At 35.3% G+C, this 288,358-nt stretch overlaps 3 protein-coding genes across 6 annotated transcripts; 2 read left to right on the top strand and 1 right to left on the bottom strand.

Annotated features, from left to right (window-relative positions):
• Nucleotides 1-686: 686 nt before the first annotated feature.
• Nucleotides 687-186,572, top strand: ASPP (Ankyrin-repeat, SH3-domain, and Proline-rich-region containing Protein). Of its 3 annotated transcripts, XM_081772130.1 has the most exons (13): nt 687-1,264; nt 38,837-38,892; nt 137,484-137,757; nt 144,989-145,167; nt 150,518-151,380; nt 162,641-162,770; nt 165,060-165,194; nt 167,523-167,770; nt 170,552-171,291; nt 173,706-173,991; nt 175,111-175,277; nt 179,456-179,655; nt 182,883-186,572. In XM_081772130.1, exons 2-13 carry the CDS (start codon nt 38,863-38,865, stop codon nt 182,913-182,915), a joined length of 3,285 nt encoding a protein of 1,094 aa, XP_081628256.1. In that variant the 5' UTR covers nt 687-1,264; nt 38,837-38,862; the 3' UTR covers nt 182,916-186,572. The 3 variants fall into 3 exon arrangements, with proteins under 3 accessions (XP_081628256.1, XP_081628255.1, XP_081628254.1); XM_081772129.1 differs by lacking the exons at nt 687-1,264; nt 38,837-38,892 and adding an exon at nt 51,245-52,184; XM_081772128.1 differs by lacking the exons at nt 687-1,264; nt 38,837-38,892 and adding an exon at nt 79,014-79,739.
• A 14,584-nt stretch (nt 186,573-201,156) lies between these two features.
• On the bottom strand, nt 201,157-216,522 carry LOC145695172 (putative monothiol glutaredoxin ycf64-like). Its single transcript, XM_081772132.1, has 2 exons — nt 216,185-216,522; nt 201,157-201,595 (listed from the first exon to the last, which is right to left on the bottom strand). Exons 1-2 carry the CDS (start codon nt 216,426-216,428, stop codon nt 201,405-201,407), a joined length of 435 nt encoding a protein of 144 aa, XP_081628258.1. The 5' UTR covers nt 216,429-216,522; the 3' UTR covers nt 201,157-201,404.
• Nucleotides 216,523-222,700: 6,178 nt separating this feature from the next.
• Nucleotides 222,701-276,363, top strand: LOC145695173 (uncharacterized). 2 transcript variants are annotated; one of them, XM_081772133.1, is made up of 5 exons: nt 222,701-222,987; nt 259,217-260,494; nt 266,178-266,630; nt 268,210-268,264; nt 275,155-276,362. In XM_081772133.1, the coding sequence occupies exons 2-5, from the start codon at nt 259,316-259,318 to the stop codon at nt 276,111-276,113; spliced, it is 2,646 nt and encodes an 881-aa protein (XP_081628259.1). In that variant the 5' UTR covers nt 222,701-222,987; nt 259,217-259,315; the 3' UTR covers nt 276,114-276,362. The 2 variants fall into 2 exon arrangements, with proteins under 2 accessions (XP_081628259.1, XP_081628260.1); XM_081772134.1 differs by having other exon boundaries at nt 222,707-222,866; nt 275,155-276,363.
• Nucleotides 276,364-288,358: the final 11,995 nt, after the last annotated feature.

Here is a 288,358-nt window from a genome sequence, read left to right on the forward strand (position 1 = left end):
CATAATATCATTAGTACTATTTTTTAAAAAATAAGTTCCATATAATGTTGAATGAAAATTAAGATAAATAGATGAAATATATTACATTCGTGGATTTTAAGATTTATTATATCGTAAGAGGGCAGTTATTACCAAATTGCTAAACTATGGTGGAAGGAAAAAGATGGAGCAGCACACAGGATCACAATAAATAGATGGAAACGTGTTTCATGCGAATCATGCCTCAACAGTAATAAATATCACAAACTAGTTCTGATAATGATGGGGACAGGACAGAACACTACATTGCCTCTAAACAGGCTAGAATATGTAAAACATCCCTTTGCTGTAATATTCTTATAATAACAAGAATGACGGAGGAGAGAGAAAAGTTTGCAATGGATATTCACTGCCATGGCAACACATTTCTTAGAACGCTGTTAGTAAAGTAAGAAAGAACCTGTGAAATATGATCCATCTTTCGGCGGCAGATCTCAAAGTTGACAATACCAATCTGAGGGCCACGCAGCATTGCACCTTGCAACCGTCCTTTGCTAGAAGGTCAGCGAAGAGGATTGAAAGCTGTGAAAAAGAAAAGGAATGTTTGGTATTCAATAAGACATGGCAACGCCGTGAGGTTCCCTGAGGGCTAAGTAACAGGTAGTATGCATGGTCGCTCTGTTTCTCCTTTCTTGCTTCACGAGCCTCACCTGTACCGTAGCATAGTCAACCAACTGACGAGGCAACATGAGCAGGCTACAAGTTTGAATCATTCATTGAGTTCGCTTCGTGTTGAGTTACGTTGCTGTTGTTGGGACTGAAGTGCGCACACACTGACTTCGTGGCAAACAGCCGTTGTAAGCTTCAGAAAAGTCATTGTTTGTTTCCTTATGACATACTTTGACTGCTAAATGTCTCGTTGGATTTTCTCCTATGGTTGTTCACCGTTCAAGTGTTGGAGTTGTTGAGAAGAGTGCCAAAGCCGAAGGTGGATGGCTTGTTGGTGATTGTCCATTGTTTTCTAGTGTTGCAATGGTGGTGTGGTGATTTAGTGGTGGTGATCAGTGCTTTTTATTGGTTTGACGCAATTTTTAACATGAAGTGTTTATGTTTTTAAGTTGAAAGTTCGAAATTCAACACAAAGTGTGGGGCAAAAAAGTAGAAATATCCGTATTTTGTGGTGTGAAAACTAAAAAGCATCATTGAACCGTTCTTTGGAAGCGTCGTGAAAACTGGGTTGTGCTGCGTGAAAAGGTTTCATACCTTTGCGACACGAATTGCTGAGGTACGTATTGGACAACTAGTAATTAAAAATATAAACAAATTATATTTCTTATTTATTTTATTGATATTATTTACTTTCCCTTGAGTTAGCAAATGACCAATTGTTTAAGATGAACATCAAAATCAGCGAGTAACAAGGGCAAGCGGAAAGAGGTGGAACTAGAAAGGAATGTGACCTCCTTCCAATGAACTCTTGGGAATAAAACACTAAAACTGTCTGTGTATTTCGAATTAGAAAGTTGATCCAATTCTTTTTTGGATAATTATTAGTGGGAAAGGATGTTGAACGAGTTTCTAAAATATTTCATATACATTTTCTTTTAAAAAAGAAAACTCCAAAACACGCGTTGTAGGACAAGAGCAGATTTTGAACTTTGTGTTAAAAAAGAAAACGAAGAGATTATTTTCCATAGACAAAATTTTACTTGCAATAACACGTTAATGCCTCGAGTAATTGAAAAGCAGAGATAAGACCAAGATAAAAGAATGTACACGCTATTTGTTTTCCTTCTTTATAAAGAGTAATCACAAGCGGCGTCATGACGCAAAGCTCATCAGTGTATAATTTTCGGGAGGGAAACGTAAACAAAAAATGAATTTAAACTAACTAAAATTTTGTATACATTTATACAAGCAACACATTTTAGTTAATAACATATTTTGAGGAGGTAGGGTAATTCAGAAAATTTAGTAGTAAATAGGGGTATATTCGAAAAATTTATAGCAATTTCGGGGGGAATGAACACCCTTAGTCTTCAGTAGTATGGTAATATATACATAAAATTAGAAAATTATACACTTCTTTTTTTTCCCCTTTATTTTTTAAAGGCTCATAAAGCACACAACAATGCATAAAATACTCAGCAACCCTTGGTAGTGTATCAAATTATGTATTTTTGCTTCATTCTTCCATTAATATATGTTACCACTACTTTAAATTTTCTACTACAAATGTGTTTCATTTGATTTAGATGCATCCTCCCATTTCACTGAATGCAATTCAACGCATGTTTTGTTAATTTCAAATAAAATCTTTCCCTTTTTTCTCAGTTTTAAATTAAAAAAAAAAAAAAAGATTCCGTATAAATACAGTAAAGCGCATAATTTGATTATTGTGCTAATTCCCGCATATCATGTGATCCGCAGAAACAAGACACAAAATGTTAACCTATCTGTTATGATTTGTATTAAAACACTGTAGGCCAACATGATTGCTTCGTAGAATACTATGAAAACATGAGGGAACTTCTCATAGTATTATACGTTGTCGACTGAAAATGAGTAATCTGATTACATATTTCTATGCATAAACAATATTGTATACCTTTTTCATTGTTTCTGTGCATTTATTTCAAAACAATGATTGTTTCGTACTGCCTATCATTTTACTTTATGTATATACAGTTCTATTAGCAAATTTTCGTGCAGTTTCAATCTTACTGTATAGTATTTCTTCGGCAAGGTTCTAGAAAACGCCCCCCTTCCCATTTAGCTGTAATAAAGACAGAAAACAACGTGCCCGGCGGGGCTCTAACTCGCCTTCACTTGCTCACGCTCGCTCGTAAATACTATATGAATTAAATATTAAACTTTGGTACAGAAAAGAACCAACCTAGCTTGTAACCTATATGGGGGACCTGTTGAAAAACGAGGAATGCTTGTATGTGTATATCGACTATTACTATTTTAACAAGTTTATTTAAATATTTTTTGAAATAACTTTTGGGACTTGAATATGGGAATGATGGAACGTAGAATAGTGTAGGTAGAAAATGTCGTTCTAATTGAACATGAACCGGAGTTATAATAAGGTTATCATGCTTATACAAAAATTCCTGAATTCCACGTAGTATATTATTCGATTTTAAAAAATGAATCGGTTAGATACGCCTTTCAATCAAAGGGTGAAGATTTAGACCTAACGCGATTCAAGCGCTAAATAGCTATGTTCAAAAATTCATTTTAAATGGTTTAAAAGTTTCCTCATTCATTTCGTTTTAGAATATACGTTAAAATCGGATTTTAAAATATTATAGAAATTTCCCATTCTCACATTAGAAGTAGAATGTTTGGAAACGTTGTGACACATGTCAGGCCGGTAGCCAGCCCAGAAATGTAGGGGGGGGGGCGGTAGAAGTTAGGGGGACCCGATCCAACCATATTATAGTTCATTTGCAAGCCTACCGTGAACATTTTAGGGGTGGCAGTGAAAATTTAGGTGGGGCCCGGCCCGCTAGACCCCCCTGGATACGGGCCTGACACATGTCCAATTATTTTCACCGAGTTCCATCTCTCCAACTCGGGGAACTCCTGAGCTACTCAATTTCGCCATAAATTGCGAACCCCTTCCCGTAGGAGATGCATTTTTATCGAAGTGACATGGTAAAAACACAGTTCGAGGTAGATACTAAGTTCCAAAATTAATTTCAAACGGTTCAATGAGGTAGATTTGAATAGCGGACAGGCATACTGTACAAACATTCAGCTTTATATGTAAGATGTTGGTACTAAAAACATTTCATTTCGCTCAGAAACTATACACAACTTTTCCTTAAGATACTGTGACGCAATAAGTAAAACTTGTTCTCAGAGACATGGGTTGGACGATCAGTTGTCCTTGGGGTATTTCCTTGAAATTACATCAACTGCTACAAATCGATTTCTTGCATTTTATAAGTGGAAAAAGCAATTGGGGATAAACTTCTGTTATTGTATTTCCATCTTACAAAGATGATTATCACTTTTGTCTACTTTTTACTGAGTTTTGCGCTTATTTATGCCAAATGTCACTTGTTCGTGACTGTATTTGTCAGTTTATATATATATATATATATATATATATATATATATATATATATATATATATATATATATATATATATATATATATATATATATATAATTTTGTTAGCCATTTATCCTCTCATTAGTAAGCAATTTCCAATTGTTTGTTGAATGGTATTTTAGAAAAAAAAAATAAAAAATATTGAATACATATCTGAATATGAAAATGAAAGCTCAACTATTTATTTATAGTCTTATGAGATAGTTGAACTAACAATTAGGCCTAAAATTATATTTAATTTTTCATTATCAAGGGTACCTACTGAACAGATAGGGAGAAATTTTAAGAATGAAAAACAAGACTCACCTTGTGCCTCCGAGTTTATTACTTGAATTGAATATTTCCTCCCTCTCTAGGAACTTCATCAGCATCATTGCAATCGAGAGTCATTACTAGTAAACATTAAAGGGAAAGACTACACAGCCTGTCTAAGATTAGAGTGAAAGATTTCTCGGCTTTCGGCATCCGTGGCCATGTTAGCGTGTCAAAGTATGAGGGATTCCGTCTCTTGACGATCACAGTACCCGGGGAATTGGGGAGGAAGAAAGAAGTTGGGAAAGAAGCAAGTTACCTGGGATCTTTATGTTAGGTATCATCCCTGCATTTGCGTAGTGTGAATTCATAGAAAAGCCAAGAAAATCGCACTCAGGATGGCTGGCATGAAAAAAGCTTTCAGACTTTTTCAACTGTGTGTCCCCCTTCGGGAATCGAACCCGGTACGGCTTGTACCAATGCGCTAGCGACTACGTATGTTTGAAATGTATTTATTTAAAAGGCAGAGAAAGATTGAAAATAAGTGGCTAAAGCAGTGGTGTCTATTCCCCCAAGCGTTTGGGCGCCATCGTCCCAAATTTACCCCCCCCCCCCCCGCAAAAAAATGTAAGTACTTTAGGGTTTCGGAGTTGGAGGTTTACTTGCTCTGTAGAGTAAATTTTATTCAATTTTGAAATTTTTCGCAGGTACTGAAAGCATCATTATGGCATAATTAAAGTTCGAGCGTGTCGTTTCCAATGAAAAATTATTCATCCAAAAATCTTATGGGCTCAGCTTGCGCCCTAAACCTGGCTAAAGTCGTAAGGCGGTGTTAAGTAGCAACCAGTAATTTTATTTAGAACTTTTGAAAGTAAGCGATGTAAGTATACATCGTTAGGCAGTTAAGCTTTGAGAATCGATGCATATTACATCGATAGGAATAGTACGTAATTTCTCAACGTAATGTTCTATAATATGTACGAAAGACTACTCAATAAAGTAGTCACTGTTTCTGAGATTGTCTTCGTTTACATTGGCACTGTATACATATTCTTATTGTCAAGACTTGAAAAATCTTGCTTGCAGGTATTAGCCAGCCAAAAAGTCACTTTGCGACAGTAAACATTTCAGTACATTCTTATTTTATTTTGTTTATTGACATGTCTCTCACAAATAAGAAAAAGAGTGCCACCTGCTATTTATTCTTGAACCTTCTTGTGAATATGTGCAGCTATATGGTGGGTGACCACTGCTTGTGAAATACCAGGGATCGATAGACTGCCTTGGGTCAAATAATTCAAGGTAAGGTCCATTTAGATTTATGAGCATCAACAAATCCAAATTAGAACTCTCTAGTGATGAACGTAGTTTCGTTTTGATTAAATTCATGTTGTTGAAACCTCTTTCACAACAACTGGTGGAAACTGGAAGCAAGAAAACTTGTCTTTGTGTCGCACTGTCTTCTACAGTAGTAGGGGAAGACGAAAGTTTTTTTTTTTTTTTTTTTTTTAATGGCTTTGAATATGTACCACTCGCTTGAACTATCTTTAACCAGTTCATCTTTCTACATGGTTCGTTGTGTAGAATAAAACACGCTTTTGATTGATCGGACTTTACACGCCAAATGTAAAAATGTACTCGCCACTGGCGACAAGGCGAGTGGGTTTTTCAAGCCCTGCTTATTATAAAAGAGTAACATCCCAATCTATGAGTAACATTAATTCCTAATAGTTACGATCGCGTTAATGTGCATCGCTACTTGCACTGTCTGCCTGAAGCCAATAAATGCGCTACCGTGCAAGCATTTGTGACGTTTTAATTGCAACTTGACAACTGCATTGTTTCAATTCGATTACTTCAAAGTAGAACAAGGCCCGTACACCATATTTAGATTTGAGCGTTAATATTTTTTAAACCACTGATTTGAGGGTGGTAGTGGGAGGAAGGGGGAAGCAATTAGTATTTCATTATCGGAGTATTGTAAGAGTAGATTACGTATTTCGTTTTGTACTTTTGAATTATGGTAAGAAACTCAGGACTTATTTATATATATTACTGGGCAAGGAATCCTTAAAAGAGAATATTACTATAACATTCTTTTTATTTCTTTTTCCCTATGTACCCTTTTTGCAGTTATCCAATTTCCATATTGATCTTTTAATGTTGGAGCTCTTCCTCGTGAATTGTGACACTGTGTCATCAGAATTGACAGCTTTCGTCATGTGAAATGACAGTTTGGTAGATTAAAAGCATGCGAGATGCGAATATCATTGGTTCTTTCCACAAACTATTTGTAAACCTATCATCTCGGACGATGTTTAGTGACAGAGGTACGTTGGCCTACTTAATGCGAAACCACTAGCATCAGCATCATTTGTTTAGTTGTTTATTGGTAGGTTTTTTAAAAATAAATTTAAGACACATTAGGTTTAAGTTTGGAAAGCATGAGTGATTGTCTGTTGTAGTAGTTTAGAATCGAAAGGAGAACTCTCTTTGTGTAAAAACTAAGTAATACTGAGTACTGCCTACTGTTAGGCAATACATTTAACTTAACTGCACAGAGTTGTGGTTGGCCATTAGGTGATGCGTGGACAATGCATCGTCTTCCAATACCCATTATTTTTAACCATGTCGCATGGAGTTTGCTTCACAATGCTGTTAACATCACATCTGGGACGACTAATGTATCTTTAACAATGGAGAATTCTGTTCTACAAGGTTCATGAGATTGTGTATTAACCATACATGATTAGTAAAATGCATTAATTGTCAGCAATAACAATAGTAAGAAATAAACCCCAGTAAAAGTCAGTAAAAAGGATCATGATATTCAATATCCTTTATTATAGGCAACCATAATGTTTTTGCTACTTTGCAGGTTGCATAGACTCTAGAGAATATCATAGATTGTAAATAAAATATGGAGAGCCACTATAATGCAAACGAATTGATTCATTTAACGAAGTTATCCAAGATAATCACTCTAGCTGTCTAGGAAACAGAATTCGAAAATTCACTTTCTTTCAAGAGTTATTATGTGGAGTAATAGACAAACGTGCGGACCTGACGGTACGTTTCAAATCATTTTATGACTAAATTGCGTTTAAAAAAATATAATAAGAGGCATTACCGGTACTTATGGAAAATAATTTTGGAAAACTTTTCTTTGGTTCTTACACGAAATCATAAATTTACAAGACACGAGATAGTGTCTGCTCTATGCGAGCTGATGTTACGTGACATTTTACATTCGTGAACTTCATCGGCTTTTTTAAAGCTTGATTGAGAGCCTACCTATCTATGAAATCACACACCTGACATAAGTGTCTTTCATAAAAACTTAAAAGTAAATCCAGTCAATTAATTTTGGCCCTAATTAATTTTATAATTATATCAGTGACAGTTTACTGTCTTTACTTCTGTCTTTTCCTCCTTCGTTGTGTAGTTTTACAGCAATTTATAAAGTAGAAAGATAAACGTTAAGACAAGAATAAACAAAACCAATAAGTAAAGTTCAATGAAAATGAGCGCTGTCGTATTAATATGTTCCATAATCTATACAGACATTATTTGTACTGTAAACCGTAGGAGTAATTTTTCAATGAAATTTGGAGAGCAAGATTTTAAGACTAACGTTTGAATTTCACAAATCTAGCAGTTGTTTAGTTTAACTCTTTGCGATCCTTTGTCGAGTAGGACTCGACATTTAAGTTTGTCCCTATCAGTCCGATGTCGAGTTACGTTCTACATGGTTTTTGCTCTTGATTTCGATCAATATCAAATGTTATTTTATTTTTATTATTGTTTTGTTTTAAGAACTATTCGGCAATATTTAACTCAAATTTTCACTCCTGGTGTAATAAAGGACATTAATGTAGTAGTTTTAATTTCACTGACGTATTATTATATACAAAACGATATAATTTGACAGACAAATTCAAATCAGTTCAGACAAGGTCGGGAAATTAATAGCACCGCAAAGGGTTAATAGACTCCTGATACAGTGCGATATGATGTTAGTTTTGTATAAATATCGTTCTTTCTCCTAACTCCGCACTGCCATCATGTTCATAAACAAGGCTCAAAAAATCCCAGTGCGTTGTTGCCATGGCAACTTGATATGCAAGTCTGACACCTTGCTTTTGATGTTTGTATTCACAATATTTACGTGCCAGTAGTTCTGATTTCTATGTGTTTGGATGGATTAAAAACAAATTATAATAAATTCGTTATAAAGTTTAGAGTTTTCAATTTATATTAACCTCAAGTGTGTTTGATTCCGGTAATAGGCTATATCGGCGCGGACGACATAGTTTCAATTCCGGATGGGAGCTCATGTGCTTCGGATCACGTTAAACAGAAGGTCCATATTTTATATGGCTTCGGTGGGGGGACTATAAACGGTAAGCCATCCTCCAGCAATACACTTAATTAATTTATACCAATAGCTATATAATTTAAACCCTACGTATTAAATTAGATTTGTATTACTGTTCCTCTTGGTTTTCGGAGCTGGCGCCTAAGTCAGAAGCTGGCTTAGTGATCACAAATGTTCGCACCATCAAGACCCAATGCGACGTTTGTGATCACTGTGGTGTGCCATTTTCCATTCGGTGTTCATGGTGCAAGTCAATGGTATGTTTTAAACATTTCGTGAATGTCGACGATGTCCATTTTGTGAAGTGTAATACATACATCCCATAGAAGGTTGATCTCTGCACCTCCTGGACACGTATTTTCTGTTGCTCTTCTGATACACATGGTGAGTCATTAGCAGCTAATATTTTTCGTGTTATCATTGTTCACATTACACTTTCAAATGGGCCTCACTAGAGATTGCACTTGCGACCTCGCACTCAAGGGGTTCCTTGTAAGAAGGAGAATAACTAGTAAAAATGTTCCAGCTTTATGCGATACTGGACCACTTTGTTACACATATCTCCGGACTAAGAGGGGAAGAGAAAGAACTCAACGACTTCAGTTTTTTCTTTTCTTTCTTTCTTTCGTTTTTTTAAAAGGAGTTTTGAATTTGTTAAAAATTGCGTTATTCTAGAGGAGGGTGCTAAAATAATTGAGGGAAATCTCCTGTTATAGAGATCAGTAGAATTTTCAGAGCAAGCAACCGATGTAAGGGACCCCTAATTCGATCTCAGTTTACACTTGGAGGGCGCTTCGATTGCACTCCACAATGATTGAACGACAGAGTCTTGTCTTTTGGTACGGGGGATATGCAACCTCTGTCCAATAAAGAGATTGACTTATCCGCGTTTCACCATCATCTTACCGTAGTATTCTCTAGTAGGTTAACGGAGGTTGAAGGAAAACTGCCCTCGTATGATAAAGTATAGACTGTTCATACGTTCAATTTAAATATATTTTGCATGTTTCGAAACGGATTTAAGTACATGCTTTGTTTCTTGCGGAGCTAATTTAAAATCACTTGTGAATGACGTGTTTACAATGCTAACGGTTGCTTGTTTTCGAACGCCTTAAACACTTTTTTCTCATCTTGGATATTATATTTACACCACTATTGTAACAATGTTCTCTTAATGACACTTAATAATTGTAAGGTACCGAGAATTAGTTTTGACAACGCTTCAACGTTTATATTGTTTTCTAATTAAAACACGGAACAAAAAGTTAGTGAGTTCTTACAACATAAATTTTCATATGCGTTTGTTGTGTCAATTGTACGTACAAACACCTGCCCACGAAACAGCATCATTATGATTCATAATAATCTTGAGATGTTGAAAGCTTTTCGTAATTATTTTAGCAGATGTATTCTTTTTTCAGTTCTTATCATATGAATTTACGTTTATTACATCATTGATGAAAAAAGTATTCATCATATTCAAATTGGAATCTTATTCCAAGTGAGCATTCTGATAACCTATTGAAAAATTCATCAGGGTCATGATATTCCGGATTTGGGTGTCGATAAAGTATCAAATATTGATGTATGAAAAGCCTTCCTATTGGGAATCGGTTGAAGAAAGTATTTATTGAAATGCTATGCATGTAAATGCATCAATAATTCATCATATTCATAAAAGTAAAGCCTGTTAATAATACACCACTCTTGATAATTATGAAGATAGAATTTGTCTGGTCAGCTGCTGGTAACTCCATTTGTGTTGCTGTTAATATAGACCGGTAGTTGTAACAAAATAGCATATTTTGCCATTTCTAAATAAAAAAAAAGTAAATGCCATTTATTTTGATCATTAGCATATGTGCCATTGTTTACCTTTTGGTCGGAAACACAAGTCCAATTTCTCGCCGTTATTAAGGAATGTAGACCACCAGTGAGATATGAAATTTAACGCTCCTCACCAAAGGGGATGGATCAGTAAATTTTGAGCAATAATTTTTACGCCTACATGCGTGTTGACAACCTGTAGGAAACGATTGCGATTGTGATATCGTGCAATCAGAAATTAACTGTGTTATGTGGCGTGACGTCTTTCTGAAGTGCTGATATAGGATTTAGCGAGTTTTTAAATAAATGTCTATGTAAATATTATCTATGTATTTTTGGTCACGGAATTTATTAGCATGTTTTTTTTTTTTTCTTTCTTTCTGGAGTTCTGTTTATGATACTATTATTTCAATGATTTGATTTCATTCCTTTCTTCGCTTTGATGTGTTCTAGTTGTTGGTCAAATAGATTAACGCGTTTATTGTAAGCTTCTTGTAAATTAATGAAAAATTGCATTCGTCTTAGAATAAACTACCACTTTTATTTGCCATTTTTAAAATCTGTCATTTGTGTATTTTATTTTGCAACTACCAGTCTCTAATTAATTCTTAGCTGAATAATTTTACTGAATTATCATCTAGATTTCAATATATTGTGTTTAAATATTTCACACTTCTATCAAACTGTAAATAACCAGTTTTACAGATATAATTTGACCGAGCACAATAACTGGTGGAATATGCTTATTTCAAAAGTTAGAATATTGTGTACCAGGTGATTCGGTTTGATTTAATTGACGACGGATATATAAAAAATATAATTAACTGTCTTTTCCACTTATGGGAGAGGAATTCAGTGTAACGGATGCAAGGGATGAGAAGAAGAATATTTTGAACTGTTGAACATAAAGGCATTGAATTGTGTAAATGGGAAGGGGTGATACACGTAATACGAATGTAACATTAATTTTGATAGTTACGATAATTTTATTCCGAAGGGTTGCTGAAGGGGAGACTTGAACTATTACATATTACATATTCCTTCTGAACTGTTGCACACAGTGCATTGAATTTCATATATTGGAACTCATTGATCAGTGGTGGAATTTATGATTCCTTATCGCACTGTAAAATAACTTCATGCCCTCTCCCCATCCTATATATTTATATGATTACTTATCTGTAACTAAGTGAGATTAATGTGATACTAATATAAGTACACAATGTCATACTTAGCGAAGGAAAGTTGATAAAGAGCAGAATTTTACCAGTAGCATACGCAGGAGCGTTTTAACCCTTTTAGGATTTTTGATAACTTTTGTTCCATGGCGTAGTATCGTCTTTGACAGCTTATTTAGGTTCTATAACAGGTATTTCAGCCGTTTTTTTATTGGCCAAGTCAAGGATGGACCAAAGATCACCCCAAATGCGTTTTTCAACCGAATGGTCAACTTGGCGGCGCCAAGTGGGGCGCGGAGGGCTGTGACTTTATTTTTCTTAAAGAAAATAAAAAAAAACACGCCTTTAGTTTTCAAGATATCAGATTGAAACTCTGCATAGGGTAGCACCTCCAGTAATTGACATGTTAAGATTTGCTTCTCAAATAAAACTTTACTGACAGCTCTGTAATAATATTTATTACACAATATTCAGTTTGCAGAAAGACACATCATCAGAGATATGCAGTTAAAAATCTTTATTGTGTTTTCAATTATAGTATCATTACTAATGTGGCAATACCGTGTAAAGTATAAAAATCTAATAATTGACAGCGTTGAATCCAGTAATTGACAGTCTTTTCTAATTAAAAAAGCTTAAAAGGGAGTTACCATGGTCTCGTATTTATCAACATTTTGGGGTTTAAAATGTAGATTTCGGTAAGCTGTGCCCAATGGCACCACTTCTGATTTCTGGAACTGACCACTTCAAGGTCAAATTAGGGGTCAAAAAGTGCGACGATTTGGGCAATGCGGACAAGTGACCGACTGGGACAAAATGGGTCATTCTATTCGTATTCACACGTACATGAATAATTGATGTGCCATTTTTCCGGAAATTATATTTTGACCTCGAAAATTAACGAAAATCCAAGATTCGAATTTCCAGATTTTCGTAAATTTTCGAGATCAAAATAGAATTTTAGGGAAAGTGGACTATCAGTTATTCATGTACGTGTGAATAACGAATTGAATGACACCAGTTTGTCCTAGTCGGTCGCTGATCCGCACTGCCCAAAATCCCGGACTTTCGTTAAATTTTCGGGGTCAAAATATAATTTTCGAGAAAATGGCATATAAATTATTCATGTACGTGTAAATACGAATAGAATGACACTCATTTCGTGCCAGTCGGTCACTGGTCCACACTGCCCAAATGATCTCACTTTTTATTTTTGACCCCTAATTTGACAAGTTGTCGGTTCCAGAAATCGAAAGTGATGTCATTGGACACAGTTAATTGAAATCTACATTTAAATCCAAAAAGGTGGAAAAATACGTGGCCACGGTAACTCCCTTTTAACCTTAAAAAAAAAATGCCACAAAACACGAACGTAATTACTTTTAAACGATTAACAAACAATTCTTACAATAATAAACTTCTGTGCGTATTATTATTACAAAATATGATCTATAATAAGAAATAAGAACTCAAACTGCTACATTTTGTGTACAGACTGCAAATTTGTTTTACATTTTTCGGTAGCTAGACCTAATATTGTACATTACTCCTGCTGGAAGTGTAAAAGGATTGTTGCCAATGAGCTTCAGGGCTCAAAGAAAATCAACAGTTATTATCAACAGTTTCAGCAGAGCAGTGAGGTTCAATTTCCATTTTGCTAGATGGAAATTGTTTATTGGTTTCTTCTCGTGGGTCTGTAATGGTTGCGTTTTTAACTTTCCTTTACACATTACTGCCATCAATAATTTTGTCTTGAAATTGAGTCAATAATTCTGGAGAGATAAAAGATTCCAGAACTTCTAGTGAAATGCAGTACCTCTGAATGTCGCTTTCTAGAGCTTGCACCAGTGTCTGGATCTAGTAATTGACAATTGCTATGTCAGTTACTGGTATATTTGCACATTTTAACCTGAAATGTTTTTACGTGCATTACTAATGCTTGTACTTGCTTCTAAAAGTGTGTCAAGTAATGAATCTTACACTTAGTGATAAAACCAATAATTGGCATGGTGTGTCAATTATTGGAAAATTATGACTTCTTTGTTCCAGTGATTGACATCCCCCCCTTGAACAAAGACAGATAATTATTTTCCTCTAAATATTTAGTTAGTAATGTGACAAATACTCCCTAGTATTGATCTGTCAATTTACAGTGATGTAACTTCAAAAATGGTTGCAAAAAGTAATGAATTTAATTGATAGTTTCCTTAACATTATCAGGAGCAGAATTCATAGTACACAGACACTTCCTTGCAGCACCATGTGACTAACAGAAATAAACAAGTAGGACAATCTATTGGGCAGAACAATAATTACCAAGGCATAGAGATGTCTGGTGGCTACTAACAGACGGCAATAAAGGAACTTCCACTTGTTCATAATCTTATTTCAAAAGGCGTCAATTACTGGTGCAGTGTCAATTACTGGGAATGTTACCTTACGGATTGTGTGTACCTTTGGGTATTCCGCAATTTTCTTTTGAGATCCTTACGTGAAACCGGGGCCGGGCCCAAGGGGCGTAAGTGTCCCGAGGGGGTGATTTTTTCAGAAAAAAATCCGGTTTTTCCCGATTTTTCCGGTTTAGGTGTATGATACGGACAAGCGAGTGGTACCGTTGGAAAGTATGCTCTATCTTAAAAAAAAAAAAAAAAAAAAAACTACGTATGAACAATAATTCTACGGTAGTAAGAAACCAGTAGTTGTTTGAATGAAAGTCTAAAATTACCTCAAAAAGTGGAAATTCTAAAAGGGTTAATCCTCCCTCAAAGATATTAAAAATACAGTAATACAATATTGAGATAAAAATAAGAAAATCGTACATGTCCTGAAACGATATGATATGTACTTGAGTACTTGATGAAATTGTTTTTGCCATTGGTATATCAATTTCAACAACAACAAAAAAAAGTGTGTTTTAAAAAAATACTCCGCACCAAAAAGGATTAAACAAAGATAAAAACTTATCTTCAGTCAGGCTATAAGGTTATTTATATCAGCGTTTAGACAGTCACAGGGTGAAGGACCTACTACACTATTGAGGCAGGTCAACAGAAAAGCCATTGGACAGGTTTCGTTCAGTCATTGGACATGCTTACTTTCATTCCTCTTTTACCCGTTAATTTACGGGAAATTCCACTCAAACTTTTATCACAGAGTAGGCGTCTATGCTAGTCGCAGTCATTAATAGTCCATTCTTCAAACCTTTCAAGTAGATCATAAATCATCTTCCGATTAAAAGCTGTTTTCTCGCTAAACACTGCTTTTAGCACTTCTACAAATCATCGAAAGTCAAACAGTTCGTTAGAACTGAGCTATTTACTGCGTTATAATTTTAGACCTTTCCCTCCTTTTAGTATTATGTTTAATTTGATTCTTAAAAATTGCACTTATTCAGTTAAGATTCCAAATTTTCAGCTATAGTGGGCAAAATCGAGATGGGGTAGAAAAAATAGAAATGAATCAAACTCTAGTTTCTTAATTTCAGTTCAAATTAAAATAGAGAAGTAAGACAAGAAGTTTTTTCTTTCTTTCTTTTCTTTTCTTTTCTTTCTTTCTTTCTTTTCTTTTCTTTTCTTTTCTTTTTGAAGGTGGTGAGGATATCCCTTTTCTCGAGGCCTTGTGCCGCTAATTGGGAGTTACACAATTATGCAAGCTATGGAGAGCCTAAAATGTTAACATAATTCTGAGTAGGTTTCGAAAATTTTATTGTTCGAATTACAGACGGAAGGTAATTTCTATGATAAAAACACAAAGAAAGCGATTTTAACTCTCTCTTTTCTCAACATTTGAAATTCAACGAGATGACATCACAAAATTGTTCCTTTTATAGGTTAAATTTGTGAGCGAATCGAGGAACTCTCATTATCTCAGAGAAATACGACACATTTGTGACGATTCTCTTTTATTCGACAGTCAGATCAAATTTTGCATGACGATTGAGATAATTGGTGGCAAAGTGTATAAGAAATAAAACCTGAAATTGGTTAAACTAGTGTGTAATAATCACTGACAATCACTTCTTCCCCACAAGTCAAATTAGAGTGAAGTGTCACCAATAACATGTAGAGCTATTTATGAATAAAATTATCAGTGTTGTTTATTTTTTCAGGTGTTTAAAGGGAAGATTTTTTTCGTGATTCACCGGAAATCGCAGACTGCCGAAGCAAGCGATAACGAGCAGCATAGTACAATAAAGTACAGTATAATATAATATAAGCTGCCAAAGATGCAGGGGTGGTGCAAATTTACAGTCATTATTAATAAAAATACCATGAGAAAATGCATTGCTAATCGCTGACATTTTCACTTACAATGTCTCAAGAGGGATGCATATAAGGTATTTTGAGTGTGCCGTATTTTCCTTATGGGGGATTATTTATCTTATGGTAGCGAAGTTTAAGATACTGAAAAAAGAAAGTAGCGTTATCAAGCGATACTCCATACTTTCCCGAAAAGAGCCTTTTTTTCCCTCCCCTTCTTCCGTGTGGTTCCACTGATATAAACCAAATTTTACATGATCTTCCATTCATAGCGAATATAGGCAAGCTGTTTAAAGAAAGTTTAACCGCTTCATGCAAACGTTAGTTTTTGAATACTTACTTAGTCAAACTGTACTTCATGAAGCTTTTGTTAATTTCTTCTTTCTTCAGGTTATTGCTTTTCTTTTTTCCCTATTATTGTCTTTTGTTTCAATCATTCTTAGACTCACACGGGAAGGTCCCACAAGTTGTCGCTCAAATCTGATTGCCACATAGCACATCTGATGGAGCATTATGAGAAATGAACATGAGCAAAATTTAAGGTGCTATGGACCAGAAGGCTTGGAGTTACGGGGCTTCAAAATTTGAATACCCAAAAAATTATATCATTAAATTATGTACGTTTAAAGTAAAATCTTGAAAACCGTTAAAACAATCAAAACAAAACTTGCACAATATAATGAGAACAATGAGAACAAAATTCCCTATCGGAAACCACAAACAGTGTTGCCATAGGCGAAGTAGTGTTGCCAACTCAGCATAAAAGATCTTGTTTGAAATAGCACCATACACAAGTGTGCACAGATTTAAAATGCACTATTATCACTAAACATGACAGTGAAGTGTAGTAGTACAGTGTTGCACACTGTTGGAGCTACTGTGCTAAAAATGTTCAATGGAGAAGTCTGATATGTGGGGACAGATGGTAATAAAGGAATGCATTAGAAAAAAGTGAGGATTTTGCATTATACTTCTATAGCCTCAGTGAATAAGCAGACAACAGATTATCTTATCAATATTTGGAAGAGTATTTTCTCGGTTTATGTCTTTCATGTTAAGTGACATATTCTTTTATTTCCTCTCCTACATGCCATATGATTGTTTGTACACTGTAATATTACCATATTCACATTGGAAATATAATTATTTTATTACTTCATTTCGTTTCAACCAGACCGGATAGCCATGCGGTCTAGAAGGCTTGACAACCGACATATTAGGGATCGTGGGTTCCAATCCCGCTTCGGACATGTTTCTGTTTTACTTTTCACCTTACATTTCATTGTTATCTTTCTCTTTCATAGTGGTTCGGATCCCATTTTACACTATAGGCCCCGTCCCATGTAGCTTCGGAGCTGACAGAGGACATAAAAATGGCATCACTCAATTTCGTTTTTCAAATGCATCAATATTTTGTGGCACTGCTGACACTTTGCTATGTTATGCTATCGGTATTATGCATTTGAACTAAATTCATAGTATGACACCCAGATTCCTTTATTATCATCTGTCGCCACATATCAGACTTCTCCATTGTACATTTTCAGCACACGCAGCTCCAACAGTTCCGACGTAGACAATTTTGTGAATCTATCTGTCTTATTTATATACGGTAAATGAAAAGGAAAATAACACTGTTTGCGGGTAACTCCTCCTAAATCTCTCCACTGATTTTGATTATTTTCGGCACATGAGTGGAGAATGGCCTAACTTAGGACTGACTAAAATTCGTGTCCGAAAGGGGGAGCAGGGGTCAACATTTACGGGAAAAATTAAGTATATTACAGTTCTATCAGGTTACAGAGATGAAACTTAGTATATATCTTCTTATTAAAAATAAGCTGAAGCATGTCGCAGTATTTTTGAGAATTCCCGGTTTAAGAGAGGAATGGGACTATACAAGGTGAACCGAAAGTAAGTAGATATACAGTCCCGTACTGATCAGCTCAATGTATTTTATATCATTTATTGTTATCAAACAGGTAGACCTAGTTTCTTTATTGTTTGTTCTTAACGTCTTTTTACTTATAATTTAAGCCCGGAACAGTCGAAGCAAATACATCCATAAACTAGAATGTTATACTTGATCAGTGAAGGGGTGTATACCTACTTTTGGGTCATCCTGTATATCGTATAAAAACGTATGCATGTTCCAGCATAATTCTGAAACGTTTCAACCAATTTGGTACATATATGACGTAAAATGTGGGAAATAATACTGTGGAGGAAGGTGTCCCTAGGGAAATTAGAAGAGACATGTTTAAAAATAGGTACCGTAATGCTGATATGAAGAATAGTGACATAGTACCTTCTATTTCCAAGTCATTTTATTGTCCAACTTTTAATACGGTATTGCCTCTCGTTTGAGCAGTTATTTTCAAAAAGAAAAAGAAAAACGGCTCGAATTTTATCTTAAATGATTTTCAAATAAAATAAAGTTTTTTTTTTTATTTATTTTTAAAACATGCATTACGTTATGTGTAAGTTAAACATTGTACAAGATTTGCAAACAATTCAGTGTGACTGATGCGAAACAAACCAGACATGAAGAAAAACAAACCTTTATGTCTGTATTAAAAATGCTGTTTCTACTTTCATCGTATGAGTCAGAGGGTAAACCTTCTTCAAGGAGACTCAGCACATCACACAGGGCTTTTAACCTATGGTTTACTTTCAGTTAGTAAGCAGTAATTATATTCAGTCGGGTAGGGGGCAAAGTGTTGTTGTGGGAAAAGATAATAATTACAAGAAATTACAATGCCGTTTAAGTTTTTGTTTTTCTTTTTTTCTTTCACTTGATGATAGCAGAAAAAAAAACTAACTGTTAAGACCCGCCTTTGCGGACAAAGAAACTTATACGGCGTATGTCCCATTTTTCCTGCTTAAAATTCGTGTAATTAAAATAAATAAGAAATAGTTATTCAGCAATGTATTCGGGAAACGATAATTCAATATTAACACTGAATGAATTTTTGTAAAGTATTTTAAGCAAAACTATATAGAGGGCGTCCAAGAAGTCGCGAGGTTTGAGACTTTTACGCTCGTTTGTGTTAGTTCTGTAAGTACTTCTTTTTTGTGTATGTGTCGCTCGTTCACTATGTCTTCAAGGTTTGGCAGCTTCATTGGTGCACTTCTGCTATTTCACGTTTTCTCAAGTATGCGTTCGGAAGGCAGATGCACGAATTCTTCCGATGTATCGCACGGATCTCAGTTCTATGATTGATGTCGATCCCAAGCTGCACGACTCGTTGCGGTCGTTATATCACTTCTAATAAACAGTATTCGTACAGCACGATTAGCAGCATACTCGAATTATTTACTGTATTTATTTATTATATTTACGCACAACAGAAATTCAACAGTAGTATAATTCTATGGCTATTTGAGAATGCGTTTTCGAAGCGTTACCCTCCGCAGCAAACGCGACCTATGTGGCTAGTCGGTAATTTTACTTTCGCCAGAGTTATAAATCATACTGTGAGCCAGTCAGGGTTTCCAGGCCGTTTTTGCCAGGTCCATGTCTATAATAGCAGAGTTCCAATGCTCTGCACAAAACATCTTCCAAGCAGCTTTTCCTTTCTAAAATCCCCTTGTTTGGCAACACGTCTTTCCTTTTTTCCCTTCCTTTAGACGTCTTTTAAACAGCAGACGGGCTGTTGTTCCGAAACGCATCAAATACGCTCGAGCTGACGTTTTCTCCGTGTTTTTATTGGTTTCGCGTTTGTAGCGCATTGTGATTTAGCCATCCACATGGTCAGCGTATTCCAGGCGTACACATGAGCCATAAAAACGTTGTGCGAACGCTATGAATAGCCACAGTGTAAGTGTTTAACAAAAAATTAAATAAAAGATAAACAATGCAAAGATATACATAAAGTAATCAGTAGATTTCATTAAGGTAAAGAAAATAATATGGGTGAGTGTAAAGTTCATATGTAGTTTTCGAGAAATAGAGAAAAATCAAATTTCAAACCTGAAAATCATTTTAAACCTGAAAATTAATGGTGTACAAGAATCACGCCAGTTATTAAGGTGAAACTGTTACACGAGTATATTCTCATCAATTCCTTTCGTATGGTACTAAATAGAGACGACAGTGCGCGCATACTCCGAATTTATGAATCACTCTTATAATTTTAATTTATGTTTAGCTACAATAATGTCCAAATCTCATAACTATTCCAGTCGAGAGATGACATAGAGCTGAACAAGACGGCATAGCTACTTGAGGATAAATTCTTATGTGCAGTTTTCGAGAAAATAGAAAGAAACTATTTTTTATGGTGCTAAAAAAATCTGTCGTTCATTGCTAATGGCTCAGTATGGTGTCACAGCGGATATGACACAAGATAAGAGACAGGTGGAAGGACACCGATCGGAACTGCTAACTGGGAAGACAAAGGTTTAGAAGAAGAATAACATGCCATAGTGTCATTTGAAAAAAAAAATACAACTTTATGTAGGGTTGGCAACATTGTTAACTGTTGTGGTATCATAGAATATGCCAAACAATGTTTTCCTACCGATATTTACATGGTAGTACAAACTTTTAGCATTTTTTACCCGTTAGTTTAAACGTTACAAGGGCATATCAAGATAAATCTCCCACCCTGTATGTATCGAGCTGAACAAAACAGCGTGCGTAGGTTTCGAGAAAATAGAGAAAAACGAATGTTTATGGGACTAAATAAGTCCCAATCTGATTCAGTTGATATCTGGTGGAAAAAAGAATTAATTATTTGTAAATGAAAATTATCCATTGTTAAGTAGCTGATTGTACCTGTTGTTTGATTTCTCCTAGCCGTGAAGCTTATATTACTTGTAATTTGAACTTGAATTCTGATTGAAGCAGAATCTTATAACTCAGGCTTATTTTAAACTTTAGGAAACGTTTTCATTAAGAGTAGGATAATGGTAAAGAGGTAAATTGATAAGGTGATACTGGTCTTTCATATTGAATACCTTATTACTCTTTTCTGCGGCCTTACTACCTTTTTCTGCGGGATTTCTTTTTTACACGACTTCATGTACTTTCCCTTTAATCTGGGTAATATTTTGGAGCCAATTTAAGATCCACAAATTAAACATGTGATGGGTGTCGTTCCACAAAATATTCAGAAGAGTAGTTTGAAGTTTAAAAGTCAAAATTCTCTGCAGATCGAACAATAATTCGTTATTAATAGTATCAAAAAGGGGAACATAAATTTATGCCGCGCGATATGATTCAGAAACATATTTGCAAATACATCGGATGACTTCCTGGTCCCAAAACTGGACACGAGTGAGCTGTTCCCTTTCCTCACTGGGCTCTTCATTTGTTGTTTGAAATGCAAACTTCATGAAAGAAGAAGAAGAAGAAAAAAAGATCAAGACTATGTTTTTTTTTCTTTCTTTGTTTTAAAGTGCTTCTTTTCATCCTTAAGTGACTGCTGTTAGTGTTGTGTAAGTTTGCTCAGTTACAATACTTTTATCAGCTTCGGCGAGAGCTTACGCGTATGAGGTGAATGGACTATTAAGATATAGAAGACGTGTGATACTGCATTCATGACTATCTATAACTTTTTAATTTTTTTTTAATTCTGTACAAACATAATATTTTCATTTTTGTTGCTTCACTTCGATAAATGTCTTAACCGGATTAAGTCAAAATAAATATTTTTTTTCTTTCTTTCGTTCGGTATGGTTATTTATGACTTGCATGTAACAGCTGACCGTACATTTACCTCTGACGAAGAATAATCTGTTTCTGTTGCCTCTAGCCACCTACTGAGTCAATCCATTCTAAGTGATTAAGCATGTGCCGCTCGACCATCTCCAAAAAATCTATTTTTTTCATGAATGTTTATCCTATATCAATGTACTTGAAAACCACAATTAATTATTATTATTATTATTATTTTTACAACATCCCATGGCGACATAGGGGCTCGCGCCATTTTGCGCTTTTTTAATTTTAGGCGTTTACGTTGTTTTGAATATCTCAGCATGCATTTGTCCTAACAAATTGAAAATTGCTGGACGTCTCCAACTCGTGCAGAGCTAAAACTTTGATCTCTTAACATTTTTGCCTGAAATTACTTAAAGGCAGTGAAATCAAGGTCTGCAGTAGCAACATTTTTGGACATTGAAAACATGTTTGGGAAGAGGAACAACTGACGTAGAGGTGTGAATTTGTGAGTGTATATAGTCCGGGGTCATAAGTTAATACACAAAAATTTACAGACCTGTAGCTGCTCCCAAAGGCTTGAAAAAAACGTAAATTTGGGGAATTATGCCAAATTTAGCATATTTCGCTGTGCAATATCTCAAATGGGCCTGAATAGAAAAATCTGAAATTTTGGGAATAGTCAGTCCTTTAGTATACCATAACACACAACAAAGCGCGTTTTGTGCTTCTGAGCAGAAGGATGTCAAAGTACTAAGTAATGACGTCATACTCTAGGAGGTGTTTTGTTCATAAGAACTACTGGAAATTTGTTGTTGTGAAGAAAAATAAAGTGGAATAAATGGTTAGTCCAGTCAAGGCTCTCAAGCTCGTTTCGTTCCTCTAGTTGTAACACTGTCTTATCAGACCCACAGCGGCACTGGTGAAGAATGCCGCTATCAGCAGAAGGCGAGGAAAGTCAAAATGCACCCTTTATGATTTTTTTTAAAGGCCTTTGGGAGCAGCTACAGGTCTGTAAATTTTTGTGTATTAACTTATGACATGCACACACAAATTCAGACCTCTACGTCAGTTGTTTCCTCTTCCCAAACATGTTTTCAATGTCCAAAAATGTTGCTACTGTAGGCCCTAATTTCACCCCCTTCAAATGGTTTTAGGCAAAAATGTTAAGAGATCAAAGTTTTAGCTCTGCACAAGTTGGAGACGTCCAGCAATTTTTAATTTGTTGGGACAAATGCATGCTGAGATATGCAAAACAAAGTTAACGCCTAAAATCGAAAAAAGGCAAAATGGCGGCAGCCGTTGCGTCGCTATGGGATGTTGTAAAAAATAATTAATTGTGGTTTTTAAGTACCCTGATACAGGATAAACATTCATGAAAAAATTAGATTTTTTTGAAAAGGTCGAGCGGCAATTTTTCTTCTTTCTCAATCACTTTGCATGGATTGACCCTACTATCAAATGCTCTAGTCATGCCAATATCTTTCTGGTGGTTTTGAGTTAAAAAAATCTAACGTTGTTATAACCAGTCGATATTAGTTTCACTGTGCTTGCAAGAAGAGGTACTTTTCTGGGGGTGAGAAGGTCAGGAATCAGGACTATAGATCAGAGCAGCCAGAGGGAAGATTCTGCAGTTTTTGTAGGTCGAAGGTCTTCTGCTTGTAGGTATAGCTGTGTCAATACAGCTGTATACTCCAAAACGTGTGAACGACGCGTGTAGGGATTTCACTAGCCTCCTTGAGTGAACATAAGGAACTAACGTTGTATAATGTTATTACCAACAAGATACTCCTTACTGTAAGTGAAACTTTGAATGATTTAGCATTGTGCAGTTTATCTTCCAATAATATAGGGGAGGGTAGTACACAGTGGATCAATTTTTAAAACTTTCAGCATAAATCCGTTTAATGCAACTATTACTGGAATTTGTTTAGTGTAGAACATGGACACATGTCTCCACTACATTCGTAAGTAATTTATTAATATGAAGCGCTGCTCTGTATTTTACAGTTACAGTTAACGCTAATGCTTGTAAAGTGATTCACTGTGTACCACCATCGTACACAGTGGATCATATATGCGTACACAGTGGATCAAAGGAACAATGTATTGAAAGTAATGAATAGAAACCGTATGATAAAGGGGCCCATCATCTGAAAATCTCCAAATCTACATATAATTGTAAGCATTATTGTCAAAATCTCTATTACTCACAATACAAAATAAATTTTAAAATTCTAAATAAAAGTTAGAATCGAAGTATTACAAGCATCTTAATAGCATAGTATTAATTTCAGAAATTGATTACCAAAATAAACAATACAAACGACTGTTATAAAACAAACTTTTTAGACAATTAAATTGATATCTTGTACGGAGAATCTTTGGTTTTGGATTAGTAAATTTAGTAGTTATGCACAATAGCATAATCAATTTGTTATAAAATGGAGAATTTAACTTTTTGTACTGAGTTCAATTAGTCTGATTATTCAAATTATCAGTTTCACTATGACGACAAAAATATATGTCCAGCTCGACATTATCATCCTTTGAAACTTCAAAAGGTTAGCGGAGATCAATTCCATGGAACTCTACCGGCAACCTGATATTAACAGACAGTATTTTATTCTTCACAATAAGAGGTTTTGGAAGCCGTCTACTATTCAAATATTGTGTGTGGGTAAAATATCTGGATTATTTGGGTAGATGAAACTTTCATGTATCTTGAGTTGAGTTGATTTTGAGTTTAACGTCCCTTTTCAGCAGCGAGGCTATATGAGACGTGGACTTTCATGTATCTTCTCACTTCTTAGAAACGAAATCTAAAAGTCATTTTTATTGTCTTTCCTAGTCGTGATTTGACCAATGCAATGTGTCCGTGAAAGAAATCTTACAAGAACGTAATCACCAGGTTGAACTTTTCTTTGACTCTGTTCCAAATCATCAATAAGTAGGCTAGTAGTTTCTGTCTCTAAAGTAACATGGTCCGTATTCCTTAGCGTGAGGGGCATAATCTTGTGACGTTAAACTGAAAGATTTCGTTTTCTAAAGTATCATCATCATCTAAAGAATCTTATAATATAATTGACTTAAAATCATCATTCCCCGTTGAACTATCATTTTCTTTTCCTTTCTTCAGGACTGAAAGTCTTTATTTTATCCGTTTTGCTTCAGATTGCTGCTGAATTTGTACTCCTTTTATTCACGGGCTTCTTTCTCTGTTATTACTTTCTTGGATGTATGATCTGTTCTAGTTCATGTCTAAGTTGGAAATACGTGAAAGGCTACAGAATTTGGGATATTTCGTAGATAAGTTCCGTAAATTACTAAAGAATGGCTCAGCATTGTGTTTGTTGAATGACATCAATCTTGAGAGTCTAAGATTGACGCTATTCAACACATCTTCGGGATTTCGAATACTAAGATCTTTATTACGATTCACTCTAGACCAGAATTTTGCTTTTTTTCCCACTAAGCAGGCATCGATATATTATTCTTATCAATTTCATATGCCAAACGCCTCACGGCAACGTAGACTAAGATATTTTGTTGCAAATTTTTTTATATTTCGGAAATAAATGCTCCAACTCTGAAGTGAATATTTGTCGTACAGAATAATTTGACTTCATTTTAACATTGTCACCTGGTACTTTCTTATTTTTTGACACATCTGCTTAAAGTTGTGTAATCAATGTTCTTCAATTTACCAACGCTGCTAATAGAATATCCCTGCCCCACCACTAATTGCACTGCTTCTCTCATCTAAATAAATGTCTTTCATGTTGCCTTGCGTATATTTCCTTGTGGTTAAACCATTAATCTGAAACGTGTAACATGATATTAAAAGCTCCGTGAAATGCCAATACTATGACTTGTTTCTAAACGAGTATGCCAAATACATTGAACTTCCATAAACACAATGAGGTACAGAGTGGATCAATCCACTGTGTACCACACTGATGTGATCCACTGTGTACCACACCGATGTGATCCACTGTGTACTTGTTGGTGTCAACCCAAACAGTTTCCCACAACAAGGAACTATTAAAGTAGAAGAACAAAATAAACAATGCTATATTACAAATACATTCTTACCTACCTCCCATGTCCGCGATATTCTAAATTACAAGATAAATCACAGCGTCAGAGCATTCACGTCTATTACTTCATTTTGTACTTCAGCACAAGGAAAACATATTTTTCACTTCACCACAAATAAGAAGCATCCATTGTTCTTGACATTTCGTTCATAAGTGTGTAATGTGAAAACAGAATAACTGACATGCGCTAGCTGAATTTGTGCAATAAATAAATGAATAACGCCTTCTGATCCACTGTGTACAATGATCCACTGTGTACTACCTTCCCCTATATATTTTTAAAGCATGTCTTGCTTGTTGCCTACGAGACTAGATTTGGGGTTGTCTCTGAAGGATGCCGTGAAAGTGCTTTCTCGTCTTGAAAAGTATACCTGTTTTTATTGGAAGAGTCTCGTATTCTGCTACGAAAATTCTGTCTCGTCTCGTATCATGAGGAATACTACCCACATCATTGTTCCCTTTAGTATTTTGATTTATTGATGGCAAGTTAACTTTTTTTTTTTCTAATAGGTAGGTTATAAAGAGATAGAACCTGTTGGAAGTAGGGTCCGCTACCACTATTATTATTATTAAATCGAGGCAAGTACTCCCAAACTAGATCGAATCCAGGACTATGCGCTCAGAAAGCACATACACTAGCCAGTTAGGCATGAATGAAAGCTCCATTAGCGAACAAAAGAGGTATACAATGAACGTACAGTCAGCGACAAAAGTTCTTTCCGTTTGGTAAAATTTATTTTGGAAATAACGGTGGTATGGCTGGAATGTACAGAAAATTACATTCTTTTTAATTTACTGAAAATTGTACTCAAATTGTCCTTCCAATCAGAAGTTATTTACGAAACTAATTTTATCTTACAGAAAGAACTTTTGTCGCTGACTGTAGAATGAGTCATACGTTGACGGGGTTATACGTCATGCAGCTCTTATTTACGTAGGAAAATTTCCATTCCGTCGCGTTAGTTTAATTTAAACTTGGAGATAGAAAGGAAGTGAGATTTATGCCGATTTAACATAATATAAGGGGGAATAGTTGGTTAAGTATCATTGTTGCCAGGCTGTGTGATACGTTATACAACAATAACTTGCGTTATGATAAAGAAATCCTATTCTTGAAGTGGAAAATTACTTTTCTAATAAGTCTTTATTATTTATAAATACATTAAACATTATCATTGCCACGAAGCTAATAAAGGAACACTAAAAGCCATTATACATGAATTATGTGCTTATGCAGATTTTCTAAGTTCCTATATATTTATACACGTAGGTGAGTGGGTTGTAATATAGGTATGGTCTTATAATACAGAACGCAGCCTAATCAAAATTAGAGGAAATTTGAGAAATTCCATTTGAATTGAATTTGACTGAATTTAAACTAGTTCTATTCTATTTTTGTTCTATTGCTTATGCACGAATAATATTCCATTGTCTGGTTGCACTTTAGTTCTGTGTGTTTATCAATCTTTTATTGCACAAGATTCTTATTGCAACAGCGTGTTAGGTGACAAGACACTCTTCTTCTTTTACGTAACTATGGCCATGTCTAAAAGCATGCCATAAAAATAAACAAGTAGACTTTCTTACGTAAGTTGACAAACAATAGCTGATTTTTACTTACAAACATTTTATTAATGCGTATCTAAAAGGACCAAAATTCACTGAATGGTTACAGTAATTTGTGTAATATATTCGCGTTAAGTCTCCTATAAATGAAACATAGGGCTCATACAATCATAGGCTATCAGGACATTTCTATGTTTCCTTTTCCTTCAAATGAACATCTCCCATAGTTTTTATTAATTACTGATAATGAAAACGCTATAGTATTGTTACGTACGAAGATTTCTGGCTGGACTATCAGCTTACTAAATTGTGGTGCCGGTGTATGGTTAGTATATTTGCCTTGGCTTGGATTCAATCGTGACTGGCTGCTGTTCTATGAATCTCTCAATAGTTCTCTGCCTTTCAATTCAAGTAAATCTCTAGTTGCCATGCGATAGTGGGATGACACCAAAATGTCCGACGACCATTGTTAACACCATGTGCATCTTCTAACAATTTATAATAATTGGAAAAGCGTTCGTTATTGTCTGTGGCGTATTAAAATACCAGGTAGTGTAAATTGAAACAATATAACTAAATTACGAAGGATTATTTTCTTTTGGGTTCATTACTACAAAGATTTAAAAATAAAAATGATTAGTTATTTCGTGAGTGAGTGTCATATTGATAATAGAATGCATTTTTACAAAAGAATAAATGTACTCATTTATTCACTGTCTTATTCATCACTTATTTCCAAAATCATTCTGCGTAGAAAGTTGTGAGCTTTACAACTTCGGATGAAACAAACTTTTGCGAAATCCGACTCATGTTTGTCGATTTTTATACTAGATATCCAAAAGTATCGGGCCTACAAACTTGAAATTTTGTATAAATATTCTCCTTAGACTCTAGACTGTTGGTAATACGGGCTTTCACGAAATTGGCCACCTAAAAGGTTTTTGCCATTCAACAGATCTTCGAAATAAGTTGGTCTAGAAATTGAAATTGTATAGCTACTGGTATTCTTAGATTCAATACTATGGTGTAACATTTTAAGTGACAATTCCACGAAACGGAGAAAAAAAATCGTTTTCGAGTGCGGAGGTGATTTTGAGAAGATTCATTTCGTACGATTTTCATGGAATGAGGTTAATCTTCTGTTCTCAGATGCGAGAAAGCAGTTCATGTAGGGATTATTGGAAAATTTATTTCGTTTGGGATCTGATGGTCCCTACTGTTTCCAGGTGCAAGGAAGCAGTTTAATTTGATCTTGATCTGGACAAAAAGTGACATAAGTCGATTTTGGAAAATTTCATTTTGGAGGAAGAAGTTCTAATGATTTCATGAAATTAGGTAAGTCTACCGTTCTCTGATATTGGAAAGGTGGGGGGGGGGGATTTGACAAGGTTTCGATGTTAGAAAATTCATTTTAAGTGATTTTATGTGTGTGAGAGAGGAAGTGTTTTCTATAACACTTTACAAAAAAACATTTCCATCTTCAGTTATAAATATTATCACTTTATTCACATTATATCTTCAAACTTAATAAGTATCCAATTACGTAGATCGGCCTATTTCCAAATCCTACTTGAAACCACAATCTTACGTTTTGCTTAGTTTGTATATTACTCATCAATAAGTACATAGCAACCACAGAATATTATATATGCGTCAATATTGGTATTGTATTTGGTCTAGGAATTAATTCGTGCGGTTGGTACGCACACATTGAAGCTGTAGTACAAACACAAAATACATAAATACCTTAAGAAAAATATTGTCCATCGCTAGCCACCACTTTCGCCCATCTGCCAGGCAATGTACGGATTCCGTGGCGAAAGAAGTCCTCATCCTTGGAAGCGATCCAGTCAGAGACCCATGTTTCGATATCTTCTAAAGAAGTAAACCGCTGTCCAATCAAATCGTTGTTCATGCAATCGAACAAGTAGTAGTCCGAAGGAGCAACGTCTGGTGAATACGGCGGGTGGGGTAAAACTTCCCATCCGACATTTTCTAAATAGGTTTTGACCGGTTTTGCGACATGTGGGCGAGCGTTATCATGTTGAACAATAAGTTTATCATGTCTGTTCTCCCATTCTGGTCGTGTTCTGGCCAGAGCTTGCTTCAAACGCATTAATTGTCGTCGATAACGTTCTCCATTCATAGTTTCACCCGGTTGCAGCAGCTCATAGTACACCACACCTTTCATATCCCACCATATGCACAGCATAACCTTTGCACAGTGAATATCTCGTTTTGGTTGTGATGGACCTGGTTCACCTGGTTTCACCCAGGCCTTTTTTCGTTTAGGGTTCTCGTAATGGATCCACTTCTCATCACCCGTAATAATTCGATGCAGAAACCCCTTTCTGCTCTGTCGTTGAAGCAGCAATTCGCAAATGGTTTTTCGTCTTTCAACGTCTCTGTCTTTCAATTCATGTGGAACCCAATGTGACATGTTTTGAATCATTCCCATGGCTTTCAAGCGTTTGGAGACTGTTGTTTGATCAACGCCTAATGCTGCTGCAAGTTGTTCCTGCGTTTGACACGAATCCTGCTCGAGCAATGCTGTCAATTCTTCGTCTTGAAATTTTTTTGGCTGTCCAGCTCGCTCTTGGTCTGCCAAGCCGAAATCACCACTTCTAAACCGTGCAAACCACTTCTGACACGTTCGCTCAGCTAGAGCATGGTCACCATACACTTCCACCAAAATACGATGACTTTCAGTCGCACTTTTCTGCATGTTAAAGTAATGCAGCAGGACACCCCGCAAAAACACTTTATCAGGCACAAATTGCGCCATGTTCACTTAACTACAAACTGGTGTTGTTGACGCTTTAATCCACTGCCCTATACTACGAAAGATACGCGATGACAGGGGTTTGCAACACATGTGTGGATACACGGAACTGTGGGACGCTCCGTTCGTTGCGCCATCTCTTGTCCACCCGCACGAATTAATTCCTAGACCAAATAACTTCTGTATACAGTAGGGCTATAAAGGTAATTCCAACGTTACACCCTCATACAGAATCTTGACATCTTTAAGATATTTTGAATTCATGTTATCTCACAGTTATGAAAAATGGAAACTTCTGCTAGCCTTTATAATAAACGCAATAGAACATAAACTAAAGTTTCAGGGTTAATGGTTTATTTATAACGGAAATAGAATATGAATAAGTATAGGTCATAAATACAGTCATACATACCTATAAAGTTACGTACTGTTTATATAAGGAAATATAAGTGTCATGCGCTCATTTCTTTACGACTTTCGCTATTAAAAACTTCAAATCAAATTCCAACTGAACACAGTCATTGTAGTGTTTATTGTTTTCATTTGGTATGACAAATTCCTTTGAAATCATTGACAAACAATGTGGCATTGAGGATTCCTATAATATTTTTGAAAGCATAAACTGAAACAAAACAAAGATAAATGTTCAAAGACTATTATTAACTGTGGCGAATCAGCAATGTGATTCATATGATATGATACCCACAAGACTAGATTTATAGCTGTCTCGTCTCGAAAAATATATATTTCTGTTGGAAGAGCTCAGTCTCCTCTCGTTCGCAACATTATGTATGATATTAAATCACTCAACTTTATTTAATCAAATGTTAAACTATGCAGTACGCATTATTATTACTAAGTATTCTACCTTTGGCAGGTAGCAGGTCCTAGGACTTTTTTTTAAAGTTAGGTTTGGACCTGGAAATGTTTCTCCCACGTTTCTCGATCGTCAGCTTCCTCTTTTAACACACAATATTTTCTTCTATTTTTTTTTTCAAATCATCGATCACTTCTGTTCTTCCTATTCCTCGTTTTCCTTCCATCTTTCTTTCGATAGTGGTATGGAGAAGACAATTTCTTCGCAAGATGTGTTCAATTCAATTGACCTTCCTACGAAGGATATTGGCTAGAAGCGTGATCTTCTCTCCTATCCGTTTCAAAACATCCTCATTTGTTACTCTCTCTCTGTCCATTTTATCTCCTTTCTACAACATCACATTTCGATGCTGTCTAAACATTTCTTCTCTAACTTCTATAATGCCCAAATATTTGAATCATACAGCAGAGATCTGCACGGCCTCGGGCCTACTAAGTATATATAACTTCAAGCCCGGGCCGGGTTCGGGCCGTAAATTTTTAAATATACAACCATATTTCTCGGGCCTCACTTTGAAATATATATTACAACGATATATATTGCACCGTTCTTTTTGGAGAACTTTTAAAGTACAACTGCAAAATTAAACCTCTAATTACTGTCAACAAAAATAGAATTTTGCGTTAATTATTAAGCTTCTATAATTCGGGCTTATTTCAGGCTCATTTGATTATCAACGAGCTCGGACCTAAATGCTAAAACTTATTTCGGACTCGGGTCGGGCCTCACATTGTAAATTCACGAGCCGGCCCGGGCTCGGACTAAAAATTGATGCCCGTCCAGACCTCTACCATACAGTCCGATGCTCCATATATAGCATTTGACCAACTTTTTCCTTAGTCCAATATTAAGTCTGCTAGTTAAGAGTGATGCTTTCTTGTTGAATGCTTCTTTGGCTATGGCAATTCTTGACCTGATATAAGCGCTTTTCATCATCAAAATACTTCCTAGATGTTTGAAGTGATCGACCTCTTCAAGTTCTCTTTGTTCTATTATGACTTATAACGGCGCGTTTTCACGGGATATTCTCATGATTTTGATTTTTCGGTGTTGATTTCCATAAGGCTATTCTATAAAAATACAGTTTTAGCAGTTTAGGTTGCACTATTTTATTTATTATAAGTAATATGCGCGTCACTGTTAAGAAATATGTATCACCATTGAAAGGCAAACAACAATAAATAAATAAATAACTTGTTCCACCAGAGCAAAATCTATCAACTATATCGGATTGGTAACGAACGACATATACTTTTTAATGCATAAAACGTTTTTTTTTTTCTTCTTATAAACTTCTCGAGACAGCGCATGCTATTTTGTTCAGCTCCATGCTATTTATTAATTGATATATGTCTTTGTGTCGTATTGTTAGTCAATTAGTCAATATTATATTACACAGAAGTTAAAAGTTACGGAGTAAATCATAATTTTAGGCTGTATCTTATTAACCATACAGCATACTGTCGTCTTGCTGGTGTCAGTAATGAAGAGCTTGATAAGTGTATCCTTTAGGATCAGTTTCATCTTGGGAGATGGCGTAGTTATCGTACCGCATCAATGTGTCGTTTTACAAATAAATTTGTTTCGGTTTTCTCGAAAACTATGCATGAGGATTTACACTCACTCGTAATATTTTGTTAGTTAAGTGAAATCTATCGATATATGTCTCATTTCTGAACACACTTTTTTTTTTTTTTTTTTTTTTTGCCCGTTGAACACTGGCAATATGGGCAATATATAATAATAATAACAATAATTGCCACGCCTACGAGGCAGCATATATATCTTAATGTAAAGGAACCAGGGAGACATCTACTTGTAAATTACTTTACGAATACTGCTGCCACTATCACATCTGCTACTACCAATGGCGTACGGAGGAGGAGTTTTCGGGATTTTAAGCCCCTTTCTTGAGCAAGATGATATGCAAAAATAAGCATTTACCATATTAAGATAGAGACACAAATTAACTTGCGAGCTTGAACCCTCCCCCCACCTTTGTTGAATTTCTGCGTACACCACTGACCATACTAGTACTACTACGGTCAACCCGTAGCACTACAGCTCCCATAAAAAAAAAAAAAAAAGTAGTTAGCAGAAAGGCACATTTATGTATGATTCCATTATTTCATTTTCTACACAGGAGTTGGTTTCTTCATAATTCGAGTACCTTACCACTAGCCTCGTGAGCTGGCAGCTAGTCGAAAATTATTTGCGATCTCGGGGGAATCAAACGTGGACCTTATTATTATTATTATTATTATTATTATTATTATTATTATTATTATTATTATTATTATTATTATTATTATTATTATTATTATTATATGAAAATAAAGTTTCACAGTTACGTCCTTTATACTAAAGAAGACGGATGATTAATGAAAGTCAATGATTTTAGAATAATTAGTGTGAAAGTTACGGGATGAAACGGGAGAACCTCGAGAAAACCCACAGATACGATGTTATCTATCACAGACTTGGCTTTGGATCGAACCAAGGATTCCTATCATCTCCTACCATTGAGCTGGTAAATTTGAATTGATTTTTATTTTATTTTACTTTTTATATTGACACATTTCAGATATGACAGTGCTTTAATACATGTAGATGTTTCAAAATATATATCTGCGTATGTCCTCAATTCCACACACGTGTAATACTGGACAAATGGAAAACGTGTTCAGCATTTTGTTTTTAAAGATTTTACTATGCACGTTCTAAAGGTAAAGACATATAAAATATGAATGGTTGGAGCGTCACAGAAGAAGGTTATACAAAGCTTATCAAAATCCTCGTTGAAACCTTCTTTTAACAGTATAGAATACTTGTATTTTTAGCCCAGTGATTTTTATTATTTCTATTATTATTTTCTGTTTTTATTATTATTCTGTTTTCGGAAATTATTATTCTGTTTTCTTTGAAATGATATGGAATTTTAATGGTTCGATTTTAACTGATTTTTTCAAATCTAATTAAATGTTTCTTACTTTGTGAAAATTAAAGTTTGTTATATAATTTTAGCATAAAGTAATCAAATTTAAGTAATAATTAATTTAGATGTAGTGTAAATTCATTTTGTAAAAGCAAGTTATATTTACATCGTTAAGCATCACAAAACGTATTGGGGTGCAATTAAGTGTCTTCACTAGAGCGAAATTATAAACTACCGTTAATTTTAGAGTTTTTCTGTAATGTCTTCAAAATAAATAAAAATATTCGAAAAGCAGAAACTTAGTAAACTAGACAATATGATTTTGCATGTGATACTGTTATCACAACTCATCTATCTGCTTTCGATTTGCAGCTGTAGATAGATTTAGCATTTTTTACGGGTTCAGTAAATAGCGGCATACCAAAAACAGATAGGTGAATTGTGGAGAAAGTATTACATGCAAAATCGTAAAATCGTATTGTATAGTTCACTACGTTTCTGCTTTTCGAATATTTTTATTTGTTTTGAAGATATTACAGAAAAACTTTAAAATTAGCGGTAGTTTAATTTCGCTGTAGTGAAGACCCTTAAAACGATATTAGAAATGTATGGAATAGCCTTGTCCATCCTTATCTTTACTTCTTACTAGTATATAAAAGTATGTTCGTGTCTGTAATCATATTTTTGCATAGAAAGGCAATCATCTAGAGCCACCAAACTTTGTACACAGATATTCATCAAATCTAACCGCGTACGAAGCCGTTTATTTCGCTTTTCGACTTGAGAGTGAATTGGTTGATCAAACATTCTGGATACTCAGTAAGTACAGAATAATATAAGAATACACTCAAATTAGATAATCCACACTACTGTACTGTGTTCCAGGTTGCACTGTTTATTCCGTGTGATGAACGGGTACTTCTGCAAGTTATTGATAAATCGTGTAAACTAGACCAGGATATATATACGTTTCCTGTCTTTTAACCGTATGTATTATTTAATTACTTTTTAAATGTTAATGAGAGTTTTCGGGTAAGCACTGACTATATAGTGTAGTAGTATCTATCTAAATTTCCTCCATGGCTGAAGAAATGTAGATTTCAGAAATATGATTTAAATTTTTGTATTACAATGTACTATGGTAATAAGGGCTACGTTAGTCAATAAATAAATACAGTATTTGTAGGCATATGTGTGTCGATACATAATTCGATATATCTTTCAGATAATACCGATACATAAAAATTAACACAGACTTCATATTGCTTGGCGTAAAGTAGAACTTAACAATGGTTAAGACTTAATATGTTGAACTTAGAGAATTTCAGTTTCAGCAGCATACTTCAAGTATCCAACCTAACGTTCTGTCTTGTCCCGAACTACTGTTAATATCAAGGTTATTTCTTCATTCAGTTAGTATACATTACACAAGTTAAAAAAAAAAAAAAAAAAAAACTGTTAGATCACAAGAGAAAAATTATATTCGGAGACAAAATAAGCAGTATTTATTTTGGGTCCCCGGTGGTTCAGTGGTAGAGGCATGAGGTCTCATGTTCGAAAGCAGTGTAGTGAACAAACATTTGTGCGTTGGTTTTTCGTGGCTCTTCGGTTTTTTACAACTTTCTTCTTCATTAACACATCACCATCTCCCTTAACCTCAGTGCATAACCATGAGACGTCAAACTAATAAATATTTGTTTCTTTTAATATGGAGTTATTTCATTTGTCGTCCAGATTAATAATATCTAAGTTAATACGAAAAAAAGCAAACGAGCCTTATGCATGAAGAGAGGGAGAACAAACACCAATTATTTATATATTGTATATACAATCGCAGTTTGAAGGATTGAAATTATCAACATTGCATAATTTCCCATTGTTTGCTTCGTAGAAGCACAACAACTTGTTTTGATTTCACTTCCAATGCCAGTCAATATATTATGAATGCTATTTGCAATGTATAACATGAGTAGTAATTTCCATTGAACATTAACAACGTATTGAAATAACATTAACATATTAATTTAATACACACATTATAAATAATGTTCTACCGCAAAGCAATGCAACATAAGAATATTTGCAATTAAAACTATTCATAATACGTTTCTTGAAAGCCATTAGGAAATAAATACTTAACCGGACATACCGTTTAGCATATCTCAAATTGTGACAAGCATTTAATGCTCTTCTTCATACCGGTATAGTTTAAGATAGTTAGATTTACAGTACAAATAATAAGGAAAATGATTTTTTTTTCTTTTTGAAAGAGAACTTTCTGATTTCTGCAGACTGGAAACTGCAGCTGTAGTTTAGATTGTCTAAAATAAAATGATTTCTTTTGTTTAATTGGTGAAGAAATTAAATCAGTGCTTTGATTACTAATGCTAGTATATTATTCAGAAATTTCTGCTATACTTCATTAGAAACACTCACTCGTGATTGACGTTAAACAGAACTTTTGTCATGGAAGTGGATCACATCGTAAAGTAATTGCAGAAACACGTAACTTGAGCTAGCAATTTTCTTCTCGAACTTTTGGGCTATTTTCCTATTTTTTTCTCCTCTCATATATCGTAATTGTAGATTGTTGTTAAACGTATTCTTTCTTGGAAGAGTAATTGGTTTCTAAACATCTTTGACGTGCAGACGTTTCTAAACAGATTTAATGATACCTCCAATATAATTTTTAAATGTATGGTATACACTTATTTACACGAAGACAAAGAGCTTTTGTTAGCAAGTTACCCCTTGAATGCAGGCAACACTGTGTACTTCACTGTATGGTTGATTGTCCAACTTTACTATTTGTGCGGCGCAAATACACCACTTGCATTTGTATGGGTGCCCTTCTAGTAGATTTATCTACCATCCTCGTTAATATCCCAGCCCGGGATACTATGGTACTGTTAGTACTATTGTACACTGTTAGGAGTATGTGTGTCACTGTTAGTACTATTGTGTCACTGTTAGGAGTAAGTGTCTGGTTCGGAATAAGTAAAAACATATATACGATTTACTATTTAACATTATATTCAAATGTTATCTATATATTTTATACATATGCGGTAAATTAATAAATAAAACTCTCCAACAGAGTAAAAGTTATTAGATATTATTGGAACAATAAATTCCTCGAATTTTCATAATTCGAGTATTCTGATCACTGGCTAATATTGAAAATTAATATTCGCATATTAAATATTTAAATAATAGCACAAATATTACTTAAGGAACGAATATTCAAATAATTTTAACACCACTACTAGAAACACAAAGGAAACACAAATTCTACTTGATGTTGTTATAGCAAACGACAATGAACTTAGGGGCGAGGAATCGTGTCCTAATCTTCCACATGCTTCGCTACTGGCCTACCAGCGACATATTTATGTAGGCCTATAGGTAATCCTTATTGCTGAGACATAAATTAGTCAGATAAGTGTTGAAAGATAAGTGCTATGTGATGGGTTTATTTTCGACTGCTACAGTAGTCTCTGGAGGTAAGAAATACTGAACGTGGCAACAAAGGACATGGGAACATAGGGCCGTTGTCAGATGGATTATGGAGACACATTGACCTTTCTTTAATAACAAAAGATTAATAATTGCAAGAACGCGAGTTGGTAGTAAATATTTAAAAAAAATCAAGAATGAATTATTTTTAAGAACTAGGCTATACCAAATGTGGATGTTATATTTGATTATCTCATGGTTAATAAGATCTACTGGATTTGTTGGTTGGTTGATTGAATGTAACATTCTTTTCAGTACCGAAGCTATTAGTAACGTGAACCTGGAATCGGGACACACAAGCTTTCCCCAGTCGAAGCCAGCTTTCGTGCATTGAAGGTGCATACGCTGACCACATAGATAGACACGAGGGATCTCAAAATTACATATGAGTATATTATGGTTGAGCAGTTACGTTTTGATAATTCTCAAATGCCTGTAATATAACCGTTTGAAGATTTGTTGTGGCTTCAAAAGTTTTAGGACAGCAATACAACAATCCATATTGTGTAATTCTTGATTTCGTATAGCACTGATGTAGTGATATAATTTGGTGCGCAGTTGATGCTTTTTTTTTTTTTTTTTTTTTGCCTATCAAACCCATCTCCCTCAGTTGGAAATGTTGGCACATTCCTGGAAAATTATATAGATTTGTTCTTACATATTATCAGTGTGTTAGTAATAAAGTTGCAAATACGTTTTACGTTTCTTTCATAGGAACATGTTTTGTGAACATAAATATGATGTTTGAAATGCAGTAGTAATACTATGATGGATTAATTTTTAACGACCTATTGCTTATGATATTTCATCAGCATATTACATGTTATATCTCATAGGTTATTAATATCCTGGGAGATATTTTACGAGCTTCTAAAATATCCTAAGGAATGGGTTATTAAAAATTAATCCTTTATAATACTATCCAGTATATAATACCCGATTTCCCTATTGGCTAACAAGCCTACAGCTGAGTGCATCCATTATCAAGAGGACGGCAAAACTCGTAGCAATGTGAATAAAATTAAAAGGAATAAGGAAAAATACTCGCTGTTTTATTTGTTTGTAAGTAATTTTGGTATTTAATGCATACATGAAAGTTTAACGTCTCTTTTCAACACAATGAAACGTGGACCTACACTTTAACGTGAAGTTACAAAGCTTCAGCTTGGATTTCGTATTTTCACTTTTATTGATTAAATTAGGAAAGATTACAAGTATTAACTTGGTAGTGGGTGCTAACTGACTGAATTTATTAGCTGAGATATATTTAATAACTTAAATCTACGATGTGCATATTTACTTAATATTAAGGTTGTATTAGTGGATAAATATATAAAGATAGTGCTGTTTACAAATTCTGACTTACATTGTTCATATTTTATTTACTTTTCAGGTGGATGTCCCGACCTGAGAAATGGAATGAAGGAACCTAGCCTATTTGGTGAAACAGTAAGTTTCTCTTTTTGGGTCTCTGTGTGTTCCTGTTCTATAAACGGTAAAGATTCCACTTTTATTTGTAAAATGTGCATGATCTCCCTTACTAGACCTCCTGCGCAAATAGTATTGGATGTAGTGGAGCATATAAAAAAGGCAAATCGACCAATATGCATGAAATTGGATATGTGCACACGCTACGAAAGTTAATTGGGTCATTACGAAAGGGGAATCCGCCCATGTTATACAGTTAGTTGGACGAATATTCGTTTGCAAGTTCATTGGATTTTTGTAGAGTTCCTCACTTACATCTACATTGATGTTAATTTTGAGCAAGATAATAAACAGTGGCGAATAGCGTATCCAGGCAAATACCGGCCATCTGATACTCTATGATTTGTTCTGGTAGATCCTCTGAGTGAAGATATATTAGCGGTAAAACGTTCAGAGGTTAATATTTACCTAGTATTTATTCCACACAGTAGGATATTTCACGGTGTTTTAAACAGATTAAACGGACTTTCAATGTATTTAATAAAGAAACAATTACAGTAAAAAGTGAAAGTGAAATTTAAATTTTAGTTTAATGTCGCATGTTCCGCTATGTTTGATACTGTACGCTAAAAGATACTTGGTAATTGCAAATAAATTATAATGAGATAAATAATGAAGTGTTAAAATGTAGGAGACGGGAGAATCTCAGTAAAACCCAGGAGTAGATGTTATCCAGCACAAACATGATCTGAAATTGAACCAAGGACTCATCGCATAGAAACTCTACCAATGAATCATGGTCCCCGAATTCAGAATAATAATAACGAGAATTGTATACTGACCGTACATAACCCAAACTAGTAATCTCTCTGGAATATTACAGCTTTACATGGCCTTTTTCGTGTTAGAGTTGCAAGTACCAAAACTAAACTCCCTATGAATGACTAATGCCTACCTTTCATAGCTTGATTATTTTCCCGTTAATCGCGGTTTCGTAGATCGGAATTCATTGCGTTTTAATTCAAGTAGATCCTTCAACAAGCTCACGATAGTCTGTCAAAACGACAATTCTGTTCTTCCAGTGGGAATCTACACGTACTAAAAATACATACGCTAACCATTCAGCCATACGAATAGCATAGAGTTAATGGGTGCAGTTATATTAAACTTTGGTGTTAATTACAGCCAAACAAAAAGAAACGACAATATTTTTATTGAAACATTACGATCAAAAAATAGAAGAAGGATTATTCACCAAAGTTGCTTCTAAAAACGTATCAAAGTAAACAAACAAACAAAAAAGTCGGCTTGATTTCTCTACTGTCTCACACTCAGGAGAAATGGTGTTCCACAAGAGTGAATGAGCAACATGCGTTAAGAAGTTAACGTCTTGCTTGAAATATGACAACTTTTGATTATTTTTTATATTCTGTGTTGCGTGTTATTGTTTCATCCAGATATACAATTTCCTTTGTGGCTTGTGTGTGTTTATATATACAGGGTGTCCCAAGAGGAAATCGCGTCCCTTTGGGAGGTCATTCAAGCAAAAAGAAAAAAAAAGTCCTAAAATAGCACTTGACCATGTGTCCTATTCTCACCGTTTGAGAGCTACAGGTTGTTAGCCATTTTTGACCTTACTAACCATCGGGTTGTTAACCATTTGAATTTTTCTGGTTTTATTTTATAGAGGTCATAGAGATTTAGTTATTCTATAGAGGTGAGACATAGCGCATTTGAATGGTGATGGAATGTCTTTTCCAACGGTGTGCAGGGTATGGCAATGATGTTTTGGGAAGAGAAGTTATTGGGGGAAATCTTCGGCGATATTGTTGCCATCCAGTTCCCTTAAATAACCTTGAAAAAGGAAATTTTCGAGTGATGGCTGCAAATTTTTCTCAATAACTTCCCTTCCAAATACACTGTTGCCGCATCTTAAATACCGTTGGAAAGGCTATTCCACCACCATCCAAATCCATATCATCTCACCTCTATAGAACAGGTACAGGATGAGCAATAAATACTTTCATTCAACATGTCAAAATAGGTTAACAGTGTGAAGCTTTCAAACCCTTGAGACTAGGACACATGGTAATTTTTTTTTTTTTTTTTTGCTTAGGATGACTTTCCTTGTTATCTCCCAGAGGGATACGATTTCTTCCCGGGACGATACACATTTTACAATACATCGTCGGTCATTAAACGATTATGACCATCTACCTAATAACGCGTGATCTTCATTTTGCCTTCCGTACATCTATTGAATGTAATACGAATGTAATGAGATGTATGGCAACCAGACTGCATTTAATGTGACTTCAACGCTGAGGTAAAAAATGAAGTGAAATAAAGTTGGTGTTTTACGTCCAACAATTATGCCCTTTAGGCCAAAGGAGACGATGAAATTGGTGGAATGAATATGTGGAAAGAAACAAGAGAGTCCCGAGAAAATCCACAGACACGATGTTGTCTACTACAAATTCATGTAGCAGGGGATCGAAGCAGGGAGCCTTCGCACCAGAGGTGAGTGCTCTACCACGGAGTTACCGTGACTATGCTAAAATAGAGAGAGGGAATGCCATGATAGGGTGGGTGTACTGTTTCATGATTTCTATTGGTAGTCAAGAGTGAAGTCCTGTGAGTTTGAAGGTCATGGAAAATATAGAGGAAGTCTTTCCTATATTCCTCAAACTATTTGTGTACATGATGAACGCAATGGCTGAGTATGTTATTGCCTTGGAAAATAACACCATCATAAAATAGAAATGTAATATGGTGTACCAAATCTGCCAACAATCGCTAAGGGGCCGAGTTCTTGCCATATAAATATGCGGCACACCATTGGACTAAGAGCAATTGAGTAAGCTTTAAAATAGTTTTTTTTTTTTTTTTTAAAGAAAAGTCACTCAAATTTAAAGAGTGCGTCATGAACAAGGAGGGGACATCTCTGGTCATACAATCAAATAGTTCCTTAAACCCAATATCTTTCACTCATGTTAATAAAAAGAGTATTTCTCTGAATGCGGGTAGTTCAGAAGCTAAACGAACGGGGCTATTCGTAAGAAAAAATAGAAAAATGTTGCCGATTCACTAATAAACAATTTAATTCAGAGTTCGTTCTCCTCACAGAAAAAAATCTTATCCGTTACTAACGTTTCCTACCTTTCAGTCTATTAGTTTTAGAAGTTGTTCGAAGAATTCATCAGTTGCAGACTTATATCATAATAGTTTGCCGTGAACGAGTGGCAACTTAAGAACTGATTTCCGATTATCGAAAATTGACACGCAGTTCACATAAAAAACTTTGAATGCAAAGTTTCGAAAATACTGCCCTAGAGCATTTTTTAAAATTATTATTTCAACGTTCCACGCTATGCTCTTTAGATTAAAGGAGACGGCTTGGAGTATTCGTTTCACGACATAAACTATATTTTTTTAAATAAAATTACTGTGAATCACTGGCAAGTGTTCTGTCGTAAAAGCCTTGTTACCGGTATTTTACAATCCATTGTAACAAAATGAATATATGTGATACTCAGTACCAACATTTCCTGGTCATTACCAGCTCTTCTTCGTTCAGTCGTATTCTTGTATTCTCGATTACATTTTTCTGCCTAAGGACTTTGCTGTCCAGTGCTCCTCTCCAGGCAGGGTTGGCAAAAACCATGAAAAACATGTTATTGAAAAAAAAAAACAACAACAGAAAAACCGTTTTTTTTGTTTAAACCAGGTTTTTTTTTGTTTAAATAATTTGCTCTATCAATTTATATCATACATGGACAGAAATAAGTTTGTTTCGCCTTGGTGTTATTAATGCAACAACTGGGTTACGCTGAAAGGGGTCAAGTAAGCTTAAAGCGGAATCCAAACTGCTTCTCGGCTTACATTCAAGAGAAATTGTCCTCCATTTGGACTTAAAACCGGGACTAACTGGCCACAAATGTGATACGTCTACCAACTCACTCACGAAGGACTCCTGATAAAAATAAGTTGTATTGATCTTTATATATTTGTTAATATAGTTGTCACGAAGAAGGACAAAAAGATAAACAGTTACACAAGTGAATCCATTATACAGAATTACATATGGACAATTTCAAAATACTGCAGAGTACAGAACTAATTTAGTCTAAGTTAGTTCACTATGACTTTTGTTAGTCCAAATTAAAGAAATACTGCGACTTAATTTGCATATTAATAAGAAAAGTGAATAAAGATACGAATTATTTGAGTCCATTTTGGCTCTGACCCATTTAGAATTTTTTATTGCAATTGGATAAGAATAATAACGAACTATATAAAAAAAAAAAAAAACTCAAAAGAAACATTCATAAACTTATTTTTAAAAAAGTTACTTTTGTAGTATAATCTCTTTGAGTAATGAATGGGGAATTTAGGTCTGAATATAATACGAATATTGTACGGGAGTGAAACGTAATAATCCACAAATGTGTGCTCATCAAGATTTTAGGAACACTTACACTTTTACGAACATTTTTTGTTTTTAGTTTTAAACCAGTTTTTTTTTTGAAAAAAAAAAAAAAAACAAAAACAAAAACAGCTGGTTTAAACCAGGTATCTGACAAGTAAACCTTACGTTTGGGTGAATCGAGTTGCTGACTGAGACACATATGAAAAAGTAGTACTAAATGTGGTAAGTATTTCAGTGAAGTTTTAGGTGCGAAGCTCCAGGGGTTTAGGAGATACAGCTACCAGAACATCACATGGAAGTACACAATAGTCTTCATACAGTTGGAGGTAAAAGCCCTGTAAGACCTCTTGTAACGACAAAAGGTGAATAACAAATATATGGGTACATATTAGGACTAGGGGGAAGTCATATAGTAAGGGTATACCTGACGGCGGCCATCTTGAAATCCGCCATTTTGAATTAAAGTTAAGTTTTTAAAATAGGAATAGGGTCATGTGATACATGATTTAAGGCTCAAATTTAATCAGAAGAACAATGGTGACGTTAATTTTGATTTACGCGCAATTGTTAAAAAGTTACAGGCAAATTAAATATTGTTGCAGCATATGTATTAGTCCTTTATCCCACCTTGTAAATTTTGTGTTAATGATAATAATTAAATAAAAAGGAGGTGGATAAATATTAGGTCTATGGTAAGAGTTGCCTTGATGGCGGCCATGTTCAAATCCCCCATTTTGAATCAGACAAAAGTTTTAAACAAAACGCATGACAGTGACACCATATTAATAGCAAATTTTACCGTAAATCCAACAGTATAACCATTTTTGCTTTATCATTAACCAGCACAAAAGTAAATGGGAATAGAGTAATGCAATAGATGACTTCGGGCTAGAAGTTAATCAGAACTACAATGGTGGCGTTACAATGTTAGTTGTTTGATGCTGTACTTGCACGCCATTTCGTTGTTTTTCGTGTATCCTGTTCACATCTATTCCTCGCTCGCTCTTGTCCTCACTGTACTATTGCTCACCTTGTCTGTGCCACGCACACACGACAACATCTTTCTTGTTTGTTGCTATGCTGTTTGTTTGTTTTTTTTTGTTTGTTTGTTTGTTTGTTTGTTTGTTTTTGCTTTTTTTGTGAAAGGGTAAGATTAATGGGTGTGTGCGTGAGGGGATGGTTTTATATTAATGTCTTTTAGTTTTGTCTTGTTGTTGATATTCTGCACCTGTTTAACCCGCAAGTGCTCGCGTGGAGGTCTATTTGACCCAAAGGTTTTATGCAGTTAAAATTATAATATTGTATACGAGTTTCAGATCTCTTTCTTTCAGCACCTTCCTGTTAACCTTCCTCCTTGAAACAAACAAAACAAATTCAATATTGCTCGAGAGCTTGAAGTGTGAGGACGGTTTAATTTGACTCTTGGGTCAATTTACCCCCATGCGACTACTTTCGTTACTTTTCGCATTTTCAAAGTGCGAGTAGTTCAATAGGAATGTGACTGTCAACGTTTGGACATTCTTTATGAAGTGCTTCATTAGATTTAAAATTGCATATTGACTGTGAATTTTGCACGCGAGTAGTTACGAGTGAAGTGCATTGAAATCAATATTATTTAGTTTCTTCCATTCTCATTTGAGATGGATCCTGCAGTTGTTGTGGCAGCACTGGCCGCAAAGTTTGGGACGAATGAAAGAGAACTTACTCGGAGGGAAGATATCATGTTCAGACAAATTGTGGAACTACTACAACAGGATATGGACGTAATTGAAGAGATCATGACATTAGGATTTGCGTGTGACAAAAACGATCATGATGAAATGGATTTCGGTGACAATGCTGATCAGCAGGAAGATGAGGAAGTCGCTTCATTGTCACAACAGTGCCAATCACCGCATGTATCGAGTTCCAGCGCATCGGAATATATCCCTTCACCTCCAAAGAAGGTAAAGACATTAGATGACGACTATAAGATGAGAGCATACATGTTCTGGACCACTGGTGAAAATGGCGAGTTGCTGGTTGAGCGGCGGAAACCATCATGTGTGAGGAACAAATTTCGACTGATAAAGAATGTGAAGGTTCTTTATGATTTCGAACGTCGTTTGGCAAAACCGTCGATGCAGAAGATAAATGAACTTGTTCTCGAAAAATTCCGTGAGATGGTGGAAAAGTGCGCGATTATTCATGACCGGACAATACGACTTTGGGCCATGCAAATTAAAGCAGAACTGGATCCGGGAAACACGATTGCATTCAAAGCATCGCCATCGTGGCTGGACAAGTTTAAAAGGCGTAATCACATTGTCAGTCGTGCAATTACTCATCGCGTCACAACGACATGGAAGGAAAAAGAGGCGAACTTGATGGCAGAAGCAGATGACTTCGTGGCATCAGTACACGAGCTTATGATTACTGATGACATTCCAGCTACAAATGTCTTCAATGCTGATCAAAGCCGCTTTGAGAAAGAATTACATTCGTACAGGACGTTGAGAATAAAAGGATCAGTGCAGATCAGAGCAGCAGTTGGATCTGTTAGTGCAATATCTCATTCCTATATGATAATGCCTATTGTGTCAATGGCAGGAGAAATTCTACGTCCCATGTATGTGCTAGTGGCTGAACCAAAAGGCAGTTTCCCTGCATCAAAGCCGGCCGATCCGGTTAATATAATCTCATTTGCTGGTAAAACAGCGAACATGACAAAACAGGATCTTAAGAATTTCTATACAGAAGTCATGTGGAAAAGCATTCCACGTGATAGAAAGACAATCTTGCTATTACTTGATTCGTGGACTGCAAACAAAGACGACATTCTTTCGTCACAGTGTGTGCCCGAAGGAGTTACACTGATCAAGCGACTGATACCTAGTGGTTGTACTGGCATGATTCAGCCTCTAGATGTTCACTTCTTTCGCCCGTACAAAGCATTTGTTCGTTTCATTACTGATACAGCAGTAACAGAAACTGACGTGAACATATGGCATCGTGATAGGTTCATACAACTTCAGTCGTTTACAATTTACCAGTTCAGTGCTCCTCGTTTTCGCAATATGATTCGATTCGCTTTCAATCAGGCTGGATATTTGAATGAAGAACCTGGACATTGGATCGCTCCTTACGATTACTGCTTTGACGGAATTGTTAACGACAAATGTGTGAAGTGTAACTCGATTGCCTTTGTCAGGTGTGCTCACTGTGAGCAGAGCATTTGTGCAAGTCATGCACTCTTTTCTGAACTACATATCGATTGTACTAATTGAGGACTTTTCTGGAAGAAAGACCCAAGTTCAATTATGACTCACTTCCACTTTGGTCATTTTTTCTTCAATTAGCAACTTGTTTATGCGATAACAAATGCTGGTTCATGATAAAGTAAAAATGGTTATACCGTTGGAAATTTGCTATTAATAAGGTGTCAATGTCATGCGTTTTGTTTAAAACTTTTGTCTGATTCAAAATGGGGGATTTGAACATGGCCGCCATCAAGGCAACTCTTACCATAGACCTAATATTTATCCACCTCCTTTTTATTTAATTATTATCATTAACACAAAATTTACAAGGTGGGATAAAGGACTAATACATATGCTGCAACAATATTTAATTTGCCTGTAACTTTTTAACAATTGCGCGTAAATCAAAATTAACGTCACCATTGTTCTTCTGATTAAATTTGAGCCTTAAATCATGTATCACATGACCCTATTCCTATTTTAAAAACTTAACTTTAATTCAAAATGGCGGATTTCAAGATGGCCGCCGTCAGGTATACCCTTACTATATGACTTCCCCCTAGTCCTAATATGTACCCATATATTTGTTATTCACCTTTTGTCGTTACAAGAGGTCTTACAGGGCTTTTACCTCCAACTGTATGAAGACTATTGTGTACTTCCATGTGATGTTCTGGTAGCTGTATCTCCTAAACCCCTGGAGCTTCGCACCTAAAACTTCACTGAAATACTTACCACATTTAGTACTACTTTTTCATATGTGTCTCAGTCAGCAACTCGATTCACCCAAACGTAAGGTTTACTTGTGAGATCTTTTTACCAGTTTAAAGAAATAAATGTCAATATAGCAAATACATTCAACATTTGTACAGGGAAGAAATTCCCGAATTTCCTTATCCTCCAGGTTGGGAGTTGACATCCAGTTGTAGAAACTGCCAAATCAAATATGGATCAAGAAAGAATAGACTAGCTTCAAATACTTGAAGCTATTGTATTATCTAATGCCTAGCTTGAATTATTTAGATGTTGATAAGTGATATTACTTGTATTTACGGTGTGATGTCAGTAGTGGCGCTAGAGGTAAGTCACATCGCTAAAATATTAACTTTCATTGCTACAAAGTAAGGAAACAAAGCCTACCTAATGTAAATGGACTAATTCTTGTTCAGAGCCTTTTTTTTTTTTTTTTTTTTTAACGACCTCCATCACTGGACTTCACTCGCTTAGCGAACGTATTACTGAACAGTGCCAAATACTTGGATATAATTGTTAAATACTCGAAAAAGTAAAATAAAGAATGTGGGCGCGTGGAGGATTTTAAGAATATTGTCATTGTAGCACGTTTTCAATGTTACAATGTTAGTGTAAGATAGGCCTACTGACATTGTATGTTATCACGGTTGTTATCAGTGTTCAACATCATTAATTCTATGCTCATCTTCACAAAATCCCGTTTATCGTTATTGCAGTTACGCTACTAATCCTCACGACTCGATACGCTTTTGCAGTAGTGTCGGTGTTTTATGGCAATGCTGAAAAGACGCAGTTCTTTGCAACTCCATAATGACTATGTTCTTCATCAGAACGCAAGCATACTATTCCAATGAAGGAAAGAAAGGAAAAAGATAAAACTAGCACGTGATATTTCCATTGTCTTTGCATTACTGGCAATCACATTGGCTATTATGTACCTGACTTGTTATTGACTACAAGTACTGCAGCCATAAATCAAAACATTATATGCTGAAGCAGTTGACGTTATTCCTATTAGGTCGCAATCAAAATGCTATTGTATAGCTCTTATATTGTTGTTTTCAAAGCTTCTTTCAAGTATGCGAGCTCGTATACCTAGAAAGCTTTTGATCACAAAATCATTTGAATCCCTGATAGTTAGCGACATAATCCTGTTTTTATATTTTTAGTTTAGTATCAAATAAACAGAAGTATGAATAATCGGTAATTTGAAATTGTGTGCCTCACGGGTGTGTATGTCACCGTTGGTAGCTGTAAGATAATCGTCTATCGTTATACATAATCGCTAATCCGGCATCATTATTTCAGATATTTCTGGGATATGGTGGTGGGCGTAAGCTCAAGGCTCTCCGATATGCATCAAACTTGGGGCGGCGTTGATCAAGAAATACAGTAATAGCGAGCCTAGTGACAGACCACATGAAACTTTTTAACTGTTACTACTACTACTACTACTACTACTACTACTACTACTACTACTACTACTACTACTACTACTACTTATTATTTATTATTATTATTATTATTATTATTATTATTATTATTATTATTATTATTATTATTATTATTATTATTATTATTATTATTATTATTATTATTATTATAAAACTGTCCAGAATAATAAAACTGAACAGAAAATATGGTGTTCCAGAGTTATGGACCGTCAAAGTTGAAATTTGAGCTTACTCAAATTGCTATTTTGAACAAACAAAAAAGAATTGAACAAACCTGTTAAAATGAGGTATTAAGAATGTAAATGATGAGGCGGTTGTTGTAAATGCACTTTGAATTTTAATAGAAATTTGCTTTTTTAAAAATTCAATTAAGGGGAAGGTTGTTGTAAATGCACTTTAAATTTCAGTAGAAAATTATTGAAAAAAAGTTCAATTAAGGGGAAGGTTGTTGTAAATGCACTTTGAATTTCAATAGAAATTTACTTTTTTTAAAAAATTCAATTAAGGGGAAGGTTGTTGTAAATGCACTTTCAATTTCAATAGAAATTTGCTTGTTAAAAAATTCAATTAAGGGGAAGGTTGTTGTAAATGCACTTTCAATTTTAATAGAAATTTGCTTTTTAAAAAAATCAATTAAGGGGAAGTTTGTAAATGCAGTTTGAATTTCAATAGAAATTTGCTTTTTTAAAAAAAATCAATTAAGGGGAAGGTTGTTATAAATGCACTTTGAATTTCAATAGAAATTTACTTTTTAAAAAAATTCAATTAAGGGGAAGGTTGTTGTAAATGCACTTTGAATTTCAATATAAATTTGCTTTTTTAAAAAAAAATCAATTAAGGGGAAGTTTTTTTCGCAATTAGGAAAGTTACTAGTACCGTTGAATATTTTTCCCAAAAGGAAAAATATTAACATTAGTTACTTGTGAGATAAAATATATTCCTTTATTTTCTCCAAAATTTTCGGCAATCCATTTATACTGAAGTAGTCATATAATTTATTAGTACTTTGTTAGCTTCTGATAGATATTTCATCTATCTAAAAATTCAGCTGTACTCGTATAGAGATTAGACTGATTTTATGCGCTTTGTATTGTCCACCGGACAAGGATGACAAGGAACGGTACATCTGGATGACTTTAGGAAAGGACAGCCACTTTAACACGCCAGAAAATTAACGTGAAGTAATTTGATTATTTTGTTTTTCTATGTTCATATATCCTTTGGTTAAGAACAAAAGAAATTGTTCAATGTATCCTTTCACTATAACGATACAAGCTTCTTTATTTAATGTGCGCTTTCATTATATCGATACAATTCTTTAGTTTAATATCATGTTCACGATTATGCTATAGTGTTAAATGAGACGGGCAATAAATGTATAACAATGTAGATGGAAGTCTGTGAAGTGAGAAAGGAGAAAACAAAGATCTCGGACGAAATCCATAGACTCAGCGATATCTACAATCGCACATGGCATGTAATGAGGCCGCCTTTAATCAATCCTTCGTATTCAAATTGAACCTTCTATCGATAGACCCATCAGGTACATTGTTTCGATATGCTATCGATTATTACTGTTAAAATTATTCGAACATTCGTTATTCTAATATATTTTAATCGTTTTTCGTATGTATTGTTCACCAATGAGACTGCTTGAGTTTTAGGTGTTATTCGAATATAGTGTTCGAAAATTGGATTTCCTAATTTTTAATCGTAATGCTCAATTTTTAATCGTTATTGGAATATGTTCGAAAATGAAATTACGCAATTCTTAACAGTGTAATTAACACAACAGTAGTAACGTCAATAGCTTATTTCCCTATATAAATTCAAGAGATTGCACTTCAGGGAGATTGTGTTTGCTTCCGGAAGCCAGAGCATTGTATCCAAGATGTACTCCAAATAAGGTTTGAACCTGCGCATATGCTTATCGAAAGCAAGTACTGCCATACAGTGGAGCGTAACCGTAAGTGAGGTTATACTTCAAGGAATCTTACATATGCCAATTGTAACATGGTATTGATGTGAGTTGTGGCCTACGTTGCCCACCGTTACAAAAACGTTCAAAGTTCGAACAAACAATATATTCAAATATAATTTCGCTTTGTTATATTCCTGATATTTCTCTAGCTTCACCAGACTGATCTTTGACTCTGTTAAAAAAAAAAAAAAAAAAAATTAAAAAAAGCTTTGTATATTGAACTTGTGCTTTCGGAGACCTTTGTAAATTATTTTTTCTTCTTTCTTTTCTCACAATGAAAGCAGGTCCAGTATGTTTGGCGTGGGTTCATGATGGAACAATGCCTGCTTTTGTTGTCGTTCAGTTTGAAAGTTTACAAATAGGCTATCGTCTGTGATCTAGATTTACTAGGGTAGTCAGCTGGTGTGCCGAAAGCTGAGCAGTCGCTCTTTCAGTTCGAGACGAGCTAAAATTAACGCGGAATTCTTGAGAATCCCATCATCGTTCTAAGCGCTCAGTATTCCAGGTGGATGAGTCCTCGTCGAAGGGTGGTGGTGTTGCATTCCTTGTTCCCCTAGGACCCACATCAAAGTGAAACAATATCAGTAACAGCGGATGTTGTGCTCTATTCACAGTTAACACAACAAATAGCACTATGTAGTTTATGAAGGAAGAAAAAAAAGTACATGCAAACTACGTACCTACAACCACACAAAATGATCTTGGGCTTTTAACAGCTTCCTAATTGTGTACTGCAAAAATTAATTCTGTTTTGGCTCCAAGTGTGGTGTTTCATAAGTATTGCAGGATTTATGTGTTATTGAGGTATTAAAAAAAAGTTTGTGCGTAACTTGTGAAATTCAAGAGGAAAGCAGATCAGAAAAAGAGATAATCGCGGCATCTCGCACAGTTTAGTGGAAATATAAAACTGTAAGAAACGTATAAAGATCGTGAACACGCATGACCACTAACTATCTGTTTACAAGGAAGAATTTTAAAGCTTGCTACAAACCAGTATGCCCTCTTATGTGGTACAGTGACAATATGTCAACGCTTTAAAGGCGTATATTTATTTGTTCATGATCATATTAGCAGGTTTAAATTTAGAGAAAAGGATCACAACCTGTCACGTATTGTGATGTATGGCGTCTGAAATGTGTCGTCAGACTTGAAATAAAACAATTCGTGGTTGGTGCGTCATGTTTGAATAGTTGTACTTCTTTTTGTGGTCGTTTTGTCGTACTCTTGACAAGCCCTGTAGGAATCTCTTGAATTCCATTTTAAAAGTTTGCCACCCTTCAGGAGAGTTATTTTTCAGTGCGCCAAAACCTATATATAAATATCTCGGGGACAGATACGGTGCGTATTTGGCAGTTTTTACTATGGAGGAAGAACGGATTGAAGAGAATACAGCATCAGCTGTCACTGATAAGGCTATTTCGTTGCAGAGAGCCTTCAAATGTGCGGGATTAAAGCAAGTAAGTGAAAGTATGTTTTTTTTTTTTTTTTTTTTTTTAAACACAACTTTCTCTTGTATGGTGTTCTCAACCAGCCAGTCACTACGTATCATTCACAATTTCATCCACGTGTAACATTTTAGAAAGGCTGTTAAAAGATTCGTCTTCGATTTTATTTAATTTCACAAGGCAATTCCTTTCTTTGTTACTGTATCCGGAAGTGAGTTGCCAATATATTTCCGTTTGTAGTACAAAAAGCTGAACATCAGGTCTCGTTAAAAGCACTTTCATTCTTATTTATAGATATAATTATGTATCAGTCAAAGATGAAACTAATTTGTCTTTTGAATCTATATGTCAGTGGTTCCCAACCTTGAGAGGGTGAAGAGCTAGCAAGGGGGCACTGTTGGCAAACATAAATTACATTCGTACGTAGGCCTACTACGAATGTTGCCACAAAACCGTACAAATACAAAATACATATATATTGAGTAAGAAATGTTCCATTAAGAATAAAGCTAGTGAAAAATAATACTATACTAAAATTATATGCAGAAGTTTTCCGGGAGATAAATTGATATGAAATAATAATAATAATAATAATAATGTTGTTCTTACTGCTGCTGCTTCTGTTGAAGATTTGAAAATTCAGTGCTGCATCTGAAATCACACACACACACACAAAAAAATCAGACCAACAAGCGGCAGGGAATGGAGGGGGCATAAAGTATACAGGGTTCACAAAGAAGGGTGGGTAGTGTTCAGGGTTCACGAACGGCAATGCCAAGTAAACAAGGTTTGGAACCATTGCGGTAAATGAATCGAGGGCTTTTACAGGATGATTTTTCAGTTATACGTTACGTCGAATCAATTGTAGATATTCTCTCATAATATCGTCGTTACTACAAGAGGAACACTGTTGATCTTAAAATTCAGTAATGATTAGTTATTATCAGAGGTAAAAATGAGGGGGAACGCGAGGGGACGTCGCTCTTTCATTTCCATAAAATATCTGTGACGTCCCCCACTTCCTATAAAATAATAGGCAAAAGGGGACGGCGTAACGTCGTGCGTCCCCCTACCTTTTCAGAACCACTTTTACACCTGGTTATTACGATGAGTGATCAGAAAGTGAGGTTACAAAGTCTCCAGTGAAACGTGTATATATTGTTTTATACAACCAATACAGCCAACAGATAGTACGTACATTAGGTTATTTTTGGACACAGTCTCCGTATCGTTTGAGGCACTTGTCGCATCGTGGGACGAGTATCAAGATTCCCCTCTGGTAAAAATCCTGTCCTTGAGTGTTCAGCTACGTTTTGACGAAGTGTTTCATCTCGTCTGAAACGATGCGACGGCCTCCTAGGTGCTCCTTCAAGTTCAGGAACAGGTGAAAGTCGCTTGGAGCGAGATCCGGGCTGTAGGGAGGGTGGTCGTCGATGATGTTCCAGTGAAACTGTTTCAACATTGTAGTAGTCTTCTGGTCTGTATGCAGGCGAGCGTTGTCGTGAAGGAAGGTGACGCTCTCAGTAAGAAGTCCTGGCCGTTTCCTCCTGATTAGTGTCTCCGTAAACCTCTACCATCTGCCGGTGAATTTCAGCCGCGGTTTTAGTGTTTCACCCACAGAAATCGAATAACTGGGCGGACTTCTTCGCGAGACCAGTTTTCCAAACGAGTCATCATTTGTATTTACCTGCAACTACCGCTGTAGGTGGCGGGTGGCTGAAACGCTGCACAGTTGTCAACTTCTTGCATTAAAATTACCACACACTCCTCACTCCTCTATAACAGACAATATTTTATGATATCCAACTTAATATCTTGATAGACAAATATCTTGTGCAAACGTAATCGAAAACGACCGATATTAGTATCCAGTCCATAGTTTTCGAAGTCAGAGATGAATAGTGATTCTCCTGATGACATTTAACTTCATCCCATATCGCCATGGGGGAGAGAGGTGCGGGTGGAAAGGGGTAACGTAAAAATATCAAAAACAAATATCACTGAAATGAATAGTTACACTTCTCATGCCGTTGAAGTCTTTAAATTCATCTCTCATCGGCATGACGAAGAGTGGAAAGTGGGAAAGGGTGACGTGTAAAAATAATCGAAGTGTCAAATTCATAGTTTTCGGGGTCGCTAAGATGAATAATGCCACTGCCGATGCCGTTTAAGTGCAAACTAAGCAAGTCCAGGATTTTTTTTACAGTAATTTGAAAGCCAAATATTAATAAGCCAGTATTTAGAATCAGATTAGAACTACTAATATGTCTCTTTAATTACGAATCTTTCTTCAACAAATAGTCATTTGGGAATTTTGATTCGACAGCCTAAAAACAGAGAAATTGACCCCTCTCGTACACAACGATTTCAAACATAGGAAGGAAGATTAACGCTATAAGAGAGCAAATTGATGACAAGAGTAACCATCGAATCTAAAGGCCGGTTTAAAATCAGGAAGTGTTCTTGGCTGCAACATTGTTTTCACTAAATATGTTTACCCAGTATGTCTCAAATTTTCGGAGTAATACCGTGAATAAAGTGTTTTCAGTTTACAGTTGTATCTTTTTCGACATCCTTGAGGCCTGCCACAGACTATCTTCAATCTATTATGCATTTGATTTTCGACCATTGACATGAGTTGTGGGTCTGCAGGAATTCATTGTTTGTAATAATCCATGTAGAAAGATCATTCAGTGTATCATCAAAGGTTCAAAAATTGATGTTAACTGTACCCATGATGCAGTGGCGTAACTCGAAGCTTCAGCGTCCCCCCGCTACTTTCTATATATTTTGCGCCCTGCTTTATATATATATATATATATATATATATATATATATATATATATATATATATATATATATATATATATATATATATGTGTGTGTGTGTGTGTGTGTGTGTGTGTCTGTGTAGTATGACAAATGTTTATCTTTCCATAATGTCTTGCTCAAGGGAAGGATTTAAACCCCCAATTTCCCCTTGCGTACTCTACTGAATCCAACTTTACTTTCTGACTACGATTTTTCCTACTGCAACACCCGACTTCACCATGCGCCTCTGATGTGAATATGAATTACATCATACGAATTAAATTGTAAGAACTGATAGATGTTTGTTCTTTCTGGGTGTGTCTTCGTACTGTTAGTAAGATGAAAATACGTCATTCAGTTGTTTTATAGCGCACACGCATCGCACCGCACTTTATTGAATCGAGCCGAGTCATCAGACCAGTATAGGCCTTAATTGAGAACTGTGGCTTATTTTGAATACTTTACTAGAGATTAATTAAAATAATTAAAAAAAAACAGTGGAAATTTGTAATGTAAGAACATGCGTTCAATGATATTTATGTTGGCATTGATACACTCGGTTGGTTTTATGGTGAATAATTACTTTCAAAGAAGGAATGTAAATTTAATTGGAGTACATACCGCTTTCTATGTCAGTCACCTTGAAAGTTCGATAGGCTCTTCAAAACAATGCTTAAGAAAATAGCTGCTTGAAAGATGAATCAGATAAGATTACAGTACATTGAAACAACAAATAACTTTCTCAAATTTTTCAACAATGTAACTTTCTCGGTATATTCCATTTATCAGCAATTGTCATCATTAAATGTAAGAATAATTAAAAGAAAGAAAAAAGGGGAAAACAGACAATCTGGACGTAGACAGATTCGTAGTTCAACGTCCCACGAGTATGCACCGAAGCTAAGGGAGATGGTCATAGTGAGATGAATGATAATATTGGAATGGAAAACCCAGAGAAAACCTATTAACATGGTGTTTGACTATGACAAAGTTCAGTTGACCCGGGCAGGAATCGAACCAGCGACCCCACACAGCAGAGGTGAGCGTTCTATCACTGAGCCATCGTAATCCCTGAATCAGCTTTTGTGCGAGATATTTAAGCAATAAAACAATACGAAATGATTGCGAAAATTTATTGACTCATCACTTCGTTTACACAATTGAGTTTGCATTAGCTTTGTGTGTAGAGGTACTCTTTTATAATTATAAAATTCCAATAAATCGAGGACAGTAATTTAAAATGAATTACATACATATGCCGTGTCTCTTCTCATAATATTGCTGCTGTTTTTACAGGTGTTGGGATAATTAACATTTCGTTCTGTAAATTGCAAAACACATTATAAACCGCAAACATAACTACATCAATTAAAATGTATTTCATTTGATGAAAAATTATGGAAGACCCACGTAATAAATGCCAGTAATTGCATTTGAGTATCGAGTAAACAGATGCAACTGAGGCAACAACAAACGCACAAAGCAAATCTGGGAGAGTCAGAGTTCGGTGCCATCATCATTCAACTGCAAAGCGGGTTGGGTTGTTAAATGTGAATATCAAGCTTATATCTGTTTCAGGGTTATTACTTTTTACATTTCATTAATTATAGTCATTTGCATATTATTGTGTCATAAGTGTAGCCGCTGTCATAATTTGATTAAAAGCACAATTTAGTGGGATTTTCAACAGGAGTTGCTGGTTGGCTTGGGACATCATTTCCTTTGTCGGTAGGAACACATAAAATTACAAGTGTATAGCAGCAACGTTGTTACCAGAAATGAAAAGCCGGAGCTTTCCTGGTACTTTTTTTCTCTCTCGTGTGGGACGTTTATGCATAAATACCTTTATTATTATTATTATTATTATTATTATTATTATTATTATTATTATTATTATTATTATTATTATTATTATTATTATTATTAAATTGGTATGTTTGCGTGAAATCAGGAATTTATGTAAATAATAATAATATAATATTGAAATTTACAATGAAAATTTTCAAAGGGTCAAAAATAGTTTTTTTTTTTTTTTTAATTTCTTAAATACCTGTGTGTATGCAGTGCAGAAAATAGATTTGTTTGATTAATACATTTTCTTAGTTCGGTTAAATGCATTTCCATGCGTTATTTCGTATTTTTATCTTATTCAACCATGATAATTCAAACGAAACAAAAGTACCTATTTTATACAACAAAGTGGATCGATTGATATGAAAAATCTTTCAACAGCATAAACATAATAGGTATGTTAAACTTTTCATTGTTACTTCATGATAACATAATTTTGTAGGTTAACCAAAGATAAATTGAAGAATAACAATATTAACCAGTGCAGATACAAGTGCAGCAAGCGCGAATCCAATGGGGGAAGGGGCATAGCCCACCTTGACGCTCAGGTATACATTGGATAAAATGGCCTTCAACCCTGCTTTACACTGGATAAAGCTGAAAACTATGGTTTAGCCCCTCCCTTGATCATATCCTGGATCCGCCACTATATATATATATATATATATATATATATATATATATATATATATATATATATATATACCCTCCTCCTACCCTAAGTTCTACCATCAAAATGAAATTAAAAAAAAAAACTTCCCACTTCATTCGAACTTCATCTATTTTGAAAATTTGATTGAGATTGATCGGGTGGTTCAAGAATTATAAACTCACGAAAATGGTTACTTTTATTTTTATATTTATTGATTGTTGTATATCTCCCCATCCCCCACGTTATTCCGTCAAAGCGAAATCGTAAAACCCATCCCAGGCACGAACGTCATCTATGTTGAAAATTTTATCGAGGTTGGTCTTTGGTTCAAGAGTTATTAAGTTTTATTTATTTTTTATAATTCCCCCTCCCCTAAGTTCTACCGTCAAAGTGAATAACTAGAAACACTCCCAGGCCAGAACTGCATCTACGTCAAAAATTTGATCGAAATGAGTCGGGTGGTTCAAAAGGTTTAAAAGTCACAAACATAGTCGATTTAAATTTGGATCTGAAGTGTTTTGTTCACAGACACCGCAACCGTCTCCGCAGCCTTCACCACTGCCCCTATGCGAAACGCCGTCCCCGGAGGTGTTTCTTCAAAGTTGGAAAAATAAAATCATAAGGGGCTAAATCAGGGCCGTATGGAGGATGGGGTACACGGAACGTTGATCTTTACAAGATAGTCAACAGAATATCTGTACTGTTCTTCGCGTGTCACTTCCACGTTGCTTTATGCGAAACTGAAACTATGTGTTCTTGAACGGCTGCCACTGACATGGCCTTGAAACTTGCTCGATCTATTCGTCACTTCTCCCACTGCACAGACGTGTTTCGTTTTCTGTGCCTTGTAGTATTCACCTCATCAACAGTGATGATTAGTCGTTATTGATCAGCCTACGTACCTTATGATCTGTATAGCAGGTTGACTTTAAGCATATTGTATCGTCTCGTGTATTAGTTACTGTTTTTCCGAGGCTTATACTCACGAATCCGACAACACAGCAGCATTTACTTGATACATGTACATTTGGGCATAACTAATAATTTTCAGGGTTGACGTTCCCTGTCATTCAATTAAATGGGAGTGAGAGTGGTTAGTACGGTTGCTGGTCCTTTTAAGGGGGGATTTGAAGTAAAATAATAATAATAATAATAATAATAATAATAATAATCGTTTTATCATGCAGATTATACGATTTTCCTGAAGGAAACAGGCAACAGAGCGCAGCGTTTGTTGCAGATTTGAGCCAGTCCATGGCCGTGTTCGATCACCAAATAATGCCTCATACGATGGACTACTTGCCCATCAAGTTTGGTTGAGATCTGGCCAGTAATTTCCGAGAAATAAAGTACCACATAAGTCGATCCGAGCCTGTCCCTGGCTTAGGTCGGGCACCAAATATGGCAATCTTTATTTCTTAAACGATGGGCCACTTGCTCACCTGATTTCGTTCAGATCCGGCCAGTAGTTACCTAGAAATAAAGTATACCACATACAAGCCGAGCCGAGGCCGAGCTCAGTTACCATATATAGCGCAATCGCTATTCGTTAGACAATGCGCTGTGACCACCAAATTTCGTTTAGATCTGACCACACATACAAGATGAGCCGAGCCCGGTCACCAAATATAACTATATTTATTCTTTAGACCATGGGCTTCTTGCCTATCAAATTTAGTTCAGATCCGGCCAATAGTTACCGAGAAATATAGTTACATATACACACACGCATATGTACGATACATAGACCCGGAGTGAAACTACCTAGGTATAAGCTCCCGTATGCGAATACGTCGGAAGCTTTGAAAAAAAAAAGCAATGAAAATATGCAGTATAAATAACATGAAATCTACTGAGGAACTAGATTATTCCTTATTATCTAGGTTAGAACTAGATTATTCTTTTCATAACTTGTTTACAATGTTTACTGGGTGTGAAGTGAATTTCCACAGTAGATTAGTAGAAACCAAATCAGCTGAAGTGGTGGACAACATTTGTAGAATAGCATGAGAAAAGGTTCGAAACAAGCATCGGCAAAATTTATTGATCCCACACATGTATTGATTAATTGACTCGATTTTTCCTCGTTCTGGATTTGAGCTAGGCACCTTTTCCAACGTCTCTTTAACCTGTTTTCCAGCTTCGTCTGGAGAAGAATTTATAAAGACGTCGAATAGGTCGTAGAAGGATGCACTTTGAATTTCCAGATTCTTAATTGTTTGAATTATTGTAGGAAAGTGAACATGAATGAACAATAATATCTTTGATACACAGTATAATTTTGTAATGTTTGAAAATAATTTTCCGCATTGATATGACAGTAAATTATAGTAAATTCAGAGTACATTAGACTACATTTTGCTTCTGTTGTTACTTAATAATGCTGAGGGGAAAGGGGAATCAGGAGTCCCGTCAGGTGGATAGGCTTCGACATTATAACATACACAGGAGAAATAATGTATGAGCAAAGAAAATGGGACTTAAAAGTTCCAACAGTTGGAGGATGTCCAATATACCAGATACTACTGATTCAGACATTAAAAAGAATATTAAAATGATCCGAAACTTCAAATGTATACAAGAAATATGCGGATACCCTTAGAATATGCACTAACCTTCAAAATATGCATTTCCATATCCGTAAATGCATTTTAAAAACATCCGAACCCTATTCATTATCAACATGCAACTACGAAAAATCCAATAATGTCAATAATTGTTCTCTGGAGACTTTAATTAACTTGCTATACACAATGAAAAGTTACTTCTTTATCGGATAATATCACGTGATTCTCATCCGGTACATGTTCAACTCATCAAGGATTCAACAACAAAGAAAATCTGTTTATTCTGTGATGAGCAATTAGCGAAATGAGCCATTAACTTCCTCCTAGTAGCTAAAACATCATGTCAATGCAAACATAAAGTGCTAGTGGATAGGTTACGCGGAACAGATGCGGGTTATATACAGCGTCTCTTCTTGATCTGCTTTCATTAGGAAATTATGTCTCTTGATGTTAAATTCCCAGCTTCGTATTTAATGAAAATGTAGTATGTCAACGCTAATGCTTATCTGGCAGTGATCATTTGTTTTTCTTCTCGTGCATTTTAATGGACGGAAAATTAAGTTAACTTACTCAACAAATGGATTTAGCAAAAAAATTAATGCAAATTGAATAAAAGAATAACATGTAAAATTAAATGGAACGTATGTGAGAAATAAATTACACAACGTATATACTTGAAATGTATTATTTGAAGGAATTTTAACAATTGTGTGACCTGAAGCCTATCGTCCGCTCCAGTGTTTCTTTTAGAAACAATGTTCCGGAGGGTACGGCTGATACTATTCTATTTATTATTGTATTATAGACGTATTATTTTGGTCTCTTCTGGGGGGATCATTCTTATAGCTCCGGGGGTGCAGTGCATCCCCCCCCAAAAAAAAACAGGTCTGGAAGAAACACCCTGGTCCGCTCACCTTCGATGTTCATGTTTCCGTGTTCGATTTCCAACAGAGGCTTTTTAATGTTAACACATCATTACGTGGTAAGGACAAAGGACTAAATTAAGTGAATTGTCTATCAAGAACTAGGGAAAATATTGGTCTTCAGAATCAATGCACTGAAATAAAATTATTCAACTAAACAATTAGAACTTGTAATTAAGCACGGTTTTAATTTATAGAGTACGGCGCGCCGAAGGCTCGGAAGGAACTGCTAATGAGTATAAATAAGAAAATAATAAATCAACGTTGCCTGTTACATAATCATGAATAAACAGCGGAACAATTTGAAATGAACATAGCACATTCAAGCCTGCATTTATTATGTCACTTTGATTAAAATACGTATCCCAAGTGTGAGGGGGCATTGAGTTCAAATTGTGTGACACAAAGATACGCTCTCATGAGCCCTTCAAGTAAGGGACGTGAAACTTGACATACAAGCTTCTCATTAAAAATAAACGAATTCCGCTTTCAAAAAATGGAGAAAGGCAGCTCCTATAATATTTCCGACGTTGCATGCCGCCATACCACGAGAAGACGGCTGAACTATTTGAAATGAATGTTTGAACATAGTTAGCATTAGCTTGACCTTGGGTTTTGATAACTTCACTGAAAACCTGTCCTAAAAGGAATATACCTTTCAAATATGTTCCATAAAATTTATCACGTGGCTTGAGTTGGTTTACATCATTTCAGTTTGATTTAGAAACACGTCGTAACAGGGAGGGGGAACATTGTATCATAAGGGGAGAAAAAGTGGTTCATATGTATATTTCAAGTATTTTCCATAAAATGAATTCTTTCCGTTCAGAGAAAGGACTTTCAACTAATAAGGAATAAGTCAAAATTATGTGTTAGAATTCAGCAAAAATACATACTTCGACGAATCGTATCTTGTTTTCTTTTTCTTATTTTCGTACTAAGGATTGTTTTAGACATGCTGTTCTTGTGAGGTCAACTGTCATCGTTGTTGCTGACTGCATCCCAAATATATGATAATAATGAAGGGTGATTGACCAAAATACAGTATAAGTTAACCAGGCTCCAGAATCCGTATACCAGTAATTCTGTTTTCACATTTACGAATGTGATAAGATTTGAAAATTACCACAGTTTTCGTGTTAATCACGTGTAGCAAATAATTTTTGTACTCGGCATTCTTTCTATTTAATTCCACGCATTTTGTTTTCTTTGGATAGTTCATTGTAATTTTGGTTGCTCTCTTGTTTGAACAGTCATGTCACGTGCTGATTGCCAAGGATTCATGAATGAATGACGATGGTCTTCTTTTCGTTCAAGGAGAGCTTCGGTCAACCGGAAGTTACTTGCCTTGAAGTGAAAGAAAAGAATCTGCAAGGTGTGCAGTTTCATAGGAGTTGTTCATAGTGTTCAGGGCACTGCGATAGCTGGAAGAAATTAATAACAGTTTGCCTAAGAAGAGTTTAGATCGAAGAAAAGTTATTTAATAATAATAATAATTAGATAGCGATAGTTAACAGTCATTAACTAGAAAACAGGAGTGGATGACGTGGATGAAGGGCTTCAATGTGACATAGGCCACAAACACTTTATATTCTATGTGAAGTGTTTAGGTCACAAGAGAATTACATTAACAAAGTTGTGAGGAAAATCAAAGTTCGTACGGTAAACTACAGAGAAAAGTTCACACTGTTTTATCTTATAAGAGCTATTTAAGTATTTGGACGGCGCGAGTCTTTTAGGCTGTTTTTTTTTTTTTTAATAATAGAATAGTTTAATGTAAAGGACAGAGGCATGTACGTTAATGCAGCTGTACCGATAGAAGCTTTACTGTCATATTAAAGTTTTTATAATAATATAAACTTCATTAGGAAATCAACTATTAGTGCAACAAATTACAATTTTAATATGAACATGAAATTTCCATAAGAGCCTGACAAATACTGAAAATAATATAAAATTTACAATTTTTCTTTTGCTTGTTATGAAATGCATGGGAGATAATGAAATGCAACTTAACACAATCATAGATAATGTTATTCTAGAACAGAAAATATGAACCTGAAGAATTTTCAGTGTTGCCATTCATAGAAATTACAATATTTTCAGAATAACATTTCCCCAAAAATCCAAGTTAAGGCAGCGACTAGAAGAACGAAATCAACTGCATTTGATTACGTATCATGTTTTGGTATCCTGTGAACCACTTTTTAAATAACATCTATATATTAAAATGCTAGGTTTATATGTTTATCCCCAATCCATTCGACAATGAGGTCTCCAAAAACCAGAAGTGCTAGAAACGTGCCGATTTTGCTGGTCGATTCCAAATTTTGTGTAGATTGTCCAGTTCTAATTGAATATATTTTTTTAAAAAAATGACGTGTCCGTTATTTCTTTATTACATTTTTTAGGAGTACACTGGAAGTGTTGAAATTTTAAAAAGTAAAGCATCATACCTTATGATTTATAGAGCTCCTCCGTGGCCAAGCGGTTAGCGTACGCGCCTTTGGCGTGGGAGGCCCGGGTTTGATTCCCGGCGGGAGCTCATGTGGTTCGGATTCCACGTTAATCAGTAGGTCCACGTCTCATATAGCCTCGCTGCTGAAAAGGGACGTTAAATTCAAAGTCAACTCAACTTATGAGTTATACATTCCAGCATGACATAGTTGTATATAGGGGTTGCATTTCTCTCAGGCGTTTGTTTCAAGGCCAAATCATAACCATTTCTCCAGGCTATGAATCGTTATTGTGCCGGTGAATTATTGTTTTGCTCAGTGAATACTATATATGACTGACATAATTGTATATGTAATGTATTATTACATACTGCTTGCAAGAAGAAAAAAAACACTGATCATACATGAAGTAGAAACTCCAACCGGAAGTAGGCTCAATCTGGCGAACGGTGCTAGGTATTGAAAGAATAATCGAAAAAATCTCCCCTTTATGGTACCTTTTGCCGATTTTTTAAAAATCAAGACATCTTTCACTTGTGTCTGTAAAAGGACATGTACAGATGTTGTAAGAAATGACAAGGAGATTCATGCTCATATGTGAATGATGCACTGAGTAGGGAGCGTAGGTTAGCTAGTTATTATTTAATTTTAATAATTGCATGTTAAAACTATTTTGTTTATTACAAACTAAATAGAGCTATTATTTAAAAAGTAGTTCAGAGTATTCCAAGACAACATGATACCTAATCAAATGCATTTGAATTCGTTCCTCTGGCCGCTGCCTTAACTTAGATTTTGGGGGAAATGTTGTGGCAACACTGTAATTTCTATGGATGACAACACTGAAAATTCTTTAGGTTCGTATTTTCTGTTGTAAAATAACATTATCTATGATTGTGGTAGATTGCATTTCATTATCTCCTTTCACTTACCAAAAAAAAAAAAAAAGTAAATTTTGTATTACTTTTAGTATATCGGGCAGCTTGAACTGTTAGTTCCACTTAAAAGAATCATAGACCCTAGATATAATGTAGCGTTTATGACCCATGTTAAATTGAAACTCTTAATTTAATCCATATTAGCTGCATGGACTCCTTCCTCTCTCCTCCCTTGTCATTTATAGTACGAAGCTAATATTACCTAGGTTTTATATTCTTCAACACGTTGACTACTGAGCTTGGTCACACAGGTCGTCGGATATACTATATATATAGCATATCCGATAGCATATCCGTGCAATAAACATATATATTTTGTTGGACATCGTTGCTTTTGCTTTGTTTTACAAGAATATAACAGAGTTCCTTCAAATATATATGTTTATTGCACAATTGTTGTAAGGACGCCGATAGGCGTCTTTCATTATTTTCAATTTTATAACCTGAAAGAAATATTATATATATAAGAATTTTCATATATAGTTAAGAACAGCTTGTATAAGTCTTATTTAGTCATTGTAATAGTGAAAGCACGGCTCCAAACACAATCCAGGCGTCCAGGACACATCTCGCAATGGTAGATGCTACCTTTTCTAATGTTCCTATCTTTGCATTTCCTGCATTGCTTTGTCAATATTCGTCCTTCCGGTCCAACAGGACATTTTGTTAGCAGGTTATTCTCTTCCGCTCTTCTTTTCTTTGGTACTTCCAATTGTGGTGTTACTTGGGCCTTTGGTTTTACTTCCAAACGATCGCGAATAACCATATGGTTCGTTGCTACCTGGGACAGGCACAAGAAGCTGACTTATTTGATGGAAGGGAAACGATTTCAGTATTATATTGCCAAGTAGGCTGCGAAATATCATGTGTATTGCTTTCTGAATCGCTGTCAGATTCTGATTCTTGAGCTGCTAGGAAACCAAGCTATATTTTCATTTTCAGACAGTTCACTTTCATCACAAATTTGAACTGCAAGCTATTTTGTCTAAATCATCACTGTCAATGTATCAACGTTAATATACTGGAATTGGCTTTCTATTCTTTCTATTGGCCCACTTGACATAGACACAAAGAACGAAATACTGAATAAAAAATCAGTTCAATATGTGTATCATTGGCATGAACACATAAACCAGCATTAAAAAGTTTAAGAACAGATATTATTTTGTTCAACAGTGTCTGTATAAACACAAAGCGCTGTAGACCGAAACGAAGCACACTGCAAGGTTCCTTTACCTTCACTCCTTGGTAATCACTGTATAAAGTGTGAGCGCACTAGTGTGCACATGCAAGTATTGGCGGGAAAGTGAACCAGCTGCAGTGACAAGCGCCGATCGGCGTCCGGCGCATATGCCAAATTCAGTACTGGACGACGATGGGCGTCCTCAGCAGTGAACGTGTTAAAACTCGATTCAAACACATTTACATTGTACGAACATAATAATAAGGTCGTGAAATAGTTGGAATCATTTCAGTTAAATTTCTTATCATTTCTTCGTCTTTTTTATTTCTTTTTTATTTTATTTATTTTTGAAAAGGTCTGTAAAACAAAAATCAGATTAAAATTCAGTAATTATGATCTACAATTGAAGGCGTCTGTCGATTGAAGTGGAAAACATTTCTTCAATTATGTAAACATCGTTAGCACACAATATAAATATATAGAGTAAACTTTATCTTCTTTGTCTTACTCCCCCGCCTCCCTCGGAAAGACATTGTTAAGTATGCTTGTTATCTACTAATTGTTATTTGCTTCTTCCACAAACCCACAAAAAGAGGATATTCTAGGGAAATATCGATTTTGTGGTGTTGCAATAAATGGTATCTCGTTCTATTAGCATACTCCTGTTACCAGGTGTACACACTTCAACGATCCAGTAATTGTTTGATCATCATTTGCGTTTTCACTTTACAAATCGCACGTGTCACAGGTCACGGTTAGGAGAAGACGAACGGCAGTAGATACAATCTGCTACTTAACAAAGTACTTTTCACGTAAACATTAGTAAGTATATAAACAATTTGTTCTGGCAATATATATATATGTATGATAGATAGAAAGATAGATAATATAGGCAACGAACGACATGTTTTAGCAAGTTTGATGATGATATACTTCAATTCCATCTTAATACCATTATCATATAGCGCGATTACTATATAGCATCAAATTTTAGGCTTACAAAAAATCAATTTTTGTTGATTTTTCTCGAAAATTACGCATGCGGATTCACACTCATCCATACAATTTTGTTCAGCTTTTAGAGATTTAATGGTTTTAAATGAATAATATTGTAGAAGATAGGGCTCAAAAGAGCATGAGCATAATATTAGCTACAACAATTTCAGTATTTTCTTACTTTAACATAGTTAAAACAGTTGATCTGCCAAACATATCCAAGAAACTCTCGAGTGTAATTTAATCATGAAAAAGGCAGATAAGCTGAATTGTATGTGTATTCTAGATGTACGTAGCCGTATCTGAATTAATTCTTACTATACATTAGAAGCCCGTCCCATGACGATTGTTATTTGTTAATAAAAAACTAGGCAGACGCAAAAAGTACTTAATTTACTGCGTGTGAAAGGCCGTCGGTATAGTCGAATGTTTAGAGCATCGTTTCCCAACCGGTGTGCCGCGAATGGGCCGCTGGTGTGCCGCGAGGAAATCGAAACAAAATGATTAATTCTATAGCAATCAAATTGCAAAACGCAGGGGAAAATGTACATTTGTATTGCACATTACTATGAACCTCTACTATGAATCTACAATTTTAAGTTTCATGTACTTTTCTATACATTTCTAATGTTGAAAAAAGTATTTGTTATTGTTATTACCATTATTGCCTCTTTATTGTTGCAGACTATTTCATAACTTGAAAATTTAAAATATCATTCAATCCTTTCGACAAATTACCTACATTTGTGTTTTAAAAGTAAAAGAGATTTGTTTGTTCGTTATTTAGTGATCTTCCTTATTAGTAAAAGGTTGGATACAGTTTTCGAAAGAGAAAGCGTAATTTTAAAAAACTGAGTCCAATATTTCATTGCAATTGTTTTCTATTTTTAAATTAGAATGAAAAATAAGCATAGTGATTTACCACAGGAAAAAACCAGTGATCGAGCTTTCTTCTCTGTGAGAAGGAGATCAGTAATCACAGAAAAAATACCACGGTATTTTATATTTACAAATAATAATATCTATAAGTGTGCCGCGAGAATCCAAGTTACACCCGTAGTGTGCCGCAAGTCGAAAAAGGTTGGGAAACGCTGGTTTAGAGCGTGAGGTTTCGAGTTCAATTCACAAGGAATGACAAAATATTTACTGTTGACTCGCATTGTGTGGCAATTAAAAAGCTAATTGCATTAAGAGACAGTGAAGTCGGGTTTATTAACCTAGAAACAACACTGATGCAGGCAAAGATCTGATCACATATCACTCAAATAAAAAACCGTCTGGGCTTCACATAGCTCTTTGCGAACACTAGGGGGTTTAGTGGTTTATAAATAGTAAGTACTGTGGACGTATATATGATCCTACGTATTGATTTCGAGCAGTATAGTTTTAAAACAAATTTTAAACTTACAAAATAAATTCTGGAATAATTATATTTATTTTGTGACTGCTCACTGTTAGCTTTATGGTACTTTCATGTTAATATATCATATATATATTGTAGAAGTATTCGTGTTTTCGTCCGTTTCTGTACTGAATTGATGCTAAATATTGCTGCTAACGAACAGACCATGTTTTCAGAAAGTTTAACATAAACATCACATAAACTAGGTCAAGCCTTGTGTGTGTGTGTGTGTGGAGACCGCTTCAATATCTCGCCCGAAGGAAGAGAGAAAAATGGACATTTGTTAACTGGACTTGAGTCTTTTCGACCGGTCGCGGCACAAATTTCCACATTAAATAATAGGTTATAATTTTGGATTTCATCATTTTTGTTCAGGAAAAAAATCAGGTGCGACAATTAGTTGGTGTGACGTAGTCTTAACGTGTTTCGTTTCTAAATTTAAACGTTTCGTATTTGATTTCCTGCATTAATCGTGTTGACTAAAGAAGTCGTAATATCCAAACTTGATAGTCGTAAGTAATAACTTCAATTTTATTCTAAATACAATTAAGTACAGCCTATCGACCATCGTCATTAACAACAATAACAACTATTATCAACCCTCCGATAGATGAAGTTCTCTTTAACTCTCCTCCACAAACATCTATCTTGCAGTTCATTTTGGCGTTACTCCGCAGTGCTTCTAGATTTCGTCACACCACTTTTCATAAAGTTATTTCCTGGGTTCTTATTGTCTTTTGTATCTGGTAAGGATTGCTTTGTCCACCGATCATACACTGAGAATGTCGCCGTCGTCTTCGATGGAAGCAAAAGCTTTGTAATTGCACTGCACAGTGTCGCTATGGTTGGTAGTAAGCATAACTGGTCCAGTTACAGTTTCTGTTTTATTCCAGTAGGAATGTTGTTGTATATCATGACAACAGTGAATAGTTACATAGTACAGTGATTTAAGCACAAATCATTCAAAAGTGTCGTATTATAATGAAGTTAAAATTGAGTACATATTTCAACTGCGCGAGTATTAGCTTTACACATATTGAAGCATTGGATTCTTTAGAGAATCAGGTGCTTTACTAGTAGTGAGTGAATCATCACGTTAGGGGAATGCGCAATTTAGGCATTTTTCGTAGTACAGCTTAAGTGCTTTGTTCCATGAAAATGCTTGTTTTGATTGATTATAGTACATTAACCCTCCATTTCAACTGGCTAGAAGGGATAATAGCGGCACGATGTTGCCGGTTGTCCGTAGTTTCCGACACTGTGTCTGCAATAGCTGATACTCAGAATAACATTACGTAAAAATGAGGAGTAATATAGCACTACATCTTTAATCAAGTACACTATCCAACCTGACTGCGTAAAATACTTGATACACTGTAAATATGCAGTAAAATCAACATTTCAGTTTCAAATTCGGATTTAAGAGTGAATCGTCAGCTCCGAATTTTGCCCATTGCTTTTTAAATTGCCGAAATCGAGGGATGAGTATATTCTCAAATTTCTTTTCGATTCATTTCAGTGTATTGTTTCTGACTTTGCCGAGAGTTTCGTCCCAGTGGAGCCATAACTATAAGAGAGACCATTTACAGCGCAAATTGTACCACTGACGTATATTGATGTTTCAAATCCTATAATTATATGTGCTTAGTATTAATATATAAATATGTATCAGCTTTACAACATGACAAACACTGGGGGAGATGCACCTACCCGATCCTCTCTCCTCATGGCAACGGTCATATGCATTTTCCTTAAGAATCAAACTTAAAAAAGAAATACCAAGTAATAATATATTTTTCTTTATCGTGTTCTTTCGAATGTTATTTAAAATAGGGTTAAAAAGAATGACTGAGCAAGATAATTAACATACATATTTCAAATCTTACACATGAAAGCAAGAAAGCTTTAAAAAATAACCAGAAAACTATTATTATTAACACATTGTATCATGTATATACAAGGAAAGCAAGTTGTATATACAAGGAAAGCATGTTTCAAGACTAAGAAATATACTGTGTGCAGGAGATGCTCGTTCCATGTTTCTTGAATATACTTTCAATCATCACTGATAACCAGTAATTGTACGTGAAAGTAGATTAACCGTAATATCCTCTATAAGCGATTATGGTTTGAACTTTCGAATTAAAATAGTTTTCTTGTACCGTTTGATTGTCAGATACTTTTGTCTGTCTTGAACAAAGGAAATTAAACTTCCTTTAGCATTTTTTTTAAATGTTACTAAATAATAAAAGCAATTAATGAAATGTTTGATTAGAACAAGATAACGTTACGCTAGAAATGAGAAATGTTGAACAAGTTTCTTTTTTTGTTAGAAGATCAATTGAGCATCTGATTAAAATTGCTAATAATAATAATAATAATAATAATAATAATAATAATAATAATAATAATAATAATAATAATATAATTTACCATCGCTAACAGCCAAGGGCGCCGATTTCTCTGTAACGCTGGGGGAGGGGATTCAGATGTGTTTGGTTGCAGACAAAGGCATATATGTTTTTTTTTTAAAAAAGATAAATTGAATTTAAATTATACCAGATATTGTATATTTATAAAAATACATATAACAATAAAATACATATTCATAAAAATACATGGGAGCCCATATGAGCATTTGGGGCTCCCGGCCCTCCCAGGATCGGCGCCCTTGCTAACAGCATGCTTGCAGCAATTTTCAAGCTTCTATGCATTAATATCTTTTATTAATTACTTTATTTGACGTAAGATTTAATATTGTCTATTTGTACTTTTCTGCCTTCTACCATCTGCCATACTTTCTATTACATTCCTAATAAGACTTTTTTTTTTTTTTTAAATAATATCCAGCATCTTCTGATCAGTTTCTTCTCCGGGTTTTATTTGTTTTCAGTACTGCTTCTGTCTTTTACTACAGTACTCCAGTAATTACACTTAGAGTACTCCACTTGAAGCACTTTACTTGAAGTATGTTCTTCTCTGTTAAATTCGTTATATGTTCATCGACCACGAAGTGTGCTGTTCTTGGGAAAGGCTTATTTGTACTATTCAGTTTTCTGCTTTATCTTTCCCCCCCCCCCCCGGCTCATTTCTGATCTTCATCCTTATCAATATATAACATTATTGCGTGTGTATGTCATCAGATTTTCGCATGGAAAGGATTCACGTAGAACTAGATAGATCTTTACCAGCTATAATCGCGTACGAAGCTGTTTTTTTTTAATTTTCGACTCGCCGAAGGTTGGTGGTGGTGAGGGAGGTTCAAAAAAGGTAGAAGTTCATACTAGGGATGGTTAATTTCGAAATTTTTACTTTCCGGAATCCGGAAAGTAAAATCGGAAAATTCCGGAATTCGGAAAAAATCCGGAATTTTTCCGAATTTCGAAATTTTCTGAATTCCGAATTCCTTAATTTTTTCGAAATGGGAATTTTTCCGAAATCCGGAAAGTGAAATTTCAGATTCCGGAAAATTTCGGTCATCCCTAGTTCACACGTTCTCAAGGTTCAAACAATGTAAAGAATCCCAAGACTCGCAAGTTAGCAAACCCAAATTACTTTACGATGTTGAAGATGGCATACTTGTCAGTTAGGTAACAATATAAGTATAGTAAGTAGGCGTTCTTTAGTTTAGGATTATGCCATTTGGCACATTCTGTATTCAGGTCCCGATCGAGCCACTCGCGTTTTTAGCGCGTTGATTCCAACAAAAGCTACCACACTGAAGAACTCAAAATTTGTGTTTAATTTATAACGATTTTTGAAGAAGAGATTCGAATCATCGAAGCAACGCGATAGAGAACAAGAGTAACGCTCATGTGTATATTTTCTTCCCATAGATCAGATTATTAAAATTTATTTTAAATATAATTGTACTGTATTAGTTTTTCTTATTAATATTAGTTTTTGTATTAAATGAATATTCGATGTTTGAATTCAGTTTTGTATTCTATTGAATTATAAATAAGGAAAATATTTTGAACCTTACAATTGCTGTAATAACGAAACATTTTGTAGAATACTTTTGTGGTCTACACAGGTCAGAATGTGTGTAAACTTATAAAATACGAATTTTAATCGTTTGCATTTTTTTTTTTTTTTAATCTAAAGTGATTTACCTTTGGTATTCTCGTTAAAACTAAATTGACGTTCGATAATCCGACACAGCCATGGGCCCGCATGTGCCTTATTAAAAGAACATTGTACGTAAAACCAGTTAACGTGTTGTACATTCTTATTACTAAATTATACATAGAAACAATTCCCTTCGTTCCAATAACTATTTTTGTCGTACATTCTGTGCAACGTTTTGTCACATTTAAAATAACATATTTTTTTAAAGTTTCAAATTCCGGAACCAATCATTTAATTCTTTACACCTTACCACAACCAATTTCGCTGTACAGATCTTTCTTACCCATAACTTCCCAGCGTGTCCATATGGACACGCAAATAGGGATAACTTTTTATGCCTAGGAGATTTTGTGTGTGGAATTTTGTGACACGGCTTACAGTGAACAGATTACAACAACAACAAAAATGTTGTTATTTTCATATTTACTACGATCATATGGAACAGACGTAACTGCATAAAATGGGGGAAAAAATTAATTCGGGCAGTTATGGGTTAACTATTTCTTCTAAATATATTCGAATAAAACTAATAAAATGCAGTATCCGTTTTGAACTCCTCCTGTATAATGACTTTCCCCTCATTCTTCTCGTAGCCTAATTTTTATACCTGTTGGTTTATGTATAAGTTTCTGGTGAGTCTTGGCCATCCCATTATAGGCTAAAGGACATGACTAGAGTCCTGATCATACAGGGATATACGAGAAAGTACTGAAAAGTTCTTGGCTTTGCCCTTAAAGAATAGAGCTAGAAGGATGAAATTACATAGTAAAAGAAACGCTCTCTTGAGACTAATTCGCTTGGTATAGTGATGTCGCTTTTCTGACTCTTGCAAATAATATTCATTTGCTTGGATCTGAAATTAAATTTAAATACCACAGGACGTTGAACATCAGAAATGCCCTGAAAATGCTGTTCCTTGAGATGTTTCTTCAACTTCAAGAACAAATGATAATAATCAAAGGGTCCCAGGTCAGACGAATAGGGGGATAGCGGACCACTTGGAATCCCATTGTGTTCAGAGCCATAGCGTGGGGCATGTCAGTTGGGCAATTGTAGTACAAAGTGAGAATCCCTTTGAGAAATTTCTATGCTGTTTTGCGCTAACTACCCCTTGTAGCTAGCCCAATAGCTTAGCTTGATACTCGCCGCTGATACTAGAGTTCCGAGGTAGGTAATCTACCAACAGAATACCGCCTTTGTCCCAGAAAATTAAAACCATAACCCTTTTTGCTGATTTCTGGGTGCGGAACATATTTGGCCGCAAAGACCCGGAGCGGCACCATTGCATTGACTGATCCTTGATCTCAGAATCATAGATGTGAGCTAAGTTTCATCCTTACTCATTAAAATATATGGAGCATTAGCTTCAGAATGGCCAACTTCTGATCGCCGTTCAGATATTTGGGTACCCAATATTGCTACAAGCTTACGCATGTCCACTATACTGCTGATAATGGATCTATGAATCTAACATACCCCGTGAAATATATATATATATATATATATATATATATATATATATATATATATATATATATATATATATATATATATATATATATATATATATATATATATATATATGTGTGTGTGTGTGTGTGTGTTTGTTTTGTTTTTTTAATTGTCTACCATCGAGGGTCAGTTCATGATCAGCATTACATCCAAGTTTGACCGTCTCATGTGCAATGATGAAATGGCTAGTCAAATGAGTTATTTAGTTAGGAGAAGCACTGCTCTCTCAATGTTTGTGATTGTGACATCTCAGTATAAATGCCCTTTGCAGACTTCCCTTGAAGAAACAAAACTTCATGAAAGCACGACATCCAAAGCAGTAAAACTTCCTTGAAGTTCCAATACGGCTTAACGCCTTAAAAATAAAAGAAAAGAGCATATTAAGATAACTAAGCTTCCATATTAACATAGTGTTTTATGTGGACAAGAGAAAAATGAAAGTTTTACTGTACGTCCCACGGTTATGCCGGTTAGGCTAATGGAGACGGTGAAGATGAGAAATGAATGAATGAAATGGTGGAATGAAGATAGTGGGAGGAAACGGGAGAACCCCAAGAAAACCCACGAGCACGGTATTTGTCCACCACAAAGTCCACACGGCACTAGTTGGGATCGAACCAGGGACGACCCCAAGCACCGGAGGTGAACGCTCTACCACTGAGCCACCGCGCCCCCCTGTGGACAAGAGAGAACAAAACCAGAAAATTTTCGGCATCCACGTATATATGAACATATCAGCTGGTTTCTTCTTTACTTGTAACTTACCTATCTAAAACGAATACTTAGACCCTCTTTTCTCAGTGCATGCGATAACTCGATAGTTACATTACTAAAACGTTTGTCCATTGTGACATACCCTTTCTTTGGTCATTTCATGCGCTTAATGGGTGTTATCAATGATGCTTCTGTTTTTTTTTTCTTTCCTTTTAAGTCAGAGTAAGATATTTTTAGACGACTCGAAGTATTAATGAAGTTAAGTGTGAGCAATGACAAGACATGATTGTTGATGGATTTATGACGCTTGCATCACTGTTAATAGAGTTTTAAATTTTGTTCATTTGAAAAGCTAAAATAGAAGATGTGAACCACTAAAGTGACTGAATGGAAGATGTTTTTAAGCGTATTCATTATACTTGTCAATTAAGAAAGAAAAAAAGTATTACTAAATTCGAATAACATACTTTATTACTATTCGGTATATATTGTCGCCGAAATTTTATTAAATAGTTCTACCAAAGACACATCGTGTGGAAATTCTATATGTGTAACGTATCATCAAAAATAAATGAAATGAAGTGAAATCTTTCGGTTTAACGTCCAACGATTATGCCCTTTAGGGTAAGGAAAGCGATGATTAAGACAAGTGAATGATAATGGAAGAATTGGTGGAATGAGAAAGTAGGAGGAAACGGGAGTACTCCGAGAAAACCCATGGACAAGATGCTGTCCACCACAAGATGCAGTATTTTATTGACATATGTAAGTAAATTCAAACCTGGTGGTGAAGTTCAAACAAATGGACAATAATAATAAAATTTGGTTTTAAGTGTTACGAAGTCAGATTCTGGTATTCATAAGAAGTCTCCACACATCAACTTCGAGTGGTTGAGTGCAAACCATTGAATATTTACTTATCACTACTTCAGCTTTAGTGTCAATCCTAATCTACGTTATTCACAAGTTTTGTGTTAGTTATTAGTACATCTCTTTGTCGCGTGTTCGAATGTTACTCAGGGCATGGGTGTTGTCATCCTTTCATATACCACTATTATTCATTTCTGATCGTTCTCTTTAGCCTAAAGGGTTCAACTGAAAGGGTAAAACTTTTTTAAAAAAGAAAAGAAACGAGAGAAAAAAGTATCATTACTTAAATTCAATCTCGGCCCATATTAAGTTCACTTTTAGCCCATAACGTTGGAGCAAAAATAAAGTGAGTATACGTAGTTCTTCCAGTGCAACTCATCTGTTTTTTTTTTTTCTGTTTATTTCTCAGGAAAGCAAAACAGTTTAGTCCTTGGAGGGGGTTCAAATATATAATTAAACTCGATACGTACCGTACCCCTTGTATTGGTTTGAGTGTCACAGAGCAATCAGGGGTAAGAGTGGGGGGACGTCGTCCCTCCACCTCGATAAAATATGTACGGCGTTCCCAAGTTCCTAAAAAAATACAATGGGCAGAAATAGGGAGGGGGGACGGCGTGGCATCATGCCGCTACCTACCGTCCCCCACCTTTTCAGATCCACTTTTACCCTCCACTGGGAGCAATGTCAGTGTAATTTTATTTATGTAGTACATACAGGAGTGGAAATGAGGGGGAGGCAAAGGACGGCGTCCTCTTAGTAAGCTGAAATGATTGTCCAAAAGAATAATATCGGTGGTGATTACTAAAAAAATAAATAAATAAACGGCGATCATTTAATTTGGTTGTATGTTCTCTGCAACAAATGCTATCGCTTTAGTCGGTCCCCTTGAAAGTTTGCTTGCACCCCCGCCCTATGGTCTTGTGCTCTTGTGAGGTAACCCGATTAGACTATTAATGACCGTTCTCTTAGTACTGGAATTTCGTTTCCACCCCTGAGTACATGAATAGTTCAGTTTGGATAAGAGCTAGTTGAAATCATCGCAGTTGACCGAGCACGGCACCACTTCCTCAACTCATCTTTTCAAGGGATACGCACGAGACAAGATTTGAGACTCTTTCGCCTCGAAATGTGCTATAAAAGTGATGTCTCAACTCAAAAGATGTATTTCTCTATTAGAAGAGCTGTGTCTCGACTGGAATTTTGTCAGAGAAATTCTGTCCCGTCACGTCTCGTGCGCATCCCTACTTCTCACGTCCAACACGCGGCCTATCTTTGACACATCCTGAAGCAAACACGTTTCCCAATAAGGCATTTTAGCTTTACGTGATGGGTCCTTACCAAAGCGATATCTAAACGCAGCCATTATGTGTTCCATTGTTTATCATGGCTTCATAACTGACATATTCGGGGGTGAAAAGCAATACAGTATTGACAAAATACTGGTATCCACTTTTTGTCCTCGGGGACGGATGTTCTTTTCTGGAACATCCGCTGAAATCATCGTTGCACTTCCGCTGGTGTTCTTGCTATATCTAGATTGTTTACCCTATATTGTACTCACCTGCAGGGCGATTTTGTTCACAGCTTGGTGCTGCATAGGGATGAAGCTAATGCTACAATATAGGGATATGGAGTTTGTTCCTGATATGCGTTCCAGCGATATTCTTAAGGTCAGCGTTGTTCAACATTTTGGAAGTATGTGCGCGGAATAGAAAGGGAAAAAAAAAAAAAGTAAAGTTAACCGGTATACATTGGTGGCCTCGTTCGAACTCGCCATCAGAGGGTACTCTTTTGACGACGACCTCACTTTACGTAGAACAGTCACTTCACAAAATAGGTTCATAGTAATGCCATTAGTAGACAAAACTGTTACGTTGAAAGCCAGGGTGCTTATTCTGAATCTGTGCTTACTGGTACTCTTTTCATTCTCGAGGGCGTTACAGGCACCATGCAGTCTGCGAATTGACAGAACAAATATATTGAAACAGCTTTTCCCGTAGACGCTAAAAATACCTGGTCGCATCCCATACCCCTTTAGTCTTTTTTCTTTTCTTTCTTTCTTTTCTTTTTTTTTTTTTTTTTTTTTAAAGGTCCACTGGTGTGATAGATACTCATCCTTATTAGATAGGAAAGGCATTTTGAGAAAGGTGATTCCTTTTTCTCAACTTTTATCGAAAGGAGGGGCATTTGTTAGCGAATTGGGAGGGCGAACTCCCCTTATCGGCGCTCTTTCCCTATAGTATCAGTTCATTCTCTCTCGCTTGTTCCCATACCGAGATTGTTCCAGTTTTATATATATATATATATATATATATATATATATATATATATATATATATATATATATATATATATATATATATATATATATATATTAAACTTGGACGAAGTTATTAACTAGATGTAACAAAAAGTTGGTTATCGTATTAAAGCTTGCCCTTCGACACTAATTATATTTGCATTCGTAATAGTTTGAATATTTATGAATCTCTTAGCAACCTTCTTTTACCTCCAGTTTTTCCAAGTCGTTTTCTCATTTTCCTTCTGCAGATGAGCGAAAAAAAAAGCCAGTGACGATAGCCTCCCCCTTGCACCTCTATGTTAATTGTATTGATGTGTAGTTAGTTGCTCCTATCCTCATGTTGTGGCCACTTTGCGTAAAAAGACTCTGTTAACACTTAAAGACCCATGGACAACTATAGTTGCCCTCTTGTTACGAGGCGTTCAGTCCCGGAGACAACTTTAGTTGCCGTGCACCCATCAAGGCCAGCTCCCGCACTTCAGCACGCAGTTGACGAAAGAAGCCAACAGCTTCATACAGCTAGTCCCTTCTGTTTACTTTTCACTAATATTTATCACCTTCATGCCTACAGGTCACGTACTGCGTAGATTTATATGAAATGCTGTGTCAAATGTATATACCCCAAAAAGATATGAGTACTCATAAGGAAAAAAAAACATGTAGTTATTTTTTTCTCCTGTTTTATAAGCCAGTGGAAGTGTGTGTGGTTGTTTCGACATCCTTCTTGTAATTTGCTTAGGCTTCACTTCCTCTTTTTAGTTGAACTTCTGGCGATGAATACCACCGCAACAAGTCGTGGTTCTTATGATAGTGGCGTATTTTCGCCCGGAGAAATTACGGAAATAATAGATGATAGCGACTCCGATGCTTTTGAAACGGACGATGAATCTAATGTTTAGACATTGCTACAATATTAGAATAACTAGAATCTTCCGACAGTGACACGAAAACAACACTCGATGCTGTTCTTAGCACTAGTTCTCAACCATCGCGCCGCGCTTCTAAACGTCCTCGCACCTTACATGTCACCAAAAGGGACAGGAGGGGGCGGAGTGACATATTGTGATATGTAGTGTATATTTAAACTTATTTATATTTAGTTGTATGGTCGTTTGCAATTTACACGAAATTATCGGACAATATATCTTTCGATTGGATTTCCAACATACAAAAAATATTCCTTAAAGTTTGCAACACTGTGTATTCAACGGTAACAATGCTAAGTGCATTACTGTTTTTCTGTTATATTAGTACATTTTTATTCGATTGAATCTGAAAGTTTCATTCACTTTAAAACGGTAGTTTCTGAGTAACAAAATTTTAAAAATACATTTAAAATGGCCGGGATCCAAGCGTTTCTTCATTTAAATCCCCTCCGGGTCTTTAAGTGTTAACCGACGTTCGCATTCTTTGAAGAGCAAGCAACAGAGATTCAAAAAGCCTTGAAATCTTGTTGGCTTGGCAGTTCAGTTCCCTGCGCGCGCATTTCATCTCTGATGTTTGGAACCTTCCCAGTTTTCATCGACTACACGGACGAGCGCAGTTCAGGGGGAGGTGACTCGGGCGACGCCCGCTGCCCGTGTTGCCTTCGGTTGCTCCTACAAGGAAACTGTGCACTTTGTGCTGCTTTGAATGAACTGTGTGCTTTTTCCACCCAAAAGTAAAAATAATCACTCGGTGCTGTTTTGTTTTTTCCTTTCGCTACGTGAATGGATTGTCTGTGTATCGAGAATAGATGCATTGACTGCAACCATGTGGGGAAACTTGTGAAAGACCACCAGCGGCGTTCAAATAATTAAGCCCTGCTGTTTGTCTCTGGTGGAAACAAGTGTTCCTCTGTCGCCGCGGAGTTGTTTTCCGTTCTTCAATAGAACATCATATATTATTTCAGGAATGTAGACAATCTTGTAAATGTGGCATTAATGTCATATAAATTGTTTCTTTCAAGAAACTTCTAAAATAAAGGACAACATTACACATCAAACACGAAGTTCATTAGTGACTGTTCTTTTCGTGTCGTGCGATTTGCTTTTGCAAACTAAATTTTAAATATCAGTCAACGCAAATACGCTTACAACATATCGAACACTGCTTTCCATAGAAATGTTAACTTGCGTGTGTCATCCCCCGGACACAAATCTCTTCTGGGATCATATCCAGGCAGGGACTCCTGTGCCTATTCAATGGCTATCGGAAGCTTCCACTCACCTGACAGCTGGCTCGGAATCCCGAGGGAAGGGTCAGCAATCTGGAAAGAAGGTAAGTGGAGCATTGCTTTTAAAAAAAAAGAAGGAAAGAAATAAGGGTGGAGAAAGTTCAAGTTAGAGCCTTAAAAATCAGCAACAAGTGTACCCATTTCGGAAAATATTTCTATTTTTGAGAATACGACAGACACATTAGTAAAAATAAATAAAATGAAATCCATAAAAATGCCAATCGAGTCTTTTTTTTTTCTCTTTTTGAACCAAGAAGAAATGTATTGTGTAATATTTTGTTATTATTACGGTATAAATTATCTATATATTTTTAAAAATAGAACCAGTGATGCAACACTATTGCATGAAAGAAATAGTGAAGGCAGTATAACTAATAATAATAATAATAATAATAATAATAATAATAATAATAATAATAATAATAATAATAATAATAATAATAATAATAATAATAATAGAATACAATACAATCATAATTAATATTTATGGTTTTAAAAATAATTATGTAAATAATTACATACTTCAGTATTTTAAATGAGAATTATGTAATAAATTATTAATTATATATATAATCAGTTCAGTTAATAAGTATTATCTGATATTAATACGTAAATTGTAACTTTATTATGATAAACAAATTTTTATTTAATTTCTATTAAATTTAATTGAAGGCAAATTTGAACAACAAATACTAGTATTACTATTAACAAGCATTGTAGTTTCATGGTATGAACAGCTTTGGTCGGCCTGATGGTATTACTGTAATTGTATATTTAAGTTTAGCGTTCCTTTTCAGTACTGAGGTTATATGAAACTTGGACCTACAGTTAAAGGTGGAATCTACACTACGTAATGCGTTCAAATTTTAATTATCTTTTACCGGAAATCGAATCTGGAATGGCTGTTAATTGGATGATAAGTATTCATTTTATTGATGCTCATCACCATTATTTCAGCCCTTTGCTAACTACCAGTACTAATACATATAGTTCAGTGGTAGAGCGCTCACCTCTGGTGCGTGGGATCTCTGGTTCGATGTCAGTTCGCGCCAATTGAGTTTTATGGTGGACATAGACCGTGTGCGTGGATTTTCTTGGGGTTCTTCCACTTCCTTCATTCCACCATTTTGTTCATTATCATAATCACAATCTTCATAAGAAACAGCGTAATCGTAGGATATTAAACCAAAATTAAATTAATAAATGTAGTGAAATTTTTCTCATTGTAATCATAGAGTACCACATTTGATTTCAGTTGTATATAGACTTCTAGTGAAATAATATTTAAAAGCTCATGAAACCGTAACATATTCACATAAAAAGAGGCTCCATTTAAATATCTGTAGGTTTCACATTATTATTATTATTATTATTATTATTATTATTATTATTATTATTATTATTATTATTATTATTATTATTATTATTATTATTATTATTATCATACATCTTAGTATAATTCAATTACTAAATTTCACTTTTGTCAGATTTTCAGTCCGAAACAGTAATGAGTTTCAGGGTTGTAATTTGCAATTAGTTTCAGGTACCAAATTAATTTTTGTGAATAATTATTTTGGTAGTTCTAGTTGCAAGATAGGATCATTTGTAATCGTACTCTATGTTACACTAAGTTGAAGTTCCAACCTGACAATAAATGAAACGTAAAAGAAGAATTGAGTTTTGTATAACTTAACGATTTAAAATAGACTATTTGTCACGTGAATAGTATGAAGTACTAGGTTTCGATCTCCGAGAAGTAACATTTTGAAGTCCTATACAAAAATTAGTGTTGTATAAATACTATTTTCCTACCCCAATTCTTAGTAATGACGAAAGGCATTGGAGTGTAAAAGAAATAGTCTAGTTAACAAAGGTCATTAAAATACGGGTCCAATCTGGATGTATCCGAATTTATTCATGACAGTTACAACTGCTGTCAATATTCTTAAATGTAGTTACCTTGAACCTCAGTACTCCACTGTACGGAGCAGTTCTGGAAGTCCTTGACTGACACCCTCTTTAATAATGGTGCGGTTGTGGCGGCTTGAACCTCTTGAATTGACTCAAAACGCTTCCACTTGAGCACACTTTTTACCTTGAGAAACAAGAAGTCAGCTGGCGCCAAGTCCGGGCAATAAGGGGGATGAGGCAGCATTGTCACGAGTACCCTGGCCAGAAACCCACCTACCAGCAGCGCTGTGTAAGCCGGCGCGTTGTGGTGGTGAAGCACCCACTTGTCGGCTACGTCAGAACAGAAGCATTAAATCCTCTGTCGGAGACGCTCAAGCACTGTTTTGTAGTAAGCCGCATTCACGGTGGTAGCAGCAATACAAACTCTTTGTGCACGACCCCTTTCGCGTTGAAAAAGACAATGAACATTTTCTTCATCTTTGATTTCTGGGCCTTCTTTTGACAAGGTGACGCGGGGGTGTGCCACTCTGAACTTTTTCTCTTGCCGGGGTCGTACTCGAGTAGCCAGGTTTCATCTTCGGTTATCACTCGGCCGAGAAAACTTTCGTCAGCGTCCACACATTCCACAATTTTACGGGATATTTGCACACAACACTGCATTTGATCGTTCGTCAAAACCGTCGGAACCATTTTTGCACAAATTTTTCGCATGTTCAAGTTTTCGGTGTCAATTTCAAAAACTTGCGTTTTCGCCAGTCCCACCACTTCTGCAATCACCTGGAGACGTAAATGCCTGTCTTTCTCTAAAAGAGCTTTCACACAGGCCACATTTTCCTCTGTTTTTGATGTGAAGGCTTCCCTGAGCGTTGTTCGTCCTCGACCACATGACCACCTCCCATCCTTCCTTGAACGCCAGGGATGGATAGGCATCATTAGGAGGTGCGGGCGCTTTTCGCCCCATAAAGAACACTAGCATCTCAATGTCACAATGGAAATTCAACTTAGTGTTGCACAGTTTTCTTTTTAAGTCTAAAACCTTATATTCTTTCATCAGCATATTATTCTGACTTGTTCAATGTATTACTTGAAATTCAAGGAATACATATACTATATTACAAAATTAGGAGATGTTTTAGAGTACTACTGTGTCTATCACCTTGTTATTCGAAACATTCCTCAACAAATCTTTTTCAATAGACATCAACATGAATGTTTCCAAATGTTCCTGAGACATGGTACCCCATTACCTATTTTTAATGTATTTCAGTTCTGAAAACTTCTTTCACACGTTACCTGAGTTACGGGTAAAGTCAATAGAAATTTGTATACTAGCAGCAAACCTTGATACGCATTACTATGCGAATTGCAAAATTAGAACAGCACATTGGACAATTTTTGCAATACGGTTTGCACTCGCCTTCCTTGTGAAGAAATGTATCTTCTAATTCTGAATCACTTGCGCCGTCAACACTATCAGTCGTTTCTTCTCGGTTGTACTCGACGTCAGTACCGACTTTCAAGAATTCCCACTTCCTTTAAAAGTTCAAGAGAAAAATGTTTATTGAAAGCTGTGTCTGAAAGGTCTTTCACTTGGTTGAAGTTTCTAAGAGTCCAAACAGTCCATAAAGTAGCTTGCTTCTTGAATCTTGAAGAAATACTCGAAATTACCGTATCTAATATTGTGTTGAACGGTTCGGTTCAGTATATGGTCATTGGATAAGAAGTAGCTTAATTTTCGGATTCATAGGGAAACATTGTTTTCCATCTCCGAAGGCACTAGACAGCCACTAGAAACAAAGAAATCACGTTCTAATTCTTCAAATTCGTTATTGACCTATTCTGCAAATCTTAACGCCGCGTTCTCAACAAATTAAAAATCAGCTTTCTGCTCTTTCAATTAGGACAGAGTAGAGTTGTCTGCACTATTCGATACGACTACAATACACCAGCAGTCTGTAGTTTGACAGAGGGATCATCATTTGAAATATTTTCAGGAACACTTGTGCTGTCAGAATTCTTTTGAACTTGAGAAGATCTTTTATATATTATTTTACTTTACACCTAGCTTCTGGTTTGATATTTTCTGTAGAACAAATTTTCTTTATTGTTGAGGACAACTCTATGTGCAAAGCACTTTCTAGGTTCTAAAAGTAGCCAAACTTTTTCTGCAAAGCTGAGTGTTTTCACCATCTTGTTTCCGCAATAACTGTAAGACGCTTTTATCTTCCAAATGTCCATTCGCAGATAATATTCACCCATAAATGCCGCACAGAACAAGCAATGATACAGAATCAATGCAACTTTTTGTCAGATAGCAAATGACAAGGTTCAGTATATGAACATAACATGACACTTGTAACTCATCATAGGTGCTTTGTAAAATCCGAATGTTGTCCTTGCATGTTACTTGCGCCATAGATTGAATTTCCAATACACTTCTTAATATCAAGATTCAACTTCTGCAGAATTTCCAGAAGTAAACCGCAAAGATGCCGGCCTGTGGTAGATATACATTTTACAGTGGCAACTATTCTTTTCTTAACAACAGTTTTAACAACATACCGCAAAACAACAGAACGCCGACCTGTTGAGTAGTGTCTAGTATAACAGAAAACATTCCAGCTTGAGAGACTTCTTTCGAAATATCTTCTCTGGTAAGTGCATCCAAAACATAATTTACCGTGTTTTTCGAAAGTTATGTGGCCATCATCTTGCTTACTTCCTCGTACATGACTCAGTTTACTCTTCTCGATGACCTTCTTACTTTTAAGCGAAAGATCAAATGTGCGTAACAAAAGAATAATATCCAAAAAGCTTCCATGATCTGTAGCTGTGTCTTCCAGTCTATCGACTATTTCATTCCCTTTTCCTCTGTAAATGAGCTCTATTTTACCAATTTGTTTCAGCACTTCGACAACTCGATGCCATACCTGTCTGTTCTTCTCAATCTGATACTGCCGTTGTTTTATCTATCCATGAGGAAATAGTTTCTTAACACTATGTTCTCTTTTGTTAGATACGTAAGCATCCACGCTGGTCTGATGTATTTTGGAACACTCGTGTTCTCTTAGTCGTTGATAAGTGTATTTAGTGTTACGTTCCCATGACTAAAACCTCTAAGAATTGTGTTTGTTCGATCTGCAGAATAAGCTGTGCACACGGTGCAGAAAACGCACTTTGAGCAGGACAATATGACAGCCAGACCCTGTTGCTCCTATCTGCTCTTTTATAAGCAAACTCAGGATTAAAAGGTGTGCTTTATTTTGGTTGATGGGATGGAACTCAAAAACTTGAGGATATGTACGTATGAAAGAGTTCATTGTTCTGTTCCCCGCTGCATCACGCTTTTCAATGCTTTCACTGTCTTCGGAATCAGCATCACTACAACTGGAGCTTTTGTGTTCATTTTCTTCTTTGACAGCAACAATCATAGCTGATGTTGGAACTGCACTAATTTCAAGACTCACAGAAGTGGAACCTTCTTGTTTATTTTCCACTCTGAGAATGGCATTCGTAGCTAATGTGGTGGGAGTACTAATTTCAGCATTCAGGAAACTAGAGTTTTCCTATTCATTTTCCACTCTAACAGTAGCATTCGTAGCAGATGAGGGAGGATCGCTAACTTCAATACTGTGTTCAATCTGTTGCCAATCAGTAATTGATAGTTTTGCAGGGTTGGAGGCACTAAATAGTATATGATCTTTTTGCAGGCATCAGTATCCTTCTAATAGCTTTACCTTCTTTCCACGACGCCGCATCGATTTTCACGATTTAAAGCTTGGTCCATTCAGTAGGAATTTTCTTTTATACGTTGCATCTTAGGAGCTATTCGTTGAGAAGGCGCACTGGGCGCCGCCCGTTAGCCCTATCCGCCCCTGTTAAACGCTGTGTGCCAAGTGTGAACTTGTGTGCACGACATCACTTTCTCGCCGTAAATCTCCCGTAGCAAGGTTAGTCTCCGTAAAGGTTTCTCTTCAATTTAACATAAATTTTTACAGCATAGCGCTGTTCGAAAGTGCGCTTCAGTGTCACCAAATCCACCAAATACAAATTGTCGACGCGACGCTGTTTCGGTGTACACAACACGAGCAGTACCGCAACCACTGCTCGCAGGCGACTGAGCGAGGCCTTGTTTTAAAGATTAAGGTCTCCACTGCCACCTGGCGCCGCTTACCCGCACACATGACTGATTGTCACGCCTCGCTGGGACAGTTCGGGTGCTTTTAGAACGGACCCTGTACATATACACTGCTGGATAAAAAAAATCGCGAACTACCTACTTTGACTTCTTCAGACAATATCTGATAATATCTGATTAAGCTAAAGTGGATAGTTGGCGAAACTGTTACACGTTGGGGTATATATATTACAATAACCTTATTGTTTTGCTCAGCGAATAGCTAGTTTAAATCAGGTTTAAAACTTAAAAAAATGTAGGCAACAAGATGTTGAATACTGAAAATGAAAGATGAGGACTAAGAAATCTTTTCGTTGAAAAATTCGAGGAAATATACTCAAACGAGGAAGGGATAGGTACAGCTAATAACAGATGGTGGGAGCATATTAAAACTTTACATATAACAGGTTGCAAAATAAATAGTAGGTTACCACGAACACAAAACGGCTAAGGAACCATGAGTTGCAGAAAATGAGGGAAAGGAAAAAGTGGAAACAGGTTGATACAGAGCTAAACAACAAGTTACGAAGGGAAACAGATAGCTCAAGGGAAGAGTTTTACAAATGACAATGCAAGAAATAGAAGAATTAGAAAGAGTCGGGTAATATTAGGAAATGTACAAGAGTAAGTACAATGAGTAAATCTATGGAACTCAGGAGGAAACAAGGGGATATTACGATGGCAGTTGAAAATAAGGATGAGAAGGTAGTCAGTGAGAGAAATTAAGTCTTAGAAAGATGAAAAGAACATGTTCAGGACATGAGAGTAGGAACAGACCGTGTGGCCTAGATGTTGAAGTAGGCGAGGATGATAAAAGATTTAGTATTCTTCGAGATAAGTTTGAAAAAGCTACATCCGAGATTAGGAATGGAAAAATCAACCGGAATAGATAATAATCCAGTCGAATTCGTTAAGAATATGGGAGACAAGGACAAGAAAGAATTGTTCATGCTCTGCAATGATATATATGAAACAGTAGAGTGGCCAAAAGACTATCTGAAACGATCACGATACCGATGTCTAAGAAATCGTATCTAGAGAGATGTGATTATCATAGAACCATTAGTCACATATCGCATGCGGTAAAAATTTTGCTTCCAATACTGAACAGAAGGTGTATGGAAGAACAAATGGAAAAGGTGAGAAAGAACAGTTCAGGTTCAGGAAGGTAACGCCACAAGAGGTGCAATTGGTTTATTAAGGTGATAGGTAAAATATTTATAGAAAAAGGGGAGAGAGGTGTGTATTGATGTAGAAAAGACTTTTGACTGTGTAAATTGGGAATTGTTGTTGGGAGTTCTGGAAAAGGTTGGGTTAAAATGGAAAGATGGAAGACAGGTAAGAAACATATATGAACCAAAAAGTAACTGTTAGAATAGGAGAGGAGAGTGCAATTGGAAGGAGAGTTCGACAGGGATGCTGTCTCCCGCCAACATTATTTAATATCTATCTAGAAGAGAGTGAAAAAGAGCCTAGATAATTAAGACGGCATTTTGGTAGGAGGTAGAATGGTTAGACGTATACGGTTTGCAGATGATATGGTACTTGCGGCGGAATTTGAACAGAAAATCAATAAGATATTAGAAAATTTGAGAAAGGGCTGTGAAGGATATCGAAATGAAAATAAGTGTTAGAAAGATAAAAGCTGTCGTGATTGGAACGAAGCGATTGATGTCAAATATAGAAGTAGGAGGGGGGAAATAGAACAGGTGACTAATATTCGATGCCTGGATAGTATTATCAGTGATGAATGAAGTCCGAACGTGAAGTAAAAGCAAGCATAGGAATGACGAACGAAGCCTTTAGGAGGTTGAAAGTACTATTCTGTGGGTACTTGTATCAACAGTTGAGAAAAAGACGCATGAAATGCTTCGTGTAGAGTATTGTACTGTATGGGTCAGAAACATGGACATTACGCAAAAATGATTTAAAAAAAAAAACAAAAAACAAGTGGAAGCTTTCGATATCTGGGTGTAGAGAAGAATGGAGAGAATTAGCTAGTGTGTTATAAATGGTGGGAGGGAAAACAACAGGTTTGGATATTATTGAGAAGAGGAAGAGAAAGTGGTTGGGGCATTGGTTAAGGAGCTGTGTCATGAGAGACGTACTAGAGGGTATGGTGGCAGGAAAGAGAGAGAAGGGTCGAAAGAGGCTACAAGATGGACGATATCAAAAGAGAAAAATCTTACGTGAAGGCTAAGAGGTTAGCGACAGACCGTGCAACATGGAAGCTTCTCAGTTGCGGCAAGTACCCTGCCAATAATGGCAGAATACCTATGACGATGATGATGATACAAGAGCTTGTAACAAATATGAATATATAGAAAGGCAAAGGAGAAGGTACTGTTTCAGCTCCGTGTTTTCGCCAGTAATCTAGTTTCTGAAAAGTAACTGGAGTCTTGCAATTCGAAAGCTCACTGAGACGGTCTATTTTAGAGTGGTATAAAAGGTTGAAGTGCATGTTGTCTCTGTCGTTAGTTTTACGCCCAGTCTCTAGTAAAATAGTGGATTGGTTTGTTATTGATAACTTAAGTGTCACTTAAAAGTAAACGTCGTTCCTTATTAATACGTAAAATCATACACTGAGAAAAAAAATTGTAGGTGACGTACTTAAAAAGATAGGTTACATGTGTAATTCCTGTAGTTTGGACAACGTACAGCAGACGTATAACTGAAAACGCATGTTTTATAATACTTTTTGTATAAGTGTTCCATCTATACGTACTTTCCGTATGAAACAATGTAGGCGGTGAGGATCTCACATGCAAATTGACGTATATAACATATAGCTGACGAAATTAACATAAGTATATGCATGTGATATACGGGAAACTGTTAGATGTCAGACATTCTGCAACGGCATGATGTAACATCTAAGGGCAGTGCCTATGTAGCATACGGATAACGTATGCTCCATACTGATTTCTATAGTAAATAATAGGATACCGTATATTTGTGCAATATACTGCTGTCCGGAGAACGAATTTTTCTCTGTGTAGAAATGCAATGCAAATGAAAAATGGGATATCAAAATGTATGCAACTATATCATAATTCTCAACCAACTGAACTTTTTATTTTTATTTATTTTTATTTTTTTTTTATTTTTTTTAGGATAAGCGTATTGCCTTTTCTCACGGCAAATAAATTCTCTTTTCATCTTAGAAAAATTTCGGAGAGAAATGTCCCTTCGAAAACCATACGTTGTCTCTGTAGGTAAGGTTTAGGTTCTTAGCAATATAGCCTAATCCACTATGGAATATAGAGCATAACAATAGAGATTGCCCGTAAAATTGACAGCAAAAACTGTATAGCTCACATTGTGTAATATCTGGAAATAGTGTTGCCACGAGACGAGACGAGACGAGACTTAAGGCTGTCCCGTCTCGTCTCGTGCAAAGCATGTCCCGTCTCGCGGCTCGTCTCGAAAAAATGTGCTCGTCTCGTCTCGAGAGGTTCTGTCCCGTCTCGTCTCGTCTCGTTTTGTCTCGTAAAAAATATAGCAGCATACCATGGGAACGAAAGTAAAATCTAGCAGACTGCACCATGCTAATCAAGATACAACTAAGTTATTACCCTGGACACACAAGAGAAGAAGAGAGATGGATTAGGTCAGTGGATCGGTGGGTCAGTGGGTCAAGTTTTCTGAGTGGATCAGTGGGTCGTGGGTCAACAGCATGTGACCCATTGTGACCCACCACCCACCTTGACCCACTGCGACCTCAAACCCACCGTGACCCACTGCGACCCACCACCCACCGTGACCCACTGCGACCTACCACCCACCATGACCCACTGCAGCCCACCGGCTCAGTATGATCTACCGACCGACTCTGCTCACTGCACTGTAGACAGAATATTCTGAAGAATGTAAATTTTTCTTCGTTTTACTTTCAAGATCTTCATTTCCCTTCCTTTTCCATTTATTTCTGTCTACTTACCTGAGATGAGTAAATCTAACCAAGTGAAAAAAGATCTTCAGGCACTTTTGGATATTGATATTTTTAATTGTAATAATAGCAATAGGGCTTATACTACTACTTGGCTTTCGAGACCTGTGGCTTTTAGAGGAGCTAACTACTGGAAAAAATACATTTTTGAATCACTGTAATATATAAATTATTATATGAAAAAATGAATGTTACTATGTGTGCCTGATCATCACGGTCAAATTGCAAAGTCAAATGAAATTCCTTTTGGTATATAGTTAGGCCTTAATCCACACTGGGATGTTATATTGCTTTCATTATAATGCATGATATCCTAAGGAGGTAGTGAGGATTCGAATTTTTGCGAAACAAAATGAGTATTTCGCAAGCCGTTAAACTTACGGAGCTGAAATTCAGTGTATTAACTCTTTATTGAAAATAAACATCCTAGCAGCTTTTAAAATTCTCCTTTATGGAGGAGGGGGGGCACATTCTATATATGGAAAATTGGTAGTGAGTTGGTTTGTAAAAATGATCGAAAACGATCGATGTTATTTAAGAAAAAAAATCAGAAGCAAAAAATAGTGTTTGGCTTCATATATCCATTGCTTTCTACTATAATAATTGCTGAAGCTTATGTTTATTATATAGAGCGTTTACAGCACAGGACAATCAACCCATAAAGTTGTGACTAAAATAGGCATAAAATTTGTACTGTAAGATTAATTACACGGAAATTTTAAGTTTGGATTGTACGCATAATTATATGGAAAATTTTACACTATTTTTTCTTTACGTTCGTACACTTACCTTAATTTGGAAGTTTCAAATTTCATCCTTTGTTACACTCAAAAGTATCGATGATAATTTAATTGAAATTCATCGTAATTTGGCACAGGGCAAACAGTAATGTGGTAATTGAACAGGAAGAAGGAGGGAAATTCCTATTCACCTATGAACACTTTCCAGGAACCTCGTTCCCTTTCGCTTTCTAGACGGGAGAGGGAACTTGGGAATGGCATCAAACCTTCATGTGTAATTACAAAAATTAAATTTATAAACAAATAAGAAATCATCAGTTTATCAGGCTTTAATTGGTAATTTATTCACAAGATTCCCTATCGAAGGCGTGGTAGATGAAGTTTCTGATCTCCATGAGTCGACATTGCCAACTGACATGGTCGATATGGAAAAGATGTTGCATGGTGATAGAGAGATGATACTTCTTGCTGAGTATTTCAAAACTGACCAAGAAATATCGTTATCAGACTTAAGTCTAACAGGCAGACTGTCGATGGCTCAGTGGTAAAGCGTTCACCTCTCGTGCCTGAGTTCTCGGGTTCGATCCCAGCCCCCGCCAAGTGAACTTTGTGGTGGACAAACACCGTGTGCGTGGGTTTTCTCGGGGTTCTCCCGTTTCCTCCCGCTTTCTTCATTCCACCATTTCATTCATTACTCATCATCACCGTCTCCTTTAGCCTAACCGGCATAATCGTGGGACGTAAAACTCAGATTTCATTTCATTTCATTTTTCGAATGTGTGTGTTTTCTCGAAGTTGTCTAATATCCTACCACTTTCTTCATTCCACTAATTTTCCCATCATCATCTATTCGGGGTGGGCCAAAGTTGCCTAAAGATCTTAAAAATAAAATCAAATAAGCTCACAAGGCAAGGACAAATAGTTTACAAGATAATATATCTCTGCTGTTAGTTGTCTGAGGCTTCTCGACCCTGGCTTTTTTTTTTTTTTTTTTTTTTTTTTTTTTACATTCTGAGACATTGAAATTTGTTTAACCAGTTTCAATACACGGATATACAGTAAGTTGCTCATAGGTACGTCGAAGATGAAGACACTAATGTCAAATAATGTTTACAGGACAAGCAAAGTTCGATCTAAAGGTGTCACCATCCCCGACACTATCGTATACTATCAGCCCACTTGCTTTATAGTGTCTGTATATATATATATATATATATATATATATATATATATATATATACATATATATATATATATATATATATATATATATATATATATATAGAGAGAGAGAGAGAGATGGAAAGATATATAGAGAAATAGATATGTGTGTACACTTTGATTTCATATATTCCAGCCTTTAGGTTTCACAGTGTTAACCACACCAATCCAAAAACTACTTTCCACTTTAGCATGTTTAGATTTGTTGTAATTATTTTTTTTAAAAAAGAAAGCTCGGAACCAAATAGTTTTATTGAGTAATGGAAAGTATTTGATTGAAATTTTATATGTTACTGCACAGTAAGCTCTACTTAAAGTGCCATAGTAATGGGAGCTGAACGACACATCGGACGAAAGAATGCTTGGGACCAGTCTTCACCTCCATGGTACAAATCTGTTCCCATAACAGCGGGATTGTGTGACGCTATATGGTGGTTGCCCCGTTTGTGTAACAAACTCATGACAGTACACCCAGATTAGCTAGTGGTCTAAAAAAAGTTGAATTTTGGGTGGCCATTTTGGATTAAAGTTTCTTATATTGTCGTGATCTATTCGCAATCATACAACGTACATCTTCATACCAAGCCGAGCGGTCTGCGGCGATAGACCATCGGCTTGAAGGACCTGGGTTGAGTCACGGAAGGGTCATGTGTATGGATTATAACAGCATTTGTTTCTTCGTATTATGTCAGGGGGCGAAATCGTACGGGATAAAAGGATTTCAGTCTGAAAAAAATTGGAGAGAATATCCTCCCCAGGATATTTTCATGGGAGTAAGGAATTAGTAAAAATATAGGATACTAGCAGCGTTCACCCCGCTTCGCTGCGGTCACCCCGGAACGCAATAAACTTTGTTACTTAGATAATTTTTACTTTTTCGCTTTCAAATTGCAGTAAATGTTAAAATTATAGCGCCTGTCATTTATGTTAACCCGCCGAGTCACATGGTCATGCGGGTTGCATATAAATACGTTTATTTTTACCTATGATGAACTAATAACAAAGGATTTGTACGTATGGACACTTGAATGGTCAATTATCTCAAGACACTGGTAATTAAAAATTAAAGTGATATGATAAAAACCATCTAGGGTCCAAATCCTAATAACCCCCCAAAAATGAAAGAAATTGGTTCAGCCGTATTAGCGTGATGAGTTCACAAAGGATTTGTGCGTTCTCTTTTATATATATAGATACATTTTATGGCAAGTTTAAAAATATGGTTTGGGTATCCTATTTCTTTTCTGTTAATTATGTTCTTCAATGTTTGAATTTTGATCATTCTCATGATATTTTCTGCTTTCAACGGAGTTCCATGAATATTATACCAAATGTTCTTTACACTCTGTAAGAAACCATTTCTGAAGATAATTCAGGTCCTAATGAATATTATTCACTAGGAAAGGGAAGTATTCCCCTCCTCACAACATGAAAGCAGAGGGCAATTTCGCACTCTGGTCAGATGAAACATTTCCGCGCAACAAAACGAAGATCCCCCTGTAAAACCTCTTCACTTCCAGTGTTATTGTTAGTATCATAAATTTGCTGAAAGCAAACAATTTGAAGGGTTTGTCAATAATATCTTTGCTTTCTTTGTCCTTCGCTCGCCTTCCAAACGAAGAGGTGAATTTTACAACATGACTGCTGTATAATAAGCGAGCGATTGGTAAAATGGTAAAAGTGTGTTTTTATGTGTATGTGTGTGTGTGTGTGTGTGAGAGAGAGAGAGAAAACAAAATTTTAGTTGCAAGATGACGTACTTCAATTGCCGTTTTCAGTTCATTTCGGTTCATATAGCAAAAAGAATACCGTCACCAGAGAATAAAGACAAGTGTAGTCTGTTCTGTTCTCTTCCGCCATCTCAGCCAGAACTTTGAACTACAACCTGTAATGAGTATAGATCTTACCCAGTTTTCAAATTGAATAGATGGTGGTGGTAGTTCGGTTTCTTGACCTTGTAAAAAATCTTCCCTGTCTTTGATTTTGTTTGTCATCATTCCAGCCAGAAATGAAAAAATGAGAATTCCTCAGTTTACAGCAAGGGGAATTGCGGACAAGACATTAAGGATGATATTCCTGGAAGCTCATGTATCACGATTGTTTCATTCAATAAACCGAGGACACTTTTCTATGAAGGCTTTTCAACATGCTTTCTCACAAAGGGGATTTTCCTTTTGCAATCTATATGACCACTGGCAATTTCAATCTTGGCCATTCCCGCCTGTATTTTCATTTTCGAGACACGAGACGAGACGAGACATTTCACGAGACGTCCCGTCTCGTTTTCGAGACGGGACAAGCAGTCTGTCTCGTCTAAAAGGGTTCTGTCCCGTCTCGTGGCAACACTATCTGGAAAGCAAACACCTCGATTAGCTGTACTTACCATATCTCTTTATATTGAGATTCAACAACTCAACTTTCTTTTCTTTTCTTTTTTCTTTTTTTTAATCAGAGGGCTAGGAGAAAGATGGGACATTTCCAATACTACCTGTTTTCTCAGTTGTATCAAGTTAATGGTGATTAACTTAATTAATGTGCTCCATATCTAGTTGTTTTATAGTATTAACGTAGAACTATTCGTTCTCCAATCTATGTCGTCCTATTTTTCATTGAAAATTTTACGATATAGAATTTTTAAAATTAAAATTTAAAAATATGAAAGGCCTGGGTAATATGTAAGTGCATTTTGAGCGAGGAAATGAACAATATGAAATTCTGTCGTGATCTTCATCATAGAAATGGTTATTACTCGATCAGTGAACGAAAGCAGAGGCCGGTTTTGTAACTAAAATGTAAACAGGAGTGTTACTACCTGGTAATTTGTCATTAGTCTGTCACAGTTTCTGTTCTTATTATCCTGTTCGTTATAAACCACATCGCGCTTATGTTTAAGAGAAATAAATTTCAAACGGTTTGGAATGTATTTTCAGACCATTTTAATTGTACTGTCGCCCGCAATAGAGCTGACGTTACTTTAGTGGTTCGTTTTTAGCATCACAAATCTTGCAACATTTTTGGTATGTGCGCTTTCATTGGTGAAATCTAGTTTTACTGGTTAGATTTGAGATTATAAGGTGCCTTCCAGCGTCCAACCAATTGTCTAAATGATGTCCTGAGAGACCGAATTCTTTTGCATTGAGGTGACACATCAAGATAACTTTCTCTCTTCAGTTTTATCAAGTACACAGGGATTTAGTGATTTAAAAAATCCATTGATTTTTTTTTTTTACCACATTTTCAAATGCTTCAGTTAACAGAAACTCTTTTGAGATGGGGGAGATTAAGGTTTCAAGCGGGGGAGCCTGAACCTCACATGTCATCACCTTCTAGGGTGGTTAAAAATCTTTTTTGTTGATTTATTTTTTTTATTATTTAAATCGATTTTTTAAAAAATTAAACCATTTGTACTTGATTTAAAAAAAGAAAGAAAAGAAAATTTATATGATATTCGTTCTCTTAGTGGTAATGTGCAGGAGTTCTAAATTTCTTTACAAAATGATGTTATAATAAAAGAGAAATCAGCAGTTTTACGGTATTTATGTTGTGTTTTCTGCAAGTTGTTTCTCACGTGATAGTAGCAATACAATATTGTTCACCCAACATGTAAGAGCGGCTGCGGTCATCGTGATCTTGCGAATTAAATTCCCAATGATTGGACGAAAGAAAGATAATGCATGGTAATTTTATTTTATTTTATTTTATTTTATTTTTTTTCAGAGAGAGTTATATGGACAACCATTCAAACAACGCTATACATGTGATAATTTACACAGTAGCCTACTTGTGCTTTCCAGCTAATCGTTCTAAGTCAATTGAGAAATACTGTTAAAAAGATTCAATAGAATAACGCGTTACTGTTATTACAAGAAATAAAGAAATAGATATAGCACTAGACTCTTGAAATAATGGCAAAGAAACTGGTTCTTCCCCCCCACACACACATACTCAGAACTAAGAAACAAGCTATATGTTAATCCAATTTCTTAACTTGTGAGAACAACAGTACAGCGAAATCTGCGGGACCAAAAAGCCGCCACTGCTGCTAAATTTCAAAATTACTCGCACTGTATGCAAAAAAGTAGGTAGCAGAATGAGTTCTTTTTTACCTGAGTACCAGAGTTAGAGATAAATTCAGAGGAAATGCAGAGTGGCTTTCTCCCTTATATATATAAATTAAAATTCTGAATGTAGTATACAATATATGCTGAAGCAGTGATATTTTGCGTAATATTTACATCTTTTATCAAATACTTTTGATCTTGCAGCCCTATCGATTGTCTCGATTTGAATAATGATCCTAAGAAAAAGGTGTAATTTAATAAAATTTTACAAATCAATATCGAAAAGGAAGCTCCTTAATCCTAAAACTCTTTAAAAAGTGCAGGAAAAAATTGACCTCCCCTTTGAGACACAAGGGTTCACATTCTTTGCGTGTGTAGAAATATCTGAATTCTCACCGGGCTGAAACTCGAGTCAACAAATAAACCTACATTTACAATATAGAAATTCAATCATCTGAAGTTTGTAGTTTCAAGCAACATATTTTAATCCTAACTTTATTTAAACTTACATTTACAATATATGAAGCTAAGCTATCAAAACTCTAAATTAACCCCTCACCCCATGTCGTGCCATATATGGCACATACTCTTTTTTCACTTTAGCTTGTTTGTGATTTATCAAAGGCATCAAATGACTGTTTTGTCTGCTGTGTGAGATATTGACGTGTATGAATGAGATTTTGGTGCCATCTGGCATGTTCTTTGTGAGTTGTAAGTGTGTCGTATATGGCATCATTTATTTGTCGTCGGAGTTAAGTGAAAAATCTAAAATTCAAGTTTTAACTCATTTTACAAGTTCCCATATGAGGATTTCCAATACTGATTTTTTTTTTCGCTAAAAGAAAAAGAACATGCAGAAAGGGGTTAATCTGCAGTTTTTGACATCGGTATTCCTGATGTTTATAGGTTGCTCTACGAAATTTTATAGTACATAGTACATAACGCAGTCGAATAAAACTGACAGATTTTTATACGATGTGCTTAATGCACGGTAGAAACTCATTGAATTGTCGATTATGTTATGTTGTTCTTTTATTGGTAATTTCTACGTAGATATTGCTATAAACAATATGTCCTCAATACTGCAGGAATGATGAACTATCCTACTTTCAATAAGAACTATATAACTTACGACGTTCTTTATTAAGTGCAAACAAATGCTGCTGACTTATCTAAACTGAAACTTGGAGAGACCGTGAAACCCTACGCTCTACTGCCTCAAGCCTCCCAAGTTTATATCGTTAAGTTCTTGAAGGAGGGGGAGTTAAAATCCTAAAACTTCCATTTACGTACGGCACTGATGAAAATAGTAATTAATTAAAAAAAAAAAAAAAGGAAAGGAAGTTGCATGTAGGCACATTCTAGGCCAATTACAAGCTTAGACATCTGTAGAATGAGAAAGTTAGTACTTTTTAAATATATAATTCTCGGGTTGTTACTTTTTCTGCTTTACATTTCACTTGTTTATGACATACAGAAATTGTTTATTATTTCATGCCCAGGTAAACAACAAAATACTATTATTATTATTCCTTCCACGTCAAAATTGCTATATACAAAACTTGGGCAGTAGGCCTAAGTCTTAATCAAGATCCGTGGTCATCCAAATGACGTAAATTTATGGATGATGTGTGGTCAGGGTATCGACTCACAAGCTATTTATTCTGTCTTTGTGGGTAAGAGTTCGCTACCCTTTGATTTAATTAGCTCCCCAATTGCTTCACAATGTTTGGTCAACCCAGAAAACAGTCGTTTTACCAGGAATTGAACCCGGGATGACGCTTATATATAACTAGCCATAATTACCCTCTACATAATATTTAATTTTACGAACTATACATAAAGTTGCACGTAGCAGGCCCGGTCCTAGTGAAAGGCTTAACTGAGGTCTTTATTAAATAGTAGAAATTGAAATGTAAATATGTTTCTGGAGATATGACAGGAAAATCATAGGTGATAGGAAAATCAGCAAACAGTAGCAAAAACAGTATTATCCCTTCTCGTGTCGTGGAGAGACATGGTCCTCTGCCCCTCGCCCCTTTTATTATTATTATTATTATTATTATTATTATTATTATTATTATTATTATATTTGCGTAAAATGTAAATTTTTGGAAGAAAATACGAAACATAGCCCTAATTCGAGTTCAAGTAAAATTTGATTTCATGCAGGAAGGGGGGGGGTATTTCAAGCGTATTTAAGATAAGCAAAATGAGCATATATAAAATGTGCAGCATATTGAGGCAACAAATTCTAACTTACAGTGAAATTTGCTCATTTCTTTTGTCAATGTATGAGAAGACGAATTCATTTGAGATATAAATATAATTTTTAAATAACTACAAAGTACATCAAATAAAGATTTTACCAATATACATCAATTACATCATTTATTGTTTAAAGCTGGCTTTGATTTTTAGCGTTAATCGAAACAAATAAAGAACGCACGGATGTGTATAAAAGTCGTAAATACGTGAATGCTTATAGAACAGAAATTTGGTTACCCAGTCTATGACATCACAATTGTTGTGCAGCCAAATTTATGCACTACACGGATGCTATTGAAAACAATTAGTAGTCTATATGATGGCATTTATAAATACTATCTGGCTCACTTTCTAATTTTTTATATTCTTCATTATCTAAGATAGCACCAAAATTCACAAATATTAGGAATAGCCCTAATGAATTATGTGACTTCTGAAACTTTTCAGTGCATATGTTACGCAATTTAACTTGTTAATAAAGCAATAGAAGAGTTGTGTCTGTTTTGAGTGCGAGAATAGATTTCTCAATTCCGTAATTGCAGCTATTCTAAACTCGTTAATAATTAAGAAATTGGAGAAGTCCCCCCGCTTCCGCCCGTCATAGACGGAATTGAAGGAATGATACTGTGTGAAAGCTAGAAGGTAACTGAGAATGGAAAATAAACCGTCAGGTAACAGAAACTAGGTAGCAGCGAATTCACACATCTTCAAGAGGAGCTTTGTCGATGTTCAGCGACTCAGAAATAACAGATCTGCATTTCAACTTGATCGTCTTTCGTCTTGCACCTGGGAGTTCTCAAGATCCAGAGAAAAAGAGACTTGTTTGTTGATTTCCTTGACGTTCTTGCAGCTGCCTGTCTCGCTGCGCTGTTGACAAGCTGGCAATCCGCTTTTGTCGTGTAAAGATGTCTCATAAAATAATATGAAATACTGTATAATCTAATGCGTAAGTTATTTTCGACTACACGGAGTTTTCGTAAATTTCACCCGTTTTTGAGATATAATTTTTTTTCTTTCGTATAAAGGAAGAAGTGCCTATACTTGTTTGGGGATGTTGTGTTCAGATATGATGCAAAATTGAGTCTTCCGTAGTTATAGACGCTTAAGACGTCAGAGATATCGATTAACGTTGTATATAAAACCAAAATTATTTTAATACAGAATGTGGCACAAAATGAATCGTATATTCACTTATTAAAATAAAGTAACGAGTATAATAAAGAGATTAGTATCTAGAAAAATTGTGCATCTGGCTAAGTTCGGATATCTTCTGCCTTTTTGTGTTAGTTACTAATAGTCTCACTAGAGAGCTATTGCAAAGAACATGAGCAATAAAGGAAGTTAACGAATTCAACAGCGCTCGTTAATAATTTTACATTTTACGAGACAAAAACTGTTATGTAAATTCACTCAGTGATGGCTCATTTTCACTTCAAGAAAGGCCAATCATCCTTGGCTTTCTATTATCCAGACACTGCAGAATATCGACCCTGTCTTATTGCCTGCAAGTAGATCAGATTTGACTCCAGGCTGCTATTTTCTTTAAGGATTGCTTGAGGGAAGCAAAAATCTCGCAAAACTCAGGCAGTAAACTTGATGAAAACATGTGCCGTCAAATCATTGATAATGAATATGTCGCTTTGCATAAGATTACCAGGCAAAATGTTTGACACATCGAACATGTATTGTGGTGATGTACATTTTCCAGCTGTAACTCGCAATATTTTTGTTGTTTCACTCAATCTCTCCGAGATAATATTAAAAAAAAAAAGTTTAAGAAATAAACCGATTGAAACGCATTTAAGAACATTAGGAATTGACAGATCTAGAACTAACTTGGTATACAAAAAGATTAAGGCACTCGTGGGATATCTTGAACATGTACAGAATTTTATAATCTGTACAAGATTCATGTTAATAGCATGTGAATCTACTCCGAGTGACTACACAATCAGTTGTTCGTGAAAGTAGACACTCGTACAGTTGCTGAATATCTGTCGGCAGAAGGGATTCCACTTAGCTGTGGATCTTGGTGTAGCTGGATTTTTTTTTTTTTTTTGTCTGAGTCAGGTTGTCGGTCAGCCACCTTCCTTCCATATCTCATATGTGCTCCACAGGGCTTTTAGGTCCTCAAACTTAGCACCTAGGTAGAAAGCGTATGCCGAATGCAGCACGCTAGGTTTCTGCGGTGTAATGAGCACGCGTGTTATCATGCTGGAACACAAGGTCGAAAGGCAGGATTGACAACACCATGAATGTACACCATTCTAGTCACACTTACTCGACTAAATTGTGAATAAAAATCAGAGTCGCGCGAGATTTAGCTCTTTTAATCCTATACTACAATGGCAAGTGTGGGTATGGACCCTGTACGGTAAGGGTGAAGACGCGTTACATTATTCCACTCACCTTACGTCTTGGAACACGCAAACAACTGTCACTGTGTCCGAGACAAAGAAACTACGCTCATCGCTAAATACTATCGCCCTATTCTCCTTTCCATTGTACTGTTTCCCTACACCATGGAAAGGTACTGGACGCATTGCTTTCTTTATTACTTATTATTATTTCTCATACCTTTCATGTGGTTTTGAACCATTTTTGTGCACTTGATTTGACTTTTGCTCATTAAACATCGCACTGTTCTCCGGCGCGTCGCTGGAGCAGCGGAAGTCCTCTGCTTTCCATTTACAGACCACCAGTAGCGTGTTTACGATTTTGTTTTGGGGGAAGGGGATTTGCTAACTTTATTCCTGGAAATGTGAAAATTCTACAAGATATTTCATTTACTTTAAAATGGTAAATAAAATTTCCAGAGGGCCTAAGCCCTAAAGCCCCCTTAAATACGCCACTGCAGACCACCTATGAACCACTTACATCTTACAATCTGCGCAAGCGACATTTCTATCAAACAACCTGGTATCTCTCAACTCTATTGTGCTGCAAGCTCGAAGTCACGCATTTGCGAAATTGCTTTTTGCTTGCGTTGTCTTGACAATGCAGATACAAACTGTGATCCACTCCTAACGGATTCACATATATACACGTTCACATTGTTGTTTGACAGCCTTCATACTATTAGGAGCATGCCCTCTACAGACACGGCGATCAACCTGTCCTCTGCGGTGATATGTGATCTGGGATCTTCAAACTAAGATCAGCATGTTCTCTAGAGACACGCTTTGTGGTCGAAATTCGTTCGAATAAAATGGTGTGTACGGTAAGTGCGTTTTCACCTATTTATTGAAACTTTATGTTGAGTTGGAACAAACTGAAATGGAATTTCATAAGAATTTATTCAAACAAGGTTCTTAGAAGCCATTGCTCTCACTTTTCCCGAATAATTAGCAAGCCTTCCGTAAATGCACGTGAATGTCAGGTAAGAACGCAAACTACTGGTGTTGGCCTATTATCGTGTGGTAATTCGGATATTACTGGAAATAACACTTTTAGATTTTCGGTCTAAAAGATAAGTACTAATTATGAAAATCGATGTGTTGATCACATATCGTCCAGTTAACCAGGTATCCATTTGAGGGTGCCGAGGTCTTTACCAGCTACCAGCATAACATGGAATTAAGTTTTAAACCCAACAAACTGTACTCATTATTCCAAGTTGTGATTTTCTATAAGTAATTTGGAGATCATTAATACTATCTAAGCATGTGCAAAATCCTATGAAATGATAAGTGCTTACTAAGATATTTCGTATTGAAAACACAAACTATAAAGACGCAATTGATGAGAGCTAAAATTCTGGGCTATAATAAAGCTATTGGAAATACCGCTTAGTATATCTTGTAGTATATTGTAGATATTAAGGGTCTCGAAGACATTACTGTACAAAGCTGTCGTGTTGGCGTTATTTGATAAATATTCAGAAAATGTTGTGAGAATGAGCCGTAGAAAGGAATAATATTTTTATTATGCTGTCCTACAGAAGATAACATTATTCTACACTATATATTGTTATTACCACTTCTGTTAAGATCGACCGCTTTCCGTTGTAGCTTTTACAGTCCCTCAAGCGTGTAAATATAGATTGTTATAATTATTAATAATACAAGAGTATATGTTATGATTATTAATAATACAACATTATGTACTGTTACAAGCGATAAAGTGCTGCGTTGTGTCGAAGGCGTGAAGGACTTTCCACTTCAGCGGTACATGCAGGATGAACTATCATTAATTACGATCTTCGTTATAGAATTTGGAAAATACGAGGATATCACATGGATACGGACTGTTATGAGAACTTCAGTAGATGAATCCGTGTAGATTTGCGTTCTATATCTTCTTTGCTCAGTGAATTATTTAAATGCAAAGTATTTCTTTTGTAGATTTAGAATTAACCTCGCTAGTAGTCTTTAAAAAATTTTGAATTCGTGCAGCTTAATGAAATCCCTTAAAGGAAGTTACAGACATCGTGGTCAACAAAAGTTAGAAGAAGAAGTGAATACTATTTATATATATATATGAATAAGTATAAAAATCATTACCGAAAGTTCTTGTTCAACCTGCAGCCCAACAATCAAGAAAGTTATCAAGGTTGCCTATGTTAAAGGCTCCATGACTAGCGTCTCCGAGTAAGTAAGGATTGGCTAACAGAAGCACCACTGAGTACGGGTTTTTGTAGGTTTCAAGGTACTAGGAGTTCCATTCCGTACCAATTTGCGTCGACGCAACGTAAAACTCCACAAATTATTTAGCGATAATAGACATAGAAGTTATAATTGATTTTGCAGGTTTTGCGTTGCGTTACGCTACGCAGTTTTTGCAAAGGTTGGTACGGAATAAAGCCGATAAATAGTCTCGATAAATAGTTTGGTTGACAGTTTGGACACAGAATTGCCGGGATTTTGTAAACATCCAAGTTTTCAATGAAAAATAAACAAGAATATCAATATGGATAATTGAGTACACCTAACAAGGTACATTCGCGAAGTGTCCCCTCGGGATTCGTCTAAAATTGATTTAAATGCAAAGTTCTCCGCGACCCAAAGTGTATTGTACTAATTTTAGCGGCCCATACGGGTAATTTGCATATTTGTGGTCCTTCATATATATCCGGAAATCATACACTACTATAACGCTCGGTCACAAAATTGCTTTTAGTTTCTTTAGATGTAACTAAACATTAATGTGGGCATATGCAAAACAAATTGGATCAAGTATTGCTTCCCTGACACGTGTTATCCACATCGGCCGGCATCTTGTATCCGCCATATTGGATTCAACTTTCGGTTTTTCAAATGGGAATAGGTGCATGTGATGCATCAAATTCATATAAAATTTTCTCGGAAATTCATTGGTGTAGTGAGTTTTACGGTAGCTTGTACCATTTGCAAGATATTGCATGTTTAATGTGAGGCACTTCACAAATTCAACTATCAAAAAGTTGTGCAGGGCCTCGTATGTATATGTGATCTTTTACGTGATTTATTGTTGACGAAATGTTTTCTGAACGTACATACATACAGCCACACAGACGTAAATAAGATATGGTAGATCTTCACCAAAATCTGGTCGTATCTAGATTTACATTAGGCATTTTGTTCGTAATACAATACTTCCTTGTTATAGTATAACATGGAAGTAATAACAATCACTCACAGAAATGTAAGATTATGACACCAATGTTGTAGAGAGTTTGTTTATACCTACAGTACTTTTCCAGTTCGAAATTGTTTTGATTTGTCAACATCAAAAACGTAAGCGTAACTGATATTACTCCTCAATGTCTATTCGCGAAGTGCCTAGAGGGATTTAACATGTAATATTTCGCAAATGGTACAAGGTACCGTAAAACTCACTACACCAATAAATTTCCGAGAAAATTTTATATGAATTTGATGCATCACATGCACCTATTCCCATTAAAAAAAAACGAAAGTTGAATGCAAGATGGCGGATACAAGATGGCGGCCGGTGTGGATAACACGTGTCAGAGAAGCAGTACTTGATCCTATTTGTTTTGCATGTACCCACATTCATGTTAAGTTACATCTAAAGAAACGAAAAGCAATTTTGTGACCGAGCGTTATAGTAGTGTATGATTGAATTCCGGGTATATGAAGGCTCATAAATATGCAAATTACCCATATGGGCCGCTAAAATTAGTACAATACACATTGAGCCATGGAGAACTTTGCATTTAAATCAGTTTTACATGAATCCCGAGGGGACATTTCGCGTATGTACCTTGTAAGACTACGTTTCCGGATGTTCAGTAATTCCCTTCGTGACCACGGACAAAACAAATAGATAATTATATCTTGATATCAGAATAATGGAAACAGTAACAAAGCTTAAATTATGTTATTAACATGGCATTGGAGCGCTTTTAACCAGCAGTACTCGTATATCTTGTATTCATTGCTGAATTGAGGAATATAGCTTGTGAAGCTTGTGAAGAGAAAATTGGGCCAAACTTGCTGCGCTAAAACTTGGAGGTTGAGAGAACATAAGATGATAAGGATGTCCTCGTGTTTCTCAAATATACTTAAACAGTCTGGCTGTATATGGATTGGTGCATTGTCATACTGGAAGAGTATGTCGGTGTCAGGGGACAGCATCTCTCCCATAGGATGCATCTGATCACCTAAAGTGTCCGTATAATCAGTTATAGCAAATGATCCTTTAAGAATAATCGTAGGAACAAACAGAATACCATGAAATTGCAACCCTACCAGCACAGAGACCTGCCATGTATAACGGTAGGAAGTAGGAAGCAAACGGAAACCGGTTTATAGAAAAGTACATTCTGGTTTATTTCAAAACTGATTCGGGTTTTGACCGAAACCGGTTTTTGCTAGTAAACCGGAACCGGTTTGATAGAAAATCGAAACCAGATTTTCATTGAAAACTCAACCGATTTCAAAGCTGAAACTGTTTTTGATAAGAAAACCGAACCGATTTCCAGAAACTTTTTTTTTTTTTTTTTTGAAAAATTTTCAATAACCTGTTTATGTGTCCATCACCAGTCCCAAGCATACACCTGTATAGCGTATTTGCATGATCACTTCAGCACTTGCTTCTGTAGCCATGAAAATTGAGTAAATCTAATATTCTTTCTTGTTCAACCAGTAACAGGATACAGTAAAATCTTTCAAATGGGCTCCTTTCGACTCTAAAGATAGCTATGCAATATACCTAATAGATAACCTTAATAAAATCGTAAGTTTATTTTATTTTTTTCCTATAAAAGTGACCACCTTCAAGTGATCAAGTTACAAGTTGTATTTAGCCTTACAGCTTTTACTGCATCGGAGATACGCTAGTTAACATGTAGGACTAATAAACAACCAATAATTTTAATATAATCTCAAATGAAAGCACCTTATAAATGTGAACCTAATATACTGAACTATAATAGTTTCTTATCAATTCAATAAACAAAGTAGTAAAATCATTAGTGTTTGGATAGCTTTTTCTCTATATTATGTCTGTTCTTAATGAAGGGTGCCTCTTTCAAGAATTAATATTCATTATGTAATTGTGTTTGTGCAGGTTGTTTACCTCATTCAGTTCTATAAAAATAGCCAGACTTCAAATACTGTATTTGATTATAATAAAAGTGTATGATGTGTTTTCAAGTGCAAAGAAAAATATTGCGTTTTATTTTATAGGACAAATTTTCATAAATTTTCCCTGTCAACAAGAGAGAGGCTAGGCTGTTTCTTTCAGTTATAGAATCCTGTTTGTCTCTTATTGATCGACTACGTATATAGCGGAAGTTCTAAAAGTGTTAAAAGATTTGTTATCTTTAACTGAATACAAGTACTTTGTATTGAAAGAGCTTTTGTACTTTGGATTTGTGTTTCGACTTAAAGTTTCCCAGTTTTCATTGGATGGATATTCCACTTTACACAATTCAAAGAATTTTAAGCATTCTCTTACTAATAAATATGTCCTGAGTTCAAAAATTTAAATAAATAAATAAAATAAAATAAAAGTGGAAACTTCGCTGCATAAAATGCTTCTATTTTGATTATCTGGTATGCATAATGTGGCAGTCCAAAGGAAGCAAGAGTTTAAACTTCCTATTTCGCAATACTGTATATGTTGATAGAGGTACGTAGAACGAAATCTGTTAAAGCATTATCATTTACACGAAGATAATAAAATCACTCAAGTACAAAACTTAGGAAAGCAACCACTTAACAGTAGAGAGTATTTATTCCCACAGCGTGTGGACTCATGATAGATGATAATGAAATTTATTCAGCGTTCAAGCCTGCATTAAACTTCTATCTAACGAAACGTTTATTACGGCGATAAAATACGGTTTTAGGTCGAGTGAACTGCACGACCTAGTATACGGTGATTCGCCATATTGGATTCTTTGTTCTTTTGCTCCCATGCTTTCTAGTTGCGTGTGTGTATATGTGGTGTTTTTTTTTTTGTCGTATCAAGCGAAGATCTCTTTTATACAATGCATTGAGATTATTAAGTGCCAAGCTTTTATTTGTTCACAGTGTCAAACAAATATTATGTTATCATTTGCGTATTTTGGCGTGATGGTTTAGTGCTCTCTTTATTATTACTGTATTATCATTAACGGTATTCCAGAAGCAGCTGGAAACATCAGCATTATAAATATAGGCCAGTGGCGGATCTAGAAGGTAAACACTGGGGGTCCAGCCAGAATTCAAACTATCATGAGTTTACTATAAACTTTCAAAAATATACCGTATAAATAATAGCTTCAATTATTTTTGTCAATCAAAAAACTGGGGCCTAGGCCTCCCAGCCCCGGCTGGATCCGCCTCTGACAGAGGGTGGGATTTTGGGGGAAATTTAGCTAGGTGATATATATATATATATATATATATATGGAAAGATACCATTCATCATTCGCCTAGTGGACTAAAAAAAAATAACTTTAGAACGTCAATCAAGATGATCAACTGTGGATAATACGCGTCTGGTAGCACATTTCAAATGAATGTTTCGAAGAGTTTAAACTTCGTATTTCGGAAATAATACAGAAATTAAGTAGCAATGTTATAACTTCCTAGTGTCATGAGAGAACAAAAGATCAAATTAAAATTCACCAAAAAAAAAAAAAATTCAAATAACTTTTTAGTTGAATGTAATAATATTATAATTTCTTTACGCTATTTTCTAGTACTTTAAAAACATTATTTAGTAAAATATTTAATGCTTTTAGAATGTTCATGATTGTTGGAAAATTGAGTCTTCAAGTAAACTATTGGTGAGGATATTTAATAGTGGTCATCCGAAAGAGCACTGATTTTTACGAAATAATATAATGTGAATTTAAGAAATAAAATTTAGAAATTACATATTGCCACTCAGTCTCATCTGAATTTTGTAAAAATTAATAACATTATACCCGTGGCTGGGTAAGTGACGGAATTTTTCGAAATGCGATTCCTGAGGATGAAAGTAAGGAATTTACAAGGGTGAATTCTCACGCGTAATAAGTGATTATTTTAGGGAGTGCTCCGGGGAAATTCCCCCTGGAGCCACGAAATTCCTCTCCGGGACCATATATCCTTTCATGTTCAATATGGATTCCCAACATTTTCGTAACACTACTTTCTACCCTAAGTGTATTGAAATCCCCCCTTCACCTCCGGAGAAAATCGAAAATCATGACTGTGCATAGTTTTCCAGGAAATTGAAGAAATTAAACTTTTGTGGCACTAAAAACTATGTCGATCATTGCCAATAGTAATTGATAGTTGTTATTTTGCTGGAAAATTATTATTTATTAATCACTGTATATTATGTAACAAAGTACACTGTTAACGGACAGGTTGTTGTATTCTCTCTGGACTAGTTTTAAAATTATTTGTCCACGAAAGCATTCTTCTACACTTTGTGACGCACATATGTTTGAGATCATCGTTCTTGACATATTAATATCATTTTTGCATGTTTTCTTTTAGAATAATAAATTGATTCAACACAAATCTATTTTCATAGCCAGGGGCACGTAATTTTTCTATAATCACCATGGTAACAGTGATACAAATGATGTGCATGTACGAAGGCAGCGTCTAATATTTGTACACGTTTCTTTTCTTTCTTTATTTTGTGCAAGATTTTCCAGAGCATTTGTGTCCTCCGCAAACATCGAGTGCTCTTACGATAAAATTAATTTACTGAAATAATGTTGAGTTAGCGGGTATTGCCACAGAGTTGATGTAAAAATACCTTTTTAAACCAAAACCTTGAAAATACTAGCGAAGTAGACTTCAAGTTGTTAATTGTATTGTCTATTTCACATGAGAAAAAGAGAGAAAGCCAGAAGTGCATTTTGACCTTCCTTGTCCTTACGTGGTTGCGCCTATGGGAATATTGTGAATTAGAATAATGAATAAGTGATAATCATGCAACTATTTTAATGAAAGATACGTAGTTTGGTTTGGTTGAACGTCCCTTCCTGTAGCAAGGTTATAGATGATCTGTTGGGAATCGAACCCGGATTTTCCGCAAAGGAAAAATATGCAGTTTTTAGAGTTAACAACTGTAGCGTAAATGACAAATATTTAGTAACCCCAGGCGTTTCTCTCTTCGTTAGAAGGAAAATCTGAGTACTCATATAGGCTATGTTCCAGGCAAATACGTATTATCCCGAGTTTTACTGCTAGAAAATGGTTTAATAGTTGTTTTGCAGTGAATTAAAATCAGAGATTGTGTTCATGCCCTCATGAACATGATCTGTTCGTGCAGAGATAGGGCGTTAAGGTAATCGCGTCGGTGGTAAGTAACTATGACGGTATTTTGTCAAGCTCCTCGTATGAAATTGTTATTCATTTGTTTGTTTTCGTCATGTAATTATAGCAGAAGGGTAAGTCAGGTAGCGACTCAGCAAGGGAGGGAGGCTTATAGACACGAAAAATCTAAAACGTTTGCAAAAGTGTGAAAATCATACCTAGTATGGTGTGGGGCCTCCTGCGTCTAAAACAGCTTTGATCCGACGTGGAATGGATGGACGTATACAGCTTCTGAATCGTGGTGTGTGGAATTTTGTACCAATGTTTGTCCAAAACATGCTCCAGTTCCGTCCAAAACATGCTCCAGTTCCGTAAGGGATGCTGGTGGAGGGTAATGAGACAGAACACACCTTTCTAACTCAGACCACAATGACTCAATGATGTTCAGATCTGGTGATTGTGGGATCCAGGGGAGGTGTGATAGCTCCTGGTCATGCTCCTCAAACCATGATTTCACCGTTTTTGCAGCATGACAGGGTGCCAAATTGCCTTGGTAGATGCCATCACCATCAGGGAACAATATTTGGGCCATGGGTAAAACCTGGTCCCCCGAAATGGCCTCATACGCCTTAGCATTCATCATTCCATACAGGGCTATGATAAGACCTGCAGAAAACCACGATATCACTGCCCATACTGTAACAGAACTACCCCCATGCTTTACAGTTGGGAGCAAACAGTCTGTATCATAGGCTTGCGACGGTGTTCTCCATACGTAAATACGACCGGTTGTTGGAAACAAGGTGAAAGTCGATTCATCAGACCACATTACGTGTTTCCACTGCTCATGAGTCCACGCCTTGAGGTCCTTGCACCACTGGATACGCCTCTTCGCATTTACTGCTGTGACCAGGGGTTTGGCGATAGCGGCCCTGCCATAAATTTTCATTTTATGAAGTTCCCGTCGAACTGTTTTTGATGTGAAACTGGGTTCTGTAGGCCAGAATTGAGTTCAGACGTAATTTTCATTGCAGTGGTCTTCTTTTTAGCTGCTACAATCCGTTTTAATGCCCTCCGGTCCCTATCTCACAGGATTGTCTTTCGACCACTGTTGTGCTTTGCAGACGTCGTTTGCCAATGAATTGTGTATGCCCTCGTGACATTGGACCCAATTCATTTTGATACCCCCACAATGTTCGCCACTTTTGCCACTGAAGCTCCAACCAGACGGATACCAACGATCATGCCTCTTTGGAAGTCTGCCAGGTCGCCCATTTTACCACACCACGACACTCATAGGTGAACTGGTTACTGCTGACTGAAGAGGAAGGTCCACATGACACATTAAAAACAAAAACGATCGGCAACCGCAACACGTGTTGTACAGTGGAGGGCCAAACTTACGTATCCTGTATGAAGTGTTTTTAGATTTTTTGTCCATCCCCTGTATATGGCACAAAATTTTTGGTTGCCAGGTCGCCATTGGCCACCAAATATTTTAATTTGACGAAAGGCATTTGAGTAAATTAGATCTGTGCGAGAAAAAATGCGACTAAACCTGAAATTTCTTGCCTTGCTTAAGAAACTAAGCAGAAATAATATATTTAATAAATAATATCTTTAGTTTCAGCAATATCTTTTAAAATGTATACTTTCTTTCTTAAAACTCTTTATTCGCACCCGCAGATAATAAATTTTGACACATAGCTATAGAGAGAGAGCTGAAAAAAGATGAAGAATACAGCATAGTGTGCTGAAATCTTATGAAATATTAAATATAGAGGTTCTCAGAAATACGTTTCTTCCTCTTTTGAACATGATTGTACAATACTTGCTTTTATGAGTTAAATTATACACCTGTGAAAGAAATAGTAACATCGGGATTACAAGTCAAACATACTAATGTAAGCAAGTTCTATTTTCAATATAACTACAGTAAAGAGGGCTGGGATAGCTCCCCTGACTACGCCACCGAAGTCAAGTAAGAGTGTTACAATGGATGCAGTTTCCTGCATTATATTTGTGTATCCAGTTTATATTTTGTTCTTTGTTGATGTTATTACTCTTGTATATAAAGAGCTGTCTCCTTTATGTTGTTTCATATGAAGGTAAGGTGTGTCGTCAGTATGCTAATATCCCGTACACGCTGCTTCATACCTATGCAGCACTCGTATGAAGCAGTACAAGTCTTCTTTTGCTAGGTATGGTCGTGGCTTCATATTTATTAATAAAGCATGAAGAACAATCAAGATAGAAAGGTTTTTCTGGTCACGACTGGGAAACAAGTCCCTAACGAACTAACATATCATATATTGATTAAAACAACTTGATTTGTATTTGATTGGTACATTATCTATTTTCCCACATTTTTTTAATGATAGTTTTTCCTTCCATATTATTGTTTAATTGAAAAATTATTGGACTTCCATGGGGAATCAGACTACGAGACTATCCCAAAGTGGGCATGCTAACAAATCAGCTACTTGAAATGTTCCTGTGTGAAAGGCTTTCATATTGTACATTGGCCAGCAAAGTTTTTTTTTTTTTTTTAATTATATTTTATGTAGGACTAGCAGCGTTCACCCCGCTTCGCTGCGGTCACCCCGGAACGCAATAAACGTTGTTACTTAGATAATTTTTACTTTTTCGCTTTCAAGTGATATGATAAAAACCATAGAAGATTGCAGTAAATGTTAACATTATATCGCCTGTCATTTATGTTAACCCGCCCCGCTTCGCTGCGGTCACCCCGGAACGCAATAAACTTTGTTACTTAGATAATTTTTACTTTTTCGCTTTCAAGTGATATGATAAAAACCATAGTAGATTGCAGTAAATGTTAACATTATATCGCCTGTCATTTATGTTAACCCGCCGAGTGACACGCTCATGCGGGTTGCATATAAATACGTTTATTTTTACCTATGATGAACTAACAAAGGATTTGTACGTTATGGACACTTGAATGGTCAATTATCTCAAGACACTGCTAATTAAAAATTAAATTGATATGATAAAAACCATCTAGGGTCCAAATCCTAATAACCCCCCAAAAATGAAAGAAATTGGTTCAGCCGTATTAGCGTGATGAGGGAACAAAGGATTTGTGCGTTCTCTTTTATATATATAGATATAACTTGGGAAGAGCGAGCTGTTAGTACGGTACGCGGTGCGTAGCCTGTAATGCACCTGTATCTACCAACCGGATGCTTTCGATCCTAGTAGGGATGGGATTTATGCTTTGTTTTCTTGTTTTACCCTCGTCTAGTGTGACCTCTGTCCAATGAGATACCTGGGGCAACGGAGAGGGAGACTAAAGTCATTAAAGGGAAGTTCTACGAATAATAATATAGCAGACACGAGCGTTTTTCATAGGACATTCCATTCTTGATTGCAAAATGGGTTGTCATTACTCACTCAACTTTTCTTTACTCTGATCTTACATAGTAGTGTACTGAGATCACGGGAATGGACTTATGGACCTGTTCATAATGAGGGACGTGTCTTTTTCATACCTTGAATCTTCTCCACTGATCTAGCGACTCATGTGCACGTGTCTCTTGCACGTAGTGAACATATTCCTGTTGTTCGGATTCCTCCGTAAATTATAGATCCACGTCTCATATAGCATCGGTTCTGAACAGGACGCTAAACTTACCTTTACTAATAACTGCGGAATTAATTGCCTAGTTTCGAATCTAGTTCTTGGTAAATTATTATTATTATTATTATTATTATTATTATTATTATTATTATTATTATTATTATTATTATTATTATTATTATTATTATTAAGTCAAGTAAACTGCACTTATCTTGATCCAATAATTCTAAAGCTATTAACAGCTTTTTATTCGTGCTTGGAGCACTATAAATAGAAGTGAAAAGTTGAACAAAGCGGCTCCATAAGTAGGTATAGAACTGTACTTAGAGAGTTTTCAGAAAACTAATTCCGAACAACTCGAGCTCTAATATATTTGTGTTTCTGGCCCGAGTTTACCTAATATTCAAATGTCAGACCTTCACTAACTATAACAAAAATACATTTAAACACACACACACACAACTAGACATTTTTGTAACTTATTACTCAGTGTAATTTAAATTCAACTGCTGTAATATTAAGAAAATTATGACCCCATTAATTTCCTATGCTTGTTTAGAATTTAACGGACCTTCTCAGCACCAAGGTTAAATGGGACATGAATGTATAACTTAACATGGAATCCAAACCATGTATGTTAGGACCGAAAATCGAATCCGGGTCTCCCACACAGCATGAGAAAATGCTTACTCTTTAGCTACGAAGGATCTCCTAATATCAAATAAAATATAACTAAATTAATTATCTCCAGTTCCCATTATATTCGGGATAGATTCACGTATCCTTTTTTCAACGAAATTGCAAACATTTACTCATATATATTATATAATGCAGTTTAATAAACATCTCGAGGAAGTTTCTATTATCTTGAAGAACAAATCTTGTATTCTGTAAAATAAAAGGCTTTAACTGATAAATAATGCAGTGAAAGTATAAGGCTTTAGTTTTATTATCCCGCTTTTGAAAAAAATAAATAAATAATGAAAATAAAAGAGAAGCACTGTGTTATATAAAAAAGATCAATATAAAAGCATATTATTGTTCTAACATTTCCCATTCACATATTAACATGAATATACCCTACCAGTCAGTCCGTGTAGTTTGGGTTTATTGTTGGTTGGTTGCAGGTGCTGCAGATAATTTGAGCGAGGAGAGAGCGAGGAAGCTCCTGTTAATGAAGCAAACAATGTTAAAGTGTCGTGAAGCATTTTTTTTTTTTTTTTGTGTATATTTCACCGCTGGTCGATCCCCCCAGCTGTGCTCACCGCACAGGATAATCAATATGCTGTTTCTATGGTGACGAAGTTGTTGTTCCACATTTGACGGACACGAGGGACGAGGTGAGGGAGTGGCTGCTATCATGCAATGCTGTCGTCGTCGTCGTCGGGCCAAAGGCTACTGGGAAGACTTACAAAAGTCCAAGTTCTAAAAATAAACTGACACCCCCTTTTTTCGTTTCTTCGAATTAGAAGTCAATCTTATTTTTCTCTTCACGAAGATTATATAGAGAGTTTCGGGTAATGGCAGCTAAAATTTCTGGTAATACTGTACAGTATTGCAAGAATGCATAGAGAAAACAAAACAAAAAAAGTGACTTTCGTGAGCGGAACAAGCCCCATAAATATTTCATAGCTACCTTTGATGTACGACTTTGACTACCCACGAAACTTATTCTTTATTGAAAGAGGTTGAGTGATTGTCTCTCTCTCTCTCTGTATATATATATATATATATATATATATATATATATATATATATATATATAGTTCTGTGAAATCTAATTTCTTGGTTCACGTACCAGATGTTAAAACTCAAAGGAAAATCTTTTACGGCATAATATTTTGGACCTCGAAATGTTCAGTGATGGCAGATTTATGAATATTGACCGCTGAAGCAGTTACTAAAATAGTTATACACATGGATTACAAACGAAGTAGGCCCTGAATTTCCAAAATCTATGATGCTGTTACGTAGAACAACATGCAAAGACAGAGCCATTTCTTTTTCTTCTTAATTAAATCAATAGTTAATACTCAATACTGTACATTATCTGAAATAGTGCCTTCTTTTACAATAGTATTCAAAAATGAGTAATCTTACAATTGAAATAACTTTATAGACAGTTTTTTTTTTTTAAAGATAAAGGGAGAAGAATAATTTAAACAGTTGTAATAAGACTAGACTTACTGTTTTCAATTGTTTTTCCTAAACTTAGATAAAAGCGAACATAAACGAAATATTGTGGAAGCGGAGAAAAGTAGTCACACTATTTATGAATTATTGTACAATATTATAATTAGCTACACTATCGTTAGTGGTAATTATTTACAGACTGAATATTATAAAATTCCCTGTTCACATTTTTTTTATTTTTCGCATTAACTCTCCCAACAGTTGGCAATTTTTCTAACTTTACTTTCAAACTCTTAAAGCATTCGAAACTTCCAAGAACACGTGTATGTCCACAAGATGTTAATATTAAAAGAGGTGTTTCAATGCAATTGCAGTGATATGAAGATCGCCATGAATACGTGGATCTTGAATTTGCAAAACAAAATACGTGATCCGTAAACTAATAAACTACTTGTATAAGAAAGACTTTTTCTAAGCGTACCGGTAGCTACTAAAGCTGTTTAATATGTATAACTTATCTATTATGGTAAAACGTGAAAATTAATAAAGATTACTTGTGATAGATTAAATATATTTTTGTTTTATTTAATTATTTATTTATTTTTGGGATAAAAGAACATATCTGTGAATTAAAGAAGTAGGGAGATACTGCAAACCATCAACTAGTGATTAATGGTACGAAGACTTGTCTTCCGTGACTCAAGTACATTATTATCCAATTCGTTTTCGGATGAGTGATGGTGGGATTATAACTAGGATTGGGCAAAACCGTTTTTTATTTAAAAAAAAACGGAAATTGGTTTCTTGAAAAACCGAAATCCGAAAACCGACATCTCGGTTTTCTCCAAAGGCGGTTCGGTTTTTCAGCGAAACCGGTCCAGTTTTTTTTTTACCGAAACCGGTTTCGGTGAAAACTTTTAGAAAAAACATAAAACTATTTCTGTGGAAACGGAATCGGTTTCCGGAGAATAGCGAAACACTATTCCGGAGAATAACGAAACACGAATAACGAAACACACGGTCAGAAACAGCAGGCGGTCTATTGTTCCGACCTGCACCAAATACGCTCGAGCCGACGTTTTCTCAGCGATTTTATTGCTTTCGCGTTTATGATTAGCCATCTACATTTAAATACATGGTCAGCGTATTCCAAGAGTACGCATGAGCAATAAATACGCTTTGCGATCGCCTCAAATAGCCGGGTATTTACAGAAAATCCCACAAACATTACGAAAAATGTAGGATTACATGTTTTGTAGAACTGGGAATACTTCAGTATGTTCACGTGAAAACACTTGAACATCCTCAAATATTTCCAGTTCTACAAAACGCATCGATCCTAGTTTCTCTCGGTGTTTTGAGATTTTCTGTAAGTGGACAAGAGCCCTTTTGGAACTGGACGACTCAATTGTCGTATGTTACAAAGATCTTTTAATCGTAAAACATATTGTAATAAAGCAAATTGGGCGAATTTTAAATGAGATTTTTTTAAAAAAAAAAGTTTTCCAACGTAAGTATACCCGACATGGGTAAAATTTGCCAACAAATTAATTATCTGCAAGTTTGTTAAATATACTAGTAAACAGAGCCGGATCCAAGATTGTCTGAGGAAGGAGGTCCACCAATATCTATCAAAATAACCAATCACACTGAAACTCTTCAAAGTTACATGTGAAATATTCTTTAGGGAGTCTTTACCTCTGACAATACTGATGCATAGAACGGAGGAAAGCATTTTAAAGAGGGTCGAAAGTGTTATGCAGGAAAAAGTAAAAAAAAAAAAAAAAAAAAAAAATTCTTCTCTCCTCCTGATTTCTGTTTTCTTACCTACTTGACAAATGATGTTGTTTTGCTTGGTGAATCCTTTTCCTTAACATTTAGAAAATCGACTTAAACTATTGCTTTTGCAAAGCTTTGCTTTCTTTTAAACCCCTAAAAGAAACATAATGAAGCATTAAGATAACTTTCTGAAAGTGTTGCTGCTAGCCTTTCATTTTAGATAGTGTATAATTACAACGAAGGGGGGTGCACGTGCACATTTGCACCCCCCCTAAATCCGGCCCTGCTAGTAAATATCATTTTTTGTGTATTAGAAAGACACTGCTTAATTTCAAGTTCGTTAGTATATATTTACTAGCATATATACGAAGTATGTAGCTGTAGTCTCATCGGTAATAAAATAGGTCGTAGTTGTATCTGAACGTACCAGCTGGAGTTTCTCTCTTTTCTAGTTTTCTTTCAAACTTTTTATCTTCTTGTAGAGAGAGAGAGGGGGGGGATGGTAGAAAGAACACACAGAACCAATAAAAGCAGGTGGAGCCGACAGCGAATCAAATTCCGAAGCAGAATTACATTTCACTTGGGCTTGTTATCCTTTCTGTTTTCGTCTTAAAGCCAAAATTTATTGTCCACAAATCGTTTGAACAACTTCAGAAACAGGTTTTCGTTTGATTTGGTTTGGTACTTTTTATAAGGGAAAGATTCTTTGCTTTGAAGTTAAAATATTGATTTTTTGGGGGGAAGGGTGTCAGGGAGGTAAAAGAGTTATGAGACAAGCGAATCATAAGAAAATACAGTAACACATTATTGCATTTTTAATGGCCATATAATAATAATAATAATAATAATAATAATAATAATAATAATAATAATAATAATAATAATAATAATAATAATAATTATTATTATTATTATTATTATTATTATTATTATTATTATTATTATTATTATTATTATTATTATTATGTTCATATGCAGCATCGAGGATATGAAGGACAGGACCTAATATTAGGTCAGCCGCATATTGATCAGAGGAAAGCCAGCCAAGCTGAGAAAAAGGAGGCAAGAGAGAATGCGGAGATACATACGTGCATTGACCGTGCGTGTCAGTCACAACGTTAGAGTGAATACGCGGTACACGAGACTTTCTTTCATTATTCACAATACAGAACTTCGGCTTGGCTATCTTGTCCTGTGTAGTCAACATACAGCCGGCCTTAACGTGGCTTCCGAACCACGACCAGAGCTCCCTCACCACACATTATCTCGTCTGCAAGACGTCTGGGTAACAGGAACTTGTCATCGGTCTCGGAAATTATATAATATTCCTTTAGTTACACTTCTGATTTGCTGTATTAGTTTTAAAAATGGCAAACTGATACACCGTTTAAACTCTTGAATGGGAAAAAATGATTCTTCTCATTTTTGTTGATTGATAGGAGTGTAACGTATCTTTTTTTTTTTTTTACCATCGAATCTGTATGAGACAGGTTCTATTATTTAGGACCGACTCAATACTCCGGTTTGTATCCCCCACCACGGATGATCAAACCCGGAACCACGCACATAGAAAATACACGCGTGAGTCAGGCATGAATACTCTTTTGTTACCCTCATCAATCACACACCAGTTTCTGTCCGATTAATGAATGTTAAAGAAAATGAATAAAATTATATTATCTAAAAAGTGTAAATTTCTCTTTGTCTGGCGTTACCAATCGATGAAATTCCATTAAGTGTGGAAAGAGCAAAATCTCGCTTTCGAGAGAGAGAAACAAGGATAAAATGATTTTTCTTTCAGTGGAAACATGTACAGCTGGCACAAGAAAGCATTAAGATAAACTCAGATGTAGTTTCGTTACATTAAAGAATCTCAAGATTCTATCACCTTTTTTCTTTTTCTTTCGGTTCTGCGAAACAACTTTATGTGTGTGGTAAAGTTAGTGTTCCAGTGAATTGTAATACGTAGCCTGTGGTACACGATTCTCATTCTCTCACTGATGGTGATTTTCAATTCCCGAGTGGCTCATAAAATGTGTTGACCCAGTATCATGAGAGTGTTCGGGAGCCATATAATTAAGGAAAGGAGGAAATACTCCAGTCCGACTCGGAAAACAGAATAAATGGCGTTCGTTGAAATCCCTTAGGAATAAAAACGTTACCCTTTGAAAATGGTCATTTAGGCGAAGGTGTAGCTTAGCGAGCAATGATGAATTCATTATATGGTTCTGTTTACTTATCTGTTTTATTTGTCTTTTTTTTTTTTTTTTTTTTTTTTTTGTAATATATACTGGTGGAAATGCATTGAAGAGTGCTCGTCCGTTACATCGTCCAATTCGAAGAAAATTCACACCTCTGTCCTACAGAGATCACTGATCTTTGCTTCAAAGTTGCAACACATTGGGCTCCATAGAGGGAGACTTATCATAGTGTCTCTGTAGAAGCAATACTGTTAATTTAAATAATTTGAAAGTTGTCAAATGACACAACCTCGCTAATTCCAGTTCGAGACCAGCAAATGCGTATTGTGCAGTGAGGTGACTTACAGCTTGGGCATGTATTGAGGGAGTCGTAGAGGTTATGTGCTCGTAGAATTGCCGCTCACTTTAGTCGTGAAGTCTCAGTGGCCCGTCAGTGGTGTACACAATGGGAGGAAGAATGTTCCCACAACAGGTGTCACCCCTAGTGCCTCCACGACGCACTGAAGAGCGCCTCTACAGAAGGATCATGGGCACTTCGTAATTCATAGAAAGGTTGCCACCAGTACAATCAGAGCCATCCTGTTACCTATAATGTGAGCTCACTAACACTAAAGAATCGATTATTTGAGGCAGGTCTGTTTTCTCGCGTTCCTATCGTACAGGTAGCTCTGCCCTGACACCTACTCACAGAGATTGTCTTCCGTGGTTGGACGAATGGGAGACTTTGATACTCAACGTGTTTCTGTTTCGAATAGAGTTACGATGGTGTGCACTACCTTGGCATGCCACATCTTCAGACATAAGCCCTATCGAGCATGTGTGAGACAGTGAACGGCGCCGGGCTCCAGCCATGATCATCGCTCAGCTACACTAAGCGTTGATTACTCCAGATAAATGCAGCATTTGTAATATCGGTTACCTGCTCAAACAGCTACTTCCGTGGGTGTTTGTGACCCGTGTATTTTTCAACATTTGGATAGCATGTTCGGGATGTTCCACGGGCTCCATATTTGGACTTGGAATCATTGCTAACGTACAGGGTGATCTTTTATGCGTTTTTATTATTGTACGTAGGTATATTCGCGGTTCTTGAACAAATTTTGAAGACAAAACTCACAAATAAAAATAAACTTTGTCATGTAGTTATTTGAGTTGCAACTTGTGTGGCATTAACTCCTTCCAGTTTTGACAATATAAGCCGATTTTTTCGCATTATTTATTTTATTTTACTTCAGAAACAAGCATGATATAAGAAATTTCTTGAGGGCAGTATCCAAATATTTTCTAACTTGGTGATATTACGTAATCCACAAATATAAACGATCCTGTTTATTTTGTGAATAAATTCCTTTTTGGAGAAGAGGGTATGTTTTGCACGAGAGATTAATATTTTGTTCTTTTTCTCTCATTTCCTATTTTATAGTCGTTTTAGAACATTAAGAAAATGCCAGTAATTCAATGTTAAGATTTTAATTGATTGTGATGTTTTCTTCTGTCACAGAGATGGGCATATTTCCACTCTCAGGATTTCTTAACGATCACGTGCATTGCTCTAAGGGTGCTAAAGTATAACATGTATTTTCATATACCCATCACAGGCTTTCCAATGCCCCTATATTTTCTGTATTTTAACGAAACTTGCTATATTTTTGTGGCATTGCTACTTCTACTTGTGACAAATAACGTTAGTGTTGCCCAGGCAATGATCCAGACCGCATCCTTGAAGATGAATGAACTACAGAAAATTCAAGACAAGTAAAACAAAGAGAAACAGAAGATGACAAATAAGCATATTCAGGCTCTGAAGAAAATGAAAGTGTAATTGATACTTTTACTGTTGCATATATTTCCTTAGATGCACTAAATTCTGTGTACAATTATGTATTTAGATATTTAAGAAACGAACTCTTTGTATCATGTATTTTGTGATTTTTTAAAATTTATACAACTTATGTATATTTTTTTAAAAAAAGGAATTAACATACGCGTAGAAATGATAGTATCTTGCAAGTGATGAAATTATTCACATTTGAGACATACCTATACTTACAAACACTGATTTTCTGATGCAGGTCCTTTTAATTCTTTTCTTATGGTCGTTGCTTAGTACTGGTAAGCTTCGTACGAAGACACTAAGAAACTCTTAAAATGCTGGAAGGAGATAATTACCTACTTACACGTAGTTATATTTACAGTGAAATGTACGCTCATGTAGCAATTTATTTCTACCTATTGGATAATTGAAATGCTTTTTTTTTTTTTTTTTTTTTTTTTTTTTTTTTTTTTTTTTTTTACAGCTTCACGAAACCTCCTATATTTTTCCGTCGTGATTTCCTTTTTCATTAGCATTGGAAAGCCTGCCATCACAGAAAGTTACCTGTGTTACGCTTCTGTTGGCTGTTTACAATTACCATAAGTACTCTTTTATCTGGAAGAACATTTTGTAAGGGTTGCATTGGAAGAATGGTAGAAATGCTTTGGTTTGCAATGAATCTCACTGCAAAACTCCCGGGTCACTGCTTACATTTTCATGTACATCGACAGTTTGTAACGACAGTTGTTGTGAAGATAAATTGCTCATCGAATGAGCTTTATTAAAACCTACTGATACCTAACATCCCTGATTAGAAAGAAGGCATAACTATCTGGTCTTTTTTTTTTTTTTTAAGGGGGATGAAATCTCATTAATAAACAAGTTCGTTATAAGTCTTGACAATGTATCATGCTAAAACTATATGTAAAACATAATGTGCTATCTGAACATCTGTTCTCCACACGGAGAAGTAGACTTATTGGAGATATTTGAAACGTGTACCCCCGTCTTCTCCTTAGGATAGATATTTCAATCAATGGAATGGTGAGATCTCAGCTCGACGCAAGTGCTAAATATGTTCAGTCATTTCCCCCGTTGTCTAACCGCTTCCGTGTAATTTCCTCTTCCTCTGCTGTTCTAAATATGTTGTTGGATGTAGCATGCCTTCTGGCATTGTGTGGTTTATGTTGAAAAGTTACATGAGGAACAATGGGAAATATTTTATGGCATCAACAATGAGAAACAGATAAGATTTAAATGTTGTTCATTGAATCCATTGTTACAGAGTGAAATACTTTGTGGAATGTATTTTGAACTCTCGCTACCCCATTACTATACGAGTTCTAATAAAAGTGCCAAGATAAAAACCCAATTCGAGCAGCCACTTGGTTTAGCTAGTTGGCAATGATTTTTATTAGTAAAGGAAAAGCACCGACATACTTTATATTTCTGACTCATAAATTAAAACTAGGAGAGGTCCAAAATAAAAATCATTCAGAATAATAAAAAAGAAATAAACTAGGATCTTTATTCTGCCAAAATACGTAAATTTACAAAATAAATCCGTTGAAATATTTTATTACGTATCCCATAATCCGATCTGTAAACTTCCATGTTTTTGTAAATAGCAGGCCCATACTTGTGTAATGGAAGTAATCCTTATCCATAGGTGTATATAAAAGAATGTATGTGCTACCAGATTTTCGCATAGAAAAAAGGCATCTAGAATCACCAAATTTTGTACACAGATGGATCTTCACCAGGTCTAGTCGCATACGAAGTAGTTTTTTTTTTTTTTTTGATTTTTGATTCTAGGGGAGATTGGGAGGAAGGTCATACGTTATGGAGGTTCAAAAAGTATAGAACAATGGTTCCCAATTACTTCGGCTCCGTTTCTTTTTTTAAAACAAGATACGAAACCCATACATTTGAATTTTGTTATGTGCGTAGTAGTAGTAGTTGTTGTTGTTGTTAAGAGATAAGTAGCAATATTAAGAACAATTAAATTAGAAACATTTATTTATGTTAAGCATACAATACACTGTACATACAGCGGATCGATGACATTATTTATATCTTTTATAAATTATGAGATGCAAATAATAATCCGCCACGGACTACCTAAAGTTGTTCTAGGGATGCACAGAGCACTAATTGGGAAAGACTGGTGGTAAAGATCATTTCATAAGACCAAGTTATACAACCCAAACTGCTCTACTATGTTGCAGCTTGCATACTGTTTTGTATATGCTAACATAAGATGGGCACTTCTGCTAGTAAGCAGTATTAATCTACGTAATTAGTTTGAAAAGTACAAATAAATATCAGTAAAATGTTAATGTCATGGAATGTAAAAATAATTGAAATAAGCTATGCAGCTTGGTTACGTTGGCCTACCGGCAATAACTGAAGATACAGTTTTTTTTACTCTGCACCGGCACAGTCGGTGTGCCCTCCTTCACAAGATCTGTACTGAACCTTTTCCTCCCCGCTGTTGTGCGAATAGGTCCTTTCACGAAATATGCATGATATATCGTCATTCTGGTGCACTGGACGCTATAAACCCTCATCGGACACTATAACGGATGAGCTATTATATCTGATCCAAAGTGCAGACCTAGCTTCTCTGGTTTTGAGTAACTTTACATGGTGCTCTATTTGTGTTGCCAAATTGTGTCAGCAGTAAATATCTCACAGTTCACTTGTATTCTATGATTGCATATATCATAACGAAGTTTAGGTGTGTTGGTTTCCATGCCAGTAAACGCAGGCACTGTGTTGGTTTACAGACATCCTAATCGCATATCCCACATGTTTTCCGCCACAGAATTGTAGTAACCAAAAACAAACAAACAAACAAAAATATTTAAGCTCTTCAACTTGAACTATACATGGTGTAGTGGTATCAATAACTTACCTCTCTTAGTTATATTACTGTTCTGCTGAAGATAGGTAAACAAAGGACACTTTCACACTAAGCAAAATACACGTGTCATTTCTCACAGAACTATAGCTAATATTTACTGGTTCCGACAACTTCAGCTCTGCCTACTGCACACATTAGAAGACACTTGTAACTGAACTGCTACAACCAGGTAGAATGTTGGATATACCCACACCAACAACTGACCTTCGCCTTATCTCCATTCGCATTCAACTCATGGTGTGAGGGCCAATTGAACACAGAACTCCACAAAAAGCGACAGAACTTTCTTGGTTACCTTTGTATATCTCACAGGACATAATATATTTCGTATAAAGAATATTGTGTTTTTTCATATAGATACATAGCGTTTATATTAAATTTTAAGTTTTAATATCTCGAGTTCCGGAAGTCGGAATGTCAAAACTCCTTCAGATTCGTGTTCCTCGTGATCTAATTTACAAAATATATAAAAATCAGGTGGGGTCCAGTTTGCTTCCCTGCAGCCTACTTTTCAAACGAAACTGAGTTTTCCAGAGTGTACATTTTGCTTCAAACCGAGTTCTGCCCTGGCTAACAAACATAAATTCGCTTCTATAAGAGTCTTTAAAGTTACACTTGAAATTGTTGTTCGGCATTCTTGTAGCTTATGAAGGCATGAATAATTCAAGTATATTTGTCACAACATCTACAAACGAATATTCATTCGTATAGAACCTCCAATACATTACATTAAAAATACATGAACTACGCAAAGAAAACCATTGTGCATTAGAGCAGATCTCTTATTAGCAAATGGCCCTGCATACGCGCACTGCTCAGATAGCCCACAGCCTGAGCCTGAGCGCGAGTCCAAATTTAAGTCAATCGCGATTGAGATTGTCAGAGGTGTAGCGGTTTACTAAGTCGTCTTAGATTTTTCTCCAATCCCAAAAAGCGGATGTTTTTTCGTGATTAAGATATGTTTAAGCGGGGGACGAATATAGAACCTGAAAATCGGGTGGTACCCGCTAAAATCGGGTAATATGACAACACTAAATCTAAATATCTTTACGGCCCTTGTCCTAACAATAAACAGCAAAACATGTTCATATTCAGCAACATCACTATCCATTTTGAAACAATTAAACTGAAACAATACAGTTTAATTTGCAGTTAAATCTTTACAATAGTCTTCAATCGACAAATTGTTTTTACGCTAGCGACATTGGTTAGCGTCAGGCAAGCGGTGGTAGCGACATCTATTAGTGTGAATTTATTATTAGGGATTTGCCTGACGCACTTAATCGATTGTCGCTTATAAATAGGATGATGTTGCTGATTTGGTTCCACCTAAAAACACAAATCTACCTAGAAAGGGTCTGCGCATAAGGTGGTCGAAGAATTTGTCATATATAATTCGAACTTTTCTTCTTTATGATCTAAGTTTTCTTATTCTTCTTTAGAAGCTCGAAAATACGATTGATTTAAACATTTGCAACCTGTAAGTTAGCTTTTAAAAAAAGTGTTATAAATCTTTGAGAAAGATTTCCCCAATTCTCATGAAATAAATACGAGCACTTTCTTATACATGCGAATGACTGCATTATGTTAATCATTAAGTAGTTTCCTGACTGCAGCGCTTGTGTTAAAAAAGAAAAGTGTAAGTATTAACCAGAGTGTATTAAGCATCTACTAACAATCTTCCTTTCCTCGTATCATCAAATATGAAAACATGAGAAAGTACTGCTAAGTGCACACAGGTGAAAGTGTGTGAACATTGCGTGAAAACACCTACTAACACTACACATCTTTTTTCCGTCGTTTCTATAAAGTAATAATTTGCTTTTAAAAGCCAGCTTATACCAAAATATCGGCTCACATAAGACTAGGCTCTAGTTGGTTTCCTCCTATGTATAGATGCAAAATAGCAGGCTTTTTTTGAGATGGAATTCATTCCCTATAAAAAGGTGGCTTTTTGAAAAAAAAATATGAAATTTTCCCTTTTTTTATAAATGAATTTCTTGTTTACGTACACTTGTTCCCCTGTAGTAGATGCTACAATTAAGAAAGTGCGTTTACAATGTCCACTATTTGTGAGTCCTGTGATCAGTCTAGGTTTAGCTGTGTTGATTGGTTTTCGTTCTGGCATTACAGCTGTTACCTACAAGTAGAAGTTAAGCAACCCACGTATCTCCTTAGCTGCAGATAAGGTGGATTTTTGCGAGAAAAAATGTGTCATCTAGAGGGAAAAAGAAGACTTTAAAAGTTTTCTCTTCTTTATTTTGTTCACTACATCGCTCAAACTGTTGAGCGTACAACGTAGATATTTTGTACAAATAATATCCTTGTACCGTAGGATGTTTATAAGAGGAAATTTTACGAAATATGACATCTAAGGGAAGTTCAGTTCAAGAGTTCCTTGAGAAGATTTTGTTTATTGTAACTTTCAAATTTTTGTAGAATTATTCCATCTTAGGCCGACGACAAAATGCGGGCTTTATGAAATGCGACTCCGTAAGGAGGGAAACGGAGTTGGATATCTACGTAACTCCAATGAAATTGAACTTACGTCAACAAGCATTTCAAAAATAGAAAAAAAAAATGTACCTATGTATCTTTTAAACTTTTTCCATAAACTTTGTTTTTCCGATGCGAAGAACGGGCATTATGCTAATTAAGTAAAAAGCAGCTCAATATGAAATATATTTCGAACCACGTAAGCGTAAACCGAACTACTGTAACTTCCGCAATCTATGTGAAATACATAGTATTATGATATTAAGATTCAGCAGAAGGGAAGTTTAATGTGATATCCTTTTCAGTTCCTGAAACAATTGAAGTTTTGATTTTCTTAGAAGCTGAAATTGGAAATCAGTTGTAGCAAAAATACATTCCGCTTGTGATGTAAATCGTGATATGAGATACGCAATGGATTCACCATTGATGTTAACTCCTATGTAACAGTTACAATATGCTAATAGAATATTCGTAGGTGGATAATGAAGGCTATTATTCTAGTGCGATGTCGTCATCAAATATTTAGCAGGCGTGGTGACATGGATGTTGTGAAGTGCATGTCGGTCAAACTTCATCGTAGCGTATCTCTTATACTATGTATTGATTACGAATATCGCTATACACTTCCCAGTGTGATTTAACACTTGAACTATCTTGTTCATCTATTAATATAATTATTGTGCACTTATATATATATATATATATATATATATATATATATATATATATATATATATATATATATATATATATATATATATATATATATATATATATATAAACAGTATTTTATGCGCGTTCAAATTACAAATGGATACAAGGAAGATGTGGAGTTGTTGATACATAATTTTTAAATCACATTTTACTTTCGTTCATGTTCTGAATTCGACTCCCTGCAGGGTTAAAATTTTCCGAATTAACTTGCTATCTTGAAATCGATCTTGTTCGGGATGGAGGAGATCGAAATCTAGTCGCATTGCGCAGGCTGTTTCTTTGTTATGTAAAGTGGATATCTGTAAAATTCGTTAAATACAAAAGTGTAAATTAATTAACTGGAAGAAAGAAAAATCTACGTGTAAAGACAGAATTACTTGTAAATGATCGTTAAAACATGTTGCATCAAAGAACAATAATAATCTCAGGAAAATGTAGATACAACGTGCAGTTTTTCATGAAGTAAGCAACGGTAGCATTCTGTCACTTCTGAATACTTTATTATTATTACTATTATTATTATTATTATTTTGCATTATCTGTCAGAAATCATAAAATTAAATGAGCGAGCGCCCCATATAATAATAATAAATACTCTTTGTATGAATAAAACAGAAATAGCAATACAATATTTTGCTCTAAATAGTTCGCCTGACTATATATAGTTGTTGTTATTGTTATCCTATATCACAGCAACAACTATCATCTCTCTACGAACATTGCGAGGTCAGCTAAACAAGTGTACCAGCTAAATCACCAACATATTAAATTTATATCCGTTGTTCTTGATTTGAAAATATTTTTAAAACAACTTTTCACCTTATATGAGAATACATAAATTTGAGAACATTCTCAGGATAGTGATTAACTTTAATCTTTTTTTTTTTTAATTCAAAAGAAAGCAATAGAAATTATTAACTTTCGAATATTTTGCATTTGCGATTTTTTTTTCTTTTTAACTATGACGAGAGCACAATTTTTTTACAAGCTGAAACACTAGATTGTTTGCAAGCGCCATGTGAGGAACATATGTTGTATACTGTCATAAAAACTAAGCGGAAAATCGAACTTCGAAAAAACTGACAAGTCAAATTGTAATTCCAATACATTTTTAAGGTCATGTAGTTAATTATGCAAGGTATTACAGACGAACTGATAAATAATATGCGGAGCCAATATGACAGTTGTTCCTAGTACCAATATTGAAAAAAAAAAAAAGTGCGGTAATTAAAGAAAAAGTAATTATTTTGGCGATAATATAAACAATAATGTTGAAGACAAAAAATAATTTTATGGATTAGTTTTCCAAAGTATTTGTCATTAATTTACTATATTAAAAAAAAAAAGGAATTAAAATTGGAAGGCAGAAGTGTATAATATCCTTTTCTGATACCAGGTGACTAATATTCCATTATCACTTTGGTTGGATGCTAATTTATCACTCACAGCAGACACTTGATCGACAGTAAATCAATACCACCTGAGGCGCTGGAGATACGTGTATTTCACTAGAATGAAGCCCTCGACGCTTTGAGAATTTTACGATCATCTTCTGGGAATAACCTCTCTAAATATTCTGACGCGAAGATCGTTAAGAACTGATACTTCCGCAAAAAAGAAAAACCACGTTATATGAAGGAATAAAAATTATGAGTTCTATAAGTATAAAATTAATTATCGGTAATGGAGTCATTAACATCGGAACTTATAAATCCATCTGTAATAATATACTTTATTATTCACGTTTGCTTTAGTTAAACATAAGAAAAGTCCTTGATCGATTATTTTTTTTAAAAAGAAGTATTTTATATATAAAAGAAACAGCTTGAATTTTCCATATTTTTTTTTTTCTAAAATCAGTATTCATTTATTTTGCAACAATGCTGTCATAGTATTAAGTAAGTGTAGCTCAGGTTCTTCAGGAACGTTGTAACAAAAAATATATTTGAAATTTATATATATTTGTTTATATATTTATATATTTGTTTTGTGGAGTCGCTGTTGTGTTTGTATGTTGTTATTAGTTAAAGGAATTGTCGGAAGGGCGCGTGAGTTATTTTGTGCATTACTTTACAGGGTGGCCAAAACATAAGAGCACTAAAGTCAATACAGTCTCTTGGTTTATTGTGTTATAATATTGGTAAAATAATTGTGATTTGAAGTGGAAAATAAAAAAAAAAAAAAAAAAAATCGCCACACAAAATAATGCATTGGGATATTAGAACTACTTACAAAGTGTTAAAACTTGCTAGACAAGGAAGACAAAAGTGGACTCATACTGCATTTAATAAAACAGAAAGAACTGCTAGTACGGCAGGCTGAAGTTTGAGAATTGTTATTGAAATTCGTATATTTTATTCAACCACACTATTCAAAATACATGCATAAAACCCACAATATAGACCAGGGACTGATGCGTTCAAGCCTGTCCCGCATCTTAGTACGAGGTGAGATTGGAAAGTTTCAAGACTGGGCTTGTAATTTAAAAATGGCAGTACTTGCAGGCTATTGTGATGGATCTTCTTCAAAGTAGTCCCCTGCTGAATGAACCACCGATTCCAACGGTGTTTCTACTTCTGGAAGCATTCCTGAAAATTATTTTCTTTGATGGTGTGAAGCACTCTCTCCGTATTTGGTTAAATGTCCTCAATTGACTCAAATTTCTTCCCTTTCAATGACAATTTTAATTTAGGAAAGAGGCAGAAGTCCGCCGGGGCCAAATCTGGGAAATACGGAGGTTGTGGAAGCACAGGAATGTTGAATTTGGCCAAAAATTCCTGGATCGAGAACGCACAATGCGCTGGTGCATTGTCGTGGTGGAGAATCCAATTATTTTCTTTCCAGAGGGCAGGCCTTTTCCGCCGCACATTTTCGCGCAGACGCTGAAGGACACTTTTGTAGTATTCCTGGTTGACTGTCTGCCCCCTAGGCGCAAATTCATGATGCACGATACCCTTAGAATCGAAAAAAAAAAAAAAAACAACAACAAGGTCTTCACATTCGACCGATTTTGTCGCGCTTTCTATGTTCTTAGTGAATCTGGGATCTTACACTGAGAAGATTGGGCCTTTGTTTCTGGGTCATACCCATAAACCCATGATTCATAATCTGTTATTACCCTATTCAAGAAATCTGAGTCCATTCCGGCTCGATTAAACAGTTCTTGGGACACTTCAAGTCTGTGTTGTTTCTGCTCGTGTAACAGCACTTTCGGAATGAATTTCGCGGACACTCGACACATGTTCAAATCATCAGTTAAAACAAATACTGTTTCAACAATTGCTTGATCGAAAACCACTGCCGTAACTCTCAGGCATAACTCAACACAATCTACTAAATTGATTTTGCAACTAGTTTCCGGTGCTATTCCTTACACTAAATCAGAATTGGTTCGAATAACAAAATAAAGAGAAAGATATTAATACAACTACCATGAATCAAATTTAGACATAAACAAGTGTTGCATTTTTTTTTTTTTTTTGTTTTTCCTATGTGAAAGAAAGATCATGGTCGAAGCGAGAAGAATCTCTACATTTTGTGACTGCTAAATTTATTCTGTTTCTGAAAAAGATAATATAAAATCATAATTCAATTGAAACTTCATTGTAAAGCAAATCAGAAAAGGCGACCGCTTCTTTGAAGTTCATATTATTTTCGAATAAAGAAAGAAATATTTTGTAGGATTAGGGAACTAAATATATGTTCGCTTCGTTAGTAATATCACTAACATGCTACGGAAAAGTTAATTATTTTATAGTATTTGGTAACTATATGCTTATATATATAAACTAGAGAAGATTGTGTATGATGTTTAAGCAAATGAACTGTTTTGGACTTTTTAAAAAAATCATTTTGAGTTGTCCACTTATTACCTGTTATTTATAATAAATTTCTATTTAGCTCGTTAAGAATGAAGGGCATCAACAGTACGGTTCAAGTACTTCTTTTTTCTTTCTTTCTTTTTTTTAAGTAGACTAAACCAGAGTTTTTCGTTTTTTTCTCTTTAGTCCACACCCCTACTTCAGACACATTGTTTAAGTGTGTTTATTTTGTGTTTCCCACGAGTGTTTAAGAAATGACGTTTCGGCTTTTCTTCGTCAGTTCTCTTGATTTCTGTATATTCGGTTCTCCTTAGGATCCTCACTAAAGCAGACTCCGAAACGTAATCCAGAAGTGTACTGTTCATTCTTTCCGAAATGTTTACTGCCCGAATGAGCTTGTAAAGGTTTACAAAAACCGGCCTTATTTAAATGAAGGCAGGTTCTGTTTAAAACATGAGTTTTTAACAAAAAAAAAAAAAAAAGGAGAAACACCTGATTCATTAGGTGCTCGTGGGCAGAAAAGTTCCAGAAACAGGTGAGCAAGAAATAATTAAGCAAAGATCACTTGAAGCCCACATTCTACGTAACTAAATCTTGGGTAGGACACGTTATATCTAACAATAAACTTATAAGTGATTGCTGTGAGACTTAAAACGGCAATGTTAGAAAATCAAATTCTTTTAGTTTAATTTGTGTGTTTAATTGAGAGATCCTTCAAAGAAATAAGGAAACAACCAAATAAAACATTTAATTATATGGAAGCTGTTATTAGCATTACTTAAGCGCAGGAATGCCCGGGGCGAATGGTTCATCGGTGCGGAATGGTTAATACCATACCGAAGGTAAGTAAATGATTTCTATTGTGGGATGTGGACTAGTAGCTTTTTTTTTGGGGGGGGGGATAGTAAAATTGTGCTGCTTATTTGCATCCCTGCTTAAGCGGAAGAAACTAAAATGAAATCTCGAAAGTTACTTTGTCATCAGTAATGATGATACTGAATGACGATGCAACAATGCTAAAATAAATAAATAAAAATAAATAAATAAAAAAATAAATATATGGACGAAACGCAATATCAAATTTAAGGCATGCTGCATGAATAACAATGGATTAGCAAAAGCTGTAAGAATATTCACTGGTAGAAATACATGTAAGAATACTCTGTATAGGAACGAACGAAATTAGCAACGCAGAAGTGTTTGGGCATCCCAATCTAAGTATCTAAGAGCCATACTGGAGTTTGTAGGTCTTCAGACAACACCACGACGATTGTGAATCGTTATGTATGCGAATTCATTGGGTGATGCCTTCTATTGTGCATGTAACTGACCCGAGCGTGGCTGTATAATGGGGCTGAAGAGGCCGAATGATTATTCCGTCGTAGAATTACCCTCGCGTGAGACCTGAGATGTCAGTTGTCCATCAGTGGTATACACAATAGGAAGTGTAAAAGAGTTCCCTCCCAGTGCCTCCTTAGTGCTTGGGCAGAAGAATCGGTCGGACCCCTTTAACAGAAATACGTCCGCCGGCTCATCATAGACATTGTGGTCCATATGTAAGTACGTGAACAAAATAATCTATTATTGGAAGCACATTTATGTTGTTCCTTCGTGTCTTTCGCGTGATTATCTCTGATACCTGCTTATTGCCGAGAACATCGGAAGTAATGTTGAGAGAGACTGCAGTAGCAAAGCAAATGGGAAGCGGTGATAGCCAGTGATGAGAGTTGTTTCTGCCTCGGACACAATCATAGCCATATGGGTGTCTGTAGTCGTGCATATAAGCGGGAAAACGCAATGTGTGTTCGCACTTGCATACAGATACTGGCATACCACCAGGGCAACCAGTGTTCTTCATTTAGTATACGACTCCTACCCTGACCTGTTAGATCTCCGGATCTAAGCACTACCAAGCAGGGCGGTGTCTGGGCGCCTGCAATGACCCCCTACGCGAAGATCTGTTGCAAGCACGGATATCATACTTCAGACAAAATTCAGCATATGTACGATCGCATATATACCCAAACATCTACTTTCATGTTTGCTCGTGGTGATTACTATTGCTATTAGGATGAGTACTATATATATTTTAAATAGTCTATATAATGTGTTCGGATGTTCAACAGGCGCCATATTGGATTCGTTACAACCTACCATTACCTTCTCGATGTATACCAAATTTGGGTCAGATTCTTGGATTTCTATTAGATATGTTAAATACATTTCCGCCAGTAAAATTACATCGAGGAGATCTCCATATATATATATATAGTGTGGGTTGTAGTCCAAATACAAATAACTCATTAGAAAGACTTGAAAATAATTTAAAGTTCCATTTATCCTGTATATCAGAGGCAGCACTTCAATTTTAGAGTTTACTCAAACTTCTTTATTGGATTCTCAGCGAAAAGTTCTATCTATTGAAATTTGAAAATTCATCACCAAGAATAAGCCATCAGATAAAAAGGCACAATTACAAAATGTGCAAAGAATGGAAGAACAGTAAAATGAAAATAATTAGCAGTTCAGATCGGTGGCCATGTTCCTGAAAATATCAATCGGAGACACACCAAAAAGGTAAGGATCAGTACTTAACCATATTGACATTATGTGAATGTATCTGGATGTCCATGCCTCGTTGTTGAATGAGGCAGCAATTCCATTAGATTTCTCCCTTTGAGACATATCGCGATTGCAGATTATCTGTCCACGATATTGGTGCCACAGACAATGCAATCACAGTGATGCGAATATAAAATGAATAGCTCCAGGGAGGCAATACACAGCGGCGTACAGAATTCTGTCATATCGTATTTTTGCGCATGATTGTTGCAGGTAACGGAGCCATATTCCAAACACGGACGTACGAATTTGGGGTTGTTGCGTATGCCCAATGTCCTTACGAGATGTTCCACGTCTGTTGGGGCTGGCCATGTTTGCGTGGCGCCCATTCCTGCTACTTGTTTTGACTGTACAGCATAGGCATGCATAGACATATTGCAATGGTGCCACGAACTTTGAATATAAAGAGACGAATGGGACAATATCCTCTTCTCGGAAGAATCTATTCTCCGTTTACAATATCATGATGTCCTTATTCATGTCTGACAGCACGCTGGACCACGGTGCCAGTTATCTGCATCATCACCCGGACCGCCACCTAGCGTTATAATGTGATGTGTCATTGGACTATGCAACTACTCTCATCTAATACGGAGCGATGGGTCTTTGATCAGTCAACGATACATCGATGAGGTGTTGGACGCTGTTGTGATTCCAGGAGCTACTTTGCAACAATATAACACGCAACCGCATGTGTTACTCAGTTCATACACTTCCTAGATGGAGAGATGAACAGGATTTTTCATCGCTTTCTTGTTCAGTGCATTCTATCTCCCCGATTGAACACGTCTGATTAATAATTGGACAACGCTTCGCACTCCAGAGACCTCTCTTAGCTGACTGATAAAATTTAGCAGTGTGCCGCAGACTGGTTATCCAATCCAAGGTCTCATTCTGTCTACACCCATAGCGTTGCAACCGTTCTGGATGTCCATCTATCTATCTGTAACATTTGGATCTGCTACCTGCTTTTCGTTTTGGTGTTGAATTTTTAATGTCCAGCAGTATATTTATTCTGTTAGTCGACAGCTGTGAACCAACAGCAGTGTGTGTGTGTGTGTGTGTGTGTGTGTATGTAAATGTCAATACATAATCATATGTAAAATTTATTTCTGAACTGTTCGATTGAAATGGTATTTTTTAGACTGTCCCAACCAGGCACGTAGCCAGGATTTCGTAAAGATGGGGTCCGTGACATGAAATACTGTGGTCATCACACCAGGGCTCGTTCATTCTAAACTGTTTTACTGGCAACATATATTGGTTCGTTTAGCCAGGATTTCGTAACGGGGAGGGGGGGAGGGAGCGTGACATGAAATTCTGAAGGCCCAGGAGCTTGATCAATGTAAACTACTTTACTATCAACATATATTGGTTTGTTAGGACAATAAAATGAGGATATGTTGGTAAGTATTTTAATAAATTATGAAGAAATCTCAAGTAAAAGAATAAAATAAAGTATTGAGAAAGAGTTCATTCCTTTGTTCCTTCCTTTGTTCCTAGAGAGAAAGAGTTCCTTCCTTTGTTCATTCAAATATAACAATTTTCCTTTCATTAGGAGCTCAACTCTACATATCCAATAATGTAAAATATTTTATATCTGTGTTCCTTTCTCTGTTGAATCAAATGTTAAATGAATTTTCTTTCCACATAGCTTTTTAGTTTTCATTATTCCGTCAACTACTGTCTGTTCCAAATGATATATTAAAGGAGCAGTAGAAAATTGTTTCTGAAATAACATGATACTGCAGAAAAGCGATGACGAAAAATTATGATAAAAGATGTCCACACTGTTACAAAACGGCACTATACTTTCGAAAGCTTGAAATTTCCCTTACTAGTAGCAGAAATTTTGAGAGTTCTGTAACTTTTCTAGAAATTTCAGATTCCCTGACTTTTCTAGGATATCTTGCTCATTCGCCACTATGTATTGCAAATTAATACAAACTTTCTCATAAGAAAGGGTAACTAAAAGCTTGCTATAGTTTTTTTTTTTTTTAAATAACGCTGATTCTTCCTTTTCTCGTTTCTTTTCGTTTCATCTTTCCTTATTTTTTTTCATTTCTTCGAAAGGCGGTCCGGACCCCCCCCCCCTGGCTACGTGCGTGCCCCAACCCAAACTTTTCTCGGTATCTCGTAAGATTCTCCATTTACTGTTCTGCTAGTTCAGAAACCTCGAGAGCTGATCATAAATAACAAAGTGAACATTTATCTATGTTTTAATTTTCGTATAAGCAAGTACCAGCGCTAGAATCGAACTCAGGACCATGCGATAGCTGTTTGGGTACGAAAGAGAACTGCTAATGACAATGCTGTCAAGAAGATCGTACTCAGTACGGAATATTAGGGTCAGATTTGATCCTGCAAAGTTCTAACTTTTATACAATAATATGGCATTTTAAGATTCTCATAAGGGCAATATATTTTTGTAAACGTCAAGATGCGGGTGGGGGTTCTGACTCTTAGTATTCCTTTTACTAGGTAGGCCGTGAATAAAATTGTATATTTTATTATTATTATTATTATTATTATTATTATTATTATTATTATTATTATTATTATTATTATTATTATTATTATTATTATTATTACAGATAAACAATGTACATAATTCCAAAGCAATGGGAATATCTAAGCTAAAAATGATATGAAATGTTTACAAGCATTTCTTTATGTGTGTGTATTTGAAATTCAGCGTCTTTTTTCCACATCGAAGCTATGCGAAACGAGGTTATGAAACTACAGACAGTTTAAGATGGATTTAAATATTCTATTTCCGGAAATCGAACCCAGAACCACTTGCACAAAAGCCGCACCACACGCTAGACATTAGACCAGAGGGAAGAACCGAAACAGTTCTTATGAAACGGTACGAGACGTTTCGAGACATTAGTGTAGCTTCTTAAGTTCTTTTTGATCCTAGGCTCTTATCAATTCCACATTTAGTTTGACCTTATACATTTATTACCAGTATTAGTGCAGTTATTTTCACTCTGTTCACGTGTGGAAACACCAGAACAGAAGAATGTTAAGTATCTCATCTGCACTTGATGAATGTACGTACGTTGTAGCACCTTGGCTAAAGCTGAAAAGCAAACGAGTATTAAGTTCTGTTCTGTGTGGGAAGTCCTTCGTTTAAGCAAAGAGAACGTCTGACATGCAAGCTACTAAAATCTAATGAGATGCCAGAACCACTGCCTTCTGGAACTGGAATATATTTGCATCCTTTGATCGTAAGTGGTTCGCATTGAAGCATGAAATTCAAAGGAAGAGTCCACCGAGAAGCGAATAAGCGTAGTGAAATTTCGTAGTCATGCTCATTATAATAAATACGTGAGATAACTATAGTGTTCATTTGAATGAGTAGAAATAAATTTCGGTCTTGAATTGGCAAATACCCCCTCGTTTTGCTTCCATTGTTGAATTCGTGTGTAAATGATATGTAGTCGAAGAAAACAAAACCTTTATGTGAATCTCAGATGAATGTCAACTTGATGTGTCAGATTTGATTCAAATTTGTGTCTCAAAATGTCATGAAATTTAATGTGTTGAATGTGATTCAAATTTCTCATGTCAAGTTTGGATCAAATTTGAATCACTTTAACAAATCAATTTGGCAGAAATTTCGGAACACTTCAGAAGAAATACGCATGTAGTAATATTAAAATTTACCCTCAAATCTTCGGGATGAAATTTACTTTTTTGAGAATAAATAGTTTTTATTAACAAAAATTCGATTCTAAAACATTCGGCTTAGTTGCATAACATCGTCTACATGGGTCCCATTTCCTCCTACTTTCCGCAGTCCATCATTTTGTTCGTTATCATCTTCACCGTCTCCCTTAACCTAGGAGCTTTTTTGTGGTATGGTACATTAAAAAAATTAGTTGCAAACCAATATTTAATAAATATAGTTATATAAATTTTAAAGCTTGAAACTAAATAATCATATTCTAACTTGCGATTTTTTTTTTTTTTTTTAAGATCTGGCAGCAGACAGTATCGGCATCTTTTGTGAAGTTTTTTAAAGAATGCAATTTCTCCAGCATTTTTATTTTTTCTAGTTATTTGTAGGTTATACCTAGGGTTTTTTAAAAACAAAAATCGATTTGAAGAGCGCAACAAGAATATGTTATATGCATTTTAAAGGAATACAGTCAGTAGGTGGTTGATTGCCTCTGTTCATTTCTTGCACTTAAAGTTTCATACCTACCTTTACAGCCACTCAGGACAATAACGTAGACCTATTCATCGTGCGTACCGGCACCTTCTTTTCCAGATATATATCACAATCATATTAACGTAACAGCCATCGTATTCACTAGTATACGCAAGGCAGAGGTTCCGGGTTTTAATTTCACCTTCTCCCATTGAGCGAGAATGCAAAAATAAACATTTACCATATTAAGATATGTATACAAACACCCCACATGATATGACCTTGGGAGCTTGATAAAATTTTGCACACGCCAGTGACTGTGTTTATATTCTTCTTCTTCTTTTTATTATTATTATTATATAGCTGAAACAAGCTGATGAATAAATTGTATATTTCTTCGAAAAAGTATAGTAACAAAATTGATTTTTGTGAATGCTTGCCTGTCCTAATTCGCCAACAACTGTGCCTGTGTGTGACATCGTATGTACTTTTGTTGTTACAGTTACCAGACGGGGTGGAGCTAACATTGAGCGAGCTGCAAGAGATGGCTTGCAGACAGCAGCAACAGATCGACACCCAACAACAGTTGCTGGTGGCCAAGGAGCAACGACTGAAGTTTCTGAAGCAACAGGAGTCCCGTCACCAGCAGATGACTGCCGAAAATGAACGACTCCGGAGACTCAGAGAAAGGATTGAAGCCCAGGAACTGAAACTAAGGAAACTCAGGGCACTTAGGGGACAAGTTGATCACCAGAAACTAAGCAACTCTAATCTAAGTATGTACAAGATAATAAGTATACCCGTACGTATAAGTAGACATACAGGGAGGCCCAAAAATAGATACGCAATACCATACTGATCAGCTCATTGAATTTTATATCATTTCTTATTGTTATTCCATCAGGTAAACTTAGTTTCATTATTATTTGTTCTTAATGTGTTTTTACTTACATCTTAAGTTCGGAAGAGCCGGAGCAAATAAACCCATAAACTAGAATGTTATACTTGATCAATGCAACAGTGTATACCTATTTTGAGCCACCCTGTATATACTACAGCTGTTAAAATTATTGGAATAAAATGATCTGAATATTCGTGTTCAGTATTTGAACGAATATTCAAACAATTATTCGTTATTCAAATAGCTGTTCGAATATATTTTTTTTATTATAATTATTCATTATCCAAATAACGAAAGTTATTCGAGCAACGAATTGTTCGAATTTTTAACAGCATTGGCATATAAAGGGTGAGGCAGGAAGATCTTCCTTATTTGGAAATCTAATAAATTCAAAAGCAAACAAAATACGGCAATTACGTTTTTATTTCTGGAAGGTAGACATAATGTTGTTAAACAACGTATTTTCAGCAAAACGTCACTAAAGTGGTAGCCACCATTACTGATACAATACACGAAACTGATTGCGAAATGCATGCTGCGTTGTTAGAACTTCTTAACGAAAAAGACACCATATGTTCCCGACCACACCATGGTGTACACTAAAAAGGGCACACACATTGCTGTTCCACAACATATTTTCTCCCCCCCCCCCTCACGAAGCTATGCCCTTCCCAAATCGGGGAGTTCTTTAGTGCGGCAGAACAATAAACTCCTTGATTTGGGAGGAACATAACTTCGGGTGGGGAACATGTGGAACAGCGGTATATGTGCCCTTTTCAGTGTACACCATGGCATGGTCGGGAAAATATAGTGCCTTTTTCGTTAAGGAATTTTAGCAACCCAGCATGCATTTCGCATCAATTTCGCGCTTTGTATCAGTAATGGAGGCCACCACTTGAGTGATGTTTTGTTTAAAACATGTTGATTTAAAATGGCATTCAATGTACTTCTTAGAAGTAGTAAAACGGTTATCGTATCCTGTTTGGTTTTGATATGGTCATCCAGGATTTACTTAAAATGTCTAGACATTTTGTCAAAATTATGTTCGAAGAATTTAGTATAATTTTCAAAACTGTGTTAAATAAATTCTCTTTTTAAACAGAATTATCAGAATATGGGTATCCAGATTTGTGAAAGACATTGGGTATCCAGATATTTATTTATCCCGCACTTAACAGCATGTTGTGTAGTACTTCATATAGTTTAACCCTTAAAAGCATATATTTATTCTCTTTATTTTTTTTTAAATACCATCAGTAGAATTTAATGTTGTAAATTATAGGAAAACAAATTTAAAACCCTTGGACCAAAATTTAGGTTAATAATTTATTATTAACTGTTTGTAGTTATTTAGCTACATAATGCAATTTACACTTCGAATCCGTGTCACAATATCTACTTTGTGGTTAGCCTTTGTTTTTAGTTTTAGTAATATTAAAAGCTTAAAGCTTCTTTTATGCATTCACAGATATTAGACATGTATATATAAGGTCAATTCTTCAGAGGACTTCACAGTGTTATCGGGTATGGAATTCTTTGAAAAAGTTTTTGTTCTTGTGGAAGCATAGTGCTACCCCACATTTGTTGCATTTGACCCTGGAGAATCCTTTACATCCAGGAAATTAGCATCTTATTTCCAAGTGTGAAGGAGATAACCCACTTGATCTTGCCTCACATTTCTTGGAGTCATGTGTGCTGTGGGTCCTCTGGTCTTCTTTACTTGAATCTGCTCCTCCAGGACGTTGGTTAGGTCCACAGGTACCAGACTGACATAAGCATTGAGGAATTTTCATACGAAATTGACTAAGTTTCATAGTTGTAGTGGTCCCCTTGCTTTCTCCTGCTCGTCTATACAGAATCCATGAGTTCATAATTTTCATGTCTAGAAGATCATAGAATAGCTTAAGGTACCACGTTTTAGAAATCTCATAAGTATTTTGTTTCTACCCATAATGGTATCAAACAAGTCAACCCCTCCCATGTGTCTGTTGTAAAGTTTTATTACTTGTGAACATGACATATTAAAATTCAACACATCAGAATTATGTTGCTTTCTGGGGATGTTTTCTTGTAGCCTTTGCAAAAACGGAATGTATACAAGCTGCGACAAAAGGCACTTACGAAAAAAAACAATTATTATGAAATTTATACGCAAGAACTAAGTGTGTAGCTAATCAGATACGTGTGTATGATACGTAGAATAATTTTGGAAAGTAAAATACATAGGGCAGATTTTGAAAGAATATGTGTGGACTGAGTATTAAATCCGTGCTAAATGCCAAAACGAAAATATTGAGTAAACAGCCGAGATGTTACTTCAGAACTGATGGAACATATAGGTACGTGCATTCTTCTAAGGATTATTTGAACTACTTCCACAGTGAACACTAGATAGCCAGCTTTTCATTGAGTAGTGTTAGGCACAAAGATCACATTTGTACATTAACAGAACTTTTCAATTTTTGGCACTTAGCGCGGATTTTATTTACAGTCTACATACTGTATATAATATCCAAAAATAAAAGTACGATACAAGTGAAAGAAGATATAGTCTATTATATATTTATAGATAGTGGAACCTAGAGGAAACATTGTTATTGAGATATTCCAGTTTTATATTCAAAAGTGAGGTATGGAAGGTTTAGTAATTTCATTATAAAATATACTGGAAGTATTAGTTGGGACAAACAACCCAACAAGTGCCAATGCATCGAAGTATTTAACACAAGGTTTAGAATATACCTATTCAAGGCGCTTCCTTTTTTGATAAGGGTTAAAAAAAATATATTATTTCAGTGTGAGATTTCTTTTCGTGAGTAAATTGAGGAGCATCAATATTTTCAGCTCATACTTACTACAGTAATTTCTTTCGGTTCAGTTGGAAATGAATAATTATTCTCCTTCAATTAATATATGAAAAGCAATGAGTTTTGGTATTTTCTATGACCTGGTCAGTGACCGTCTGGGTACAGCCTCCAGTTACCTCGGTTCTGTAAATGTTCGCTGGTAGAAGTTTGTTTCAATGATGAAACACTATCTTACATTTTCCTTCTATTCAAGTTTTGACACAGATTTACGCAACAGTGAAGAGTTCGTATTTCTGACAAGTGAATATAGATTTAGCAATTCATTAGTTGAGCAAAGTATTTGTTAATGGACTAACACGTATATATACAATGTGCTAACACGTACATTTTTGTCTTCTATAAGTTACGGACATTGTTGAACATGAGGCGTTGGATAGAAAATTCTGGTCAGTGAGAAAAGAACTAGTAAAATCCACCTTCAAATAACTAACTAACTAACACTGTGGTCTACTGAACCCGGAGGTTGAATGCTGCGTTTACAGAAGCTTTCCATTAACTTCTGTCATTAGACAACTGGGTCTAGTTCCTACTTTGTATTTCTATTTTTGCGAAATCCATCTTAATATTGTCCTCCCATCTGCTTCTAGGTCTTCGTAGTGGTCGTTTTCTGATTGGATTTCCAGTTAAATATTGAAAACGTTCCTACTTTCTTCCATTCTGACTACATGATCTGTTCACCTCAACCTCCTAGACTTTATGACCCTAATATTGTTTGGTAAACGGTATAAATTACGCAGTTCTTCACTATGAAGTTTTCGCCATTTCCTATTCCCGTTCCTCTTGGGTCCGAATATCTCAGGATTTTATTCTCGAGTACTTTCAGTCTGCGTTCTTCCCTCAGAGTAAGCAACCATATTTCGTAACCGTACAGCACAACAGGCATGATTGTCGTTCTATATACTTTTAAATTGCTCGACAGAATTCGAGAAGACAAAATATTTTGAAATGAATAACAACACAAATTCCCTGCTTTCAGTCGACATTTAATTTTTTTCGAGGATATGGTTTTGGTCTGTTAATATTGATCCTAGATACTTGAAATCGAAAGTATTATTTGATATTTTGACGTATCCGTAATTTCAGTATTACAATCCCGGCGAATTTCCATGTATTTAGTTCTCTCTGCATTTACTTCTAAAGCCATATCCCTGCAAGTGTTTACTAAAACATCTTGTTTCCTTTATATTGTTCTCCTATCATCCTCTATTTACATCATCAGCATACACCACAACTTGGTGAACACCATTTAGCTGTAGGCCTTGGTTGCTATCTTTGATTTTCCTTGTAGCGTACTTCAGAACAAAGTTGAATAATAACGACGACAGCGCATCTTCCTGTTTCAGGCATTGTTCATGCACAAGTGTTTTCCTACGTGAATTTTATTTTAGGATTCATTTAAACACATCTTAATTAATCTAAATAGCCTTTTCGGTATTTCAAATTCTGTAAGAATGAATGTTGTACAATGTTTTTCTCCTAACCAAGTCGTAAATCTTTCTAAAGTCAATAAATAATTGATGTACCGGGGTATTGTATTCCCATTTCTTTTCGAGTATTTGTCTAATGGTAAATGTCTGATCGATAGTTAATCGATTTCACCTAAATCTGCACTGATAATCCCCGATAATTTCATCTGCGTGTGGGGTCAGTCTTGCTAATAGGATGTTTGAGTTGAGAGGATTTTATAGAATGTTGACAGAAGAGTGATGCCTCGATAATTATTACAATCAATTTTATCGCCTTTTCTATTACTGTTGTAATTCCTCCTTTTTCCAGATAAGGAGAATGAGTTTGTGTATCTTGTTCCACATTTTTTCCTTTCCAGCTAAAATTAACTCAGCTGAAATTTGATCTACACCTGGAGATTTGTTTCTTTAATTTCTTTATAGCAATTTCTATTTCTGTTCGATTAGGCTCTGGAATATACGGTTCTGCTGTATGCGTATATTCTCTAAGAACCGTAAGGCTGCGTATTAAGTAAATCGTGAAAGATATCTTTCCGTCTATTTAAAATGGTACCTGTATGAGTGAGGATTGTTCCGTCGGCTTTCTTTAATATATAAGCGCGAGGTTGATAGCTTTTCTTAAATTCATTGATGCCCTAATATATGTCCCGAATTTTTTTTTTTTTGAGCTCCTCCGTGGCTAAGCGGTTAGCATACGCGCCTTTGGCGTGGGAGACCCGGGTTCGATTCCCGGCGGGAGCCCACGTGGTTCGGATTCCACGTTAATCAGTAGGTCCACGTCTCATATAGCCTCGCTGCTGAAACGGACGTTAAACTAAAAATAAATAATAAAAAAATAATGTTTTTGTTTTTACAATTATCTTCAAGTTCATTAATTTTAGCTTTCAAAAAATCGTGTTTCTTTGTTCGAAAAGTTTTGGAAATTTTCCGCCTGATGTCTTCGAAATTTTGTGTAGCTATATCGTTCGGATTTTGAAGCCAACGCAGTTTTGCTTGTTTTCTCTTCTTTACTAGTTTAATGCATTCCTGGGCAAAACGTAGTTTGTTCCTATGTACGTATTATCGCGTGCTCCAGTTTTTCTTTTGCTGTAATTTTAATGCTATTCCTTATTTCAACCCAAGTATCCTAAACACTATTGTGCTCCAAACCTTCTAAAACCTAGAATCTATTAGACACTTCAATCTGATATTCCTCTCTCGTCTGGCTCTCCTCTAATTTCTTTAAATTAAACCTCTCTGTTTTCAGATGTTGAATCTTTCTCCTTTATTCAACGATAATCTCTCTCTTATTATCGCTGTTACCAAGTAGTGATGAATGGCACAGTCAGCTCCTCTGAAAGACCGAACATTAATTATGCTAGACTATCTTCTGTCTTCTAAAATGTGATCGATTTGATTATGTGTTTTTCCATCTGGTGAGTTCAAAGTATGTTTATGAACGTCGCGTTGTGGAAATCTTGTACTTTTCACGGTAAGGTTTTTGGATATTGCAAAGTTTATGAGTCTAACGCCGTTGTCATTACTTTCCTAATGTAGACTTTCATTTCGTGTAATCGGTTTGAAAATATCTTCTCGTTACCTTAAATGTAAATACAGAATGAGGTTGTTAGCTTCATCAAACCCCAAAGCTGGAGGACTACCTCTTGTCATCTGTCCGCGACTACTGATTCAATATATTCGCAGCTAACCTCTATATCCAGAGGCCTTTTCGTCGATCCGCATGCAATCTGAGAACGCGCCATACCATGATGACAGGAACGCACGTTACATGATCTACATTCAAATGCCAACATTATATACTGTATATTAAAAGTTATGGTTATATTTTCAAATTGTACTAGTTGTAAGATTGGCAGATTGAATGGAAGGTAAGCCTAGAGAAGGCGACACTTCTGTAATTGACACAAATTTTAAACTAAATATTTCTTATTATTACCGTCGTTGCTTCTAACACGTATAACAGTATCATTACTACTAACCAAATATACTGCATCAAAGTAAATGAAAATAACACAAACTACCGATACCTACCTTATTCGGATTATATCTTAGGAGCTTCCTGTTGTGTTAAGAAGAATCCCATTTTTCAGAATCGTTTTGTGGAAATGTTGACACGTCATTTGGAAGTTCTTCTGAATACAAATTTCGGCCACCAGGAGTTCTGTTGACATTCTGTGTCTATAATTTAACAATAAAACTTTCATTTCACTAAACACTCACTCAGCATGTAGATTGCTGACCTGTATAGCGAGAATGTACATTATTTTGAACAAGTTTAGTGCGTGTACTATCTCGAAAGACACACATATCATAATTTACAACAAATTATTATTATCCTTTCTATTATGTACTAATATACTGGTATACTTTAAAACAGAAACTTTATTGCATAATTCATTTCCATGGAAACTAATTTTAAGCCACTACTTTTGCGGCTGTCAGCTTATTAAATGAAAACAATATTGATGCCATGCGATAACATAAGAGCAATAATGAAAATAATTTAAACCTATCCTTTTGTTTTGTAAATAACTAACAGCAACTAAGTGCAACATATATTATAAGGTACAAATGGCATAGGTAATTCATAATAAATAATGTAAGATTTAAGCCTGTAGATTTAGTACCAGACACTCCAGGCGACACCCGATCTAGCAGCCCTAGCTATTTGTTTCGTGTACAACAAACACATATTTCAATCTAGTTCATCATTTTAAGTGTAACTTTTTCATCGATCCTTGCAAGAGTTACTTAAAGTATCTTACTGTTACAGCATCCGATCTAGATTCGATTCGAGCTCTCTTCAATGAGAAGGAAAAAGAACTTTCTTTGGCTGTGGCCAAAGTGGAAGAGTTGACGCGGCAATTGGAAGACCTGAAGAGAGGACGAGTTAATCAAAGGCACTCATCTCCTGCAACACTGGAGTTGGAGAAGCTTCGACGAGAGCTTATGGTAAATATATTTATTTATTATACATCATAAGAAATGACCAGGTGAAAAGAGTAAATTTAGAAACCCTATATAAAAATATCACTTTATCCTATTAAACAATTGTACATAAAAAATAATTTACTTGATGAATGGAAAACAATCATACGTGTGAAATTACTGGAAGTGTGGCACAAACTTTAAATCACAATGAGAAACATTAAATCTATGCACAGTATCAGACAATATAAAGCACTAAAAATTTATAATAAATTAAACTCGTGGCGTAATATCCCTTAGGGGCCAGGACCAACCGACGGACTTGTAGCATTCATTCCTTTGGAGTGGTGTGATGTGTAGTCGTTACATTGGCTCCCCTCATTGTTAATACCGATTCATATAAAGGAAAAGAGTAATATGAAAATTGAATAGATTGTCCGAGTCAAGCAAACCGAAGCATTTATTTCAATATATGATAAACAGGAAATAGTATGAAACTGAAATGTCAGTATGTTTATAATTAGTGGCATAGGTAATTCATTATAAATAATGTAATATTTAAGCCTGTAGATTTAGTACCAGACACTCCAGGCGACACCCGAACTAGCAGCCCTAGCTATTTGTTTCGTGTACAACAAACACATATCTCAGTCTAGTTCATAAGTTCATAAGTGTAACTTTTTCATCGATCCTGCCTTTTATAATTAGTGCCAATCACTATTCTTAACACGCTGTCAGCGCTTCGGAAATGACGCTGACATTCTGAAAGAGGTCGCATGCAATCCTACAAATAATCATTACTAATGCAATTAATAGCGACTTTCATCTTATCAAAGTTAGCATTATGCGTGCCCTCTTTTGGGGTGTCAGCGACAATGACGACCACTACTTATAAAAACAGTATTACAGATGTAAACGACCAGCCAATCTGATGACTTAAAGAAACACACTCACACACAAGCATTTGCATAAGTGAACCTTTATTTCAAAATACATTATACAAAATCAAATTCTAGAATTAGTGTACGGCGGATTATAGTTCTCAAAACTGGAAGTGTGACTTCTGGAATCCGATGTCCTATGATAATTAGATGGACAAAATTGAATGTAAATTGAGAGAAAGTTTAGACATAGGACATGGAACTTATCTTTCATTGATTATACGAACTTCGTTCGTAACAGTGTTAAACTACTGTAGCTACTACAAAATAATAATAATCAGATAATTCTGTTCTGAATATTTATCATGCAGTATCACGTAAAATACTTATTTAAGCAGGAGCGTCATTTTAGATTTTGCTTGGGGGGGGGAGAGGCAGGACCCCTTGATATAAGTAAAATTTCGCGTTTTTCACTGATTTACTACTATTTTATTGATAAAACCTATATTAATCCCAAACTCAGGGAGGAGCAATTTCCCCTTCTTGTTCTCCCTAAATTATGCCCCTGTATTCAAGGAGATAAACTGACGCATTTTTATAATACATTTATGAAAATAAAAGTGAAGTGAGTGGCTCAAATCTTCCGATGAAGGTAACAGTGATTACCGAAACTGTAATTCCAGATGAAAGAAAAAAAAAGTTAAGTGGATAATTTATTACTATTTGTTCAAATTATAACACAAAAAACAAATAACGATGCATACAATAGAAATAATTGGAAAATCAGATTAATATAGAATAACTCACACACATATGAACTATTTTTTATGTTGATATCGATAATTTCTTTGTTTAAAATAGTTATGTTTAATTCAGAAATTTCATGCAATAGATATATCTAATTTTTAGTTGAAAGTCAAGTAAATGATCAGCTGATTTTCTTTTTTCGTTATTAGTGAACATCGCAATCTACAATGTATAGTAACACAAGAACAGTCTTGTTTTAAGTAAGGGAATATGGTAATGTATTTGGATTAATTTGTTATAAAGCTACGTGCACGATATATCTCTGCTGACTATATATATATATATATATATATATACACACACACACACTCACTCTCACTCTCTCTCTCTCTCTCTCTCTCTCTCTCTCTCTCTCTCTCATCATCCATATAGTTCATTCAGCATACACTGTTTCTCAAATACAACTCATTTCCATAAGAAAATAATCGAAGGAACCTTGTATTTTATGTTCACGGAACGAAACTTCTTTCTCACAACATTGACAAGCAATACCACTTCTTCACTAACACATTTTTAACATTAGGGTTACGAGATGTCCTCTTTTTCGTGCCCTCTAAATCGTCTGAACAGGCTTTTAGGAAAATGGGGAAATTTCCTCTTTCTGAGAGAGACAGATAATTGCTTCAGCTTCAAGATCCGGTATATACAGTATCTTGTTAATATTGTTGTAGCATCAATTTTCAAGGAAATTCTATACAACTCATCTATATACAAGCGCGAAGGAAAGAAACTTAATATTTCAGTAATTGATATTGTAAAAGTTTAGTTGTATAAATTATATTTTTTTATAGTGCCATTAACAAGTTTGTCGAGTAATATGTGTCTATTTGTAAAATTTAAAACTGTTCTCTCCTTTCAAAGACTGTCATATGGTAACACTATTCAGCGTACGTATACGTAAGTCATGGAGGTACTAACTTCCGTGCAATAACAATTAATATTGTAAACTACTTAGCTTTTAGGTCTTATGTATCAAAACGTTTGTACTGTAAATTGCAAAATTGTATTACAGAATTAAAAATAAAAATAGGTAGGTAAGAGTAGCAAGTTTTGACTTTTTTATAATTGAGCAATTATGTTTAAAAATATAATTACATATAATAGGAGGTCCGGAAACTATGTAGCTTTACTAGTCAAATATTGTTACTCAATAATTGTATATGGGGTCTTACAACGTGTACTTTATTCGTTAAAAACCTGTTGAAATCATGTTAAATAATCTGTTGAAATTATTTAATAAGCAGCCATATCTGACAGCAGGAAATAGCTAAATGAAATACGTTATGAATATTGTTATCTCCATAAGAAGTTGTCCATATTTAAAATGGACAGAAGATGCCATATTGTTTAAGAAATTCCATGCATTTTTGCGAGGCAAAGAATAGATTTCTGTATGTCCAAGCATGGAAATGGTTTTGTAATTAAACTAAAATTTAGATATATATATTAACGTGTGCTACAAATTTCTAACTGGAATGACTTATCTTAGAAACTTTTTACACTTGGGGGCAGAGCATAGCTCATCTGAAATTTGTAACACCGTGTATTTAGACAACTCAAGGATGAATTAATTTATCTTCTTAGGATAAGAAATGAAAAAATCAATTTCTTTTGGATATTTTCGACATCGCACCACAAGCTATCAGGACTCGAAATGGTTTTAACTATAAAAATCTACTAAATCGTAATGGCACAGAAACTTAACCATTATGATTATCCAACATCGTAAATAGATGTAATACTCACAGGTAGTTCAGCTCTGATAATCTCCAATCGATGTCTTTACACTATGCGATCTTAATTGGAACTCCCCAGTCTACTCTCCGTCCTCAACCAGCACAACCCCTTTCCGGGATTCAGGTGCTTCCTGGTTGTAGCGTAGAGCTTAGCTCAGGTCTCCTTATGAAATGTCTTACTTTGTTATTTCCGTATAGGAAAACTTCCTATAATTGTGGTGTGATGCCTACGTTATCTGTTTTTATTTTCCTAAGCAGTTTGAATATCGCTTCCTTGTTTTCTAATAAACAAAATAAATTTACAAAATACATGTAAGGATTTTGGGTACTTTACAATATATACAACAAAAAACTAAATTGGCATTCAAAAATACTAACAATAAATATTCTAACGTATCTAAACAAAAGTTAATGTAAAATCTAAAAGAAAAAAAATCGAAATGTCAATTTTCGTCTTCATAGCTTTTTTTTAAAAATTTTAATTACATCCCAAAATTAGGATTAAATTACTTGTGCTGTGTGTGTGTTCAGTTTATAATACGTATACAGTCCATTTTACCTTTTATTATTCGAAGGTATTTACTAATTAAAAGACCAGGAAAATTCATGTTACTTAAACTAAAATGAAACTATAATATTTCGAATGAAGGTAGCGTTTATCTATCTTAGAAGAGAATTTGGCATAAACTAATTTGCTTCTTCAAAAAAGCCACTGATTGGCAGTACTTTTTAACAAATAAAAAAATCATGAAAGTTTAAATAAAATCTGACCAAAGCGAACATTTATATTAATAATCTGTATTACAGTTTCGGCAGTATATCGTTACCTTCTTCAGATATGTCATCTGGTTTGATTAAATTAAAATATTTTGTTTGAAAACACGCCATTAGCAAAACCACGGGTGTTAAGTTATTTTAAAAGAAGCAATAGAAGTAAAATTCAGAGATAGCATCGTGAACAAGGTTTGAAAATAAGTGAAATTTGGAACACTTTATATCACAATAATAAAGAAAAAAAGTGAAGAAAAAGAAACAGTAATTAAAAAAACATTTTATATTATAAATTTGAATTAAACTGAAAGTTGTAACAATGTTTAATTATTATAACAATGTAACAAAATTATACTAAAAACGATTATACATATAGATCTAGATTAGTGACGATAAAGACAGTCAGCTGGCTTTGAAACGTCAGTTCGAATAATGGATGGAATATAAAACGTTTTAGTTATTATAATAACATATGACCGCGCGTGTTACAGCGGGTAATGTTTTTAGTGTCTTCTTCTCTCTGCATCCTATTCGTCTTCGTCTTTAATATTGAATATGTGCAAGTGAGTAACACACAAACAATTTCATGGTTCTGCGCGCCCAATAGTTTCAGAGACTTGAAATATTACACATTTCACAAAAATCCTTTTCAACTTAGAGCCTAAGATGCAAAGAGATTTCGGAGATCTAAAGAACACAAAAAATTCATTCAAACTCCTTACGGTCATATATATAGTGCAAAACCTCGTCTTATCTGCAGCCTAGGATGCAAGGAGAACATTTATACAAAATTTCGAGATTCAACGTCTTACACAGTTTCGGAGATCTGTTGATGAAGAATTAATGAATAAGTGAGTGGAATTACCCTATTATGTAGATATTTAATGCATTTGCTTTAATCACATTTTATTTTTATTTAAGTTTCAAAGCTGCAAAACGAGCAGTATGTTTATATGTCACAGGGTAATTTTTCTCAAAATAATAATAAAAAAAAACAAGTATTATAATTACATTTTGTTTTAGAAACATTACATTTTCAAATTAATTAACTAAAATCCTATTTACTACAATGTTTTTATTTTTAATCAGTTTAACGAATTATTGTACGTGATCTATCATCGTCAGTAAAATAAACCTAGACAAAATATTCTTATTGATGTTGTTTAATTTTATTTTCAGTACCGAAATAAACTAAATGAACAACAGAATCAGAAAATATCTCAGCAGAGAGAAGCTTTGAATCAGCGCCAAGAGGAAATGGCGAAAATTGACAAACGAATTTCTGAACTTCAAGATCGCTTGCATCGTAAAAGGCTGTTGAACCAACAACTGGCGAACCAGATCAATGCAGCCACTGCAGCAAAACAAGCTCAGCTCCGTAATGTCCAACAACAGACAAGTGCAGGAGGGAAGATCGTCAAATTCCGTACCTTAAACAGTAATATTGCAGCGGTGGAACCTTTTAAGTATGTTCCCAGTGGCAAGGCAAATCAATCGAATAATAAAAACGAACAGCAAGCGCAAGATGATTTCCATGCTAAGCTTTGCAATCCTGCTAAAATGGAGGAATTCTCTGAATTTTCCTCCAGTAAGAATGACCCAAAATATCAGACTCTTCCGTACAACACAAAATTTACAGTGAGTTTTGTTAAACCTTTAGTTAAATGTGGATCTGAAGAAGCTGAGTGTGATAATGGGCCGGAAAGTTCCTGTAAAAGTGACAGTAAATTTAACGCGGGGAGTGGTGATACTGACTTACAAAATAAACAGCCAGCATCGCAGGAGGAAATTAATAAAAACAACGACATTAATGCATCTACAGAGACTGTGATAAATAAAGTGATGAACAGTGATAATGCCAATAACAATCAGCTACTAACACAGACAGTGCATAGTGTGCCAACCTTGTCTGTAGCGAAAGGACATGCAACGGGTCTTTCAAATCAGAATGATGCTTCTGAACATCCGCATAGTTACCACAATTATGTCGTCTCTGCAGGAAAGATTTCTGCGTCGCACACCCTAAATCCTCTTGCCCCAAGGTAAGTTACTGTGTATCAAACTTTACAGTTCTCACTTCTCTAATTTTTTGTTGTGATTACATGAGTTACATTTTAAATTAAATCGTTTAAGTTTTACGTCTACGGATATGATTTATAGACGGAGTTGAAAAAATTACAGTGTAATTTTCGTTAATTTTTTAATTTAAATCACTTTTTTTTTCAAACGGAATACAATTTAAATAATAATCCTTTTTCAACTGATAAACTACAGGCATTTCAGGTCTTTTGTATGGCATGTTAATATAAACGAAATTGAAAGTTTCCTGATATTATTATATTTTTACCAAGGTATTTCTCACACGTGACAGTTTTTCGGTAACAGTACATTATTGTCGTCCCGAGATATAAAGGTGGGTGTTCACAACGATCCTTATTATTTATTTCACAATAGTTGATTAATTAAAGATAATTATGATATTTTAGTACGTATTACTTTTTCGTTGAAAAATTCAAAGAAAAATGCTCTCAAACCAGGAAAGAATTGGTGCAGGTAATAACAGACGGTGGGAACTATTAACTTTGCATACAGCAGATTGCAGAAGAAATACTATAGTAGGTTACCGCGAACACAAAATGCTAAGAAACCATGAGTTATTGAACGGATGTTGCAGAATATGACGGAAAGAAAGATGTGGAAATAGGTTGGTACAGAAGAGCGCAGAAAAATACACAGGAAGTTAAACGAGTTACGAAGGGAAACAGACAGAGTACGGAAAAAATTTACAGAAGAAAATACGAGAACAAAAGAATTAAAAAGGAGTTGGAAAATATGAGGAAATGTACAGGGAGGTGAAATCTATGAAACTTCGGAGGAAACAGGGGGATATTACGATGGAAGTAGATAATAAGAATGGAAAGGTAATCAGCGAGAGAAATAAAGTCGTAGAAAGGTGGAAAGAATTTATTTATTTATTTATTTATAATAGTCCTCTACAGAGCCAAACTCCATTTACAGAGGAACATATGTATACATACATAATTACATATGAAATACATATATATCTATATACTGAAAAAAAAATTAAAAAAATACATGTAAACAAGGAAAAATACAAGTTAAATAATAAAAACAAATTAAAATATTAATAGTATAAATTTAAAAGAAAATGAAAAATATGAAAAAAATGAAAAATATAAAAAATGAATATAAAAAAACTGAATAATATGAAAAATAAAAAAGTCTCCAGCATAGGTTCAACTCATAAAGATAAGTCATAGAGATAACACTTCTTAATTATTTAATTAATCCATACATAATGTCTTTTCAAAATATTATTTTTGAGTATACGCAAATATACAGCGGTAGGATAAGAGAAGTCAAGATCCAAATCTGATGAAATCAGCTGATTGAAATTCTTACAAGCTCTAACTATGAATGAGTCCTGGTGAATTGTAATATGAGATCTCGTTATGTTAAATATTAAATTCTTACGCAATGGTCGGTTTGGTATATTGAAATTAATATATTGGAGCAAATTACAATTATCTGTTACTGAGTTTATTGTCTTGTACAAATATGTTTGCTGAATAAGGAAACGTCTACTGTAAAGAGAATGCATATCAAATTTAATTAAAAGAGAAGAATACGAGATCTTATTTTTAGTTGCTGATATATGATACAATTTGAAATAAAGATGTTTCAAAAATTTAAATTGGACTCGTTCTATGTTATTTGCTTGTAATTTGTGAATAGGATCCCAAAGAGCACAACAGTATTCCAACTTACTTCTAATCATCGCTATAAAGAGGTGTTTTAAAGCTTGGATATTATATAGGTCTCTTGTACTCCTTATTAAAAACCCTAGTGCCCTGTACGACTCTGCAATAGTTTTATTTATGTGACATTTAAGTGTAAACTTATGATCTAGTAATACACCTAAGTCATTAACAGAATATACTCTTTTTAACTTTTCACTATTAATCTTATACTCAAAAGATGGACAATTAATTTTATTTGAAAACGTTATAACATTACATTTTTTTATGTTAAAATATAATTTGTTTCTGATACACCATTGCAGACAACTATTAATATCTCTTTGTAGTTCATGTCGATCATTATTCACTTTTATAGCTTTAAATATTTTCATGTCGTCGGCATATAATCAGGGTTTGAAAAAACCCGGGCTTTTTTGAAAAAGCCCAACCCACCTGGGCCCATATGGGTTTTTTCGGGTATTTTCGGGTTTAATTGGGTTTTTTCGGGTTTAATCGGGTTTTTTCGAAATATTTCAATGTCTTTGGGGTAAAAATGTTAAAATGTGATTTATATTTCAAGATTTTCATTGTCACAACTTGCAACGATTTTCTACTTACTGCTGTTTTGAAAAAAATGGCCGCCATTTTGAAATTTTACATTCGATCGCCGAGAAAATCTATACAGCAAATTTGGCAGATCTCGTGCTTTCACCGTCAAAACTTCAACTTAAATGACTAAAAATTGCGCTTCGTAGCGTAGATACTCGCTGTTTTGAAAAAAATTTCCGCCATTTTGAAATTTTACGTTGGTATGCTGCCAAAATCTATACAGGAAATTTAGAGTGTGTCGTGCTTGTATTCTGAAAATTTTAACTTAAAAGGCCAAAAGTTGTACGCAGTAGTGTGTGTGGTAGAGGCAGACAAACGAGTTGAGTTGATTTTGTGTTTAACGTCCCTTTCAGCAGCGAGGCTATATAAGACGGGACCTACTGATTAACGTGGAATCCAAACCATATGAGATCCCTCCGGGAAGCAAACCCGAGTCCCACGCTGAAGACGCGTACACTAACCGCATAGCCATGAAGGAGCTCGGCAGACAAACGAACAAATGTAGATCAAGTCATCCAGAAGCCTGACTGACGTTTCCCAAATATGAATACCAAAAGGGGTCTATTAATTTAAAACAAAGATACAGTTCATGTAATGTGAAATAAATACATGTTTTAAAATGTCTTATATGAAATTAACATCTTCCAGATTAAATAAACCTGCCATATTTTCTCCATGCGAATACGGGACACCTCAGATGGCCCTTCCTCAAATTTCCAACACAATGCAATGAACTGTAGTCTGGTTATGAACAAAAGTATAATAGGCCGCGGTGGCTCAGTGGTAGAGCATTCACCTCTAGTGCATGGGGTTCCTAGTTCGATCCTAGGTCGCACCAAATGAGCTTTGTGGAGGACAAACACCTTTGCGTGGGTTTTCTCGAGATTCTCACGTTTCCTCCCACTTTTTTCATTTTGTCATTTAATTCATTTCTCATCATCACCGTCACCTTGAGCTAGAGACCTGCACGGGCCGAATTTTTCGGCCCGAGCCCAATCCAGCCCGAATGTGGCTAGGCCCGGCCCAGCCCGGGCCCGAAAAGTTTTGGAGATTTTCGGCCCGAGCCCGGCCCGGCCCGATAGGTGTTTTAAAATTCTTGGCCCAAGCCCGGCCCGGGCCCGATAAATTTTAAAAGTTTCATTTTGTAACATTTTTCACGGGCACACTTCTTCAACGTTTGCCTTTATTCTAATTATCGTTTAATGAAAGTCAATAATTATTGCAATTAATCGGCCCAAGCCCGGCCCGACCTGAAGAGAAATCAGTGTCGGCCCGCCCAAGCCCGGCCCGGCCTAAAGAAATAAGAGAGTCGGCCCGCCCAAACCCGGCCCGTGCAGGTCTCTACTTTGAGCATAGCAGGTATAACCGTGAGACTAAAAGTAAAAGATTTCATTTTATTTAATTTTATTTTATTTTTTTTTCAAGAATATAATTGGCGAGAGTTCACTAAGCAGCAGCTCCTTTTCTCTTTTCGTACCCTGCAATTAATTGTATAGACTAAAGATGCCTAAAAACTTAAGATGTGCTATAAAGATGCTTTACAGGAAAGCAATATGCAAATTATTTAAATCAGTGGTACAATCTACTTTCAATATTTTTCGCGCGTTTAGCAATATTTATTTACATGGCTGTATCTGCCAAAATTACGTTCGTCAGTTTAATCTGATGAAAAGCTGATTTTTCTCCTTGTGTCGTGTGTAATTGTCAGGACCAGATTTACATTTTTCTAAGACCTGGACCAAAGCACAATTCTATGCCCCTAGACTCTGAAAAAGATTATGATTCTTGTTAACTTATTTAATGTGTTGCTTAAGAAAAGGTTAGTCGTCTTCCCCATGTTTGTAAATGTAGAAACACTCAAAGCCATTTTGTTTTAATGTTCCGGAGAGTATCCGAGTTTCCATCAAGTGCAATGGAAAAAGTAGCATTGCAAATTTAGCTCGCTATCAAGTCGAACAGGGTGGTGTTATAACTTCCTCGAAACTGTTACATGCAACAGCGTACTGTCCATACACTAAGTACAGGATTCCCACCAATGTCAGAATTTTTTGTTTTTCACATTTCGAATAAGCTGATATTGATAGCAGAAATGGAACGGAGTTAAAATATGGGACATTTCCCTGTCCCGACTAAATTTACGGGGACGCGGGACACTCGGGCCCCAAAACAGGACACTTCCGTGTTTTACGGGACGTATGGCAGGCTTAAGCGTAAAATAAATAGTTTTATTGTTGAAGTATTCATTTCCGATCCTTCTGCGTTTAATTCGGGAATTTCCCGAGCACTTCTTTCACAGCGTGTACATCAAAACTTCTACTAGTACGGAAATTTGAACTCAGCACTTGAAATAGTAAGCGTTACGTAGTCTTCGAAACCCCGAGCATTAAGCTTCTTAAATTTGACAAGAATTTTTACGCTATTGCTGGTGTTGATTCTACAGAATGCTTACTTGAAGAGTAGCAACAAATAACTGAACTAAACTATTATTGTTGGAAAACCAAACCGATTAGTTGAAGAACCTTGTGTTTTACATCAAAGGTAAGAAATAATACTAATAGTTTTACTAATGTATTTATATATGTACTATTAGTACCGGCACCTATGACCTTAAACCCGTCAAACGTATGAGTGATAATGTCTCGGTGTCGCCAAGTCGACGAGCATACTATTCACGGAAAATATTTTCTAAAGTACAGAATTGCTTATTTTACTTCAAATAGGCTATAAGCATAATCCACACATTAATTTGTTCTATAACTATCTCAAGCTAAGTTTTTTTTTAAAAAAAAAATCATTTAGTGCATTCAGAACTTTATAAAGGTCTTATGTTGAATGTTGTTGTATACCTTAACGTGAAAGCCTCTAATTCGCCCAAGGAAAGTCTGAAATCTGATAAAAATCACTTACAATGTGATCACCTTAGTTGTATCAATAATATACTAACAAATAGGTCAAAAACCCAGGTGGGTTTTAAAGTGGGTTTTTTCAGGTGGGTCCAACCCGAAAAAACCCACCGGGTTTTTTCGGGCTGGGCCCACTTGGGCAAACCCTGCATATAATAAACAATTACTATATTTTACAACATTTGGTAAATCATTAATGAATAAGGAAAATAGCAATGGGCCCAAATTTGATCCTTGTGGTATACCTGAATTAGCTACGTAAATAAAAGATTTTACAAAATTATAATTGACAAAATATGTTCTACCTCGCAAATAAGAGATCATAATATTTATCAAAGAGGTTGAAAACCCCATAGCCAGAAGCTTATTTATTAAAACCGTGTGATTTAATTTATCAAATGCTTTTTGAAAATCCGTATAAATTACATCAACGTATAGAACTTGCAATAAATTGAGAAAAAGAAGCTAAGTTGGTCAAAGTTGAGCGTCCTGGGTAAAAACCATGCTGAAAAGGTGAAATATAGGATTTGACATGCGAGAAAATTCTGTTAAATAAAATTTGTTCGAAAATTTTTGAAGGAACTGAAATTAGGGCAATAGGTCTATAATTTTCAATATTATTAGAGTTTCCCGTTTTTAATATCGGTGTTATTTTACTCAGCTTCCATTTATCCGGAAAGGATTGAGTTTTCAAAATTAAATTGAATATCAAACATAGTGGAACTAATAATGGTTCAGCACAACCTTTAAATAAATATGTGGGAAGTTCATCTGGGCCACTACTTCTGCTAGGTTTTAATTGCTTTATTGATTGGTGAATTTCATTTTTAGAAATATGTGTTATTGCTAAACTATAGCTTATAACTGATTCATAATTTTCATTCAGAGTATATGTAGGTGGACTAGGATCATAAACACTGCCAAAATACTTAGCAAAGCCATTTGCAATTTCTTGAGGTGAATTTAATGAATCATCCCTGTATTGCATTACAGAAATATTAGATTTTCTTTTTCTTTTACTATTCAATAAATTCCAAATTTTTTTAGGGTCGTGTTTGATTATTTCTTCATAAGATTTAATGTAGTTATTATACGCAGTTTTTATCAATTTTTTCGAATGTCTACGAAATTCATTATATTGTTCGTCATGATAATTTGAAGTTTTTCTGCGTCTCCTATGATACTCTTTTCTTTTTAGAACATTAATTATTTCATTATCGAACCAAGGTGGAAATTTTCTTCTATTTCTATTGTTAAACTTGGGTACGTGTGCTTCAATAATTTTATATACTGTATCATAGAAAATATCTAAAGCGTCATTTATATTCCTAACGTTTCTTAAGTCATTCCATGTTTGATTCTTTAAGTCTCTATAGATACCACAAAAATCTGCCTTACGATAATTATAATAAGAAGAGACGTCACATCTCTTTCGGGTATCCTTATAATTACATGGAATATTAAATACCAACGGAGGGTGATGTACATCAACTGATACCAGAGGTGAGGTACATAACTCGACTTTAATTACATCATCATGGCCGCATAAAACCAAATCAAGTGTTCTGTGATTAACATTTAAGACATTATTCACATTCGTTAACCCTAACAATGATATAAAATTATTAATTTCTGTGATGAAAATATCATTTGCATTCCAATTTGTTGCAGTGCCGATAAGTGATGGTATGTTAAAGTCACCTATAATTAATAATTTATCATTATATTTGACAAATAAATACTCTATTTTTGAATACAATTCTCGATAAGTATCAATACTTGTACCAGGAGGTATATAAAGCACAATAGCCATTATCCTAACAGCTCGTATTACAATTCGTGTACAAACAATTTGAATGCCATCGATACTAGTATTAATAGAATAACTATTATATTTGTCTTTAATGGCTAAGATTACACCTCCTCCTCTAGTCCCCAACCTATCCTGTCTATAGATTATATATCTGTTATCTAATATTTCATTGTCATAAACATTACTGGTAAGCCAAGTTTCTGTAATAGCTGTTAAATCATAATTCTCCGCCAAGACTCCCAAATACAAGTCACATGATTTGTTATTAATACTACGCATATTTTGATAATAAACAGATAAATCATACTCACTAAACATGTCTACTTATGCGAGAGAGCTTGTATATCTGCCATCGAATTCAATGTATATACGCGTCTGTCATTGGCTGATTTTCTAAGCTTAATCTTACAAGCCCAGTCTATCCACACAAACTCATAATTATTTTCAAGCTTCACCTTCCTTGCTTCCTTGAACAAGTTTCGCCTGTAACTAGTAAGGTTCGGATTGACATAGATAGGGTTATTAACCTTCAATCCAATATCACGACAGGAAAGATTACGTTTTACCTTTCGTTTTTGAAGGAATGCGTCCCTATCTTGTCTCCGGACAAACTTTACAATTATGCCTGGAATGGAGTTACCTGCTGTAGAACTTAATCTATGACAAGTATCTATCATAGAAGTGTCCAACTTACAATCAAGCGCATTACCTACATCTTTTATTATTTGGGTAACATTTTCGTTATTCGCAACTGGAATACCATGCACTTCCAGTGTATTCCTACGACCATATTGGTCCAACTCCTCAATTCTTGACTCCAGCACATCAAGTTGCTTAACTAAATTAACAGTTTCACTTTTCACTTGTTCTACTTGCTCAACACACTTTTTAAGGTCACTATTGTATTGTCTTAGCATGTTGTTATTTTCTTCTATTTTTTCATGAATAAATTCAATCGATTTTCCGAGTTCCACTTCCACTGTTTTATTCTCCTTTTTTATTGTCTTAATTTCCTCCTGTATTGACAATAAAAGTTGATACACCTCTAATAATGTAGGACATGAATTTTTGGGTGATGCAGAAGAATCAACACCACCACTTTTCCTCCGAATATTTACACATGTATCACATCGCCACGGATTATCAGAATTATGTATTGATTTAACATCATCCTCTTTCAAATTTGCGCATTTAGAATGAAACAGATTATTACAGGAAGTACATCTCACTTTCATATCTTTGTCCAACCTGGAGATGGATTTTGTACATTTTCCACAGACACTCATTTTTATAAAACTACGATAGTTTCGATTTCTCGATTGTGCTCCAATAATTCTTAACTTAGGGTTTGCAACGCTGATTTCGACTGTCGTTTGTTTGTTTACATTCCTCGCGAATTCCAGACACGAGTTAATTGCATTATTTTAGTTAATTTTGTATAGATACTGAATTCTTATTATTCTATTTAATATTAGTACTTACGTGGTTGTAATATGCCACATTTCATGCACACACTTTGCTGGAAACCCACTTAAATAACATAATTTCAGGAGAATATGTTGATGACTTATATAAGAGTAATTATAGACTGTATGGCCTAGATGTTGAAGTGGAAAATGAAATGCGCGAGCACGAAAAGGGGTTTAGTATTCTTCGGGATGAGTTTGAAAAAGCTATACCTGAGATTAGGAATGGAAAGGTAACCGGGATAGATAATCTACCAATCAAATTGTTCCGACTTTGCTGTGGAATATATATAAAACAGGAGAGTAACCAAAAGATATCCTGATACCGATGGCTAAGAAATCGAACCCCGAAGGATGTGAAGGTTATAGAACTAATCTCATATCGCATGCAGCACAAATTTTTCTTCGAATACTGAACGGAAATTTTGTATTGAAGAACAAATTAAAAAGTTGAGGAGGAACAGTTCAGGTTCAGGAAGGTAAGGGCACAAAAGATGCAATTGGATTATTAAGGGTGATCAGTGAAAGATTTATGGAAAAAAGGAGAGAACTGTATGTTGCATTTATTGATATAGAAAAGGCTTTTGATCGCGTGTATTGGGAATGGTTGTTGGGAGTTCTAAAGAAGGTTGGGTTGAAGTGGAGAGATCTAATACTCATAAGAAACTTATATATGAACCAGTAAGTAAGAGACTAGGGGAGGAAGTGACAAAGAGTGCAATTGGAAGAGGAGTCCGACAAAGATGCTGTCTCTCGCCAACATTATTTAATATCTATCTAGAAAAGGTAGTGGAAAAGAGCCTACATAATCAAGACGGCATTTTGCTAGAGGTGCAATGATTAGATGCATACGCAGTGTTGTTCGAAGTGGAAAAAAAGGAGAGGCGGTATGTTTTATTACGATTTTGACTCGACATATCGGCTATCTAAATGTTGAAATACAGTGAGGGTATGTTGCCTAAAAGATTGCATTTCTATTTACATTATGACTGAAGACCATTGAAGAGCTTCTCTGTAATTACGGCGGGAAGGGAAGGGGGGCATGGAGAGACTTCGATTTCCCACCAACAAATTTCTGAAAAAAAAAATTAAAAAATATCCTCTTATGTTGTATTATAGAGAATAATACACGAAAATGCTCAAAAACCGAGTTTTTATATTAACAATTTCCTTCGGGAAAACTCCCGGACTCTCCACTCAACTGAGGGGTATTTCAAACCCCCGAAAGATCCTCCCGTCTCAGCAGACAACCCCTAAATCCGCCCATGCTTAAGGCACGACATTTATATGCATTCAGGTAAGACACACACATACATAAGAAAGAAACAATTCAATATGGCACATCGAAATATAAACTAGATGTACTTCTATGAAGACATCTCATTTTAAAACAAACAAAAATGTCGGTGTTGTCAACTTAGAAATTATTTCTACATAAGAAATAAATCTTACGTGCAAAGCTATTCGTCAATTACTATGTATAAAAATAGATTTATTAAAGGTATTTAGCATCTGCTGTCCAGTGACGGTATGTCTTGATTACTAAAAAACCAGAGGCGGTATGCCTTCATCACTGAAAAACCAGAACTGGTATGGCATACCACCGCATACCCTCTCACTTCGACAACTGTGTATACGTTTTGTAGGTGATCTGGTACTTGCGGCGGGATCTAAAAAGAAAACCAATAAGATGTTAGAAAACTTACGGGAGGGCTGTGAAAAATACGGGATGAAAATAAATGTTAGAAAGAAAGACAAAAGCCATGATGATTGGAACGAAGCGGTCAGTGTCATGTATAGAAGTAGGAAGGAAGAAAATAGATTAGTGATGATATGAAGTGCGAACATGAAATAAAAGCAACGATAAAAATAATGGAAGAAGCCTTTAGGAGTGAAAAAAGTTTTTGTGGATCCTTGAACATAAAGTTAAAAAAAAAAAAAGACTCAGAAAATACTTCGTGTACAATATTGTTCTGTATGGAGCAGAAACATGGACAATACTTAAAATGATATAAACCGACTGGAAGCTTTTGAAACGTGAGTGTGAAGAAGAATGGAGAAAGTTAATTGGGTCGAGGGAAAATGAATAAGAGGGTGTTATTTAGATATTATTGAAAAGAGGAAACGAAACTGGGTGGGACATTATCATTTTAAAATGACCATTCCGTTTCTATTAACTATAAATTAGATGGCAAGTAAACGATTGAAGTTGCAGGGATAAAGGTTTAGAATTTTCTATTGCATAAATTAGTAAAAATAGATTTCGTCATTGCCAAATTATCTTTAGTAAATACAATTTTACATTTAATTATTCATTAATAATAAGAACAATAATAATGTTGACAAAGAAACAAAAAAAAAATACTTTCATGTATATTTACGAAAATATAAATAAAACTTTAGCAAATATGATTATTTTTAACAATTTACTAAATACTTCTAACAAAAAAGCAGCTTCATCCTGGCATTATATAATGCAATAATCTTTTCGAATTTAAGAAATTGATCGAAACAATAATTCATGAATTTCATTAATTGGTGCTTTTTAATATAAAAATAGAGTATATGAGCTACAATTTCTAGTCAAACTGTACACAAGTTATTTATGTTAAAAATTGTGTTTTTGGAACTATATCATGTTAATGGAATTATATTTTATTAAAATAGTGTGCAAAGTTGCTCGTATATTTTATCGTGTTTGTGCTATGCTCTGAACCTCACTTAATTCGTGTTTTTGTTGTCTTCTTTAGACCATTTGGAATTGCTTCAGGTGTGCCGTCATATTTTAACAATCCTCCATCATCAAAACGAAGTCCACCAATAGGCAGTACTGCTACTACCTCAGAGAATAAGATCGAGCCTATAGTTACAGCGCAACAGGTGAGGAAAAAATGAATTACTTCAAGTGTAATGGTGTTATTTTGTTTAGCCTCATTTTACAATTGAAATTCCTGCCGTCAATATGGGCTGAAATATCAAGCGTACATACAGTAGATTTATATAAATCAATAAACAAGTATACAAAAACTTAGCTACTAACACTAGAGTCAGTACACATTTATAACTTCCAAGACATGATATACGGAATTTGTGCTTAGAAGTAAAGGTTCTTGCTTCTCTCTATTGTAGCCAGGCGACTGTAGGCCATGTGCTACGTGGAAGTAAGACCTGAACACATGTAAAAGGTAATGTGGTCAGAATCAGTTCCAGGCTTCTGCCTCTTTTGCGTACCCTCCGTGTAGGTTATTTCAGGCCAACTTGCGTGTATGTTATTTCAGAGTTGGTTGTTATAAAAATAAAAAGCATTAAGGGTACTTTGAGTGAATCTGCAGTACTTTTATTTATCGTTAGTTTCAAATTAAATACGCTTATGATACTTTTAACTCCCCTTTAACGATATTTTGCAAGTATGGAAATATGAAGGGAAGATACTGTGGTTATGTTAACATCCATTTCTTTTTATTATTTTTTTTTAGAGGTTTATGAACATGATATGCTTACAATCCTTTGCTAGGTATGCAGAACGCACTTTCCAGTACATGTTTATCATAGTTTGTTTTCATTATAATATCTATTTTCGTTAATACGAGCTTTTACAATACTGTGGCTTTCCACCGATGATATGATTATGATGTGATAGTTATTGTATATTACTATTATTATTTTAATAATAATATTATTACTATATAAGGATACAGATTAGCTCAATTATGTATGCAGTGGCGGCTCCAGAATTGTACAAGGGAAGTCACATCCCGTCTTTGTAGCCTATAGTGATTTTTCACTTTGAAGGCATTTTTTTTTAAAATTCTAATCTGAGATACAGATATTACAGAGAAAATAACGAATTTGACATTGCATAATCATATATCCAATATTTGTTCTATAGAATTATTTAACTTAACTTTAAATACTTTACTCAACACAAAGAATTCAAGGTATTCAAGAAGTGGAAAATAATTGATGTCAATAATGCTCAAACTGTTTCTTCAAAATGAATTTCTAACTTAAATCTGTAAAAATAATTTTGTTATATATCCGTTTAACATGTACAATTATTAACAGTGCAATTTGAAACGGATACAAAAAGCTAAGTAATGATGAAAAGTTAATTAGCCTCAACTCTTATATGTTTATCCTGTAATATAGGGAGACAGTAATATTTTCATAATGCATTGAAATTCAAGTATTCATTTGATTTTGGTCGTTTGTAAAATAAATGAGAAGTCATTTGACCACTCATTTTCAGCACTAAAATGTAGACTTACTGTTTAACATTGAACCTGATTCACACATGCTCCTACCGGAAATCGAACCCTAGTATCGTATCCAGAAGACATATTTTTAACCATATATCCACGAGAAAGCTCCAAAATATCCGTTCCTCCAGTGTAGCGGGGACCGAACTTACTCAATCCCCCGCGAGTGTTCTATACATGACTTAACAATTGGCTATTCTCTCTCTATTTATTGGTATTTTATAATTATTTATTTGAGTTACAAGTGTATCACTTATTTGTCTGTGGCTTTGCATGCTTGCTTTCACAATAATATTTCAAATGCAGTTAATTAAAAAAAAAAAAAAAGTTAGGTCAAGAATATTCATTCATCCTCTAAATGCTAAAAAAAATCAACACACATCAGGTGCTATTATTAGATCCCGAAATCCTGAAGTGCATTACGAGAGTATTTTATTTCTTCGCGTCCACCTGGAGCGAGCGCAAAACCAGAACAGAATTGAAGAGTTCCACTTTCTCGCCCACCTCCTCTCCTCTCTTCGTCTTCCGTCCGCAAGGAGGTAAGTAGAAAGCTCGTTTTTTCATCAGATTAAAAGTGTGATTACTTGTACGTAAGGACAGTCATTTTAAAGGGCTGTTCTCTGAGGATGCTATGCGAGAAAGAGCCAAGCCAGAACATGTGAACAGAAGGTAACATCAAGCATCGTGACATACGCTATGATGCCAAATTTTCCATGGACATCAATCAGGTTTACAGACCCTATATTAAAATAACTAAAATGAATCCGGTCCTTCTTCATTTCTATACAGGAATACATGTTCATAATTATTTTTTATTTGAGTTTATTATTTCCAGAGTAAATGTTTTGCAAAATGTGTTTCTTTTAAAACTGCTCTCGTCCATATTGATTTTTTTTCTTTCTTAATCTAGAAACCAATCAGCAATGTAACACCAACATTTATAGAAAATCAGAAACCACTTCAGCATCAACAGGCAACGAAAAAGTTATCTCTGCAATCGAAGATAATCGAATCAACGCCGCAGGCAAGCAAATTAAAGGAACAGGTAATATGTTCAAAGAAGCGATTCGTATTATAAAGAACAGCTAATTATTTTAAAATTATTGGTATGGTGTGTGGCATTCCTCTGTTGAAGTATTTTTGAAGATTCTCAGATTAATGTGTGAGTTAAAACTAAACGGCATCTGTATTGGAAGTAGGTTTACACTGCAAGTCTTGAATGGGATTTGTAATACTAGCAATGTATTGTGTCATTGTGTTTGACATGCATTGAAAGAGCAAGAGACTTTTCGAGATGCATGTATTTAAACAAGTCAGTTAGGAAAAGTGCCCGATATACTTATTTCCCATTTGTCGCCCTTTGTGTATGATGCTACAGAAAAGAGTTAATGGTGAATCGTCGGGAAAGTGGAAAAATCCGTGTTCCTTATTATTTATTTATTTATTTTTGGGAGGTGGGTGGGTATACTATGTACGAACGAAACTAAAGAACGTAATCGAAATGAAATGTATACTACCAAAACGACTTGGAATTTAGCGAGACAACTAGCGCAGTGATAATGCGTCGTATTGCACGGTTACTGTATATTTTCTCTAAATATGCCTTTTATTTCTGTTAGCACTCTCTTTCTTGTAATTTCCTTTCATATTATGGTGAACGAAATATTCATATATCGTTGTTGTTTCGGCAATCCGTACAAATGTGCTTCCGCAGTAATTTTTCTAAACGATAATTTAAATTATTTTGAAACTAAAAAGCCAAATAAGTTTAGGATAGTATCAATAAAATATCTAAGACTGCTTTTTTAAAGAATTGCCGAATGTGCTTTATTGGGATCATATATTTGAATCGTATTTTAAAACATAGTAACGAAAAAGTAAGTAAGAAATTTGTTCAATGAAAACTTCGTTGAAAAATACCAGTGGGTTGTATTGCCGGCAAGAATACATAAAGAAACTATTGTACAATTACTCTTTTAAGTCTTGTAACAATTAGGTAGCGTAGTGTAGAGAATAAAATGACTAATACATACATATACAATATGTGTCGAGTTATGAAATATATATATATAAAAGTCACTGTTTTCAAATTTAAGTAGAAAAATAAATATTGCCCTTTATATATGATAATTGTAGCTAGGTCCTGAAAGATCATTAAAAAAAAAAAAAAATACCAAAAGCAATACCTTACAGAGGTAACAGCTGTTTTGACAGGGTTACCATAACATGTGATAGGACACAATGGTGTGCTTCTGTTTCTGCAGTGATGGGTACGTCGGTTATTTCAAGTTGAAATGTAAAATCAAACTGTCGTCGTAAGTGAAACTATAAAAACATTAAAATATTAATGATCACGTAGATACAATCATATCGTGACTAAGCCAGTATATTTGTTATGACGTTCAGAGGGAGTTTTCTGAATAAAAACAGTGTACAGATATCCATAGGCACGAGTGAACAAAAAAATATGTATATTAAACAATTTATATGCACGGACAACTCGCACAATTATATATGCCCTGCTAAAAATATAATATACAACAAAATTTATACATACATATGTACGTATATATATATATATATGATGCACTATGTCCTTTCTTCGTAGATTATCAGAAATAGGTTAATCAGTTTATTTTAAAATATTTGCCCAGTTTTATGTGTCACATGTTTTCAAGCATCTATTCATTGAAAGCATGCATTTTTTTTTAATATTTTTAATCAATACTTTAATACTAAGTGATTTCTCTAAATGAATATCTATATGCATATTTGACCTAATAAGGGATGTAGCTTTCTTTATTTTTAAACTTAACTTGACCTGAAAAAGTAACGGATTCAAAGAGGAATTTTATGAAAAAAAAAGTTATATATATATATATATATATATATATATATGCTGTATACGTGTGCCACTAAAATAAAAGTGTTTTTATTACATTTTTTAACGATTTATTACTCAATAGATACTTTTCGGAGATATTTTTCTTATATAGTAACTACTGTTTTCTTTTTAGGGACGTTCCAAACATAAGCTTATATATAATTATTAGTTTTAGAAAATAACGATATACATATAAATATGAAAACGTACAGTATGCGTGAAATTTTTTGAAGCTTTGGTACAGGAAGTCTCCTCTGTGAATTCGTCCATTCCTGCAAACAGAATTTGCTCACGTTAATTACGTAACAGTTTGCTGTTCATGCATGATCATGTTGTTATTTTTTTTTATTTACTTTCCTTCTAATGAAACAAAGCGAGGCCAGTTGCAGGTATAGGTTTTTATGTTTTTAGTAAACAATCGGCATCCAGATAAGCAAGAATCCGTAGACGTAAATCATTCATTGTTTAATTTTATTTCTCGTCCAATAGAACTCTTCCTGGGACTCGAAGGATCTCTCTCCACCACAATATACTTCAACTCCGGTTAGCACACCAGAAACGAGTAAAAATGAGGATGTAGAAAGGGTCAAACCAGCATTACCACCCAAACCTTCACTTCCACTAAAACCCACTCCTCCGCCCCGTCAGATCCACTCTTCAATGGACAAAGTGGACACTTCACCTGATGCCATAGACTCAGCCCTTAACATATTACGAGGTTCAGCTGTGTTACTAAGGTATGTATTGGCGTGTATAGACGAAGTTAGCTCCAGATATTTGCTTTATACTTGGAAGATAATCAGCTTTTGTGATGTTAAATTGCCTCTAGTAAGTTGTGCGTTTTTCTCTATTTGGGGACCTCGAAATTGATCCAGTATGCTTTTGCTTATTTACTTGTCTCAGTTTTAAAGACATTCCTTAGAACTTGTGTGAAGGTTTGACTTAAACTGAGATAAATGTATAAGAATCATAGATAGAACTGCTGTACTATTTGCGAGGTTAGTTCTAGTTGTTTTAGAGTATCATAACATATTCGCAACAACACATCGCTGAAGGATCAATGTCTTGAATCCTGCGTCACACATATTTAGATATAGCAAGCAGTAACAAACCATATTCGATACAGAATAGTCGTATCAAGAAAATACCTGTTTGCATATACCTATTAGTGCATGTTGTGTGACTAAAAAATTTACATTAAAAGAATAGAAATTTATTACTCTATGTGATAATTAGTCCTGTAGGTAAACTGTCGTTTCCTTTCTGTATTCATTTTAAGGTGTAACAAGTTGTTATCACTCATTTATTTAGCATTGATTTTTAATGTTTGCAGATTTTAACTTAAATGTTTAAATGTACGTAGTTTAAATATTGTGTTTCTCTCATGGTACAAGTAAACTTTTAATTAAGATAGTTTCGTTTTTCCATAACATTTAGTCCCTTGTGACATTAAAAATAAGATTAACCAAAAGATAAAAGGCATCATCGTAAGTGGTGTCGCTAGGGCAGCATGCGAACCGTACCAAGCAGCACCAACTTACATGACAATCTATAATTTTATTCAGGTTACTATATATTTTTTAAAATTTTTATGCCTACAAAAGACATCAATTTTGTTAAAATTACATACCATATCTACATAGTATCCATATCTTTGTAATAATAATTCATAGTAATAATGAAATTAATTCAATTTTTGGAACCATTGCTGACCCACAGATTCTGAAGAAATATCTTCTCAACAGCGCTGTTTTAAAACTGCGTTTCTTCGTTTCTCACAAACTGTGAGAAGCATCGCTTTGACACTTGGTCTAGTAATAGTACTAATTGTAGCACTGTTTTTGAACTAGAATCGTTCTGTTTATTGAATATTTAACTTACAAAACTGAATTTTCAGTTTGTCACCCTGTTTGAAAAAACTAAGCATTCAATACATATATACAATTTATGTAACATACAATTCCAGGATTTATTCATAAGTTGTTGATTCATCAGAAGTGACAAATATATGTAAAATTTAGTGCAGTTATGTGAGACATGTTGTATTAGCTATAATTAAGTATAGTTAATAGCACATAATGCTAATACTTGAAAACTTAGTACACCTTGTCACACCAACGTTAGCGACACCACTATCCTGAAATTTAAACTTCTGCGTAGTACATACTTCTATTTTTTCACTATTAGTATAGATTTTAATTACCTTAATCCCAAAAGACTAAAAAAGTTTTATAGGTACAAAAGCGCTCTTATAATTAAAGAATAAAAACATTCAGAATGTTATGTAAAAGACGTTAAATAGAATGTTTAAATAAGAGATTTCTTAATTTCATAGATTTTTAAAATGTGATATTTGCATTCTTCTTTAAGATATATATCTTATTCCTTATGTTACACCCTACCAGAATCACAATAGGAGAAACAGAAATTAAGAAAAATATTTGTTCATATTTTAACACAAGCGAAAGACAGTTAATTTTTCAGAAATTTAATTCACGTCTTAACATTTCACCTAAACTGTACCTGGAATTTCTGTTTATTTATGCTTAACTTTTGATATAAATCCTATTTTTTTTTTAAAGGATAGAATCTTAAAAAGTTACGTTGTTTGTATATATATATATATATATATATTAACACTTAACAGGTGACAGAAAACTTAAGTGAAGTTCATAAATCAATGATGAATTTATTCGAAATTCGTTCGTACTTTATATGTCATATAAAAACTTGTATGTCTCTGTACACGACCAATATCTACAATTCTTTCTGTTTCTTAACATTTTTAGCATACTTGTAAAGGTGCGAGTCGAGGTATATTTTCCGAGCTATATATAATTTAAAAGAAGGAACAAAGAATTTAAGTTATTTTCTTAAGTTGCAAACTATTGTATCTCTGAAGTTCTGAAGGTGTGAAAGTAAATAATAAAGACTTGGCCGTGTATGCGTTATTTATTTCGCTTTCGTTTGCTGCTGAAAGTTTTGTTCAGGGTCGAATTTTCTTAGAAAAAGTCTTGAATTTTCTTTTGCGTCACATTAATGTTTTATTCTTCTTTACGCAGTAAGTAAGAATTCAGCCTGTAGTCCTAAGCTTGTAAGTATTAAAATATTATATATAAAGTAACACTCAAGAGCCATACAGAACGTTCGCAAAGTGGTTTCTTGAGACTTATTTTTACAATGTTTTTTCTCACTAATATCTTGATAGTTACAAGCTTATGACTACAAGCTAATTTCTTACTTTACTGCGTGAAAATGAAATAAAATAAAATAGTAATGTGATGCAAGAGAAAATTCAAGACTTTTTCGTAGAAAATTCGACCCTGAGCAAAGTTCTGAGCAGGAAACAAGGGCGAAATAACTGGGAAGAAAGGCAACGCATATGACACACAAGGTAAAATGTTAATTTATTTAAGTATAGTAGTAAATTTTTAACAGGTAATGTTGAGTATATTCAGTCATTGGTATCTTGTACATTTAGTCTTTACTTCAAACATAATTCATAATTCTCTTTGCAGAAATCGCGACAAACCTCTTCCCCCAGTGTTTCAAAAAGTAAGTCAGACTTTAGTATCTTCAAAAGACGCGTTGAGAGTAAGCAGTGAGTGTGCTGACCCTCCTCGACCACCGTCACCCACGACTGAACCTCCACATGAACCGATGCTGACCTCAAAATTTAAGAAAACAGAGAACCTTGTGAAGCCCAAGCAATTGCTAATAAGGAAACAACCTACAGCGGAACATATCAAGTTTAGTAGCAGTAGTGGATCAAACGACAACACTTGTGATAATAATAATGTGTGTAGTAAACCGGGAGGTAGTGATAGTAAAAGTATATCCGATTCGAACATAGGAACAAGGGAGAGTATGCCTAATAATAGTAACCTGAATCAAAAGTGTGAAAGTTCTACTGTTTACCCCTCCCCAATTAAAATCCCTCCTTCTGAACTTCTGAATACAAACGCTGCGTCTGTCAGTAGCATGCAATTCACAAGTTCAAACTTTACAGTGAGTTCCAATAATGATAAGAACAATGTTGTTCAGGAAAGTGAACCTCTGTCTGTTATTACATCTAAAGGTCAAGAACAAAGTGAAAACACAGAAAACATTAAAAATAGCAATCTAATGAAGACATGGCAACTACCTAACAATAATGATGAACCGAGTGATAAAAATGAAATAGATAAAACAGATGAGAGCAGGTCGACAAAAGTACATATCGACATCACAAGTTCTGTTGATCAGGATCGTTTTACAGGTACGTAAATCGTAATTTCTCGAAATCCATAACTTTAATTTATTCAATACACTTTCTACAAATATTTGGGTTTATTATTTCTTATCATCTTAGAAAGGAAATGTTGCTGGTGTAAGAGTTATTCTCAATTCCTTGCATTTTGTTTTAACTATTTGTAATTTTTTCTTTTAATTAATTACATTATATTCCCAAGGAGTATTCTACATATGAAGGAATCTGTCTTGTACGGTGATAATTAGAGTCCGGACTTCTATGTAATTACATATTTTTCCTTTATATTTACATGCGTTAAATTAAAAAATATTGAAGACTTACGTCAGTAGGGATGTCATAGTAAAGTTGTATATTACACATTTTACTTAATGTTACATATTCTTAAGATATGACATATTCTTTATATTAAACAGTCCTTAAGAGGAAAATTCATCGGACTTTCTGCTTACATGTTAGTGTGATAGATAAAATGTAAAATTTAAACTGTCTCTTCCCCTTTCCCTCTACCCATTTTCAGCTCCCGATAACATACTAACTTAAAAGTGCGATTTGCCTTCGTTGTACGTACATAACAGTTCTTTGATTCACCTAATCGTAACGATTACTTCAAGAGTCGACGGTGTACTAGTTTCTAGCCCGCAACAGGGAGCGGCAGTCAACCAGCGAACGAAGAAAACCAACAATGGAAGGCGGCAAGTACAAAGCTGATCGGTACTTACCTTTCATTCTTACTTTGTTGTTGTGAGCGTTTTTATTTTTGCAACCGGTGACAAGTCTTGACTAATCGTTGTTAATTCAACCGTAGGATTCGGTATATATAATTCGTGGGGTTTTCATTTTAATCATTGGAGTTTTAAAGAAGAGTTTTGCCTCAGTATTTAATCCATGTTTCAGCTATACAAAGCCGGAATGGCTCCGCCTGCCTCCTCGTTATCTCAGAAGTTGTGGTCTTGGATAGCAGTCGACAATTCATTTACCACTGATGGCAAAGTTGTTTTTTGCCGAGTGTACGATATAATAATAATAATAATAATAAAAGTTGGGTGCACTATGAAATTTGTTAGAGCAGTATATTCGCACATTAAAAAAGAAAAAAGCAAGTTCTACTGACCGAGATGAAACAGGATTCTGCATTCAGTGTATTTTACAAAGAAATTTGTGAAGCAATGGGTGAGCAAATATTCCTTGGAAGAAAATTCAAGTACCGAAGTTCCACGATTTCCTTTAAAAATATTGTGCCCGTAAAGTTCCTGACGACTCAACTCTTCGAAAGGGATATCTTTTAGTTTCCTACAAAGAAGCTTTTGAATCAATTAGGGCAGAAGTAGACAGTTCCTAGTAGTAGACATTTCCGTCGTTGAGACAATTGATGCTTTGGGACGGTATGTAGCTAATTTCATAGTTGGAAGGCTAACTACTGATTCTTCATCTACACCATCTCATTGCATGCAAAGTTCTGGAACATTCTATCCATTTTCAAAAGAAGCAATATTTAAGCTTTATTTTCTTTAACAAGTGATTGAAATAAAAATCGATTTAGGTTTAAAAAGTTCTTTTTAATTGCTATTATTATTATTATTATTATTATTATTATTATTATTATTATTATTTTAAGAAATCAATCTTGACTTCCAGGGATTCTGAAATATCGAAACTAGGCATTTTTGCGAAAATAAGAAGAAAAATGTCTGAAACTAATTTAATTTCATTTTCGTTACTGGAACTTCTCGTAGCTATATGGTTAGTTTATGTAACTTCGGCCAGAGAGACCGGGTTCAATTCCCGGTAAGAGCTTATGTGGTTCGGATCCCATGTTAAGCTGCAGGGACATATAGTCTAGGTGCTGGACGGAATGTTGTAGCTCCAAATCAGCAAATCAACCAATCGTAAATTGTACGACAAATAATATCAATAGTAAGAAAGGCAATCGAAATAAAGGAAGAATGAGTGCGCTGGAAACATACTACCGTCGAAAGTGTTAATATAGTTGTCTTGTCGTAAAAATCCATGTTTATATTTTCTCACTGTATAAAGTGAAGAAATAGTTTTTATTTTTATTTTAAATGCAATATTTCAGGAATTTTGAGCCCTGTAGTTCACCTAACACTCCAATTTCAAGCATCCTACCATAATTTCTGTTTAAATATCTGTGATATAACGCAATGAGTGTACAGGGTTATGATTATACATGAGAAACTATGGATAAAATATCAGAGATGGGTTAAAAAGAGAAAATATGCATCTGAGTGAAGTTCCAAATAATAGTAATTCTTGGCTTGTTTAAACGTTTCTTTCTTTTCTTCAAAACCAACCACTGAAACAGAAAAATAACTTGCTGTGTTTTGTTCCATGAACTCTTTCTGCCTTTTCATTTCTTCTTGTATTCACAGCATAGTTTTATTCGTGAACGGTTATTTCAGGTACGAATGTTACACGCAGGATAAAAAAGGGTAATCTGAAAACGATGGGCTCGGTGAAGCAGACACGGCGAGTTAGTTTCGACCCACTTGCTTTACTGTTGGACGCCTCACTCGAAGGAGAATTAGAGCTGGTGAAGAAGACGGCATATCAAGTCACAAATCCCAGTGCAGCGAATGACGAAGGTATTACAGCTTTACATAATGCCATATGTGCAGGCCATTTTGAAATTGTCAAATTCCTCGTAGAATTTGGTTGTGATGTCAATGCTCAGGACAGTGATGGTTGGTAAGTAGCAGCTTTCACTTTAATAACAGTCTTACTTTTTAAAACAATATAATACCTAAATATTGCTTATTTTTAAAATATTCTTTTATAGCAACAGAAAGTATGTCTTCAAGTGCTGCAAAGAAAGATACCATCTCTATTAATATATAGTGTAATAGTTGTTTAATAGATAAATGTTATAAGCAATAAGTAACATCTCGAAGACATAAGTAGTAATTTAGTGGCAGTAGTAGTAGAACATAGTAGCAGTTCACAGCAAAACAAAATATAGTTTTGATTTTCTTCAATTTGGAAATTGAAAAAGAGGACTAATTATTCTTTTTGATTTTCATAATTTGTGACGTAATCTAGTATTTGCAGTAATGCGGAACTACGAGAAAAATAATTACCATATGCAAATGCCTACTTTAGGCAATTATACCCTCTTACCTTTGTATACATACAAACACTTCAGAAACTACTGGGGCCGCGGTGGCTCAGTGGTAGAGCGTTCACCTCTGGTGCTTGGGGTCCCGTGTTCGATCCCAGCCCCCGCCAAGTGAACTTTGTGGTGGACAAACACCGTGTGCGTGGGTTTTCTCGGGATTTTCCCGTTTCCTCCCACTTTTCATTCCACCTTTTCATTCATCTCTCATCATCACCGTCTCCTTTAGCCTAATCAGCATAACCGTGGGACGTAAAACTCAAAAATTTCATTTCATTTTTTCAGAAACTATTTAAAGGATTCCTTAATGTTGTCCTTTGTTTCATATTTTTGTCATGGATCATTTTGCTATATTTACTGAAAGTTTTCCTGAACTTTCTTCTTATAAATAAAATTTCCTATTTCGTTTCACTGAAAATTAAGTGAATGCTTTCTGTTACTTGATTACTTCAAGATGAATGGGTTTCGTGGAATTATTATCTCTTAACACTGCGTTTAGATAAAACATGATAGGATGAGAAAGAAAGGAATTTTCAACAAAGCTATTAATGTAATGTCATACTTTTGTTTGCTACTCTTTTATTATTATTATTATTGTTGTTGTTGTTAATAATTATTATTATAGATAAAATATTTTATTCCTATTGATTTCAAGCAGTTTAAAACTTCTATAAGTATTATTGGATTGTTTGTAGGACTCCACTCCATTGCGCTGCTTCATGCAACAATCTGGCAATGGTGAAATTCCTTGTGGAACATGGAGCATGCATATTTGCAACGACTCTTTCGGATCATGAAACAGCGGCGGAAAAGTGTGAAGAAGACGAAGAGGGCTTTGATGGTTGCTCCGAATATTTGTACAGTAAGTGTGTCATTTCATTCTTGAAATACAAAAAAACAAAATGACATGATCTCAATGCAAAATCGTAGATTACATTGATCTTTCATCATTTCCAGTATTATGATGGTGAAAACGTTACGTTAAATAAACTTTTGCGAACAGAAGCCAGGAAATGGTATATTACATGCATGTATACTTTCTTATGTATATACTGTGTATGCTTTGTGTGTTATATTATGTAGCGTACGCAGGGAAGTGACTGTACAGAAGTCCTTTTTTCGTCCAATGTTAGACTTTGAACAAGATTATATTCCAGCATAACTCTGGAATACCTAGAGCAATTTTAATCAAACTTTACTACATATTACTTACAATCTGGAAAACAGTACTATGAGGGTAAGACTCCCCTGGCACATCTATAAGGGGTAACATAAAAATGATCAGAAATAGTATCGAATTCATAGATTTTAGTGTCATTCAGATTAATCGTGACACTCGTGCGTGTGTGTGTGAAATAATCGAAAATGACTGATATTACTGTCAATTGAATAGTTTTCAGCGTCACTAAGTTAATTGGTGGCAGTTTCGATGCCGCTTAAGTCCAAGTTTAATCCCCAGAGGAGGGGGGGGGGGGCGAGGACTTCTATAGCACTTCTAAACGAAAGTAAGACACATACAAATAGTGACACTCCAGACGATGTTTAAGTCCAAGTTAAGCCCCAATTAGTACGTTGCGAGGGAGGAGAAGGGGGATGAAATGATATGTAAAAGTAATCGAAAGAATCGATATTAATGTTGAATCCATAGCTTTCGGGGTCCTTAAGTTGATTGGTGACAGTTTCGATGCCCTTTAAATCCAAGGTTACTTCCCAGTTGGGTAGGACTCCCCAAGCACTCCTAGCGGAAAGTGGAAAGATGGCCGTGATGTGAATCATGACACTTCAGATACCGCTTAAGTTTAAGTTGAGTCTCTGTCAGCACATCTGTGGGAGGGTGACATGTGAAATGATCGAAAAAGACTGATACTAGCGTCGAATCAATCGTTTTCGTGATCCCTAAGTTAATTGGTGACAGACCCGATATCACTTAAGTTCAAGTTTAGCCTTCCAATGTAAATAAGATTCTCTAGCGCCCCTAGGAGGATGTGAGAAGGGGTAGCATGTAAAAATAAAAATAATAATAATAATAAAAAAAGATCAATATTAATGTTTAATCCGTAGTTTTCCGATGACATTTAAGCCCCAGCTTAGACAAGAACGAGTATATCAACAGGCTCGGAAATTTACAAGAGCAACGCCTCTCGTTATTTATTCTACTCAGTTCTTTATTTTCTGACAGGACAATGCCGAAGGCGTTGCTTATGTTCCACCATAGCTCTGAACCGCATGAAGTTATTTTAACCAAACTTGGTATACTTCTGTGGAATAAGACATTCCTAGTTCTACTAAGAGTGAGTGTAGATAGGGGCGACGTAAAAATAATTGAAAACGACACATATCAATGTCGAATAAATAGTTTACAGGCCACTGGTGAATACGATACTCCCGACACCGTTAAGTCCAAGTTCAGTCCCCAGTGTGGATAATACACCCCTAGCACCGCAGAGTAGGGTTGGAATGGGCATGCATGTAAAAGTAATTGAAAACGACCTACATTAGTGTCGAAACCATAGTTTTCGGAATCGCTAAGATGAATACTGACACTTCAACGTTCAAACCTCATCAGCATGGTAGATGAGAAGATGTAAAAATAAAATATCCAAAATGACAGAGAAGAGTGTCGAATCCATAGTTTTCGGGGTCAGGTAAACGGTTGACCTGTTTGAAATTACTTCTGGAACATAGTATCTACGTCACGGTGGATCATTACACGTTCACTAAAGTGTATATTCTGAAAGGGAAGGGGATTAAAATATTTCCCATACACGTATTCTCCTCATGCGAACAACGGATATTGCAGCTAGTAATTTATAAATATTTGGAAGGGAAGAGCGGAGATTCCTGGTTGTATTTTTCTGTTACTGGAGCAATAATGTTTCAAGTTCAAAATCTATGGAAAGATTTGAAGGGGAAAGGGAAAAGATTTGAACAAGAAACAGTTGTTCTAGTAAATAGTATGGTGCAGTAAGGAACACTTCTGGATGGTACAATTTTGCCGTAAATTTCCATATGATTGTACCATCCAGAAGTGTCCCTTACTGTACAACCAAGAACTTCTTCTCTTAGAAACGTTTTATTATTTCCGTAATGTGAGGAAACATTATTATTTTTTTTTCAACACGAAAGATGCATATAATACTGTCCCTATATATTATTTCTAAGAAAAAGAATGTCTATATACCAGCGTTTCCCAACCGGTGTGCCGTGAATGGGCCGCTGGTGCGCCGCGAGGAATCGAAACAAAATTATTAATTTTTAGAGGAATCAAATTGTAAAACGTAGGGAAAAATATATATTTGTATTTCACATTACTATGAATGTATAATTTTAAGTTTCATACCGTGTTACTGTTCTGTACATTTCTAATGTTGAAAAAAGTATTTGTTGTCATTGTTATGACCATTATTACTTCTTTATTATTGCATACTATTTCGTAACTTGAAAATTTAAAATATCATTCAATCGTTTCGACAAAGTACCTACATTTGTGTTTTAAAAATAAACGAGATTTGTTTGTTCGTTCGTTATTTAGTGATCTTCCTTCTTAGTAAAAGCTTGGATACAGTTTTTAAAAAGAAAGCGTATTTTTAAAAAACTTGAGTCCAATATTTCATTGCAATTGTTTTCTATTTTTAAATTAGAATGAAAAATAAGCATAATGATTTACCACGGGGGAAAAACCCGTGTTCGAGCTTTCTTCTCTGTGAGAAGGAGATCAATAATTACAGAAAAAGTACCACTGTGTTTTATATTTACAAATAATATCTATAAGTGTGCCGCGAGAATTCAAGTAACACCCGTAGTGTGCCGCAAGTTGAAAAAGGTTGGGAAACGCTGGTCTATACAGTATTTCTAACGAATATTCATTGCATATTCTACAGATATGTCTTTAGATACTTTTATTTTTGTTTGTTACAACATGTGCAAGCAATCTTTAATATATATGTGAAGAGGTATACACACTTTTTAATTCACTATTAATATTCTTTAGGAATTTTCCTGAAATAGAACGTTAGGTGAACATGAACTTACTCCTATTTTATAGTGATAAAACTTAAATTTCTTAAGGCATGCATTATTATTGCTGTTGTATGAATAATATCCCACATCAATCCTTCTTGTGCACATCATTGATTTCATTCCAAAGAAAAAAAGAAAGTAAAAATGTGTAATCGATTGCTAACTGTAGTCACAGTACTACTACTGAAATTATATTACAAATATTTTCTCTTTTAGTGTAGTTTATTAGATGAAGTACAACTTTCATATGCTTAAAAGCGAATACAGCCAGTTCTCAACTTAAGTAAATAGATCATTCCAGGTGTCTTTGAGTAAGACGATATTTACGGAAGTCATATTTTTACCATAACGTAAAATTTGATGCAAACACACATGAAAGAAGTCGGTTTAATAATACTGCAATGCAAAAGCAATTATATAATATGCTTTATAATTAAGATACAGAACCTTATATTCTTAAAACGCCGGTGTAAAAAAATAATTACAGTTCAACAATAGTTAATTGCCTAATTTGTCTTACTCGCTAGATGGCTCTCAAAATAGAATTTGCAAATTTAATACTACTACTTGCTTCAAATGTAACTACCATTTGTGAATTTTAATTATATCGAAAATTTCTTACGTAAGTATAAATTTACGTAATTCAGACATTGTCTGTATTCCTTAATCACACTTCATATTAGTTAACATGATGATGCATCAGTGCATTTTATGCAAGACTGTCTTTGAAAACAAATCACGGGAAGTGCTTTTAAGAACTCTCATTAGATTATTTAAAATGCAAATATGTTCAGTAAATACTTCAAGAATTTCGAAAATCTCAATATGGCTTCCATTTTTTGCTCTATACAAGTACGCCCATGCCTTTTATACAAATGTAATTCACAAATATATATATTATTGAATAAATATAAATATATATTATTCTGAATTATTGAATAAATCATGTATGTTTAATGAAGGTATTTTTGTTTCATTGATTTGTGATCTAAGTTTGTAATATGCATTATGTACTGGCAGGTGTACAGGAAAAACTGGGCATCCTAAATAATGGTGCTGTGTATGCAGTTTACGATTATGATGCTCAAAATCCTGATGAACTAAGTTTTAAAGATGGAGATAAACTCGTAGTTTTGCGGAAGGGAGATGAATTCGAAAGAGAGTGGTGGTGGTCGCAGTGCAATGATCAGGAAGGATATATACCACGTAATCTTCTTGGGGTAAGTAGGCTTGCGAATTGATTGATATATATATATATATATATATAAGAACAAAGGAATCCCGAAGCGAGAGTGAAAATGGATTGCTTACTAGAAAATAATGAAAACAATCTCACACGGTAAAAGTGCACTATAAACTATTTACGTTCGGTGCTTGATGAGATGGGGAGGGAAAGAAGTAGAAAAAAGAAAAGAAAGAAGAAAAAAAACAGCGAAAAGTCTAAATGGATGCCATGTTGAAAAACAGGGCTATGTGATTGTGTTGTCAGGCTGAAAAGTAGATAGTTTTAATCGAAGATGATGAAACTAATGGGAAGAGTGGACCTATAGGAGTGCGAGAGAGAATAAATCGTTAAATTAAAAATTATTAGGATAGTAATATAAATTTTCCATTTTTTCTGGGAAACATGGAAATGTGGAAGAGGAATTTCGACGATACTTACGTAGAAAGTATAGTCAGATGTATTTTTTGTGACAAGTTGAATGTTCTTGGACATATAGATGAGGAATTTGAGTGTTGCAAAACAGTATCGATGTCGTTGATGCAAATGGAGAGAGGAGTTAAGTTTTTCCGACATATAAGGTTGGATAGTGTATGTAAAAATGTACCTGAAGCTTCATATTAAGAAGGTATATTACTGGAATGTCACCGTAATCAATTGGAACTTCGCTGCCCTACGTTATCAGTTACTTTCATTGAAAGATAACACAATCTAATTGCATACCGGGATCGAACTGAAAACCTGCTAAAAATCGAATCTCATATATTTGAATATCAGTAATTGCACTGAAAGAGTACAAATTTATTACTACGTTGATGTTCCCAATAATCTCCTTTTGTTGCAGGGAACTCCATTCGACTCTTTTCTAGTATTATATTATTATTCATTTATTCTTTCCTCTTTACATGTCAATGAGTTGTTCGAAGTTTGCAAGTGAAATATCTGAGGAAATCTTCTAAAGCCAATAAAACATTAACTGAAGACATTAACCATCAAGAATCAATTGGCCTGCCAGCCATTTTATACATTCTGCAATCAGCATTCGTTAAAGTTTTACAGTAGTTTTTGAGTTACTTTTATAGTGTTAAGTTCACCATGCAACTCTGTAAAGCGCATTGAATTCAAAATAAAATAGTAAATTATGGATAACAGATTTGTGAATAATGTTGTGCTTTCAGTGTGATAGTTTTAAATAAACAGTTATGTCCTTAGATAGTTTTAAATAAACAGTTATGTCCTTTTGGTATAGTATGTTAGAAGAAACTAAATTAAGAAATGACAAACAAAAATAAGATAACATTATTCACAAATCTGTTATCCATAATTTACTATTTTATTTTGAATTCAATGCGCTTTACAGAGTTGCATGGTGAACTTAACACTATAAAAGTAACTCAAAAACTACTGTAAAACGTAAAATCGTAGAAAATCAGCAATAATGAAGAAATTTAGAAACGATGAGAAAGTTACAAGAGCCTCAAAGTAAGGGCTCCTATTTCTTTGAGAAACAAAGAAATGTTTATTTTCAATAATGTTTAAATCATTTTAAAGCTTGTACAATTTTTTAAACATAATTGCCATTTCGCTTGCTGCATTTTTGTAGGCCTGTGGCGGTTTTTGTATGTACATGTCATACTAGTTCGCCGCTATGTGTTTGAGAAAGTGCTTTCGGGCCAAGTGTTCTTTCATCTTAGGAAACAGGTGCTAGTCACTGGTTTGCTCAACCTTCACGACTGTCTCGTTGGAAATTAATGGTCTCCCAATACTTTCATCATGAATGTCAGTACGACTCGCTACAGACTTCCGTCAAATGACAATGAATTGCAATGAATTTAACGCCTTTTAGGTTCAAAAACCGAATAACTGCGCGAACTTCGCACTTGATGGTAGCGCGGAGCGGGAGCTCCCATTACTAACGGCTGACAGGCCGAGAATGGTCCCCAGCGAGGTGTGCGCATGGTTGTTTCTGAGTGGGGGAAAACAAATATAATAGTGTTGCAAACAGCCGCACGAACAGTTTACCTGTGTCTCCAGCGCTTTGGAGACGTTACTTTTAGGATTACCCTCGTACATAATTTGTTAATCAGACTTGCCATATTAAATGACGCGTAATAGACGGAATGGCGGATATGACTATGATCTGTTGATGATTAGAAATCGTAGCACACTTTGACTTTTTAAAATTTTTTGTAATGTATTATTTTATAAAATAATTTTACTAGATAAAGCTCCCTCATCACACAAATCACATACGAAATGTATTTCAATTTCAGCAATTACTGAAATTGTTTCTAAATGTGAGTTTTTAGCTTTGCCTTGTAAAAATACTTTCATTACACGTACACGTACGATACACCTGTTGCAACTAAAAAGCAATATTCTAAAAATACTTTCATTACACGTACACGTACGATACACCTGTTGCAACAAAAAAGCAATATTCTAATATGAAATTCGAGGATACATTAAAACATTCAACTTAACAACAGCAGTATTGTCTCACGTGAATCGAATTGTTGTACTTACAAGTAGTATTTGCATCATGTGTCAATGAACAGGAGATACAATCTGCTACTTAACATTGCTTTTTTCAAAAACATACAAAGTAGATAAATAAACAAATAGTGTCTTTCAGTAGAATAAAAAGTAGCAATTATTATTGGCAGCAAAGAATATACTTTTTAAAGCCATACTTTTTTTTTTTTTCGTAAACTACGCATGATAATGTACTCTGAAGTATTTACTTCTCTTTTCAGCTCATTGTCATCTGCCGATTGATATATATCTTTGTGGAAACAAAAGTTAAAATGTTAGCGTTAATCACAATTTTGGGCTATATCTCATTAACTTAATAATGTAACACCATAATGAAAACTTTGATGAGGAGATACTTCAATATTAGTTTCCTCTTAAGTGGCGCGGTATTAATTTTTGCTTTTTTTTAAAAAAAAAATATTTCTGAGGATTTACTCACCCGAATCATGTTGTTCAGCTTGGTTAATTTATCAGTTGGTATAGATCTCATCTTTAGATAAATTCTTCCGTTAAACCTATATTATTTTAGAATTTCAATGGAAGGGTTACTGTAGATGTTGTGAGGTCTAATTTTATGATTTGATGTTTATGTAACTAACTTTATGTAGGCATACTATATATAGTTTTTACTTAGGTATACTTTGTATTTTGAATCTGAACTTTAAAATTAAACACTGTTATTTCCTTTAGCTGTATCCTCGTGTCCAGCCCAACAAGGAGTGACATAGGCATATAGATGGAGTGTTACGTATACAGAGTCCTAGTTGCTGTGTGGGTATTATCAGGTAGAGGTAATGGAGTGAAAAGAAGTTGCAGGACGAAGAAGGTGCAGACGATGAACAGAAACGAAGACAAAGAGAACAACGGGATCAAACGCTATAAAAAGGATCTCAGGTTATATTCTAGAAAGTATAATTACAGAAATGCCTAAGAATGTTATGCCATCCAAATCTTCATTTGCCTTTATGAGACCAGTGCCTTTATTGGTGTCCTGAAAAGATTATCTATCCATTGTATGTTACTGTGGTTTGTGGAAAACATCAAATTACAAGCTTAGATCAAATAATCTGGAATTAATTCCCGCACCAACAAACTGTCAAGAATATATTCTGCGCAGCTCTCAAATAATTTGGAGTGGGGTGATCATGTAAACTAAAGTGACCTTTTTACAACCTGAACAATAATAGGAAAATCACCATAATCATAATTAAGCAGAGTAACGTCATAATTCCTTCAGGAAATCAAGTGACTTAAAATTGAAAGAATTACCCAGAGGTTGCTTGGATTTTAGATAATACATTTCCTTGGAAGTTTTTAAAAACACTTGTAGTACTGTAATGTACATATTTTCTGGAAATAAACTTGCTGCCATTCATAATTTTTCCTCAAACAGCCTCGACTCTGCATTTAGTCATATTTCTCCCTTATAGTTCGCTGACAGAAATTATTTCTAGGATTATAAGAGATTAAAAGGCGTTAAGCTCAAATCTGATCTGTTCCAAAATGAATTCTTGGCCAGAGCAAGAGACTGATCTTTTATTGTATTTGGTGTGCAGGGTCTGCTACTGCCGTTGTGACAACTTGTTTTGTGTAGGGTAGAGCGTTATATCTTATTATCTTAGATTGTTTCAGTTGGCATATTTATACAATTCAAAACATAGATGTGCATTTTAAACTGTTATTTGAAACAGCACGATTTTCTGTATTCTTTGCACGTTCCAAAGAAACAAGAGGGCAAGCTGACTTTACACATCTTTACTACAATTAACGTGAGGATACTTTGCAACCATGTGGGCATTTTATACCAATAGCTACCTACTAGAAATGTTTTTAATGCCTGGGGCGTAAATGATGACTAACTTGTGCAATGACAATACGCTAAGATATGCGTACAAGTGATTCGAATGCTGAAAATGTTGAAAATATTTTTATATTATTAATAATAATCAAAGGTATTTTTGTAGGCGAGAGCAGTATAAATTTGTAGGAAAATGATCTTTCTTCAGAACGATTCAAAAACAAGAATAGCAGTATAGCAGTCATTCGAGAATAGCACATTTAACAGTATGAAAATTAATTATATATTATGACATTTGCTAAGAAGCACATATTTACAAATATTATTAGATTTTTTCTCCATATTTACACTTGTAAAACTGAAGTGAGAACAGCAATATTCCAAAACTAATTAAATGTTTATGATCATGCCTATCATAAGCATTTTTTTGAAAATTCAAGCAAATGTTTTATTACATTGTAAAACGGGTAAAAAAAAAAATTACACACAATCCTACATATATTCATAAAATTTTGAAACGCACATATCAACTTCGGTGATTTTCTGCCAAGTTCGTTACTTTTGAAAGGAAATTTTGCGATGACATCTTACACTCGTATGTACATGACGGGAAAGAAATTCGAACATGCACGTTAACGGAATTTAAATGGTGAGAAAATTTATCTGTTACATTTTTTGTGTATGAAGTTCATTTGAACGCCTGTGAAGAGTTAACGAAGAACAGCTGTTTTAATTTGTACCTTGTGATAGTATTTCTCCCCGTTCGCAGATATTCAGAAGATAAATTAATTCAAGACTCGGGACCTTATTTTGGTCATTTTCATTTTATGGAAAAAAATAACAGCTTCAGAATGGTGCATAAAGTATTTCCGAAAAAGTTGTAATTCATCTACTAGCTGAAAAAGGGTAGACCTTCACCTCCTAGATGTAGAATTTATTTTACTTGAATTTAGGTTGTCATTCCCATCTAACACTGCCAATCGTATCAGTCCTTCATAATACTGTTTACTGACCAAATGAAAATATCGATTGCGCAGTATGTCGGTGACAAAGCTTTTCATACTGTATTGTTGGCATATTGTTGGTGTGGGAATTTTGAACAGTAGCATTTGAGGTTGAAACTTTGATGCGTTGCTGCTGTATTATCTCGATGTATAAATTTTAAAACACCCACCCACATACTGTAATAATTTAAACCTTCTAAAGGAAAATTAAGTTAATAGGTTTTCAAATACGTCGATGTCGTTTCAATTTTTATAGATGTTTATATGGAAACGGTGTACAAAAATGGAATTCAAAGAAAGTGTTCATTTACTTTCTGAGTTGCTCTGAATTTCAACACGTAATGACATGTATGCAGCTATGAATGTTTTTGTGCTTATCTACAATATTGTTATATGTATGCATGTCCCAATCCAAAAAAAGTGCTTGATTCTGTGCCAGTACAATTTTCTACAACTAGGTTGTTTAACGGTGAGTTGAGTTGCTTATGTGCTGTGCAGCCGGCGTGATCAAGTACCAAGCACAGAAGAGATTGAGTAATTTTAGTTTGAGGAATGTTGCAATCTTGAGTGAAGCTAAATTAGCTTCAATTATGATTAAATACAATAAAAGGAACTATAAAGTACTGTGAAAGCACTGTATCTCAATGTTATAATATGCACCCTGCTAGCAGCAAGCTAGACTCCATCTAAAGGTTTATAATTAAGAAAGATAGATGAACGGGTTAAACTGCGATGTTAAATGGAAAATATTATACGATTTAATCTTGTTACACACTTAAGTGAGTCGAGTGAATGGTTTGATATATATATATATATGCACTTACACTTACAACATAAAGCTTTCGTCCATAAATAATCAACATCATTTTCAGATTCACTAATCGGTTTGTCATAGTTTTTGCTTGCGCATCATTTAAGCAATGCAATATACAGTAAAAAAAACTATTACGATGTTAGTATATGGCTTTTTTTTTTCTGAAAACATGAAAACAACACAACATGATAGCTTGTTAAGTTGTAGAAAGATTGAACTGGTACAGCTGATGATCCTACAATAATAAAGTCTTTCGTACTTATATTCTTAAACTATATTTCATTAATATAATGTAGCTTTGTGCACCTCGTATTTCTGGATATGTGAACAATTTTGGATACTACATTCACAAAACCTGAACTGGCTGACGTTGTCGTTTAGGCCATTGCTGAATTCTTATTACTATTTCTGTTGTATATTTCTTTCTTAGCTGTGTTTAGTAATACGAGTACATATCGCTCATATGTAAAGTTGTAGAAAGACAGAAGCAAATTGACAATGTAAAAATATGGAAACCAGTCCCAGCAAATTATTCACTAGTTACTTGTGCACATGATATCCAGTGCTTGTGTAACAAATTGACGTTAACTTTCTAACCTAGTTATCAAATAAATATATATAAATAATATATATATGTCGCAATATTTTTATATGAAGATATTGTATATTCTTACATTGATATTGTAGATTGTTAAAAAAAGCTAGTGTTGTAATTATGTTCTATCTGGAAGCTACAGAATAAAAATGTTACAAGAAATATACAACTAATATATGATTTATTTCAGTCACTTTAAGATGGAACCATATTTTTAAAAACTGAAATCAGTATTTTTTTTATTTACATCACGAAAATTTGTTCCTAATTCAATTGTTACCTACAGGTTGGAGCAAATGAATTCCGAAGCGTGCTGGAAAACAAATTGTTTACTAGAAATCAGAAACGAAAGCACAGCACTATAATCCTAACAGAAATGAATATCAATTGTAAGATATTTTGATGCCGCGTCATCACACAGAAAAGGGGACAAGTAAAAAAATATTAGTGAAAAGCAATAGCTGATGTTGGGATCGATGCTGTGTTGGCTTCCACAGTTACGTACGTGATAGTCTTGATAGGTTGAAAGTACAGAGTTTAGTGGAAGATATTTGGTCTAGGAATTAATTCGTGCGAGTGGACAAGAGATGGCGCAACGAACGGAGCTTCCCACAGTTCCGTGTATCCACACATGTGTTGCAAACCCCTGTCATCGCGTATCGTTCGTAGTATAGGGCAGTGGATTAAAGCGTCAACAACACCAGTTTGTAGTTAAGTGAACATGGCGCAATTTGTGCCTGATAAAGTGTTTTTGCGGGGTGTCCTGCTGCATTACTTTAACATGCAGAAAAGTGCGACTGAAAGTCATCGTATTTTGGTGGAAGTGTATGGTGACCATGCTCTAGCTGAGCGAACGTGTCAGAAGTGGTTTGCACGGTTTAGAAGTGGTGATTTCGGCTTGGCAGACCAAGAGCGAGCTGGACAGCCAAAAAAATTTCAAGACGAAGAATTGACAGCATTGCTCGAGCAGGATTCGTGTCAAACGCAGGAACAACTTGCAGCAGCATTAGGCGTTGATCAAACAACAGTCTCCAAACGCTTGAAAGCCATGGGAATGATTCAAAAGATGTCACATTGGGTTCCACATGAATTGAAAGACAGAGACGTTGAAAGACGAAAAAACATTTGGAATTGCTGCTTCAACGACAGAGCAGAAAGGGGTTTCTGCATCGAATTATTACGGGTGATGAGAAGTGGATCCATTACGAGAACCCTAAACGAAAAAAGGCCTGGGTGAAACCAGGTGAACCAGGTCCATCACAACCAAAACGAGATATTCACTGTGCAAAGGTTATGCTGTGCATATGGTGGGATATGAAAGGTGTGGTGTACTATGAGCTGCTGCAACCGGGTGAAACTATGAATGGAGAACGTTATCGACGACAATTAATGCGTTTGAAGCAAGCTCTGGCCAGAACACGACCAGAATGGGAGAACAGACATGATAAACTTATTGTTCAACATGATAACGCTCGCCCACATGTCGCAAAACCGGTCAAAACCTATTTAGAAAATGTCGGATGGGAAGTTTTACCCCACCCGCCGTATTCACCAGACGTTGCTCCTTCGGACTACTACTTGTTCGATTGCATGAACAACGATTTGATTGGACAGCGGTTTACTTCTTCAGAAGATATCGAAACATGGGTCTCTGACTGGATCGCTTCCAAGGATGAGGACTTCTTTCGCCACGGAATCCGTACATTGCCTGGCAGATGGGCGAAAGTGGTAGCTAGCGATGGACAATATTTTTCTTAAGGTATTTATGTATTTTGTGTTTGTACTACAGCTTCAATGTGTGCGTACCAACCGCACGAATTAATTCCTAGACCAAATAGAAATTCGTTGGGAAGATTGGCTGGTAGAAAATGAGAAAAATTACAATCATTCCTATATAAATATTAATAGAAAGAAATACAACGCGGATGAAGGATAAAAGATAAGTAAGTAACATATATTAAAAATGACAAATTAAGGTAGAAAATAAATTCAACATGTGGGGAAACGCAGGTTGTAGAATGATGTAGAGATTTTAGTTACATTAAAAACCAAGACTATGATTTGCGAATACGATCGTTGTGTACCAAGGTATACTAAAATATTTATGACTCATTCCGGTTTTCTGGGACTTCGGTGGCTCAGTAGCAGAACGTTCGTATCTGGTGCGTGGGGTTCCAGATTCGATCCCAGCTCGCGCCACTAGGCTTTGTGGTGAGACTGTGTGCATTGGGTTACCTCGGGATTGTTCTGCTACCTCCCGCTTTATCCATTCCACTATAAACCTGAGAATTATTAATTAAATTTATGTCTACTTATGGGTCACCGAATATCAGTAAAATCTGTGACAGAGACTGGATATTTCTCGAAAACGCCTTGATGCTATAACTCAAAAAGACTTAAGCAAGCGCAAACTCTCAGCGCACCAGATCAAGAGCGTGAAAAGGTTAAAGGCACCCAGCCAAACTAGTTTCCGTTTTGAACGTGAAGCCGAACAGTTCCTATCACACTTAGTAACTATAGACGAAACCTGTTATATCGCTATGATCTGAAAACGAAGCAACAGTTTATAAAATGGAGGCACTGCGATTCTCCTCACTTCAAAAGTCTGCTGGGAAGGTCTTTATCAATGTTATTTTATAAGAACAGCTTCCTCTTCATAAATTACCTGTCCATGAGCTAGACAGTTCTTGCAGAATATTATATATTGTAATGTTTTCTGTGCGGCAGAGTCAATGGTACACAGGTTTTGTTCCTTCACCTCGCTTTATTACGAAATACAAATGTTTAAAGAAAGTATATAACAGTCTTTCACTAAGGAATGAAAAATATATGTAAGTTCTAACGTTCTTTGGTACGATGCTCGGGATTTCTCCTTCCCGTAGCAGCTGCAGAGGAGGTAGTGTCCAGGCCCATATCACCTTAAAAAGGATTCAGTTCGGTAACTGAGAAGCTAGGAATCTCTCCTGCCCGTACCAGCTGAAGAAAGATGAAGAGTTTTCTCCTGCCCATTGCAGCTGGAGAAGGGTAGGTAAGGCTGACCAGTCAGAAGAAGACTGATGCCTTCGAAGGTGTTGCGGCGTCTTTTATATCCTCTTCATGGGTGGCAATGGCGTCGGTCACGTGTCGATGCTATGGTGACAAGGTGTCGTCTGCTTCTTGTTTACATCATACACGTCACGTGGAGGGAATATTACAATATCGTTACTTGTCTATTTGACGGAACAGTTTTAAGAAGGGACACCGCACACAACAAAAGGGAGCTTTTGTTTCTTCAGGACGATGCCACTATCTATTGTGCAACATATCTGAAATTGCGTGACCCGTGGTTTTAGTGACTCGACCACATTCCCTATTGCCACAATAAATAAATAAATAAAATCACCTAACGGACGCAATTCTTTTTATCAGATCAGACACTACCACGCAACGCTGGTGTAACGAGTAGAAATCAAAGTGGTTCCAGAAAAAATTGGAGGAGATAACGTCTGGTATGTATGAAATTTTATCATTTCCACTGCATTTGTTTTGCATTGGGTCCGAAATTTTTACCATGCATGGCAAGTATCCTTTCATTTTTCCACAATATTATATGGAAGATAATTTCGAATATACTATTGTGATGGGCTGTATATTCTGCTTGAAAAGTGGTGGTGGTGGAGGAAAAGGGTGGAAGTTTGACAAAGTAGAATCTGGATAGTTGGCTGAATTTAAGGATGTAATTTGAATGGGGGGAGCGTGTTATCTTTATGATGGGATGTTGGAAAGTTACTATTTTCACGATTAAATTGGTAGCAAATAAGTATGGAAGGTTGGATTACTGACGAGATGACCCCGCGCTAGTGCTAAAGAAACGCCGTAGTGAAGCATATAATAATGATCATTTTCCTGGATGACCAGAACATTAGTTAGGAAGCGTTTAATATGGTAATGATGGATGTTCTTGAGTATAAAGAGTTTGATGCATACGCCAGTCTCGAGGCGTCTGTTCTAAGCTGGTCACTTGCTGTTCTACAGAGAATGTCAAACTTCTACCGCTATTAACTTATATAATATAAAGGTAACCAAGAAAGTGCTGTCGCTTTTTCACCCACGGTTCATTCCATATGAAATCAACATAAAAAAAGGCAAATTTTTTCCCTCATTTTCTGATTTGGTGATTTTTACGTCGCATGAAGATATTATAGCAAGGTTGAAAAATACCAAATTTCAACCTTCTAGGTTGATTAGTTTTCGAAACTTCCAATTTTGGTCCAAAAATTGCATATATTAGCTTTTTTAATTTGGTATATCTCGGCTTCTAATTAGCGTACCGAACCAAGACTTATGTCATTGCAAAGCTGTTGTAAGGTTTTTCGGATATATAAACCAATGAGAATGTACTAAAAAAATTTCGAATTCGAAATTCTCGAAAAAGGGTAATTTTAAATTTGTGAAAAAAAACCTCACATGTATGGCCTTTATAAAGATACGGTCAAAATATAATTTTGGGATCGCGAGATACAAATAATTGAAACGAATTGTGTGAAGTTCTTCCACTAGAAAACGCCCAGGCCGTCAAGGAATTCTATCAAATTGCTGACATTTCTAGGATTATTCCAGGTATAAAGGACTGTTTTTTAGTGAGAGAGAGTAGTGGAAAGAAAGAAATTTCTAAACGTCTTTTGTGTAATTTGCAGGAGGTATATCAATCATTTAAATAACAGTTTCCTTATACGAGCATAAGGTTTTCCTAATTTGCAGAGCTTAGCCCAAAAAAATGTTGTTAGCTGGAGCACACTGCGTTTGTACGACACATCAAAACGTGAAGCTAATGACAGAAAATGCCAAGTTTCAAACTCTCAGCAATGGTTTCACAATGGGTTCGATTCCCGGCGGGAGCTCATGTGGTTCAGATTTCACATTAATCAGCAGGTCTAGGTCTCGCGTAGTCTAGCTGCTGAACGGGACGTTAAACTCAAAATCAACTTAGTGGTTCGTTCCATAACAGCTTACAAGGGCTGCCTAAACCTTATGATGTCTGAGGACTGTTCTATAGGAACTTGCTCCTCCAAGAACGAAGAAAGAAAAGAAAGAAAAAAAAAAAACTGCTGGAAGACGCCGAAGCCATCGTAAGAATTTATTGAGCTATTTTGTCAAAAATTAATTGAATTTTGTCATGATATATAAGTTAATGGGGTGTACTAAAATAGTTTTCGAAAATTGGAATTTGAATTTTCAAATTCGAATTTCTCAAAAAAGGGCAATTTAAATTTGTAAAAAAATCTTATGTGTAGGTTAGGCCTTTATTAAAATACAGTCAAAATATAATTTTGGGATCGAGAGATACAGACTTCGAAGGAAATTGTCCGAATAAAGAAAATATACCCTTGTCCGTTGAACTTTCCTTGCGCTGTAACATGAGCTGGTAATTATTCAAACTACTCAACTGTAGCGCAGGATGCTGAATGTTGAACAAAAGAAGAGCTTAATCACTATGTACGTTCTATCACGGGGTACAAAAGGCATGGAGTCTTCGTGTCCCTAAAATTTCGTGAATATCTTCGAAACGTGTTTTTAAGAAATTCATCAGTAGCATCATATTGTGAGTGAGTAACAAATAGGAACTTAATCCCTGAGATACTCTTCTTTGCCCAATCAAAAAGTTGTAATGGTTCCAAAATTTGATCTGAGAATGGGCGCTAAAAGCTTTATTTTCTTGCCAGTCTTTTCACAATGTCTCCTCTACCATCGCAGAAGCCTTTACCATGGGCTGTGGCAAAAAAGTGCCATTGAACCATCCGAAAAGTTGAACATTTTCTCAGGGGCAGTACTGTGTTTGCTTCGAAGGAATTCCAGAAGCTTCTTGTGAAAAGAGTAGAATGCCACAGTATTGTGCTTAAGACAGTCAGATATTATAACCAAGTTATAGTTGTCATTTTTGTTACCTTTTCGGTGATAAATTAGAAGGGGTGGATTGTAGCTTGATTGGTATTCCAGTGAAATGATTGCGGCTCATCTTGTACAAGATCACCATTTTCCACAAAGTTACAAACAACAAATTCACTTTTAAAATTTTTCCCTTAACATGGTTGAAAAATAAACGTTGCTTTGTATTTTGCTTTACTCATTCTAATTTTCGTATTTATAATTCTTTTCCTATGAAATTTACCACAAACATAATACACACATTATACACATAGTATCAGTATTAAAAGTATCCTACAAAATCATTATCAAATTATATTCTTACAAGAAGACAGTTATAGATATGCGACAATCATTTTGGACATGAGTGTACCTTGAACTTGCGTAAAGACAGAGTGTACATAGAACTCCTCAGAGCGTCATAAGGGCGTGTATGCTATACGAGTTCAAACTGGGGTCCAACGCCGCTGCAGCGGAGCGGAAGATATGCCAGGCCTTGGGTGAGGGTATCGTGACTACGCGAACACTGCAGCGGTGGTTTAACAAGTTTAAGGACGGTGACGAAACACACGAAGACACACCACGTGCCGGAAGACAAACACATGTACGAAATGGTGATCTTCAGGCAGCAGTTGGGACTACAATTCAGTGTGAGTTGAGAAACTATTCGGCAGCACCTTCATCAACTTGGGAAGCACTATAAGTTGGGTCGATGGATCCCACATAATTTGACTCTGGGCCAGAAGGCAACGTGAGCAGACACCTACCTGTGTTTTTTTGCTGTCTCGTCTAAGAAAGGAGACATTTCTGGACAGGGTGTTGACGTCTGAGAAGTGGGTCCTGTACGAAGCTCCACGGCGTCGTCATCATTGGTTAGCATCCCATGAACCGGCTCCAAAACAGCCAAAACAAACACTGCGCCAGAAGGTCCTCGTTTGTGGTTGGTGGATCGCTCGCGGCATCGTGAACTGCTATCGGCTGGTCAGCGGATCAATGCAACTGTGTACTGTCAGCAGTTGAGCCGTGTTCAAGAAAAACTCAAAACTCTGGACCCAGCACTTCTGAATCGCAAAGGGGTCCTCCTGTTATAGGACAGCGCTAAGCCTCACGTGGCTAGGATGACCTGGGACACCATTCTATGCCTTGAACTGGAAACACTATTGCATCCGTCATACTCCACGGACATTGCACCTTCCGATTATCACCTGTTCAATTCCTTGGACAATCACCTTAGAGGACGCCAGTTCAAATCCCTAGTAGAGGTGCAAAATGCAGTTGATAATACCTTCATCGCTTCACAGCCCACCAAGTTTTACTGCGATGGAATCCATAGCCTTTCAGAACGTTGGCAGAAGGTCGTTGATGCTGATGGGGACTATTTTTGATCTTCCAGGTACGTCTTAGGTGACATATCGATATTCAAATATGGTGGGAGTCATTGCATATCAACTCAACACCCCGTTTTATACTGACCCCTTCAGATTTTGATCATTTTTACGTCACATAAAGGTATCATAGCAAGATTGAAAAATACCAAATTCTAAATTGATTAATTTTCGAAATTTTCAATTTTGGTCCAAAAATTGCATATATTAACTTTTTTAAATTTGATATATATATATATATATCTCGGCTCCTAATTAACGTACCGAAGCCGCAACCAGGAAGTGTTGTATATATCCATACCAACAACTGACCTTTGCCTTATCTCCATTCATTCAACTCTCAGTGTGAGGGCCAATGGAACACAGATCTCCACAAAAAGCGACAGAAATTTCTTGGTTACCTTTATAATAATAATAATACAAAATTATATGTATATCAGGGCTCATAGTGGTCTGGTCTCTTCTAAATGGCTGAAATGTGACCAAAAACACCAAAAAGTAACTTTAAACCTTGGTGCCTAAATTGGGCATAAATGAATTTTTACAATTTTTGTTTGTTTTCCCCCAAACAAAATAGGGCCAGCTGGGTCATAGCTGAAATATGTAATGTTTAACATGTTAAGATTAAAAGTTATTTTAAGTTTGACAGCTAATAAAAAAATGGATTACTTGTGTTAGAGGTTCATCATTAATTACATATTTTTCACGGTTTGTATTTCAACTTTGATCTGGATGGGGCAAGGCCAAATTTCTATATTTTCATTATGTCCAATAATACAAAATTAAAGTAATGTAATTAATACATAGCATCTAGATTACCAGTAACTGGTAATAAAATTTTGTCCTGTACAATTGGTTTGTTAGAAATTTTGTCTTGATACCACATGATTGGTAAACATAGATATGACTTCTACCAACATTCCACATACAATGAAAAGTAAACTGTAAACAGGTAATATATGTCATTCTCCTTTAACACAGTAAGATCAAAGCAAATAATGTGGATTGTGTTTATACCCTTATTATGAACCTTTAAAATAAATTACAAATGATAACAAAATGCAGTTGCATACAAAATGAAATAAAAAGCAGTAACAAAAACGCACTAAAAAGATTTTCATATGTTCACATAAACTTAGTCTTTCTCCATAAAGAAGTGAGTTATTAAGGAGGATTTTTCTTATCCACCATTATCTGCAATGCTATCGGTCTTTCTTGTTCATCTTGTAAATCTTTCCTTACTTTCTTCAACCCCTCCAACATACCCTGCGTAAAGTGCAATTCAGTTATGTCCTTTCTCGTCACAGCTGTTTTCAGACGTTCACAAGCCTGAAACAAAAAGTTCATCTGCATTTCTTTTCATACCCTCTTCTTTTCTTTTCTGTTGCAGGATTGATTCCATGTCCCTAATGACCCTTTTTTCCTTTGTCAATTTCTCCATCACCTCTCTCTTTTCTCTTGTTGCTTTGTTTCATCTTTCTTCTTTACTACTTCTGTTTGACCTTCCTCCTTTCTGAGGTTTTCTAGGTATGCTTTGTAGTTACGGTAAGCAGATCTAGCAGATGTAAGAAGCTTTTGAGTAACTGGAACAAGTTCTGGCCTATTTCCAAGACCATCGGCCGGCTGCGATCTCTTAGCGCCTTACCACTTTCCTATCGTAACATGAAATTTAGCGTACAGGGGATAGTTGACCTCTCGGCCGTTGTGGCGCCACTAACGTGGACTAAGGAGGACAGGTTATCTATTGTCACATAAGTCTGAGTGGGTTTTGACAAGTGTAGTGTGGTCAGGGTTACCAAATAAAAATAGTCGAAATAAGGGACGGGTTGACGAGTTTCAATGAGTATTAACGGGAAAGGTTTTGATAAACATGATCTAGTGGTAAAAAATGAGCCAGATATCAAATAAAAAAGTAATCATTTTAGACTGAAAAAAATACAAAAGTATGAACCAATACAAAAAATTAATATAGTAGAGCTAAGAAGAATTAGGTATATCTTACTTTTAAAACATTGGATTTACGTAATCTAAATTTTTATCAAAAAATCGTACTTCACGCTTGACTTAACTCTACTTATAATCTTTTTCAAGTTTGGATTTTTCTTTAGGCTGTCGAAAAACTCAGCTTTCTTTAACTGGGCAGAACACATATTTCTTGTGTCAGTCCATTTCAAATTCACATGTGAATTTGACGGTGGGATGCTTAGCAAGAAGGACACGACTTTAAATAAATTTGGCAACTCGGAGCTTTTCTGAAATAGCATTTGCCATTTACTGACCACACTCATAACGACTCATTAAAAATTGCGGCTTTGAAGTCGTTGTCTAAGGTAAATTTGTCATTTGGGCAAAATACGGGACATTTCCTGTCCCGTATCGAAGCTCTCCGGATCGCGGGACAAAATCATAAAATAAGGGTCTGTCCTTTAAAATCTGGGACATTTGGAAACCTTGAGTGTGGTGTTTTACGTGATTTTTTTCTTCTTGCTTAAAAAAAAAGCGTGGCGTGTGTAGGCACGATAGTTGCATAATACTTGCAGTATCATGTGGTAAAATTAACAACACAAAAATGTTCTTTTATTGTTTTAACTGAGGCGTATAGTTTCTAAATCCGCCATCTCCAATTTTCAAAAAAAATTAGATAAGTAGATTTACTGGTATTTCTTTCCATGCCCGACACGATGAGAGAGATTTTTATGATTTGGTAGTTATAATGAATGTCCAGGAAGCAGGAAAGTCTTTCTAAAAAGAAAATTTTATCTCACATAATCTCTGAGTTGTCAGTTTTTCCTGTTTTTCTCGAAACATTTTATGAAGGAGATGGCGGATTTAGAAACTATACGCCTCAACTATGGTATATTGTTGTGTACCATTTTGTATGGGAGCAATGATATGTTGGTTAGCTGAGCCATTGTATGTACAATAAATCGAATTTTGAAAACTGGATTACTATCGCTACCTTGCATCCCAAATTCTACTACTATTTCCGAGGAAAATATTCCTGATCACTTTCCTGATTCTGAAGCATGTTATCTCCATACCAAGTACAGTTATAGAATTGTTGACTGGTCTTCATACTGATCCTAGTAAGAGTTGATTTTTGTTTCTGTAATTAATTTTATTTATTTATGTTTCTGAGTAGTAATGGGATCTATGCGTAGGTTAGTTCTTTTCTAAAGAAAAAGCAGACTTAAAACCTTTAGCTTATGGGTAAGGGTGCCGATTTCTGTGTTACTTTGGGGGAGCCCTATGACAGATACGCTTTAGTAGAAAGGAAAACGAATTACCATGTACTGAAGAAATGAAATGAAATCTTTAAGTTTTACGTCCCACGATTATGCCGGTTAGGCTAAAGGAGACGGTAATGATGAGAGATGAGTGAATTGGTGGAATGAAGAAAGTGGGAGGAAACGGGAGAACCCCGAGAAAACCCCACGAGCACGGTGTTTGCCCACCACAAAGTCCACACGGCGCGAGCTGGGTTCGAACCAGGGACCCAAAGCACCAGAGATGAACGCTCTACCACTGAGCCACCGCATTCCCCCCCCCCCCTCATGCACTGAAGAAATTGGAGAACCAACTTAGCATTTTGGGCCCCCATTAGGGGAATCTATTTCAATTTCGGAGGGCCCGGCCCCCAGAGCTTCCTGAGATCGATGCCCTTGCTAATGGGATAGAAGAAACCAGAGCCTTTATTTCAGATACTATCCTAGTATTTAGTATGCCAGTGATAATCCCAAATTTCCCTAATATTTATCTAGATAAAACGATTTTATTTACTTTTGTGAAATGCAATATCGTAATAATATAGGGTTTATTAGTATACTCCTATTTACATCTTATTAAAACAGATAATAATGATTTACAAAGATCCCATGTTTTAGAAAGATATTTATGTAGTTCTGACTGACACTAACATATGAAATCCACTAATACGATAATGCCAGGAAAACAATATAACCATTTTGCACTAACATAGGAGAAAAATAGACACATTCATTAAAGTGTAAACTAAAAGTGAAATTCAGTTAAATTATAACGCAACTGAAATACGATCCTAAAAATTCAGACTCTACATACTATATACACAATAAGAAATTAGTCACTTCATAACATGTTAAGCTATTGTTCACTACTATTGTCACAATTTATACAATGTTTCAATGTTCCCATTTATGGTTTTCTTTTCAGACATTGGATCAGGTACAGTGAAATTAACTTCTACTGCTTTCTTAGGAGGATTTATAGTTCGGAAAATTGTTCAAAGTAAGATTATGCCTCATGCCACAAACTTATCAGTCAGGACAAATGCAATTCCACGATTATGAGCTTGATATATATAAACAAGACAGTAGAAACGTAATGTGCTATCCTACAAAAGAACTACTATGGGTGGTTCACGTTATTGAGAAGGCCCGTCCGATTTGTGAACACCCGGGTTTCGGAAACTCTTTCCTTCTACATTGTTTCCTTTCTGCAACACGCTTAGTATTTGCAGTACCCCTTTTCGGACAATCATTCATTCAAATTATGTGTAAAAATTTGCGATGTAATAGTTCCAGTATTGCTGAAGAACATAGCAGATGTTGAAACAGGATGTTTTGAACATGCAAAATTTCTAAATGCCAAGCCATTATCTGGGGAAGTGCTTTGTTTGTAATTTGTAAAGAATTTTTTCCCGGTGTGTTTGTATTATTTTTATTAATCGATATTAATTGTATTCAATTTTAAAAACATTTTAGTTTTTGTGATACAATGGGAAGGGACTTTAGAATTTTTTTTCTGTTATAGCTATTTCATTTGCCTGCTACACAGAGGAAATATTTGTCCACGTAACTAGTGCCACAGCGGCTCCTAAAGGAACTAGGCCCTGCTCGCTTGTTTGTGCTATGTGGGAAGGCGCTAAGGGATCGTAAGCGGCGATGCCCAGACATTATATTTAACTTAGCAATGGGAGTTCTTAAAGCCATTGCTGTGCAATCTTCACAGAGCAGACGACGTGACTGAAAACCGCCGCTCCATGTCAGCACTGCCATGATTTAGAGACAAACAAACTTTCACCACCGTTACCACTGTAGGAAACTTGATGAAAAAATTGCTTCAGAAATATTCTATTGTGAAACTGCTAGTTCTGAAATTCACCACCGTTACCACTGTAGGAAACTTGATGAAAAAATTGCTTCAGAAATATTCTATTGTGAAACTGCTAGTGAAATTCTCAAGTTGAAGTAACCGTGACTCATCACTCAGTAAATTCAAGTCAATGCTGAGGGGAAGAACTTCTACCAGATTTGTACTATACGTGACACACAGATGACTTCACATTTTCCGGTTGAAGACAAGTATTTAAGTTTTATGGAAATTTCAATGGTTTTCACTATGTGGCTACATACTGCCATGTAGTGAGACTTTACATTTTTTTTTTCTTGAAACTAAGTACATCCTTCTCCTTCCAGCCGCTGAATGCTAACTTTGCTGCTTCTCCACATTCCATTTCATCAACAGGTAACACTTCCTCACAGCACTTTCATCCAGTTCAGTCAAAGATGTAACAACGTCTTTCTTCACAAATCGCACCAACAAAACCTTGGCAACAGTTTGAAGTTTAGAGTACGAACATGTACAAGGGGCTCCTCTTCCTGACGCAGTTCTGTGATATCCTTGAAAAGTTTTACATTTGGGATAACAAAATTTAACTGCGCTTTCGTTGATGGGTCTTTCCAAATTTTAGAAATTGACTTATATTTTCCAGTAGCCATAAGGTTTGATTTCTTTAGAGGAGGAAACTTGAGGAAGTACTCCTGCAAAGCACTGAGGAGCACTAAGGCATTTCACACTAGAGTTTCTATCTTTTTTCATTTATAATATTTTTCTTAGAAAACTGCCAATGCAAAACATAAATCACACATAAACATGACTTTACCCCCCGAAAAAAAAACTCACTATGAGCCCTGGTATATGCTTCTAGAGCAGTAACTGCAGCCCACGAGGATGTGAATTTGAGCAATACAAAGTGTGCAGAAAAGGACACTGAGGTAAACTCCACAGCTAAGCAGCTTCGAGTCGAATTAACAGACCGTTCCATGACAAATAAAACGAGGTAACACTTGTTACAATAGCATAAAAGCATATATGAACACTTGGTTTTATGTGAATATTACAGTTGCTTTAAAAGTAATCAAATGAAAAGCTGCAGCCTGCAGAACCTTTTATAAATTTTAACATGGCCAGTCAACAATCAAAGATTGGGCACCTCTGTACAATTCAAATATTTTTGTCACTACTCTTTCTGGCAGATATATATAAAATATCAAATAGAAGATTAAAGTTATACATATTTAATAAGGATTATCACATGATCTTTTTCGTAACTGTGCTGACGGCAAATTTCTAACCATGAATACCCTTCGTCTTATGGAAATTAATCTCATCTTTGAACTATGCAAGTTTGCAAAGAAATAATAATAATAATAATAATAATAATAATAATAATAATAATAATAATAATTTCGCTTCTGCTGAAAATAAGACAGAAATCTTTCACATTTCTGTGATATATATATATATATATATATATATATATATATATATATATATATATATACATACATTAGAAATATTTTCTTTCGAACTTCGCCCAATAATAATAATAATACACGAATTTTCTTCTAATTATTAAATTTTTGTATTGTGTATACTGAGTGCATATTGTACAAGAAAAAAATCATACCTCTCTTGAAAAATGTAGCAAATTGTATTCTCAAACAAGGTAAATGTCAAATTACCAACACAGTAAACAAAAGAAATCCCATAAGGTTGGCATAGCATATTTGTTCTAAAGTCCCAATTAATTTGATTATATAGTCTTCATGAATGTACAGAGAATCCCGGCTTTTCAACGTTAAAGAAAACAACTTAAGAAGATCCATTAATTCCAAGCTATTTTACCAAAATATTCTTAAGCGATTGGAATTTTTGCTAATCCTCTGACCAGTGGCATAACTAAAGGCTTGGAGGTCCCCCACAGACAGCGTGGAGTGGGGCCCCTTCTCCACGTCCCACTTCACGATTTGGAGGCCCCATGATGGCTTGGGGCCCCCCGCAATGCAGGGTCTGCGAGGCCCTTATTTATGACCCTCCCTCTGACATCTATATATAAAAAAAAAGCTGCCCTCTTTTTGCTGGAGGTAATTTTCACGAGATGCTTACTATAATTATAATGCTATTAGGTTGACCGCTGCAGTTTCTCATTCTCAAAGAAAAGTTTGTATATGGCAAATAATGAAGAAACTTTTACTACATAATTCGACAGCTTCAAACGTTTTATATTATTTATTTATTAAGCCTCGCAATTCAGAATCTAATAGAACTTACATTCTACACATAGAATCATTTATTTAAAAAAAAAAAAAAAAAAATCCCTCGCTTGCGTACTGGAATTATTACACCATCAAAAGTCAAACACAACTGGAGAATTTTATTTATTCTGTTGAATCACTGAATTACACAAGTCATTTCAATGAAAAATAAAATACGAAATGGGTTGACAAAGGCACTACGACGAAGTCATTTATTGATCCTCATATACAACGGCCAAAAAGAGCACTTGAAAAAGAAATATGCTGCCATTTTCTACAGAAGACGAAGAAAACAGTTAATAGTCTTCTATTTAACATTAAAAATACAAAACTACATACAATGTTCTTCAAACACTAATTGTATTTACCACCTAATCTTCCATCATCTTTAGGTCCCGCAAGCGCTGATTTTATTCCAACTTTTTCTAATTCTTTAACCAAGTCACCATTCTGGTGTAGTTGCAATATTATATCACAACCGCCAACGAACTGTCCGCCGATGAAAATTTGAGGAATAGTAGGCCAACTTGTGTATTCTTTAATACCTATAAAGAAGAACATAAACCCTTAAAGTTTTAATAATTAAGCACCACTATTTTATTTATTTTTATGCGGCTCCCGAATATCTTTAATGGTACCAACCAACAGTAGGTCTAATATGATATTATTGTTTATGGTTGTTCTAATTAGTTGCATGGAAAATTTATTTTACTGTTCCAACTGCATACGTGTTGAAAATACAGAATAAGAAGTTCTTTCTTATACGTATACCCCATTATAAATCATCATTAATACCCTACTATTATTTGCAGATTCTTAAGTTAGTTAAAAATTAATACGCTCTATGATCTTCTTTCATGACCCCTTTCTTTTGGGAAGTGTGGTTGCTAACGATCTCGCCTTTGGTGCGAGCGGTCTCGAATTCGATTCCCGGTGGAGACACTCCGTCGAAGAGATGTAAAAGTTTTCTCAGTTCAGTCATTCTGAGTGAGATCTTTCTGAGCTTTTCTAATTCACACCAAGCAAATGCTGGGAAGTTACCCAATTATAAAAGTTTCAAGTCGCTTCCTTCCCTCCCCGGACTGTCTGCTCGCCAAGGGACGTCATTCCTCTTAAATGACGGGCTTAAGGCCCTATATGATGGCAATGCCCAGGAATATGTATAAACAGAACAAATAAGCACTTTTTTATGTAATAATTATTGTATATAGCGGAGTTCATCCATTGCACTCTTTTCTTAGTCTTTAGTGTAACATCCCATTGCTCCGATGCTAAGCGATATGGTGATAAGACGGATGATAACGATGGAATGAAGAAGGTGGGAGAAAACGAGAGAACCCCGAGAAAACTTACGCACATGATGTTTGTTCGCAACATAGCCGAACCAGGGATTCTCACGCATCAGAGGAAGCGCCCTACCACTAACCACTGTGCCCCTGTACTCTTTCTACTTTTATTTTGATTACGTCCTTTAAAATCCAATTTCTGAAATAACCCCCTAATCACTTTCTCGTATGTAATATTGGTCTTCTTTCTAATTTATCTCTATTCCCACATATTTTTCTGTTTCGTAGAGTACAACATTCCACAAGAACACTTTTTTTTTTTTTTTTTTTTTATGTATCTCCTAATCCGGATATCTACAAAAATGCTAATTCCTTTCTCTACAAGTTTCTACTCTTATCCTTACTTTAGTTTTTCGTTCATATTTTACATTTCCTCCAATAATATTACTTATTTTATTTTACTTTTATAATTGATACAGACAATTCCGTTCCAACCACCACTGCTTTTGTCTTTCAGCGTTTCATATTCTTCAAAGCTTTATCTCACGAATCCTAACATGTTAACTTTCGGTTCAGACTCCACAACCAGAGGCGTATCATCTGCAAGCCATATACACCATCCCTTTGCCATATTGAATAATACCGGTGAGAGGCAAGACACTATAAACCCTATTAGGGTGGTCCTTAAATAAGTGAAAAAAAAAAAAAAAATTGTTTTCCCAATATTCTTTGGAGCACCCTGCCATTTTGATATATCACATAAAAAAGAGTTAGTTTTTTTATTTTTAAACTAATTTTTAGCGGTCGCTACCACCTTCTGAAGTTTTTATTAAAAAACTAGGAATCAATTAATAATAAAATTTAGTTACAAGAGAAGTTATATTTAATAAACATGCAAAATACATTGCTACTATATATTTTTAATAAAAAAAAAACTGTTAATAAAATACACTGAGTTTTTACTTCATCTTAAGACATCAAAGTTGATTTCATCGAATCCGGATACTTGCTCCTGAATTGCTTAGAGTAAATACTGCTTTTGTTGTTCTTTTGTATGAAGTTTGCTGTACCCTTCCATCAGTGCAACTCCACGTTTAGCTACGTCATTAATAACTTTAAGTGAACTAGCTACTGCCTTGCTTTTCTTGTAGGATTCGTTGTCTTTCCAGGCAGTTACATCTCTTTGCAAAACTTCTGATGGTAGATCCAGGATTTTGATAAACCTCATGGTGTTACTGGATACAAAATCTTCCAAGTTCTTTGTAAGAATGACATCAAAATCAATTTGGACACGTTTCAATGGTTCGTCATTGTCTGAATTTTTTAAAGCATCCAAAATTTTCCTTTTAGTTTCCTGAGGAAGCATCCAAAATTTTCCTTTTGGTTTCCTGAGGAACATCATCATCAATAAAGCAAGCGAAACAAGATCTTCTGATAGGTACCACAAGTGTCGGAGAAACTCTTTCATTACACACTTTGAAATTTCCTCATTGACACCTTCATATTCCTTTAAATTTCTGAAAAGTTGCGAGTCATTTCTGGGGGCAGTATAAGCAGATGGTGCTTGAAACCAACTGTTAACGTAAAGTTTCACAATAAATGAGCAAATGTTAAGAATTTCTGTTTCTTTTTGTTTGGAAAGTTTGAACTGATTTCTAAAGTATATCTTTAGCGAATAAATTGCCTTTGCCATCCATCGTGTTCGATGCACTCACCCTGGAGCTCTAAAACTTCTTTGTAATCTTCTCGTGGTTGAAACTCCTTTTTTTTTTTTTTTTTTAAGCAAACTCAATAATATTTGATGCACTGTTCGTAACATTTTTATGATTGGTCAGATGTGGCGGGTTTGAAATTACTGTGGTCAATCGAGTTCCACAAGCCCTTAAATCGTTTAAACAGCAAGATAGGCCCTGCTGAAGCTCCAATTTACTTACTAACAACTTCTCAAGCATAATTTCGAGGATATGATGTCGGCAAGCTAAATAAAGCATTTCTTTTTTTTCATCTTTTGCTCTAGGACACATGCTCCACTACGTAACCCAACATTTGCTGATGTATCAAAACATACATTTCACTTGGTCTGTAATCTCCAGGATTTCAATGTTTCATTAACAGCACAAACTATTGCTTCCCCTGTTCTTGATTGCAGTTTTGGAACACCTAGTAACTGCTCAATGCCGTTTCCTGAAACAATAATTGCTAATCTATCAACCGTTTCACTACCTGAAAGATCTAAGAATTTTCCGTCCCAGTGAACAGTCAAACGGACACTAGCTGAAAATTTACTCTTTAAGTCTTGAGCTCTCTTTTCTCTGCTTTTGATTCTAAAACGGCGAATAGAAGATCTGTTCACATTGTACTCGGAAGGGTCGCATCCCACACTTTTTAGTGTACTAGTCAAAACAACAGCTACTTTTCTATCACTTAACTTTGCTGCATCAAGGTTTGCAGCTACGTTACTGTCTAAAATATTCATTCTACCTCTTTTCTTTGGAGGTGGACCACAAGATAAAACCACTTCTTCATGTATCGAACTACATTCACTTTCCGTTGAACTGTTTTGTTCACGTGTATCTGGAGGAATTGACGTTCGTTCAAAAAGTAATCTTTTATTTTCTTCTTCACACTCTCATTTTTTTCCAAACGTGCTTTTCTCCCTCTTGAATTTGCTTCTTTCTTTACAAATTTCATATAAATATTTCCCATTTTACCGGGTTGTCCTTTTTGTCTCTGAGCGATCAGAAGATCTTCACATTCTTTTATTTTCATCATATTGAGAGCATTAGCGTGGACAATATCAAAAAGATCGTCCAGAGCCACCTTCCAATCATCTTTCTTCTTCAAACTTCTGAGCGCTTGGCTTTGTTTTCTTTGTTCCTTTTCGGCTTCTGCCACTCCTTGAACAGATTTTCAATTTTATCAACCACGTTTATTATTATTATTATTATTATTATTATCTTGTAGGAATATTAGCCTTTTCCAAAATCTAAATCATATCACTAGCAGCACAGTGAGCTGAGCCCCTTATATTTAAATTTAGTTCTAAGAACTTATTTTTTAAATGGTAACTTTGTATCATTCAGTGATGTGGAAATTTGACCAACAAGCGAAATATTTGTAGATATTCTCGTTGCAATGGTCTTTTTACTACTACTTGCCATTCTTAAATATCTCAAAGTCCAAACACCAAACAGCATGAAATAATTCTAAACTCACTTACTTAACAAAATAGTCAATGCACTTTTGTCCTAAAGCATACAACTCTCTTGGGCTGATAACTTATCTTTTGATAAACTTTAGTATACTAAACTAGGCTAAAGTAATGAGATAAAGTAGACTTTAACAAATTACTGTACACTGGAATAATATGTTTTTGCAAACAATTTAATAAATTGTCTGTAGGAATAATGTAGAAGAGAACATTTTTCTTAAAACACACACACACACAACTACATACTCTTCAAAGTACAGTAGCTAACGGAACTGAACTCTCACGTCGGGCCGGTATACCAATACAAAGCGGAGTAATTCTGAACATGAAACACTTCTGTTTCAACATGAACGCTGGTGTGACCATCCAATCATTCCCGACGTTAATAATTACTTCCTTATAGGGCGGTGTATTTATTGTTATTAACCTTTGTTGACAATATTGAAAATTTGCCATTGTTTAAAACAAGAATGCCAACGTTCAACTTTTGAAAGAAAATTTTCCCTGTGTCGCAAGGAGCACAATACTGAGCATACATCTTCATTGGTCTATGCCTCACTATTCTTGTACGGCTTTAATTTAAACAGAATTACAGAGTAAAATATACTGAAACACAGAATTAAAGGTTATGTTCGAATTATTGCAGGCTGTAAAGTATTACGAAATTGAACAGGCCAACCTGTATTTTGCATGCGTGCGTACTTATGTTTTTGCGCCCGGGACTTATTTAAATAACAAAATATTCGTTAATAGGTGCTATTTTGATGTTTACGCCATTCCTTTGTACTCCACCTCCGTAGGCATGCGACCTGTGCGTTTCATGGGTGGGTGATGATTGGTTGAGATGAAAGTAGAGGGTAATGTACTGTCCCATTTTAGTAACTTCATTGATAATCAATGTCATTTTCGTGTTTACCAGTGTGATTAATTTTAATAGAAATTTCATTTAAAAAAAAAAAAAAAACTCGATTATGTTTTGAAATTTCAAAACATGGTAGCGACCCCTAAAACATTTTCTTAAAAATCTGAAAATTTTAAGGAAATCTTTTTCTAAATAGTAGATCAAAATAAGAGGGTAAAATTTAAAAGTTAGCTTTTAAGGACCACCCAAATATATATATTTTCAAATTCAACTCTTACTTGTTGAGTCCATGTACCGTAAAACTTATTAACTTACTTCATGGAATTTGCATTTTCGCAATGCATATATTACACTGTAAGTTAGCCAAGTGGTTATCTTGAACCTGATAGCATTAAAACGAATTTACTTCGTCGCTACTACTTACGTTAAATTCACTTCTATAAGTTGATAAGTTAAACAGCACATGCGACTGTGTATGTGATATTTTAAGTTTCTTACAAACTCTTCTACAATATTCATTACTGCTTTATATTTTCAGGTCAAGAAAGAGAAAGAAACGTACACATTGTAAATGATTTGTCCAGATTTGCAAAGTGTAAAGAGTACTTATTGCTTTTTCCTCTCAAGTGTATGAGCAGTTTGGTACATATTCTCAACAGAGCTTTATCATTCATTTTTATATTCCACACGACCACATTACCAACTGGTAGCCTATCCTGGACGGACGACGGATGGATTGACTTATAAATACTGATATTCTTTTGGTTTCCTCATGTATTCAAAACACATTCCTTCTGATAATAAATGATTATGAAAGAATTCGTAGAATAAGAAACTGGAAGGAAACAGAACCATGAGAAAAACTGACATGGTGTTGTTCACAAGCTCATAGCCCAGGGAGCCCTCGCACCAGGGGTAAGCGATCGGACACTACGCTAATGTGCTCTCACAAGCAGATTCATGTTGAAAAATGTATGCTTATTTCTATCGTCATAGATATAAATCAAAACATAATGTATTGTTGTGATTTGTAGGTAATTATAACACGTTTAATTCAGAAAATTACAACGATACTTGGAGTATGTTTTAAGCTGCGGAATAGTTTTAATAACATATATAACAAAGGAATATCACAGTGGCGTAACGTCAAGTTTCATAATATGATAACACTACCAGTCTTCTTCTCACCTCTAATAAATCTAAATCTCTTAAAGAATTTTACAGGGTGTTTCAAAACAACACCGACAACGTTTAGGAGGTGATTCCTGAAACCAAGATAAGAGAAAAGTATAGATCAATCTAGGTGCACAATTGCTTCCTCTTGGAGTTACAGGCTTCCGAAAACATGAAAAAATGAACTTAAAAGGTATCTAGCTCCAGAACTATGGAACCTACCGTAATCGGGCCAAGACTTTAATAGGAACTAGTGAACTATTGAAAAACACATGTTCCAGAATTCTGTAGTATTCACGCAACAATTTGCATAGAGGAAGTCAGGCTATGGGCACATACTTTGAAGTACTCACCAACTACTACTATAAAAATTGTTGCGGATTCTGAAACTTGGATAGGGTACATATTCGTTTCTAAGTGAAGTCTTAACTCGACATCGATAGGTCCCATAGTTTTGGAGCTATGGGTCTTTAAAGTTCACTTTTCCGTGTTTTCGGCAGCCTTTAACTCCGTAAGGAAATATTTGTGCACCCAGGTTGGTCTATACTTTTAGTCTTATCTTGGCGTCAGGAATCACCTCCCAAACGTTGTCGGTCTTGTTTTGAAACACCTCGTATGTAATCATTATCATAAATAACGTATTCTATCATTACTGGCAGGTCACCTGCCAGAAACTGAGAAAACTACCGTGCGTCACGGTTTTCGGCTAACAGTAGCAGTTTTCTGTTTTAACATTGTAGGTCAATTGCAGACTCTCTCACTATTTCCTCTTTTATCACGATATTGATCGAATGACATGAGATAATCTATAAACCTTGAAACCTAACCATTAACCCTTTTAAGTTTTTTCGGTTAAGAATGCTATTTAGTTCCGTTTTTTTTTAATTTTCCAAGACAGGAGGCATTCAAGAAAGCCTTGGAAGGGTCTATACGCTCCCGAGCGTCAGAACATAGGGGGGTATGACGTCATCAACTAAAGAAGGGGGGTTCAGAGGGACAAAAGGGTAAAAAAGGGATTTTTTTGACCAAAAATCCCACTTTCGCGATTCTTGCTCCGCTCGGCTACATGATAGGGACATTTGAGTGGTACTTTCTGAAAACCTACTCGATTCTGAAGAGAACGACGTATGAATCATCATCCTACGATAATTAGGGACGTGTCAGGAAATTTTTGAAGTTCTTGGGAAATTTCGGAAATATTCGCAGAAAAGGAAAATACTTTTCCCGCCCTTAGTATTGAAGATAGAAGATTGGTATTTGGCACAAGTAATTAGTACCATAAGTAATATTTTTTAAAGTGACTTCCAGATCTCTACGTTAACCCAGGGCCGCGCCAGAGGGCCCCAAAACGGGGAAAAGGGATTTTTTCTGCAAAAATCCCTATTTTCTCACTTGTAACCTCCTTAGGAACGTCCTAGGGACATGCGGGTGATACCCTCTAAACCCCTACTCTATTCCAAAGGGAACGACGTATGTATCACCATCCTACGATAATTAGGGACGTGTCAGGAAATTTTTGAAGTTTGTATAGTATCCTTGGGAAATTTCGGAAATATTCGCAGAAGAGGAAAATATTTCTCCCGCCCTTAGTATTGAAGATAGGAGATTGGTATTTGGCACAATCAATTAGTACACCACGTAGTATTTTTGAAACTGATTTCTGGATCTCTATGTTTACCCAGGGCCGTGCCAGAGGGCTCCAAACCGGAAAAAAAGTGATTTTTCAGCAAAAATCCCTATTTTCCTCAATTTTTCCCTTCTTAGGGATGTCCGAGGGACATGCGGGTGATACCATCTAAAAAGCTACTCCATTCTGAACAAAACGACGTATGAATCATAATTCTACGGTCATTAGGGACGTGTCAGAATTTTTTTTAAATTTGTAAGGTGCATTTTAGGGAATTTTTGAGCGTTTTTTGATGCTCTCTCAACATGGGTAAAAAATTGTTTCGCCCTTACTATTCAAGACAGGAAATTCGAATTTGTCACAAGTAATTAGTACACTGCGTAGTATTTTTCCAAATTTTTGGAGGTTTGTGCGCAGACCCGGTAGAGCCTCAGGGGTCGCAAACTAAAGTTTTTTTTTTTTGGCAAAAAAATCCCGATTTTCGCTCAAATAATTCCCTTCTGGTACATCACAGGGACATGTAAGTAATACCGTCGTTCCATTCTGAGAAAAACGAGGTATGAAGTATGATCCTAGGGTAAATAGGGATGACACTGTCGCTGCTTATTTGAGACTCAAGAAAAACGCTGAAAAAGGCAAGAATTTAAAAGGGTTAATACTATTATCTGGTGGGGAATATCGACAATATTATTGAAGTAAGTGGGAAAGATCTAGCAAGCAGGTCCCCCATATACGTTAGTAGCCAGGTTGGTACCTTTCTGTATCAAAGCTTAGAACTTAATTTACACAGTATTGCCGAGCGAGCGATAGCAAGTGAAGGCGGGTTAGAAGTCCCACAGGGCACGTTGTTTTCTATCTTTATTACAACTCAACGCAGAAGGGGACCAGTGTTCTAGAACCAGGGTTGGCAAAAACCATGTTTTTCTTATTTTCGAAAAGAACCAAACATCTTTTTTTCTTTTTTGTTTAAATAATTTATCCTATGTATTTATATTACATAATGCAACAACGGGGTTACTGGAAGGAGTCACATAGCTTAAAGCGGAATCCAAATCGCTTTTCAGCTTACATCCGAGAGAAACTGTTCTTCATTTGGACTCGACACCGGCACTAATTGGCCACAAATACGATGAGTCTGCCAACTCACCCACGACGCATTCTTGATAAAAATACGTTCTACTAATCTTCACATACTTGTAATATAATCGTCAAGAGTCTTTTCAGGACAAAAAGATAAACACTTGCACAAGTGAAACCATTATATATATATACATCGCGAAACTCCCGCCTTAGCCATTGAGAAAATCCCATTATTGCTTGGTATGTAGATATCCTTTAATAAAATCAAAACTAATGTTGGAAGTTACGTAGACAGCCGATAAATTTTGCCAATTTCCATCAATATTTGAGCAACCTTCGTTTCTTTATGAAACAGACATTCAGCCAAGCAGAAATATACAATTTGGTGTCGTTTCGTATGTTTAGGCTTAACATCTTTATGTAATACTGAGGTTAAGGAGAAGACTTTCGCTTAAAGTGACATCCGAATCGCTACTTGGTTTACACTTAAAAGAATGGTTGTGGTTCGACCGAGAGTTGAACATGGGACACCTTGATTAAAAGGTGAAAAGTAGATGAAACTAATGCAGATTGTTTGATATGTGGACACGTCACGATGAAGTTCACACAATTTAAAGTATTTTTCGTTCTTTTTTTGGGGGGGGAGGGGGGTTAAAACATTTTTTTTAAGCTGCTTCAAAAATACCTTGGTTTAAACCAGCCAACCCTGTCGAAGTAAGTATAAGTGCGTGGATATTACTGCCAATACCACTGGAAAGTGATGGTATTTCATTTCAGTTGTTTGTTTTTTAGATTACGGACATGTCTGGTACCAGTGAAGATGTTTTTAGTGCGGAAGGTGGTGAAATTAACAATGATTGCGATGGAAAGAAAAAGTTAATGTGGTTTGTAGAGCCGTATGAAAACCTACCAAAACCAGTATGCGAACTGAACATTTTTCCCATGGAGATGAATTTCACTTATATACAGACCCAGCCATCTCTCTCTCTCGATATATATATAGCCGCGGATCCAGGATATGGTCACGGGAGGGACTAAACCATAGTTTGCCGCTTTATCTAGCGTAAAGAAAGTAGGATTCAAGACCATTTTACCCAGTGCATACCTGAGCGTCAAGGGGGGAGGGGGGTTATATAGCCCTCCGCTTAGATCCGCGCCTGTATATATACAGAGTGGCCCAAAAGTAAGTATACAGACCAGCATTGATCAAGTATGACATTTTAATTTATTAAGATAATAAATTTACTTGCTTTGCTTTGCTCCGAGCTTAAGGTATAAGTGAAAATAAATTAAGAATATATAAGTCAACACCTGTATGGATAACAATGAGTAAAATATAAAATATCATGACCGATCAGTACGGTATATTATATATATATATATATATATATATATATATATATATATATATATATATATATATATATATATATATATATATATATATATATATATATATATGCGTGTGTTCTAATGTCAAGTATTTTTGTACGTATTATTGTTATATTCTTCGTATTACAAATATATAAATGTTTCATGCTTCTAGGTGAAACTAATTCACTCGTTTGATTGAATGTAACACTGACGTGGCATCCAAGAATGACTCTCCGGATCCAAACATTTTGTGACCTTGCCATCCCCATTCGAGTCTCTTTAGCTTATTCTTTAAAAAACTTCCGTTTGAATAGCTAAATATTCCAAGAATCAAAACCGTGCAATTTTAACAACTACAGGAAAGGTTGAGAAGCGAGATGTTTCATAAACCGTTTTAACTGAAATAAAAATTGATTTTTTTAGTTTTCTACACAAAATAACTGTTTCCCTGTTCCTATGTCTTTAACTATTCGAAACAATTCTGGAGGAGGGAGACAAGCTATCCTGCCAGGGATGAAAATCATCTCCAAGGGAAAATACTTGACATCCCCTGTCAATTCGTACATTAGCTATAGCTGTGGGACTACCTATACACACTGACACCAATTAAATTGTTATCTGGTCAGTTTTTATTTATTTACTTTGCTTGAGGGAACCATAATTTTCATTATAGTTCGTTGCTGTATTTTTACGTATTTTATGGTACTACTACTAATAATAATTTAAAAAAATAGTTATCAATAATTTTGATCTATTTTGGTACTGAGGACTGTTTGTATTGGAGAGAGAATATTATGGATACCGTAGGGTCAATGCCAGAAAAGTAACCAGCAGTATTCGATTGTCAATAATACTGAGACAATAATATTGAAAGTGTAATGTCTTCTTATGATCCTTCTTTCAATCTTTGAGACCTCAAGGAAAGTGATTAGTAACGAGTGTAGGACAAAATCCAAGCTAAATTCTGGTAAGACGGACAAAATCCAAGTAACAGTATCATATGCGTAGCTGTGGTATGTGCCTGTGAACACCCTAATTAAATTGTATGTTTGTTTCTTTCTTCAATTGTCATGCATTCTAAAGTTTTATCTGTAATTCTTCAATTTATTGAAATAACATTTCATTTACTTTTGAAGAACTGAAAATCCAATAAAATATGTAAGATTGACACAGCAAGAGTGCAGATGCAGATTATTCATAAAATATTCTGGCTACTGCTAGGACATGCCCAGGTGGATCCAATTTAGGGTGATCAGAAATATTTTGACTGAAAAGAGTATATTCACATAAATAACCAGAAAATAAAAGCACTGACTTGCTAAATCAGAGATAACAAATAACAGCAAAGCAGCCCAGTCTTAAAAAGAGTATACTTACGTAATTCTATTCTATTCATTGAGAATTAAAGTAGAAATAAAATTAAAAAGATATAATTTAGATACCAAAAAAAAAAAAAAAAAAAAAAAAAAAAAAAACTTCTCTACCCTCAAAGTATTTACATCAGTTACACTTTTGAAAATAACCAATAATATATACATTTTCATTTAGTTGGTCTAGACAAATTTTCACATTTCGATTTCCTAGATAACACTTTTACATTATTTAATTCACGCATATTATTACATTATTAAAAATATACACTTCAATAGCATTCAAATATAATAAATGGTGGATGGCAACGAGTAAAAAAAATACTCAGCATTCTACCATTACCATATTCACATTTTGATCTTGATAGATACATCTATATTTCACTTATTTAGAATATATAGGCGAAACACGAGAATACAAAAAGAAAAACTCAGCATTCTACAACTACCGTACATATTTCACATATTGATCATTTCTGACGAAAATTTGATCAGTGTATCAAAATTATTTGTTTCAAAACACTGTGTATAATACTTTTACATACTTTCATATGGATGTGATAAGTAATTAAAGCTCATCTGCACTCTTACTGTGACAATCTTACATGTTCTATTGGATTTTCAGTTCTTTAAAAAGTAAATGAGATGTTATTTCAATAAATTGAAGAATTACAGATAAAACTTTAGAATGCATGACAATTGAAGAAAGAAACAAATGTACAATTTAATTAGGGTGTTCACAGGCACATACCACAGCTACGCACATTATACTGTTCCTTGGATTTTGTCCGCCTTGCCAGAATTTAGCTTGGATTTTGTCCGCGCCCCTCAGTAACACATATGTAGGCAATACTAGGAATGATAATCTCACATCCAAATTCTGGAATTTACATAGATTAAAACCATTTGGGTAGCTTTTAGTTTATCCCCCAATCTTGCACATATAAGATCGCCAGTGTTACTTCACTAAATATAGCTGAGCGAGCGACACCAAGCGAAGGGGGTTAGAAGCCCTGCAGGGCTTGTTGTTTTCTGCCTTTATCACAAGTTAGACAAAAACAAGGTACTCGAAGCCATGGAACAAGTTGGGGGAGATTCTAAATGCCATCTTAGCATTTTAATATCTTTCTTTTTCTGGAGGATGAAAGAATACGTCCTTGCTCCACCACAAAGTTCAATTTGCGCGGACTGGGACTGAACCAGGAATATCACGCACCAGAGGAGTGCTCTGTCATTGAGCAACCAGAACCTCTGTTAATCAGATTCTTCAAAAGCGTAATGGAACTATTAAATTTTTTATCGACCTTTTAAGTTTTTCTTTTCCTCCAATTTCTTTCGCACCAAATATTTATACTGTCCTTTTCACTTAATCTAAACAAGCGAAGCTCTTAGACACAGGGAGCATACAGAAATACTAGATTAGATTAAGTATGAATACTAATCTTTACTATCTAAATAATAATATCCGTAAAACTTATTTAAATTAGTATTTAAAAAGAAATGAAATAAAAAGTGCACCCTACCGAACTAAACTTTCTCGCTTACATTTATTAAATTATATCAAATCATAATGCAGTTTACTAGAACATTTATTCGTACAGGTTTAATTTTCGCGCATCACTCAAAATAATTGTTGAAAAATTGTAATTCTTTCACTAATTTCCTTCTTATTGCTTCCTAAATGATTTACGCTGGACGACATGAAAATATCTTACAGTGCACAGATAAAATTCAAGAAGGCTATCATAACCAGTTTAAAAATTATAATTCTTTTAAGATCTGCGTATTAATACGGTGTCCGGATGTATGCATAAAAATTAAAGTGCAACAAAACACAAACAAAAAAGCGTGTGGTTTGTCGTGATTAACACATGATTGAGCGGGGTACGAATATAGGACCTGAAAATCGGGTCGTACCCGCTAAAATCGGGTAATAAGACAACCCTTATCTTACGTTCGATTAGGTGTAGAGTGTCACTATACGGATCCACAATATAAGTAGTAGTAATAGAAACGGGTAGTCTCGTAGGGGATCATTAGGTTCGGTTCTCCACAAGAAATGGACAAATTAAAGACGCCCAAATTTTTCTGTACATTTTACGAGTTAAGTTCCAAAGTTGGTCGTCCGTTTCTAACAAAATTTTGAAAATTTACCGGGAAGAAATGAATAATTTGCTAGTTTGTGTGCTTGATAATGTATAAGGAGAGCGACAGTTGTTTATTTTCTTATATAAACGGTTCTAAACATGGAACTACTTGGAGCAAGGTTACTTGATGGTAGGATTATGGGAATTTAATGAGCATTTGTTTTGTAAACATGGCTGGTGATAATCAGGAAAGTCTATTAAAACTAAGTAAAAGTCATGGCTTAATAAATCTAAATTGTAGAAAATGCGGTACGCAAATAAGTGTAAACAAACGTGGAGAAAGTTATACTTTTCAATGTAACGGTAACATAACCAAGAGGGCTGCAAGGTTCTAAAACACAGGTCCCATTCCCCATTTAGCTTTAATAAACAGAAAACAATGTGCCCTGCGGGGTTCTAACTCTCCGGCAATACTATCTGAATTAAATATTAAACTTTGGTACAAAAAGGAACCAATTATTACGTTTTTAGCCAAAAACTGGCCGGACGACCAACTTCGGAATAAATGCCCATTTTACAATCTATTTCGACACGGCCTTTCGTAGTCTATCCGCCTCCACATGCAGTGGCGCTTACATCAAAAACAGCCAACAAATACAACCACTTTCTTAACTTTTACTATTCCCCTCACTCATTCTTTCTCACAAACTTAAATAAATTCTCCAATTGACCGAATAAATTTCCTACAATTGGTCCGCCGATACAGCAGTTAACCCATTATTCACGTGGAGCGGTATTGGACGCGAGCAGTCAGAATTGTTTGAGTTAAAATTTCTTTCTTGGTATATTTTCTGTATTTTTTTGTCACTTCAGGTAACGTTAGGTTAACTTTGTATTGGCCCCCACGTTCCAAAACAATCTCTAAAATTTTCAGTAACTTGTGTCCCCCTAGCATATATATGCCCTTCACCAAAATTCTGTAGTTGCTTGCGGGCCTTTCCGTAATAGAACATGGAATCATGATCATTAACGTCTTTTGATTTTGCTATTTCCGTATAACTAACCTTGCCTCAAAGTATCGTCCTTCAAAACATCATGTGCATCATACTCAACTCCATGCATTCTCAGTACTTGGACTACAGCATTGCTAAATCCACACCTGGGCTCCTCCGGTACACCTTTCATAAATACTACGACTTTTTTGTTTTTGACCAACTTATCAAAATCTATCTTTTTGAACTCGGAACACCATCTGATATTGGGAGAATTTACATGCCGAAAAAGAAATATTGACCGAAGCAGAGACATTAGGTAATGATTTCCTTAACTATTTATCAATGAACAAATACAATCATGACAGCAGTAATCATGAAAAGTAACAAAATTCTTCTGCTAACTCAGTGCTGCCAACTCAGACGAAGAAATAAAGTCCATGTTATGGCGTACCAGTCTGCGCCAAATTCTACACTATACAACCAACAAGTAATTGTAGCTACTAGTGCTGTCGAATTTTTGTGACATTTGCGGTTTCGGTTTTAGAGAAAACCGGTTTCTGAAAACCGAAAATGCGGTTTTCAAAACCGACATCTCAAAAACGTTTTTCAAAACCGAAACTGCAAAAGCGGTATTCAAAACAAAAAATACAAAAGCGGTTTCCAAACGAAAATTGCAAAAGCGATTTTCAAAACCGAAACCGCAAATGCTCCTTTTACCATTGTGGCTGTAAGATCATTCATGCTTCTTGTGAACCATGAGGTAACGCTGATTCAATTCCAATCAAACTCAGACTGTGAAGTGAACATTTAAGCAACTTGCCATTGATATACATAGAATATCCTAGAAATAAGTTGTATGTATCCCGTAGAGCCTTGTGGATGTAACAGCATTTACTTGTTAAAGTATCTGCATAAAATGTACTGTCTATACTGTCTACATGCAAGCAGAAATATTCATTGGATATAGCCTTTCACCTATATTGCATGTAACTTTCTTATGCACATATGGAACAGTGCAGTTCTACTTTTTTTGCTTACTACTGAAAAACATATGATATGCATATGTTCGAATAGTTAGCGGAAGCAACATATTATTACTATTATTTATATAGGTGATACTAGCTTATATCCTTGAATCTCCTCTGAACCTAGTTGATGGTATTATTGTGAAAATATCCAGACAATGTGTAATCATCTGGTTAATATTTTCTCATTGTTCTGTTGCAAGGTGCAATTTGCTCATATGTTTGATACACTGAAGGCAGTAAATACAATCTCATACAATAGAATATAAGATAAAGCCATATATTCAATAGAAGATTTTTATCACTATACCGTTCACGAATTTAAAACCCAACCATCAGGAGGGATAATTAACCCAGGTAACTCACGCTCTGATTTAATATTGTTAAAAAAAAAAAAAAAAAAAGAACAAGACCGTAAAGCACTATCTTAAATCTAGGGTGTGATGCCAACCAATAATAATAGACATCACTAGAAGATCTGAAAGAAAACACACAATGTCTTATAAAAATTGGGAAATAAATAAATAAGTAAATAAACTAAAATTATATAACATGCTTTGGCAAGATAAGAGAATTTCCTTTGCTTAATTTCAATCCAAAACAAATGAAATGAAATTTATAGTTTAACGTCCTACGTTTACACACCGAGGCTAAGGGAGGCGGTGATGATGAGAAATGAGAAATGAATGCTCTACCACTGATTCATAGCGGCTCCAATCCAAAACAAGAGTATCATAAAATGGTACTAGTAAATTTCATGTTTCATAACAATCGCAGAATTTAAAAGAAATTTTAGGGGATTTAATTTGATGGAAGCTAAATTCACTTCTTCATTATTTATCATCTGAAAAACCAGTGAAAATGATTAAAACTCACAGGAAAAATATACACCATATTCAAAATCAGAGCACATAACACGTATAAGTTGAATGCCTTAAAGAAAGTAAGTACACATTGTATCAAAATGGAATAATTTTTATTAAAATTATGGGGAGTATTGTTCTATCATGCTATTTATAAATATGGAAAATTCGATTTCAATATATCCCTGGTGCAGACAAAACAAAAAATATATTATTCAAAGAGTTACGCACTTTTGGTATGTACGGTCCGGGTTCAGTGTCCCCCCCCCCCCGTACATAGTTTCTATAGTTTAGTTCTGAAATTTGCCACCACCGCTCAAAATTGGGACTATGCAGCAACTAGTTGGCAATAATGTTACGAACGTAGCTAATTCCAACAGTAACAGATATATTTGTACTACTAAGATTATTAATATCACTATCTGTTCTGCACTTATACACGAATTACATAATACAACCTATTTCATTCTAAGAATTAATTACATAATTAGTTAAGAAATTCGTTTCTTTCGAATGGAGATACGAGAATCTCAAGACAAATTCCTAAAACAAAAATAATAAATAAAAAATAAAAAAAAATTAAAAAGCACATTTTACCAGACTTCTGAAACCAAGCAAACATTCAGAATTGCAATATATACTGTGCGGAGCGTATTTTATTAAGAGTAGGACAAAAATCCACGAAAGTTTACTTAATTAGGACAAAAGCTCACGAGACATTTCACGAGTGAACATTAAATGCCAACTGTATACATAAAGAACGCAGTAAATTTAAAATTGAACAAAGAACATTTATTATGCAATACAGTGGGTGACATTCATAAGTTCGTTTAGGGCACAAGTCTTAAAAATATAGACACTAGACCTAAATTTTAGGTCCTTTGCCATTTTTGCAGAAATTACTGCATAGTCATTTAGGGGTGTAGCCTGCAAATTTTTCTAGGGGAGCAGGCTTTTATATATTAAAAGCAAATCAAAAGTTGATTTCCAGATTACGAAAGCTTCAATAAGACAATAAATTTATATGTACCCCATGTACATAAATACATAATATATTATATTTCCAGTTAGTTCCTTTTTGAAACTTGGACCTTGACAGAGCGTAAATTTAAAACCACAGCTTGTGGGAAATGTACGAATAAGTTAGTTATAAGAAATCGGAAACTGTTCATGGAAGTCCATTTGTTTGACTGTATTTTTATCTTCTGTACTCTTATATAAAAGAGTAAAGATGAGTGATTTTTTGGGCATACTACTACAAGTAGAGTAGTTAAATTTTAATTATAAAATATAATTTTCTTATGAAAGTAGGACATAAGAAAGAATTTTGGGAAATAAGTATCGTAAAAAGGGTGGGGCAAGATTTTTTTAAAGGGTAGTCTATCTCGCAAGTTTCTAAAGCTAATAAAATGAAACTTGGCATATAAACTTTCCTGTTATAAAAACTGAAAATTGAACACATAAAAGGGAAGGACCAAAGGGAGCACTTTTTTAATGTTCGAATTCCCCATTACTTACTCAGAAAATATTTAAATAAATTAAGGAAGGATTTGTTTAAGTTAGATGCGTGAAACTCGGTACTTGAACTTTTAACTAAAAGTAATAAAATACTATATGTTTCAACGTCTTGAAAATTACACTTCTAAGGGGAAGGAGGGTCAATTTATATAATATTAAAATATCCCACTGCTTATGAGATTTGGGCAGAAAACTGTTTTCCTTGAGGCCTCGGTTCATCCAGTTAAGCAAACGAGAGTACAGAGTGGGTGATTAATTAGGTTCTTTTAATTATTTTAACATGTTGACGTAGTTTAATTCTTTTAAAACTGTATTCTTTCACATTCTATTATAGACATTTTTCATTTGCTGTGATTATTAAACCCGTTTAATAAACATAAAACAGACTAACCCCTGGTCCCGGCCAGGGATGTGTTTTTGGTGTTAAGCCATCATTTGCCGTCCGTAACATAACCTTTGATTTTAACTTCACGTACTATCAAGACTCAAGTCTCAGAAATGTAGCATATATGAAATATACTTCTTCTTCTTCTTCTTCTTCTTCTACTACTACTACTACTACTACTACTACTATACTACTACTATACTACTACTACTACTACTACTACTACTACTACTACTACTACTACTACTACTAATAATAATAATAATAATAATAATAATAATAATAATAAGTACTTCTGAAATACGTATGTATCTATGTGTTATTAATTCTTTCATAATCTTGAAAGAAACTTTTGATTTGTTTTAGTTTGTAAAAATCAAGACCCTAAAGAATAACTTGCTGGCTACTTTCTGAATGACTATGTATTGGTTTCTGTACGCGTATTGTGTTATCACTTACTAGTCTAGTGTTATTTGTAGAACAAGACAATGGTTCTTGTCTTGGAATATTACTAGTTTGGTGTGGTAGTACAGTGATAGAGTGTGACCTATAATTTAATTTCCCTGTAGGGTATGCTATCTGCAATGCAATAAACTGTATATGTTTCTTCTTCCTAACAAGGCTGGGCGATAAGCCCCTGCAATTCCATTACAAATAAGGACGAAATTTTTTTATAAACTACTTGGTGAACCTTTGTTAATATAACGCTATTAGTTCTTACAACCTTTTGTTAATCTTATTTAACAATTGCAAAATGGAATAAAAGAGAAAATATATAATGATGATGATTGTTTATTTACATAAGGTATACATACAACAAAAGGGAATCTGTTGGTCACTACTGCGTATCTGCTAAACCAGGATCAAACTCTGTGTGTCACAATAGTTAGTTTAACAGAGTTTAAAATAATATATATTTTGTTTGACTAACAACGATTATCATATTAGCAAAATAATTTGAAATAACACGCCAGGCATAAGATAAGCCTTGGGATATATTTCCTAGAACTGTTTTAAAAGTGAATCTATCATTTATGCATTAAATTTCATTACTAGCTACTTACACGTTTCGGCCTCGTATTGGAAGTCAGCTTCTCGTGTTCTTTTCATATCCCACGATAACTGTTTTAATTGCACACTAATTATAGGCACTACAATTCGACACTTATTGCGGTCATTTTCGATCATTTTATACATCTTCCTCTCCTTTCCCCAAGTTGCAATGCTGAATTAGAATTTAAGCTTCATCGGAAATGTCACTGTTCCTCTCAGCAACCCCGAAAACTATGGGTTCGACACTAAGATCGATAATTTTTAATATATATCCGCACTTCCTTCCTACACGTTGCACCTTCAAAGTGAATTGATAAAACCATCTCAGGCCCGAACCTCATCTATGTTGAAAGTTTTTGTCGAGATCAGTTTGGTGGTTCAAGTGTTGTTAAGTTACAAATATAGCTACTTTCATTTATATATATATATATAGTTACATTCTTTCATTTCTAATCTTGTTAGTTACATTCTAGTATACTTTCATATATATATATATATATATATATATATATATATATATATATATATATATATATATATATATATATATATATATATATATATGTGTGTGTGTGTGTGTGTGTATGTATTTATAAAAAACTCAGCTATTGCTTCTGCACTATTTCAATGGTTCGTACTTTAATATATCCCTTCCCCAACCATGGTTGCGGAATTGATTAAACGTGATGTTCTTGTATTAAATTTATTTTAAATATATCTTTCTCATTAATTTCAATTAAGTTCTTTTCAAAGATCCTCTAAAATTTCAGTGATGCACTATGGGCTATAAGCCATTAACTTCTATGCCCACTCTGCTACAAACTACAGACTTAAATATTCGATAAAGCATTTCAGTAGTAAGTAGTTGCCACAATACCAATATGAACGTGTTTAATTCCAACGGTAACAACTATGTTAGTAACATTAAAATTATTATTAATAATGATAGCGAGTAAGGAGTAGTTAATTACGAGAATGACAATTATTTGCTACATAAAGACTTCTGTACAAGAAATATATGTGTAAAAATAATTTACTTCAAAACAACATAAGGAAAGCAAAATTTATGACGTACGTAACTAAAACACAATATTATGTTACTAATATGAGGTCAATGGTGTCGAAATAGAGAAAAACAGACATTATGAAAGATCTGGGAATTACATTTGGTAGGAAGTTAAAATTTTGTCAACATAGAAATATTTCATGGAAAGAGCAAGAAAGGACAATAGGCTTCATTTATTTATTATTTAAGAACGATAGAATATGTATTTATACAAATAACTTGTAAGAACTAAGGTTCTGTATTATGAAACAGTATATCTAAAACTTTGATTAACAGATTGACAGTATTCTTCTTACGGACGCGATGGTAGCGCCACAAGAGAATTTTAAGACTTGACTTCTGCAGTATAGAACTTCTGCCTTTTAGGACTTCTGCCGTTTAGGACTTGTGCAGCGATCTGATTTTTAGGACTTGTGCCTTTTAGGACTTGTGCCTTTTAGGACTTCTGCCATTTAGGACTTGTGCCGCGAAATAATTTTTAGGACTTGTGCATTTTAGGTCTAATGCCGTTTAGGTCTTGTGCCTTTTAGGACTTCTGCCGTTTAGGACTTATGCCGCGTCCACGTTTCTATGTGATATTTATTCATACTAAATGTAAGGATATTTTTACAAAATGAGGGATATATGACATTAGTTAGAGGGGTCTTTTTACCAGTGAGAATCTGGCTACACTGCATGTTTCATATTCACACTGAAGTTTATTTATCTAGTCAGCACTAGGAGTTGATGGATGAAAATGTGTTATTTGTTATGTGAATTATTGAATTCTATGTGTAATTTACGTTTTAGACAACTCGTGAAACATCGTTTGATACTTTAAAGAATAATTAAAACATGTAAGGTGAATGATACATACACTTTGTTTTAATTTTAATAAGATAAAATACCTGAAGAAATGTGTACTAAGTTGTAACCACTTATTGAAGTAAATATTCGCCGTGAAATATTTGAAATTAAAGTAGGTAAGTAGCATAAGCCAAATTACTGAGCGCCCATTGTTTAACGAAGATCGAGAAATTTGTATAACAATGAGGAACTATTTACAACAATTTAGCTTGTAAACTACTTTTGTACATGCACAAATGTTTTACTAATAACCTCACTGTAGTATATTTAATGTTGAAACAGTTTGCAGGTCAAGTTTAGGCACACCGCTGGAGGTATTTGTTAAAAAAAATTAATTCATCAATTTTCTTATTGTCATTCAAAAGTTAACGCTGGCTTATATGACGATACCCCACAGTATAGATGAATGTCAGTGGAATCACCTGAAATAATTTGCGATCAATTTGTTTCACGATTTGCATATAAATATAGCGTTCGGACATGTCATAAAATATGCAGTGATAAAGAAAAGTGCTAGGTGGCCAGTAAAAAGCACAATTCCTGTTCGACTCGGGGTCGGATAAAGCTGGAGGGCGCGAGTAGGGTGCGTTCGAAGTGAACTGCCGCGTCAGGGATGTTGGGTATACACGTAAGCAAAGGCAGTGACAACATGTGGGTTTTCGCAGTGATAGGAGTTGTTACAGCGTTTGTGGCACTACTACTGATCGCCGGACCAATTTGAAAATCGACAAAAGTACCAAAATGTACTGTATTCGGTTATATTTGGTTGGATTAAATTACGTTATGTTACATTACCTTACTTTAGGTTAGGACATAAAATCCACATTCGAAAGCACACATAAAGCTGCTAGGTGGCCACTGAAAAGCACGAGTTCTATCTAACCGAGTTAGGACAGGAGAAAACTGTGGACCTGTGCGATTGCGACGGGGTGTCTCTGAAGGAAGCAGGCGCGTCATCGACGGTGGGTATGCGCATAACAAGGGTAGTGAAAACGTGATTTCTGACAATCATATTAATATCAATAGCAGTTGTCATGGTTTCATACTGATATCGCTTCACTTGTAAGCATAAGATTCAGCTTCTGTACACTGTGTAGAATTGCATTGCCGTTGAGTTAGAAGTCACTTACCTTGAAATCTGACAGGCTTGTAAACTTGCAAGAAGAAAATTGTGTAAAACAGTTTTTTGGCGATGCCTCTTTTATTTTATGTATTTACAATTCGTTTATCACACACCTGTTTAGCATACCGTGTCTTTCGCAAAATTTTAACAATTTTTGCTTGTTATTTTTGTAGAGTTCTATATAACTCATAAATGATATGTCACACCCTTGACATACACGCGCCATTTGCAGATTGCCTTTCACGCCAACAAGTATACCTCTCCGCAGAATAGTCCACCCGCTTCCACATACAGTGTTGCTTACAAAATAAAACAACCACTTTCTTAATTTTTACTGTTCCCCTTACCTGACTTTCATTCATTGTTCCTCACGAACTTAAATGAATTCTCCAATTGACCAGTAAATTTCCTAAAATTGGTCCGACGATACAGCTCTTAACCCTCGCTTGTAATGGTTTCACGCGCTACTAACGCTACACCTGTAAACATAAAATATAGCTCTTGTGCACTGCAGAAATCCTCCACTGTTTGAAAATATTACGTAATACGGCCATCTTTTATAGTCACTCGCGTATTTTGTCTGTCGTAAAGCACTTACAATGATTTTACACTTATGAACATGCAATTCAGCTGTATTTGCTTATGTGTAATTCTACTGCCTGCAGAAATGTGTTCCTTAGAATATGTTTTCCGTGCAGGGCATGGGAAAGAGTAATTTTAGTAGAGATGCTGTATTGTGTTTCCATATATATTTTTCGAGATTAACACAGGGAAGTGAGGGTCAGTTGCAGAGACAAATATTTCTGGAGTTATCATAATCACTCGCCATACTCACAGTAAAGAGTTGGTGGGGAATCGATTGGAGGTGTTCTAGGTTCTCTCACACAACAATGTGCACGTTTAGTATTTAATTTTTGTATGGCTTTACGTTTTCTTTGACTAGTCTGCTGAACTGGCAACGTTGTATTTTCAATTGACATTAGGCGTCAAAAATTACATTCTTTCACTTTTTCTGTGTATCGTTTTGGAAAATAATGCAGATTGAAAATGGGATTCGTTTAGCAATAGAAGATGACTGCACATGTCTGTTTCTTTAATAAACTCTATTTTTACTACATTCAAAGACTATTTTTAAAGCAACGTTCCATTCCTATATGTAGGTTTAGTTTAGAGGGACAGAAATATAGGTTTAAATAAAGCGTTTTCTGGACGAAATTAAACTCAAAGTTCCTAAAATGCTATTGTCGGCTCTTACTAGTAGGATGCTTGTACAAAACCCATCGGGGAGAGCAAGAGCCTGAGTGAACGAAGGCAGGGGATTAGCACAGAAGATTAAGGCGCTGGACCGGATGTAGCTGATATTTTTGCAGTAAAATTTTATTTAAAACACTTTGACTTACCTAACCTGTCTTGTGTTTTCATTTTACTTGTTTCTTATGTTTATCATTTTAATGCATATTTTTTCGACCTAACTCCCATGGTTTATTTCACTTGTTTCTGTCACGTACTATCACTCTAAACGATCAGTTCTGTCAAATTCATTGCAATTACTACATTCACCGTGGCCTCTTAGTACTGGCTTGTACGTCGGAAAATTACAGGTTAGTGACACTTTTGAAGAAAAAAAAGTAAAAACACCTTGATTCTTAATACTCTTCACAATCCTTTCTGTATGGAGGATTTCAACGCAGTTGGCGTTAATTTTTCTTTTAATTCTTCGTTATTATTTACTTTACTATTTTACACAAGACATGCATGTACATAAATTAGATCCAGAGACAGTACAGTGCTTTTTCCTTGTATCATACATTCTACTTGTAAATACAGAGGTGTGAAAATTATTAGGTTAAAGTTATTTGCCTTGAAAAAAAGTCTTGGGTGAACTTTACAGTGCCCGCTCCAGTTGGTATCCTTATAAAAGAGAAATTAATACTCGATTAATTTTAACAAAATGAGTCCAACCTGCCCTAACCATAAGCTAACCCGACTGTAATTATTCCTACTCTGCCTACTATACCCTTGTAAAGCGGTCCTACTTATCAATGCGCACATAGAATATGTATTGTAAAGTTTCCCCGGGTCTTCTATAGGGATGTACCGATACTTTTGGATACATTTCGTATATATTATCAGAAATTTTCAGAATAATAAAATGGCCAACATTGTAATAGGTTATGTTAGATATAAGGCTAAAATTTGACATACAAAAACAAAAAGCAGAATTTCATATTAGGTTCCACACAAAATATATATTTCCTCTAAATTTAATCCAGCTCACATAAAATGAACTAAAAGTAGCAAATACTTATATAGTGTAAACTTAATTCTGAGAATCAGTGATTGATATTTAGAGTGATAATGTACGGTACTTTGATAGTTAACATTGTATTTATTTGTCTCTATTACATACATATAATGCAAACTGATACTACCATTACAAATTTTTATTGTTTACAAAATTATGCGTGCTGAACCAGGTGTTGCTGTGTGTACTATAAAAAAATAAGAGGGTTATTCAGGTGAAGTCAGAAACGATAAAATTATTTATTAACTTTAGAACTAATTGTTTTTAACCAGTAAGTAGGAGAAAATAATGATAAAGTGAGCGTCTTGTTGGTTTCTTCCATAGCATTTTCTTCTTAATCGAAACATGTGTCTCGTTTAGTATTCAAATTACAGATCTGCTATCATGACAGTGGGCGCCCGCAGGAGGAGGGCAGGGTGGGATCTAAAAGTCTAAAAGAAACGGATGAAATATAAGTGTCACTGTTAATATTAAACAAATTGAAAATAGTTTGGAAAATGTATCGATAATTTTGGTGTCCTTTTGCCAATACCGATACTCCCAAAAGTGGCTGATATCACCGGTACCGATATTTCGTACGTCTCTAGTCTTTTATTATAAGCTGTATTACAAGTTAATATGTCGCTTGCATAGCTTCATTGGCATGTTTTGCAGAAGCTTATGACACTAGTTTTTGATATCTTTATTGCGCTGTCAGTTTTATGATATTTGCGATGAATTGCATCTTCGTAGTAATTTTGGTTTTCCCCAACCTTAGTTTTACAATTGCCCATACATTCTCAATGGCGTGTATGTCTGACAAGTAAAGGGTCCAAATGGATGAATCGAGTTGCGGGATAAGACATAGTGCGCCTAATAGAGGATGTGAAATATGTGTATGTGCAAAATTATAGTGGCTGAGCGCCATAAGAAACGGAGGGGGAGGGGTAAAAGTTGGTGGGAGAAGGGCTGTGGTATGTTATAGCAATACATCAAATAAACTGTTGAATCGTAAAAATAGTTAATGATATTACAAACGGTGGTGGTTTCACATATTGGCAACAGAAGAATGTGAAAAGTAGATCACGAACCTCTGCCGCCATTTTGAAATCTGTGATATTTTTTGGAATGGAAAGGTGGTCATGTGATATATCAATTAGGGCCAGCATGTTCTCAGACCCACATGCTACCAGCTACCAGCATATTAGGGCAGTCAGTTATGAATTTTAGTGATCGTTATCTGTACGTATTTGGAAGATTTAGGATCATCTTTATAGTTTTTTTACGAAAATCTAGGAGACTGATACTCGTATGTTGAAAGTTTGGATTATCACGAAAATGGATGTAAGCTAAACATATTTTACAAGCCAAGAAAACTAACAGTGAAATTTGATATTCAAGTTGTATATTAATACATTATTATTTATGACATTACTTCCAATTCGCTTCATATAGTGCCGAAGTGAACTGTTCGTGCCTTGAGAAACCACTTGCTTTTGGCCAAAAACAATGTGGAGTTTATATAGCTACCTTTTGTTAAATGACATACTTACTAATATAGACCATAACATAATAAAATCTGATAGATTGGAATGCAGTTATTACGTACTGTAGGTAAACCATTACTTTTTCTCACCACATGCTACATTTTTCACTCAACTTTCTTTGTCCACTTCTTAAGCAATAGCAACTTGGAACGAGTGTAGCATATGATGTCTGGATGAATGTGGAGTTAGTCGAGGATATTTTCTACTAACAAGTAGCACCCATAGAAATTCCAGCTTCACCAGCATTTAACAGAGAACTATCCAGACCGTCGAGTACATTTGCAGAATGGGCAACAGCACAATTCAGATTTTCCCTTGACCGTGCTGTTCTTCGACGAGGGGAATTTTCACAACGGAGAGGTAAACAAACAAAAAATACCTCTGCTGGAGTGACAATAACTCTCATCGGAGTGATACATCATGGATGGTTTCTGGTCAGCAAGTTATGGTATGGTGTGGTGTTTTTGGCACACGGGTCATTGGATTATTCTTCATCTACGGTACTTTGAAAGCCAACCAATGCATACGGCTGCTGGACGAGGATATCCTGCCGTCAGTGTTGTCGGAGGACGCTTCATATCCAAAGTTCTGGCAGGATGGAACCCTTCCCCATTACGAACTTGGCTTGCGGGAAGTACGTGGATCAACAGTTCCCTGGATGGTGAAACGTATGTCGCAGACTAGTGGAGTGGCCGCCACGCTCTCCGGATCTAGACTTCTACCTGGGGGCGACCTTCAGTCCCAGTATACTCCGTCAAGATCCGGAATTTATCATATCTCGTGGAGTGAATTGAGGATGCATATCCAAAGACATTGCTAGATGTGCATGGGGAGTGGAAGGGGCGTGTGGCACATACCACTGTTGTTCAGGGTGGTCATTTCGAGCATGTATTGTGATGTATCCAAAGGATAAAACAGGAAATGATTCATCACAGTTAGTGATATGACAAAATGGATAGGAGCATTGCATTCCTGATTAAAACACAGTCCTAACACATGTGCCGCATGACTATCTTTCCCTTTCAAAAAATATCGCATATTTAAAAATAGCGGCGGAGGTTCGTGATCTACTTTTTTTGTCAGTATGTGAAATTACCACGGTTTACGTTGTCTATCTTTCACTATTTTTGCGATTCAACAATTTATTTGATGTATTTCCATAACATAGCTTAGCTCTTCTCCCACCAACTCTGACCCCCTCCCCATCAATTTCTTATGGCGCTCAGCCGCTATAACTTTGCACACACACATATATTTCTATATCTATATATCTATCTATCTATCTATATATGTATGTATTCATATTCTCGTATCAGGCGAAGTATGTCTCATCCTGCAACTCGATTCATCCATTTGGACCCTTTACTTGTGAGCTGTTCCAGACCATGGTAAATTATTGACTTTATTTTTAGCCAAGAATTGTGCTAGATTTGGCTTTGTGGAACGAAAACCATCGTCCATAAAGACAGAGCCACCTTCAGGAAATCTTTTTTTATACTTGGGCAGAGGTCTTATTTATGTCTTTATGCTCATAATCGTGATAGTCCCAGGTGTTATTGAGTTCAACATGTATTAAAATTCACAACAAAGTAAGAAACATATTGTCCAAAAGACAAGGAGGCTTGTCTAAAAAAATTCCTGGTCCGAAATACAGGCTGCCAAAGATGGTGCCTCGGGTGCCATTTCTCACCTGTTAGTTTTAAAATATTATAATGATCTATCTCTGGAACGGAATTTTTGTATTTTTTTTTTTTTTTATTTTGTAAAAGTTTTTAATTTACTGACTAAAATAATATCCTCCGTTTAAAGGTTTGTCCAAGTCCTCATGCTGTAGCCTTGTGATTTTTTTTTTTGGTGAAAAATCGTTTTATTGAAAAATGCCAATCTCAAAATTTTGATTTTGGGTTGATCAGTACCATACAGTACTACATTCCATGAAAAGGAGAGTTAACACTTTTGAGTTTGTTAGGTTTTGTTGTAGGATATTTTCTTTTAATATCTTTTGTCTCAGAAACTCGAATTCCAAAAATTCTGAAAATTGTACAGTAGGTGTATCTCTAAGGATACTAAATATTCTGTAAACAGGGTGTCTACTGACCTGGAAAACCTTGAAAACCTGGAATTAGCCTGGAATTTACTTTTGGACCTGGAAAACCTGGAAATAGCCTGGAATTGGACGAGGAACCTGGAAGTTTTAATTTTTTAAAAAAATATTGTTTTTGGGATTGGTATGGAATAAGTATATTTTTGTAAAATGCAAGGAAGTTATATACTACAGCATAAGTCAAAAGCCAATAATAACTTATTCAGTGGAGACGTAGTTGAGAAAGACAGACAGACGTGAGCAGAGTGCAGGCGGTGAATGTTTTTGGAAAGTATGTTGAGGGTACAAGAAGAGACAATAAGATTGTATTTGTTTGGCATGGTCGTTGTGAATAACAGTGACTACAAAAAGAGCTAAATTAGTCCCCGATGAGATTAAGGTATTTGAAAAGGTTAAATTTCATGATCTATTAAGGTTGTGTTTTACACTGAGGGATACTGGCATACAAGCCAAAAGCTTTCTCTGTAGTTGCTGCTTATTTGCATAGTATGAATCAAGCTTATTTGCTGTTGTGTGAAGACATTGGTTTACATGTTTCTATAGCAAGATTAGTAGACAGGTCTGGAACAACATTCCGCTTATACTCCTGTGTCGAAAATATTTAACAGGAGTCCAATCCCACGGATGTCGCAGTGAACACCATTCCCGGTGGCCGAAAGATGTATCACCGGAAAAAAATAAAATTGCCCACATCTTAACGGAATCACTTTTTGTATTTAGGTTAACATTTTACTAGTCTTGCAATAAATCCTGTTACACAGTAACAATTAACATTTTATTTTTGACCCATTAAAATGGGGAAAAGTAAAACTAAATTCCAGGACTCGTGGAAAGGCCAGTGGAAATGGGTTATTCGGTCCAACGATCCATTTAAAGCAGGTTGTAAACTCTGCAGAGCTGATTTTGACATTTCAAATATGGGAGCTGGATCATTGAAATCTCATGAAAAAGGAAAGAAACATCAAATAGCTGTTAAAGCTCTTAATGCATAATGTACGATCGTAAAGTTCTCAAGCAATGTTAACAAGGAGCCTTCCTGTACAAAAAAATTCTACAGCGTCTTCCAGTTCAGTGACTGGCACATCATCTACTCCAGTTGTTCAGGAGAAAAATGAAAGCCCAGCAAAAACTAGTGGTGTAATAAAGAGTTATCTTATCAAAGATCAAGCCAAGCGAGTTCAACGGATTTTCTTTCCTTTAATGTTTCCTGAGTGGGAAGTCGCTAAAAGTATGCAGTTACACAAAGACAAAATAGGTTATGTCATCACCTTTGGATTGGGCCCATATTTCCAACAGACGTTATTCGTGAACTACAAAATCGTGAATTTTTTGCAGTATCGTTCGACGAAAGCCTAAACACTATCTCACAGAAAAATCAAATGGACTTAGTAGTCCGTTTCTGGCACACTGACGAAAATAGTTTTAACACGTTATTTAACATCAGTATTCCTCGGACGTGCTACTGCCCAGGATTTGTTAAGTGCATTTATAAATACTTTCAGGACAAGGGTCTCGATTTTCGTAAGTTACTTCAGGTTTCTCTTGATGGCCCCAACGTTAATTTGAAATTTCTGAGAGATTTGAAGGCCTTTCTGAGTGAAGAAAATTGTGAAGGTCCACAGCTTTTGGAGACAGGAACGTGCTCTTTACATATTGTTAATGGGGCTTTTAAGACTGTACATGTGACAGAGTTTTTGAGAGCGTTGTTCTATTTATTCAAGGACTTCCTTCAAGAAGAGCAGATTTCATGGCAGCATCTGGAACAGCAGTTTTCCCTCTTAAATTTTGTTCTATTAGGTGGGTGGAGAATTCTAAAGTTATCAACCGTGCCATAACTATGATTCCTGCCTTAAAAGTTTATGGTGATTCAGAGAAAACACACTCCCTGAAGACATTTGTCGAGAAGGAGCAAATAACACCTGTAAATGCTGATATGGTGAAACGGGAATATTTAAAATTTTGTTCAGACCAAGACACAGCATGAAAACTATGAAATTTCAGTTACAAAAATGACAGCTTAGACGTTTTCCTCCATGATCTGTTAAGTAAAGGAGGTGTCTCAAATGCGTTTAAAACATTGATAAGATATGTGTTCTTTTCCATAGCAACGCAGCAGTGAAAAGGAGTTAACAAAGAGTGCATTGTTGAAAATCTCCAAGAGGAGTGCTTGATTGCCCAGAGAAGTGTGTTGGATGCTGTGCGTGTTGCTGGTGACATACGTAATATGAATATCACAAAGAGTATGATCCAGTATGTGAGAAATGCATCAAGCAGAAGAAATGAATATCTGAAAGACCGCGGTGAAAAAGAAGACAGAGCAGCTCGAGAAAAGAAAGATATTAAGAAGAAAATAAAAGAGTTGGAATTAAAGAAGAAAGTAATACTAACTGACGTCGAAGCAGTAGATGCGTTGGAAGAACAGGTGAAAAAGTTAAAAGGGATGTTGAACTCTAGAAGTTAAATGTCAAAAACTGTTCACTGTGAAAGTTGTTTTCTATATTTGTTCATATAATGTGCGTGGTTCCTTAACATTTTCAGTTTTTTAAACTTTCATGTTACAATACATTTTTAAATAAAATATAATTGATGGCCAGTCCCCATCCAAGAAGAATCTGCAGTAACGTTTTAACAATATGGACTGCTTTGCGTTAAGAATTCGTATTATATATGATCATTTTCTTTTTACTTCTAAACTAATACTAGTTTGACAAAAATGGCGGGAAAATAGCTTACTCACCGCTAAGTCCTACCTGTACTTAGCATAAAATACCACAAGAGTACTTTAAAGGGGAGTGCTTATAGTAAAATACTCTTGTGGTATTTTATCCCATAACTTAGCGGTGAGTAAGCTATTTTCCCGCCATTTTTGTCATTGTTCATCAACACTTACGTGCTACTACTATAATATTAGTTTATTTGAAGTAATGTTTTTGACGGAAATTTATTATTATATAGGGTGAACCTTAACTAAACCGATAAACTTCGGGAGGTGATTCCCGAGCCTGAAACAAGAAAACAGTCCTGTAACTTTTCTCCACGGCACATAGTTTTGGAGCTACGAGGTGCCGAAAGTGTGGAAAAATGAACTTCCGAGGCCTATATTTCCAGACCTATCCAACGTAGAGAGTGCAGCTTAATATCTCTTTAAGGAAGTCCTATCTGTTCTGAACATACGATTTCCTTTGTGAGATTTTAAGCAGCAATCTCTACTTTGGATAATTTTGGAAATATAGGCATCGGAAGTTCATTTTTCCACACTTTCGGCGCCTTTTAGCTCGGAAACTATGCGCCCTGGAGAAGAGTTAAAAGAGGATTTTTTTTTTCTTGTTTGGGTGCCGAGAATCATTTCCCAAAGTTTGTCGGTTTAATTAAGGTTCACCCCTGTATAGTATTCCTACATTAGGATATTTAAAGCTACTGCACATTTTTCTCAACCGGCCTTCTGGTAGGTGACATTTTAATTAAACATTTTCTTGAGTAAAATGTTTCGAGAACCTACATTTCAGTCAGTTTTTTTTTTTTTTTTTTTTTTCATCTTGTCACTTAAAGAAACTATCACTTGCCATATGCATTCTCTAATTATAACCAGTTTTTGTTAAGAACTATATAAAATTGCATTAACTTATATGTGTTACAATAAATGACACTCTACTGAATAGACCTGGAAAAAAAGGAAAAATAAACCTTGAAAACCTTGATAAAACCTGGAATTTGAAAATGAACATTTAGTAGACACCCTGGTAAAGGAGATCAGACTACGTTGGTTCTGAATTTCCCGTAGTTCTTTTGTAAACAAATCCATTCTCGGACCGATGTACTCAATGTGATGGAATAAAAACGATAATTTAAAGAAAGTTAAAAACCGAAATACTTATTTTTCTGGAGTTTCTTTGCATAAAACTTCTAAAATCATGAAATATCATTTTGGAGCAATGTGGAACCATCCGAATTATTTCATAATAATAATAATAATAATATAAAAAAATGGAAACATCCGGATAATTTTGATATTTGGCTTACCATATAACAGGGAGGATAGGCCTACATGAATTTACAATTCGGTTGTGAGCTGGTATACAAGAGGGCAGTTTACAAAATTTATGGTCCAATAATATCTGTAAGTTTTTATGAGGATTTCTCATTGAGTGAGTTGTAGAGTGTTTTGTGGAAAGAACTAAGTTTGAAATGTCTTTTGACTAGAGCCATAGGAGAATGAAGTGTGCTGGCTATTTGTATATCTATAAAAGAATGATATATATGTGACGAAGTAGAAAAAAAATCTTTATGTTAGGAATAAGAATGGTCACTTCAAGACCGTTTCAAAGTCAGTGGTCTAAATGTTTCAAGAGAATATCAACAATGACACTAACTGAATAAGAATGTCTCCCATGGCATGGGTAATGAAGATTTTATATTTGCAGAAGAATATTTACATTCTCTGAATTAGTCAGTTATAGAGGTTGGTATCAATACTGTGAAGAAACCATGGTCAGTCAAGTACGGTTGTAAGCCGCGTGCATCAAGACCCACCACAGCGAAATTACTGCAGCTGTACACCAAATCAAAACTGACCAAACTCTTCAAAGTAGAAATTCCATGTTCAGAAGGAAATGAACCGAAAGAAGCTTGTGTTACTTGTGAATCCATTATACATCAATTCAGTTGTGATCTTGTCAATCCTATGAAAAAGTACAAGTTGTAACAGTAATCCCAATTCTCAGTGTACCGTTCTCCGCCAAAAAAAGTTCGCATATACTATAACTTCCACATTTTCATTAATAACTCAATTTTCTTCATATATTATTGCTTCTTTGTGCTTTCTTTAACAAAGCAGTGTAATAATGAATGAGTGTTTATGATTTTTGAGAAAGAATAATACAAAACAAGAAAATTTTAAGCAAAAAATCTTTATGAAACCTTACTCAATTCAATAATTACGCGAAGAATATTCTGGGGGAAATTAGAGGTAAAATGACTCGACACACTGCACAGGTATTCGAAACATTCACAAAAATATATGCGAAGGTTAAGAAGAGTAGAAGATCAAACTGAATATTTCTGCGATCAGCATAAAATTCACACTTCATCCATAGTTCCAATATGCAAAATCAATCAATATCTTTAGTTGAAATTACTGAAAAAACAGAAAATGTCTGTTTAAAACTCGAAGTGGAGATGTCTTACGGATTGAAGATTGTACCCCGAAATTACGGAATTTCTAAAACAAAGAAATATTTGTTTTGCCTTTACTCATAAACATCAAGCTCTCCTTAAATAAAAATTAGGTATTTTTTTTAAAGAAAAACCCCTCCCAAAATACTCTTCTAAATCTGGCATTGATTATCGGTATAAAATGGTCTTCAAGGTTGTATCCAAAAGGATATTGCTGAATATACAAACGAAATATTAGTTATACCTGTACTCATATACTTCAAGCTCCTCCCAGATAAACATTAGGTATTTTTTAGAATAACCAAACATTAATCAGAGAAACACCTCCCAAAATACTTCTCTGAATCCGCTACTGATTATTTCTATAAAATGGTATTCAAGGTTGTATCCGGAAGATTATTGCTAAATCATTGCACATTTACAGTATAACAGAAATGTGGAAGTACACTCTGACAAATATACTGACAAACGTACACTCTGAATGATATATCGAGAAACATAAGTTTAATTATGTGCTAGAAGCTAGAGTACTAATTACGAATTAAACACGAATGACTAAAGAGAAATGATGTAGAGAAAAAAAAAACGGTCGATAACTCAGAAGTTAAAATAAATAGCCTGTAAAATTACCCTCAAATACTACGCACTTTGTGTTTACTTTAATTCATAAAACGTGCTCCATCCATCATGATGGTGAATTCCAGAGCGAAATATTTTATTTAGGTCATAAAATTTTATTTAACTTGAGAGTATACAAGAAGAAAGCTATTTAAATAGAAAAACCATGAAAATGAAAAAAGTCAAAATTTCCAAAAATTTTTTTTTCAAAAAAGCCGGCTTTCTTTGTCTCTCCTCTCTCTCTCTCTCTCTCTCTCTATATATATATATATATATATATATATATTAATCCCATTCTTATTTGCGTGGCACGTCATCACAAGTGTCACTGTTCATCCCATCGACCCTCAAAACTATGGATTAGACACTGATATTAGTCATTTTGGATTTACACGGCATCAGAAGTGTTACTGTTCATCTCAGCTACAGATATTGGTTATTATATATATATATATATATATATATATATATATATATATATATATATATATATATATATATATATATATACAGTGGCAGATCCAGGATATGATCAAGGGAGGGGCTGAACCATAGTTTGCCGTTTTATCCAGTGTAAATGAGGATTGAAGCCCATTCTATACAGTGTATACTTGAGCGTCAATAGCCCGCTTTCGTTCCGCGCCTGAAGATATATAGATATAGGTAGATGACAGATATAGATAGATATCCCTCTCGTAAGTTGCGGGACTGAATTTGGATTTAAATGGGATTGGAAGTAGTGTCACTGTTCATCTCAGCTACCTCGAAAATATGGATTCGACACTAATATTGGCCATTTTTGATCATTTTTATGTACCTCTCCTCCCCAAGTCGCGGAACTAATTTTGGATGTAAACGGAATCGGAAGTGTCACTATTCATCTCAGCGACCCCGAATAATATAGTTTCGACACTAATATTGTTCATTTTCGATCATTTTTATATATTTACCCCTTTCCCAACTTACGGGGTTGAATTTGGATTTAAACAGCATCAGAAGTGTTCATCTCAGGTGCAATCCAAACAAAATCGTCCAATGATGGTTGCTGACAAGTTTAGTTTTTTAATAATATTTTACGTAAGTTTGTACCACACTAATATTGAAGTACCATGGAGTTGAAAACGGGTATTTATTTACTTTTAAGCCGCACAGGATTTGCCGTAGCGGCCATTTTGTATAGACGCCTGAGAGTATTTTGAACTTTTTAGTACATTCCGTTAAACGCTGTAACTTTTTAGGTTTTAAAGATAATGAGTTCAAACCAAAACCAAATGAAAGATAATGGAATGGACAACATTCTGTGTTCTGTGCACATTTACATGTACTTTCAAACGTTGAAAAAAGAAGCTCCGAACTTTGAGGTTTGAAACCTTGAAATAGCAATTTTGGAATGTATGTATATTTTGAAATGAAATAAATGAGACTCACATTCAATCCTTTGTCTAAATAGAGACTAGGTAATAGACAACGTCCCAAACAAGTTTCATATATGAGAACCATGTGCTTGATTTTTTGGAAATTTTTAAGCATTGCGAATTTTTGAAAATATCTTTATTTTCACCATCAAATATGTCAGGAACGAGGAAGGACACAAGTGAAAAATCTCAAATTTGCACAAAACAGATGATAGTTGTACAGTAACAAGTGGATAAAATTGCATCACTGAAACTAGAGTAGTGAGACTTAAACGACATTGGGAACGTCACTGTTCATTTCAGCGACCCAGTAAACTACGAATTGCACACTAATATTTTTACATGTCACGCTCTCGAACTCCCATCCCTTGGGGTGTTTTACTGCCCCCCTTTTTTTAAAAGATTGAAAGTCATATGTCTACCAAGTTTGGTTAATGTTTCACCAGACGTTCCGGAGTTACGCTGGAGTATACGTTCATACACATATATCTGATATTTATATATGTGAGAGAAAGGTCCTCGGCGCTACCCTTGTAAATTCGCAATCCAGCTGACATGCTTGTTCATTCCTAAACTTGGGGTTAAATGTCATCGCAATTATAATCTAATAGCTTAACGAACTCAAACTATGGACACTAATCTCACAAGTGAAAAGAGAACTTCAGGCACCTTTGGATATTGATATTTGTAATTGTAATAATAGCAACAGGCCTTACTTCTTGGATGTCGATACATTTTTTAAGAGGAGCTAACTACTAGATAAAATATATTTTTGAATCACCTGTAATGTATGAATTATTATATAAAAATTGAATGTAACTATGTGTGATCATAATGCCAAATTGCAAAGTTAAATGAAATAACTTCTTGTATAACTTCTCGAAATAACTCTCGTTAGGCCCTAATCCCAACTAAGATGTTATATGACTTTCGTTATAATACATCCTAAGGGGGAGTGGGAGGAGTAAGAGTTTGCGAAAAATTGAATATCTCACGAGTCGTTCATCTTAGGGAGCTGAAATTCAGTATATTAGCTCTTTATTAAAAATATAACGTGCCCTAGCATTTCTAAAATTCACTTTTATGAGGGGGGACCTTCTATATGGAAAATTGGTAGTGGTTTGATTTGAAAAAATAATCGAAAACGATCGATATTAGTTAAGAAACATTTATTTATTGAGAAATAAAAACTACAGTTCTTCACATTTTGTCCCACTGCGTTCTATTATAATAATTGCTGTTTATATATGGAGAATTCAGAGCACAAGCCAATTAAGGCTTAAAGTTGTGATAAAACAGACAAAAATTTCTCAGTCACAAATAAAATTTGTACTGTAAGCTTAATTACATGGACATTTTAAGTTTGTACGGTATGCTTAATTATATGGATAATTTCAAGTTACATCCCATTTTCCACTGAAAAATATTTGTAATTCAACAAGGAAATAATTATTTAAATTCATCGTAATTTCGCCAATGGCAAACACTTTTCCATTTATATCGTAAAGATAAGATCCACCGGTATTGTAACAGAACAGTACTTGAGCTATTGACCGTAGAAATAAACTCCGATTAGTGATAATCTCGCAGCTTTGTTTTATTCAAGTGTAAACTCTTTGGTCATTGGAGAGGAGGGCGTGGATTATGGGTCAGACCTGATAATGATGGGTTACAGTGGGTCTGAGTTGTTCTTGGTGCCTGGTGGGTCAGAGTGTATCACGGTCAGTCGTGGGCAGGGTTTGAAAAAACCCGGGTGTTTTTGAAAAAACCCAACTCACCTGGGCCCATATGGGTTTTTTCGGGTATTTTCGAGTTTAATTGGTTTTTTTCGAAATATTTCAATATCTTTGGGGTAAAAGTGTTAAAATATGATTTGCATTTCAAGATTATCATTGTCACAACTTGCAACAACTTTCTATTCACTGCTGGTTTGAAAAATGACCGCCATTTTGAAATTTTACATTGGATCGCCACCAAAATAAATACAGCTAATTTAGAGTCTCTCGTGCTTCTACTCTGAACGTTTCAACTTTAAAGACCGAAAATTGCGCTTCAGCGTAGATACCTGCTATTTTTTTTTCTTAAAAAAAGGCCACCATTTTGAAAGTTTACATTGGTACGCCGCCAAAATCTATACAGGAATGTCTCATGCTTGTAACCTAAAAATTTCAACTTAAAAGACTGAAAGTTGTACCCTGTAGTGTGTGTGGTACTGGTAGACAAACGAACAAATGTACTCGCTTTTTCACGAAGCTTTGCAGCCCTTGTAAACAATGCAGACGACAGTGTGCAAATATTGCCAACTAACAGACTAAAAAGTTTATAGAAAACCTCGAGCTAACAAGTTAAGAAACAAACCGAAGAGCGGGAGATTGAAAATGAAATGGCATGGACTTCTGATATATTACCAAGATGCATTTTCTTTCTCATGAATCTTTGAAGTAGCATATAAATATAGACACAGAACACTAGGAAGCATGGCTATCCGCAATGGGGAAGGGGGAAAGGGGATGTTGCCTCCCTTTGTTTTAAAAGGTTTTTGGAAGTGCATGTAAAGACATACTAATTTGCTTACTTAAATGTTGTAACACTTAATATATTCATTTAAATACTATAGTATCTGGTATTATACATTATTTACTGTAGGTAAAAAGCATACGCGCGTAAATAACGATGTTGTTTTACTTGATGTATTATGTGCCCTCGTGTATCAAAATATTGTGTACTCGCGACTGAGTTTGTGTGTCGGTCTTTTGTCCTCCCCTGGAATCGGTATTTTACCCCCTTGAAAAAGTCCTGCGGATGTCCATGCCTGGAAGCCGGGCTGAAAAATCTCTTAAATTTTCCCTGTAACTGCAAATCATGGCTAATCGTGGTTGACCATAAATCCTCGTCCTTTGATATCAGGGAGTTCTCATTAATGGTTCAAAATGTTCAATCTATCACTACTAAATTTTATTTAGCCTGCCCATAGCGTCAAGGGATAACATGGAAAATTAGAATCAGAACTATTGGATCTTACTATGTTCTCTAGTCTCTGTTGTCTTACTATGCTTATTAGCTTGACTAGCAGATCTACTAAAACATATGCTCTTTACTCATGTCCATTTCAAGACTGTTTCGGATCACTACGTAACTCTCAAGTAGAGGCAAGAAAACATGTGGATCAAATAATTGTTCATTAAAAAAAAAAAAAAAAAAAAAAAATGCGAAAGAGTTTATTTATTGAATATATTACAATTTTAGTATCCCTTGAAGATTTTTTCAGATATTTTGTTACTCCTGAGAACGGACAATCATTCTTGCGACTCTTAAATGTTCATTTAACTCTTAACGTACCAAGCCTAACTCGTCAACGTTGTTTACCAAGCTCGGGTCTTCTGGCGACCCCAAGTATTATTTTAATTTCTCAACATAGTATTGCACTGAAATTATTATTTTTTGGATGTCTAAAAGCATACCTAAGTTAAATGAGCATTGTTGACATCAAATATGTTTACTTTAACAATAATCAGTTTTTCGTACAATTTTATACTTTTGTGTTCGTAAATCTGAAATACAAGTTTATCAATGGAGCTTCTACATTTTCAAGTATGTTTTTATTTTTTGTATTTTTTTTAACGAACGCATCGTTGATCTAATTATGTAATAGATAGTATATGCCAAACGGATGCAGGACACACACAAAAATCCAGAATAAATTGATTCTTATAGTTGCAGCGGTATCACCAAATATCACTCTCTGGGGTCCCTACAGGGCATGTTAAGGGTTAAACCCGATCGTTCTTTTAATCGATATGCGAATTATAACCAGGGGTAAAAGTGTGGGGGAATGCGGGAGAACGCCATCCCCGACCTCCAAAAAAATGTGTACGGCGTCCCCCAGTTCCTAAAAAATTAAAATGGGCAAGGATAGGCGGGGGGACGGCGTGACTTCATGCCGCTTGCTACCGTCCCCCTATCTTTTCAGATCCACTTTTACCCCTGATTATAACATACAGAATTAACATCAGACGTTACGCTACTTCGAATCGGTGAAATAGCTTTTATCTTTCTTTCTTACTTATCTTTAAAATAATAGGCCTACAACTTTTTATATCCAATTATCCGAAGTATAATGCATTTAATATATTAATTAGAAATTTAGTACAAGGGCTGTTTTTCTTTTGGGTAACATAATGGACATTTGCAGCCCAGTTCTCTGAAACTGACTAAACAGTCTGACTACGATTTAAAAAAAAAAAAAAAAACGAAAAAAATCAGAAGTGAGCAACACTGACAATGAGCCAAATGACCATTATTCTTCCATAAGAAAATAGTCCCCAAGAAATTCCACTTGTTCAACCTAGGTAGCAATTATTGTATTTTTAAATCACACTAAGAACATTTTAGTTTCAATTAAAAGCACATCTCTACATGTGGATTGATATCTTACACAAAAATATTAAATTTAACAAGAAAACAGCCACAACCACTGACAAATACGCAGAGCGCGCGCTATAGTTGATGATGGTCATGCAGGCAGGAAGGTTACCAGTGAAGGATTACATGCACGTGCAGAAGCAGAAATATTGCGGGAAACAGACGAAGCATTTTCTCCTGCACCAATCACTGAATACTCGTGGGCGGAGTGATACAAATTGAGTTACGCGGTTTGTTTTTGAAGGGTGCAAAGGTACGTGAAAAAGCGAATAGATCGATTCATCCCAGGAGCCTCAGTGACATTCGCCAAATATGAATACAAAATATATTAATTTAAAACAAAGACATAATTCATGTTTTATAAAACAAATATTTTAGAATATCTTATATGAAGTAAATATTTTTCAACGTAAAATAAATGGTTTTATTGTTGAAGTTCACTTCCGATACTTTGTGTGTTCAATTACGGGAATTTTCCGAGCACTTGTTGCAAGATGGTTCTTTTCCGAAAATTAATTTAAAACAATTAACAAAGATATAACATTTGGTTAGCTAGGGGCTCCGCCCCCAAATCCCCTCATTTGCTCGGTCTACGGCCTCGCATCTCCTATGTATCACCCTTTGTGGTAACAGTAAATTTTGTGTATTTGCTCTTCATATTTTCTGAATTTGAGCTGCTGGGGAATTCGCCCCCACACCCTCGCACCTCTTAAATCCACAATTCTACGGAATTTGAAGTTTCTTTTCGTGTTTCATCTATTTAAAAGATAAGATTTTGTATCCCAAAAAAAAAAAAAAAAAAAAAAAAAAACGCCCATTTAAATAACTAGCTGAACCTGCGCTCTCTACACAGCGAATCTTCGCATATGAGCATAAATCTCCTTCTCATTCCTCACAACATATGTACATGTCCCTTTACAGACACAAGTAAAAGACGTCTTGATTAAAAAAAAAAAAAAAAAAAAAAAAAAAAAATCGGCAAGGGGTATCATAAAGAGGAGATTTTTCGATTATTTTTTCTCAATATCTCACACCGTTTGTAAGATTTGAGCCTACTTCCGGTTGGAGTTTCTAATTCATGTATGACCAATGTTTTCTTTCTTCTTGCATGCAGTATGTAATAAGCAAATACATTACATATACAATTTATTATAATGTCAGTTATATATGGTATTCATTGGGTAAAACACTCAAAAAATAAAGATTTATCTTAGACTCGAGAAATGGTTGTCCTTCCTTTTTCATTATTATTTGGCCATGAAACAAATGCATGAGACACACACAACCCCAATATACAACAATGTGGTGTTGGAATGTATAACGCATAGGATATGATGCTTTAGGTTTTTTTTTTTTTTTAATTTCAACGCTTCTAGTGTACCCTAAAAAATGTAATAAAGAAACAATGGCCATTTTTTTAAATATTCAATTAGATCTGGGCAATCTATGTAAAATTTCCAATCGATTAGTGAAAATGTCATCTTTCTAGAGCCTGTAGTTTCCGAGATCTCATTATCGAAATGACTGGCCACAAACATATAAACGTCCTCAACATATAGTTTAAAAGAACTCGAAACATGGAAGCACAATTCACATGCATTGATTTTAGAGAAGGCTTATTAAAATACAAAGGCTTTGAACAATAATTTTATATCGTAAACTTCACGAAAAAATATAGTTATCTAATTTAGACTATTTAAAGTACTTAAAATGTTTGTCTCTGTTAAATGTGAAATCACACATAACCGTAAATGAAAGATTTGAAAGCTAAAGTTATAGATTGGAGCTGAGGCGCTTTTAAATGCTATTGTAGCATTTTAATAGATAGATGGGAATTCCTTCAGACCCCTTAAAAATTAAAAATATTAACGTTTGGCAATTTTTCTGTCGGTTAGTCCCGGAAGGCTACAATCATGCAAAATTTCATCATTCTAATCTTGCCAGAAGTGCCTAAACATTTGGGGTGTAGAAAATATCCCATATAAATAACATGGGAAAGATTTTTCAGTTCTCCATAAAACCACACTGAAGTTTGATTTTTTAAAAGTGATTTACGTAGGTAACGCTAACGAAAACGTATAAGTATACCGAATTTCTAGTTTGTATTCCAAGTACCTAAAATATTAGATTATAGGTCCAAAAAGGCCCATTTAAATAGCATGGGGAATTTCTTCATCTCCCCTTTAGACCCCCTAAAAAATTAAAAATATTCACTTTTGGCAATTTTTCTGTCGGTTAGTTCCAGAAAGCTACAATCATACCAAATTTCAACTTTCTACGTCAACCGGAAGTACTCCTTTAATTTATGTTAGTTCATGTAGTTTTATGTATAGTTAGCGTGTTTCAAAATGTCTTAAATGAAATTAAATATCTTCCAGTGTAAAATAAATATTTTTATTGTTGAAGTATTCACTTCCGATGCTTTGTGCGTTCAATTGCGGGAATTTCACGAGCACTTCTTTTTTGACGAATTTTTTTCAAAAAAGCAGCTTTCTTTACTGTACATCGAAACTTCCACTAGTACGAAAGTTTGAACTCAGCACTTGAAACAGTAAGCGTTACGTAGTCTTCGGAACGCCGAGCATTAAGCTTCTTAAATTTGACAAGAACTTTTACGCTATTGCTGGTGTTGACTCTACAGACCGCTTATTTGAAGAGTAGCAACAAATGACTGAACCAAACTATTGTTGGAAAACCAAATTTTACTGAAGAATACATGTTACCATCAAAGGTTAGAAATAATACTAATAGTTTTACTAGTGTATTTACATATTGACTGGTAGTACCGGCACCTATGGTCTTAAACCCGTCAACGTATGAGGGATGACGTCTCTTGGCGTCGCCAAGCTGGCGAACACACCTTTCACAAAAAAAAAAAAAAAAAAAAAAAAAAAAAAATCTAAAATATAAAATTGCATATTTACTTCAAATAGGATATCAGCATAATCCATACATGAATGTGTTCTTTAATTATATCAAGCTAAGTTTTTTTTTTTTTTTAATCTATTCAGTGCATTCCTAACTTTATAAAGGTCTTATGTTGAATGTTGTATACCTTAACATGAAAGCATCTAATTCGCCTAAGGAAAGCCAAAAATCTGATAAAATTAACTTTCAGTGTGATCACCATAGCTGTACCGATAATATACTAACAAAAAGCTCAAAAACCCAGGTGGGTTTTAAAGTTTTTTTTCAGGTGGGTCCAACCCGAAAAAACCCACCGGGATTTTCGGGCTGGGTCCACTTGGGCAAACCCTGGTCGTGGGTCAGTGGGCCACGGTAGGTCGTGGGTCATGATGGGTGGTAGGTCAGTGGGTCAAGTTTTTATTGACCCACGCCATCTCTATCCTCAACATCGTAGCGAAAAATATATTTGTTCATATTAATACATTGTGCGAAAAATACAAGCAGTAAACACAATAAGAACGAAGTAAGGGAAAGTGCTTTGCTTCTCTCGAATAAATCACGCAATGTATTACAAGTGCTTATCTGCGCCTCGAACATTTCTAGTAGAACTGGTAAAACGCGCTGACTTTATAACTTGCCTGTGTAGTCTACTGGCTAGCGCGTGCGTCTGTAGTGTAGGGGATCCCGGGATCGATTTCTGTTGAGAACTGGAATTTTAAATGTCTTCGATGTGTCTGTGTTGGTGTCTCTGTCGTTTACGTTACTGGAAATAACTGTAAAACGTGTATAACCGAGTAGAAAATATACACAAATTACTGTCAAGTGGAAAGCGGACTTTGGTAAATGAACTTCGGAGCTATCTTTCGCGAGCTAGTAGTGCATATTTAAAGTGTTAACATTGCAGACTAGGAGAGCGTAATAGCGGGGAAAAGTGTCTTAAAGTTTCTGACTCGCCACATATATGATACAACATGATGATGCCAAGTCATAAAGTGGCAGAGTGAGGAGCATCTACACCTTCCGTGCAAAAGGTCCCAGGTTCGATTCCCGCTCAAGTCTTTTTTTCTTTGTTACTCTAACCAAGGAAGCAGCCATTTGTAACTACAAATAAAATATTAATTCATCATGTGTTTATATTGCTTAAAGCAATAGAAATGTTCCAATGGGTTGTAAAACCTTTCAATGTTCCATGTTAGTTAACAAAAAAATGTAGCTATTCCGTAAATATATTAAAATCACGAGTTATATTATGATTACCAGAGTCATTGTATAAATAATATATTTTACGCTTTATATCTATATCTGTTCACAGTGTGCGAATTACAAAAGGGTGAGAGGGAAGTCCCCTTTTAATAGTGAATGTATGCTATAACCAAGTGCGTCATTTCAGACTTTGCTTCAGAGGGGGAACACCAACGTAAGACTCGTTTTGTAAACTCTTCAGGGGAGGGAAATTGCCTCCTGTTACTTCAATAAATGACGCTCCTGGTTATAGCATACATCCAGAATTACCAAAAGGTATTTCCCCTCATCCTCCTTATAATTCGCACACTGTCCACAGATACAGTCACGAAGCGTCAAGGACATTTTTTTTTTTTTCATAACGACTGTGGTAACCATAATATAACTCGTGGTATCAATATATTTACAGAATAGCTTACATTTTGTTGCCACTTAGCATGGAACATTGCAAGATTTTACATCTGATTTCAGCTTCTATTGCTTTATGCATTATAAACATGTGATGAATTAATATTTAGTTGTAGTTACAAATGGCTACTCTATTGGTTAAAGTAAAAGGCAAAAAATGACTCGAGCGGGAATCGAACCTGGGACGTTTTGCACGTGAGATAGAGATGCTCCTCACTCTGCCATGCCGTCACTTGATTACTTAACGCGTCGTATCATATATGTGGCGAGTCGGAAACTTTAAGACGCTTTTTCTCCGCTATTTGTGGCTATTGTGCTCTCCCATTTTGTAATATTAACACTTTAAATGTACGCTACTACTTCGCGAAAGATGGCCTTGAAGTTCATTTACCGAAATCTGCTTTTCTCTTGTTAGATATGCTCATTTCAAGTGAGTAAATAGAAAGAAATGAAAAAGGAAGAAAATGGTGGTCTTGAAAGTAAAACATAGTCAAATTCACTGGTGTTTATAGGATGCTATCTACAATGCACTAAGAAGAGTGGGTCGGTGGGTCAGGGTGGATCATGATGGGTCGGTGGATAAGAGAGGGCCGCAATGGGCCACTTCCTGCGGACCCATTGACCCATTCAAAAATATTGACCAACTTGAGCTACTGACCCACACACACACACTTCATCTCTGGTCGAGGAATACTATTTAGCTGATCAAAAAACAGACCTCTGTCGGTGAAATGATATGAGGTAATGTGTGGTGCTTTATTTTTATACTGAGCTCCTTCGTGGCTAAGCGATTAGCGTACGCGCCTTTGACGTACGAGACCTGGATCGATTTGCGGTGTGAGCTCATGTGGTTCGGATTCCACGTTAATCAGTAGGTCCACATCTTTTTATATATATATATATATATTCTCGCCTTGCCTCACATCGCTCTTGCCTTGGCTTTTCGAGGTATGGGGCATATACCTTATTATTTACCGATTGAGTCTCTTCGATGATGAACAGTTTCTTATCGGCGAAGATAATTTGTTTGTGTCCATTGTTCTTGTCCACATTTACGCTTCCTTTGCGCCTTCATACGTGACGTCGAACTGTGTCCTGTTGATCGCAGGTAAGCGTCGAAGACTAAGTTCGTTCTTGAGTAGCCTGGAAATTGTTCGCTTGGATATATATTGCTTGTTTCCCAACAGGATTTCTCACACATGCTCCGCCACTTCTTTAATAGCTTCTGGAGTCCTTGCACTTTGTGAGCGGTTTTCTCTCGGTCAATCCTCAACGGACGACCCAGTATCAAGAAACACGGCTTGTGCAGTACACGAATGTGCGACTGATTTTCAGTTTTTTAACCGTTTTGAAAATTTCACTCGCTAGTTTCCAACTCTGTGTGGCGCTACCATTTGTATCCGGTTTTCGGAATCACCCAGTTCCCTTCTGCCTGTATGGATTACGTGTCTCGCTTTCTGCAGCAGCATTCACGAGTTATCACACATTCTACCTTCAGGTGCGTTTATTCTCCTCATAACGGACAGTGTTGCATTATCTGAAGCTTTATAACAATATTTATGACAAGACTATGTTGAACTGTGTTTTGATAATACATATTTAATTTTTTTTAACAATGACTCACAATCTGTAATTTTCATTCAAATCCACTTAAGCATCTTTTAATTGTATATTAAAGCTAATCTGGAGTCTCGTGCACGTTGTTTTCTTTTTATGATATATTTCTACAAAGTAGCCGACCTATACAATATCAAGTTTCATTTAAAATTTTGCCCAATCACACTTTCCTTGTTTTCGTTTCTCAGGTTTTCAGTAGTAAGTAGATCCAAAAAGTCATCAGTGTCAGAGCATTTGACAGTATTTTTCAACAAATAAATAAATAAATTATAAGATTACTTAAATCAAATTTTCCCACCTCCAATACCCTTGAAATCTGGCAGATAAATGGAGTTTATGGATATGTGGAAAAATAACTCGGTTTTTCTTCTTTTCAATATAAAAGGCTTGTACTTAGCCATATATTGGTAACTTTTTTAAAACTACCGATAACATCTTATGAAATAACCGTAGTCGAAAATTTATATATATATATATCAGGTGTTCTAAAAGTGACGCCCACGGCCTAAAGAGCACTATTCTACAGGCCAAAATAAAGCGAAAATGTTATATGATGGCATACCCTCCGAGGCCTCCTTTAGCTGCTATGGGTAATCAAAATTTCACAATGTGGCAACGTCGCATGTTAACTTGGAACCATTAGCATCACTTTACAAATACATCAAGCAGTTAAATCGATCGCTACATTTATAGGTGATGCTAGTATCAATCTATATCGATTTTAGCTGCCATCTGGAAAAAATCGATGCAACTATTTGATAGATTAGTAGATCTATTCTATAGTTCTTTACTTCCGAATTGCACTACGTTGCCACATAGTGCAATACTTGTCTCTAGGCAAGAACCCGAAAGATACATAAGTATATGTATATATTCTCTATTATGACTTGTAGAATAGCTAGTGCTCTGTGATCCGTGGGCGCCATTTTTAGAACACCCGATATATATATATAGCGTCGGATCCAGGATTGTCTGAGGAGAGTGCACTGATAACTACCAAAATAACCAATCACACTGAAACTCTTCAAAGTGACATGTGACAATATTCTTTACCCCTGACAACACTGATGCATAGAACGGAGAAAAGTATTTCAAAGAGGGTCGCAAGTGATATGCAGGAAGAAAATGTTCTTCCCTGTTTCCTTCCTGGCTTCTGTTTTCTTCCCTACTAGACAAATGTTATATTGTTTTGTTTGGCGAATCCTTTTCCTTCAACATTCAGAAAATCGACTTAAACTATTTGCTCTTGCAAAGCTCTGCTTTCTTTTAAGCTCCAAACGGCAACATGATGACAGAAATTTGCGGAAAGGGTTGCTATTTTCATTTCCTAGCTTCTAATTTTCGATAGTGTATATTTACAACGAAGGGGGAGGGTGCACGTGCACCTTTGCACGTCCCTAAATCCAACCCTATATATATATATATATATATATTAGGGATGGCCGGAACTGATTGGGTCCGGATATAGAATCTCGGGATCTGTTCCGAAATTCTATTCTCAGATCTGGGTCCGAAATTCGGATCTGGTTTCGAAATCCGGATCTCAGATCATGATCCGTATCCAAACCCAAATTGTGATAAACTTGAATATATAAAATTCGCCGAAAGTAATTTCACGAAGTCCTGACAATGAAGAAGAAAACAAAATTAAGACGAATATTGACAAGTCTATTTGTCTCCTTTATAATACTCTAAAGATCAAATGTTTGCCTTACTTTAAAAAAAAAAAAAAAAAAAAAAAAAAAAAAAAAAAAAAAAGATTTGATCCGGATGAGAGATCGAATGTCGAATCTGGGTCGTCCCGGTTCCAGGACCGAGATGAAATACACACATATATATTTGAAACCGAAATACAAAACTCCTCAAGAGACCTATTTCATTGACAGTTAAGAAAACAAACAGTTAAGACAAATATTGACTAGTTTTTACTTATATTTATCTTTCTCAGTCTGCTGAAAATATCAAATGTATACCTTACAATTAGACAGGGTTGGCAAAAACCATGTTTTTTTTTGAAAAAGCCAAAAAACCCGTTTTTTTTTGTTTAAACCATGTTTTTTTGGTTTAAATAATTTGCTCTATGTATTTATATCACATATGGACAGAAGTAAGCTTGTTTCGCCTTAGTGTTAGTATGCAACAACCGGGTTATACTAGAAGGGGTCACATAAGCTTAAAGCGGAATCCAAACCGCTTCTCGGCTTACATCCAAGAGAAATTGTCCTCCATTTGAACTCGAAACCGGGACTAATTGGCCACAAATGCGATACGTCTGCCGACTCACTCACGAAGGTCTTCTGGTAAAAATTCGTTGACTGATCTTTACATATTTGTTAATATAACCGTCAAGAGTCATTAGTACAGAAGGACAAAAAGATAACAATTGTACAAGTGGATCCATTATACTGAATTACATATGGACAATTTCAAAATGCTACAGAGTACAGAAGAACTAATTTAGTTCAAGTCATTCACTACGACTTTTATTAGTCCAAGTTAAAGAAATATAACGACTTACTTTGCATATCATAAGAAAAGTGAATAAAGATACGAATTATTTGAAAATGAATAAAGAGAGTGAATAAAGATACGAATTATACGAATTATTTAAATGGGTCAGAGCCATTTTGGCTCTGACCCATTTATACATAAATAGTTACCAAAGATTCATGTTATTTCAATAATTGCCTCTCGTGGGGTTTGTGTGACCCCCTCCCCAAAAAAGTACGGCATTTCGATGTATTTTATCAATAGTAAACATTATTAAAATGAAACAATGTTTGTAATTTTCCTTTGGTTGCATAACAATAATAACAAACTATTAAAAAAATCACATAAGAAACATCCATAAAGTTACATAAAAAAAGTTGCTTTAGTAATATAATCTCTTTAAGTAAAGAATGGAGAATTTAGGTCTGAATATAGTACGAATAATATATGGGAGTGAAACGTGATAACCCACAAATGTGTGTTCATCAAGATTTTGCGAACAGTTACAATTTTACGGACATTTTTCGTTTTTTGGTTTAAACCATTTTTTTTTTTTAAAAAAAAACAGCTGATTTAAACCAAGGTTTAAACCACCTTAGTTTAAACCAGCCAACCCTACAATTAGATTTAATAATTATTTAGTAAATCACAATGTGAGGAAATGTGCGTGGGTTTCCTCGGGGTTCTCCCGTTTCCTCCCACTTTCTTCATTCCACCATTTCATTCATTTCTCATAATCACCGTCTCCTTTAGCCTAACCGGCATAACCGTGGGACGTAAAACTCAAAGATTTTCACAATATGAGCACCGAGAATAAACTATGAATTTTGGTGCCCCTTATCTACATTTGAAATTTCGGATTCATACATAGAATCAGGCTGAAAGATAAATATTAGAGATCTATAAACCGAAACATGTGCTAGTACCAAGATCGTAGCCATTGTAATGCGAGCGGAAGGCACTTGCCCTAATTCCGCTTGTACTTTACGGAACACGAGAAACTAAAAACAGATAAATATTCTTTTTCAGGGTAAGTCGCGCTTTAACATGACTTTTCGTGAGTGTTGTGTTCAAATACGAAAACTGTAATGGCAACTTGTTTGAAATAAAGGCCTTTTCATTTTTAACAATAAAGTTAGGTACTTTCACATTGGGAAAAATTAGCAAGGTACATTCCACTGATTAGAGTGCTGGTTCTTATGGAAGTTTTCACATTGAACCGAATATTTCCTCATGTGGGTATCGGATTGCCACAATTCACCTTGCTGAAAGACATGGTTTTTCACGAGGTCGGCCAAGATTCTTTTGAACTTAGCCTGTAGACTGCTTCTGGTCTCAATTATTCGCATATAAGAAGACTAACCATATGTATAGTTGGTTCAAAATGAGTTAAAATATCACTAATTAGTCTTAAGAGGATATCCGCGATTTAAATATTCGTAAATCAGAAGAGATGTGAAAGTTAAGCGTTAAAATAAATCCGATAATTCCGGAATGAAGAGATTTATATGCAACCTAATGATAGCAAGAAAACTCCTTATGTAACATTTTCAAAGCTAAGATTAACAGTTATCTTCTTGAAGAGGGTTTACGGCAGCATAGAAAATTATAAATCCAATTATTAATACCTCTGATAGTCCCGCATTTCACATTACCATCGCCCTTCATCCTGACAATGGGCAAGTCACTTACCCATAATGACTTCAGACGTTCCAGTAACATCAATATCTCAGTTTGGGTTGGAGGATCATGCTTCGGTAAACCTTAACCGAAGCATCAGCATCAGCAGCTATTAGAGAATCAGAACTTATTTCTGTACTAGATAATGTGGGTAACTATAGCTTTTCGTCTATAGAAGATGGAGAGTGTATGGTATTATCGCAGGAAATATTTGATACATAAGACTTAGATTGTCAATATTTAGGAGCAACTTTTAAAATAATTAGTTACCTTAAATGTGCTACGGCTTAGCCGAGAAAACCCGACAGCCATAGTCGAGTGGTCTGCGGCATAAGGCTGTGGATCGTTTCCTGTGAATGTCTTGGATTCAAATCCCGCTTCGGGTATAAGTGTTTTTAACTGTCCTCGTTTACTTCTATGTCTGTGTGGTGTCGTAATGGTTATAGTGTAATCCGTGCAAGCGTTCAGCAGGTTAAATAATTCGATAAAAAGCTGTTACTTTTTTTTACATATAAAGCAAAAAGTGGTTAGCGCGTGTCCGTTGTCATGGGTTCAATTTCCGGAGAATCACTCAACAATTTCGATGTTGACTCAGCATCGTGAGAACAACTGGAGAGTTATCTGAAGTAAGAGGTAGCGGACTCCAGTCTAGAAAGCCGGCACTAGGGACTTCGGGTGTCGATGCGTTGACTACACATCCCCACTTTGAACATAAACCCGCTGGTAGGAACCAGAGGACTGTCGTGCCAAGAGTTTAGTTTGTTTTAAATATCATAAATGCCTTCTTTATTATTAAATTTTATCAAATATTCCCTTTTCAACTGGTTTGCGAAACTCAGAGCTAGCTACTTGCTTTCTTTTTAATTCATGTTCATAGTTAGCACAACTAATCACTAAGGAAAAACAATCTTTTCAATAAAATTCGTGTCGCGTGTTTCGTAGCTCTAAGGTTAGTTATTTTTAGCTTTTTTTTTTTAAGTTGAAGGGCGTTTTATCATTTTCCTCTCGTTTTCCCTATTTTTTTCTAGTTTTACCTATGTTTCTTTGCACGGACATTACATCTATAGGCACGTGCTTAGTGTGTTCGTTTACAAAAGCGGGCCTTTTTCCTGCCACTATAGAAAGTGAGAGTGCCCTGTATCAGAGAAATATTAATTGACGTATGTAAGTGAATATATCTGTAATGAAGTCATAATTACTCAGTTTTTGCATCGTACATAGTTTCCTCATCCTCATTAATCTATTCACCCCCGCTTCCTCAATTCCAGTTCTAGTATTCTTTCTTGAGCAAGGCCCATTTAATGGGGGACTGATGTCTCATGTAGGCTTATTAACTATAACATCAGCAATAAAGAAAGTAGGGTTTAATTTGCACTAATTTTAGAACATTACGTTAATTATTAGCTAAATAATAATACGGAGCGAGCTTAGGCTAGTTGTTAGGATTCTTGCTTAGGAATTGGGTAATACCGGGTTCGAATTCGGAGACCAGCCATCCTAACTGAGGATTTTCCAGGGTTGTTCCTCAGTTATACTGGGCAAATGCTAGGCTAGTACCTTGATCTAAGGCTCTGGAGACCTTCCTTCCATTCCTTTTCCAATGTTGTTTTCATCTGTTGATTACTACAGTGTAAAGGATCTCTGAGGATGTATCTGGTAGCTTATAGTAAATAAACAATAATGACATAATATATCTTCATGAAACGTGTGGGTTAATTTAACTACAGCCTTACAGTCCCAACATATAGCTAAAGTTTTAATATCAATTTCCTGACTTTTAAATACTATTTTCATATTGTTTTAGCTTTCAATTCTCATGTATATTCCCATCGAGAATTGAACCTGAGATCACATGAACAAATGCGAATATGTTAAATATTTTTGAACACTTTAATACAAAACACAAAACGCTTCAATGATACGATGCATGAATATGTTTTGGTTACGTCTTGCAATGTATGATTAAAGAAACCTGGGGGTGAAGAAAAAAATAACAGAACTCTTTTTTTATTTACTCCTTCAACAAACCCCCGAACTCAGAAGGGCAAGCCATAAGTTAGGTGATAAAGTCATACAACAAACACTTTTATTAATACTAATAATACTACACAACCATATCGCTCTCCTGAAATTCTCGTGTGTATGTTTAAAAATCTACTGTTGTTCCATGAGAACCAGTCTATATTTTTTATTGTACCTTCGAAGTGAAATATATTCATTCATTATTACATTTGTTGATGGTGTAATAGTCAGAAAGTACAATTAATTAAAGAGTTTGTTTTGTCTAGTATTACAGCGATTAAAAGGACCTTATCTAAAAGATATTTCATTTGTATATGAGAAAATAGTAAGGTTTATTTTCTAAGAATAAAACAAATATTTTCAATGTAAAGCTAACAAGTTTTGAAGAGGAGCTAAACGGAAGAATTTGTTACCATTTATATCAGATTTCAGACAGTTTACTATACTCTGAAATGGGAAGAAGTCAAACTTGGAAACATTTTACTTATCTAAAATTCGTTAAAACTTTTTTAGGATTCACTGATATAGTAGGTTGCTGTGCTTTTAAATGTTTCCATAACACGTTTGTGCTACCTTTGTTCTTTATTTTATTTTAACCTTGCAATATTTACATGTTGCACTTTCTGTCAAAGTCTCTTTAGTAAAATGTTTCCAAGTTTGATTTCTTGATCTCTTGATTTTTTTTTTTTTTTTTTTCCATTTCAGAGTATAGTGAACTGTCTGAAAACTGATATAAATGGTAACAAATTCTTCTGTTTAGCTCCTCTTCGAAACTTAATGTTAGCTTCACATTGAAAATATTTATTTTATTCTTAGAAAATAAACTTTCTTCTTTTCTCATATACAAATGAAATATCTTTTAGATAAGGCACTTCTGATCGCAGCAATAGTAGACAAAACAAACTCTTTATTAATAGTAGTTTCTGACTCACTAGAGTCCAACCACCAACAAATGTAATAATGAATATCTTTCACTTCGAAGGTGTATACAACAAAAAATATAGACTGGTTGGCGTGGAACAACAGTAGATTTTTAAACATACACACGATAATTTCAGGAGAGCGATATGGTTGTGTTCGTTGTATGGCTTTATTACCTAACTTATGGCTTGCCCTTCTGAGGTCGGGAATTTGTTGAAGGAGTAAATATAAAAGAGATTTCTGTTATTTTTTCTTCACCCTCCAGGCTTCTTTAATCATACATTGCAGGACGTAACCAAAACATATCCATGCATCGTATCATTGAACCGTTTGGTGTTTTGTATATTAAAGTGTTCAAAAATATTTAACATATTCGCATTTGTTCATGTGGTCTGAGGTTCAATTCTCGGTGGGAACATACATGAGAAAATTGAAAGCTGAAACAATATGAAAATAGTTTTTAAAAGCCAGGAAATTGATATTAAAACTTTAGCTATCTATTGGGACTGTAAGGCTGTAGTTACATTAACCCACACGTTTCGTGAAGATATATTACGTCGTTATTGTTTATTTACTATAAGCTACCAGATACATCCTCAGAGGCCACTTTACACTGTAATAATCAACAAATGAAAACATTGGAAAAGGAATGAAAGGAAGGTCTCCAGAGCCTTAGATCAAGGTACTAACCTAGCATTTGCCCAGTATAACCAAAACTGGAAAATCCTCAGTCAGGATGGCTGGTGTCCGAATTTGAACCCGGTATTATCCAATTGCGAAACAAGAATCCTAGCATGAGCTCGCTCCGTATTATTATTATTATTATTATTATTATTATTATTATTATTATTATTATTATTATTATTATTTAATTAACGTAATGTTTTAAAATTAGTGCAAATTAAACCGTACTTTCTTTATTGCTGATGTTATAGTTAATAAGCCTACATGAGACATCAGTCCCCCATCAAGAAAGAATACTAGAACTGGAATTCAGGAAGCGGGAGTGAAGAGATTAATAAGAATGAGGAAACTATGTACGATGCAAAAACTGAGTAATTATGACTTCGTCACAGATATATTCACTTACATACGTCAATTAATATTTCTCTGATACAGTGCACTCTTACTTTCTATAGTGGCAGGAAAATGGCCCGCTTTTGTAAACGAACACACTAAGCAGATGCGTATAGGCGCAATGTCCGTGCAAAGGAACATAGGAACATAGGTTAAAAAAAAAAAAAAAATGAAAGCAAGGGGAAAATGATAAACCGCCCTTCAACTTAAAAAAAAAAAAAAAAAAAAAAAAAAAAAAAAAAAAAAAAAACTAAAAATAACTAAACTTAGAGCTACGAAAGACGCGAGGCGAATTTTATTGGAAAGATTGTTTTTCGTTAGTGATTAGCTGTGCTAACTATGAACATGAATTAAAAAGAAAACAAGTAGCTAGCTCTGAGTTTCGCAAACTAGTTGAAAATAAAATATTGGATAAAATTTAATAATAAAGAAGGCATTTATGATAATTAAAACAAACTAAATTCTTGGCACGACAGTCCTTTGGTTCCTATCAGCGGGCTTACGTTCAAAGTGGGGATGTGTAGTCAACGCATCGACACCCGAAGTCCCTAGTGCCGGCTTTCTAGACTGGAGTCCGCTACCTCTTACTTAAGATAACTTCCCAATTGTCCTCACGCTGGGTCAACATCGAAATTGTTGAGTGCCTCTCCGGAAACTGAACCCATGACCACGGGCACCGAAGGCACGCTCTCCGTCTTCTATAGACGAAAAGCTATAGTTACCCACATTATCTAGTACAGAAATAAGTTCTGATTCTCTAATAGCTGCTGATGGTGATAGTCAAGGTTCACCGAAGCATGATCCCAAACCCAAACTGAGATATTGATGTCACTGGAACGCCTGAAAAGTCATTGTGGGTAAGTGAATTGTCCACTTGTCAGGATTAAGGGCGATGGTGATGTGAAATGCGGGGCTGTCAGAGGTACTACTTATGATAATTGGATTTATAATATTCAATGTTGCCATAAATCCTCTTCAAGAACAAAACTGTTAATCTTAGCTTTGAAAATGTTACGTAAGGAGTTTTATTGCTATCATTAGGTTGCATTAGGAATTATCGGATTTATTTTAACGCTTAACATTTACATCTCTTCTGATTTACGAATATTGAAATCGCGTTTATCCCCTTAAGGTAAATTAGTGATATTTTAAATCATTTCGAACCAACTTTATATATGGTTAGTCTTGTTATATGGGAATAATTGAGACCAGAAGCAGTCTACAGGCTAAGTTCAAAAGAATCTTGGCCGATCTCCTGATAAACCATGTCTTTCAGCAAGGTGAATTGTGGCAATCCAATACCCACATGAGGAAATCTTCGGTTCAGTGTGAAAGCTTCCATAAGAACCAGCACTCTAATCAGTGAAATGTGCTTTGCTAATTTTTATTCAATGTGAAAGTACCTAACTTTATTGCTAAAAAAAGAAAAGGCATTTATTTCAAACAAGTCGCCATTACAGTTTTCGTATTTGAACACAACACTCATGAAAAGTCATGTTAAAGCGCGACTTGCCCCTGAAAAAGAATATTTATCTGTTTTTAGTTTCGCGTGTTCCCCAAAGTACCGGTACATGCGGAATTAGTGCAAGTGCCTTCCGCTCGCATTACCGAGGTACAAACGGCTACGATCTTTGTACTAGCACTTGTTTCGGTTTCCAGATCTCAAATATTTATCTTTCAGCCTGATTCTATGTATGAATCCGAAATTTCAAATCTAGATAAGGGGCACCAAAATTCATAGTTTATTCTCGGTGCTCATATTGTGATTTACTAAATAATTATTAAATCTAATTGTAAGGTATACATTTGATATTTAGAGGAGACTGAGCAAGATAAATATACGTAAAAACTAGTCAATACTTGTCTTAACTCTTTACGTTTTCTTAACTGTGAATGAAATAGGTGTATTGAGGAATTTTAAATATCCGAATTTCGAACCCAGATCCGAGATCCAAATCCAGATCCGGATCCAAAGGATCCGGACCCAATCAGATCCGGATCTTCGGATCCGGCCAGATCCGGATCCGGCTATCCCTAGTTTGGATACGGATCAAGATCTGAGATTCGAATTTCGGATCCAGATCCGAGATCCGGATCCAAAAATTTTTGGCCATCCCTAATATATATATATATATATATATATATATATATATATATATATATATATATATATAATAGCACAAAATCTGGCTATCATTTCAGTTGTAAATAACCACTGAGTGATAAAACATGGAATTATCCTCTAAATTTAAGTAATGACTATATATTATGTGCTGTACATTTTAACACGTTCAATACGTTTTTCCTCACCTTCGACGATTTTACGCACTTTTATTATTTTTAAAATGACAAAACTTCGTGAAGAATATCTGTTGAAGTAACTATCATTCCATGTTCGTTAGGAGCTCCTTCGTGGCTAAGCAGTTAGCGTACGTGCCTTTGGCGTGGGAGACCCGTGTTCGATTCCCGGCCGGAACTCATGTTATTCGGATTTCACGTTAATCAGTAGGTCCACGTCTCATATAGCCTTGCTGCTGAAAAGGACGTTAAACTCAAAATCAACTCAACTCCATGTTCGTTAGCTAACATGCTATTTTCAAAATTCTCAATAATAATAATAATAATAATAATAATAATAATAATAATAATAATAATAATAATAATAATAATAATAATAATCAAGCATGACTTGCAAAACATGAGAGTCTATATATTACACAAGTTTCGTCAAATTTTAACTTACCAAAATATTTGCAGAAACTATTGCTTGTAAACTTTGTAAATGGGTTTTCTTCATCTGTAAGGAAGTTTGAAAATCGCTAAGACGTGAGTACTTGAAAACATTCACTTGATAATGTAACTAGCTAGTATATGCTAATGGAACTACTACTAAATGCACTTGTGTAATCCTTTATACTTGTGAACTGATATATTATATAAATCTTGCAAGAACTCCTGTTTTGTAGATTTTCAGATATACGAATATGTTTTGACTGAAGCACGATTTAACTGAAGCACGATCAATCCACTCAACCTTCATGCTCGCCATCTTACGTGTCTATGAAGTTACCAATAGTGACTAAATAGAACCCTTGCTCGTTGGAAAAAGAAAAACCGAGTTTTTTTTTTTTTTTTTTTGATTCTAAGATTGCTTATTTGTCAGAAAAAAAAAACATGTGTTAATTGTAGAACTGGTGTGTTCTTTAACCAGTATATTCTGTAAAAAACATTGTAACATACATTTTGTTTTCTTTTTGTAAAATATATTTCATGAAATATTTTTTTTATTGTTCCAGAGTTTGAGAATGTTAACAAGAAGTGACATGTGGAAATATAAAATCAGTTAGGAAGTGCAAACTCAATCCCAATTTTTCAGTGAACTTTGAGGTCTAGTTATGGATATCGATGAGTTCTGTGTCTTAGATTCTTGGGGTGATGTTGAAGATAGTGAGCTTTTGATTAGTGTTGATGAAGTTAAAAATAAGGAAAAAGAAAAAAACAATAGTCGAGCTACAAAAGCAAATGACAGAAGTAGTCACAAGAGCTCGCATAAGGATTATAAAGACCATGAAAAACCGTCGCCATCAGGTCGACAGAAGCGCAGTCCGTTACCACGTAACAGAACAACACAGTATCGAAGTGCGAGAAGTAGAGAGAGAGAGAGCAGCTCTTCGAGGAGGGACCGCAGTACCGTGCTACCTGGTAGACGAGACGTCAAGATAGATCGGAACAGAAGTCGTAGTCCGTTGCCTGCGTATAACAGTAAAAGAAGGCCTACTGAATCAACTCGGGGAAGGTCCGGCTCTAATACAAAAGTCAGAAGCCCATTAAGAAGGGATAATTTGAGGCGAGTGAATAGTAGTCACAGTCCTCCAGCGGTGAATAGACGATACCGATCACCTAATAGAAGCCATAATTCGTCAGTCGAAACACGAAATTATTCTTCGTTCGGTAGGGGAAAATATGGAAGTCCAGTCTCCCAAAGGAACAGGCAGAGAAGTTCGTTAAGTCATGAAAGAGACTATAGCCCTAGAAGGCGGTCGTATAAAAGATCTCCTAATAGACGGAGTTATGATAACTATTCAGATAGAAATAGGGAAAATAGTAGAAGAGACTCGCGTGATCGAAAGGGAAGTTTAAGTTCACTGTCATTATCTTTGTCACCGGAAGCTAGACTGTCTGAGGACAGAATTTCTGTTAGTTCATCTCCAGAGAGAGAGATCAATTGGTCTCCAATTAGATCTGGAAGACGGAAACCGTCCCACAGTTCTTCAAAATCGCTGTCATTGTCACCAGAAACTAATGTGCGAAAGAAGTCACCGCTTGTTCTGAGGAAATTTTCAGAACCCAGTGTGCATAGATCTCCACTTCCCTTGAAATTGGTTAATAGAAAATCAGGAAATTACCTGAATAAAAAATTTCCTATTTCGGCTAAATGGATGAATACAGACAGACCTATGACACATGGTGAGGATCGTATTAGATACACTGATACGTTCGATAATCAAGAATGTACTGATGTCAACACTTCTACAGAAACTACTACTTCTCAGCACCATGTATCCAATGATTGGGTAAGTAATTTTTAATCCTAGAACTACAAAGATATGGTCTGTCACTTTAACGTTTAAGGAAGGGAAGAACAATATTAGAAAAAAGTTTTCGAAGTAATGTATGTATAATTATATTGTTATGATTATCCTTTTTTATATAAGCAAATCTGAATTTAACACTTCTGTAAGGAAGAAATGCTAAGGATAGTCTATAAACGTAATGTATTTGTTCCTGTTCTAAGGAAAACAGCTTTGTGTATTCATTGATTTTTCTTTCTTTCTAGAAGACAATAATGTACATAGTGGCACAGATTATAAAATAATTATATTTCAGTTTTACTATAAAGCATTTTATTATAAAGCTGTAATAGGTATTTTTAAGAAAGAATGTCTGTTCCATACATATATAGCGGAAGACGAAAATTTTCCCTGTTCCACTAGATAATGTTACAGAAACAATAATAGTAGAAATCAAAGAAATGATTATGTGACATTAGTGGACATAAAATTGACCATTACTTGAAACATTTGGTGATGCACATATATGATACGTATTCAAAATTAAAATTAAGTACTAACCTTGTATCTCAAATGATATGTTATATTTAAATTATTCAAACCCTCTGGAATTCTCTTCAAGAACTTCCCTTACGCTGCAGTGCTTATTGTTGAATGTTGATCCACACGAGGGACATTCTTGAACCACTACAATTATGAAAAATGAAGAAAACCCCTTAAATTTTTGTATTGTCTGTAGAACTTCGCACAGAAGTCCTAAAATGAAGATGTTTTAGCGGTTTAAGCATGTCCCCACGTGGACTAACATTCAACAGTAGGCACAGTAGCCTAAGGAAAGTTACTACAGAGACGGTTTAAATAATTTAAATATAAAATATTATTTGGTATACAAGGTTAGTACTTAATTTTAATTTACTTAAAACGTTGTTTCTACGGAAACAAATTACCTTATTGCAAAAGAAACACCATACTATGGGCAAATTCTTGGATTCGTTCCTTGCGTAATAGAATACGCCTTGTTACATGATTTATCTTGTCCTATATATGTATTGATTGTATCTATTATTTGTTGATTATCATTTGGTCTGAGTTCTGGTCCTTCCACGCTGTGTTCTTTGAAGTTTGTATTACAGTTTCTTGTTGCTGAATTATGAGTAATTTCTCTGTTTATATGTACCGCATAAATATACATCCACAGACAAGAAGTGATTCTCCTTTTCTCTATGTTGTGCAGAAAAGCTTGTAACTAACTTGGTTTTCCTATTTTCCTCTTTACTTGATCTGTTGTGTCTTATTTTCAAATTTTGTTGAATTGTTAATAGAATGTTTTCTTTTTAGTTTTGTAGTAGTTCTTAGTAAGAAATTTGAGACATGAATTTCATTAATAAAAAAACGCATATATCTATATACTTCCTTTGTTGTAAGAAAAAAATGATATGACGTTATATTTGGTTTCCCATAGAGATAAAGTGGGAAAAAGGGGTACTGTAAGAGTAAAGAAAGATATAACTTCCATATTTTAGTGAATTTTCTATCAAACTTTAGGGTACCGAACTAGGTTTGTTAAAAATTAGATCTGTTAGAGGACTATTTTTGTTCAAAAGTTTGAAAACAAGCTACTAAATTTGTAACAACACTTTTGATACAGTAATATTCGGATAGTAGCAGTATGGTGAAAGTTATACTTAACGTTAAATTCTCCTCAAGGATATCAATGTAGCCGAGGTTGTATTGGTCTTCTAAGGATCATCAGCTTAAAACAGAAGTAAAAGCGAATTTCAATACTAAAAGTGCACAGTATGTCATGATCTTAAAGGTGGTAGCTTATTTCATGATGTCGCTTTTGGTGTGATTTGAAGTACATAATTTAGCAAGAGTTCACGATGAATTTATTGTAATAGATATTCGAAATTTAACTTTTATTCTGTTATTATTGACTGCTGAAATAAGTGATACTGTTAATAATATATTATAAGATCTTCGAGTTAGTGACATAAATATTTTGTTTCTTTTAAAGGCAGAATATACTCAAGCATGTTATAAATTCCGTATCGTTTAATCATAAGAACCATTACTGTCCTCGCTTTGTAGCATGATCACAAGGCATACAAATATTGCTTCGCAAAAACATCTGTATATGCCGTACCTAAACTTAATTTGTTAATGCACAGAATTTTGGTCTTTCGAATTTTAAGTCAATATTGAAGAAGATATTAAATTAATACTTTCATTATTGTGCTTTAAGATCATCGCTGGCTAGTTTTCGGTATACAATTTCGTTAGGCCATTTCTATGGAAATAATTAATGTTTTTCTAATCAGAAGAATTTCATCACGACAATAATGTTTTGTTTAGGATAAGCGACTTCAACTGAACAGTCATTTTTTTCTGATCCGCAATTGTTCGTGCTAAAACGGACAACCTCATTTAGACAAATATATAATCATTTTATTTCGTAATTGTACGTGTGTAGTAAATACCGTATTTTACGCGATTCTAAGACGCACTTTTTTTGTCGACTTTTTCCCTCCAAAATCAAGGTGCATCTTAGATTTGAGTTATGCAAATTTAGGCCAAATTAGATGGAGTTTTGCCAAAAATTGCTAATCCCGTTAGTCACAATTCTGTAAAGAATGTGTATTTTGTGTGTATTTGGCCATCAAAAGCGGAAAAATTGGAAAAGAGAGTGATGCCGATGAGGAAACAGATGATGAACAGTAACGTGTCAGTGTTGTTTTGTGAGTGTGAGTGCAAAACAAAAGAAAAGAAACAAGTTTAAATAATTACTGAATAATTATTTGTTCGTGTATGAGTATGAGTGTGTATGTACACTCATGTCCAAAATTATTGTCGTATGTCTATTAATATTTTGTTCTAGGAACACAATTTGATAACGAATTCACCCGGTATTTCTTAATAATGTTAGTATGTGTATAATCGGCAGAGACATGTATGTGGCAAATTTCATGTCAAAAGAGCAGTAAATAAAAACAATAAAACGAAAATTAAACTTTCTTGTCCATTTAGCAACATTTTGTTTTACTCATTCTAATTTTCATATTTATAATTCTTTTCCTATGAAATTTATCACAAATATACATTTCCCGATTATACACATAGTATCAGTATTAAAGTATTATACACATAGTATTATTATTATACACATAATATCAGTACCCTGTAAAATCATTATCAAATTATATTCTTACAAGAAGACATTTATAGATATGCGACAATCATTTTGGATATGAGTGTGCATACTGGTATAATATGATACCGATAATAATTGCTATAAAACTGACGCAAACAAGTGTTGTATCAGTGATTAGATTAGGGAAAAAAAGTACTAGCAGATGCACATGAATATAACGTACATTCCAGCAGTAAGTTCAATGTTTCTTTACTTTCCCATAACATTATTTGTTTTCCCGTGTTTATTACTTTTTATTTTCATTCTCTATAATCAATATAGTGCAGATTTTTTTTTTTTTTTTTTCATTTTCGCCAAGAGTGCGTCGTACATTTGAAGGCTCTTAGATTCTCATAAATGCGGTAATTTATTTGGGTGTTGAATTGATTGAATGATCGAAGTTTCTGTTATTTATAGTTAACTTAGATAACCAGAGATATGTTTTGACGCATCAAAAATATATATTCTTTTTTTAATCTTACATTCAATTTTATTCTATTTTATTTTACTTTGACTCAAATTTCTGTAAATATTGATATAGTCTACTATGTACTATAAGTTATAAACTACAGAACTAAAATTTCCGTATTAATACGATCTGAACTAGAATTGAATGCATAATTTTCGTAGATTTTTTTCTTTGAAATGTTTATTTTGAAAATATTCAGAATTTTTGAAATAATTTAATGTACAGAAAGAAAAATTAATTCCTAAATTTGAGAGCAAAAAATTATGACAAAAAAGACCCGATTTTCTTACTTCTTAATATTCCTTTTACTGGAAACGTTAACGTTTCATTTTACCTTATCACTAGTAACTCATTTCTTCCTCATTTTGAGGAAAAAGGAAACAATTTGAAATAAGTAATCAAGTTTACACGTGGTTTTCAATGTAGATTTTGTTCTTAATTCCAAAAATGTCACTTTGTGTAATTAGAACCTTTACGCTCTTGTTCAAATCGTATCTAACCATTCACCTCTCTAAAAGGACGCATTATCATAAGTAGAGACCAGATGTTGAGAGTAATAGATAGACACTTGTGATCCAAAATAGGCAATAAATTAGGCATACTCGAAATAATGATGATATCTCGAATCTAACATCCAGTAACATCCAGAAATTAAAATTAAGTCACCCGTAATGTTAAAATAATGTATAATGATGTGTGTTCGTTGCTTTTAGAGAATTTTCCCTAATCAAAGAAGCGTGGAATTCATCCCATATGTGTCCAATAAATTATTTACAGTATTTTATCACTTCACAAGGGCAGTTCAATCACATTACAGTAGTCTGAAGTAAACAATTATTGGTCATTTTGAAATGAGTAGATTAATTATTAAACACTTTAATTTGGTGCGTTTTGGTAGTCCATCAGAAGAAATCATTAATTATGTTTCCAAATGATAACCAGGCATACAATTATTTATTTATATTTTTGTTTTTTCAGTTTTTTGTTTGATAATTATGTCTTTGACTTTACAATACAGTTTTAAATATCTCGAATGATCTTCCCATTTTCGCTAGTGTAACCGGGGCATATTTAAAAAGCACACAGGAACATTAGGATTAGTACATTTTTATCTTTGACAGGGTATCTATCGGTCACGAAAGGCACGAAAAAGTCACGAAATTTAGCTTTTGGTATATATATATATATATATATTATCTGTACATATATAAGTACAGACTGGAAACTTTTATTCTATAAAACGTAAAAATTCATCACCAAAAACTCTATGGTTGACTTTAGACGCTACCAAATCGCAACCAAAGCACGCTTCTGTCGTATGATTGAAAATTCGACCTAATTCGCCCTTGAGAATGTTACAAAATTTTATGGTTTGGTAAAGAAAAGATGACGGAAAAGTCACGAAATTTCATTTTGGAATTTTAGTAGACACTCTGTTTCAGCACTTTCCAATTTTCTTTAATTTGTCTCAGTTCTTGTTAGCCGCAATGACTCCCCTCTTCTTGGAGCAACATTTATCATGTATGGGGTAGAGCTAGATCCTGACCTGGAGGAGGAGCTAGACCCTGACCTGGAAAATCCTTTAGAATAAGAGATCTATGTATAGTTATCCTAATGAAATCCCAATTTTAGACAATACAAAGAATACTCAATTTTTTATCATTTAAGCTATAATATAGGCAATACAGAGCGGCTTAATATCCGAACTCTAAACATAACTGTACGTAGGACAGTTGTATTTTGACTTGATATATTGATCTTAAATAGTCAAGGAAGATTCATATTTGTTTATTAATGGCATAACATAGCTTTTTAAAGAGAGGTGGGTAGCCAGAACTTTTTGAATAAAATATTGTGGAATAGAATAAAAGAACCTAATATGAATGATATCTAAAAGCAGGTAGATGGAGAGGGCGCTATTTGTCCATTTTTAGTAGAGAAATGTTGCCAATATAGATGCATTCGAAGAATATATTTCTTAACGGTTAATATAGTATGATATTTATTGATATATATCCTAATTGCAGGCTCATTGGTGGTCAATATCCTCAGAAACTCCACATCACCAATCCAGGTATAAGAAGCCGTCGTGGTCTTATCAAAGTCAACAGAATATTCAATTAAAAGCACCGAAACAAAATCAACAAAATGTTCTGTCAAAGGTACCGAAACAAAGGCAAGAAAGTGCTCTATCAAAAATACCGGAAAAAAGTCAACGAATTCAACCAGAAGTATCGAAGGAAAGATATGCTGAACGTAATTTTCTATCAAATGTACCGGAAAAAAGTCAGCAGATTGAACCAGAAGTATCGAAAGAAAGATATTATGAACAGAATGTTCTGTCAAAGATGATGAAATGTAGAGGCTACGTACCAGTACTTGTAGAAATACCTTCAGCGCCTAACTTAAGTGAGCAATGCGATAATGTAAAAAATGAACCCCCGATTGTAGAGACTGTGGAACCTGCTATTGGGAGCTTTGTAAGTTTCTTATTAAATATAAGTTGTTTTAAATCCTTCTTTGTGCTTTCTATTTACAGCTGTAGCGGAGTATTTTAATTTTTAAGTTTGCAATAAATATGTAAATGAATTAACTTCGTTGTTTGATGAAGTTTTAGATTATAGTGATTGTACAGCTGCCAGTAAATTGCTTACCTGTTTCCTATATGTCTTTCGCATGTCTTCTATGTGTTGCGAATAGAAACGTTTTTAGTACAGTTCTGTCGTGCTAGAGAACACCATTCTCTGTAACTATCTATAAACGCTCTCTGTTTCGCCCTTCCTGCTGGTCTAGTGGCTAGCGCGCACGCCTTGGGGTACGGAGTCCTACGTTCGATTCCCGGTAGGACAGCCTTGAAAATTGGAACACATTACGGTGGTTAAGATTCCACGTTAAACTGTAAATTCACATTTCATATAGCCTCGGTGCTGAAAATGAACGTTAGATCTGAAACTATTTTTTTTTTTTTTTTTTTTTTTTTTAATAAAGAAGGAGATGTAGAGAGAAGGAATATTCTTTTGCTGGTTGCAGTTCAGGACTGACGGACATATGAATGATCAGGTTGTTTTGAAAATGAATGGATTTGTCTATAGTAGTACAGGGATCAGCCTGGAAAGTGACTACGAGACATTTATTATAGGTAACAGAAATTGTTGAGAGTTCATTTGAGGTTATTTTTGACATGAGTTGGACACTAATATGAAATGAGCTTATTGTGTTCGCACTTTTTACTATTTTAGATCTATATCGTCCGTAATCCGTCTCGAAGCATAAGATAAAATCGGGAAGTAACAAAACAAACAAAAAAAAAAAAGTATTAAAAAGATTTTTATGACATTGTTTCTTAAAACTGAAAATCCAAAATTCAACATTAATTCTGGCAGTCTTGTTAATTAATGTTTATTATTATTATTATTATTATTATTATTATTATTATTATTATTATTATTATTATTATTATTATTATTATTATTATTATTATTAGTGAACATTAAGGTGCAAAAGACGCCCTAGAAGGAACCAGACAGTGTTAGTAAACATTGTGCAAATTTTGATTATTGTGGCAATAAGGCGATAATCGAAGGTCAATTGGACTGCCTCAGTTATAGAAAAACATTATTTATCCAGTTTTAAGATCAGGATACGGTAATTTTACTTGTACTTTTATTTACCTATTTATTTTTGTTCTTTATAGCACAGAAGAAGTATAAGACCCTGTAGGGTCTTGAAAGAAAAATGAAATTAAAGCTTTCAGCTCTTTAGGCTAAAGGAGATAACACACGGACACAATGTTGTTTATCACAAACTCAGGCCTGGGATCGAAGCAGGGATTCCTAGGATCGAATTACGTTTGAATGAAATTTTTCTCTAGCAAGGACATTTGACATATTTAACGGTGCACATATAGTGTTAAAATGACATCTTAATTTTAAGTAAATCGTGTTAGGTATGGCCAGAGAGGGTAAAAACTTACCATTTACTAATAGAAGTAGATAATTTGTAAACTGATATTAACCTTTGGACACAAAGTGAACTAAACTTTTTTCCTTTCATTATCAGTTTTCCGATGTTACGATTGCAGAAGCTGACTCTTCAGAACTGCTGCCTGAGGAAGGTATGTGGAAACGAGTGTTATTGGTTTATTTGTTAAGTAATATATTAAAAAAATCAATGTGTAGTGAGGAAAGTCCTTGTGAAGTTTCCGTTAATTTAAAGTAAAATAATAGCCTACAGTATACAGAAAAATTGAGTGTGTTGCATAGAAAGCCTGTGTAAAAGTTTATACTGGCACAAAGTGATACAGTAATTAGCCAGGTATAGTCAATATATTACAGTGCAAAATTGCATAAAAGAAAGAAAGAAAAAAAAAAAAACTTGAACGTACATGAAACCGTAATTCAGATATATTTATTTAAAATGTCAGATTGTGCAAGTGACACATATTATAATCAAAAGGAAAGAAAGATTTTACTCACCAAATGCATCTCTTCTACTTTTAACCTCTGTTACTTTTTTTCGACACCCAATATCAGCAATAGTAGGACTATAGGATCCTCTTATATACTTTTAATGTAGATTACTGTTAAATGATATTCCTTTCTCTTGCAGTTTAAATATTGTCCTGTTGATTCTAATGTACCAATTTTACACTGTCGCTGAAATTTACTAAAGATCTTGATAAATGAAATAATATACAAACTATTACTTACCAGAAGATATTTTACAATGTCGTCATATTCGAAATTCTACATTTCCGAAAGTCTGCGTAGCCAAATCCTGTGCTTCATTGATTCATGCTATGCTGTGATTGACAAATGTATAGTTATTGTTGTGAAATTCCATTTACATTTGTGTGTTCACAAAACCATAAGTTACATGGAGACACAATTGGACCATCATGATGTGCAACAGGCCACATCACTTTTGAAACTATTGTGCATTAACCAATGAAAGTTAATTTTTGTCAATTCTTGGACATTGATCTACAATAAGTGTGGAAGAAATTAAATAAAATCTTTGATTTTTACGTCTTACGATTATGCCGGCTAGGCTAAAGGAGACGGTGATAATGAGAAATGAATGGAAGGGTGTAATGAAGAAAGTGGGAGGAAACGGCAGAACCCCGAGGAAGCCCACGCACACGGTGTTTGTTCACCACAAAGTTCACTTGGCGTGAACTAGGATAGAACCAGGGACCACATGCACCAGAGGTGAACGCTCTACCACTGAGCCACCGCGGCCCCTATAAGTGTGGAAGAGTTCGACAGACCATGGTTTCTCCATCCTACGCTGAAATACGGAGGCGTCATGGTGTAGGGTTCAATTTGGAAAAATGATCTTAGCACTTAATTTCTTGCGATGGACATATTAATGCTCCGATTTATTGCAAGATGAATTACTTCACGTTTTTGAAACAGGCGAACTGCAGTCATGGATGACGGGGCAAAGATGATCTCACTGGAGAAGGCAAAATGTAGTTCAAACTGCCGTGGATTCTATCGCGAATGTGGTACGAGGGACGTTCCGAAAGTAAGTTTCATTTGTTTTAAACAAGAAGATGGTACACCAGGTGAAATGAACAATTGTCATAAGAAACCCACTTGTTAGTGGTTCAACGACGGAAGAAGTGTCAGCGGAGGTGGAATAACACCTGCACAGAGCGCCGAAGAAGAGAGAGTAGCAGCAGACTGGCGTGTCCGAGGTTATTCGAGTACAAATCACAATGGCAGACAGACGTGTGCTGACAACGTGATCGCCAATGGAAGTGAGCGCCGTTATCCGGTATGAATGGGCACGTAGGACTAGTGTGTCCGTTATCCGTAAACGCCTACAGACCGTATATGGTGAAGAAGTCATGTCTCGTCAGGTGGTTGGTCGCTGGTGTTGCATATTCAGTGAAGGAAGGCAGAGTGTGGAGGATGAAGATGAAGTGGACGTCCCTCCGCATCCACGAATGAAAACAACATTGCTAGAGTACAGGACATACTGTTAGCGGACAGCTGCATAACGGTATCAGACGTGGTGTCCACACTGCTTATTGGTCGTGCTCAGCCCCATCTCATGCTCCATGATGTTTTGAGTTACCGAAAAATATCTGCAAGATGGGTGCCGAAAAACCTGACCCCGGATCACAAGAGTGCAAAAATGGGAATCAGCCTCGATTACTTGATGCGGTACGTACGAGAGGGAAATCAGGTCCTGTTCAGAATCATCACAGGCAATGAGACGTAGCTGCATTACTTTACCCCAGAAACCAAGGCTGCCTCAATGATATAGAAGCATCCCGGTTCACCAGTGAGGAAAAAATTCAGAGTGTCACCGTCCACAGGAAAGGTTGGGACCACAGTGTTCTGGGACGCGAAAGGTATGATTCTTCTTGATTTTCTCCATGAGGTGATCATACTGCGACATCCTCAACGAACTCAGGTCCACCATTCGACGAAAGAGACCAGGGCTCTTGAGTGAAGGTGTTGTGCTCTTGGACAGCAACGCAAAGTCACACGGAGCAATTCTTACACAAGATCAGATTCGTTGCTTCGGATGGGAGAGATTGGATCACCTTGCCTACAGCCCCGATCTTGCCCCATCAGACTTTCGCCTGTTCCCTGGATTGAAAGCTGCACACTCAGGATGTCACTTTCAAAACAATGCTGAGGTAAAGCAGACTGTGCGACAATTCCTTGCATCGCAGGGTACCAAGTTTTACTAGAGTAGTTTTTTTTAAACTGATTGCACGCTACAACAAGTGTCTCAATGTCAGTGGCGACTATGTAGAAAAATGGTGAAATGTGTATAGTTCGTGATGTCATGGTGTATTTGTGTTTGTCAATAAAGTTTCCGTGAGAAAAGAAATGAGGAAACTTACTTTTGGAACGTCCCTTGTGTATCCTACAACTAAAATAGGGCAAACAACAGTTCCTGAGGAACTCTGTGATGAACGGTACTACCCGTCACAGCATGTTATCACTGATTTACTGGATACCATGCCACGTACAGTTACCAAGGAATCTGCACCAAGCATTAAATCCGACATCAGGATTTTTTTTTCTATTATGAACTGGTACGTAGAAATGGCCACTGGCTCATTTTTTGGGTGTCGATTTATTTAAATCAGGATAGTGTGGTCTTTTATATATAATTTCATTTATCAATATTTTTAGTAAATTTCAGTGATAATGTAGAATTGATACATCGCAACCAACAGAATCACAAAGAAGCCGCGAAGGGAACTAATTTAATTTAAACGTAGGAGAACGCTTTACTTGTAATTTGCTGATATTGGGATTTTAAAAAATATGTAACAGATTTTACTGAAGCTATGATCCCCTTAAACATAGAAAGGGCGTATTTGGTAGGTACAACTTGACCTTTCTTTCCTTTTGATATTATTTATTTACTGTAACATATAATGATTACGTTTTGTAGGTTAATGGAGATGATGAGAAAGAGAGAAATGAAGATATTGTTGCAATAGAATAATAAAATGGGAGGAGAAGGGGAAATTTCAAGGAAACTAATGCATATCCTTCTCGTCCATCGCAAAGCGTATGTAACGCGGCTTGAAATAATATATGAACTTACTACTTCTGGTCTGAATCATTTGCCACTAAATCGCTACGATGCTATTGAAGATGGAGGAATTAAAATCTTTTAATCAACGATGCATATAATGCATCACTGTGAATATAGCAGTCCATATATGTTTATTTTAGAATTTTTAAGAAGTGCAAACAAAACAACTTCGCACGTTAAAGTTATTTTTAAGTATGTTTCTAGAAATACAACTCAAGTTTGTGGAGCCGACTCTGTTAATGAAAATAGGTAATGTGATACAAAATCATTGACGAAGCAAAAGTTTGTTGAAATTATTTAATCAGTACAGTTGTGTTTTACATGCATTAAAGAAATTCATTGTACCTAAGTATTGGGTGATAAGTTTATAGACGAAGGTGCTGGAAATGAAATATGCTGTGACCAGTTTTAGTGAACCAAAACTAAATAGGTTTGACTTAATAGTAGTCAGCTTTTCATTTTAAAAAAGGCACTAAATTCTTTTATATATAAACATTGTACACTATAAACATAGTAAAATAATTAAGATGTTACATATTAACTTATGCAGATGCCAGAGTTATCAAAGATCATGAGGTACAAATACGCGTGAGCCTATTTATATATATATATATATATATATATATATATATATATATATATATATATATATATATATATAAGTTATTTTGAGTGAGCATGAATGGAATTTCGATGCTAAACAGGAAATTTCTTTGGATTGAATTTAAGAGAAGCTTTTAATGTAAAATATGCAAAATTATTATGGAAATATCTTAGAATCAGTTTGATAAAATCTGTTACAGCTTATTAAACGTACAGAACACATCTTAAACTTGAACACAATACTAACCTTGTTGATCATCATCATTACATAAAACATGAAGGTTAATATTGTGTTAAACTTTTACGTCTTATTTATTGAGCGCATATGTTACATAATCTTTATGTGGAATCAAAGAAGATTGTACTAAAGTGGTAAAGCAATAAGAAAAATGAATAACAAGTTTTAAACTGAGTGTACAAAATGAAACTCTTTATTATCTCTTTAAATGAAGTGTTATTTTGTTGAATAGAGGTAAATGTGTAATCACTGATACTGGTATGAATCAAGTCACATCTTTTATATATGTGTCTTCAGTGAAATTGTGTACGATGCAAATATTGACAGGAAGACATTGTTTGCCGTACTCTGCAATACCACCATATTAACAGATGACCAAACTAACAAAGTTATATTTTTCTCCAAATAGTACTACATATTTCAAATCCATATTAAACGAAAACATATATTATTCACTGTTACAAGGTAAGGACACCACAGTATCACAAACATCCAAATTTTGAAGACATCCACACAAGTAATAACGTTCAGTGTCTAGTAAATAAGACGGACTGGACAATGTATATCCAAAGCACCTTACTGTCTAATACTATGACCATTATTTGACTTACCATATTTGGAATGAAAATGAACAAGTTACAAGGAATTGAAAATTTCAACTTTTTTTTCCCCCTCGAAAGACTTTGTTTCGGAAAAGTGTTTAGGTAAAAGTGATTGAATGTATCACATTCAATCACGTAGAATTTTTAAAAGTCGTAAAGACCATAATGGCGTTAGCAGCAACATGATACCTGAAACCCAACAGCGTGACGTGAGTAGTATACGGGTTTTACTTGTTATTACTTACAGAGAATAATTAATTGTTAGCCTAACCAGAAACTAAAATACTAATAACCAGAGACTAATAACCGTACCAATAATCGAGTTTTGTTTATTATTCATGACAAAATCAGAAACGAGCCGCGTACCTAACGATTTTGTCTGCCACAGCAAGGAGTCCATAAGCATGCTCAGAGAAATGTGCTGAGGCTGGCGCTCCACGTTCACAGCAGACTAAAATGTTACCATTCACCTGAGTGGTAACAGCGCCCTTGAGAGGCGTTACGCTTCAAATCACGATAGAGACATGGAATTACAGTAGTCAGTGTTCTTTATTGGGTATGTTGCTACACTTGTAGCCGCGGTAAAACGTTCTTCATTAACTTACCTAACAATCCGTTCAACAAGAGAAAGCAAAAATACTCTTTCTAATTATATACTCTAAATATATTTTTAAGAGTTATCAGTGATTTTATTTATTTTTTAATGTTAATGCCGGTAACACCGGTTGCATGAACACCACGCCCTTGCTGAAACCGTTTCGGATATAATGAAGATGATGGTAGGAATTGCTATAGTGGATAAAGTGACATATTGAATGTTTGTAATGTTTGGTACTTCTCTTTGTTTATGTAACACTACAGAAACAGTTTTTGATACTTGTAATTACAAGTTCTCGCAAATTTAAGTGTTGCTAACTTTACCAACGTTTAATCTATCTCCTACGGCATTATATTTTTACGACTGTTGAAAACTATCTACCTGATTGGATGTCAGTTTTTCAGGTTTTTTTTTTTTTTTTTTTTTTTTTTTTTTTTTTTTGAAAAATTGAATTTTCAGTCACTTTAACTTTTTTTTCTTATTTATTCTAAGTAGGTCATTTTATGATCATAGTATTTGACAATAAGATACTTTATATGTGCATTACTCGATTCGTCTCACTTCGTTATTACTGTTATAGAGACCTCCAAAAATTAGATGTTAGTGATACTGTGGCGTCTTTTGTTAGTATCACTGAATAATAAAGGTGGTACTGTATGTTTTTGTTTAATATGTGGATTTGAAATATGTAATAACCTCACGTATTTTCATTTAAAAATGCAACTTTATGTTGGGTTCGCAACAATGTTAATTACAGAGTATGTCGAACAATGACCCCGTACATCTTGCATCGTACAAAATTTCAGCGATTTCTGTGTATTAGTTCGAAAGGCCGTTTCAAGATACATGATTCTCCTTGTGTTAATTGTGAGTAAATATAGTTATTTGAATGTGGTAATAATAAATTACCCGTAGAAATTGATTTAAAGTTGTTAGAACTCCTGCACTATTTGCGATGGAGATTGCGATCGCGAGGATGGGAATAAAATTGGTATGATTAAGATATTAAAATGTAACAGATTCTAAGTGCAACAGAGTACTTGAGAACAAAAGTTTGTAGGTGGGAAGATAATAGTAATTGTTATGTTTATATTATCCATTTTTTCTTCAAAACGAGAATACTGTAGTTTGAGGCTCCTAGTAGCTAAGTGGTTAAAACTCCCCTCACATTCCGTGCTCGTCTGAACACATTGGTTCGAATATTACAAGCTAGAGATCCATATCTCATGATCTGGCTGTATTGCAAATAACTAATGACTGGTTTGTATACTATCGTTTGGTAGGTAATGCTAATCAGATATGTTATAACTTTTTTGTTTTCTTTTTTACTCGTTTTCATAAAGACGTGTTAGGAATTCAAACCAACATATAATTTTTTTTTCCTCTTTCAGTATTTTATGATAGGATGATACCAGATGACCAAGTAATAAAAATGTGTGACAGTGCACTGAGAGCCATAGAAGAAGGTCGAAATCCTTTGTCTGTGTTGAAAAGAGGCTTCACCTTTCAACTGAATAAAGGACAACCATTAAACGTGCTTGAAAACAGTGAAACTCAAGTGCAAGTTGTGAACTCTCCAACGCCGTCAATTACACCAATTGTGCAAACAAGTACTCAGTCGGTCTTACTTTCATCCGAACCACACATAAACTCACTCACTAATAAGCAGGGTCAGTCGTTACAAAAGCCACCATTGAAATCAATATTGAAGAGGACTAGATTTAATTCCGCACTGCAGTCAATATTGCTACAGCCTAAACATTGGCGGAAATGGCAGACTGGAAAAGAACAAGATTATGTTCCTACAGCTTTTTTAGCATCTGATGATTCATACCAGTCAAATAAGGCGATAAGTGAAATATTTATTCGCGAGTGTCCATCGTGTTTGTCCCAAAATGACATAGTGGAAGAAAAAGGTATACAAGTTGATCCATTAAAATATGAAAAGTCTGCTCAGGTTTTGTGTGTTGATGGTGAAATAACTGACATGATACCTGCGAATTACAGCAGGATGTTATTAAGGATCCAACAAAATCAATTAAGTGATTACAGTTATGTGCATGGAATTAACTCACGGTCAGTACATAATACACAGTTTATTCAACCAATTGAGTCATGTCTGTTATCACGTCAGTCACAACAATTACAAGATTATCGAAAACAGTATGAAAGTTCACCTTATTCAAGAACTTTTGCCAGTCCTGTGGACTTACCTGTAAGCGAATCAATTAGTGGATATCGCAGTGCCTCGTACAGAAGTATAACACCAAGTGAACAATATACAAATCAAAGTAAACCATTCGATTTTCGACGCGCAAAAGAACAAGAATATTATGGAAGTTACAGATAATGAAATTGTTATGTATGTGAAATTCAGTTACATTTTGTATATAAAACTTTTGAAATAAACAAAGACGAAAGATATATATATGAATCATCGTATCAAACATGGAGGAAATGGAATATATATATTTCCATTGCATTTTTTTTTCTTTTTAAATATAGCCAAGAAATACGTAGAAGTAGCTGACTATGGGAAGCATTTTCTTTTTGTTCATGCGGTAATACTAAGCAATCAAAATTGGCAATTGAAGTTCGGTCACTTGAACACCAATCAGCAACCTCTTATCTGGTATTTAGTAACAAAACAATAGTAACTGACACTTTTTTTTTTTTTTTTTTTTTTTTTTTTTTAGTGTAAACGGCAGCATTGATGAAAAGAGGTACAAATTAGAAAAGTAATTGGATCTAACTGATTTTAAAAAAGTAAACTTACTTTTTACTTATTTCATGAGATACTAAAGCGATTTATGACATACACTAACATCCATCCCAAATAAATATGTATGAGACACTTCGGATTTAGACAGTATCCTTCTTCTATAATGAAGGCAAGAGGTATGGAAGGGTTTTTGGAAATGTAATCCCGCAGGAAGAAAGGGATTATTTGTTCCCAAAGAATACTCAAGAGTCAGAAAGTACTGATGTTGGGAGTTATAAAATTCACCATGATATTATAATTTCCTGTTTGAACATTTCTCGAAATTAAACTTTGTATGTTTGGGGAGGGGGATTAATTTGTCAAAGAGTGAAGAAAACAATTCAATTTGAAGTCGCTGGGAACGTGATTTCGAGTTAGGAAGTGACAATTTAAGTTAAAACGTGAAATCAACTTAAATGTAAACAATCACTTGTCCAAGCGTTTTAGAAATTAAACTCCCAAGAAAGAAAAGGAATGAAATTTTATAATCATGAAACTTTTACAGATTTAAAATTTTGCGAATTTATCATCATGCACAAATTAGAAGGAAAGAAATTGTGGATAGGGATCACTTTTGGTATGATTGCTGCTAACTTGAGCAGGTACTTACAATCTCGAACATTTAGAATTTGAAATCCTGGAAGAAGAGGAAGAATTTTACTATTAACAGTGTTTGTTTTGTTTAGCCGGGGTTTTAAGACACGAAATTGTGCAGTGTGGGCTTTTCGATACACGGAATACAAATACGTATGTGATTCACATGCTCGAATCCAATTTCCTACAAGTTGAGGAGGCGCCAAATACTGTTTGCAGTAACACGCTAGGAATATTTTCGTATACTTAATAAATATATAAGATTAAGTTCACATTTTTAGTACTAACTACCGGTATAATAAAAAATGCACTTATCTTACGTTTATCCTTGACAGTGATTCCGGTCAATTATTCTTCAACCTTTGTCTGATCAGTTTCTTTGATATAGTTAGAACACAAGCATATCACATCTTGTATCTTGTTTTCTTCTATTGTAGAGTATATCTCAAAATGTGTATATTTTTTATTACCTATAGTAGACTTACATCACTTACAAGAATCAAATTTTTAAAGAAATAGAGGAAAGGATGTCACTTTGGACACTTTTTAAACTCTTTCTATTTAATTACTCCTTTAATGCATATTTATGGCAGGAATCACAAAAGTGTAATTTCTTATAATAGAAAATAATTCTTGGAGAAAGATACGTGAAGGGCAGATTTGAACAGATGTGGAGCACATTTGAGCAGCTGCATTTTTATTACAAACACATATCAAAATGGAAAATTTTCTTTTCCAGCCGGTTTACTTGTGACTGGCGCGAGCATCTTTGGTACACGGGCTCCCGGGTTCGATTCCGGGTATGGTAGATGTATAAAATTTGAACGCATTACGTGGTTGCCCACGTCTCTTAACCTCGATGCTGGAGAGATACTAAACTCCAACAAACAAACAAAACGGGAAAAAAGGCTCTTCATTGTATTCACTGTCAGGGAGGATAACAGAGAAGAAAAAAATAGAAACATAAGGAAATAAAAGCAACGAACTTACCAGGGTAGAGTAATGCTAGCGACACTTTGTCGGAACTAAAGATTTTCAAATGTTCATATGGTTCTAAATATCATGAGAAATCATTAACACGGGACTTATTTCATACACGACAGCGCAATGCTAAATTTGCGTTTTAGATTGCTATAATCGTCATAACAATTATAATTACTTATTGCATTATTTGCGTATCGTTGCAATCTGCAAATTTTTCAAAGGTTGATACAGAATGACGTTCCAGCTTGCTAACGTTACTCTGCGGAGGATACGGTAAATTTGGGCGTATAGAAAATTGAATGTGATTCTGACCAAATATCTATTGGGATGACAAGAAAAAATATAGAGGCTTATCAGCTTAATGAAAGCACCTAAATATCAATTTAATGACCAGATTAATATGTCGTTGAACCATCTTTTGAATTGTTATGTGACGAATGGAATCATAGAGGTCGTGAATGATAGCAGGGGGAATATTACATCTTTCCGCGTGTAGTGCATCATTCAGTTCTGTGAGAGAGAATAGAGGCGGAAATCTCCGCCGGATTCATATCTCAAAATGGACTACAGATGTTCAACTATATTTAGGCTGGGCATTGGGTAGGTGTTCAACTTCATCTCAATGTTTCTTAAACCACACCGCAACAGCTTCAGCTGTGTGAATGGAAGCATTATCATCCTGGGGCATAACACCATTGTCCGGAAACAACATCTGGACCATAGGATACCCGTAAGATGGTGACATAATGACGGGCATTGACAGACCGGCAAACCGTCAGCACAGGAGCCACTGAAAACCAGGAAATTGCGACCCACAGCATCACAAAGCCGCTGTCATATTTTGCGGTAGAGCGGAGACAATGCGGATCATATGCTTCTTTCGGTGTCCGCCACAAGTAAATATGGTCCGTGGTTTTAAATATGGTAAACGATGATTCATCCGACCATATCACACATTTCTAATCGTCAGCAGTCATGTTGCATGTTCGCGGCACCATTGGCGTCTGCTAAAGCGTTATGGTCCCTTATCAGTGGTTACACTCATGCAAGCCGACCCTGTATGTCTATGTCATGTAATTCACGGCAGACTGTTTTTCGATACAGGCTGTGCGATATCCTGCTTAAGTTCCTCTGTTACTGGCGCACTATAGTTCTGAGTGACAATCCTCTCTAATTCTCGGCGGGACCTGTCACTGAGATTTTTCTTTGACCATTGTTCCTTTCCGCCGATGCAGTTTTGTCGTGAGTTTTGTAGGCTAACATCACATTGGGCACTGTCCCTCGCGACGCAGCCACTTTGTTGCTCATTTGCTTTGCATTTTGTTTAAATACGACGATCAGTCAATTAGGTAACTTATTCTCCTAAATATCTGTCTTATGATATCTGTACTGAATTGGCGCAAGTGACATACAGTGACTGAGCAAAACGCATGGGATAGTAGGTCACTGCTTCGCGGATGGACACCACGTATGCTCAACGCCACCTGCAGGGCTCCGTGATTTCTTCAGTTGTGTGTAAGACGTTGTGGGAACTGGCTGTGTGAGTGATCCAGTAAAATGCAACGTCGTCGTGAGTTGACGGCATTCGAACGTGGCATGGTGGTGGGTGCCCGACGCATGGAACATTCGATTTCGGAGGTGGTGCAGGAATTCGGCTTCCCACGTTCAACCGTGTCGAGGGTGTACCGAGAATGGGTAAATGAAGGTGTCACAGTCCACAACAGACACCATACCGGGCGTCCAGAGGCCCTCAACGACCGAGACCGGCGACACCTGGGACGAGTGGTCAACAGAGACAGGAGAGCAACTGTGCAACAAATCACGGCCCAATTCAACAGTGGCTGTACTAGAAACGTCTCCCAGTGGACAATCCATCAGATCATGTGTGTCCTCAGCCGTCGCTTTACACGTGTGCCACTGCTAACCCAGCGTCACCGGACACTCCGGCGTGCATTTGCCACCAATCACCACGGATGGATACTGCTACAGTGGCGTAACGTCATATGGTTCGACGAGTCACGTTAACTGTATCATGCCGATGGGAGGTACTGTGTGTGGCGCAGACCGCATGAAACGATGGATTCCGTATGCCAAGAGGGCGTGGTCCGGGCCGATGGAATATCAATCATGGTGTGGGATGCATTTTCCTGGCATGGAATGGGCCCCCTGGTTGTTCTGGGAGACCCATGGACTGGTCCACGGTATCAACAGCTGCTCGAAGACCATCTCCATCTGTTTGTGATGTTTCAACGCCCTGGCGAAATTGCGGTCATTCAACAGGACAATGCGGGGCCACATCGCGCCAATATCGTCCGTGACTGGTTCGACGAGCATGCAGGTGAGATCCAACGACTGAACTTGCCACCCATAAGTCCTTATAGGAACCCCCATTGAGCATATCTGGAATGCCCTTGAACCCAGGCTCCGGGCATTGGATCCTCAACTTACGAACAGGCCACAATTGGCTGCCGCTCTGCAGATTGTGTGGTTTCAACTGCCTCCGGACGTGTATCAGAGACTTCCAGACTCCGTTTCACGCCGTATCGCTGTGCTCTACAGGGCCAGAGGGGATCCGAGCAGATACTAAGTAGGTATTCCATGAGTTTTGTTCAGTCAGTGTATAATTTAGTGCCATTTCGTTCTTTCTTTTCACGTTTAAGATGAGATTATTGTTCTTAAATGTCTAGAATCGTCTGATAACTTGTCGAATTAGTGACCTAGAGTTATAAATATTCTATTTGTTTAAAATAACTATTTGATACGATCAACAGTCGTAGGAACATACATATTTGTACGAATAATTTAATTTATTTCAATTTTGTACGGAAAGATTAGTTTTGATGTTGGGAGAGTTATTGAAGTATGACCACGCATTACTAGACAGAGGTTCCGGGATCCAGATGGCATTCCGTTAAAACTCATTCAACATAGCCATAATATCTTGCATATCAGGAATCATGGTTAAACTTATTTAGATAGTCAAGGCACTCGGTTTACTTGTCGTCAGTAGGTCGCTAGACAGTTCCTTGGACAAAGTCATTTCTATTACAAGTTATTTCACATATGAGAGTAATGTCCTTGTATAGATATGTCAATGACGTAATAAAAATAATTGAAACTAATGTGTCTACGTTCATTTCTATGTTAATAGTTACATGGTAATTCATGACATCTCTCATTCGTTCTATTTCTCCGTTGAGAGTTCCTGCTCGCCGGACACGTACTTGCAATTGACCTGTACTCTAGGTGACACTTGCTGGCTATGTGCTTATCAGACTATTTGCGCCACGAGACGTAAAGCTAGCGCCCTACACCCAAAGAAAAATGTAGTGTAGATGTATGTTCCAGTTCAACACAACGTAACTGGAAACAACGCTTTCGTCACGTTCAAACCACATAACCGAGCTCCAACAATTTGCTCTCTTTGGAAATCAGAGAAGAAGCCCATTTTGTACTATCACCATCTGCTCAGTTTACTGCACACTGCCGTTCAGCTGCGATCGCCGCGAATTTTTGCGAAAAATTGATTATCTCACAAGACGTTCAACTTAGAGTGTTGAAATTCAGTATATTAATTCTTTGTTAAAAATAAACCAAACATGTCCTGTCATTTTTTTAAATTTTCTTTTATGGGGGGGGGGGGGTTAACCATTACCAACCCAGACAACTAACGTGTTTCTAACACCAGTTACTCCCATTAAATTGATATGCCTCTGTATAGACACGAGGGTTAGAGTACACTTCAGAGACAGCAGAGATGACAGTTCAGCAGTATTAGGAATTATCAAAACATTTAAGTGACTTCTAAGCATTCCATGAAAGACGTGTGTAGATTTTACATAAGTTTTCATCTATAGTGTAAAGATCTGTATACGAATCATATTTCATCAGAACGAAAAATCCTATATTAAATTTACGTACACAATGGGATTTTATATAAGGAATTCAAATCAAACCCATTAATAAAAATTTTCGCAGATATACTGTGGCTTCGAGATAACTGAAACAAATGTTACCATGCAAATCAAGCTATTTCAACTTTGAAGACTGGCATTAAGTAATATGGCTTGTATGTTCGTTGCTATTTAGAGTGAGTAACATTTCCTTTATTTAAAAAAAATAAATACATAAAAAATAAAAAGAGGTCTTATAAATAATACAAGTTTACTGTAGGTCATGGGCGGAGTTATGGGAGACATTGTCCCCCAACTTTTTGACAAAAAATAAAAACACCGCTTATAAGAAGGCCACCTACCAAGATATCCGAGACCGAAGTGTCTTCCCTCCCAGCACACAATTCCTAGCTCCGCCTATGCTGTAGGTACACAATAAAATAAAGAACAGACATTTACTTGAAAATGTAATATGTTTGTGTTCGATTTACATGAGAAAAATTGTCCAGATGGATATTGACTACTGATTAACCGAAATCATTGCCAGAGATAAAATCTAGCAGCATAAGATAAGTCTATTTTTATAATATAAGGTAAGGTTAGAGTTATGACTAACAAATTACATTTTCCCGAAAACTGTGCGAAGTGGGCATTGTGCTACAGATATTTACGACTTATTAAAAAATCTCATGCAAAGTTCCAAGCACTAATTCGCAAAAATGGTTAATTAAAGGCCTGTTTCCCAACTTGAATGTCGTGATATCAATTTGCCTTGGGATAGTAGTCTACGTCCCCGTTTCCTGAAAGAAGGGTAAATTGGAATGGATTAATGAAATGCAGGGTGAGTAAACAATAACTAGGTATTAAAAAATGCTGTAAATTCTGTAATATTAATTCTTAATAGAAAAATTTGTATATGTTTTTCGTCACATAAGAAAGCAAAAGAATATGTTAAATCTCAACATAGGCACCTCTAGTTTTTATTGAGGCACAGCGATTCTTCAAGAGCAAACAATTTTGTATTGCATTCTTTCAGTTCTTCTCGTATTAGACATAAAGTCTGGTTGAACGATTTTTGCTTAATCACAGGTGTATAAAATTTGTGCTCCTATTTTGCAGTGCAGTAGTTATTTTTAAATATATTCTTTACAATTTCATTCGCTACTCAGCAATTGGTAATGCAGTTTCCCGTTGTCTGCAGTAAAATACGAATATTATTGTCGCCTTTTAAAAAAGATAGAAAGAATAAGCGTGCGGAACCCGGGCATCTCGTTGAAGTTGTTGAGTTTCTGAACAACTCTGGACTCTTACACATAGATGTATTTGTTACTGTTCATCATTCCTTCAATAGGGTAACCCTGAAATAGAGTGTACCAGGCAGGACAACTGTTCCTGTCAGAGATTCCGTTTGACTCCACCTGGTTTGAGGAGCACATCATGTACTACCTGCTGAAATGGCTATTTAGAAGGCAATACGTAAGTCCTATTGAACCCCTCTGGGATATTTTGGAGAAAAGTGTGCAACACATCGTTCACTAATAGCGTCCTTAGCTGATTTGAAGACGGCTGTCAGGGTATACCTTCGGACCACTTCCGTAAACTTGTTGAATCTATGCATTCTTGTGTGACAGCCGTTATCAAGGCCAAAAGAGTAGCACCTATATACTATTCAGATATCCCTAATTGAGTGGTATTTCAATGTATTAATACTGCAAGATGAGTTTTAATATTTTTCTCTCCAGCAGTAATATAATGTATATGTCAAATATTAAAATTTTAAAGTTTAAGGGGGCTGGGCTAGTCACTTTTGTTTTTACCGCTGGGCTAGCATTTTTGTTTTTGCTGCTATATATGAGAAGACGAAACTAAACTGCCACAAAGCCACGAAGGACCTAAACTCTTTAAAATTATTGAATCATGTGGTCGAGATTGACTGGCGTCATTTAACTGGTATTTAAATGCGTTAAATTATAAATGCTTTTCCGCCCCATTTTACTAACAAGGTTACGTCCTACTGTTTACGTACGAAAACATTTTCTACAAGTCTTATTACCTCCAAAAATAGTTGTACATGTTTCGAAAAACATCATCGTACCTGCTAAATATATTCCAATGAAACTTGATAAATATATAGCCTAGTCTAGCCTATACAAACATGTAGGTTTTTATTTTTTTTTAATACCTGAAACTGGGACTCAATAGTGACGCCCGAATTTATAAATCGTAATACATGTATGTTAATATAATTCGAAAACCTGATTCACTCATAAAGACAATGACTTACTTATACAAACAGGAGTTTTCTACTTTTTAAAATTATTTTTCAAAATGTCTCAGTACAGGTAGTTAATATTGTAAGGATATTGCCTCTACCCACATGAACATTACAATATATACATATATCAAAATAATAGAAATACTGGAGTTAAAAACACGTCAGATTTATAGATTGGCAAAGGTCAAGGCGCAACTGCACCATCAGGCTGTTGGTGGTGATGTGTTAGGGTAAACTCTACTACGTGAGGACCAGTAGAAGACACTGTGCGTTGAACTGAGCAGACGGTGATAGTTTAAAATAGACGGCCTCTCTGAATTGCAAAGAGGGAGGATTTGCACTCGATTGAGTGGTGCGAGCGTGACGAAAATGGAAAATGTGTTTCGTCCATCGCGAGGGTCAATGTCCAAGGAGATTATTGCCTACAAAACTCCCGTCAAATCGGCGAATATGAACAGCGATAGGAAGAAAACCTTTAGTGACAAGTTTAGCCGAGCATTAAACCGGATTGTCCCTAAGAACCGTCGTATGGCTACGGTGCAAGTGACAGAGGAACTAAAGCAGAATTTCTTACAGCCTGCGTCGACAATTATATTTCGCCACGAATTGCATGGCATGAACATGCAGGGTCTTGGTGGCACGGGTGAAAGCTGCTGATAAGGGACCATATCGTTTTAGCACGACATCATTGCACAGTGGTCCAGAAACCCCAAAAATCAGACAAGTCACAAGGACTGTATGTGTAGTTTGAAATCGTTAGAAGTACCGAAAGAAGATGATAGGAAGTGTCTGAAAGAATATTATGACCGTATGGATAGAAGTGACGTATAATATGTATGTAAGAAAAATACAGTATAACCTCAATCTAAGTCCTCTTCACTGACATCTGTGACATGGACCATGAATGGCTGTAAAGCGTCCAGCAGGCGTAGTAGCTTTCGTTTTTGTCTGGGTATCATTTTATGCCGCACGGTCGAAATGATAGGATCAGAGGTAACGAGAAGGTGTTGCATTACATCTCGCATGGTAAGCTCCCTTGAGCTCTTTCTGATGTGATGTTCCCAAAATTGCTTCAGATGCTTGTTGCGAGCAGCTTCCTGCGCTTCTTCTGACATCTGTCCAATAGGCAGATAGGCGTAGGAGATGATGGCCGCACTATGAACAAACACCTTCTGCACAGACGCAGGCATGAAGTATCAGGGGTATTGCCGTATAAAGAGCTCCGCTGTCTCTAATGCGTGTGTTTCAAATTTCTCCGTGTTGATAGTGTAACCGCTTGACATGGCTTGTAAGATGCACGCACATCTTTTGATGAGATCTACATACAGGCCGGTTACGTTTGCAACCTGATCAGGATGGTCAAAGAATCTTCTCGCCATGTTTCCGTCATTTGTTGTCCCCGAACCTCCGGGCTGAGGCTGATCCACGATGAGGTCGAGTGCTTCCTTTACTTGGCGTTGAACTTGTTTCTTCCTTTATTCTACCATAGATTTATTCTCTTCTCTGCTGACCTGCCAGGATTGTATATCAAGACGATATGATACATGCAGAAGTCACTCCATAAATCGAATCCAAGCGTGGAGCGTGGAGACTCCAAATTTGAAGGTATCAGGATTTTCCTCTGTCTTCCTCTTCCACGAGAATAACGTTTTCGTCCAGCCATATTGCATATTTCTGCAAGAAACGGCGCGTCATGCGATACGCCTTGTCCTATCGTCGAAATACATGAGTAACAAATACAGTAATGCCGTGCTGAATAGTTTGTCTTTCTCCGTCTTTGTCTTCACTTCTTCCAAAATGTGGTTTATAAGTTGGCTCCTTTGCTCTTCCACTCATGGACTGCAGCAACAGAAATGTCTTCTTTTGCGTCGAAACTCCATTTTGTACTTGAAATGACAATAACGATGTTCGTAATGATACGTTTTGTTACAATTACATGTGTTTTCAAACATTCCACTAATGCAGCTTTCACTATTTTTCGCTTTATAGTACACCCGTTCATATATAACCTTACTTTTCTACGAAAGGGGCAAAAACTGGCAAGTTCTTTCTTTCTTCCCACTCAAGGGAATATTACTCTAGATTCGGAACAAGAAATTAGCGTGTAACGAGGTGTAACAAATTTTGCAAATCAAATCACAGTTTTCAGTTTATTTTTAATTTCTAACGGACGCAGTGATACAATTACCTACCATCTATCACATGGTACACACATATATCCAACAAACATCTTTTTTATTCAAAAGATGAATGTCTATACAAATATTAGAAATAAAAATATGTCCATATTCAGTTCGTATACGTATACAAATTCCAAAACAATACCGCCCTTTTCTCAATGTAAAATCCAACAAATCACTAGCATACATTGATACAATTTAAATGGTTCTGGATGTCTACTGGGAGGCTGCAAGATGTCCATGCCAGGCATTTTGTACTCCCCAGATATTTGAGTTCTCAAAACTATATCGCACACATTTCATCTCTGTGTTTGAAAAAATCACTTTTGGCCACGTTTGTTGGGTTCCTGGACCACTGTGCACTGGTGCCTTGAACATGCATCATGGACCGCTGGTGACTAGAAAGATGATATGGTTGGGTGGATCAACATTTCTTATTTCAAACAACAGGCCTTATTTACCTGTGGTGGACGCCCAAAGAAGGGTATGATCCCTAGTGTCTCCACCTAAGCGTGAAATATGACGGCTACTTCTGTGGGCCGCGAATCCTGGTTTTCGGTGGATCCTCTACTGATCCTTACTGACATCACAGCATGTAATGTCATCATTTTAGAGACACGAATTCGGCGCAGATCTCCATCGCCATCCTTTCTCACGTAACTGAGTGGTGCACTGCGCGTGAAAAGGCATAAAAAAATAATAATTAGATATTGTATTAATTATGTTAGATTACAATAAAACATCTTACGTTACAAGTAGGTCGCAATTGTCAATTGTCTTGAGTAGTAGCAAACGCAACGGGGTTCGTGGTTTTAACTCATTTCTTGGGGAAGATATTATGGAAAACTAAGCATTTCCTATATCTATCTATCTATCTATATATATATATATATGAAAGCATAAGAGTATGATCTTAATCCCTTGGCGAAATTCTGCATACGTCACTGGTCTTGAAGTATGTGCTTAGAAAAGGAGACTATGATAAGGAGAGATTTATAGATTTTACAGATATGACTCAAATTAGGATGACACTATGGCCCAGTGTTACAGAGCGCACCTCTGATGTGAGGTGGTGGACACCATGTGTATGGATTTTCTCTGTTTCCCATTTCTTCCTACATTCTATACCCATTCATTCCTTGCTAATTCACTTTCATTAATTGGGGACACGGTGACTCAGTGGTAGAGTGCTTACCTCTGATGCGTGGGATCTCTAGTTTGATCCAAGCCAAGTATGTATGTGATGGACAACATCGTGTCCGTGGGTTTTGTTTGGCACTTCGTTTCCTCCCACATTCGCATTCCAATCATCATTCACTTCTTTAATCATCGGTCTCCTTTAGCCTAAAGGTCTTAATCGTGGGACGTTAAATTTAAAATTTCATATCAAGGTTTTTAAAATTAATAGGGCTGGTTCTCTTTGTAATTAATAGTTAATGAGTTAAATTTAGTTACAGGATGAATACAAATAAATCAGATCTACTAATTCTCACTATATTGGACAATAGCCATGGTGATGACGCTCACATACTAGTCCTCTACCAATATATTTGTCTTGCTGTCTTAATGGTGATGATTACGTGCGCCAGCTTTGCTTTTAGGCCATTTCCTGTTTTTTTTTTTTTTTTTTTTTTTTTTTTTTTTTTTTTTTTTTGAAATGAACTGGAATTTTAATGACCTAGTTTTACTGATTTCTTCCTCCAGTAGAGTAAAATGTCCCTTGCTATTTCAAAATGGTGGATTATATATAAATTTAATATTTCTTAAATTAAATTTGGTTATAGAATATTAATACTATACATACCAAAGTTTAATTTTCACGAAGTACATACATTTAAATAAACAAGAAGAAATCAGTAAAGTCAAACCATTAAAATTTGAGTTTATTTAAAGAAAATAGAAAAATAA

The sequence above is a fragment of the Thermobia domestica genome, chromosome 9 (genome assembly GCF_964235325.1).
Source record: "Thermobia domestica chromosome 9, izTheDome1.hap1.1, whole genome shotgun sequence".
Classification (NCBI taxonomy): domain Eukaryota; kingdom Metazoa; phylum Arthropoda; class Insecta; order Zygentoma; family Lepismatidae; genus Thermobia; species Thermobia domestica.

Coding starts and splice junctions, on each gene's coding strand:
- ASPP (XM_081772128.1), top strand. CDS start 79,584: ATGTTAACTTGCGTGTGTCATCCCCCGGACACAAATCTCTTCTGGGAT. Junction 145,168..150,517: donor AGCTTCGACGAGAGCTTATG/GTAAATATATTT, acceptor TTTTATTTTCAG/TACCGAAATAAACTAAATGA. Junction 151,381..162,640: donor CTAAATCCTCTTGCCCCAAG/GTAAGTTACTGT, acceptor TGTCTTCTTTAG/ACCATTTGGAATTGCTTCAG.
- LOC145695173 (XM_081772133.1), top strand. CDS start 259,316: ATGGATATCGATGAGTTCTGTGTCTTAGATTCTTGGGGTGATGTTGAA. Junction 260,495..266,177: donor ACCATGTATCCAATGATTGG/GTAAGTAATTTT, acceptor TCCTAATTGCAG/GCTCATTGGTGGTCAATATC. Junction 268,265..275,154: donor AGAACTGCTGCCTGAGGAAG/GTATGTGGAAAC, acceptor TTCCTCTTTCAG/TATTTTATGATAGGATGATA.
- LOC145695172 (XM_081772132.1), bottom strand. CDS start 216,428: ATGTCTCTGCTTCGGTCAATATTTCTTTTTCGGCATGTAAATTCTCCC. Junction 201,596..216,184: donor GGACGATACTTTGAGGCAAG/GTTAGTTATACG, acceptor TCTTCTTTATAG/GTATTAAAGAATACACAAGT.